This window comes from Microtus pennsylvanicus, chromosome 18 (genome assembly GCF_037038515.1).
Source record: "Microtus pennsylvanicus isolate mMicPen1 chromosome 18, mMicPen1.hap1, whole genome shotgun sequence".
NCBI lineage: Eukaryota > Metazoa > Chordata > Mammalia > Rodentia > Cricetidae > Microtus > Microtus pennsylvanicus.
The window spans coordinates 11,330,737-11,619,094 of NC_134596.1; the positions used below are offsets into that span (position 1 = coordinate 11,330,737).

Here is a 288,358-nt window from a genome sequence, read left to right on the forward strand (position 1 = left end):
ATTGTCATTATTTCTATCTCTGCCACCACAGATACTGCTGCCGGAATTGCTCTCTCCCAGACTGTGCAGATGGCCAAGACTGTCAATCAGCTGGCTGAAAGAGTCAGCAATTTGGACATTCAAAATGATCTTAATGGACATATTCAATTGGGCATATTGACCTTGAACCAACAAGTGGCTCTGGTTCAGGAGCAAATGGACTATCTTTGGACTTTTCAACAGTTAACATGTTCCAGCTTTTATCATTTTATGTGCATTAATTCTGGCCCTGTATTGCATGCTTCTGCTACTGTTATGGAACACAACCATTATATGAGAAGGGTTTGTACCTTTGTTAATTTTACCACCCAGTTAGGGCATGACATTCAGGCCATAAATTCCACCCAGGTTGAGCCTATCCGGGCCAGTGCTTGATGGGCTTGGACAGCTAACGTAGAAAGATGGTTTCAGCGCTGGTTTGGCTCATTGGTGCTGTCAGTCCTGGGGATACTTGGTTTCCACCACCAGTATCAGAATCAGGTGATTGACACCCGACAGGCACACAGAGCTATGACTATGCAGCTGGAATCTGCCCAAGTTTGACTGCAGATGCTGGATAAGCAGTAGCCATGGGTAGGCAATGCGTTGGAGTTAGGATGCCACCTAAGACAGGGAATATTAGAGGGCTATTCCCCACAATGGGCAAGGTACTCCACCCAAACTAACCAAGACAAGCACCATTTATTTTAAGAAAATATAAGAGAGGAGTTGTGATCTTGCTACACCCAGATGGCTTGGCCACCCTCACTCCCCCAACCAACAGCTGAACTTCCTTGTACCTTGTATTTGACAAGGATGTTTGTGCTCTTTCTGGTATGTGGTGTTTTGTAGAAGTGTTCTTCCGTACAGGATGCCCTGACCTTGACCTCAGGTTCTGGCTGCTCAGCGTGGCAAGGGCCAGCTGCCTAAAGATATAAAAGGCTTAAGCTTGGGAAAAATAAAGGTGGTTCTTCCTCCTGCATTGAAGCCTCCGTTTCTGAATCCCGGCACTCCCCCCCCCACACACACACCAGTTTCCGTATCTAAGCCATGCTGTCACGGCAACTATTGATGGATGGATGATGAAATGTGGTACAGATAGTCTACGGAATACTGGCCAGCTGTAAAGAAAACTTTGTAGGTAAATGGTTGGATCCAGAAAAGATCATATTGAGTAAGGTAGCCCAGACCCAGGAAGACAAACATCACATGCCTTCCTGAAGCGTCCACAGGCCCCCTGGGGCCTTGCAGTTCAGGCAGCAGAAAGCCACTGGCAGCCTGAATCCTCACGATCCAGCCTGCCTGAAGCACCCACATGCCCACCTGGTGTGACAAGGTGTCATTATGATGAGCAAATATATAGTGGTGAATGGGAGAGAAAGAGGGGCAGAATGGTTAGCGTGCTGAGGTAAAAGGCAGTTCTGAGGAAGCCAGGGTTGTGAGGAATGGGCTGATGTTGGCAGCCTGCTTGCCACCTGGGACCAGGGTGACATCAGGCCCGGGATGCTGCCTATGGCCATATCTGGGTTTGCGATAGCTGGTGTCTGTGTTGACACCCATGACTCATGTTGCTGCCAATGCCACGGGGATGCTCAGGATGTGGGATGCCACCTGTGTCCATTTTGATCTTCAAGGACCTTGCCGCCACTTCAGTCATGTTAATCTGAGTGGCCTGTGCTGCTTCTGGGGAACATGATGACATCCGGGCCTGGGCTGTTGCCGGGGTAGAGGGGGCGTGTCTGGGTCCATAGCCCTGCAGCAACCAGGGTCTGTACTGATGTCCGTGGCTCCTGCTAGCATCAAAATCAATGCCAATGGGACCATGTTGGTGTCTGAGGGCCTTTCTGCCACAGGGGCCATGCCAATCCTAGTGGTCTGTGCAGCCACCTGGGGCCAGGAGTGGGCTGCTGCCATGGGACATGACTAGGTTCAGGGCCCAACAGCAGCCAGGGTCTGGCCTGATGTCTGGCTTGTATTACCACAGGGGGTCATAGGAACAATGCACTTGGAAATTTGAGGGCCCTGCTGACCCAGCCCTGCCCCTCTTTGGCCCCATGATAGCTGGCTCTGCCCCTCACTGGACACTATAACAGGAGAGCTGGCGACCCCCCCCCACTAACCCATGGGAGAGCTGACACTCAGGAGAGATGACCCCACCCACAGTCGTGAGAGAGCTGGCCCTGAGGGCATGGGGCCTAGAAGAGATGGCTCTGCCCCTTGCCTGAGGGGGCAGTCCCAGAGGTCCAAACCAACCAGCTCATCTACAACTCAGACCCATATCCTGGGCCTTGAGTTGGCCCACCCTAATATCTGCCCCATCTGTGATCTGCTTTAGCGCCTGAAGAGACTCATTCTACAGAATCTCCATGACTGGGACACAACAGAATGTCCAAGAGGAGTTTTGATGAGGGCCCAGTGAGGATAGTGTTGAACCAGACCAATGACTCATAGCGACGAACATTTTGCCAGTGGGATTGACTGAAAAGGGTACCCTGTGTGACACACTGAAATTTCCAATGCCATTAGGATGAATGAAGAGCAAGGTAGGTTTCTTGTTTGTTTGGTGGGGGACAATTCTATATTCTGTCAATTATGTTTTAAATAAAGGCTGATTGGCCAGTAGCCAGGCAGGATGTATAAGTGGGACACCCAGACAGGAAGTAGAGATGGGGCAATGAGAACAGGAATATTCTGGGAAGAAGGAAGCTCTTCCCCCAGTCCTGCCCAGATCACAGAAGAAGCAGGATGTGACCTGCCCAGCTGAAAAAGGTACTGAGCCATGTGGTTAAAATATACTAGAATAATGGGTTAAACTATGTTATAAGAGCGAATACAAAGCCTGAGCTAATGGGCCAGTTTATAACTTATGTAGACCTCTGTGTGATTTTTTTCCTTGGGATTTACTGGCTGTGGGAACTGGGCAGGACAGAAACCCCAACAAGCCCAGCCCTCATGTTATATTTGTTTATTTTGTTTTTAATTAATTTGGAGGAGGTATATTGCAAGGGACAGATATGGGGTGACTGGAAGGTGAGCAGGATTGGGGTACGTGAAGTAAAACTGCCAAAGAATCAATAAAGATTTATGTTTAAAAATAAAATCACATGTTCTCTTTCATCAGAGGCTCCTAGCTCCAAATTTTCAGATGACTTTTTCTTAAATTCACTGAGGTGGGAAGACCCACACTAAATTATGCATGACCGTGCCATGAACTGTGCCCAGACAGAATACAGTGCAAAAGTGTATGGAGCATAAGCAGTAACAGCACCCCTTTTCCTTCCTGTGGGTACAGTATGGCCCATTGCCCTAAGATCCTTTGGGGCTAAATGTGTTTGCGTTATGAACTTGACTGAGTTGGGAATAAAAACACCTTTGGGCATGTTTGTCAGAGTACTTACAGACACATGACTTCATAGGGACCCACCTTGAAGACGAGCGGTAGTGCGGAGTGGGCTCAGGCTCCTGAGACTAACTAAAAAGAAGACAGGAAGCAGAGCACCAGCCTCGTCTGTTCTGCTTCCGACTCTAGTCACCTGTAATCTGCTGCCTCCTACTCCCGGAGCTTTGCATTCACATTCCCGGTCACGACGCACCTTCAAACGGCAAGCGAACGCACACTCTTCCCTAGCTTGTGCCTGCCAGGTATCTCAACACAGCGATAGGAAAAGTAACCAATATGCCAAGCTCAGGGGGTTGGGTGCATGAGGCTTTGTGGGGAAGGCAGAGAGTATTTGGTGAGTATGATAACCTCTGCTCCTCCTGCTTTGTTTACCTGTGAACTTGAAGCAGCTCTAAAACTAATATCTACAGGTCACGTCATGTGTATAAAGGACCTAGGTAGAGCTGTGCAGCTGTGAGAGGCTCAGCAGGAAGAGAAGCCCAAAGACCATCACACATTCGGAGCAATCGGGCTCAGCTTTATCTCTGCTGTGTTTGGCTTATGCACAATAGCTCATGTATTCATCATGGAGCTGATTTAGTGTGCAGAACTGTAATTTTCATAAGGCCTTCATTTAATCTCTTTTTTAAAAAAAGATTAATATAGTAGTGGGTATGAAGAAGCAGATATTGGAAACCCATGACCGCAATGGCTAAAATATCATCAAACTGACCCAAGAAGCTTGAGAAAGAAAGTGTGGAGACATAAAATTGCATTTCTTGAAATAACCTCATGATACCCTTTGCCTTTTGCTTAATAGTAAAAGGAGGAATGAGAAAAAGACCTCTTTGGAAAGTTTAATTCTGCTGTATTAGTCAGGATTCTCCAGAGACACAGTATCAGTAGAACAGCTGATTGACAGGTGTTGGGGAGGGGGTGACTGGAAGTTGGATAAATGACAACAGATGGAGGTATTATGAGGAACTGGCTTATGTATTTATGGTAGCTCAGAAGTCTAACTATCCAATTCCTACATTTCTGAGGGCCTGAAAACCTTGTGATTTGATGTTTGATGGCTGGAGCACTTAACATATAAAATTAAGCACCACGTTTATTTTCTAATGCTGCCTGTAAGAAATATCTATTGTGGGGTTCTGGTGTGTGGTGGTTTAAACAAGAAACACTTACATACTTGGTCTCCAATTGTTGGTGTTGTTCGTGGACGTTATGGAAGCTTTGGGATGTGTGATCTACCAGGAGGATGTGCATCACCAGGTGAAGGCTTTGAGGCACTTCATTCTCATTCCCATTCCTGCTTGCTTCCTCTGCTTCCTGTGTGAATAGGAAAATGTGCTCTCTCAGCTCCCATCACCTGCTGCCGGCGCACGCTGGCCCCACCGTGATGGGCCCCACTCCATTCCTCTAGAACCCAAAGCCAAATGACCTACTTCTTCCCTAAGTTGCTTCTGATCAGAGTGCTTTACCGCAGAAGGAGAAAAGATTGCTAATACATTTCTATTTGCTTTTCTTTTGCAGACATTGATATTGAGTGGAAATTCTTGAACTATAACTAGTGATAACCTAGGAGGTATTCTATATGGGTGACCCACAAAACACTGTGTTCTGTTTATAATGAATAAAAAAGATGATGAAGAAAATTCCTCAGAAAACTTTTATGTACACTGTAGCCAACTAAATATTAGAACCCATGCAATAGAGCTGAGGTGGCCCTCAATAGACAACGTCTCTTGCAGAGGACTAGAGTTCTCAGCACTCCCAATAGGCAACTCACAACGTCTGCAGTTCTAGCTCCAGGGGAGCTAAGACCATCTTCCATGGACACCTGAGGTACACACACACACACACACACGTAGCACAATTAATATAAACCCAGAGACAAAAATTGGGGTTCAGCCTGAAGGTCAGAAAAGCAAAAAAGACAGCTACTGGCTCTTACCTCTACCTCAGTCTGAAATGACGATCCCATTGGGATTAAAGGCATACACTGCCTGGTTTCTGTGGCAACTAATGCGACTACTGGGATAAAGGTGTGTGTGTGTCACGACTACCTGGTCTGTAAGGCTGACCGGTGGGGCTGTGTTACTCTCTGATCTTCAGGCAAGCTTCATTTATCAAAACACAAATGATATGCCACTCTGCTTTTATATAGATAAAAGCACGGCCCCTGCGCATATACCCCATTGTTTTAATCTTCAGAAGATAAAAGGAAGAGGGTAAATTCCTTTCTCATCAAGGATATTATTTAACATTGTTCTAGAAACAAGAAACTGATCCATTGTCTGAAAGACAGCTGCACATCATTTCACGGCGGGGGGGGGGGGGGGGGAGGGGAGGTGCCGTGGAGCTCGGTCTCCGTGAGCGATGCGCAGTTGCCTCTGGAGCTCCAGCGATAATTAAAGAACTGTACAAGCTGGAGACCATTAGGCATTCTATAATGGAAAGCGGGGAGAGACTCGCAAGACCCTGCCCGTCCCTGAGGAGCTGTACCTACTTAATGGTTTCTGAGAACAGGGGGAGGAAGGAAAGGAGGGATGGGCAGAGTGAGGTGGTGAGGGAGGATTATCCTCACTGCTGTGACCCATGTTCCTGTAAACAGCAACTCATCCAGGTTCCTGTAAGTGTTGTCATTAAACTCCTTGTTTGACAAAGCTATATTTAGGTGAAATGATTTCTGTAATCTGTCACTGGTCTCCACAGGAGAAGTTCATACATAAGGAGGAGAGAGCATATAAAATATAAAAATCTACTTTTTTTTTCTATTATCAGTCAGATGGTATTTAGCATTTCCATTAGCTAACTTTAAAGTTATATAGGAAAATGTGGGGGAATAGTTTAAAAATATGTAGAAAGGTAGGAAGCGAACGTAGCATCAGCCAGCGTTAGTTTGGAGATGGCTCCATCTCAAGCTGCCAGGATGACCGCTGTGACCTAGTGAGGCATGCGTGTGCAGAACAGAACAGCACACAGTAAGTGTGCAAACAACGGGGGATTAATACATGACAAGCACAGACTTCTACAAAGGAAATTAGGAAAGCAGGGGAAAGTCAGAAAAACAGGTTTAGACCAATAACTTAACGCTTTTCAGAAAATCTGAAAACTGAAAGTTTACAATTGAAAAACAAACCATAAGCTAACCAAAATAAAATATAAGAGCTCTGTTAAAATATCTTGACTTGGAGACTACCTTCCAGGGGATAGTTAAACCAAGGAGGCAAAACACATTTATTTATTTATTGGCTTTCAAGACAGTTTTTTTTTCCTGTATAATAACCCTGACTGTCCTGAAACTCACTTTGTAGACCAGCCTGACTTTGAACTCACAGAACTCTGCCTGTCTCTGCCTCCTGATAGCCGGAATGAAAGGGATGTGTCACATCCAGTTTCCTTCTTATTTTTTAAAAAGATAGAAATCTCTATAGTTGAAAAATCTGTAATTATAGTAGAAATTTCTGATTGTGCTTCATCTGTTTTTTTTTCCTCTTTGTCTTTATTGTGTTTGTGTTTCCTTATTGCCATAGGAATCAAGACCATTGCAACACAGGAGGGAGAAAAGGTGACTTAACTGTGACATACAGCATGAACAGCTAAGGCCATTAGCCAGTGGGCATAGGAGGAGCCATGATGGAAAATTCTAAGCGGAGTTCAAATTCTGACTAGAGACTAAAAGAGGGAGGATCCTTGTGGAAGCTGAGTTGAGCCAGCACAGGGCAGGGCTGGTTGAGAAGACAGTTCAGAGGTGATAGGCTTAGATAAGGAGAGCATCTTCATCATAATTCAGTGGCAAAACCAGACTGGCACTCTGGAGAGCAGTTCATGGAGCAGAATACAGCAAGTGCCGAGGATGTGGGCTATTGTGATCAGGGAGGAAGAGAAAACTCAGGCAGAGGCAGAAGGGCACCTTTTGAAGCCCTGGGCATCGCTGCAGAGACAAAGGCAGACAGGAGGATTGTGCTGATACATGGGAAGAGTTTCATTTGATCTGACTGTGATAATGACCTGTGGGCTATCGGAAACTTGGAAAACATGAACTCAGTCTTGTCAAACCCAGAGAAAGTCAGAATTAGGAAACAATGTGCAAGAGATTCTTCGCATTCTGCACCTATCCCTCTTTGGCTTGTCTTCGGTCTTCCTCAAATGCACCGATGTCTGTAACAAGGTTTATCATTAGCGTTCTGGAAGGGTGCAATAGTTCAGAAACGATATTTTCACAGCAGCGGCAGCTCCACCGGTGAGCTGACAGCAACCCCTTCCTCAGGTCTCCACAGCCAGTGAATGCTGTTTCCAGGAGACACGAGTGCCTCTGGCATTGCTCACAAAAGCTTCCCTTGCCTCAGCCTTCCTGGATACACACACGCTTTACTATGTACACATAGTCCCCTAGCAATGCTATTTTTGTATTGAGTTAACTAATGTTTTGGGATTCTCTCATTTATTATTTACTCTGGTAGTTGTAATAGAGAGATGGTACTTCAGGGGTAAATGCAATCTGCCAGTCTACAGAGGATCTGCAGAAGCAGGCGCTACATGATGTGTGTCTGAAAAGTGATTGAAACAGGGGCTGGAACGCCCATCGTCCTGCCATCTCCTGGGGCCCCAGGCTCCTAGGAGGATGAGAACCACGGAACTGCCTCCTGTGGAGCAGTGTGGGGACACCTGGTTGTGGGAGAATCCAAGTGGCATTTTTAGAAATGAGTGAATTTCTAGCCTTCGCTTCTACTCTGCCTCCACCCCCTCCCACTACTTTGAGAGCACAGCCTAGAGCCTTTCTCATTGTAAGTGACATTTGCGTTCTGTACACACATCTGTTTTTTAACTAGGTGAAATGAAAAGGCATTTGGAGGTATTGCAAAGGGGAGTCTACATGGACCTTGGTAAACATTTACTCAGGGGTGGTTGAGGAAATAGTGTCCTTGCTGGAGCCAACAGTCCTCTGGGAAGAGGCAAAGCCTGGAGCCCTATGGTGGCATGCATCTGTAAAAGGTAGTCAGTGCATATGGTAACTCCTTATTGCCACATAGGAGAGCAGAGGGTTTCAACGCAGGTAGTGAACCCTTACTATCAAGAGTATTGCCTCCAAAATCTTTTAAAAGTTTAAAAGTTCTTGGTTCACCCAAAACACATTGTGAGGAACAATTAGTCTCCTGAGAACACAGCTTTGATGACCTCCGGGTACGCTAGTGACAGATTAGAGGACCCAGGTTGTATTCCTGAAGCTCGGGGGCTGAAATCAGAACTCACATTTAAACCATGCTTCAGATCCAGCCCATCATGCTGGAGCATGAACCGTCTCAGAATTCTTTAAAGAATAACCGTATTTTCATTGTCCCCTTTTCCGTGAGCAAGCTGATCACTTACCCCCTCCTTCTCTCTCTTTCCTGAAGACGTAACCATTACGTCTCTCTTCCCCCATCTCCCCTTCTCTCCTCTCTTTCTCTATCTTTATTTCTCTCTTCCCTACATAATCCCCTTACCCTTATACCCTTCCCAGTACCCATTAAATAAACTCTATACCCAAGCTCTCTCAACATGGTGTGTCTGTCTGTCTCCCACCCACCACAATCTCCCGCCCACTAGAAGACCTGGCAGGGTCCCACTGCCGTGAGTCTTTCACCTATCCTCAAATTAGAAGGAAAGTAACTTTGAAATGATCAATATCCTCTTTAATCTTTAACCTATGTTCTTGAGCTTCAGAATCAATTTCTTCTGCTCAGACCACTGGAGCATTTATTCTACTTTGTGGAACTTTTCTGTTACTAAAATTAAAAGTCAAGTCAGTAAAGTTGTAGCTCAGCGGTGGATCACACGTTTATCATGTTCAGAATACTATGTTTGCTCAATAGCATGTTAAAAATAGCACAAAAACATTGGCAGGAGCTGGAGCGATAGCTCAGGGCCAGCGCCCACTCTGGGTAACTCACAACCACCTTATACTCTAGTTCCAGATTTGATACCTTTTCCAGGGGTGTGGTCAATGGTCAGGATGTGGGTCTCTTTTCTTCACATACCAGAGGGTAGGAAGGTGTTGGGCAAAGAATTCAGTTTTGGTCAGACATATTGTATGACAGGGTAGCTACAATTAATAATAATAAAATAATAATATTTCAAAACTACAAGGAGGGAAAGTTTCAGAAGTCATGGACTGATGTGAACTACCACAAAGTTGTGGAAGCCTGGAATACTGAGCCACTTGGGAGTACCACAGCCATTGTGGCATCACTTAGGCTCATGACCCACTATAAAAGTGGGGGGGAAATGAAGTTGGCACTGAGATCTTGTTTTATGATATCCACTACTCTTGTCTTTAATGGATGATGGTTCAGTGTGATTAGTCAATCTAACCATGCATTCAAAACCCTTCCTTCTGCCAACCCCGCACTTGAACAAATGGCTCTTGGATTTTTAGGGATCTGAAATCTGTAACTCCACTAAGTAGATGTTGCCCAGTAGCCTAGTACGATCACATTGAATCAAAGTGGGTTATATGGGTGGTTTGAGGGAGAGATGCCCCTCTTGGGCATCTCAATATTTGATCTTAAGTTGCTGATGCTGTTTGGGAAAGGTCTTGAGCCTTTAGGAGATATGGCTTGCTAGAGGAAGCACATCACTGTGGGTGGGTTTGGGGTGTTTATACCGCTGTTCTTCAAGTTTGCTTTCTCTGCTTCTTGTTTATGGTTGAAGATGTGATCTCTCAGCCTTCTACCCTAGTCACTTATGCTGTTCGAACCGTGTCCTGAGACCCTTCTCTCCAGCAGTCATAGAGCTGAAGTTGTCAAAAAACAGAATCAATCCATTGTGGTTACAATGTGATAAGCTGGTTTACAAGGCATGTATAAATCCCAGTATCAAAGGATGTCAACAGTTAAAGAGAGAACATTGATTTGAAAAGCATATGAAACACTGTGGGGGTGGGGTGGTAGATGTTGATGATAGTGGCAATGTTGAACTCTGCCAAGGCCAGTGGTATACCTTTACCATTCTACCTCAACAGTGTGTTAATTCTCTTCTGTTACTATGGACTCTCCCTTTAGAATCATTAGCCAAATGAAACTCTTTCTTGTATGGGTCACGTTTGGTCCTAATGTTTTATCACAGCTGCAAAGGGTAACTGACAAAATGCCAATCACCAAGCCATGCTTGTCTTTTACGGATTGCCATAAACTTAGGTAAGGTGCTAGATACTGGGTAGAAGTGATATACAAGACATCAGTAAAAATTTTAAATAACTAACATCACCCACAAATTGAAGGGAGGGCTATTTTGCTCAGAAGCACAGAGGAGAGCAAAGGAATTAGAGGATTGGAAATCTGGGGAGGTAGAAAGGCTAGGAGACACAGAGGTCAGGTCATATGCAAAGTGAGTGAGGCCTTGTCAAGTTTGAGCTTGGGGTCTTTCAAAATCTTTTGTAGGTTGTAGATATCTTATTTTTCTTGTAATCAACAAAATGGGGAAATTCCGAATTTCTTATCTGTAAAATATGGGCAAAATAAAGCAAGATAAAGCAAGATTTGCTGGTGCATGCCCATAAGCCTAGAATTTTAGAGTCTGAGGCAGGAAGATGGGGAGTCCACATCAAGCATAGGCCCGGTCTCAAAAAATAATAAAACTTCCAAATAAACCAGGTACAGAAAAAACAAAGAAGCAAACAAATAATATATATGGAAGCTATACATTTTGAACTCATAGAAATGAGCCTAAAATTATTTCTATCAATGATTGAGTTATTGATGGGGAATGTTGGCCCAAGGGTCCAAAGTTTTGTTTAGACAGAAAGAGTCATATTTTGAGATATGTTGTATTCATATGGTGTGGTTGATAATAAAACAAATTTCAAAATTGCTAAAGAGCAAATTCTGGAATGTCTCACCACAAAATCTGATTAGCTGTGTTGGCAGAAGTCTTGCACATCATTTGATTAGCTGTGTTGGCAGCAACCTTGCCCATCAGCCTGACAGCTCTGGAATCGACTAAAGCACATACCTCTGGATGAGTCCGTGAAAGACTTTCCAGCGAGGGCAAACTGAAAGATGAGAAATACGCACACTATTGCTTCTACTCCCATTAAGAACCCTGTCTGAAACAGTTCATGGCTGGTGCTGAGAAGGGTTCTACAGAGGAGCAATGGTAAGAATGAGTTTTCCTCCTGGCTGGCTCTCCAGTTTCCAAAGTTGATTAAAAGAAACTCTTTTGGTATGATGAAATACACTCAGAGTTGAAGGTGTAAGCTTTTTAAAGAACTATGTAAGAAAAATGAATCTAGCACCCCTGATTCATCTTCTGTAATGAGTAAGGAGTGTAGTAGTTAACTCTATAAAGGGCTAAAACTTTTTGTGTGTGAAAACAAGAAATGTGACCATAAGGACATTACAGTTTGGATGGAATGACAGCAGAAAGTATGAGCTCAGAAACAAACTTTGCTTGTTTCAGATGTGTATAACTAACCTTTAACCTTCTAAATGTGGCCTGAGAATCTTCTCTCCAGTAGACATGTAGAGCCTAAACTGTCAAAAGCCAGACCCAAATCTGTCGTCATGCCATTGGCTGACTTACAAGGCAAGTAAAAATCCCAGTATCAAAGGATGTCAGTGGGAAAAAAAAAACATTTAGAAAAGAGGATGACTTGGGATGGAGACATATGGGAAGAAACAGATGAGGTGAAGGGTGTTGAACTCTGGCAAACCAGCAGTACACCTTTGCTGCTCTACCTCAAGTGTATATTAATTATTCATGATCTGTTTCACAATTTAGCTCACATGGATCTTGATAACTCATCTGCCACGAGGTATCACAATGCTTCATTACATTGAGCACATTATGCTGACTGGACCAAGTAAGCAGGAGGCAGCAACTGCTCTCAAATTCTTGAAAGAGCATGTGTACCTACAAGGAACGGATATAAATCTGGACACACTGGCATATGCTCATAATCACAGCATTGAGGAGGAAGAGAAAAGTAGTTCCCTAAACCATTCAATTCCATTTTCAATGAGATACTCTGAAAATGAAGAATGATAGTCAGAGATAAGACAACTGGTATCCACTTCTGACTCACGCACACCTGAGCATGAGTGCATGCATGTACATCTACAACCATGTACATGTTATTATACCACATATGCACATATGCACACTGGTCATAAGAAGGAAAGGGATGGATGGAGGAAAAGAGGGAGAAAGAAAGAAAATGCAGTGGTATTTTATTTGTATCTTAATAAATAAAGCTTGACTGAAGATCAGAGCATAAGAGAGCCACACTTGTCAGCCTTACAGACCAGGCAGTGGTGACACACACCTTTAATCCCAGTAGCCACACTTGTTTGCCACAGATACCTGGCAGTAGTGGTGAGTGCCTTTAATCCCAGAGGAACCTAAGACAGAAGAGACAGCTTTCAGACAGTATCATTCGGAGGATTCCTGGAGGCAGAATTACCACTTTGAACTGAGGTAGAGTTAGGAGCCAGTGGCTGTTTTGCTTCTCTGACTTTTCTGGTTGAACCCCAATATCTTTCTCTGGGTTTTTATTAATCATGCAACAAGGAAGGAAGGAGGGAAGGAAGGAAGGAAGGAAGGAAGGAAGGAAGGAAGGAAGGAGGGAGGGAGGGAGGGAAGGAAGGAAGGAAGGAAGGAAGGAAGGAAGGAAGGAAGGAAGGAAGGAAAGAAGGAAGAAAGGAAGCCACCAAGAAGTTAGGGTTGCCCAAGTTAAAGTAGAAAGCCTAATGTGTTCTGGTCATACAGATGATTCAAAGCCAGGCTGTAAGTCTAATCATGGAAGATACCCATGTCACTCTCCCTCAAGACTGTTGGTGTTTGGGGCACAAATTTCACACACATACAGGTTGCTTTGACACTGACTATAATTCTTAGTAACCCAATTTCAAATTTCCTGCTATCTATTTGTAGAGGATACTGGCTTTCATTCAAAGTGCTTTACACTGTGGTTGGCTCCGAGGTACTCTTAAGATGATAAATTTTGACATTCCCAAATAGTTTTACTTTTCTCAGAGAGGAAGTTGGTCCAAATTACTTACTTTTCCATTGTTGAGAGAACAAATTACCTTCATGGTTAGTCTATGCATATCTGGACTCTAAGCCTCAGCTTTGATGCTTGTGTTTAAAAGAAAGAGATCATCTGAGTGATACCCTGTGATGTCAATGGAGTTCCTTGGAAAACCTTGACCAATAACTCATGCCCCCCTCAAAGGTGGAAGATCATTCTTATTACTGATGAAATCATGCATTTTAGAGGCCCATGAAATGAAACTGGAAAAAGAGTACTCTTGGTCACATAATAATCAAACAATAAACATACAAAATAAGGGAAGACTATTAATATTTGCAAAGGAGAAAAGGCCAAGTAACATATAAAGGCAGACCTATCAGAATTACATGTGGCTTCTCAATGGAAACAATGAAAGCCAGAAGGTCGTGGTCAAGCATTATGCAGACATTAAGAGACCATGGATGCCAGCCCAGGCTACTATCTTCAGCAAAACATTCAATCATAATAGATAGGAAAAACAAGATATTCCATGATAGCACCAGATTTTACCAATACCTAGCCACAAATCCAGCCCTACACAATATACTAGAAGGGAAACTCCAACACAAGGAATTCACCTACACCCACAAAAGCAGACAGATTATTTTACAACAGTGAACCCCAAAGGAAAAAAAAACACACAATAACATCACCATTAACAAAATCTAAAATGACAAAAACAAGGAACACTGATAATTATTATCTCTTAATATAAATGGACTCAAGTCACCTATAACCAGACACAGGCTAACAGATTGGATGTAGAAAAGGAATCCATCTTTCTGCTGCATACAAAAAACACACATCAAATTGGATATAGAAAAGGAATCCATCCTGCTGCTGAATACAAGAAACATACCTCAACCTTAAAGACAGACATTGCCTCAGAGTAAAGGGTTGGAAAAAAAATTCTAATCAAATGGAATTAAGACACAAGCTGGTGCAGCTATCCTAATATCTAACAAAATAGACTTCAAACTAAAATCAGTCAAAAAGAAAACAAGAAAGGACATCAAGAGGAAATCGCAACACTGAGCTTCCATTGCCCAAATACAAGGGCACCCTCATATGTAAAAGAAACATTACTAAAGCTTAAATCACACATTAAACATCATTCACTAATAGTGGGAGACTTAGACACACACTCTCACCACTGGGCAGGTACGCCAGACTGAAACTTAAAAGAGAAACAAGAGAACAGATATTATGACTCAAATGGACTTAAAAGATATCTATGGAACATTCCACCCAAACATAAAGAATATATCTTCTTCTAAGGTCCTCACGAAAACTTTTCAGAAATTGACAACATAATCAGTAACAAAGCAAACCTCAATGGAAACAAATAAATTGGAATAACCCCATGTATCTTATTGCATCACAATGGCTTAAAGTTAGAATTCAACACCAACACTAATTTCAGAAAGTGGATAAGCACAGGGAAATTGAACAATGCTCTGAAATGGCCCTATCCTATAGCCATACTGATGAATATTTTACATATCACCATAGAAACTTCGTCTGGCGATGGATGAAGCTAGAGACAGAGACCCACATTGGAACACTGGACTGAGCTCCTAAGGTCCAAATGAGGAGCAGAAGGAGGGAGAACATGAGCAAGGAAGTCAGGACCGCGAGGGGTGCGCCCACCCACTGAGACGGTAGGGCTGACCGGACTCCCTGAACATGGCTGACAAGGAGGGCTGTCTGAGAAACCAAGGACAATGGCACTGAGTTTTGATCCTACTGCATGTAATGACTTTGTGGGAGCCTAGTCTGTTTGGATGTTCACCTTCCTAGTCATGGATGGAGAGGGGAGGACCTTGGACTTCCCACAGGGCAAGGAATCCTGACTGCTTTTTGGACTGGAGAAGGAGAGGAAGGGAGATGGGGGGAGCAGGAGGGAAATGGGAGGAGGGGAGGAGGTCGAAATTTTTAATTAAATAATAAAAATTTTTAAAAAAACAAAGAAATGAAGAAATTAAGAACTTCCTAAAATTCAGTGAAAATGACCACCCAACATACTCAAGCTTATGGATCACAATAAAAGCAATGTTAAGAGGAAAATTCATAGCATTAAATGCCTACATAAAGAAGCTGGGAAAATCCCATAATGCTGAGTTAACAGAACACCTGAAAACCCTAGAACAAAAAGAAGCAAAATCACCCAGGAGGACTAGACATCAGGAAATAATCAATTTGAGAGCTAAAATCATCAAAATACAAACAGAGGAATCAATACAAAGAATCAATGAGACAAAGATAGACAAGCTAACCAAAAGGCAGAGAGAGAGAATATCCAAATTAACAAAATCAGAAATGAAAAGGGGACATAGCAACAGACACAGAGGAAATCTAGATCATGTTCAGGCCATACTTCAAAAACCTGTACTTCACAAAATTGAAAAACTTAAAGAAAATGGACAATTTTCTAGATAAATATCACATACCAAAATTAAATCAAGACCAGATAAGCAAGAGTCATCAAAATTCTCCCAAACAAATAAAAAAAGCCCAGGACCAGATGGTTACAATGCAAAATTCTACAAGATTTTCAAAGAGGTACTAATACCAATACTCCTCAAATTGTTCCACACAAGAGAAACAAAAGGAATATTGCCAAGCTCTTTTTACATGACTATAGTTACCCTGGTACCCAAACCATACAGACATTATTAAGAAAGTGAATTACTGATCAATCTCACTCATAAACATTGATGCAAAAATACTCAATAAAATTCTGGTAAACTGAATCCACAAACACATCAGAAAACTCATCCACCATGACCAAGTAGGCTTTATGCCATAGATGCAGGGATGGTTCAAAATATGAAAATCTGTCAGTGTAATCCCCCCATATAAACAAACTGAAAGAATAAAAACACATGGCTATCTCATTAGATACTGGAAAAACCTTCAACAAAATTCAACATCTCTTCATGATGAAGGTCTTGGAGAGAGCAAGGATAAAAGGAACATACCATAACATAATAAAAGCAATACATAGCAAGTCAACAGCCAACATCAAACTAAGTGGAGAGAAATTCAAAGTGATCCCACTAAAATCAGGAACAAGACAAGGTTGTCCACTCTCTCCATATCTATTCAATATAGAACTTGAAGTTCTTGCTAGAGCAATAATACAATGAAAAGGAGATCAAGGGGATACAAATTGGAAAAGAAGTCAAACTTTCACTATTTTCTGGTAATATAATAGTATACATAAGTGACCCCAAAAACTCTACCATCAGGAAACTCCTACAACTTGTAAAGAGCTTCCATAATTTAGCAGGATACAAGATTAACTTAAAAAAAATCAATAGCCCTTCTTTATACAGATGATAAATGGGCTGAGAAAGAAATTAGAGAAATATTATCCTTTACAATAACCACAAATATCATAAAATATCTTGAAGTAACTCTAACCAAACAAGAGGAAGATCTGTATGACAAGAACTTTACATCTTTAAAGAAAGAAATTGAAGAAGACACCAGAAAATGGAAAGATTTCCCATGCTTTTGGGTAGGTAGAATTAACATAGTAACAATGGCAATCTTACCAAAAGCAATCTATAGATTCATTGCAATGTTTACCAAAATCACAGAAAAATTCTTCAAGACCTCAAAAGAATAATACTCAACTTTATATAGAAAAACAAAAATCCAAGGATAGCCAAAGAAATCCTGTACAAAAAAAAGAACTTCTGGAGGCATCACAATCCTTGACTTCAAACTCTACCACAGATCTACAGTACTAAAAATAGACTGATATTGGCATAAAAACAGACAGGAGGTCCAATAGAATCAAATCAATGACTCAGATATCAATCCACACACCTCTGAACACCTGATTCTTGACAAAGAAGCAAAAAATATAAAATGGAATAAAGAAAGCATATCCAACAAATGGTGCTGGAATAACTGGATATCAACATATACAAAAATAAAAATAGATCCATATCTATCACCATATACAAAACTCAAATTCAAATGGATCAAAGACTTCAACCAAAAATTGACCACACTGAACCTCATAAAAGAGAACGTGCGAAGTACACTTGAACACATTGACACAGAAGAGCTCTTCCTAACTCTAACTCCAGTTTCTGGGATGTCCTTCAGTCTATGTTTTGCTTTAATTGATGAATGAATAAAGAACTGGCCTTGGCCTGTGATAGGGCAGAGTATAGCTAGGCAGGTATGGGGTGGGGGTGGGGGTTAAGTAAACTGAATGCTGTGAGAAAGAACGCAGAATAGAGAGATACCATGTAGCCGCCAGAGGGGAAAGATGCGAGCTGCCAGCTGAACTTGCCAGTAGGCCAGAGCCTCGTGGTAAAATATAAAATAATGGAAATGGGTTAATTCTAGATGTAAGGGCTAGCTAGCAATATGCTCAAGTAATTAGCCAAACAGTATTGCAAATAATATTGTTTTCATGTCATTATTTCAGAACTGAGCAGCTGGGAATGAACTAACAGCCTCCAACAATATCCAGTAACACAGGTTCTGAGAGCAACAATTAATAAATGGGACCTCACGAAACTGAGAAGCTTCTGTAAAGCAAAGGACATGGTCAACAAGACAAAATGGCAGCCTACAGATGGGAAAAAATTTTCACCAATCCCATATCAGAGAGAGGACTGATCTCCAAAATATACAGAGAACTCAAGAAACTTGGCATCAAAAGAACAAATAATCTAATTTTTAAAAATGTGGTATAGACTGAAACAGAGAACTCTCAACATACAAATCTCAAATGACTGAAAGACACTTAACGAAATGCTCAATATCCTTAGCCATCAGTGAAATGCAAATTAAAACAACTCTAAGACTCCATCTTACACCTGTCTGAATGGCCAAGATCAAAAGTACTGATGATGGCTTTTGCTAGAGAGGCTGTGGGGTAAAAGGGAAAATCCTGCATTGCTGCTGGGAGTGCAAACTTTTATAGCTTCTTTGGAAATCAATATGGCATTTTCTCAGAAAATTAGGAAACAACCTACCTCAAGATCCAGCAATACCACTTTTGGCTATATACAAAAAGGATCCTCAATCATAACACAAGGATGTGTGCTCAACTATGTTCAAAGCAGCATTATTTTAATAGCCAAAACCTGGAAACAACCTAGATGCCACTCAACTGAAGAATGGATAAAGAAAACATGGTACATTTACACAATGGAGTACCACTCAGCAGTAAAACAATAATGACATCTTGAAATTTGCAGGCAAATGGATAGATCTAGGAAAAAACCATGTTGAGTGAGATAACCCAGACCCAGAAAGACAAATATAATATGAACTCACTCGTAAGTGACTTTAAATGTAAAGCAAATAAAAATCAGCCTACAGTCCACAACCCCAGAGAACCTAGACAACAAAGGGGACCTTAAGAGAGACATATGTGGATCTACATAAGAAGAAGGAAAAGACAAGCACTCCATAGTAAATTGAGAACATTGGAGTCATGGGAGAGATAGAAGGGGAGAGCGGGAAAAGGGAGGGAGCAGACAAAAATGTATAGCTCAATAAAAACAATTAAAAAACAATGAAGTATATTAAAAATGGAAAAATAATACTTGATATTGGAAAACTATTCAGGGCCCAAGAACTCCTGGAACATACAATGGCCATTTTTCTAACACAAGGTAATCCCTTACTACATTTTATATATTTGTTCTCCTGCCCACAGATATGTGTAAACCTCATTCATCACCAAGGAAATTTATCTTTGCAACAGAGATCATTACTGAAAACTATAAACAATCAAGTTGTAGAATTGTGGAACCCCATCCCAATAGACACATCAACAAAATAATCCCTGAATCACTGAAGAAGTGGGGGCAGAAAGATTGTGAGAGCCAAAGAAACAGATTTTACTGTGGTACTGTGCCCCTTAGTAATCTTAAAAGCCACACCCGTATCATATCATGGACAGGACTGCCTAATCATGGGCTAAACAAGGATAGCAACAATACACACGTTAAAGTGGAAGTGGGGAAGACTAGAAACATCAACCCTACACAGCAGGCTGCAGATAACTATGGAGTACTGGGAGTGGGAGAAACAAATGTCTTCCCAAGGAAGAGCACACCAATTGGTTATCCCATACTAAATGGTCATCTCAGACAACATACATAAAAGTAACATTATAATACTGAGCAGGTTTTACTCATGCATTAAAAGAATATGTATATATTATATGCTTGTATATTACATATGTGTGTATGTGTGTGTGTGTGTAAGAGAGAGAGAGACAGACAGACAGACAAACAGACAGAGTGAGAGAGAGAGAAAGAAAGACAGAGAGACAGATAGACAGACAGACAAAGAGAAACAGCAAATAATGGAAAATGAGGCCTTAAATCGAAGAAGAGCAAAGAGGTGTATATGGGAGTGTTTGGAGAGAGGAAAGAGAAGAGGGAAATGATATACTATAATCCCCCCAAAATAAAATCATAAAATATTGCTTCTCGGCCTTTTGGCTAAGATCAAGTGTAGTATCTGTTCTTATCAGTTTAATAAAATCATAAAATAGGTCATCTTAGTATTTTCTGCTTTGTGAATGCAATGACATTCCTTCCTAATAACATGAATTCAGTACCTTGGAAAATAAAGTTTCTATGGCATCTTCAAATATTCCAGAAGCAGTAATAAATAGACAGTGATTTATAAAAAGTTTTGTAAATATTTTCAGAAATATCCTTTAAAAAGTTCCCCAGTTTCATGGCCTCAAGTTGGGAGAACCTATAGAAGTTGGGTAGGCTTCCAGAACTTGGAATCAGATCATCAGAAATCCTGATGGATCCTTCTTTCTATGATGTAAAACTTGCCTTATTCTAGACCTAACTTCCAGAGTGAAGTCATCACCTTCCTCAGGCAGATAGAACAGAGCTTCCTTACTGGTTTATCAGACATCCCTGGTCTTCCTCTGTTATCTGCATCCTCTGGGACCTTGTACAGGTCAACAGGAAGGGTTGGCCAGTTGTCCCTAGTGTTTCTGTACCACAGATCAGTGACCCCAGACAAGCATGCATGAATCACCTCACTCACCACCCACTCCTTTTCATCCATCTCTTCCTCTCCTTTCCTTCCCCTCTTTTTGTCCGTTTCTTGTTCCCTACTCCTCTTCTTCCTCTGCTCTCCTTCCCTTCTTCTGTCTTCTTGTATTTGTCCTTCTTCACATCCCATTTTATCAGCAGCATGAAGCTCTCCTCAGAATCTGGCACAACTTTGAAAGAGTATAACAATCTAAAAGAAAATTATGAAAGGAAGAGAAAAAAAAAGGAGCCGGATGTCCCAGTTTCTGGTTTGCTGTGCTCAGTTAGTTTGATTAGAAGATGTCAAGCTTGACACAACAAAGTAAGTTTGTCCCAGGGCCTGGCAGTTTCTTCCTGTGTTAGCATATTTGGGCCAGGGTATAACATTTACCACCTTTAATTCCTATTATTAAAATCCCTCTGGAATTTATAAGTTGCTGTATTTGGCAACTATGAGAAACGATTCTGTCACCTGTGATATTGGTTCTTAGAAGTCTTTATCCATTGGCCTGAGATATTTTCTGCAGATCTGGCCCACTTCATGTACGCCTTAGTGAGGGCTACACAGGGATGCAGTAAGATGGGGGTTCCTGGCAATTGAAAGTCTATTTACTTGAAGAAAAAAGGAAGCCTTTATTGAAATTTGTGTAATCGTTAAAATTACGATATTTAGGTATTTTACCATACTTTCTTTAAAAGTTGTGATTCTCCCTAAAACATAAGTGGATGTAGCAATTCCACTTCTTGGGATATATCCTGAAGAATTTAAAGTAGAGGCTTCCTTAAACTGTTTGAAAGGATATTTTACAAAAGACAATAGTGCGAGTCAGTCTCACCGGTGTGTTCTGTCAGTGAAGGAACACACAAACCAAACGTGACACACGTGTACAAGGGAATATTATTCAAGTTCAAAATAGTAAATGATTTTTACAGGCTGCATGAACTTCTGTCAGCATGCTACAAACCAAAAATGTCCGAAACCTCATAGATATGCATGTGTGGATGGATGATATATAAAATACACACATATGTTTATATATCAATTATATTTATGTAAATTAAGATCTAAGTTCTCTGAATGAGGGGAGACATCTTTTTGAGCTCAGCTTATTTTAACATAAGGATTTCTACTCCCGTCAATCCGACTGCAAATATCATGATTCCATCTTCATTTATGACTGAATTAAATTCCAGAGTATATTAATAGCATCTTTTCTTTATCCATTTATATCTTCATGGACATCTAGGCTGGCCCACTTCTTGGCGATTATGATTAGTGCTGATATGAATATGAATGAGCTGCGCTGTGGTAGGACTTAGAGTCTTTTAGGCATATCCTAGCAATGGTCATATGGTAGTTATATTCTTAGTTTTTAAAGAAAACTTTGTACTTCCAAAGTGGCTGCAAACTCCGTAATAGCTGTACCAGTTTATAGTCCCCTCAACCGTATATATAATTATCAAAGGTTCTTCCTTTCATGCAGTCTTGCAAGTTTATGTGATCTGTTTTCTTGATGATAGCCAGGTTAATGTATTAGTTCCAATGTGTTGTTTTCCAACAATTATTGGTCATCAGTGTTTCTTCTCTGGAGAAATTGCATTCAGTTCTTCAGTCCATTTGCTGATTGGATTACTGTGAATAGTTTAGTGTTTCATTTTTATATGCATTTATATATTCTAGATATGACCCCTCTTTTTCATGACATGCTCCCATTGTACAATCTCTTTTTGATGTTTGCTGTGCTGAGGTTTTGTCATTTCCACCGATCCCATTTGCCAGCACACAGGATAACTTCCTGAGTTGTCAGAGTCTTCCCAGAAAGTCCTTGCCTGAGCTTGTATCTTGAAGAACTTTGCCTTCTTTTCCTCTTGGACTTTCAAAGCTGCAGGTCTTACATTAAGGTCTTTGATCCATTTTTATTTGAATCTTGTGCAAGATGCAAAAGAAAGATCTTAGTATCCTTTAGGATTGCTTTAGGATCTGTGATATTCTACTTTATAGAGGTTCCCATAGGCCCAAAGATTGATGTATGTTCTATATCTATTGGATGGAATATTCTGTAGATATCTGTTAAAGCCAGTTGATCTGTGGTATTGTTCGGCTTTGAATTTTCTTTATTGGTTTTTACCCAAAAAAGGAGTGGCATATTGCAGTATCCCATTATTATTATGTTAGTATTCATCTGACCTTTCATAACTTTAGCATTTGTTTTATGACATAGGGATAAGTGTTTGCTAATGTTACAGCTTCTTGTTTGATGTCCCCGTGTATTAATTTATAATAACTTTCATGAGCTTTGCTTTATAATTTTCCTGGGGTGGGGTAGGCATAGGAATTTAACCTACAGCCTTGTGCATGCTATGCAAATGCTAACATCAAAACCTACACCAATGACTCTAACACCAAGCACATAACCATCTTTTGCTTTGTATTTTTGACACCTGGCTGTGATAAGGTCTAGAGATTTCTTGTCTAGAAATCCTAAAGGATTCTTTTATTTAAATGTCAGTGTCTTTCTCTAGGTTTGGAAAATTTTCTATAATTTCATTCAATGAACTTTGCCTTTGGGATTTAGTGTATCTTCCCTGCCTCTGCATTCATAAGACACTGGAAGCAATATCCAAGTTTGTGAAAGTTTTGGCCATATTCATTATTACTTTTTCTTTAGAATTCCCTGTTGTATGTCGATAGTTTGATTTTTAAAACATTGGCTGCTTCACTTCCAGAATTTCTGTTTCATTTTTTTTTTCAGATTCTTAGTTTCAATTTAATTCTTACTCCATGTTTTTGAGGCTCTTTTCCAAACTGCTATTTAATGTATTTTATTCATTTTCTCAGCTCTTCCTGAATTAATCACCTGATGCATTCACCTGTTGGTGTGAGTCCTCTCTCTGGTCTCTCATGCTTTTAAAAGGATTCTGCTGAGATTGCAGGAATGCCACCTGGCCCATGTTTATTCTTTTCTCATGCAGTCTGACTCCTGTTTCTGTCCTCTGACAAGGTACCACAAGCTCGTTGTTGAATTACAGAATCTTCCTGTCTGTGTACAGCAACTCTATCAGTGTTTCTTTAAGGAGATTAGGCCTGGAGATCTCCTTTTTCTGCCATCTTGCTGATGTCATCTTATTATCCCTTTTAATATACTGCAGTGTTTCCATTACCTCTTCAGAAAAAAAAATCTCTAAATGAAAATACATTTATTTACTCTGTCGTATAGGGCTTCTCATGCTAAGACCTCTGCGGGCTCTTTGATTCCTCTCTCCCTATCATGGTGAACAGGAATGCCTGATCTGAGCTTTACTGTCCTAGTCACATCCCCAAAGTGAACATCTCTCCAGCTCCTCAGGCCTTCTCTCTTTTTCCTGATGAAGGGTGTTTATTTAGCACAGTGTCCTTATGCATTAAGAACTGAAGAAGAAATTATACATTAAATGGAGTCTTGTGCCCATGGAGGTTGCTATCTGTGGTTTATTAAACAAGAACAAAGGAAAATGTCAGTGTTTTGTCAACAACGAGTTTCTTCTTTTCTTTTGTCCATTTGATGATGGTTCATCATTTCCTGGGTGAATCTAGATATATATTCTAGAAATATTTTTCTTGGTACTGTGATGGCTAGCGTTACATTTGAAGTTTAGACTTACTCTTCTTGAGAGACCAAAAAGCAAAAATTGCCTCAGACATATAAGTTAGTTTATATCGGCTGTGTGTGCTCTAGCTTCCATCTTCCCCAAGTATTAAGATTTTTAAATTGACTGATATCATAAAATTTGCTAGTCTGGCAAGATATTAGGTCATAATTAATATCCTTTGTAATCAATCTTGCTTCCTCTCCTCACAAAGACAATGAGGACAACTGCAAGACATGTGTGTTCAAATTAGAGCCTGCTTACATGTAGGCAGAATACATGTAATCTTGTGGGGTTTGCTGATAATCCATGGGCTGATACAGCTATCACCTGTGAAAGAAATGGTGTCAGCACAAGACTCCCCCAAAACACTTTCTCAGCACATAGGAGATTTATTTGCCACAGGGCAGGAGATAAGAGTCAGAGACAGGAGACAAAAGACAAAGGAGAAGGGAAAAGGAGCAAAGAGAAGGGATAGGATTTTTGTCCCTGGGAGACAAAGGACTGCCTCTGAATAGAGAAGGTAGGTAAATGGTAGCTTATAAAGGGACAAAGGGAAACCCCACTTAGGGTGAGTTGGTTTGTTTAGATTGGGCACGTTAATTAGGGTAATCAAAAGGGGGCGTTTGCTTGTTGGACTTCATTAGTTTGAGAGAAGGAATTTGGTGGTTAGCCTCAGGAGAAGGAAGTGGCCAAATAAGGGAAAAGAACTTGGTGGTTAGCTTTAGAAATGTTATCTAACAGTTTAGCAAGGTAGAGGGAAGGAGGGAGGGAAAGGCTTTCCAGAGCCTAGGTTGTGTTTGTCATGCTTGGGCCTACCAGATTCCTTCAGGCTGCATCTTGGGAGCACTCTCAGCTGCAGTCTTGGCCCCACAGTGAACAGTGGTAGCTAAACTAAAAATCTTATTACTGAAATTTATTTATGATCATAGTGAAACTCTAAGCCACTCTGTTAGGACTGTCTCTCACACTCTAGAATCTTCCACAGCTTGAGCCCCAACTCCCTTTGTAAGCTTTTTCATATTCCACCCACCAGTCCCTAAACACCAAGTTTTTTGACATTTTCATAAACAAAAGGCCAGTGTCATCTACTGTCATAGCAACAGATGTAGGAACATGATTAATAAAACTTTCTCCATGAATATCAATATTCATATTAAGTACTTTGTCACTGTGATCACCCAGTAAATCTCTTAGAAAGAATTTGCTTTCTAACATATTGTATAGCAGTTTCCTCTGAGACTGAAATAACCTACCCTTCAGCAAAGTCCTTAAACCAGAAAGTAAACAACTCAAAATAGCTGCAGGAAGTCCCTGAAACTGACCAGATTCACTAGACTGGTCCCTCTCAAGAGCAAGCAATAAATACTGTTGAGAGTCATATTCAGACAAGCCAAGTTTCAAAGAAGATTCTGAAACCAGTCCAGATTCCTAGAAGAAGCAGAGTTCAGCCAAGCTGCCTGGAAGAGGTTTAGGCCAACTGGGTGAACTTTCAAACCCATTGAACTGCCAGTAAGCTGTGCAGTGTGCTCCAGGTTCCCCGCTTTTATGAGCTGTCACCTGAGCTGGGTTAAGATTTGTGGATACAGCTGTCTGGGGGTCATTTATGTTCCTGTAACTCCTCAGACATATTCCTGTAAATAACTCCACAAAACTCACTGGTTCACTAGGTTGGACTTTGACTGTATCTATACTGTTGGGAGCTCCCTCTCTGGGTTGAGTAGATGTGTGTATTATTTCTCACTGTGAAAAATATTGTCTCATAATGCATGATGGGATCCTCATTAGCTCCAAAGTGTATGACACAGACCCAGTAGCTGGAGAGTTCTCTGTGTTTGCAACTGCTTAGCTCAAGACATCTGTACTGGCTAGTCTTATGTCAACTTGACACAAGCTAGAGTTACTTGAAAAGTAGGAAACTCAGTTGAGAAAATGTCTCCATAAGATCCACTTGTAGGGCATTTTCTTAATTAATGATTAATAAGGAGGGTCCAGCTTTTGGTGGGTGGTACCATCCTTGGGCTAGTGGTCCTGGGTTTTATAAGAAAGCAATCTGGGTAAGTCATAGGGAAAAAGTAAGAGAGTAGAACACCTCCATGGCCTCTACATAGTTTCCTGCCCTGCTTGAGTTTTTTTCCTGATTTCCTTTGATGATAAACAGAAATATGGATGTGTAAACCAAATAAACCCTTTTCTCTCCATTTTGTTTTTTGGTCCTGGTATTTCATAGCAGCAATAGAAACCCTAAGTTAACATCCATTCACCATTGAATCAAATCATGTAACTCTCCCAAAACAGAGATTTGGTTCTTGTGGATCATTTGCTTGTACAGTGTTAAGTCTGCCCAAATGTGTGCTAAGTCAGCTTCTCATGGCCTCCTGTGTTCGTATTACTCAAAACATGAATTCAAAAGCTTGATTTATGGCTTGAAATTGGTTATGGTGGGAGCTCTCACACCTGGAAACTGACAAATACTGCAAATCTGAGCAGCTCTTAGAGAATACTAATGGTTGGGCATATGTCAACCTCCTCCCCATTACAGAGTGTATGGAGATTACAATCCACTGTCTTTAGTTATGATGTGGCTAAAGTAGCACGGAACATTGCAAAGAGCACATCATTAATGATGATTCCAGAACCACATGCCAAGAACAGGAAGTAAGGTCACTCTCCACATGAACTCTGCCAACTCTGTGATTACTCCTTCAAGCCAACTTTCTTTGGGCTACATATTGTTCCTTCACTTGGATGGCTGAAAATTTTTCTATAATTAAATTATGTATAGACTTTCCTAATGTAAATGATACTTCAATAAAGATGTAGCAAAAGTATATTTCCATAGCAGGGGTATAAAGATTATCAAAATTCTAACTACCTCTTGTCATATAGCTCATCCAGAAGGTTATAGGCATTTAAACTCCTCTATAGTCATCTTAGTTCACTAAAGCATATCAAGTACTTGGAATTAGGACAGACAGAACAATTGCCAACCACTTCCAGCCCCTCTCTGCACAGATTCTGCTTTCCAATTAAGCTGGGAGTATTCTGAGAATCTGGCAGTCTCTGTTGTCCCTGGCTTTCATCTACTCTCATTTCTGGCATTGGCTTTACAAAGAGCTCTCCCCAAACACTCTTCCATAATTTCCCAGCACTCTAATTTTAAGAGCTAACTTCAAACATGTGAATTATTAGATGTTAGGAATGGGTTACATGTATTTGAGTTGGTGGCCAAAGAAGCTTCATGGAAACCCAAACCAACTCAGGCTATTTCTGAGGCTATTGGTTGCTCTCCACAAACTGATGCTGAGGTCCTAAAGCTGATGACAACATTTGCATACCTCATTAAACACAGAGAAGCTAAGCCTTCCCCACTGCTAACTCGTGTTTGTGGTACTGGAAGGCAAGCAGCTGCACACTAGAGGAAACTGTAAGCACCAACTCAGCTAGTTAACTCTCCTTCCAGAGGCCCCTGGATGTGGGCAGCATCCTCCTCCCAGCTATTGGCCATTTGCAACTCCTTTCCAGAAGCCCAGCCTATAGCAATTGAAGCAATCATAGACCTAGAGAGGGGTATCTCTGTGATAAGACAAAACAAGGTCCATCAGCTTCCAGGATGTATGGCCTTGGGTGGGTCTGTAGCCTCCTAGGAATATATAGGCAGCCATGCTGTACTGGGAATTGATAAGAAGATGAGAGTATATACATAAAGAGCTATTTCACTAGGAATTTTATTTTCCATCCACATGAATTCTGGGCATGCCTGGAAAGCTGAGCAGGTACAAGTCCAGGACTCAATGCTGTGCTACAGGTCCTCATAAGCATCCATCAGCCAGATGCAACCCTGAACATACACACCAGGCAACAAAGCTCAGACTTCAGGAAGGGGCTGATGTGGGTATGCACAGATCAAAATGCCAATGGTAAGGATTCCCCTCTGATACCAACTTTCTAGGAAATGGTAAGGCCTGAGCATGAGGTAGCTCTTTCAGTGTTATGCTTTTCTTTTGAAATATCCTTCCTCAGTAAAGAGGTCTATGGACTCCTCTCTGCCAACCTTGAAAACTTGGGGGACTCTCTCTTATTTTCTCTACTTTGCATGACCCTATACACAATGTGTTGGAAATATCTTGGACCACCATATGAGTACATGCCCTGAACAGTCCCAGAACTGTGTTGAAAAAGCCTCGTTTGCTCAAATGCTGTTCTACTACTGTCATAACTTTCTTAGCTGTAATCTTAGCTTCTGTCTGATGTTTGAAAGGAAAAACAAAAAGTCTTATGGAATGGTGTAGGAGGTCCTTCTGTCTTTGTGTTGCTTTCATTGGTTAATAAAGAAACTGCTTTGGGCCTGTTGATAGGGCAGAACTTAGGTAGACGGAAAACTAAATGGCATGCTGGGAGAAGGAAAGAGTCAGAGAATCACCATGGACCCGTCGCCAGAGATAGATATGCTGAGACTTTGCTGGCAGGCCACAACCTCATGGTGATATACAGATTAATAGAAATGGGTTAAACAAATATGTAAGAGTTAGTCAATAAGAAGTTAGAGCTAATGGGCCAAGCAGTGTTTAAATGAATACAGTTTCTGTGTGGTTATTTCTGTACTAAGCTAGCCTGGTGGCCGGGACGAACAAGCAGTTTCTCCTTGCAACAATGGAACATGAATTCTATACACTAAGAGAGGATTTCCATGCAATATGTGTCCCATGTCATAGTTTATTGCTTCTCCAATGCCCTAAGAATACAGGCCCAAAACTTCTAGGACCCATGATGTACTGGGCTTCAGAATGACAAGGGGAGTGCCAGGAAAGAGAGTCACGGCTGTAAAGGTTCAAAATTGTCATGGACAGCCCAAAGTGACAGCCACGTGGATCACCTCAGAAACTGCTTGCAGTGTAGAAAGATGACATTGTTAGGGCCTGAGAGAAGCACCCCCAAGGTAAGACTAAGTCACATATGCAATAACAAGAATGCATTCTTAATTCCAACATTAGGGTGGCACTTGGTGACCTCCAAAGAAGGTCGCAAGCTCCTTTTAAGCAGAGTTAGGGAAAGATCTTTGTTGTTTTTCAGGAAGCTGATCCCATCTCAGAGGTTGTTTTTTTTTTTTTTCAGCTTAGCTTGTCTGAGACTGACCTAAAGAAGTCTTTCCTACTTATATAGCTTTGGAGAGGAAGAGACCTGGAGAATCCCACCAGTTTTAGGAACTTCCTGAAGCTATGTTGAGTTGTTTAACTTCTATCTTAAGAGACCTCCCCTGGAGATGGAATATTCAGATCTCCAGGAAAGTGGTATACTACAGTGCTTTGAATATAGAAATTTGTGTTTCTTTTAGATTTTTACTACGTATTGGAGTACTGGTTATTAAAGTATTCTATCATAATATTATAAATTTATTTGGCATCTGTTGTAATATTTTTCTGTTCATTTCTGATTCTGGTGACTTGGGTCCTCTCTTTCTTTTGACTAGTTGGACCAAGGGTCTGGTGATCTTGTTTATCTTCTCAAAAAACAAAAACAAAAACAAGATTCACTAATTCCGTGTATATTTGTTAATGTTTCCATTTCATCAATTTATAATCTGATTTTTATTATTTCATGTCATTGGTTTTATAGTTGATTTGATTTTTTCAAAATTTTTGAGTTATATTATTAAGTAATTTGTGCTCTTTCTGAGTTTTTAACTTAGACATGTAGAACTATACATTTATCTTATATGATTATCTTAAATTATCACCATAAAACCTTCATCCAACAATAGATGGAAACAGAGGCAGAGACCCACATCAGAGCACTGGAGTTAGTTCCCAAGGTCCAGTTGAAGAATAGAAGGAATGAGAATATGAGCAAAGAGGTCAAAACCATGAAGGGTTCATCCACTGAAACAATTTACCTAAGTTAATGGGAGCTCACCAACTCCAGCTGGACTGGGAAGGAACAAGCACAGGACCAAACTAGTCCCTCTGAATGTTGCTGACAGTTGCATGGCTGGGGAAGACTGAGGGGTCATTATCAGTGGCACTGGGATTTATCTCTACTGCATGTGCTGGCTTTTTGGGATCCTATTCTATTTGAATGTATACCTTGCTCAGTCTAGTTGTAATAGGGAGGGCGTTGGACCTTGCACAACTCAAAGTGCCTTACCTTCTCTTAGGATTAGATGGGGGTGGGGTGGGAGGGTGTGTGGAGGGAATGGGAGGAGGGGAGTGAGTGGGAATTTGGATTGGGTTTTTTTTTTTAATCTAGTAAATAAAAAAAAAACCCAATTTATAGAAATGCTTTTAATCTGTCCCAGACATTTTTGCTGGTTTATGTTGTCATCTTAATTTAGTTCCAGGAAATTTTCTCTCTTTTGATTTTCTCTTTCACTCACTTGCCATTCAGTAATAAGTTATTTAATTTCGATGAGTTTGTGGACTTCCAACTAAGTTTTATTGCATTCTAGTCAGTTATACTACAATGAGTTGTTTAAATTTTTCTGAATGTGTTAGGATTTTTTTTGTGTCCTGGGAGGTGTTCTATTTTAGAGAAGCTCCTATGTGCTTGAGTAGAACATACACACTTTGGTGTTTGTGTAGAATATTCTGTGGAAATGTTAGGTCATTTTTATGTATATTGTCTTTTAATTATTATATTTCTATGCTCACTTTTTGTTCAGGTGACCTGTCTATTGGAAAAAGTGGGGCACTCAATCCTCTACTGTGATTGGGTTGATGCTAATCTGTGTCTATAATTCCGTTAGTACATGTTTTGTGAAATTTGGTGTCTTACAGTTTGGTGCATGTATGTTTAGGACAGTAATGTCTTCTTGGTTAAACGCTCCATTCAGTTATATGATTTGTCCTTCATTATCTATTTGGTTTAGTTTAGTTTAGTTTTAAAGTCTATTTTATCAGAGGTTAGAATAACTGTGCCTGCTTTCTTCCTGGTTACCTTTAATTGAAGTATCTTTTCCATCTTTTTACTCTAAGGTGATGCCTCTTTTTTAACATTAAGTTGTGGTTTTTTTTTATGAAGGCCAATAAGCAGATTTTGTTTCTTGATCCATTTAACCAGTCTGTATCATGTGATTGGAGAATTGAGTCCATTAATATTTAGAGTTATTGAAGAACATGTGTTTATTGAAGCCATTGTGTTGTTGATTTTTGATGTTTTTGTTTGTGTAGAGGTATTTTTTTGTTTAGTAATCACAGATTCATTTATTTTTCTTCTATAATCTCTTGGCTATGCTCATTTTTTTTCTCTTCAGCCCAAAATATTGCTTCCTGTATTTTCTTTAGGTTTGGTCTGTTGGTTATAAAAAGAATATTATACTGCTTATATCATAGGAAGTTTCTCTTTATAGTTTAATGGTGGCAAATAGTTTTACTTTATTTATCAATCTAAGTTGTCCACCGTGGTCTTTTAGGACTTTGAATTCACTGCTTTTGACTCTCCTGGCTTTCAAAGTTTCAACTGTAAAATCAACTGTTATTCTGTTGGGTTTTCATTTGTATGTGAGTGTGTTTTCTTTTGCAGATTTCAATACTATACACTTAAGTTCTGTACACTTAGCATTTTAACTATGGTAAGCCAGGAGGGAATTCTTGTCTGGTCATACCTATTTGGTGCTCTGTTGTGCTTTTGATATCTGTACAATTGTGCCTTTCTATGTACTTATGGGCATGGAATCTGCTTTTAAGTGTGGTCAATATACCCAGTGAGACTGCACTGCAGAAAACTAAGTTTTCCTTTGCTAGATGATATAAGTTGTAGGTAGCTTCTTGGTTACAGATGGGCAGTTGTATCCACTCCTCATCTCAGCACTAGGAACCCTTCTGTCCTGAACCTACACAGGCTCTGTGCATGCTGCCTGTGCATCGCTCCAGTTGTGTCTGGAAGACACTGTGCTGCGTGTCACCCATTCCCTCTGGCTCTTAGGACCTTTCTAGCTCCTCTTCCTCATAGCTCTGTGAGTCCTGGGGGAGGATTTGATGAAGACGTCCGATTTAGGACTGAGTATTCCAAAATCTCTCTCTTTCTGTGCACTGTTTATCTCTGGTTCTCTCAGTTAGTTTTCATCTACTGCAAGAGGAAGCTTTTCTGATGGTGGCCGAGTGAGTCACTGGTTATCAATATAGTGCAATGTTATTAGGAGTTTATTGCTATATTCCTTTAGCTGAATAAAAATATCTGATTTTCCCCTAGGGCCATGGCTATCTAGTCGATGGATTCCATCTCATGGAGTGGACCTCAAGTTCACTAAGAATGATTGGTTGCTCTCAAAACCTTTGTGACACAATTGCACCCATGTATCACGCATGCAGGTATTGTTCTATAGCCCCCTTTAAATGTCTTCCCTGCACAACAGCTAGCTTCACCAGAGTCAGGGATGCAAGGCAGAGGTGTGTTCCACCATATATTTTGTGCACTAATCCTAGGTGTTATACAATCCATCACTTCGGCCATACTTTACAGGTTACACCAATCAGCCCTGATCCAGCATGAAACAAGACTACATATACCAATCAGCTTTAATAGTGGGATGTTAGGATCCTTTCTGGGTTGGAGTCAGAGAGAATGAGATCGCAATGATTCCTAATGATCCTCTGCTATACTCACAGATCAGTGCCTAGCCCAGTTGTCATCGGAGAGGCTTCCTTCAGCAGCTGCTGGGAGCAGATCCAGAGATCCACAGCCAAACACTAGGTGGAGCTTCGGGAACTCCACAGAAGAGGGAGAGGGAGGATTATAGGAGCCAGAGGGCTCAAGGACACCAGGAGAACATGCCCACAGAGTCAACTAAGTAGGGCTCGTAGGCATTCACAGTGACTCAAGCCACAATCAAGAAGCCTGCATGGGTCTATGCTAGGCCCCCTGCATACATGCTGTGGTTCTTTAGCTTGGGGTTTTTGTTGGACTCCTAATAATGGGAGTCCAACAAAATAATAATAATAAGAGTCTTTGACTCTTTTGCCTGTTCATGGAACCCTTTTCCTCCCACTAGCTGCCTTCTCTAGTCTTGATATGAGAGTTTATGTCCAGTATTATTGCATCATGTTATGCCATGTCTGGCTGATTTCACTGAGAGGCCTGCTCTTTCCTGAAGGGAAATGGAGGAACAGTGGACCTGTGGGTGGAAGACTGGGAGAAGGGAACAGAGGGAAGGCTTCAGTTGGGCTGTATTGTATGAGAAGAGAATAAAGAATAAGAAAATAAACTCAAAATGAATATTAGCTTCTACAATATTCATGCTTTTAAATTAAGGAATATATACTTGGAATAGCTTGTGCTATCCCTTAATTCATTAAATCCAGTGACCTAAGCTATTACAGTCCTAGCTAGAAAAGGATAACCTGCACACACTTAATAATACTGACAAATATTTGTGTTTAAATCCTCACCCAGTATTAACTAGATCTAACATATGTTCTCTGTGCTGAAATAAAAATGAATATGAGCAAAGGAACTCGTAAACATAAAAATGTCATATTGGCAAACACAGTTTCTTATTTAATATGGAGGCATGCAAAACTGTAAACATTATAGAACTGTAAACAATCAAACTTTGAGTTGGTAGTAAACTACCTACTCAATTACCTACTCAAAGATGGAGTATTTCTTTTTTTTTTAGGTCGACACAATAATGTGTGCATTTTTATGTGTGTGTATGTGTGTGTGTTTCTTAGTTGGAGTTCTATTGCTGTGAAGAGGCACCATGACCACAGCAACTCTTATAAAGGAAAGCATTTAGTTGAGGCTGGCTTACGGTTTCAAAGGTGTAGTGCATTAATGTCATGGCAGGAAACATGGTGGCATACAGAGAGATTCGTTGCTGGAGAAGGAGCTGAGAGTTCTAAATTTTCATCCAGAGGCAGCAGGAAACTGGGTGCCACAGTGGGCATAGCTTGAACACATGGGACCTCAAAGCTTGCCCTGACAGAGACACATTTTCTCCATCCTTCTTCCAACAAGGCCACACCTACTTCAACAAGGACACACCTCCTCAAATGGACCAAGCATTCAAACATTTGAGTATATGGGGCCACTTCTATTCAAACAATCACAATGTATTATATATTATATATTTGATTATAATTATAATACTCTGCATTCTCTTTCCTTCTTCCAGCCCCCTCCTAAGTTGCCTCCCTCTAATTTATTCCATGGCCTCTCATTCTCAAATTGATAGCCTCTTTTCTATTATTGTTACACACACACACACACACACACACACATACACACACACACACACAAATATATAAATACAGCCTAGTGAATTTGGTTTTGTTGTATATGTGTATATGGCTTCAGGAATGACCATTTTTAATTGGTTAATCAATTAGGGGGCTTATCCCTGGGAAAGGCTAATTCTCACTCTCTCGGCAGTCATTAGATGCCTCTAGCTCTTTGTCTAGCAGTGGGACCACTTGAGACATTCCCCTTCCATGTTAGAGTACCTACTTATATTGCCACTGTTTCCCCCTTGTTTATGCAGCCGTTTCTATAAGAGACTGTTTCACCGAGACGTCCTGTTATTCTGGTGCTCACCATTTTTCTGCCCCTTTTCCACAACGTTCCCTGAGCCATAGATGTATGTAAAAACCGCATTACAGGCCATTTGCTGGGGATAAGCTCCCCACAATCCTTAGCTCTGTGCTGTATTCCATTGTCGTCTTTTGTGGTGGTTGCCCTTCATGTGGAGAGACAGATGGTGTCTGTCTATGGTGACAGATGATATTTGTATCTGTGGGTTAAGGATGAGATTTCGAATGTGGTTCGGAATTTTGCTGGTCAAGCAAAGTGACAGGAGTGGACTCTCTTTTAAGATCCATGACCTCATTAGCCCAAAGATATTAGCTAAGGTTCTAATATCAGGCATGATTTCCATACCATTGAGTAGGACTTTAAGTCAAGTTAGACAGCTGTCAGTTAGCACTAACATATGAATGCCGCTTGCGTTTTTGTGGGTATCTGACCATGATGGCCATTGTTGGGGCTCATTGGCATCCCAGGTGGGTGAGACTATGAACTGCCTTAAATTATTCTGAAATAACACAAACCCACAAACTTGCTCTCAAACTCAGGCCAGCCTCCACACTCTACTGCATACTCTATACATCCCTCCCGCACAGGTACATTAGTACACTGAATGAGACACATACTGACACACACATTCCCATGCACATACCCCAACACACTGAAACACACATATTCTCAAGTGGGCATTCATACTTATACACAAGATCATGGGCTCATGTGTATCTATTCACTTCCACACTCATACGTACACACACATGTATACACGAACATAAACAACACACACAAGTGCACCCATACAAGCACATGCGCGCGTACACACGCACACAGACACATACACACACACACAATGCCCTTACAGTTAAGTATATTCACAGAATCCCTTGTCTACTGTTCAGTAATCTCTGCCTCTTCTCCTGAAGGCTTTCCCTTACCCTGGCCCCTGCTACCCCTGTTCCATTGAACATGTTCACTTCACATCACAGGTCTTCAGCTTCATTCTGCTTTTGTGCATATACATGATTCTGCGCTCCACTTAGATGACATGGCCTTCCTGCATGGTTTATAGTTTCCTTCTCCTAGCTTTTGGAAGAATTTTTCTAACCTAGTTTCTTGACCTGCTCCTGTCTACCCAAGCCTATGACCAAGACTCTGCGGGGTATATCAGCTGCTCTCCCTTACAAAATGAGAAGATTTTATAATAGTCAGAAGGACCGTCTTGAGTGGGAATGAGATTCCACTGCAGATGGCACTCTGTTCCAAACAGTTCCCCAAACCTCTTTAACTTGATTTGAAAATTATCCCCCAAAGCCCAGACAAGACCCAGTAACCATGCGGGACAGAGAGAGAGCCATTTTCCCCTGCTCGCTGAGACTGTGCTCTCTGCACAATCTCCAAGCTCCTCATCCCGCTTGGGATGCTTATTCTTAGCTCATGCTCTTGCCTTCACCAGCTTGCCTGCGAGACCTTGGAAATCTTCTTGCTCAGAAGGGAGTTTATATGTGCACGTGGGGACTTGGGCAGCCGCGGAGATGGACATCAGTAATGAGAAGTGGTTCATCGTGGGGGGAGGTCCACAGCCAATTCCATGAAGCACGGAAGATGAAGTGTTTCTCTGCTCTATCTGGAAGGCCAGTGTGATGAATAGAAAAGACTTAGAGGTGCACTGTTTCTGGGGAGTGGGTGGTTGTGCCCAATGCATACTAGGGACGAAGAGCTCTATTAAACACACCATACATTTTTTAACAAAAAGAAGTATACTAATATAAAACAAAACTATTACTTCAAAGTTAGGCAAGGCAAACCAACAGAAGGAAAGATCCCCAAAGGAAGGCACTAGAATCAGAGACCCCCTTGTCCATTCCTTCTGGAGTCTCAGAAAAACACTGAGCTAAAACCTTGAAACTAGAATACCTAAGCAGAACACCTGGAGCAGTCCTGGGCAGGCCCTGCGCTTGCTGCAGCTTCCGTCTCTGAGTTCACGTTAACTTTGTTCAGTTGGTTTAGAGGGACTTCTTCTTCTAGTCCCCTGTTTCCTCTGGATCTTACACTCTTTCTGCCTCTTTTTCCAAGGGATTCCCTGAGCTCTGAGGAGAGAGAGATGACAGAGACATCACATTTAGAGGTGTGTGTCCCAATGGCTTTCTCTGTGTGTAATATCTCGCTGTGGTCTCTTTCAATTGCTCCCATCTGCCACAGGAGGAAGCTTCTCACATCATGGCTGAATAAGGCACTGATCTAGGAATATAACAGAATATCATTAGGGTCATTTGATCACTACTTTTCTTTTTGTTGTTAATGTCAGTAGTATTTGGTTTTGCCCTAGGTTTCTGGGCTATTCTGTATCTCATTTTTCTTTCTTTTTTTTTTTTTTTGATCACCCAAGCAGTACCAGGTATGAGTTCCATCTCGTGAAGTGGACCAACGTCAAATCTACAAACACATGGGCAAAAATGTCTAGAGAACATTTACAGCTGGAGTAAGAAAAGGATTGCATGTCATCCCACACCCAAACCATCTAAAGTCTTTGGCCTTAAAATGAGCGTTTTTTTTTGTCCTTCCACCAATTTAGATATTTTTTTAAATGTGCATTATTCACGGGCTCCATAAAATATGAAATATTTGAGCAGATTTGGTCAGATCAGAGCCCAGTATTATGTCAATAAGAATATAAAGTGATATGACCACTGTTTGAGACAGGATGAAAGGACCTTAGACAGAAACAGAATTTCTCTGGTCTCCAATAATGCTGATTCTGAGTATCTATACAAAATAATTGAAATGAGGACCCCGAAAAGATAGGTGCACACCCACATTCTTCTCAGCATTGTTCACAATAGATCAAAGGTAGACATAATCCAAATATCTGTCTACAGGGAAAACGGTTAAGAAGATTGGCCTCTGTATATGTAAGGCTCTATTATTCATCTTTAAAGTGGAACAGAATTATGATGCATACTACAATATGGACCGACCTTGAGGACACTATGCTGAGGGACCCAGTCTAAGGGAGAACCTCCCAGACTTCACTGCATGCCTGGTGCTCAAGCCAAGTCTCACCCTTGAGGACATCTGTCTAGGAGCCTGGATAAGCTGCCTAAGCCATGAATCCATTAGCTTGGACCCCAGCTCGACAAGTAAGTATCTCAGTCCTGTTAGCATCTGACTTCTCTCTCTTGGACCTCAGGCCATGGTGATTTCCACACACAAAAATGTAATCTCAGCTCCAGTAGACTCTTTCCAGCACTTTCTTACCTATATGAGGGAGAAATATTCACACGTGGGCCACAAGAATCTGTAGCTGGCTTCAGGTTATCTGAGTCATTGAAAGTGATTGCTCAAGAAGACCAGCCCTCTCCTATGTTGGCTCCTCCTATCAGCTGAAGAAGGATGCTTAAAAGGAATCCCACAGTAGCTCAGAATTGAGAATAATAGAGGGTTATTTATTTAGTCACAATCCTCTGCTCGAACAGAGAACAGCAACCGAATCCCTCAGCTGGAAAAGAGGCCTGATGCATGCAGTACAGGGGCATAAATAGTGTAAGAGGCCACGCCCAAGTGGGCGGGTAACTTAAAGGCTATTGGCTGAAGGAATTCCTATAGCAACCAACAGCAGACACTCCAGGAAGCTGTTAGGGCAGATTGGTTTCTTCCCCTGTCCTGTCAATCCAGCAATAATTGGCACCCAGGAATTAAACCCAGCCCGAAGCTCTTCATTCTTCAAATGCCCCCTTCCATTCTGCTTTGAGACTTGGCAATGAGTCTGGATAAATTTTTTTTAATCATATATCTATGGTCCCTGATGAATGGGCCGTGGGCAAGAAACGAGTGCAGCTTAATATAGAGGAGTTTGGAAGCAGAAATGGATGGCATTGAGCCTTAGCTGGGTCATTGCCCATGCTTTGTGACTGAAGATTAACCTTAAGTCATGGGGCTTTGGCTTTACAGTGGGTAAAGTGAAATTGATAAGTACTTAATACAAGCAGAGATTTGTGAATGTCCCACCTCCTTTCCACCTCGATGTGAAGCTCAGTGTAGGAATTAGATTGAGATTACCTTGGAGGAGTATGGTTTGCAATGCAAATCTCTTGTCCTGGGCTGCAAAAAGTGGAGGGGCAAATCCTCTCCTGACCCATAGGTGATGCTTCCACGTACACATGGGGATAATGAGCATCACTAGGCAGCAAGTGATGCCAATAAACTTAGCTTCCTATGGCTGTACCAGGAGAAGATCCAGGGATGCTCACAGTCTAAGAAAACGGCTTTATTGTGGCTGTGCTGTCTGAATCCTGGTTAAGGATGACTCTTGATAATGAACACTGCTCGGTGGTGAGGGAAGATGTTCAACCAGTCACAGAGCACTTGGTGCCCTGTCCTCAGCTGGCTAGAAACCTGTGCTGAGCACCGCTTAAATGGACTAGGGACTCTATATAATTGATGGGGCAGGGTAGCTACAACTAAGACCTAAAGGTGAGCAAGGCTTGTGAAGAAGGAATAGAGAGGGAGCAAAAACAGGTCTTCAAAGTGGGAAAGTGGCAACCCTAGGAGAAGCAGACAGACAGAAGAAAAGTGGAAGTGAGCAGTGACCGGACATTGTCTACATTGTGGTTTGGGGATGATGCGCATTTGCAGGGACTCAACCAGGAGCCGAGCCTTCGTCGAGCTAGTGCAGGCACAAGGCACAGTGAGGTGTATTCACCAATGAGCACAATTCCCATGAGTCCTTGGTGCCGGGGATGGCAGTGTCTATTCACACTCAGTGCCCTGAGCAGCTTCTTTCTTTTACACCCAAGTGGTACTTGAAGCTGCCTCCAGAGACAAAGTATTGCAAGATCCTCGCCATTCACACTTGGTGTGAACCCCGCATTGAGAATTAAAAGGTTGCTTGCTGGCAACACTGGGTGGAGAAGGAAAAGCTAGTGAGGCCTGAGGATGGGGCAGGAGTGCCTTAGCCCACTGGAGGGAACTCAAAAAGCATAACAAATGACCTGGGGACCAGGCTGGCATTGAGATCATAGAGGAAAAAGAAGCCATTCAGCAATAGTCTCCCAAAGATGGCAGCTGGAGCGATTGTGCTGCCTTGTGTGAGATGAGAAGGTGGGATTGTCTTCTACTCAATCTCAACTTGACTCAGGGTTGCTCAGTCCCCCTCTGGGAAACACAGAGGTGTGTACACACCTATTTGCAGGGACTGGACAGTTTTACCATAAAAAAGCTGGTTTGTTTGCCTACCCTGTCACTCGGGGTAAGATAGTGGGTGATCTTGCTGCAGCTCTGTGTACCTCCCTGGGATCAGCTGGATCACTTTCACAGCTTGTTGTGATCGGTGTCAGGAAGGGATCCCCTCTTCAAGCACAAAGGATTCACAATTCTGCAAATGCAGTCACACACAGGATGATAATTTGGGAGCCACCAAAGTAGCAGTAGAGTAGTTGAGGGGCGTGATGCAGACTCACAGTAAGGGCTGCCTTCCTGCGTGGGTAAGTAAACGTCAAGGAAAAGCCTCATAGAGCACTGGTAGATAAAGAGATTTGAAAGGTTCTGGTTTGCAACGAGCCCACTGTGGACTAGTTGCCTTCTGATTTCTTCCTGCTTCCCTTCCTTTGCCTGGACAGAGGGGACACAAAAATTGGTGCCTTCTCAGATCAAGCTTATTTCTAGAGGAGACATTCTTAAGCATGGCAAAAACACCATATGGACCCTGTGGGTCGATGGGCACAGGGACTCATTTATGGTCACAAAACTGCAGAAGAAAAAGAAACGCGATGGAGAGTCATGGGGTATAACAAAAATTCCTAGGAGCCTTCCAAGATGGGTTGGGTCACAGTTCCAGTTGAGGCTCATTTCGATGTGGTCAACACACAGGCCTGCGCCAGAGCTTTCAGAAGAGGACCCATTTCTGAAGTTTTCATTTTATTTCACAACGAGTACCATTCTCTGTCTAGCTAATTTGAGTATCAAAAATCTAAAAGTGGGGACAATTACTAGCTAGACCTTAGCCACCTGTACTTTGGGAATGGTTATGCCTTCTTTGTCTAAACTACTGGAAATCAACAGATTTAATTACAGTAATTAGAAGTACACAGCATTAACAAATCCCACAAAAAAATACCTTTGACCAGGCAGCTATGCTCTTTCTGATTCGTGGGAGTGACATAAATTTGAGTAAATGTTCAACTTCAGCATGAAATAGGAGATGCTAATTTCAGGGTTAATACTGTATTTTTCCAAGAGACATCCCAACTAACACAAAACACTTTAGAAATATGTTGTCTTAAAGATTCATTTACTTTTATGCATGTGAGGGTTTGCCAGTATTTATGAACACACACACACACACACACACACACACACACACACACACACGCCTGGTACCCTCAGAGGCCAGAAGAGAACATCCGCATCCTGGAGTTACAGACAATTGTGAGCTTCCATATGAGTGATGAGAACCAAACCTAGCCCTCTGGAAAATGCCAACTGCTCTTTTTTTTTTAAATTTTTTTTTTGTTTTTTTTAATTTATTTATTTATTAAGGATTTCTGCCTCCTCTCCGCAACCGCCTCCCATTTCCCTCCCCCTCCCCAACTGCTCTTAACATCCGAGCTGTCTTCCCCATGTTGTTCTGTCTTACTATTGTTGTCGTTATCATCTCATTAATAAGTTAATTAGTCCTCTCCTCTCTTTAACATGTCTTCAGCTAGACCAACATTCCTGAGGGTTAAATTCCTCACCAGGTAATAAAGGTAGCCCAAGTAAAGTATCTTTTAAAATACCTATAGTATATAATGTTTCAGGTAACTTAAAATGGAGGTCTCTACCTAGAGCCAAAAATAAAATTCACTTTTTTTAAAAAATAAACAAAAGAGTAACTTTGCCTTCATGTCTCTCAATAGAGCCCTGGTGTCTCCACCTTTTCATGTAATTTAAATCCTAAGAGGGCTGCCCTTTGTGTGCTAAATAAATAAATAAACAGATGGTAGTTTCCAAGGTAAACTCTAAAAAAATGGACTCTTTCTGTAACTGCCTTCATGTCAGTTAATTCCTTTAACTCTAGAGAATCAGAGAAACCTGGGAAGATCTCAGTGAAGCCCGAGGTCAAACCTGTCTCCAGGATGCTCGGGCTAGAGTCAGGGGCCATACCAAGAGCTGACTGCCATCCTTGTGGGACACGCACTTTCCAGGCACGGGAGCCTACTCTGGGCCCTTTCCAGCTGTGCAATAGAAAGCTTTAAAAAGTTGAGGATCAAGGGGTCCGACAAGCTGCTTTTTGTTTCTTCCTAAGCCTCCCCTCCTGGATTCCAGATGGCCGATTTCCTCCCACATCTTGCCTCTGGTTTCTCTCTATGCATCCGTGGTTGCCCATGGTATTCTAATCCATAGTCAGGTATTTTATGTGTGTGCAAGTCACTGCCCTTTGCATGGTCCTTTCTATAAAGGTGTGACCCTATTGAATGAGGACGCTTCTTGATTCACGGCAGCCTTGTCATAACCAACTCTGTCCCAGTCCGTAGCCTCCGGAGGAATGCAAGGTTGATAAGAGCTGCACAGTCTAACTAGACTAAGCCTTGTGAGAAGTGCCAAAGCCCAGAGAACGACAGGCGAGTGCAGGGATGATAAGGAGAGAGGTTGAAACATCCCAAGTCTCAGGAATGCATCTGATCACCTGTCTAGAGGGAAAAGACTAAGCACGAGAATCCATGTACTTGTTTTCTCCCACGGCCTGATTCCTATAAAACCTGCTGGCTAAACATGAGATGCAAGGCAACAGTTTTTGAGGATGCTAATCTGCTACCTTCTCAGACCACTGGCTCCCTAAATAAAGACCACCTTTAAGATGTAGGCCCTGTCCCTGTTCGTTGATTTTTGGGATAAATAATCATCACAAGCCTTCTACTTACGTCCATAGCGGTCCCCTTGACAAAGCTTCAAGAGCCTGGAAAGTGGCTCCGCCCCAGCAAACACACACACACACACACACACACACACACACACACACACACATGTGCACATGCTTGGTAACACGTTCATTTTCGCAACCTTCCCTTCGTTAGTACCCCACTAACAGCAATGTTCCCTTAGATGGGAGTCCCTCATTCCTGCAAATAACATTTTCCCCAAACTGGCCAATCCTCCTATCTTTGCATTAATTGCTTTCTAATTTGAATCTGCTCGTCCAGGAAACCAATTAACCAATAACGTTATCACAAATGTGAAGGCGTAAGTCACAAACAATCCCACACCAGTTTGGAATTATGATTATTAGGGAGGTTATTTATTTCAAGGGGGAAAAACTTACAGATCACCGTCCCAGACAACAGCCCTCTGCCCAATCAGGAATGGAACCTACTCGCTGGAAGTGGAGCCGGAAGCCAGAGCGCAAGCAGAGGGAAGTGGCTGCTTTTTTAAAGGGAGAGAGACCACTCCCCAGTGGGCAGGTATCTCAGCGGCTATTGGCTGAAGGAGCGGAAGGAGCTCCGGCAACACAAATGGAAACTGCACTTCGGCAAAGTTTGGTGCCTGTGTAGCCCCTCAAACTCTTCCCAGCAGCCGCAACAGAACACACTGTGTTTTAGGACATGATGCTATACAGCATGCAGTCCTTTCGTAGAGCTCTTGGCTGTTTGTTGGGGGTTGTCCTTTAGGTATCTGTCTACGGAAAAAGCACACGTAATAGCGAAGGCTACTGGTACAGCAGGGAGAATCGGTTTTATATTAACAATAATGGCAGATGTCCTGAGTCATTTCCCTCCCTTCCATCTGCAGATAGCATGGTGTGATAACTAATTGGAGATTACCTTGGGACTTCCTTCGCAGAGTCTAAGAAGGAAGAGCAAAGTCAGTGTGATTCTCACTGTGTAGCTATCAGTATTTTGTCTTCTCATGGCTCGAGGCTCCCCATGCAAAGAATTGTCAATAAGAAACCCATTGCAGGGGCTGGAGAGATGGCTCAGAGGTTAAGAGCACTGACTGTTCTTCCAAAGGTCCTGAGTTCAATTACCAGCAACCATTTGGTGGCTCACAACCATCTGTAATGGGGTCTGGTGCCCTCTTCTGGCCTGCAGACATACATGGAAGAAATGCTGTATACATAATAAATAAATATTTTTTTAAAAAGAAAGAAACCCAGTGCACCTCATAGTCACTAATTTTTTGAGAATGATAGCAAATATTATTATTAAAGTGAGAAAGATATATGAAAATTTAATATATTCTTTTCTGTGGGACATCAGAAGAAAATTAGGATTCTGAGGAGGGGGAGGAACACGAAGGGAGGAGTAGGCAGGAAGGAGCAGAAATCTGTGATGAAGGCATCCTTGACCCAGCTGCAAGGGGAAGCTAAGGCTCTACTCCCCCGTGACCATCATGCTGGAAGCACAGCACAGACGAGTGAAGAAGGAGAGGAGGAGTGTGTGGTCGTGCAATATTCTGAAAAGATCTCTTACTTTTGAAGAGACTGGAACTTTTGCTACACCTCACAGCCAAAATGAATAATCCACCTTGAGGTTACTTGAGACTCAGGACAGCTGTTCTACTATGTGTCCAGCCTGTTTGTTTAACCTGCCTGAGGAGAAGAAGGTACAATCAACCCTACTAACTTGAAATACCCAAATAATGAACTTTTACAACCTAAATAAATGCATAGCTACAATCTTGAAATTATTTGCTCTTCCATGTCCCTGACTCAGGTAATGCATGCGTATTAAAAGGCAGCAAATACAGAAATTGAAAGCAGCATCCTAAAACCTAGCACAGAGGCTAAAAGCATCCATTTATGGATATTGGTTGATAAACAATGGGATATGTTATCTGGGCCAGTTGAAGCCAGCCAGTGACTTAATCTCCTGCAAAACTGTTAAAGATTTCTATAAAGTGGTCCATTCCTTTCTTGTTTGATCCTTTCTATACTGTTCAATAAAGACTGAGTGAAGCCCTTTATTATGGACAGAAGACAGACAGACACACATAGGGATAGACACACTGAGACACAGGAACAAACAAATTCATATCGCAGCCTTCGGGTAGGCACAGATTCATGCTCATCCATCAGACAGACAGGGAAGGGAAGACATGGGAAGAATGAAGTAGAGAATTCAAATCTTGATTTGCTCTTAAATGATTCCAAGGGGAACTTCTTTTAGGTATTTTCTTTAGGCTACACCAATGCAGTATTGGTAACTTTAACTTAATCACTAACACATTATAATCCAAAACCAGTGAAGGCAGGGGGAAGAATGAAAACAGTGACAACGGGCAAGTCCTGCTCACCAGGGCAGACACTGGGGATGGATAATAGGAGGACCTCTAACCTTCTTTCCTTGGAACAAACGACATCTTGGTGAGATGATGTCACCAACCCTCTATCTTCAGTTCCATTTAATCCTGCACCCCCATGGCACAGCTGAATCAGCCCAACTGAGCTTTCTTTTCACAAAGTCCCCTCCCACAGAGCCACAGTATCCAGAACTAAGTACGGGCAGGTGAGCAGCTCTTGGTATTATACAGGCTTGGACTAAAGATGACTTTGTAATAATAGAAGAAGACAAGCAAGCAAAGAGCCCTTATAAATAGATTATCAGGCTGCAGTGAATTTATCTCGGCTTTTAAAAAAATGATTGAGCTTTTCTGATTCAGAATAGTTGGAATAGAACACATCCTGAAGCTTTATTCCCCAAACAATACCCCTCTGTGCTCTGCTTTTTTTTTTCTTTTTTCTTTAAAATCCCAGAATAAGGAAAGTGCAAACATTTAGAAATTTCATGTTAAGGACAGAATTCATTACCAAAATATTCTAAACTGGGAAGATAGTCCCTAATCAAAGTAGTGTTGGGATGCGGTCCCTAATCCCAGTAGTGTCTCGCTTGGTAAAGACAGGACATGGTCCCTAATCACAGCAGTGTCTTACTTGGTGAAGGCAGAGGACATGGTCCCTAATCACAGCAGTGTCTTACTTGGTGAAGGTAAAGGACGTGGTTCCTAATCAAAGTAGTGTCGGGATGCGGTCCCTAATCACAATAGTGTCTCACTTGGGGAAGGCAGAGGATGTAGTTTGGTATCCTGAAGTAATGCTCACTCTTCTTGAGCTTAAGTCTGACACTCAACGTGGAGGAGGCATCGGCGGGCAAGCGGGCAGGAAATAGGCTGCATACAGGCACGTAAACAGACAGCGCTGCTAGTTGAGAGGTTCACCTGTGCTTCGCAATATTTTATGGGATGTTCTTTTGGGGCTAGACAAAAAAAAAATAAGTAGGATTTACTCAACACCAGCCCCTATTGAGCTGGGGAAAGACAGGAGGCAGGTGAGGTACTGACTTGGGTCAGGACGTTAAAGGATCCTCTCTGCACACACATATTCTTGCTGTTGATGGTTGTGACTTTGTAACCGGGCATCCCTCCATCACCTGAAGGGACAAGCTCTGTAGGAAGGATTGCATAGATCGTTTTTGTTTTTCTTAACAGATATCTGTCAGGTTCTTACTTTAACGTTACTGGAGGGCATCAGGTGCCCCTGAGGATCTGGAAAGTCATATGGGTGGTGTTTCCAGAATCTGTGTATTACTAGGCAAGTCCCGGGACTCTGGAATCAGTTTCTGGATACTCAGACTTCAAATAAAGTGCTGTGTGTGTTCCACTTCCCAGCTGATTTCTGTCCCAGAAAGAAGCCTAGAGAAAGCTTCTAGACTCCGGTGGTATACTAGTTTTATGCTAAAACAACACATCTGAGATAATACATGGGACATGCATGATGTCTTTAGGGAATGTGTATTGTTTGACATTGAGTATAGACTCTTCAAGGACCTCGATACCAAAGACCCTTGGAATGGTAACATGTTCTCCAAGGCAAAGCCTTTTCGTGCCCCACCCTACCACCCCCCCCCCCGCCTCGAAATAAATGTTGGCATTGTCTATAGAAAGTATTAACTACAGCTTTCTTGTTCCAGCTATTTCAAGCCCGAGACTGTTCCCCTAAAAGCCCTCCTACTGAGATTAGCTAAACCTGTCTTCTCCTTCAGCTGTATACAATAAATCTACCTCCTCAATTCAGAAGTATAAAGTAACTTGCTCTGCAGACCAGCCTGGCATTGAACTCAGAAATCTGCCAGCCTCTGCCTCCCGAGTGCTGGGATTAAAGGCAGGCTCTAAGCTTTTTTTTAAAATTCCGTTTCACAATTTAAAAACTTAGCTGGGTGGGATCTTGCCCTGAGGTCACCACTCCCTTTATTCCAGGTCTTAATACATTTATCTCCTTGAATACAGGATTTAGCTTTATTCCACTTCTTGGTGCCTCTTTTCTCATTTTGTACGTTTTGAATTTTCATTTGCTCAGCTTGCTCCTTCTCTTTATAAATCTTCATCAGAGTTAACACTAATAAGTGTATAATGGAGTCTTTTAATGAACTGTGGTTCCTTTGAGAAGAACACATGTGTACTCTTGGGTATGCATTTTTGCCCTGAGCACCTTTCTTCCTGCTTTTAATAAAATCCTGATTCTGATTCATATCGGATAACCCTGACTTTTCCTCTCAGATTTAAAGACAAGAATCCTGGATTTTCCTAAGGTCCCCAAAAATCAAGAGAACTCAGAAGAGTGGGGCTGGTTGCGTAGAACTGTACTTTTATCCCCTCAAAAGCAACACGATGCCTTTCTGTTGAGGTCTTGTAAGCATGATAGGCACCTGCTATAATCCTTCCGGTTGTTAACTCTTAATGTGCCTGGCCTTGGGCTGGGTTGTGAACTGGGGAATGGGTTGCTCATCTCTGTAAACTTCCGTGGTCCAGCCCTGACAAAATTCACACATTCCAGGGTAGGAGCATGAGGATTAGAGTTATTAAGCAAAAGGAACATAGATATGAGAGAAATAAAAGACAGAAACACAGAACAGCAGCAGGAGGAAAACTCAGTGAATACTTCATGTGGGACTCCCCTCTATTTGCTATAAATATGTTTTATTACCATTGGTTAAGAAAGAAGATGCTTCAGCCTATAGCAAGGCAGAATATAGGTAGGCAGGAAAACTAATCTGAATGCAGGGAGGAAGAAGGCAGAGTTAGAGATGCCATGTACCTGACAAAGGAGAAAGACGCCAGAACCTTATTGGTAAGTCTCAGCCTCATAGCCATACATAGATTAATAGAAATGGGTTAATTTACAATGTAAGAGCTAGCTAGAAATACCCCCGAGTCATCAGCCAAACGGTGTAGCAACTAATATACTTTTGTCTAATTATTTGGGTCTGTGTGACTGGAAAACCAAAAAGCATCTCCATGTACAATTACTGAACCACCCGTGTTTAATTTCCACATGCTTATAAACTTCACCCCAAAATGGAAGGGAGGAGGCAACAGACTTCATTAACATGATATAAGGGATAGACCAAGTAACCCAGAGGCAGCTACTCCCTGGAACCTCCTGCCAATCTCTTTTGAAGGAGCAGGAATAACAAGGTGGAATGGATTCACCTCTATACTCAAAATACTAATAATTAACCACCTGTTCTCAACAACTTTGAAAGAACAAATATAAGCTCAAACTCTCTGACCTTTGGCCATGGGGGAACAGACTCCATCTGTGGACCTCCACAGTAAATGTAAGGTCTATCTCATAAGAAAGTTCAGAGAAGTTAAATTTAATGACGAGAAAGAGGTAAGAACTGGAAGAAAATTATTACTTTTATGAGGAGGAATTAGAGATGAAAATAAGTATGTTGATAGTATGAAAAAGAAAACATCATTAAAGAGAAAGATTAGAATATAAAGAGAGAGAGAAAGAATTGGGGTATCAGAGATAAGATGGAGAAAAGGCCAGGTGAAGAGATTTTTTTTTTTTTGCAAAGGCCATGTCTGCAAGGGCTGTACGAAAGTGAAAAATAAATCCAGTTTTACTTACTGGATTAAATAACTGCCTTTAGCTTGGGTTTCTCCTGAACCCCAGTATATTATATTAAAGTAATGAATTGGGGTGATGAAGAACATTTGATGTTCAGAGGAAGAGAGTGAACCCATACCAAGAACAAAAGAAAAAATGCCACGGAGATAACAAGTAGCCAGGTATGCACTTCAGAGAGCCCTAGGAAGCTTGTTCTTCCCAGCCGCCCTGCTGGCTTACACCTGAAATAATTACACAGAAACTGTATTCATTAAATCACTGCTTGGCCCATTAGCTATAACTTCTTATTGGCTAACTCTTACATCTTAATTTAACCCATTTCTATTAATCTGTATATCGCCATGGGCAGTATAGATTCAGCAAGTCTGACTCTGGCGAGGGCTCCATGGCATCTCTCTGACTCTGCTTTCTTCCTCCCAGAATTCATTTCTTTCTTCTCCACCTACCTAAGTTCTGCCCTATCAGGCCAAAGCAGTTTCTTTATTCATTAACTAATACAAGCAACACACAGAGGGGACTCCCACATCACTCTGCCAAGAATTGAGCCTCAGAGTTGATAGACACTCTCAGATGACTTTACTACATCTAATTAGATTTTGATGTTTGATTTCTTCTTCAATACTTTTATTTTCATGAGTGAAAAAATAAACTACCAGATTCTTGAATCACTGTGGGTTTTCCTCAAAAAGCTAAATAAGTATAGATCTACCACATGACTCAACCATACCACTCTTGGAGTCTTTGTCTATTGATAACTGTTCTTCCTTGGTCATCGCTACTCTATTCCCAACAGCCAGGAAAAGGAAACAGCCTAGATACCCATCGGCTTATGAATGGATAATGAAAATGTTTCCACATTGAAGCATTATGCAGCTATAAAAAACAAACATCCCACGCTTTCTCTTATTTGTGGCTGCTAGCTTTTGGTAAGAGTGTATACTCTCAGGTATAAAACATGCGCTTTTCATAGGTTCCCAGCAAAGGGTATATGATTTGTTCTTTTTCTTCAAAGCTCCCTGTTAACTGCCTTGCTGACCTTTTGGTCATAAACATAGGTTCCATAAGCGATTACCCTCAGTGCATATGTGGTCACCCATGCCAAGTGGTTTGGGTTTTCCTTGAGTAAAAGACATGCTGATATTGTCCTTTTGATCTGTCTGAAAAACTATGTCAGAGCCTTTGAGGAGCTGCTCTTACCCTCTTCAGCCTGACCACTTCAACCTGCGCCTTAAACCTGCTCCCCGCCAAGCCTACTCCATCTCTGTCCAGCTTGGAACACCTTGCTTGCCTTTTGAAAAGACCAACCTAACAGGGACAACCACTCTGCTTTCCAGACACGTGACCAGATTACTCCAGGTACTCTCAACAGCAGCTTGGCTGTCAGCAAGCAGAGTGCACCAGGTCCTGCAATAGGACAGGGGAGTGGGGAGCTGGAGAAACACACTTACTGGGGCTGTGTAGCTTTGGAAGGTCAGGCAGAAGTCAACCATATCACTCCAACTGTGACACAGTGTGTCCTGAAGTTACAGGAGACAGCGATATTCTCGGTGTTGGAATTGGGACATCCTCATAACGCAGTAAATTGATGGGGCTCCTTCATAGTGATGAGACACCAGGAGATGTGGGACATGGTTAAGTGTGATGTCCCATGCAGGGATAAAGGGGACAGGCCACATAAGATTATAGATGTAGGGTGAGGTTTTCTTGAACTTCCATTTTTTTCAGCTTTATGGAAAAGTGTTCACTTAGCATGTTTGCTTTCCTGGTGAGACACAGAGAACATGCTTTTATGACAGTTGGTTTCAGTTGTCGAATTGACAAAATTTAGAATCGCCTAGGAGGAAAGTCTCCATGGAGAGCTGTCTAAATGGGTATGTCTATGGTGGGGACAGGGAAGCGGTTATCTTTATTTCTTTAATCACAGTATAAAGCCCTACCCTCTAGTCCAAAGACGGAGATCTTTACCTGTACAAGAGTCGAGAAATTAGGGTGAGGGCAAGAATTCATGTGTGAATCACCGTTCTCTGCTCTTGACTGCAGGTGTAACGTGACAAGCTACTGGGAGCCTCTGCCGCTTTGACTTCCTCACGACGTGGGTTTTCAGCTGAAGGTGTGAGCCAAGCAAATCATTTCTCCTTTAAGCCACTGTGGTCAGGGTATTTGATCACAGCAACAGGAAGGAAAGCTAAGACAAAATGATCCTCTGACATTTCACAAAGTGCCTTAGGCTGACGTTTTGTCAATTTCCTTTCTGCCCACCAAGATCCCACGCCTTCCTGTGAAAGAACTCATAAGAGCAAAACAGAACAGACCCTGCTTTGTGGATCATTCTTCTGCTCTGCCAGTGGCTCGACTCTGGGTGGAATGTGCCCTGATGCCTGAAATCTGAAAAACACACCCTTCTGCTACCTGCAGACAAAGGCCCTTTTCCCTGTAGTTCACCAAGTAGCACAATGTTTTTTGTAACTGCCTACTGGAGAGCTGTTCCATTTCTGTGTGCACGCTGGGACATCTCATTTCATCAGCAAATCTTTAGCTGTCCTCCATCAGGTTCAAGGCCCGGAAATGACCCTTGAACAAACAGGAAACTGCCTGGCAGCTCATCTTCAGCAAACCTCTCACGTAAGAACAAGTTTTAGAAAAGGATCTTTGTGTTTTCCGGGGTGCTGGTGGTCAAACCCTTTCTCTGTAGGCATTTCGTCACTGTCTTTCCACCCCAAATGGGATCTCAATTAAGATGTAGCCCACTCACATGCTGATGTGGGAGTGTCATATATCGATCTGTTGATTTCATTGGTTAAGCAATAAAGAAACTGCTAGGCCCATTTGATAGGCCCACCCTTAGGTGGGTGGAGTAAATAGAACAGAATGGTGGGAGAAAGAAGCTGAGTCAGAGAGTCGCCATGATTCTCCCACTCCAGGCAGACGCAGGTTAAGATCATTCCTGGTAAGCCAGCTCGTGGGCTACATAGATTATAAGAAATGGGCTAGTCCAGGTGCAAGAGTTAGCCGAGAAAAGGCTAGATATAATGGGCCAAGCGGTGTTTAAAAGAATACAGTTTCCGTGTAATTATTTCGGGGCATAAGCTAGAGCTAGCCATGTGGGCGGCCGGGTGCCAGGGACGCAGCCCTGCCGCTCATATTAATACAACATGTGAAAGGATTTCTGCCTTCACCGAATCATTGACTTTGAGCTGGCCTTGGATATGTACTGAGCCCTACGCTTTATGAACCATTTTCTAAGAAGCGTTCAGTCACTTCCCAGAAACTCGTGTCCCTGGCCCACACCACACAGGAGAGGCTCACAGAAAAGGCCTAACTGTGGAGTTGTGATTCCTATGAAAACAGAGGGCCCTGCAGCACTGACTTGAAGGAAACTACTTCCTCTAACTTGTCAACGTCTCCATATACAGTGACTTTTCCAGAAACCTAGAGGCATTTTTGCGTGTGTGTGTGAGAGAGAAAACAAGAGAGTGCATATGCTCTGAACAGTCATCTTCCACTTGGCTGCTCCGCAGCTAGTTTGCTATTTTCCCTCTGCAACATAACCTGAAACAATATGGATGAGCCTGGCTGGCTGCCTTTCACTTATTAAAACATTAATTTCAAGATGCTTATGAGTTTCCTGGGTGAGCCAGGTACTGCTTTCAGCACTAAGGACGCTGAAGTGAACAGTACACAGATCCCTGCTTATCTGTCACATGATCAAACCAAGAACCAATGAACTTGCAAGTTAATTATCGAGCTTGTTGAAGGATGGCCTCTCTAAAGTTGATCAGTGTCAGACAGATGGAACGATGGGTGAGCGTGTAAGGGATCCCGTGAAGTACAGAAGGAAGAGTCCAAAGACTATAAGGTCGAGCTAGCATCTGCATAGAAGCAGTTTCCTAACGCAAGTGGACTGCCCTCTGTGGAGGGTCAAGGAGAACTGGCATGCCCGTGGCGAGCACTCCTAGGACAGGCAATGAAGGAGTACCGGGAAAAGTAGTAGAATCTAATCACATTTTGAGGCTGAGTCCACAGTATTTCTGCCAGGCTTGGTTTAGATCAGAGTCAGAGGCAGTAGGGGAGGAAAGAGATTGGGATTTGATGGGGAAACTCAGCCATTCACATTCTGTCTTGGAGGTGTGTTCCCCTAAGGCCAAAGAATACAGATAAATCTTGCGGGTGCGCTCCCCACTTCCTCTTTGGCTTCCTGCACTCCTGGCTTTCGTGGGATCTTTGGTCGTGTAAGTTTTCCCTCAATTATTAAAATCTTTTGTATTGAGCTGGTCTGGCTATTTATCAATCGACCACACCCCTACAGGCATTGAGATGTGTGCCTTGTTTGCTTTTCCATTCCATAGGGAGCTTGGATGGCTACCGAGAGCTAAGTCCTTGCCAAGTTCTGTCATCCGCATTCCTTTTGTATGAGGCTCAGATAAATATTCTATTACTTGAAGTTATTCTGTTCATTGAGCCCTTGATAAAAAGGAAGTCTGGCCAGTAACTGCCGGGAATGTAAGACATCTCCTAGCTCAGCTGTCTCCATCCCAGAGAGACTGAAACTTCAGGTCTTGTCCTAGGGTCTAGACTTCTTGTCTTCCAGAGGAAGGAAAGCTGTTACATGAAATGCTGTGGGAACTTCTTTCAATTTTAATAGGATTTTTAGAAGATCCATGAGAAAATAAATCTGTAAGACATTTTTTTGTGTGTGTGCATGAAAAGGAGCTTGAAACAGATTTTAACAGGCGGAGAGACTGAGCGTCATCCTGCTATAGTCCTTGTTCCCACTTGCTCTACTAAAATACCCAAAATATTCCTTCTAGAATTAACACTAAGAACACATCTCTCCTTCCTAAGAAGCTTGCCATGGCTCTGAAGTTTCCAATTCATAAAATTAATTTCTCACCGTGATTTGCAAACGTTCTGTTTGATGTCTCTGGGCAGGTTTACCCACAAAATGAGATGCACAGCCACAGACAGGAATAAACTTAGGGTGTGATTTTTGTTGCCTTGTGTGCCCCTTCACTAGTGAGCAAACATTCTTGCACAGGAGACGTTAGCAGTCACACAGTAGTGAGCAGGATGGCCTGGTCCCCATCTTCGTGGGGGTTTACAAGCTCGCAGGGAGAGTTTCAGCTTTATCGAGTGTGTTTGGTGACACAAAGAGACAGACGGAGATGACAGGGAAGGATTCCTTCTGCGACTGCCAGCTAGGATGAGAAGATTGGGCTGATCACCTTGGTCGGGGATATAGTGGGTTTCAGCAGCCTAGAACACTAACAAGATCCACCTGAGGCTTACCTAGTAGGTAAATAGGGTTTTAAGCCCGTGAAATGTCTTCTACACCTAAAAAAAGAAAAAAAAAGTGTCCCTTGAGGTCAGAACCTTCATTAACACATTTTCTGACCAGCATGGGGAAGAAGTGTTCATCAACTTGGGTAGATACGTCCCCCCTCACTAATCTCTAACAAATATTTACTGTTTCTTTTATTATAGAAGTGGATATTAAGCTACTGTGGTATTAACAATACTGGTGGATTCAGAGCATCCCTGCTTACATCTGAATTTCATAAAAGTAAGTAGCGCTTTGCTCTAAGCATGTCCCATAACATTTGGGATAAACTTACACCAAAATTATTCATGGTCCCTTTGACATTTAAAAGTAACTGGTCATCTGACACTTTGTCTGGGACCCCCAATTTCTGGGTACTCTGTCCCACGGGCAGTCAGTCATGGCCAATCATTTTATACTTGCTGTAATTATCATGAAATATTATGTGTACAAAATTGCAACAGTTAATCAACCAGGAGCTATATTATTTAGCTTTTTAATGAGGCACATTTACTGCCGCGTGGCAATTTTATTTGTCTTTAAGAAACTATTTTCCTGTTACAACATTATTGCTTTCCAGTGTCGTGTGATGTATTTTATTTCACACACTTAGAAACATGAATCTGAGGAACAGCGAGATAAGCTGAGAGTAAAATCCTGAGCTGTGCAAGTCTGGGGACCCGAGTTCAATCCCCGGAGCCTCTGTCAAGGTGGGAGATAGGAACAGACTCCACAGTCATCCTTTGGCCTCCATATGCATGCAGGGACATGCGTGCTTCCCTCCCGACACAGCATCCAAACACAGCATCTGATGATGAGGATAAAGGTAATAATAATAACTTTAAGAAGAGAGGGGTCTGGAACAGAGTGAGCATCACAGAAGGATAAACTCCAGCAGGGTGTTCCTCCTGCAGGCACGGGCCTGGCCGCTTCTCTCAAGTGATCCTGACATTGGTTCTGGCGTGTCCGTTGGATTCAGCCAGAGGCTGTAGGGCCCTGCTCTATTCCAGAGAACCAGAGCCCCAAGTTTCACAGGCCTGACTTGAGCAGCGAGGCAGCAGGCCCTGGAGCCTCATCAACCGAGGACGCGCAGTCTTATAAGACCTCCGGGAAGCTTTGAAGGTGTTTGCTTTCCTGAGGTCCCACAGGCCTCCCCACCGACAGCCAGGAGCTGTCTTAGTAGCTGTGGCAAGTGCCAGGCGAAGCTGTATGAAAATGAGAGGAAGGCTGGAGACTAAGCCGACCGAAGGATATTTAAACAGGACATTTGGAAAAAGAAAAAAGTCAACTTTTCCCTGCTTCTCTGCTGATATGCAGTGACATAGGACGATTATTCTAGAAAAAAACTAAGAAATTATTCCATAAAAACTCTGCCACCTGTGCTGTGCCTATGCCGTAGAGAGGTCTACAGTTCTGGAGAGATCTCTTTGTGTAGTTTCTGGAGTCCTGCAAGAAAATCTCTCTCCCCTGCTACCCTGACCTCCGCACCCTTTACTGTTTTTTTGTTTGGCTCAAGCTAGCAACTTTCTCCCAATGCCATAGGTGTGCCTATTCGGATCAGCTCACCTTCCTTACTTCCTCTGCCCATTCCAGGTCCTTCCAGCTCATTCCTAGTGTGACCACACCCAAATCTGCATAACATAGATGAAACACTCAGCTTGGGACATGTCCTGTGTGTCAGTACCATAGTAAGCTTGGCCAAAACAGCCAGGAGTTGACCAAGCCCCTTGCCTGGAGTGAGGAAAGAAATGAGTTAAACAGTAGATACTCCAGGAATCTTGATTCAGAAGTACTGTGAAAGATGAGAGCAGGATTTGAAAGTTTTCCCCAGGGAAAGGCCCACCAGCTGCCTATCCAGACCTGGCAAAGGGCATACAAGTAACATACAGACTGAGCGGGCTGTATTTGGATATGTAAGAACACACGCACATACCTTCACTACTACAACGCCCACCACCAACTAATGAAGAAAGAGGCCATGAATTTGAAAGAGAGCTAGGTGGGGGTATATGGGAGGGTTTGGAGAGGGGAGAGGGAAGTGAGAAATGATGGAATTATATCATAATCTCAAAAAACAGTAAGAAAAATGGAAAAGAAGTTATGTGAGTCCCTTGAGAAATACCGTATTTATTCTACATTTCTTTTTCACATATACTTCATATGTCTATGTTCAAATAAAATTAATACATGCAACTGGCGCATGGAAACTCATAAGGATCTCCAGCACTGTATGGTGGTGAAGACTCAGAGCCTGGCCTGCATAGGTTCAAATTAAAGACTGACCGAGTGAGCTGAGATCATCCTTGAGACTCAACAGCCGTGAGCGTGAGCCGTTTACAAAAATGGGCGAAGTTTGCCCATTCTCCACCAGCGACTGTGAGGGACGAGGACAGTCCATCAGTGCAACCAGGAAGAGAGATGAGTGCTTCAGGTGAGCAATAATGAGACCATGGAGGATCAGGGCTGAGATGTAGACAGGCGTAAGTTCGTCATACCGAGGTGTGCAGTTAGCACGTCAATACCACATTCTCACCTAAGGGAATAACCACGCTGCCACACACACAAAGCTTATGCCTGTGACGCAAGGGGACCACATCACTATCTTCTCCATTTTATATCATTTTAGTTAAAGGCATAAGTTAACCTCCCCATGTTAGTGGGTGTGTGTGTGTGTGTGTGTGTGTTGGGGTGATATACTATGTTTTTTCTTGTTTCTATAGCTAAAGGTGCCTGACAAGAAGAAAGACCAATGTTTGTTTAGCGCATCATGGTTTTCGAGGTATCATCCATCCTGTCAGGGACTACAGGGTAGACTTCAAAGTGGCAGGAGAGTGTGCTGGGACTCCTTGAATTTCAGCAGATTAGGAACTAGAGTTTGGACCAGAATCAGCGGGGATGCAGCCAGTACTGACGTCATCCACGTTTTCCATCTTGACTCTACCTCCTAAAGGTTCCACAACCTCCTCAAACAGCACCACCATTAGAAGCCCAAGTGTTCAAACCCACGAGCCTTTTGGGGACGTTTCCAATTCGAACCATAGCTGGGGGCACTTGGGAAAAACAGTCTAGAGGTCTGTATACTCCTCATCGCTGGGGCCCTCCGTTCACAGCCTGGGTTTGCTCTGCTCTGCTGAGTGAGCTGAGAGTATACGGACCTTTTTAAATGGCAATTAAACGTTGGATTTGTACATTTGTATGTATATTCAAGAAAACAGGTGGACGTTATCTCAGAAATGGTATCCTTATTTAAGGAGAGCTCTCTGGTGCCTCAGGCTGGGGTCTTCTACTCCAGTGGTTTCTTAGCCAGAACACAGGTAGGGAAGCTAGGAGGGAAGTACTGGAGGAGGGAGGAGGGACTTAGCACCGCTTCTTCCACATACATACCAGCAGGGAAGCTGCAGACAGCCGCCCCACGTGGCCAGCCCTCTGAGAAAATCAAGCCAAAAATAGCTCAGAGCCTCACACTTCATGGCGGGCAGAAGCACGATTTTTCATCCAGTGTCGAGAGTGATGTTCCAGGGGCTCTGAGCACAGCAATGAAGAAATCAAAGCAGCCCAGACGCTTTGCCTTAATCTGTGCACCAGACAACGCCAAATGTTTGGGTGCTCTCTTAACTAGATCGCCTGTCCCTGTCCACAAAGTCTGCAATGTGCTTGTGAGAATCCTAAGACAGCCCTTGGGAACATTTATCAGAGGAAGGTTTTGGGGACGGGGAGTCTTCCCCAGAGGCCCCAAGACATTCTGCTTTGTGAATACAGGTCCCCCAGCAGACAGCGCTTGAGAGCACAGATACTCCTGGGATAGCTAAGCAGCTGTATTTTTAGGTGTAGTCAAAACTCCAGTCCCTTTGTTCACATGTTACATTATAATATTCGATTTCCTTATAAACAACAAAGCAATGTGTGTCAACCTCAGCAAAGGGAAAAAGTCATGGTTTGCTTCCAGGGCATGATTCAATACAAGAAAGAAACCAAGGGGTGAAATTACCTGGTGTGAATGAGAAGGAAACACAGAACACACAACACACCCGCTTAGTAGTTTATTAGAGGGGGCGTGGACGGTCCCAGTAAAAGTCAGTGTGGAGAGACAGAGACAGAGACAGAGAGAGAGAGGAGAGGAGAGGAGAGGAGAGGAGAGGAGAGGAGAGGAGAGAGGGAGGGGGAGAGGAAGGGAGGGAGGGAGGCAACGAGAGTGAGAGGGAGGAAGAGGGATAGGGAAAGGGAGGGAGGAGGGAGGGGGAGGAGAGAAAGAGAGAGAGTGTTAAAGATGGTGCCTCCAGCTTTTAAGGGATGCCTAACGCATGCGCACAAGGGGGTAGCATGGTTATGTCATACACAGATGATGGAGCTCACCCATGCGGGCAAGGGCTCATGTAGCCGCGTCATACATAGATGATGAAGCCATGCTGCACGTGGGTCACGCCGGGGTCCTTTAAGATTCCCTGGGGCTGTTAGGCACTTCTGCCTGAGGGCTTATCTGCTGGTGCGTGGCCCTAGAACTCGGAAGTGTCAGCCATGTTGTGTGGCTGATATAATGAAATGAAATGAAAAGCTGGGATAGGCATCTAGGAGTGAGCCCCTCTTTGCGTTCACAATAGAACCATGGATCTTTACAAGACCTGGCCAGGCCTGATGGATGGCATGGGTGTAGAAAGAGCTGGCTTCATCCCTCACCTGGGGCGGGGCAGTCCCAGCAACTAAGCATGACCAAATCAGCTACCTCTCAGAGCCTTCTTCAGGGCTTTAAATGGGCCCAGCCCAACATCTGCTATGGAGTTTGTGCAACTGGTCCTTCAGAACCATAGCTGCAGGATCTCCATGATTGCGGGCAACAGCAGGATGCCTGAGAGGAGTTTTGGTGGGGGTTCAGTATCCATGGTGTACCAGAAGACAGAGACCTTGAACCAGGCCACGAACTCTTGGCGATGAACATTTGTAAGTAAGGCTAAATGGACAAACGGGTACACTGTGTGACCCACTGCAGCTTCCAGTGCCACCAAGACAAATAGGCGATGGGGAGAAGGGAAGGATGGAGGAGCAAAGTGGGTTGTTTTGTTTTGTTTTGAATTAATATTTTTAAATTTTCTTTTGTGGATGGATGCTACAGAGTCGAGCGGCGTATACATGTTGGGTGCATGATAGGAAATTCAAAACTGTCAATAAAAATGATGTTAATAAAAAAGAGTGGACCAGGGACATTATGAATAAAGTGAAATTGAAGAAGGGTGTGCAGTCCAGCTCAGCTGTCTGACTTGCGTGACTCAGCTATTAGCATAGCATAGTCACCTGAGGTCTCTATACAGCTCACCTGCGTTCTTTCTTTTACTGGGCCCCGCTTGTAAACACAAGCTTAAGGCCTGGAATACAGAACTAGGGTTCCTGTCTTTTAAGTGTGGGTGGTCACAGTGGCTATGATGGCCCCAAATTAGGGAGAATATTGGGGCCTGTGGCACAAGACAGGTTTGATTCATTATCCAGCAACCCAGAGGCAGCATAGTCCAAGCCTTGCTTTCCCTCCAAGGCACCTAGCATATCATGGTAGGAGATGCCTCAAGGCCAGGTACCCTAGTAGCTGTGACAGTGTCTCAAGCCAGGGGATGGATACCATTCTTATCACCAACTTCTTTTCATAAGCCTAAAGGGAATGGTTGTCCCGAAAATAAGCAACCTCTTTTTCCTGCAAAATCTTGAAGTGGAATTTGATAACAATGATAGTCAGGCCTGCCTCCCTCAGGACCTTCCAGTGTCGATAACTTCCAGATTGCTAACTCTCATGAAGTTGAGAGGCATCCCAGCCAGTCTCCTGAAAAAGGGCTGAAAATTCCAGTAGAAACTGTATTTCACACCAGAGAGAAGCATTATCGTCCACATCCCTTCTTCAAAGGTGAAGAAAAGATATCTCAGTGTTTCATTGTTTGTGAGATTTCTGACTACTGCATCTTTGTCAAAGATGGCTGGCCATGTCACTCACTGTAGTCAGGGAGGACAGAGCAAGCCCTTCAGAACACAGTTGGGGCCCCACATCTCTACCCACTGTGGAATCACATTCACCCCTACTTAGAAGGCTGTAGGTATCCTCCAGCTGCTGAGCCCAGGTCCTTGTTCTGAGTCCCGTGTGCATTAACTGAGATCCGAGGGGACGCCAGTGTTGTTCAGAAATGGAGAGAGCGTGGTGTGTCCAATAAAGATACTTCTGCGGGTGATGCTGGCCTTTCTGGCTGCCATATACTGCACCTCATTGGCCATTTCACAAGAGAGGAAGCTGGAAGCAGCAGATACCCAAGGAAGACCTATCTAGCTTGGTCTTGTTTCTAATTTTCCCCAGAGAAGGTCCTGTGACAATGTGTGGCAGAGCTGGGCTCTCCCTGAGCACCCCACACTGCCTGTAGAAAAGCTGTGTGGGCTGGGAAGCCAGCTTGCAGGTCTTCCCCTTCTCATTCATGGCGAAACTCACGCAAAACACGTTTCGCTGGCAGATGGTCTGAGAATTTATCTCCCTATAAAATTAGCACAGCAACAAATGTGTCTGCCCTGCCTCGGAAGCTCAAAATAACCCATTAGAACCCAGGTGGCCATAAATCTCTGTCCCACGTTATGGCTCACGGGAGTGGGAAACACATCAGGCTTGAACTTCGCAGAGAAGAGTCCTGTTATTTTTAGCCCCCACCGCTTTCTCTCAGAGAAAAACCACATTCTTCTAGCCTGCAGACTCTGGGCGAGATGCCCCGAGCAGTTTAACTAGCCTCCCTAGACACGCGCCCAGGCCAGACCTTGGACCCACGTGCAGGCTTTATGTCGTCTCTAACCATTGCCTCCTCGTGGCACAGCTCACTTGTTTGCTGTCTTCCTCTTACCCCTCCCCTTTTCCCGCAGAAGGGACCATATTCCTCGTGGTTAATTCAGGGTGGTTTTCGTGATTGCCATAATTCATTTTCATCTTTGACATTAAATAACAGTATCATCCCACAGCCCTGAACAGATATATTCTTGGGATCTATTTATCCATAAAGAAACAAACAGACCAATAAGTAAATACACAGATTCTACCAACTTCCTTGTGTGCTGGCTTTTCTAAGCACACAGTACTAAATTGTGCCTTTTAGAGCCGTTTTCATAAAAGAAGGTTTCTTACGGTGTATACCCTGTCATTTTTGAAGTTTTAAAGATTTACCCAAAGCCCTCTTGTAATAAGTAAAAATAATGCAGGTCCCCGAGTGGCGGCAGTGGGCAGCGGGCCATGAGACCATGCCACAGGTCCCTAAGCAGTGTCAGGCAGTGGGAAGTGCAAGGCTTTAATCCTGGTACTAGAGAGGAATATAAGACAGGATATGCTCTCAGCATGGTCACATCTTGAGATTCCTGGAGGCAGGATCACAATTTCAGACTGGTAAGAGTCAGTGGCTGGCTGCCTTGTTTTTCTGATCTTCAGGTTGAACCCCAATATCTGTCTCATGCTACTTTTGAGTAATTGATAATAATTGATATAAGCCTCCGGGTGTTTCTTTGGGACTGAATGGCTGTAGGAGTGGACAGGACAGAAACTTCTGCCTACATTCTTGGGTGTATACATTTGTCTTTTTAAAAGTCACTTGGAAATTATTTTTATTAAAACACCTCATCCACTTAATTTCAATGTAATTGTTGACTTAATCGGTTTAAGAAACTTTCTATTCTTTCCCTTCCCTTCCTTCCCCTCCTCTCATTTTGTTTTCTTTTCAAGATATAGTCTCACCATGTATCCCAGGATGCCCTCAAAATCATGGTCCTGTCTCAGTTTCCTGAGATCTTGTATTACAGGCAAACCCCACTACGCCTGTTACTTCTTTTCTGTCCGCCTGTCCTTGACTGCTCCCTTTTCAGCCAGTCATTCATTATAAGGAAAACTAAGTCAAATGATTTTTAGATTTTAGTTTACTTTTTAAAGCTATACCTCTTTGCACAATAATTCATTTTAATTTTCAGTTGAATCTACATCCACAATTTTGTCTTTAAGTCTCATTCCAAATATTCTATCATTATTGGGTGACTGCGAAATCCTGATTTTTATTTGGGGAATGTAATCATGGTGCTAAGGATGTTTCAATATGAAACCAGAGTATGTAGAATACATATATTTATGGCAAGGGTTTTATTAGTCTGGTTGACAGTGACAGAGACAAAAACTTACAAAGACTGTCTGTGATTCAGTCTAAAACATTAGAAACCTCAGCATGAAGGGACCAGTGAGGTGACCTCAGTCTAAGTCAGAAGCCTGGAAACCCCTTAAAGATCGGCTGGCAAGCCGAGAACCTGATGTCTATAGAGGTAACGACAGAAAGCTGAACCTGCTTGGGAAAGTGCAAGCATAAGCTTAGATTGGAGAATCCATTGCTTGAGTCCCTGGTGGGGGTGTTGGAATGCCATCGTGGGGAGCACATGCTGGGGCTCCCTTCGTGAAACAAGAAGCAAAAGACAGTAGAGGCTGTCTTCCTACACTCTCCTTCTAGGGAATGTCCCAATGATCTAAGATCCTCCCACTAGGTCCCCTTCCCTCAAAGGAGCCCCACCTCTGGAGCTGCTTTGGGAGGCAGTCAGAATTCAAACCATAGCTTGCCTTCACCTCTAACACAGGGACGGACAAGACTGCATGCTGGGAAATGGAACACACCTAAGGCAGGAGGAGAAAGGCATTGGTGTGGACAGCCCAGCTAACTTGAATTAGCAATGATCCCTAGGCCATTATTAAACACATATCATAGGGAATTACTCTACTCTGAAGAATTCAGGCTCTATTCTAAGAAGAGCTAATAGCCTGGAAAGGTTGACAAGAACGGCCCAGTACAAGGAAGGAAAGGACACAGCTCAGCATGAAAATCAGACTGCAGTGCTGGGCATGAGGGATAGAGAGCACGCTGAGCAGAGGCAGGTCAGAGCATGGAGCCGAGACAATTTAGAGGCTGAGGGTCTCAGGCAGGCGTGATCTGTGATGATGGAGTGCTGCAGGCTTTGAAAACAGAGAGACCACGGGGGCTCATCACTCAAGTGCTGTCTGCTTTCAAAAACCATGAAAAGAAGGTTGTGTGCTTTTTACTGAATATATTCAGAATATTGGGAACCCGTTCCAACACAAAATCATACTGAGAGATCTCAGGATGAACAGATGTGGCACAATCAGACCTTATTTTACTTTATATATTTTATGATAGGAATGTTTTGCCTCCACATATGTACATGAACTATGTGCATGTCTGGTGCCCGTGAAGATCAGAAGAGAGCCCCAGATCCCCTGGCTATGGAGTTACTGAGAGTTGTGAGCTGCGCTGACATGGAGAGCTGGAAATTAAGCCCAGGCACTCTGCAAGAGCAGACAGTGCTCTTAGCCGCTGAAGAATCTCTCCAGCCCCACAATAAGGTTCATATCACAGTTTCAAGCATGTGTTTTTCTTTAATTACATCTCGACCAATGGTTCTCAACCGGTGGGTCATGACCCCTGTTTGCCACAACCCCTTTGTGTTGAACAACCTTCTCACAGACAATCAAAAAAGATGGGTATTTATTTATATTATGATTCATAACAGTAGCAAAATTACAATTATGAAGTAGTAATGAAAGTAATTTTATGGCTGGGCATCACCATAACCTGAGGAACTATATAAAGAATTGCATCATTTGGAAGGTTGAGAACCACTGATCTAGACTTAAAGTTGGGATCCGCCTGCCTCAGTCTGCTGAGTACCAAGATTACAAACGTTCATCATTACACTGGCTCAACTATATTTCATAGAACTATTCTTATATTGCGTAGTGATAATTAACAATAAGGAGCCATACTTTGCCTTTTTTTTCCTGAGAAATGATTTCTTGATTCAGCATTGGGTTAGGTAAAGAACCTCAGGAAGTTGATGGAGACAGGTTCAAGTGTAGGCCATTTACTGGAATACCCTTGGAACAACCGGAGAGAGCATGGAAAAGAAGCAAGATTGGGTGGAGAAACATGATTACGCCATGACAAAAAGCTCAGTCATTCCTACCAGGATTTCTGTGCTGTTCAGAATGGAGGAAGAGAGTGAGGCTTTGGTATGCCTAGGTAGACTCCCAATGGGGCAAGAAGTGTGCTAGGAGATCAACCTGAGCGGCAAGGGTTGGGCTCGGTTGGCACATGATCTATAATGGCAGCTCAATTTTTGTTATGATTTGTGGTGTTGGGCTGCAATCCAGGTATCATGAATGTCAGGCAAACCCTCTCCTGTCATATCCTTTACACCCAGACCCTCAACTTTTCACTGTTCTTTGTTTTTCTATCTAGGATGTTCTGTGCTAGAATAATAAAATAGCGCAACATTTTACATTGTTGACTTTGAAGTTTTCAAATGGAAAAGGGGTTAATAAGAAGAGTGGACAGTTTTGAATTTCCATTTTGGATCCTGAAGTGAACATAGATCCCCTTTGTGGCAATCATATCTATTTTGTGGGAACATTATGCTGCTTCCAATGATGAGGCTGTAAAATCCTATGCTTATATGGAGATGGAAACCTACTATATTCCATGAATTTGATGAACAGGCCCATAGACGTGTCAAATAAAGAGTATTCATTCATGAGTTGTCTCAATGTATTTTTCTTTTATCCCTCTCTTTTTTCAAAGATGGGGTGTTTCTATGTAGCTCAGGTTGGCCTCAACTTAAAATTCTCCCGCTTCAGTGTCTTGAATAGCTGGGATCATACACATGCAATGCCATACCCATATTTTTAAAAATTAAATGTATTGAATTTAGTCTCTGACAATATCCATATATCAAGTATATTCTGATTACTGCAATCCCATGCTCTCTTAGTCTGCCCCCACCCCTTCTCTTCCACAGTCATGGTTTTTGTTTTGTCTTGTTGTTTTCTCCCCCATTTAACTTCACTAGATTGCTCTGTGTGACCCTGCGTTTGTAAAAACATACATACATACACACGTACACCAGGATTGAAGGGTCACCCCACCCCACCAGCTCTAAGGGTCTCGTAACTTAGATTCTAAGGACCATATGCCACAGAGCCTCACACCGAGGTTTTAAGGGTCACACACCCACTGCAGCAGGACTCCAATGCACTGTCATCTGCTTCTTTGATTTAGAAACTAAGTCGTGGGGAGCCAGTGGCAGCTTTGTCCTAGGCATTACTCATGCAGCCCTCGGTCTCCACGGCTGGCAGCTGACCTTTCACAGCACCCTCTCGGCGGACTCCATGTTTGGGCCTATGATGTCACTGATAGTTCCTGAAATTATTTCACTGACCATCCAAAGGTTTCCAAGTTTGTCCCCCTAATTATCAGCGATATCTTAAATGAACATAACTGGATATTTTCTTCGGGTTGAGTCCCCAAAGTTGGGCGGAGAGATGGCTCATCTTGTAAAGCACTCGTGGTGCCGGCACAAGGATTAGAGTTCAGATCCTCAGAGCTCACTTCTGAGCCAAGCAGGAGTGTAGGCTCTGGCTGTCCACGCAGCAGGTGGAGATGGGGGATCCCCGAAACAAGCTAGATAGCTAGACGATCACAAATGCGGAGTTCAAGGCTCAGCAAGAGATTCTGCCTCAATCTATACAGTGGAAAATAATAGCAACATATCATGTCAACCTTGATGTTAACACACACTTCCACAACTGTCTGTGCAACTTCATACACAAGTTATTCATGTGTGAACATGCACATACATATATGCACTTTATACACACATGTACATATGTAAAAAAAAATTAGTCCCACAAAGTGCATTTATTAGGCCAAAGAGAAGGGGTGGGTTCAAGCTCCTTCCCAGATAGGGTGTTCTCTCTTACTAGGATATGAGCGTTCAATCCATCCAGTCTTTTGGCAAATACTGACTTGATAGCTGTTCTTCATAGGGGTCATTTGCACAGTATATCTTTCTCGAATAGATTAGGCCTTCTAGTTTTAATTCTCACTAAAACACCAATTCTGAAATATTTTTAGGCAATTGGCTTTTGTCTTTGGAGGTTTTACTGTCATTTTCAGTTCATGGCCATCCTTGTTAGATTTCATCAGCAAATAAGCTGCCCCGGAATTGATTCATGATAGCATTCCAGGACCAGGGCAGGGCCGTGTCCTCATCCTGGCTTCTCCTGCTTCCTGACGGTGGAGAGACAGAGGTTCTGCAGGAATGGCATGCTAGAGTCTTTGGACAGCCTACATGGTGATACTGAACAAGACTGACACATCCACCACGACCAGGTGAGCCAGCGGTGTTGAGACAGAAGCAATGAAAGGTCCAGTCCACAGGGCCAAGGGAAAGAAGGCGGGGCCAAGAGCCAAAACACAGGCAAGAACGAGGAATTTATCCAAGCGCTAAGGGAGCCTTTTCAGATATTTGATAATATTTAATTTCAAGTTTCTCTACCTATACTGTAGCTTTCAATTAAAAAAATTCAAGTATACCTATTGAAACTGTATATGAAGACATGCATAATTGATTTCTATATCACATATGAACATATGTGATTTTCTACATCACATGTGATTACAAGTGATATACATATGACTATGTGTTATATATGAGATTTTATAAACAGCTCTGATTCTTCATCCTTTAAGTGTAAGTTAAATTCTGATTGTAAAGTGGCATTTCGTGTTTCTTCTGTTCATGTATCTTTCTTGAACAATTGTACATTACTTGAAGTATCAGAATGCCACAAAGCATCTTCCCATCTGACTGTCCACTATCCCTTACTGATCTTAGCTGGGTTTGTGTTTGATTCTAGGATTGGCTAACACTTCACTGTATACATCAGATAGAAAAAGTCCACGATTTCTTTGACAGAATTTTCTCTAGTGTTTTTGTCCACTCTTGAACTACTTTGCTAATCTCAGAACCCCCCAAATAAAGAAACTGCAAACCGTCTACGTTCACAGAGACTGCTCTATCTTCAGTATCTTAGTTTTTCTTAGTCTCAGTGTGATGGCAAGTGAGACCTTTCTATCCTTCACTGGGTACATCTTCCTCACGAGACTGTGACTTGTTTGCCTTCTAGTGAAATCATTCACTTCTTCCTCTCATTAATCCGAGAGCCTTTTAATTGCGAGAGTTCTTGTGGAATTTCTTAGGTAAACAATCATATCATACATGGGTGATGTTTATCAAGTTTCTGCCAGTCCAGTAATCCTTCATTTAGAAATTCATACATTGCATCAGCCAGAAAATCTGGACGCTATTAAAACAAGCAATGAGTTATCACAAGTACTTGTTCTTGACTACGATTTTAATTGGAATATCTTTAATTTTTATTAATAAGCTGATTCTCCTACTCACCCAATATTTGCTGAATGCCTTCAAGATGTTAGATTCTGTGCAGTACCAGGCATAAGAGGCAAAATGACTTAGTACCTGCCCTCTGAGAGTTCGAATTCATTGCTTTTGATTCTGAAACAAGTAGCCATACTGTGCAGTGGTCATTAGTTCATCTAGTTACTCTGATGTCCAAAGCAATGCAAGTCCTCATGAACAGGCATCCTCCTGTAGTGAGCTGATATACTTCCTCCTTAGATTACTGAGAGCCTCTCATTGGCTCACTTGAATTTCCAACAATCTCACTCAGTCACGTATGAATAAAGGTAATTTTAGTCTCTCACCTTCCGCTTGTCACTGTTTTCAAATATTGAAAACTTTCACGTTTTATCAGGATTTGGCAATGTCTTTCGAGTGCCACCTTTTGGAAAAGATCATGACCTTTATTTACCCCATGCTATGGCTCTTTGAGATAAAGGCAGTTGGCTGGAATAGACTGCAGTAAATGCCATGGGTCATCTTCATCCCATAAGCAGGCAGCTGGCACACCCTTTGCAGTGGTTCCCTAACATGACTTTGCTAGGCAGGTCTCCGAAGCTCATACCCAGATCCTTCTACTTGCCAGGAAACCCTATCCTCAGAGGAAGATTTCCCCTGAAAAGAAGCAAGGCCGTGAGTGCAGAGCGTCTGGACCCTGGGTCATTTTGAAGTCGCAGATACTCACATATATACGCTTATGTTCTCGTGGTCTTTTGCCAGCAACACATCTTACCAACCTAATGCTCTTCAGATGTGTGGCTCGCAAGAGCAGAAAAGAAAGCAGCACCAGGTATGGGGAGGGGCGGGGGGGGGATACAACAGGAACACAGGACAGTTGTTGCATTTGATCCTGCTCTGCCAGTGTTAAAGTTACCTCCCACTACTCACTTCAGCCACCCCCATCTCATAACACCCAGCAATCCTTCCCCGCTCCATCAAGGAGCCCTAGTGTGGGGGGCAGGAGAAGCCCCATGTGAACAAAGTCCCGAGCGAATGTGCATCGTTGACACGAATACAGAAATGTCAAGGACCCTGGCCTCAGCCCCTGCTGTTTTGCATATTGAAAGTGTAGGACGCAAATGTCCACCGCAGCTTCCTGCTCCCTGGATGTTTACAGCATGCAGACCGCTCCCTACAGAGATGGTTCCTAAGATTACCTAAACCTGGCTCCTTCATCCAGCTGTACACCACGCACCGACTCCTTGTTTCTCTGTATGCAGTGACACCGCCTCTCTGTTCAGCTCTATATAATGAACAAACTGCACTTCTGAGTGGTGACATTTCTCCGTCAGAGAGCCTAGCCCACTTGACCTCAGCGTCTATCTCTCGTCTCTCTATGTGTCTGCCTGTTTCTCTCTGTCTCTCTCTGTGTGTGCGCATGCGTGTGACTTTTTCATCCTCTCACCATCCCAATCAGGGCAAGTCCAGCTGTGCTTAGGGTCACAGCATTGTAAAAAGGGTACCTCTCACACAGTTTATAGGGAACTGGTTTGGGAACTGCTGGGCAACCTTTTATATGGGAGGTTATTGATACTAGGTCTGCTTAGAATGTGAACGCGAGTCTCTCCTTTGGATGTGTGACATTAGTCTTAGCTGACAGAAAGTGGCCTTACTAGACTGAACCCCAAACTAAGGGAAGACACAAGGGGACAAACCCTATGCCTTGGTTTGTTTTATGTTTCAAGAACAGAATGCCTGAGTCTGGCTCATCTATAAAGAACAGAACTGTGTCCCTTGCAGTTTTGGGTGCTGAAGTCTGGTGTTAAGGGACCTGTGTCTGGCGAGAGCCCTCTTGATGCATCATCACAATGGGGGCTGCTTAGAGGGCAAGAAAACAATGTAGTCTTGAAAGCCCCTTTGGATCACAGTGTTAATTAATCCTTTGGATTACAGTGTTAATGTATCCAAACTAGAGCCGTGGTACCCTAAACATATCCCACCAAAGCACCCGCTGCCGTGGGTCATGCCAGAGGAGCAGTGACTTGTGGTTGACGTTCCAGGTGTCGGCCCAGCTGAAGGGAATCCTCTGATGGGCAATCTCCTTAGGCAAGGCTGGGACTGCAGACCCCAGAATGTCTTTTGCTTCTGCTGTGCCTTTACATGTTTGCTGCGGCTCTCTTCCTCTGGCATCTAGCATGGTGTGGGTGGATATGGGGAGCTCTCCACTGCCTGTAATATAGTGTGTTAATCTCTTGGAAACATCCCGTTCTACTGGGCATTTTTACCTGTGGATTCTCAAGATGCTGACCCCTCCCGAAGATGTACTGGCTAACTTGGTAATAATCATGAGAGCTTCTACAGAGTTTTGATGAGTTTCATAGCCAAGGTCTGTGAGTCTCACCTAAGGGACAGCATGGATTGTCGCTCAAGTTAATGACTAACCCTGGCTTCCACGCAGAGGAATAAGACACATTCTGATACTTGACAGGAACTGTATTCCGTGGCCAGTTCTCCCCCAAATCTTTATCCTGTGCTCCTCTGCATTGCAGTGAGAGGTGACAGATACTCACTGGAGGAGCCCGAGACACATGCCACTTACATCCTATGCCAAGTGTGAGACAAGATGTCCGCTACATGGAGGAGGACTTGAAACAGCAGGGCTTGCCATTAAGAGTTTTAATCATTTCTCTTTGATGAGGAGACATGATAGCTCATCAGACAAAAGCCTGCAGGGAATTACCAAGAATATCTAAGGTTTTGGTTAGTGGAGTATGGTTGTTGCCCATGGCCTGGTGCAAGGAGCCAAGGGTAACAGGTCACTGTGCAGCCCTGGCTGCAATACCACTTTCTTCAGTGTCTTGCAAAAAAGGACTTACATAAAGAAGTGACCACATGGTGTTCGGAGCACACTCACATAGGCCGCACACAGCATCGTCACGCAAAAGTGGCAACCAGACACACTCTTTGCAAAGTGGAGGTTGTTTTATTGCTTGTGGTGATTTTTTAGCAAGAAATACAAATGACACTGGAGCCGTCGTACCTCTCTATGACATGAACTTGATGAAATGCCTGCACAGCACCTAGTGTTGGCAGGAATGTCACACGAATGTTTCTTGAGCTTTCCCGTTCCTTTCGCTGTTGGTAACACTGGAAATCAATAGAGGAATCTGCCTCAAAGGTCACACATCCTCCCTCCCCTCTGTCTTCCTTCCTCCTTCCTGGTCCTGGGGTCCACACCCGCCACAGCCACCCCAGGGATTGCTGTCCCAGTTGCACATGTATTTCTGCTCACAGAGAGCGAGGGCCATGTGTGCCGAAAACACAAAGCACATGGCTTTTTCTTACAAAATGAGATGAAGAAATAAATCTAGACACATTTCAAGGGCCACTCTTCTTTAACCTTTATGTACGGATAGACAGGTAGAGACATATGTTCTTATTTTTCTTCAGTATAACTCTACTTAGAACTTCAAAAAAATAAACTTTCTCTTTTGGTACCTCTGGTTTCCTATATTTGTCTTGGAAACATTTTAAAAATACATCTTCCTATAACTCTTCTGTGCAAATAAACATAAATAACATTAACATCTGTTGCATAATAAAAAAAGGCCATTTCAAGGATTGCTTTGTCACCACAATCAGTTGTGACCATTTGGAGGGGGTGCTACAAGGAGCCCGTGACTTTTCCCCGTAAGCCATGCAGGTCCTGAGCTGGCTGTGGGGGACTCGACAGGAATTCACCATCCTGCTTGCTCATCTGTAAACTACTTGTGAACAATTGCAAGACGCTTCCCAGCCCACTGGACAGCGACAGGGAGGAAATCCAGTTGAGCGAGCCAAAGCTGGGCAGGGTCAAGAGTGGTGACAAGGGGGCCATCTGGCTGGCACTGGTGGCCTTCTTCCTGGAGCCCCCAGGACACTCTTCTGAAACAGCCTCCCCAGGCACGGATGTCCTGGAAGCCTGCGTGCCAAGTCCTAACAAGGTGCTCTCTCTTAATGGCATGTTCGCATCCACTGAGCTGGGCTCCCCGCTGGCCTCTGGAGAGCAGCCCAGCTGCTGTGCAAACTGGGAAGCTTGAGAGGCACAATCCTTGGGCAGGGACTCGAAAGGTCCCAGGGTCTTCCTTTCCGAAATCTCCGTTTCTGAGTCTCCAGGCGGCTGTCCCTGAGTAGAAGTCTCTTTGGGAGCACTGAATTTGTTGGAAGAGCTATTGGATGACTGGCGTGCCAGCTGGAGATGGGTGGGGAAAAGGCTCCCCTGGAGCGCTTTGAAAAACAATCTAGAAAGAACACGTGAGGAAGAATCTATCAGATTTAAAACTGGTCCGTGGCTGAGCTTCAAGAGGCTCACCCAGGCCCAAAGACAGCCAGGGCCAACCAAGGGTGTGCTCTGTACCCGCTGTCAACTGGGGACACCAACGGATACTCACCTGGGCAGCAGTGCAGCCACGGGCGTGATGAGAGAAGTCAAGTAAAACAGAGGGTCACCCAGTAATGTCTGCATGGTCCAGTAAGGGTTAGACGGAGGGTAGCAGATGGCACAGGAGGTGTTGTAAATCAGAGCCACGGAAAAAAACAGGAAGATACTGAAGCCACAGGCTAACCAGTTGAGCCAGGTCTGAAAGGAACCAGACGGAAAAGGCTTTTACTTCACTTTAAGAGTGGCGACCATGACAGAAGCGTGAGCGGATCGGGAATGGTTAGGGGTGTGCCCACCTTCCGGGTCTTTGTGAAGACCCTTGTTATCAGGGACTGGTTGGTCTTAGAAGAGCAGCCTGGGACAGGACTGTGAGGGCAAGAGGACAGAGCAAGGCAGGGGCAAGGTGGTAAAGGCAACAAGAAGATGGGTAGATGAAGATCTGCTCAGGAGGGTGGGTTGTCCCCGGGAAAGTGGCGTTGGGTAGGTGTTATTTGCCTTCATATCACACAGCTAGGGTAGCTTTGCAGCTTCCTGTATGTAGAAACAACCTGCTGGAAAGTGTGTTGCCCACAATCCGGGTCCCTTTGGGAGCGTGACCTCGCCCATGGTTCTCACCCAGGTTTTGGTTTCAATACCCAGGTGCAGAAGGAAGGTGAACAGTGCTATTGTTGTGACAGGGGTCCCCCAGGTAAACACATCCACATCCGAGTCATAGTACGTCTGAAAGACAAGCAGAATGGCAAGTGCTGGGTGTCTGTCGATGCCCAGAGGCAGCTGAGGGCAAAACCTGTGCCGGGTTCCTGCTTACCAGGTATGGAATGAAGAAACACACCAGGCTCTGGAAGGCGGCATCCACCATGTTTAACCAGAATGCTTGTGGCCGGTACTCCTGGGACACAGAAACAAGGAGCATTACAGAGAAAGGCTTGTCCCCTCCAGGGCATTCTTGTTGTGGGATAATCTTTTTGCACACTATGAAGAGGTGTCTTTGCCAAGGCACTTTCTGATTGCTTTACTAAAGAGCTGAATGGCCAATAGCTAAGCAAGAGAAGATAGATGGGATTTCTGGAGAGATAGATAGAGAGAGAGAGAGAGAGAGAGAGAGAGAGAGAGAGAGAGAGAGAGAGAGAAGAAGGAGGAGGAGGAGGAGGAGGAGGAGGAGGAGGAGGAGGAGGAGAAGGAGGAGGAATCTAGGTGCTTGGATTTTATCAGCTGTCTCAGAGGAAGTTGAACGTGCCATACTGAGAAGGCGTAACTAAACCTTGGGACAGAACGTAGATTAAAAAATATGGGTTAATTAAATTATAAGAGCTAGCTGGAAACAGGCCTAAGCTAAAAGCCAAGCTCTCATAATTAAATAATAAGTCTCTGGGTCATTCTCTGGGGGCTAGCAATTGAAAGACAGTCTGACGGGAAAGCTGGCTACACCTTCTTGAGCAGGCGATACCTTAAGCACTGGAGGAAAATGTCCTATTTTCGTATCCAAGAAGAGCACATCTCCAACATGGTGGAAGAGAAACCAAAACCGTCAGGCTTATAGAGCTGTAGGCATCTGAGCCATGGGGAGCCTTTGAGCCCAGAACATGAGTCCTATAGCTACATGTCAGCAGAGGTCATGAATTTGAGAGGGAGGCCATGGGAAGTATGGAAAGAGTTGAGAGAGGAAAAGGAAGGGTAGAAATGATGTCAACACAGTCAGGAGTCAGTACACATGAAATTCTCAGAGCGGGGTGGGTGGGGGCACTGATTATTACGCTTTACAAAAGAAGAGCTGAAATCTTGGGCCTGCCCCCTGAGCTGCCCCCCAGTCTGAGCTCCCCGATCTGGGCCTTCTAGTCTTCCACCCTTAAAAGGTTTTATGGTAAGCACTTTAGAAAGACTCTTACCAATGAGCCTTAAGTTAGATGATGGATGTTTCCTAGTAGATTTTTAGACTTATATATATCATAGTGCATGTATACATATATGTGTATATATTACATATTGACACATATACATATATATGTATATGAGTGTTTTGCCTGCATATGTACAGGATGTGTATGCACTGCCCAGAGTAGCAAGTGCTCATAGCCACCAAGCCATCTCTCCATCTCATCATGATGTTAAACAAAGAAATTATTACTCTGGTTTTGATATGGTTTTAGTGTGTCCACAAGAGTTGATTCACTAATTCTTAATCCTCACTGTAAAATACTGAGAGAGCAGAAACTTGTTGGGTCTTTGGGAGACAGTTAAGATAAACCATAGAAGCCTCCGTGACTGACTTATGTGAAAGACACTAGAAGAGACGCATTCTCATGACTGCTAGGCCCTGCCATGTTTTCAGACTCTTATCAACATCAAAATCACCACCAGATACAGCCCTTGAACCTTGGACCTCCAGAAAACTCCTTTTCTTTAAACAGCCTGGCTATAGTTGTTTGAATGGGAATGGTCCTCATAGGTTCATATATGTGAATGCTTGGTTACCGGTTGGTGAAACTGTTTGGGAAGGATTGGGAGGTGTGGCCGTGAAGGAGGTATACCTGCCTGCCTGCCTGCCTGCCACCATGGTGGCTGTGCACTTACTCACCTCTGAAACTTTAAGCCCCCAATAAACTCTCTTATAAGCTGCCTTGGTCATGGTGTTTTGTTGCAAATAACGAGAGAGAAGTAACTAAAACACTAACTTAGGTATCTTGGCATATCAATGCCGAGCACACTATGACAATCTACACCCATGGCAAAAATGGCCTGATACAGATACATATCTAGGTACAGGCTCTAGAACCTGGATGACAACAATCTGTATTTAAAGAAGCAACCAGAACCCCATCATCCCCTCAGCAGCACCCTAGTAAGTCCTCATGTAGCTGGCAGAGACTGTGTTTGCCTTGCAGGATACACATAGGATTCAGGAAGGGCATTTCCACTTACCACTTAATGGAAATGCTGGTGACATTCTCATTGGTTACCTCCCTCTACATGACAAGCTTACAGCATCTTGTCTCATGGCTGGCTAAGGACAGTAAGCCAACTAAGATGAGAATTCTGTTAAGAACATAGGTATCGACCAGAAAACCCACTGACTCCTAATGAACTGTCTCCTAAGCTGTACAGCCTGCGCCTTTGGAAACTCAGTGTCAGTAGAGTAGCAATAGGAGGGTAACTTGAAGCAAATACATTCTGAGTTAGAGCTAGTGCAGAAGAGGCAGGATGCCGCATTCTTTCTGCACACGTAAAAACTAAGCTGGCCAAAGAGGAGCATGCACGGTTTACTGTTAGGGCTGGGCGGGACAGCTGGCCATCGGTTTGCAAACATGTGTACTGCTCATGTAAACGTACATTTACATCCTTCTGCTCACTCGGTGGTTTCCCTTTGAGTCTGTTGTATTAATCCATGCTAAAAGTAAGTGACACTTTGTTTTACTTTGCCTTTGCTGGTTTTAGAACAATTATTATCACCTGTAACCAAGTCAGATGTGAGGTGAACTTTTGTTGGGAACCTGGAAATAGCTGAGGGAGAAAAGATTTTCATTCAACATACTTCCTGAACACAGCAGTTTTCATCTAGAATGTTCCCCAAAGGCGCATGTATTGATCAGGGTTCTCAGAGTGGCCGTGAGGGAGGTGATGAGACCGTCAGGAAGAGGAGCTTAGTATGAGGTCCTTAAGTCACTGGGGCCGTGTGGCTGAGGTGATACTGAGGTCCTACTTGCTTCTTCTTTGCTTCCTGGTTTCTGACAGAAGCAGTTTGCTCCAGGATGTGTTTCTTACCATTGCCATGACAACCAGGCACTTCCACCAGAAGCCCAAATGGAATTTCCTAATCCTAGACCGCAACTAGCAGAAGAATCATCTCCTCTTCTACGTTAATCGTCTTGGGTATTTTATGATAGTAATAAAAAGCTAACACAATGTATTACAAAGTCTGACATACAGCATCCAGTCTACAGTTTCAACAGTTTTCTAGAGTGTCTATTAGTAGGAATTTGGGGGAAATTTCACTTTCTGGAAGGTGTAAAGGGGCTGGAGGCCAAGAGACAGAGGCAGAGACACCCGCGAGCTTACCTCCATGTTCTGGCCACTCTTGTAAAGCTGTGGCTTCCTCAGCAACATGTCAGCAGGAACATCTCTATCCAGAACCCCAGTCACAAGCTGGGGAAGCGACGAGAAGAGCAGATTAAAGAATATCAGATACCACTGGTCAATCATGGCAGAGGCGGAGAAGCCGCAGAAGAACTGGAACCAAAATAAGAGGCCCACAAACATCTGCAACAGAGGGAGGGGGGCGGAAGGACAGGTGATTGTTTTGTGAGCAGAAGGTCAGATGATTGTTTTGCAGGGAAGAAGGACAGTTGATTGTTTTGCTAGGCGGAAGGACAGGTGATTGTTTTGTTAGGTGGAAGGACAGGTAATTGTTTTGCGGTCCAGCAAAGACTCATCTGAAGGACTCAAGATCTCTGCAGAGACATTTGTTTCTTCATTAGTTGGCCAAGCTATGATTTCTTCTAAAAGACAAGCCCTAACCTCCAGCCTTGTTGGTGGTCTGCTCACAATCCTCTTCTGCCACAGTCTCCTGCTCTCAAGAGACCAGTGGCAAGAATCTGAACTTCCTGGAGCGGAAGAGCCGGAGATGGTCAATGTGAAAGAACTAAGGTGACTGGGGCTTAGGATGGCTTACATTTTAAGAGGACCCATGGCTTCTTCCCTGGGGCCTCGCATTGTTCTATCTTCCCAAACACCGGCCCTAGAATACATCTGTACGCCCATGCCCCCCTTTCTTTTTCTTGGGGGAGAGGAGTTGGGAGATGAGGTTTAACTATGTAGCCCATGGTAACCTTGAAATGATGGTCCTCCCATCTCCACCTTTCCTTTGAAAAGGAACAGTGGACAATCATCAACAACTTCCAAAGAGGAAGACACACATGAGTACAAGAAAAAGGAGCAGCAGAAAGCTTCAACCACCTGCTCCGCAGGGCTGGGAGTTAGCTAGGACGTCTTTGCCCTTCCACCAGCTGAGAGTACCAGCAGCTGGAGCGTGTTTCCCTAGGGAGTATGGCAGTCCAAGGCCTGATGCAAACCTGAGGTTTAGACTGTGAATGTCTCCCAGAGGACCCCGAGTTAAATAAAGCTTAGTTCCCAGCTTATGGAGCTCCTGGGAGGCAGTGGAAGCTGGAAGAGGTGGCGGCCAGTTAGAGGACAGGAGGTCAGTGAGGGAATTTCCTTAAACAGAACATTGGTAACCCAAGTCTCTTTGCCTCTCTGAGAACCATGAGGCAAGCAGCTTTGTTCTTACGATCGTGAGCTGCCTCACCGTAGACCCCAAAGGAAACAGGGCCAAGTGTCTATGGGCGAAACACCCAACACCATGCACCAAAAAAACCCAACCAAAAACCAAACCCCAAACAAAAACTTTCCCCTTATAACTGATGTATTTCAGTTATTTCCCCCAAGGGACACAAAACTGACAAGCACACAGTGTATTTTCACACGTATGGTAATTTGGCATAGATCATAGCATCCTCCCTACCTCAGTGTCCCCATCTACGGCCACACCAGTGGGAGCTACCCAGGGAGGGAGAGTGTGGGAAATGAAAGACTTCATGAGACCCCTGGAAGATGGTGGCTATTGTCAGAGGCATACTCTCCCTAGCTAAATGTCCTCATTTCCTTCTTCGAGGCCCAAGCTTGAGGTGTTCTTAACATTTACAGAAAACTGAGGCTGGAGATGTGAAAGTGGTCATAGAACGGGGAAGACTATTCAACTTGTTCAAACGCAGATGAATCTTGGCCTAAGGTCCTGGGGGCCAGTCTCCAAAGGCCATGCCATACAGTGGGGTGAAGGTCCCACTGAACACAGTAAGGATGGGGTCTGGGTTCCGGAGCTCTCTATGGCTCTTGAATGAGTTGCTTTATGCCTCTAGCTTTTGACTTTACCTCTCTGAGCTTTGTTTTCTTGCCTTGAAAATGGCTTTTAAAGATCAGGGGGAAAATGCTAGTTCGTGTGGGTGGAAGCTATGACTAAATCCCCCAGGCATTGTTTTAATCTATGACTTAAGTTTCCTAATAGGCAATGTTCTCCCTCCACATCAGCCACTGACAGACTAGGGCTTTTCATTGATTTTCTCCCCTGCCTTCCTCCCACGCCTCACTCTTGCTCACCCACCACCGTGGGCTCAGCCTTCTGAGTCATCGGAGAGCAAATGGAGTCACAGAGAGCAGGAAGAAAATGCTTAGATAATTGAGAGGCCCCCCTCATAGTGCCGAAGAGCTTTATTCCCAAACCTCTGTTACTATAGAAACTGTTCTTCTCTGCTCTTTATTGGAAAGGCCAATTTATTCTTCAAATTAATGACTCTCCTGTGAGGAGTGATTACCCTTGAACTGCTCACGTGGACGAATGCTTTTAACAAAGCCCTGCATCTTCTATGAGGAAAACTAGGCGGGCGGCTCTTTTCCCTCCCTGTTTTCTCTAACAAGGACAGGCTTAGCTTGCAGGCAGTGGGGAGGCTAGCCTCACCTCAGGCTGCCACTTCAGACTCTTAAGCCTCTCCAGTGTTCAGAAGCTTGGAACATGTTGCTCTTACTACCCTTCAATTTGACAGACTTGAATTGGGAATTACAGAGATCGGTGAGCTTAATTCATAGTTCTGTTTTTGGGGAATTAAAAAAATCATACCCCAAAGAAGTCAAGCAGACAGGATCCTCAACTTATGATGCCTCAATGGGGATTTTTTTTTTTTAAGCTTAGGAGGATGGTGTGAAAGCAATATGTGTTCCGCTAAACTTTGAATTTCAATTTGGATTTTTGCCTGGGCTTTATTCTCTTAGGGAATGCTGGACTGCGGCTTTGGGCTGAAGCTCCCAGCTAGCTGGTCACAAGGCAGCCATGCTCCAATGGGCTGTGCACGAAGCTAAGACAGTGATTAACCTAAGTGTACTACATGTATTTTTCACTTGTGATACTTTCAACCTGTGATAGGCCGTTACAAGACCATGTAACTCTACTCTGAGTTGAGGAGCAACTACGCTGAAGATACTACTATAAAGGACCGAAGGAAATGAGGCTGCATTCCAGTCCAGCCTACTCCTGGGGAGGGAAGCTGGGACCCTCTAGGTTCTGGATATCTGAGGCCTCACCATGTTGGCAACTCAATACTGGGTCATAAAGAAAGGAGAATGACCTCCCAAGGGCAGAAACGGAACAATGGTTTTGGATGTAGTCCCAGGTGGAGCTCAATGGGAATTGATTTCCAAATCTGCTCAATTAGCCACGTCCTGATTGGTTGAGAACATCTGTATTCGTTTGCCAGGAGACATTATAGAAATCAGGCAAGCAAGGCGGTGGGAGAGGTTAGGAATGGGAAGGTATGTGTTAGCCTCCAGATGGAACCATTAAGAACAAAAGAGCTGGACTGACATCAACTTAGAGTTAGCATGACGGTTTCATAAGGACTGAAGAAAGTTGAATTTATTTTATTCTTTTCCAGTAGAGCACAGGATATTCCTGACACCGGAGTTGCAGTAAGATTTATGGAACAAGCTCAGAAGGTCATTTTATTTATCCCAGGAGGGTAGTTTGTCTCCTTGTCAGTTCCCTCAGCCTCAAGCTGCCAGAGGCAGAGCCCAAACCAGTGGCCCCTCAGGAGAGTGTCTAGAAATCTTAGAAATGAGTCAGTGTTCTGTGATAACCCTGTGGGCCGTTCTGCAGACCCATGGAGTATTAAAAGTACTAAGACTAAACATGAGGCCCACGTGGGAGAGATCAGGAAGGGCCGGCTCTGCATTCAAAGCCCCTGAAGAGATACAGATGTTCAGAGCGCATCTGGCCTAGGCATCTTCACTTAAATGGAGCTACTAATTAAACTCAGCAAGAAGAGTGTGTATCTTCCCTAAGCCCAGGAAAGTATGGAAGCCCCTTCCTTCTTTGTAAAACCAGGTTCAAGGCCTCGCTTGGGGATTTGTACAAGGGCTGCTCTGAGCATGTCTCTGATAGACATCATTCAATATCTGAACTATATAGCAAGATCAAGTGATTTTCTTATCGCAAGGCCACTGAACATTCTTCTCCTTTAGCGTTCCTTGCCTACAGCAGAGAAATCAGTGTCCGACTGTGGACACACTAGTGGAACGCTCCTAAGAAACACAAGGATACAGGTTGAGAACTAAAGAACAGAATCAGATGTCAGATAGCAACACAGTTTTAGCAAATATCAACTTGATCCCTTGCCACCTGCAGGCCTTGTCATTGTGCTACTTTACAAAGTCATATATGAACTTTCTTGTGCTGCCTGTTGTTATCAGACCTTTCATCCACAGAGATGCAGCTGTTGTCATTTCCCATGAGTTATTTTTCAGATATTATAGGGTACAAGGCCAGGTTATGATCACAGGACATTCATGCAAACCCAAAAAGATGGGGTAGACATGAGACTCTGTGGTCTGTTGACCTTATGCAGGATTCCACCCTACAAGCCTTTTGGGGGTGAGCATGGGGGTAGGGTTATCACAGAAGCCTTCTATATCTTTCTTTCTCGACTGTGAGTCCGTAGTCATTGGTACCCAGCAAAAGGAGCTACTGTAAGCCTTTTAACTGAAGCATTCCAAAGACCCGTGCCAAATACCTACTGTGTTCTTGTAGAAGAAATATAGCACCATGTTGGCCAGTCTGGAGTAGCACCAGTGTCCATGGACGAGTAAGAGTCTCTCCAGGTATCGGAACCTCGGCACCGCAAAGTCGCTGGCCATCACAGCCTTGAAAAGGAAAATAATTCTCATCACTGCTGATGAAGAACAAAGGCAAGGCAAAGCCAGCCTGGGGAGAAAAAAGCCCAGCTTCAAACACGGCACTAAGTGTGGGCCTGTGTTTCGTTAACTCCTTCAACTGAAAGGGAACCCACTCGAGAAACACGGTTGCTCAGGGATGCCACTTTCTAGAACCATTCAAGGCCTCAAACATTAGATATATGAGCCGGGCGGTGGTGGCGCACGCCTTTAATCCCAGCACTCGGGAGGCAGAGGCAGGCGGATCTCTGTGAGTTTGAGACCAGCCTGGTCTATAAGAGCTAGTTCCAGGACAGGCTCCAAAACCACAGAGAAACCCTGACTCGAAATACCAAAAAAAAAAAAAAATTAGATATATGATTAGTGAGTTTAAAAATACTTCAATTTTCCTCTTCCAATATTTTTTCCTATCAAGCCACAAAACATAGAGATGCACAGAACTTCTCCCACCTCTCTCCCATCCCCAGTGGCACTTATTTCTATACCGTACTCAGCTCAGCAGAGACGAACTAAAGATGACCCACTGATGTTTATCAGAGGGACATCCAGACATTCTGGGAGTTGCATCTCAGACTGCACTTCCAAATTAAACCGTTGTGACGCCGTGGTTTTTAAGGAACGACAAGAAAAACCATCTTTACATGTCTGGTCCCTCATGCACTTTGTTCCCACATACTGTCCTCTGCTGGCATCCAGATGTTGAACCTAGACGTGTTAAACGGCATCTGCGTGTGGGCGGTCCTACTCTCGGCCCCTCCCTTTCCCTCCTGCGGTCTTCGACATGTTTCACTCATGAAATTGACAAGGAGTCCGTATTTGACTTTTCTCTGTCTTTTTACAATGCCCCATAACACCACACAAGTGGAGAAGTTCAGGAAACTTGACTGAATGAAAGGAAAAATCCTTGCGAGACTTCTCAGAGTGGACAGTTTTCTCTATTTCCCTTAAGGAAATGCTAACTAGCACAGTGCTTGTCAATCCCACATCAAAGAACCCTGACCGAGAAACCACTGGTCTTCTGTGTTACAGACCTTGATGGTAAGAACCTGGGAGGGGGGGCTTAGCTGCTATCACTGTTCTCAGCCTTGAAGCAGGGACTCAGTGTCCCATCCATAAGACTTGAGACCAGACTCATGTGAGCAGTGATGGAAACAGCTGGGACCATAGGACAGGTGGCGCTGAGCAAGCAAATTTCTAGGTAAGATATGTCTGGCTATTTTTGTACGGACTTCAGCTACATGCAATGGAAGATGTATTATGCAAAGTGGTCAGACCTGTTCTGATGCCCCTGAGCTTGTATGTTATTCCAGTGAGTGAGAGAATACTCTCCTGATCTCTTCTTCTGCAGCACAGATGTGAGAAATCTAGGCTGAGTCCCCATGGATATGTCAGAGTAGGTAGGAGACCAGCCCAGCCACTGTTGGGCAGCCACCTCAGGCCAGGAGCTGGAAGGGATGGCAGAACTTCGGTGCTTCAGAAACTCAGCCTCCATGGACTTCTCTGCTCCGTCATATAGTGGGACAGTCCCTGGAGCCAAGCTCGGGCAGAGGAAAGTACAGAGGAAACAGCTTCTGCGACCCCGTCTCTAACAGGACAGCTGGGGAAGCAAAAAGCTTCTGCAGAGACTATCTCTACATAGGAACAGGCCCTGTGCCTGCACTGGATTTGAGTGGGTAGGAAAGACAGTAGCCTGGAGAGACAGGTGAGCTTCCTCAGGAATTGTCAGCATTTGGGGGTGTTTCCAAAGACAGCCCGAAAGTTTACATGGTGGCCTACTAATCTTGTTGTTTTTCAGCTCTTGGGATATAACCCAGAGCCCTGTGTGTGCTAGGTAAGCATCCCACCCCTGAGTGGTGTCCTGTGTTCCTTTTCAGTGACTGCCGCCTTTGAGTAGGCTCCTAAGCTAACCCCGATGAGGACAGTGACTACGTCTAATGGCGTCTGCTTCTAAGTCTGCCCAGGCAATAGCGGAGTCTCATTGATTTTCTAAGGAATGAATCATGGGGTAAATGACTGAAGAGTCTAAAAGCTCATGAAGCATTTGGTTCAGAAATGGATGTTCCATTAGGCATGTATCCGTGGGAACAGAATCTGCAGACTCAAACAACGGTGGATGTCGGATATTCAGTAAAAAATACTGAAAACGTAGAAATTGTTCTCTCTAAACAACGCGTTACTACTATTTACATAGAGTTTCTGTTGCATGGGGAAGAAGACATCATCTGGTGGTTATATAAAGCATACCGATGGATGTGTGTAGGATTAATGCAAATACACCAGTTGACATGGGAGGCTGGTGGATTCTGGTGTTGGAGCAGTTTCCCCTGGATACTGAGGGGCAACTATACTGTGCTTCCAGCAGGGACCCTGCCATCCGACTGCTGTTTGATATCAAGCCAGAAAATGAATCTTCTTTGCACAGCCTAGCATACAGTGAGTGTTCCATAAATAGTGGATTTTTAAAATCATAATGTTAATCACCATTTATGCACTGGTTGGATCACTCAGAGACTAATAAATTCTTCCCTAAAGGCTTTACCAAAGTTTTCTTTAAAAAAAATATGACTCAAGCTTGCTCAAGTGTTGTAAGTTATAGTGCTATATCCAGAAGCAGTATATTTAAATTAACTAGTGTTTTCAATTGCTGGAAAATTCAGAGCTGACACAAAGACAGACGAAAAGCCCAGACAGAACTTCCACGGGAGTCAGGGTGGCTACACTCCATCTTCAGAGTGATTTTAGGTCCCAGCAATGTCACCAGGCAGCATCTACAGAGCATAGCTACCGTGGAGCAACAGCAAAGAGAAAGACCTCCTGGCATGAGACAGGGGAGGCAATGGCTCACCTTGCCTCTTGAAGTCAGAGTTTCCCCCAAATATACTTCTGTTGACACACACTAAGGCGTTTGTGGCACGTGGCTTTGTTAACAGAATGACATTCTGCCTCAGCTTTTACTACTACTTGCTTAGCAGAAGGTGAGCACTGGCCTATACTGGAGGCAAACCCTTCAGCTTCGTTAGAGCCCAGAGACAGGCTGGGACCATGTGTGCTATGGCAGGAGAAGAAGCCCATACAAGACAGTCCAGCTGGTCTTTTACCTGCATGCCCTCCTGGCCTGAGATCCCCACGCCCACATCTGCCACCTGGATCATGCTGACATCGTTCGCTCCATCACCTAGAAACAACACAGGCGGCAAGAATCATTGATTTTGAAGATGCAGAGACTCACACGGACACATTGAGCCTCTTGGGTCCCGGCTGGGCTGAGTTCTGTGAGGCAGATCAGGAAAAGGGCAGAAGAGGAAACTGAGGTGACCCATTGGAATCAGGCACAGTACAACGTGGAACTGCCAGCCAAATCAGGCTGTCCCAGAAACCAACTGCCACCGAGCCACCATCTTATTCAGTGCGGTCTTTACTATCAGGATTCGCACAGAAAAGGCCTTTAATGTGATGGTACATTCATCTTCATTGCTATTGTGGTGACTCGACCCCTCCAGCTGGGCCTCAGGACCTCTCCAATTCACAGCCGCCTTTATTTCTTAGCAATTTTCTTACTGAATCAAATATGTTCTGTTCTGTTCAGCATTTATGCACACTGATTACCTCAGTAAATAAACCAATATGTGATTTTGGGGTCTTTGAGGCATAAATAGAACATGTCTATTGTACCATCGGGCTGTGGACTGATTAGTGTGAAAACAGACAGCCAGAGACCTTGACATCTTTGGGTTGTCAAAACACAAACACAGCCATTATAACTGGAGACAATCATAGCCCTGTTTGGAATTAGGTTCAGAACAGCCCAAGGCATAGCAGACACGCCACGCTGTAAAAATAACAGATGCAGATTAGCGTCTCCCTCCCTGCAGGAGATGCCATCTTCCCTCAGCCTGGGCCAAGGGCATCAGGGTGAACACTCAGCTCATGTCTCCTAAGCTTGTGTCCTCACCCAACTGCACATTGTCCCTCATGGATGCTATAGGTCTCCATATGTCTTAGGGTGTGCAGACTATCCTACCCAGGTCTCACATTGTCGCTATAGCTTGTCTCTTTTATTTCTTCTTTGCCCCAGTACCGGAAATCAAACCTATGGTTTGTAAATGCTACACACAAATATTCTGCCACTGACCATCTCCCCAGCCCTGTTTTTACTTTTTATTTTGAGACAGGGCAGGATCTCACTGAGTTTGTTGTGATGACCTTAAACTTACTCTGTATCCCTAAGGCTGACTTTAAACTTGCAATCTTCTTGTCTCAACCTTCTCATTCACTGGATTCCCAGGTATGCCCCAGGTCTGTAATTTCACTGTCCTTTATTGGCCCAAACTCAATGGAAGATCAGTTAGTATTTGTTGAATTCAACCTTTGTGAAACAATGGCAATCTTTCCAGTGCCTCATGATGCCCCCATTCAAAATGTATGATGCACAATGGGCCTCTGGAAGTCTAAACTCTGGGTTCCTAAGACTGGGGCATATGGTCCAAAAAGATGACATGACATTCTAAGGGAGATTAGCATCTCCCTCCCTGGAAGAGATGCCATCTTCCCTCAGTGTGGGCCAAGGGTATCAGGGTGAACACTCTGCTCATGTCTCCTAAGCTTGTGTCCTTGTCCAACTGTGCACATCCCTCATGGATGCTATGGTCTCCATACATCTTAGGGTTTTCAGACTATGGCTACCCAGGTCTCACACTTTATGCTGGCTTCTTCCTAGCAGATGAAGTACCCATGGGCATAGCGGGTAAAACCCCAGACTTTCTGCAAATGGTACCGTAATTATAAGTGACAGACTAATTAGTAAAGATACTATATCACTGAGCCAACTACTTCCCGGGAGCAGGTTATATTTTTAATTGGTGTTGTGGGAGTTACTGGCTTCCTGGTCCTCACCAGGGGGTGGCTGAGCCTGCACTGGAGACTATAGCCAATTCAGAAGTGGGAAGAGAGGGTTCCCTAAGGATGTGTTAAGGGACTACCACCCTGTCATTGGGGAGGAATCTAGACTGTTCCACAGCCACGAGTGCCTGCAAAGAAAAAATGAAGTTAGATACTGTCTTTAAAGGATTCAAAGCTGTGCTGTCTTGAACTGGATTTAGTCAATGAAACACATGTCTCAAAACAGTCAGCAAGGTCAGCTGAGTCACTGAGGCTTCCGGTTGGTGCAGTCTGAGTCCCCTGATCATCATAAAGCCTTGACCCGAGGAAGCATGTGACAACTCAAAGCCCTCAAGCCCTTGAAAAGAACCTCTGCTAAGTTAACACGTGTTAATAGAAGACCATCATTGTGGATGGACTGTGTGAGGCAAGTGGGCGTCTAAAGTTTTGTCTCCCAGGCCTCGGCCTACCCACCAGCCTTTCTTCTTAAATTAGAAGTTGCTGGTCTTATAATAGTACCTACATCTGCTGCCATATCTTGTGGCTTATTGATAGATGTTTTATGTCTGGAATTCTGTACCACAGTGGGTGTATTATTGCAAGTGGAAACTGAGGCTTCGCTAGTTTCATCGTGTTAGATGGAAGAGGATCAGAAATTCAGGTCACATGGAGAGACTTTAGTTGAAGAAGAAAGCTGAAGGAGCAGGCGTAGATACTTGCCTATGGCCAGGGTCATGGCCTTGAGCTTGCTTCTCACCAGCTTTATCACCATGCTCTTCTGCAAAGGCGTTGACCGGCAGCAGAGGACAGAGCGACACTGCTTGGCCAGGAAGAGAAATTTGTCCTCTAGACTTTTTTCAAGGGCGTAGGCCAGACTTCTGCCATCAATCACAAGGCTTGGGCTGGGGCTGGAGCTGGTGGATGTGCAGGCTGGGTTGAAAGAGAACCCCACGCTCATGTTCATTTCGGTATGCTCAGGGGTGCTTTGGGAGATTCTGGACTGCACATAATGGAGGTATTGGTCTAGAAGGGCTGCGCAGGCTTCCTGAAATTGACAAGCAATGTATTTCAGTAATGTCACCGACCCTGGTCATCTGCCTCAACACTCCAAGCTGATGTCCTTCTAGGGCACTTGGCTGTCATGAATGGATCTCTAGACATCCAGAAAAGAAAGTTCAGGTAGAAAGGATACCTTCCTCCCCAGGAGAGAAAGAGTTTAGCTTCCACTAGATTATACTTTATCACCCATGCAACCATGCTGAAGTTGAAACGGAGGATACTCATCCTCACAGGTGTGGCTGGATTACTGCTTCATTCTAGTTCTAACTGCAACGTTGGGCAGATTTCAAGATCACATCAGTCTAGAAGCAATTTCATCAGCCTTCTTCAAAATACCAAGGACGTGAAGGACAAAGATGGTCTGCGAGACTCTCACAGCCAGGACCGTTCAAGAGAGCTTTGACCAACAGATGCCATGTGAAATCCTAGAACGGGGTGGCAGGTGCCAGGTAAGACCATCTAATACAGAAGGAGCTTCATTAGAGCATGTGTTGACATTGGTGGGTATAACAAATGCTCTATGCGCCCCTAAGATGGTATGATACGGGACTGCTCCAAAGACTTTTCCAAACATTTCTGCAAATAGAAACCATTCTGTATACGGAATTTCTTTTCCAAAATCAGCACTACTCAGATTTCAGTGAGCTTGAAACACAAACACACCATGCTCAAACTGCTTAAGACAAATGGCCAAAAAAAAAAAAATCCTAACAGCAGCCACCCAGAAACAATCAGTGGGAGTTAGTCAGCAGGGACTCAAAGACTGGACTGCACTGGCTTCATGAGAAACCACGTGTCTGGATGAAAGTGGACTATGCTGAGGGAGCTGAGAGAAAATAATTGCCATCTCAGTCTTCCCAGTGAAGACATGGTTCCAGGACGAAACATAGTTAAGACGTTTCCTGAGGAAAAAGACAGGATTTGTTGCCAGTGGACCTCCCCTAACACAACCGCTTCTGATACAAGGGATGTAGTGAGTCAAGGGAATTCAGGAGGAAGTCCTGTCTCCTGACCCTGAAGACACAAAACTGAACCATCCTGTTTATCAACTGAAGGGTACTTCAGAGAAGAAAGCAGCTGATCCAACCCAATGTGGTATCAATATTGTTTTGGTTATTGAAAAGCTACTAAATTGGATGAGTTGAAATATTATTTAACCAGAAAATATTATTTAAACAAAGTGGAATCAAACCAGGTGACAAGACAACATCCTAATATTTGGAAATAAAACAAAACACTTTGATATAATCCACAGACCTGAAAGCAAACATAGGAAATGCTTATAAAAATATCTTGAGCTGTATGTAGCTAAAATTTCAAAATTGTGAGGTGCAGATATTTTGCATATATTAGAAAAGAAAAACTGTTTGGGAACAGAAATAAAAGCAATTTGGAGGAAGAGAAGAAAGAAGAGAAGAAGGAGAAGGAGGAGGAGGACGAAAAGAAGACAACCCAGACCATCATCAATAAAAGTGAAAATAACCCAACAGAGAAAATTAATCAAGGCAGCCCAAACCTTGGTTTTGAAGAATTGGTATAATTGATAGACTAGCTCAAAAGTAATCTAAGAACAGACACAAAACACCAATGTCATTAATAAGAGAGGGAGTGTCACTGAAGTCCCACCAACATCAAGACAGCAAGAAGAACACGTGGCTCTCAGGGTCAGAGTCCCAAGGTCTGGGAAGCCGGTGACCTGGGTGTGGAACATAGAAGGAATCCATGATGACCCAAAGAGGCCTTCATGGCCTTGAGCTCCTAAGGAAGGCAGAGGAGGGGATCTAAACAAAGGGAGTCTTGGGCATCACCAAAAACCTTGTGGATAGCTTGAAGGGAGTTCAAGTGGAGCCCATGGGAGTAACCAGATCTTAGATCAGGGAGGTGTCAGGAGTAGACACCCCTTGCAGTCTTGAGGATTTAACCAAATAAATATGAGTGGACAAAAGAAGTGCCCAGAGGCAGCTGATGAAACCAGAGGAGTTCGTGCTAAGGAGATCACTGCCTTGGCTCCACATCCTAGACATGTAGGACCTCATGAAAATAAAAATCCGTGATATGAAAAAGGAAGATGAACTCCGCACTAATAAAACCCAGATGTACATTCCTTTGGTATTAAGAAATCCCGGACCCAGCCTCTCCACCCAGAAGACATCATTTTCCAGGGTCTAGCCTGGTAAGTGTAGTCTTCACCCTTCATCAAGGGAACTTCTCTTCGCCACAGCCAGAGACCATTACGTATAAACACGCAGAGCTGTGAAGCCCAGTCTTGATGGATACAACTCTGGAACCTAAGAGTTAGGGAACACAGGGAAAAGGGGACAAACCAATCATAAGAGCCAGAGGAACAGGGAGTTTGCTGTGAGATTATTTCTCCTAGAAATATCAGAAGCTTGCATCAGAATCACAAAGTTTTATCAACAGGACTGCGTAAACATGAGCTCAAAAGGACCGCAAAAGACAACTTAACACGGATGGGGGAAAGCCCGGGAGACCTCATCCTAAAAATCGACTACCAACAATTGATTAATGCTGAGAATGGGAGAAACATGGATGGAACGACTATTAGTGAAAAAAGAGGCCATAAATTTGAAAGAGAGCAAGAAGGGCGGCAAACAAGAGGGTCTGGAGCAAGGAAAAAGAAGAAAGAAAAGATATACTATTATAATCTCAAAATACACAATATTAAAAAAAAATCCCAGAAAAGTCCACATCTCTCAAGACAATGATAAAAATGTCCCAAGTCTCAGAAATAGGGCAACATGCTCAGAGGGATGCAGGGCAAGCATCCTCCTCACTGTGGCCACTAGAGGTGGAAGGCTTGTGGCCTTCCTACAGACCTCTATCTTGGGAGCCTAGAGGACATGCGGCCACCTTGGGACAAGGCACAGCCTCTCGGGAAGCTACATACCTGAGAATCAGCATTCAGTGTGATGACTTCCTCATCATGGTCCAGCAGCTTGCAGGCATAGGCAATGTTAATGGCTGTCTCTTGTTTGTCACCCGTGAGAACCCATATCTGCAGGCCAGCCTGTCGTAATTTAGCGATGGTTTCAGGAACGCCATCCTGAAGGCGGTCTTCTATCCCAGTGGCACCTGGTTAAATGTATGACATTTTACAATGTATGACCTCTTCACAGTTCCTGGGGGTATAAATGCCATGTACCAAACATACCAAAGACAGATGTGGCACTACCACATACCTAAGACTTTTGGGGGCTCACTCGCCATGTGACACGAAATGGCAAAAAGTCCCTCTGGAAGCAAGCTAAAATAAGCCATCATTTCAGGACTGTGTTGGATACTTATCCTAGCTGCTGCCATGACTCAATCAATCTAAGTAGGAGGAGCAAGTGCGGGTCACCAAACATTATTATGTATGCTCACAAAAGCATACCGTACTTTGAAGTCTTTCTGACTAACAAGCAGCTAACTTTCATATAACCTGAAAACAGAGACTATGGAGGGAGGAAATTACCATATGCCCAAGGGATTAAAAGAAAGGTCTTAGTAGTTACTGACAGTTACCTATCTCCTATCCCCCAGAAAATTTTCACCCACGAGATTCAAAATTTGTGCTTAATCATGTCAACCATTTGTTAGCCAAACCAGTGGTGGAGAAAGTCTCCTTTTTTTCCCCAGACAACAGCATCACAAATGCCTTATCCACCAACATAAAAAATTTAAGAGGCAAGTTTCTCTTACCGACTTTATTAAAAATGTGAAAGGTTGAACATCTCTGGCCAGAAAAAGGTGAAATCCGAAATGCCCCAGAATCCCAAACTTTTATGTCTACCGTGCTCTCTTGTGATGGATCACAGTCAAGCACAAGGGTCTCAAGGGTCCGAAAATGCTTCCAGGCTATGCATAAGGTGTAAGGTCTAAAAATGCAAGGTCTTAGTCCCTAGATTTGTCACAGCGCATGCACAAGAAAGCAAACACTCAAAACCAAAACACTTACTACCCTAGGAATTTGGGGTGAAGGACAATCAACATGTTTTCTATGCTAAAATGTGTCCACGTCTGCCTTCCTTTCTCTTCTGAGTACACTCTGATAAGATGGTTTCTGCCTTCCTACCTTGAGAAGGGAGCTGTATCCTGTGACTTGCTGGGCTCCAGCCCTGGCAGAGGCTCCTTGCCATCCCTACTTGGAGTTCCCTGTGCTGGGCCACAGCTAGTGGGCTGCATGTCTGTGCTGCAACTGCCAACAATGCTTTTGGATGAACAGATGGAAGCCCCAACTCCCAATGGGGCAGTGTTAGGAGGTGAGGCCTTAGAGAGGTGACTATGTATAAATGAAGCCATGAAAAGCAGGGCCTGAGTACCATGATGCATGGTGGTACGGGAGAATTGTCTGTAATCTGTCAATCATATTTTAAATAAACGCTGATTGGCCAGGCAGGAAGTATGGGCGGGAAAACCAAACAGGAAGCAGAAATGATGCAAGGAGAACAGGAGAATTCTGGGAAGGAGGAAGCTGATTCCTCCCACTCCTGCCCAGACCACTGAAGCAGCAGGTACTGAGCCACATGGCTAATATAGATCAGAATAATGGGTTAATATAAGCTACAAGAGCTAATAAGTAGCCTGACCTAATGGGCCAATCAGCTTTATAACTTATGGAGACCTATGTGTGATTTTCTTTGGGGCTAAACAGTTGTGGGGTACCGGGCGGGACAAAAACCTCAACACCAGGCAGGCCCCCGCTCATGTTACCTTCATTGTTACAGCATGGAATCACTGGTCCCATTCTGAACTCTACCACGTACCCACATTACAATAGGTAGATGTCAGGTGGCTTTTGATGGGAGGGGAAGAGAATGAGTGGCTGCAGATGACGTTTAGAGGAACCAGCAAGAATTCTGGGGAAAAGGAGCAGGACGCTGCAGCTGAATTTTGTTTCTGGCCCAGAAAAAAGCAGTTTAAGAGCTCAGTATGAAGTTAGCTCTTACTGCTGAAATGTTATTTGAGGTTCCCTTATGTATAACACAATCACATAAATAAAAAGGTTTAGAAAGAGGAACTCGGCTTAGAACGCGAAGGGTATAAGCTGCTTGCTCAGTGAGGAGTCGCGAACCTTCCTCAACTCCTTGCCCTTTGGTGAACTTGTTCCTGGTGACTCTTTTACAAGCTGAGGCTCCATCACTTAAACCTTCCGGGTGCTAGGAGGTGGAAAGTGGTTGATGACTGTTGGATTTGACCTGTTGCCATAAATTCATGCAAAAGGTGAGTTGACCTTCCCTTCAGGGTGAGACTAAGGTCAACAAGGGCTGCTCTTAGTTAGGGTATGTCAGCAGAGACATGGCACCAAGACTGGAAAGTGGCAGAGATGCCCCTCTTCTAGAGGCAATTTGTAGAAAAAGGACCAGTCAGGCCATCTCAGGTGTGAACTTTATCCCATGAGATTTGTCTGCATGTGTGGGTGAGTGCAGGAGCCCATGCCAAGTCACAGTTGGTGCTTCATGCCATCTCTTCCTTCCCCCCGTGCAGCCACCTCCCGCCCCCAGCAGATAAGAAAACGTGGATGCAAAGATTAAGTGACTTGTCCAAGCTTCCACGCCTAGCAAGTGGCAGAACCTGGACTTGAGAACCAAGCCAGGACTCCAAACTGAGAGAGACGGCAGGGAAGGGGCAGTGGAGCAACTCACAGCTGTGCTTTCGTGACTTGGGAAGGGAGGAGATACCATCAGCTGTGCTCTAGGGTGGGTCCCACACCAACCGTGAGAGTGTTCTAGGAAGCAACCACTCCATCTGGAAAGTTAGCACTGTCCAGGAGAAATCCCATTACCTCAGCCATTGGGGGAGAGCGCCTGGGATCAAACACGTTGGTTCAGAAGAGTCAGCTCAGCACCCCCCTCCTATCTTTCTAGCCATCAATACAGAACATTCCAGAGAAGCCTTTCTGGGGTTTTATGTTTATTGTTTTTTTTTTTTTGACTCTGCCTCACCCCTTCTCCCCCACCGCCCCGTGTAGACCTGACTGATCTCAAACTCATATCCTATGGCCTGTCCCCTCCCGCATCCTGGAATTACAGGCATGCACCATCTTGTCCAGCTGCTGTTTCCTTTCTGAAGTCAGGGGTCTTGTAATGATAGCGGTTCCAATTCAGTAATCAAATTAATGGCTTAAAATAGGCAAAAACAGTTTGGGGGGGGGGCTTTGTTTAATTTTCTAGAGATAGCATTCACAAAGTCTCTGGGTTCTAAGTCCTGTGGCTTTCTGTGTACGACAGGTCAATCAGACACTATGGACAAAGAATGTGGTTGTATTCTGTCTAGAGCACATCATGCTATTAAATATTAAGAACAACTATTATAAGAGCTTATGTATATAGAAGTATAGATTTTCTGATTCCTCCACCCAGAATAAAAGGACAAGGGAATACATCCTTTCTTAAATAAGAAAAGGTGAATTCTCCAGAGCCTTATGCAAGCCCAGTGGAATCTGACTAACATTTCACAAAATGAGGTGGACATTACACGGCTAGCTCCTCGGTGAGCACACACCACAGACACAGACATGGGACACTCAGCTGAATGCATTCACCATGTTAATAAGAAATGTTTAAATATTGAAAAATTGAATATTAAAATAGGTACCCAAGTAATAAGCACCTTAATGCCTTCCCAGTAATTAGATTTTACTAGATGTAAATAGGGACAAAGAAGGAAAGACGAGCCATTTTCATTTCGTCCCAAAATGAATCGGAAATATTTATAAGATGCAAAACTCAGTATTTTCATGAATGTTCATGCAGATTGCCAGGGGGGTGAAATCTTTCCGGCTGTCTATTGTCAAAAGGCTTGATCCTGGTAGGTATCACTGCTGGAAAGGGAGGTTTAAAGGCAGCAAGAACACAGTGAAACGTGAGTGCCTCGCACATATGAGCTCCATGGAAAGAGCCTGCAGAAAGTGTTCCTTCCAACCTGGGGACAAGCTAGCTGTAAGCCAGGTGGCTCGACAGACAAGCTCGGCACGGTCCAGAGCAAGAGAAGCAGCTGTGTCACTATTCAGTCCAGGACTGCCACACACAGCACTGCTCCATACCATAGGAAGCAGGAAATAATTACCCAGCAGGCACAAGTTCGTCTCCAGGCGAACCGCAGACTGGAAGAGGAGCTCCTCACGGCCTTCCACAGACGCCTCAGCCTCTATGTGGCTCTTCAACCAGCAAGCATACTCTTCTTTGCTCAAAACCTGTGGAGACACACTGTTGAGTGCTGTACCGGATGCCATGCATGGGAGGGACCGTTGCCCGTGTGTGCCCTCCTGAAGCGCCCCCCCCCCCACTCACCCTCTTGGCGATGCACAACGTGCGCAGGCCTTCCACGGCGTAGAGGTTGAGGTAATTCTGCGTTTTACTCCGGATCTTTTTCTGGTGCCTTCCTCTGGCGTCATCTAGGTCAGAGTGTAAGTACAAGAACCAGTAAGAATGGCCCGGCTGAGTTCCCCAAGGAGGGTCTACTTGTCATAATGATTGTAAGTGGTGTGCAGATGTCCTAGAACTCAAAGTCAGCCAGCTGTTACTTTAATAAAGTAACTCATCAAGACACAAGTTTGGGGTTGTTTCTAAAATCCCTTGTTTCAGAAGCACAGCCGAAGGAAACTTCATCAAAAGTGACTTGGCATGTTTTAGTTCAGTCTGCTGAATAGACTGAACTAATGCTAACTAATGTCCTCTTCGAGTTCACCTCACAACAAGCTGGACCTGGCCAGCAATTCATGAGGTTGACAAAGCATGCAGGAGGCTGACATTGAGGTGAAAAATCTCATTCTCAGGTATGAAGCAGAACATAAACAGACAAACAGTACCCTTAAGGCTCTGAAATGTCTTGCAAACCAGTCACTTAGAGGGGGCATCTTACGATCAGTAATGAACGCAAAGAGTTGTCCTGGATTATTTTAGCACTTAAATTTACCGAAAGACAAGTTCAAAGACATCTTAACTTTGACTACCTTATACTGGTACGTCATCACTCTTGAAAGCTTCCTGGGCCTCAGGTCACTGTTTTATCTTTGAAGTTAATCTACAAACCACCAGGCTCTTCCATTGTCTCTGCAGAGGAGGGTGTGGCTGGATCAGCAGGAGAGCCAAGTGGTGCAGTGACTCTGACCCACCAGTTGTTGAAAAACAAACAAACAAACAGACAAACATACATCGCTCCCCAAACCGACTCCTTGAACTTAAGTAGATTAGGTCATTCAAGATTTGGAATAGATGGAGATAGGGATGGCCATAGGCATCCATTTCTGGGGGGACACTGAGGTGTAGAAGGACTATCTACGCAGGACCTGGTAGAGAAGAGTACCTACCCTAGCCAGCAAAAACTGCTCACGGGACTGCCCCCACCTCAGACATGTGGACACAAGACTGTGCCACTTTGGAGAAACCTTTTCTACACTGTCCTGCAGCTTCCTGTGAGAGATACCTACAGAGCATCAAGGCAGGACAGACAGAGAAGACATAGTGTGGGGGCTCGGAGGACCTGTTTCTAGGAATGCTGGGATTGATTGGTCGGTGGTATGGTGAAGATATAAGATGTTGGAAAAACTCAAACTCCGCAATGCCCATCACCCAGGGTCTGGGGAGTCTAAGGAGACCGCACTATGGAATGGGTGTGAATCACCCATTATTCTGACCGTATCTGAAACCAGGGCCAGCAGAATGCTTACTCAAGCTAAAGTATGTTCTCAATGCATGTGAAGTCATGCAAAAGCCTCTTCTTATTGATACTCTATAGCAATCCCTGTCCTTTGCTGCCTGCCTCCTAATGGGAGGACTTCTGTGTCTGGTGTTCAGCTCCATAGATAACGGAAAACTTGTGTGCTCAGACACAGAGGCAAGGCTGCCATTTGCTGACTGCACCAGGGCCCTGGAGAGGCAGAAAGAGTGCCAGAATGACAGCTCCTGTCACAGTCTGCAAAGATGGTGTGCATGTTCACCAACTTCCAGACAGCAGGACCGAGAGAGCTGCAACCGGCCAGACACCGGGAAATGTTGCTGAGGCTCACAACACTAAGGGGCTCCCAAGGGGAGTGCAGATTCTCTTCTTGATCTCAGTGTGTGCTTTCACAAAGCACAGAGCATTATTTCTTTGATACTTTGGAAATTACATTTTCCTAATAAGAACATTGATGTTATTTAGACAGGGAATGGGAAAGGTGATTCTCTACTCACTGATAGGGCAAGGGGAGCCAGGAAAACATTTACACTAGGGATACGCTATCAAAAAGACCAGTCGGCCCTGGACTGCACTCCCTTCCAATTTGCTTCCTAGCCATGAGAGCAGAGGTTTGTTTCACTAGGTTAGCCTACAATGACACCCTCATCACAATGCTAAGAGGGATAAGGTCAACCAACTATACTGTAACCTCTAAAGTCTGAGCTGAAATAACTCTTCTCTTTACAGAATGGTCTTCTCAAGTGTTTTGCTATAGTCATGGAAAGTTGGCTAACGTGTGTTGTTGCAAGAATTAGTGATCTGGTTTTTTATGGTTTGTCTATACAGTTGAGATGCTCTTAAACATATTAAAATATGCACATGCAGGCACAGAGCATACATGTGGCATGGCTGTGGCCTCATACATGGAGTATATTTCCTTTGACAGGACTTACTGCCCTCCATCTAGGATAGGACAGGCTGCTTCGGCTGACCTTTGCCCCACCCCACGTGCCAGTGAGTTAGTTTATTCTCTGATAAGTTCACGCCTATAAAGTGTGCCCTGCCTCTCTAATCCCCTTCCCACTCCCACCATATGCCTTTCTCCGTACAGTGCCTTTCCTTTTGACATGATGTATGGTAAAAGGGCCAAGTAGAGCAGGAAACCAACCAATCACTGAGCACCCTGACTCTGAAAACCCAGAGCCAGTGAAAGACACACACCTTGGATCTGAGACCTGAGCCAGGGAAAGAAATACCCTTAGCCTAAACCCAGGACCAAAGAAACATGTCCTGACTCTGAAACCAGTGCCCAAGAAACACACTTTGTCCCTAGAATCAGAGCCAGTGAAAGAAGTATGCCCTGGTCCTAAGATTAGAGTCAAAAGGCTAAAAAGGACCAGTGAAAGAAACACAGTTTGGCCATGAAATCAGAGCCATCTGTGCCCCTGATCAGCTACACTAACCAATCCCTGAGAAGGGAAAACCAACCAATCACTCTTCTCCCTGGGAAAACTCTGCCTCTAAGAAGCCCTATATAAACCTCTCTGCCTGTTCAGTTAGAGGCTGCGGTTTACCCCTCCCTGGAAGAGGCAGCCACTCTCCTGAACTCCTCCTTCCCAAATAAATCTCTTTCTCAAAAAAGTGAGGATCTTCATGCACCAGCCCAGAAGAGAAGAACCTGGCTGGGATGTTCCTTAGACGACTGAGCTGTACAACTTTACAGAGATGATCTCTTAGGGGCGCTGAGCAGAACTGAGGAGAACAGAAGAACCTTGCTGGGGTGTTCCCTAAGGAGGATTGAGCATGACTGAGAAGAAAAAGTAACAACTTTTTGCCAGAGCGGGAGGAGATTGCTACATTTCTACAAGGGCTTCCCCTTAGCAGAGTATTAGCAAAAGAAGTAAAATCTTGAACTCTATCAATAGAGCCTCACAGCAGGTGGCACTCCAGCTGATTCCAGGATATGGAAGTCAGGAAGACTCCAGGAGTAAAAGAGCCAAGCCTGGGCTGGACCCCTTGGCCCTCAAGCAGCATGCAGCTTCCACCTTCCTCCTGACTCATTCCTTAGTTCTCCCTGCAGTGCTGACAGAGGGGAAAATCCAGTCTGCTTTACAACATGGCCTTTGCTTTCCTGCTGGACGAAGGGAGCATTTCTATCTGGATAGCGTGACACTGTCTTTTGATGGTTCATTGCATTGTGGTATTTAAACCACATTTTAACCCAGAAGGAATGAAGAGAGACTGACAAGAGGCTGCTTGACCCATTGAGAGAGAAAGAAAGGAGCTGTTAGGTTCACTTCTGGTGACCACAGCCTTCTCTCACACAGCCTTGTAAACTGGCTAAAGACCCTGGGTAGACCTCAAAGCTGCCCCAGTTCGACAGCAGGAAGGAAACTTCCAGAACTTCTCATCTAACAGGTCTCAGGCTTCATTGTTCATATTTAAAGTGTGATGCTTCCCAAGTGATCTCCAACCCTCCTATGCTAGAGGGCAAAAGAGGGCTGGGTCAAGGAGCAAAAGCCCGGGGAAATTCATAGCAGTATAAAACCTTGGCACTTGGAGCCCTGGGATCTCCAGATCTCTGGATCTCCAGAAGCGATTCATGAAAATTCCTTTACTCGACTGGATAGGATTTCTCAAAATGCCCTCTCTGGCACTGGGGTGCCACGGGAGAGGAAGAGGCGGATTACCTGAGGAGCACGGCAGCAAAAGATCCATAATCACCGAATCGGCCCCCTTGGTGTAGACAATGATCTCGTCCGTCAGCGGGTGTCGGATCACCACTGACATCCTCTTGCGGATGGAGTCGAAGCCAAGTGTGTGCAGCAGCTCAAAGGTGAGCCTGCCCAGGTGGGGCAGCTCCACGGACACCTGGTCGTGACGTCGGTCCACCAGCGTGCAGCTGTAGGCTCGGGCTGCATACACCAGGGCAGCCTCATCTGGGCTCTCAGCTTCATAGCGTAACTCCTCTTCCTCCAGACTTATCTGCTCCCCAGAGAACTTCTCTGAATTGCAGTCTGGGGTCCAGCCTTCTGCCTGAGCTGCCTGGCTGCTATAGCCATTGCTGGCAATGACCGGTGCCACTTGCCCTCGCTTCTCCTCCAGCCTGAGGATCATGCTGTCCTGAGACAGGCTGGGAAGGAAACCAGATCCAGACTTGTGGCTGGACTTACTGGTGGTTAGGTTCCCGATACTGCTACAACCGGAAGCCAGGCGACTGGGTGTGAACCTACGAAGGAAATCTTCAATCGTCTTCACTGGGGACTTCAGCTCCGACCTCACTCTCACCTGCGAGAGAAGGAGTCCAAAATCAGGTGAGAAAAATCTCAGCGACCCCACACTCTTCATAAGCGCCTCAGAGGAGCAAGTTGCTCACTGATACCTGGGACAAAATTGGGCCGATTTCCTCCACCCACACCCCAATTAAAAAGCCACTTGACTAGCATGGTGCATCAAACCTATAATCCCAGTATTAAGGAGACCGAGCCAGGAGAATCACAAATTCAGTCTTGGCTACTTAAGAGACTATTCTTTGGACTCATATCCATAAAAATATACAAGTCAGATGTCTAAACCCAAAAGAATGTGTGTATATATATGTGTGTGTTTGTGTGTGTGTGTGTATGATTATATACAAGTCACATGTCTAAACCCAAAAGAATCTTTCTCAGCAGATTAATAGACTGATTCATGATCCAAATCACTAAGAAGTTTTAACAAGCATCACTAAGACAAGAGAAAGGAGCCATACACAGAACATTGTTAAAGGTTCCCAAGACTAACGGCAGAGCAAGGGAACCACACTTTTAAGAGCAAATGTTGAAACAACAGAAAGCTGAACTATGCCTGAGCTCCAGGCAGACCAAATCCAGCACGGAGGTGGGGGCATGAAGCCCCACCTCTAGGTCAGAAGCCCTTGGCAACCGATATCTTTCCAGAGAGGCCAGGAAAAGTCGCTTTGAAAGGTACGGCCCCTGCTAAGTTGACTAGCCTCCAGCGATGGCCATACCTCCATGACTGTATGGGTAGCACAAATTGTACTGGGTCAGTTTTTTAAATGGGGTAGGGGAAAGACACACAAAAACTGAGAGCGTAGGGAAGTGGAATGGGTCTGGAAGAGGTTGGAGGAAGGAGTTATTGTAGTAAAAATACACTGTAAGAATTCTCAAAGAAAGACTATAATAAAAAATACACACAGAAAACAAGATGGGGCTGGGGGGGGAGCAAATGTTGAAACAAAGCAAAACGGAACTGTAAGGATTCTTAAAACTTTATCACTGATCCGTGGGGACCAAAGCTGTGAATTACCACAGGAATTTCCAGCTAGACTAGGCACTAGGAAAAGTGAGACACAGGCCTAAATTATGACAAGAACATTTTTCCTTTGGTCCTAGAGTGATGGAGGAGGGTCTATGTGTTACTTTCATTGGTTAATAAAGAAACTGCCTTGGCCCTGTTAGGACAGAAAATTAGGTAGGAGGAGTAGACAGAACAGAATGCTGGGAGAAAGAAGCAGATTTAAGCAGTCGCCATAGCTCTCCTCTCCAAGATGGATGCAGGTTAAGATCTTTCTTGGTAAGCCACCACCTCGTGGTGCTGCACTCATTAATAGAAATGGGTTAATCAAGATGTGAGAATTAGCCAGTAAGAGGCTCAAGCTAATGGGCCAGACAGTGTTTAAAAGAATACAGTTTATGTGTTGTTATTTCCGGGTATAAAGCTAGCCGTGTGGGAGCTGGGCAGAATGCAGCCCACCACTCCTACTACACTAGAGTATTTCCATTTTTATTTGATTCTTTTGATTCTGGGGACCGAGTCCAGGACCTCACATGTGTTAAGCCTACTTTCTCCATGTTCATTAGAATATCAGACATACTGTATGTCTGAATGAGGAACAGGCCCATACTCCATGTCCATTAGAATGACTACATATACTATAAATCTGAATGGGAAATAGGTATCACCATGCAGCACACAGTGGCTCCAAATATTCCTGACAGTGGCATTTCCCGCCCCCACCCCAGATGCAGGAACAGAAATGCATCTAGAAACATGTTCAGTTGCAATCCAAAGGTGGATGATTAAATATTCTGTACCCTCCACGGACCTGACAGCGTATGTGACTTTCAAAACACGGCACAGTTACCTTGGAGTCTCTTGCTTATTTAACATCTGCTATATGGGTTCTGTCTCTTAGGCAGAGGGTAACCTAGGAAACACTCAACCCTCCAGGGATGTACACGGCAGAACACTTTAATGCTTCTGAGATAAAAGTTCCCAAAGCCAGGTAAGGGATGCTTAGGAAGCTTGTACCACAGTAGGAAGCAGCTTCTGCTCGTGGTCTGAACTGCATAGAACTACCCACTTGGGATCTTCCAGGACTTTTGAGACCTCACCGGACTGAAGTAGTAAGAATGAAGAGCATAGCTTCCTGATATACTGCTTCAATAAGAGCATTGGTCCACCTTGCTCACCCTACAAGGGTTCCTTTAGTGGAGGCTGGTGGAGGGAAGGTCTGAAGCACACACTCAACCTCGATCAGCATTTCCATCCATTTCTTGCCTGAGATGAACACACAGGCTCACGGGCATTGATTAAGCTGCCTGACTCATGCCCACAATTCTTAGAGGAACACTTACGACTCACAGAAGACCTTTTCATATAACCCTCCTCTCTCCAAAAGGCCCTTAATGCTGGATCAAAGCAAACTCAACTTGGGTACCGCTGTTTCCACAACCTTAAGTAACCTCTGACTGAATCGCTCTCATTCACTTCACCGTGTGGGACGATGATGAATGTATTAATTACTATCACCTTATATCTTCTGTATATCAAAACTCGACTCTGAGACCTTCCCATATATCCTCACCCAAGCACAGTGATGAAAATAACCTATCTAAAGCTTCAAGTCAGGATTGAAAGTTCACAAATCTTATCCCAGAATCTGTACCCCAGACATCTTTATCATCCCTCTTAGATGATTCTAGAAGCCTGAGGCTCTCTAGGTAAGTCACTTTGGGTAACAATCCTTCTGACGCAGCCCAAGGCCAAGAGGTTCTGAAGTGCCAGGGCAGGTGGGGCTCCTCTAAGTCACAGGTCCACCCCTGAGGCTAGGTCCTCACTGGCCTCTGGGTACACCCCTTCCATCCTAAGTCCACAAGGTATCTGACAAGCTGTCCTCCCACCTACTGCGGCCTAATGGCCGCTTTGGCCCTCTAGCACCCCCTTCAGCCTGAGGCACCACCCGTGCATGAGCAGCTTCCTGCAGGACAGAGAAACATGCTGACTAAGAGTCCCCGTGCAGGCCTCAGAGAATGTCAAGGACACTGTGGGGTCTCAGGGATATGGCAAAGCTTGCCTTTTGCCGTGGCTGATCCGGAGACGTGACCACCACTGTGTTGCAGATGGTCAGTGCAATGAAGAAGTCAAAGACATCAGAGAGCTCAGGTGAGAGGTGGGCCAGAGGATGCTCCTGGTGCCTGGCAGTGGCCAGGTACCTGTCACACTCGCTCACTTTCTCCAGCAGCTTGGGGTCAGGCGTGATGTCTTTCTCCTGGGAAGAAAAGAGTGTATGGTGAGTTGGACCTGGTAACTTGCCAAGTGCTCGGGTACTTAACTGTTTAAGCAGACTTGAATTTGTATAAGGTATGGATAGAATTTCATCACACTATAGACATACCACTTTATAGCTGTTATATGTAACTTCAATTGTGTAACATACATAGTGAAATAAATTGATATATGTGAATATACTTCTTAGGAGATAAAAATAAGATATACTACCAGTCTAGAAGAATTCAAAACTCGAGCAGTCTGTATTTCATTGCCCTGTAAAATAATATCTACATTTTGAAAATCATGCCTCTACAATTCCTTGAGATACCATCTCCTTACATTCAAATAATTAAAATGTTTTACATAATCAATATGGTATATAGGAAAAGAAACAATAAATTGACAGTTTTCTCTCAAAGCCCACCATATGAAGTTTTCCACAGCTTCAGATTATATGAGAACATATTATAAAAACCATGGTCAAAGTAGATGAATGTACTATAATTATCTGGGTACCCATTGCTACTGGCTATTTACCTTCCACCATTCTGCTGGTATAAATAGCATACTGGAAAACTTGTTATAGTAATTGTTGACCGAGTAACTAAATTGCTAGGTCAGAAAACTTGAATATTCATGTACTCGTTACAGACTGCAGAATGCTGGATGCTCCAATGCGGTCCTCCTCTTGCCTCCCAGAATCGTCTTTCCACATCACAGATCTGAACCTAACGATCCACAATTCTAGATACCTGGACTCACCTGGTAGCGTCTGTACCCATCAAGAAAGTCTCAAAAGAATGAGACAATTCAAAATGAGCACAAAGGATTTCCTCTCTGTTCCTCAAACATTGTAGAAGTCACCAAAGGATCTCTTCAGGACCTGTTACATCTAGAAATTTCTCGGCCTAATGGCAGTGGTCCACAAACATATTAGTCACCGACAAGAGGGAAATTTGCTTTGCGCTCATCTAATTAAAACTTTATGGTGCAGGTAATTGGCTCTGCCTTTTCACACATGTCATCTTGTTCCGGTGTTTTGTTCCTTTCATTTGACTAGCCTCCCTCTTTGTCACCTCTTTAGGTGGCTTGCCTGGCAAAAACCCAGCAGCAGACACCATGGCACAGAGGCACAAGAGGTGTTTCAGGAAAGACACAATGGTAGAGAGAGGGATTGGCCAGACTGCTTCTGTTCGTGGAGCACAGCCAAGCGTGGGCTTATTTGTGTGATTAAAAAGAGAGAATTTTGATTATCAGAGAAAATGAGAGTGGGAAGAGAGCAGAATGATGGGCTTCCCCCCTCCCCTAGCAGGAGAGCCCCACGCCGCCTGCACTCACCATGGGGCTACTGAAGGCAGTGTGCTTCAACAGCATGCTGACTCTCTTGGCCTCAGCCCGACTGCCTGTGCGCCGGTGGCATTTCATACTCTGGTTCTTCAGAGTGGCACGGATGCTTTGGTGGCTTCCGGTGCTGCCACGGTGGGAGGATGGGCCCAGCTTGGGTACCATTTCCTCCTCTTCTGAGTCCACCTCTTGGTACCTGGCCAATCGCTGGGCTATGGGGACAGGGGCACAATGGAAGACATCATGGGGACAGGCATAGTCAATTCAGCATGTTGTAGGGTCTACGATGATCTGTCCACGGAACACCCCATCCACACGCTCTGATGGCAAGGCTGTACCTAGTGTTTCACTGACAAGGGGCTTGGGAAAGTTACTACAACATCCCGACTAATTGGCGTCCTCCATGAACTTACTGAGTGGACAAACCCGAAGGCAGCAGAACATTTCCGCTTTATTATTATGTTTAATGACAGACTCTTTCACAGGTAAGAAGACCAAGTCTCATGTCAGAGAATTTAAGGAATTTCTTAAGGTTACACAACACAGGAGAAAGGAGACGAAGGTGGCACCCAGGTCCGAGGGATTCCAAAGCCAGGATCCTGTCAAGTGCAGCACAGTAGCTACATTGCCTTACTAAACCAGACTTGGACTCCCAACTGACCTTCCCTCCCTCTCCAGCTTAGATATGGTTTGGTCTACTAAAAGGCACGGCAGTGTTCAGGCCTAACTACACAATGGGGTTCTTGAGATATTCCCTGCCCTGGGGTGGCCTGCCTCACTGGGACCCTCAAAACAATAAGGCAATCTTCATGTGAAATGGAGGGTAGGCACCACTGTAGGTGCCTGGCGTTTGGCCATGTGGGTGAAAAGAGCGTCTTCAGGTACCAGTCAATGGCGTCGCACTGTTGAGACTACGCAGGCTGCCTGTGTGTAACCAGGACTGGACCCAGCCAGGGGGGCTCTGCCCAAGAGGATCTTGACTATGATCCTGAGCTTGAGTCTTTGGGAGCCACTGCCCAGGAGGACCCCCACATCCACACGGGTGCTTGGAAGATGGTATGAAGAAGAGCTCGCACCACTGTTTCTTGCCAGTGGCTCTGAACAAATCTCCCCAGGTTTGCCAGGCTGGGATGACTCTCTGAGTCATGGGTGAGCAATAAGGAACCTATTCAGGATTACTCATCCAAACCAAGCATTAAACCAGATTTCCAAGTGCCAGCAGAGCACTTGGTAGAAGCATTAGGGCAGCCTATTATGAGGGCACTTCTGAAAGATACCCACGGAAGTGGGTACCCGTGGGATTAGTCAGCCGTATGAGCAATTCAGTTCTATTAATCATCAGCCTTCCTTCAGCGACGAGAGAAACAGGGAAAGGGAAGAAATGCCTGCCCACCGTCATCAGGCCCTTCTCCATTAGCAGGGTGCCAAACAGCCCACCTGTTTACTGATGATGTAAGTCCCAGCATGCTGGCTGGAAGCCAGAAAGGAGCAGTGCCTGGCCATGTGCTTTTGTCACGTTCTGGCATTGGGTACTGACTTGGCTCCAACTTGGAGAGGGACAACCTGTAACTCTCAGGCCTCCCCCTTCTCTCTGAAGCTGTGGAACCCAGCAGCAGCCACTGCTGCCGTACTGTGGGCTGAGGCTGGTTCTGACTTGCCAGCTAGCTGTCAGGTATCCGGGCATGAAGCGAGAGAAGAATATGCTCATAGTCTCTGTGGATGGCTCCAGTATGTGAGCCGTGGATCAGATTTGAATTCATAGTTAGGGTCAACCCATGGGCTGGACCGACTGAAGATGATACATTTCTACACATTGTATCATGAAGATACATGAAGACTGTTTCATTCCTCAAATGCTTCAGTGTATCCTTTGGAGGTGACAGAACCCGTTAGCCTTATCTCGGCAGTTGACTTCTATTACATCTATGATTCTGCCCCATGGATCTGTCTCAGATCCCAACTTTATTCTCTTAATTGTGCTATTAATGCTATCTTTGATTGACACATCGTAACTATACATATCTACAGGGTACAAATGTTTTGGTTTTGATACCCATATAAAATGTGCTACTCATGCACATGAAGCTAATTAAGAAATATACCACCCCACCAAGAGAAAGCATCAGCACCGATTCAAGGCACTGCCGTGGCGGGGGATCTCAAACCTGCTCCCATCCACCTGAAACTGAGCCCCAGCTCCACAGGTTGCTGCAAACACAATGCCTGGGAACATACTCTAGTCACAAAGCTGAGCAGTTGGGAAGGGGACAGGAGGCCGGAGGGTTAGAGCATAAGGTACAGACAGGGGAATGGGGTCAGGAAAGTAGTCAGAGTAGAGACGGAAGTAGTCAGATAAAGACAGAAAATAGCACCAGTTGTTTATTTGGGGTGCAAATAAAAAAATGTTAAGCAGCAGGTAGATACCTAGGCCTTCTGCTATAACAACACTATACAGAGGAAGACAGTGGCCATCAAGATAATTCTTAGGTGCTAGAGAGACAGCTCAGTAGCGACATCTTTGGCTATTCACTGACTCCTCCATTTTACCCCCCGCCCCATTCTCCTTGGCAGTGTGTGTTTCTTTGTAGTTTCTATCAAAAAGAAGGGAATTCTGTTTGCAAAGCAAGGGGGCTTGAAAATGGCTATTATCTAGAAATATGGCTGTTCTGAAGGCACCTTCATCGCATCTCCTCCTGGCAAGGGGCTTAGGAAGCTTTTCCTGCGCCTTCCTTTAGCAAGGAAGGAGGCAGCAAAGGATAAGGAAAGGAGAGGCAGGAGGCGGGGCTGCCCGAGTAACCAGAAGCAGAGAGACTCACTTCTCTCGGTCTCCAATGGACATTGTGTTCCAAGGCCAAGAATGCTGTGTAAAGCACACAGTGCCCATCTGAGAATCTTTTAGGCGATAGCAGGAAGATAGATGAGTGACGACAGAAAAACCTCTCTGTCCCTCCCCGGGACAACGTGAAGCCACTGCAGAAACTAGCACTTCAAGGATGCTCTGCCCGACTGCTGCGCTCGCAAGACAGAAAATGAGCCAGAACAGATGCGTATCATTCCAGACACGGCATCCAGCAGGGCAATGTCAGCTCACTCTATAAATAGTACCGGGCTCCCAAGTGATCGCCAAGGATTTATCCTTCCTTGAAAACGTGCGAGTACTGTAGCCCGTAAACAGTTTCTCCTGCGTCCTGACCATGCAGCATTGGAGAGAGCACTATTCTTATCCGGGCCACACTGGAGGCCTCTGTTTCGGCCAACTTACCGTTGGCATCGTGAGCATATTCTATGCCAGACACGGTGCATCTTCGGAAGACCATCTTGTTCTCAGTTAAAGTGCCAGTTTTGTCTGAGAAGATGTATTGTATCTGCCCTAAGTCTTCCGTGATGTTCAGAGCTCGGCACTGCATCTGCGAGTCTGTCTCCTCGTCATATAGTTCTATATCTTGGTTAATGAAGTATACTTGGCACACCTTGACGATTTCAATTGACACGTACAAGGAGATCGGGATCAGTACCTACAAGACAGAGACACACAGGATGGACGACTGTGAGAACCGGGGAGCCGTAGAGCGAAAGCAGTGGAGTTAAATGACAAATGGCCAAGGAAGCAGGAACTGTACTGTACCTTTAAGAGCTTAAATAGGTAGCCTTAAAGCCACTATTGGGAAAGGATTAGAGTGCTGGCAAAGAGTTTAAACTAGAATAGCCTAGGCTGGTGCAATTGCAGAGCGGAAATCCACTCCTGTGTCTGGAAGGATAACGATGGCCTGGAGACTAGCTTGTGCTTGAGAGGGGCTAGGAAAGGAAAGAGAGAAGAGAAGAGAATAGGCAGGGTCAGAGTCCTCAGGAGCAAAGTCACCTCCAAGTATAGCAGCTCTCCCTCAGGCTTCCCCTGGGCCCCAGCGGCAGGCGCTGTCTATCATAATCACCCAAGGATGTGACCACGGTCCAGGGGGCAGCCGTGGAATAAAAACAGTTGTTTCAGAGGCAGGACAATTTCTGTGATCTTAGCAATAGAGAGCAAAGGGAAGATGGCTGGAGAAAAAAAAATGCCCGGTTATGGTTTCAAGCCCAGCCTTCTGGAACTGAGTGTTTATTGGTAACCTCATAGCATCGAACTGATATTTACGAGCCCAGAATATCATATTCTGACTAACTATAGCAGGGTTTTCCTCCTGCTAAATTAATTATGCTACTAAGACAGAAACTATTATCCTAACACAAGGCTAGCACAAAATTTGCATTTACGAAAAAGGACTACTTTGTCACATGAGACTGTTTTCCTACTGTAGAAAGCACTGGCAGTAAGAGGCAGGGATATCTTAGATGAGTTTAATGATTAGACACTTGCCTAGCATGTATGAGGCCTTTCTTCAACCATAGACGACGACAACTACTACTACTACTACTACTACTACTAACAACAACAACAACAACAATAATAATCTTAATAATAAAAACCCAGGAAACATTGGCAAAAACTCAACTCTCATGCAACATTTTAAGAAAAGCAAAGGCGGCATCAACCTGAAAGTCTTCAAAGAAACAACCTACAAAGAGAGAATAAAAGGCAACAAGTATTCGTGATTCTTCAAGATGAGAAGTGCATAGGAAATTCTTTGCAAGGCTTTTGAGTTCCATTGAGGAAGATAAAGTAATTACCACACAGCACTGAATACTGTTACCTGCAGAACAATTATCATTGTCAAAAAGGAGTAAAGGGCGGCTGTGGCTGGGGACAGAGAGCTGCCGTCAGACTCGGGAACATCAAACAATGCTTTCTTCTCTTGGTAGCGCCGTACCCACAATCCATGCCCTGTGCAAGGTCAAAGAGAGGCATCATTCATCGGACAGGAAAGAGAGAATGCTACTTGGGGAAAATTAAGACAAATTTAAGATTGTCACTCAACATGGCATATTTGTTGACCAGCTTTCTTTGCCATAGAAGAAAGCACCACACATGGTATTCTCGGGCCCATGGGCAGATGGCGCCTGGCTTAAATTGAGAGTTTCTTAAATTGTGATACTTCGTACCTGCAATCATGTCACTTGGAAAGCTGCAACAGGAGGATCAAACACTGTAGGCCATCCTGTACAACATAGCAAGAACCCACCAACCACACCCCAAGGTTTCCTGTTGATGATACAGAGTGTCACCACTGGTCACGCTATAGAAACTGTCTATGTGCTAGGAGAAAGATTTCACCATCAGAGTGCCACAAAAACAGAGTCCTGAGCCGCTCGGTGAAAAAGCAGCAGGAACTCAACACTGCCCACGAGGTCTCTTCTTGGAAATTGAACTTTGTCATGTTACAGATTCTGAGAAGTCAAGGGTTATATATGTTTCCTCCTGAGTCCCACACCTATCTGGTTACAAAAACTCTTTGGTGTTCTCCATGGCTCTGTCTTTAATCACCAGAGCCCATGCTTCAAAACCATGTTGTGCCTGTCTGGTCTATGCTGACAGTTGGCCAGGAACAAGGTGGATATCAAGGGCTGGAGCCTAAAAAACACATTCCTGCAAAGCTTATATAAATGCTCCCCTACCCTTAGGAAACAATGGCCGTTTTCTGTTTCTATACAGCCACATTGTCATGTGTGCCTCTCCTGTTGTCATCTTGGTTCATCACTCTTGCTGACTCTTCGCTGGATACATTACTATCACTAGGATGGATTCACCTTCCCATCCAAGCAGTAATCAACTCAGAAAAGAGCCTTACTCTTCAGAGCCCATCTGCCTCTGTGTGGCCACACTGATGCTGATGCAGACACTCCTGGGATCCACATCAGTGAAAATGGTGCATTTGACCTTTCCGTGCTGGGTCTAGTGGAGTCAGGATAATCCCCACCCCCAAACTGGCCTGCAGACTGTCCAGCAGTCTCCTTCACGGGGGCCTCATCTACAGAGACTTACCAACCGCAGAGAATAGAGACATACAGACGAGGAGGAGGACACACCAGAGGACATCGCAGTTCATTTGTCTCTCAAGCTTGCTGCGCTTGTAGCGGGGCCCGCTATTGTTCAGCAGAGCTTTGGTTTCATGTCCTGGAGAGGAGGAAGGAGGGATATGGAGTGACTGTCTCCTGAACACAGGGGCCAATGACTGGATCCCGCAAAGCCATTATGCTGGATTACCGCTCTCTAGGAACCTCGCTCAAAATAGGAGGCACAACAAAAGGACCATTATCACAACTGTGACGTGAATGGAAAAAAATATACAAAAATGCAAAAAAAAAGGGGGGGGGAGTATAAAAGTACAAACACCAAAAACTCTATTGGGTTGAGGTACTATTAGAATAACCCTTGCTTTTACACTTTTCTGTTTGCATAAATTTCACAGTTTTCTACAATGGGTATTCACAACCCTTGGGATCAGAGAGCATAAGAAAGAAATGTTGAGCAGCATACTGCACAGTGTGGCCGTGTGTGGTCTAAGGCTTAGCCCGTGCCTACCTGCATAGATGACAATGCCAACCACCGCCTCTGTGTTCCTGATGGTGCAGCCTCGAAGCAGCAAGTTTTCCTTATGCAGCCCAGCCTTCTCCCCGTTGCTGTGGATGCTGTGGAGGAACATGGACCATGGCATGTCACATGGCTGCACAAGCATTTCCAGACAGACCCGAGGAAGCTTGACTGCTGGACAGGGGAGTGTTGCGGGCTGTGTTCCTGCCACCCAACTCCCAGGCGCCTGGCTAGCTTATACCCCGAAATAACAACACACAAACTGTATTCATTTAAACACTGCTTGACCCATTTCTATTAATGCGTGTAGCACCACAAGGTGGTGACTTACTAGGGAGATTCTAGCCTACGTCCATCTTGGGTTGGAGCTTTATGGCATCTGCCCCAGAGAAAAGAGGAATGGCGTCTGAGCTCACTTCCTCTTCCTCCCAGCATTCTGTTCTGTTTACTCCACCCACCTATGTTCTAACCTATCAGGCCAAGCAGTTTCTTTATTAATTAACCAATGACCTTCCTCCATCAGAGGAGGGTACAAAAGTCTCCCAGCATGGGTGTTTGTCCTTGTGGGTCTCCATAACAGCTGATAGGAAGCTAGCTTTTATCTGTTTTGCACAGAATTAACTGGGGATTGATGACAGAGGGGACCAACTTGGTAGTCAAGGGGCAGACAGTCTTGTTGGATGATGGCTCACCCGTCTACTCTTCCAGAAATGCTAACACCGTCCAGTGCCTTGTGTTATCACAGAATTCACAGGCCTTGAGAAAGGATGCTATTAATTTTGGCACCGTTGTATTTGTCTGTGCACGTGGTATATGCATGGATGCCAACATGTGTACATAGTTACCCACTTGGAGACCAGAGGAGGACATCAAGCATCCAGTCTTATTTTCTTGAGACAGCGTCTGTCCCTGAACCTAGTTAGCACTTACCATTTCTCCAGCCAGCCTGTGCGGCCAGCAGATGCAACTATCCTGTATCTGTTCTCAACCTCCTCCTCCGGCGCTAGCATCACAGGTATGTGTGGCCACACCCGATTTTACATGGGTCCTGGGGATTGGAACTCAGGTTCTCACTTTCCAAGTTCTCTAATCCACTGAGCCACCTCTTCCACCCAGATTTTGGTAACATTTTACTTCTGTTTTTATAAAGCTATTAAGATATTAACATATTCAATCTGAGGTGTGTTTAAACCCACGCGTGGTACAAACTGTTTCAGTGCTGGATAGATCCAGAAGGACTTGTCCAAGTTTAAGTTGTTTACTTTAAAAACTTGTCCTCCTGGCCCAACGACTAGTGTTGGCTAACGGAGTTTGCACTAGTACTAGGCTGGGAAAGACCCAGAAGCCCAATATACCGCCACCTGCCACTGTTCTATACCCACCACAGGCACCCTTCTCTCCACCCTCATCCCAAATGTCTCTGCTTGGCAGCTCAGACCTCTGAGTCTTTCCTTCCTGCCAGCTCTTACAAGGACACAGACACGTGAGCTGCAGAAATCAATACCTTATCCAGTGAAGAAGATAAACTAGACAGAACCAAGCTAAAATGCTTGCTGCATTTAAAGTTGTTGCAATTAATATAAATCACCCCAGTGCGAGCTTTTCTTCAACGCATGTAGAAAGGGACACTCAAGGGACTATCCAGTTAGCCCTGTGCCGATGGCTCATACCAGCAAACCCAAGATAAGGAGCCCCAGAATGAAGCTAAGTATCAGTCTCTGTACGGGCTCCAGTCAGCCCTGTGCCGATTGATGGCTCACACCAGCAGACCCAAGACAGAGGCCCCAGACTGAAGCTAAGCCTCAGTCTCTGTATGGGCATCAAAGCCCTGCCTTACTACTGCCTTGGGGAGGAAACTCCCATGCTGGATCCCTCCTGTGAATGTTTTTCTAGGCACAGCTGAACATAGAAAAGACTTCTCTGCATAGCCATGAAGAACAATCGCCCCAGTCATAATTTCTAGAAACAAGATGAACTCAGAAGAGAGAACAGTATTTCAGACTCAAGGTGGGAGACACTAGGGGTGAGGAACTGTCTATAGTGAACAGGTAGATTTCTTTTTCTTGTTATCCCCTGTAAAATACAACGCATAATTATTTACCTGTACTATTATTATAAGTCACATTATTTAGAGTTTACAGGAGAATACGTATAGTTTATATGCAAACAGTATGGTATGCCATTTTATATACAGGATTTGAATATCTGAGTTTTGGTATTCACAGAGAAGAGTTCTATGAATAACTTCCAAGATACTGAGGATCTAAGGACTGTGTGTGTGTGTGTGTGTGTGTGCATGCGTGTGTCTATGTGTATGTGTGTTGTACAGTGTATTAAATCCAGGTCTTCAAATGCTAGGAAAGTACAACTTAAAATGTGAGCCGTACGCCTGACTCCTACATTGTGCTTTCAAATCAAACCAATTGGAAAGAGAGCTTATCACCAGAGGTTGAGCCAGCCTAGATAGGGTCCATGGCTACAGGAACAGGCAGCAGATGTGGGAGCCCAGACACACTCCCATGAGAACAGGACCCATATTAGAGGGAGAAGAGCATCGCCCAGTCGGCCCAGCCCTCAGTAGCTGGTGGGCTGCCCTGAACTCCAGAGGCTGGGTACTCTTATCAACAGTAGAGCAGACACAGACGTGGGACTCAGTTCCAGAGATGCTCAAGAGGAGAGCACACCAAGTTGCCGTCCACACCCACTTCTTGATTACAAGCCCAACTATGTTGTCCCGCGAATCCATGTGTGGAAGTCTCAATCTCCAGGACCTCAAGATATGACAGGGTCTTTAAGAAAGTAATTAGGTTAAATGAGGTCATAAGGACAGTCTCCAACCCAATCACTCACACACACACGCACGCACACACACACACACGAATGGTGATGGGAAGACACAGGGACAAGCTGGCCAACCACAAGCCAAACAGTGAAAGATTGAAAGATTATCAACCCACTGGCACTTTGGCCCCAGCCTTCCAGGCTGCAGACTGAGCAGATAAACCTGTCTTCAAGTCTGCCCTTCTGTAGTACTCTGTCCTTGGCAATCAAGCCCAGCCTTCCCCATTTAATCTAGGCTCCTCGGATGGACTGGTCTAGTGCAAGTCCCCAGGCCTTGTGACTCGTCTAAATGTGCTCTTCTCAATGAAAACTTTATGAAGAACTGACTGATACGATCTAGTGATCCTGAGAAGCCGCAGTGCTCAGCAGATAAATGTCTGATTCAGCCTTTTTCTCTCCAACTCGAACTCCAACTCGTTTGCTGTCGGGAGCGCTCATCTGCGTTGTATGAGAAAGGTGAGCACTGGCGACCACATCCATGCGGACAAGGCCCAGGCATTGGGGTGGAAAGCCATTCAGTTGCACAGACACGGGGGGGAGGGGGGGATGAGGCTTTAATGCTCAGGCAATGTCTACCAAGCCCTGCAGTGCAAGGGGCATGAGCTTGCATAGTCTTCAAGTCAACTCCCTCCCCGGGGTAGCTAATCTGTAGCACTCGGACACCAGGGCCCTCAATCTGTTCTGGCCTGCTACTACTTTATACCAACCTGTCTACAAATGTGTGATCTGGACTCCTGTCTTGCTTTTTTAACAGCTCAGTGATCAGACCTCCATGTTATAATTTATTACAGAATAGTTTAAATTTTTTAACCCAAAGCATTTTTTTCACCATGTCTAAAGCACTGCTCAGATTCAGGTTTAACAAATTTCTCTGCAGGAGCCTGCAGCCCAGTCTTGCTGGCTTCGTCGTCCACTTCTCGGGACAGGCACACACCTGTGGATGCATGAGCACTGTGCTCCTCTGGGAATAAACTTTGCAGGCTGTGTGCTTCCTTTGAAGGCTTTCCCTTCTGGAAAGACACACCACGGAAATGCCCTTTCCCCTTGTGCTGGTTTTGGCATAGAGGAGTTTTCTTTTATAGTGTGGGCTCAGTTGTACAGCCTTCATGGACATCCTCTCTTCTAGGCCCCAAGCCAGGATCCTCTGGTCTTATTACATTTTGTACCCTGTTGTCCCCCTCAGAACTTAGTAAATCCTGACTGCTGCCCCAACCTTGGCTCTGTGTTGGGTCTACTGGGTGGGAGTTGGGAAAACTTCCAGGAGTAGGTGGAAGCAACAGAGGACAGGGAGTCAACTTCCTGTACCTCCTTGGTCAGCGAGCACTGATCAACTCTGTCCCTTGACCATACAGAAGTCCACCTAGGGGTCCTTCCTGCTCTCAGGTCCATGGGCCTTGTTGTGGTGGCAACACAACAGCTTTTGATCCGGTATCTATGCTATGTCCTCCAGGTTACTAGGCTCCTCCATCCCTATGCAGATAACTGTCCTCTTACTTCCGTAAGTCTGAGACCTGCATCTACACCTACAAGCACGCTGGCTGGCACAGGCAGGATGGGTAAAATGAGAGATAATGGGTAATGTCTGGGATGCTGAACCAGGGGCAGACTTCTCTTTGATATAGAACATTGGTCGGGTTTTTGCTCATCTAATTTGAATACATGTGAAAATTACCAAACTGCTTTGTACCAGTGTTCCATTTTCTGAAGGGATAATGATGTCTATTATGGTTCATGAAAGCACCGCAAACATTGAGGAGCCTAGTTGATATGATTACAGGCTCACTTTAAAGTTTGTTTATTGCCACTGAAGCTCTTGGACACGTTTCACCCAAATCTGAACACTAGCGGGGAGAGGATACGGAACCGAAACACTTCAACTGTTAACAATGTTTCTGCTGTTCTAGCTCATGGGAGTGTGGTGGTTTGAAAGAGAATATAGGCTCCTATAGGCTCAATCCCCAGTTGGTGGACTGTTTACGAAGGCTTAGGAGGTATGACCTGGTTGGAGGAAGTGTGTGGTCCCACTCTCTTTCTGCCTTCCCGCCTGAGGATGCGGATGTGAGCTATTGGCCACGGCTGCAGCGCCTGCTGGCCGCCACGCTCCCCGCTGTGATGGAAACAGACAGCCTCCCAAGAGCCCCAGTTAAATGATTTATGTTGCTTTGATCATGGTTTCTCCTACAGAACAGAACAGTAACTAAAATATGAGGTGACGACAGTCCCTGCACAAGCCGTCCATGAGAATAAGGCGGCTACCCCATAAAGCGGGCTGCATTTCCCACAGGCATCCAGCAGCCACGCGCGAGCAGTGAGGTTGTAACCAGCTCTACGACACGGCTCTGTGGACGCTTACGTGGGGGCAAGAATGGCGACTGAGAGAGCAGAGTAGCTAAGTTCCACTTACAGGGGAGAGATAGGCTTGAGGTAAAGAAACGGCCCAAGTGGTATGCGCCTGCGTGCACGTGCACGCGCCCATACGCGCGCGCACATGCACCAACAAAAACTCTGATTATAATTTTAAAAAGCAACAGCACAGGCAGATATGTCAATTATAAATGCATTCAACATCAGGGCACCTAAATAAAGACACAGACACAGGACAGTCTGAACAGGAAAGCAGGCAACTAGCTTTACAATTTGAGATGAATTTTCTATCAAGACAACCAACCAGACAAGCAGTGTGTTTACTTTTATGGACAAATGCAAATACTCAACTGGATTACAGTTTCAAAGTTCATCCCATATGGGGCCGAGGAGGTTTGGTTCAGTGGTGAAGCCGGCTTTCTGCTTTTCTAGAGACCCTGACTTGGTTCCCCAGCATACAAGTCAAAGCTGCTCAGAACTGCCTGTAATTCCAGCTTTAAAGGATCTGGGCTCTATGGGCACTCTCCCAAGATACACACATATACACAAATAAAATAAAAAATAAGTACATACATGTGATAAAGTTATCTAGCTGAACAGAGGCGACCCGAGCCAGCTTTCTCTCTGCTTATATCAAAAGGCAAAGCTTATCTCTACACTGGTGAGAGAATTTTGAAGACAGCTGACAGTGGTAGAGAAAGCTGGTGTCTCCAGCTTCTGAGGATCTCATTAGGGGTGAGTGGTAGGGACTGATTTAAAGAACACAGCCGGATACTATCAGCAAGTCAGGGACTTGCATGGAATTCTCAGAGAGAAGGCCCATTTCAGGAGTCCATTTATGAGGGGAGACTGCTCTGCAATGGACAATGTCATCACGTGGATGCTCGGGGAGCTAAGTCTGTGAGTTCTACTCTCACAGCGGCATGCATGCCATGGTAGCCTGAGCCCAGTGTCCTTAGATCCTCATCACCTTCTTCACCTTCTTCGTTCTTCAAGAGACCGTTGCTAACAGCCCTGCCGTGCAGTTCCGCAATCCCCTGCCGCTCTCACCCACTCTTTTCCCCTACACTAGCAGTGTTGCTATTATTAGGAAAATTTCCAAACAAACCTAAGAGCAGACCAAATGGTAGAGTACGCTCCTGGGCTCCACATACCCATGACCCAGCTTCGCCAAGTATCACAACACACGGCCACTCGTAGGCCATATTGCCACCTTTGGTCTTTCTGCTTAGGAGCAAAGAAGGTGACTGAGATATTGTACACACCAATCTCTTTTATCCCAATTGGAAGAAACAAACACAAAGGCAGTCACTCTGATTGTTTTATAGTCAGTGTGCTGGCTAGGACCAGCACGCAGTAGGTACTCAATAAAGCGTTCCATGGCAGAATGAACAAGGAGGAATGCATTCCTATCCCGGCTCTTCTTGCCTGACCTCCACCCTCTGACTTCCCTTGCTTTGAGGCCATGTAACATGGACATAAGCCTCTTGTCCCTTGTCATGTTCCTTAGCCTCTCAGAGGGAAAGACAGGCACTCCTTAATAATACTGCTGAAAAGATCTTAGAAACTAGTTCCAAGGCCAGCCAAAAGTTGTGTTATGTGGCAAAGAATATTGAAAGGCATGTCGTGAGTCCGTGTTTCTGTGTGCGCATATGGTTTACTACAAGAAAACTGATAATACTCTAAAAGATGCGTGATACTCACATGCAGCCACGAAACCTACTCAGGTTGTTGTTTGGCTTCTCACACTCGATCACACCCGTGAACATCAAAGGGTTGAATTCTGAGACCTGAAATAATAGCACACACACACATTAGAGCAGTGGTTCTAGACCTGAAATAATAGCACACACATTAGAACAGTTGTTCTAGGCCTGAAATAATAGCACACACACACATTACAGCAACGGTTCTAGACCTGGAATAATAGCGCACACACACATTACAGCAACGGTTCTAGACCTGGAATAATAGCGCACACACACATTACAGCAACGGTTCTAGACCTGGAATAATAGCACACACATTAGAACAGTTGTTCTAGACCTGTAATAATAGTGCACACATTACAGCAACGGTTCTAGACCTGGAATAATAGCGCACACATTAGAACAGTTGTTCTAAGCCTGAAATAATAGTGCACACATTACAGCAACGGTTCTAGACCTGTAATAATAGCGCACACATTAGAGCAGTGGTTCTAGGCCTGAAATAATAGCGCACACATTAGAGCAACAGTTCTGACCTGAAATAATAGCGCACACATTAGAGCAACGGTTCTGACCTGAAATAATAGCGCACACATTAGAGCAACGGTTCTGACCTGAAACAATAGTGTGCACACATTAGAGCTGTGGTTCTAAACCTGAAACAATAGTGTGCACACAATAGAGCGATGGTTCTAAACTGAAACAATAGTGTGCACACAATAGAGCGATGGTTCTAAACTGAAATAATAGTGTGCACACAATAGAGTGATGGTTCTAGACCTGAAATCATAGTGCACACATTAGAGCAGTGGTTCTAAACCTTTCTAATACTGGGGCCCTTTAAGACAGTTCCTCATGTTGTGCTGTTGCCCCAACCATAAAATTATTTTTGTTGCTACTTCATAATTGCAATCTTGCTATTGTTATGAATCTTAATGTAAATATCTGTGTTGTCCAATGGTATTAAGTGATCCCTGTGAAAGGGCTACAGGTTACCCAAGGGATAATGATCCACAGGTTGAGAACTGCTGCATTAGAGAAACCTAGGCTCTAGTCATTCTGATAAAGACTCCTGTTATCTGTCTCACACTCATGGAGGGGACCCGTCATAGATTCTGGCTGAGTCTCTGCAGAATGCCATATACTATACAGAATTCCCAGGACTTAATGAATGCTGTCTCATTTTTATAAAGAACAATAACTAATTGTTTTACCTATGAACAGCAACTAGCAGACTTGTACTGGTTAGTGAGATGAAGTGATTAGTTCTACTGCAAAATTAGAGATTGATGTAATAGCAAAGGAGGCACCAGCTAAGGAAAAGGGATGAAGTGGGGTTTCTTGATGCATATCAGCTCCTTCCTATGGCTCCATAGCAATTTTTAAAAGCAATTCCTCTTTGAAAATAGGAATTTAGGCTAAAATCTCATTTCCTTGAAGTTCTTTAAAGATTCTTCACTGACCTTTGCTGGAAAGAATTTAAATAGCCAAGTGTGAGCCAATAGTTCAGTAACTTCATTGTGATTCTGCTCAAAAGGAAATGACAGTTCACTGGAAAAGAGCTGTCTAGATGGATGTTTAGATGGATGCTAATGGCGACTAGCTCCTCTAAAGAGGTCAGAAGGAAAGGAAGGGACAAGACAATAAAGGAGAAAAATGGAGTAAGCAAGCCTTAAAGAGCCCAGTAAAACTGAGGAATTTCTTCTTTCTTTTTCTTTTTTTTTAAACCAGCCTTCTGGTCATGTTCATTGGATTATCTCTGTCAAGTGTCACAAAACAATAAACCGCCAAGCTCTCTTTGCTCTCATCTATCAATCACTGGAAAAACAGGCTGAAACACCATGGAAACATATAGATACGACTGGCATCCATCCCGGCCGTTCATATTTGTTCGAGACCCAATCTCACCCAACCCTCGCCTGCTCTCTCCCCCGGGCTGCAGCTGGGAGAGCACCTGTTGTCCCTGCTGTCATTATTATTCATTCTATTTGCTTGAGACTTATCCAGCTGTGCCCGAGCTGGTGGGCTCACCCCTGGTAACAGTCTGAAGTCACATCCTTCACACACTGACCTCTGCAATCCTCCCAATACCACTGTGACGTTCTTGGTTCTGTGTACACAAATACAGCCATAGAGGTGACCACTCAGAAGTCACGTCTTACAGTTCCCCAGTGTGTTCTGTGGGCATGTAGGACAACGCACTGGCAATGCTAGCCATGGGGCGATAGCTAATTTTGAAATACTCAATAATTTCTTTTATTCATTTTACAGCGCTGGGGCTCAAAATTCTGACCTTGCTTGCGCTACAAGGCATTGTGCCACTTAGCTCTGCCCTTCAGTCCACGGAATGCCATTTACAGAGGCTTTTCTAAAGTCTCGGAGTCATCATTAGTCTCTGTCCCTGATGGAAATAGCCTTGCATTCCATTTGCGGAGCAGGGCTCTGCTTTAGCGTCCAGTGTTTATTTAAAGCAGTGTGCATGATGTCGAAGTCAGTGGACTGCTTTTTCCATAGCAAACAGTGGCAGACGCAGCGTATGAGACGGCCATGGAGGGAGTGGCCTTGGCAAAACACCAGGAGGATTTTTGGCATTCAAGGCAGGTGTGACTTAAAATATTCCATCCCTGTTTATCATTCCTTCTCGTTAAGAAAAATGTAATGTGTACAGCTTGGAAACAGTGGGGTGTTCCATCCCTGGGGCCTCATCACTGCATCTGTAATGTTCTGCTCCAGCTGTGTGCCTTGGGAAACATGCATGCCCAGGGCATGGACATCTGACTTCATTCGGAACTGGGGAAGATTTTTAAAACTGGAGGAATCTTCAGAGTGCGTTCCAGGTTGAACTGTATTCTCATACACAGAATGCAGCTGTTGGGGCCAGAACCTCCAGGAATACAGGATGTGCTTGTGTTTAGAGACAAAACCTTTAGAGAACTAAGCTAAAGAGAGGCCATGAGCACAGGGCTAGCCCAGCAAGGCTGGTGTCCTTATAATCAGAAGCAGATACAACATAGGTGCATGGGGTGAGGGTAGGAAGGGTAACCACGAGTCTACAGGGAGGAGATGACCATCCGAGAGCTCATGGGAGACAGCAAATTGCTGACACCTTCAATGCTGACTTCCATTTTCCAGAACCATGAGGAAATAAGTATCTGTGGTTTCAATCCTCAGTCCATGGCAGCCCCACCAACCACACCAAAGCCACTTCCAGCTTCTCATTTAAAATCTCTTTCAGCGGGCTGGAGAGATGGCTCAGAGGTTAAGAACATTGCCTGCTCTTCCAAAGGTCCTGAGTTCCATTCCCAGCAACCGCACGGTGGCTCACAACCATCTATAATGAGGTCTGGTGCCCTCTTCTGGCCTGCAGGCATACACACAGACAGAATATGGTATACATAATAAATAAATATTTTTTAAAAACCTCTTCAGGCTTAGATTGAGCTCAGTGAAAGAGCATCTGCCCAGTAGCCCCTGTGAGAATCTGGCAGACCAGCCCAGCCTCTGGAAGACCCTAGCGCATCTGCCCAGCCTCTGGGAGACCCTAGCACACCTGCCCAGCCTCTGGGAGACCCTAGCACACCTGCCCAGCCTCTGGGAGGCCCTAGTGTGACTGCCCAGCCTCTGAGAGACCCTAGGTGCCTATCCAGCCTGCATATGTAAGTATGTAGTTATTTCTGCCTGAATCTACCCTTTTTACTTTTTGTTTTTAATTTAGTTTCGTTTGCTTTCAATTTTCTTCGAGGAACTGAGCCCAACGCCTTGATTACGCTAAGAACCTGCTCTGTTCTTAGCCACACTCACAGCCAGGAAAAATTAATTTTGGGAAGTTCCATCATTTTCCAGTAAGGTCACATAATCACCCCCCCCCCCAGTAACACACATTTGATAACACAAATGTCACGTGTTGTGCTATGTGCTGCACTCTTGCATAACTCTGCTGGTGGAGATTTTTAAGTATATTTCATTTTTAATTACGTGTCTCTATGTGGGTGTTATACTTAGGAGTACAAGTACCCTCCCATGCCAGAAGAGGGCTTCAGAGCTTTTAGAGCTAGAGTTCCAGCCTAATGTAGGTTTTAAGAGCTGGTCTTGGGTCTTCAACAAGAGCAGTGCATTCTCTAAACGGTTAAGCTTCCCCTCCAGTCTTCTCAGTTTTGTACACTGCTTAGAATTTGCGGTCCTGAAGTGTGATGACAAAGTTCACAGGGTCCTTGCAGTGACTGAAGCTGCCTTGGCTTATGAGACACCCAGCTTCGGCAGTGATGGCCATTCACTGAACATTGATGCTGCTATAACATGAGACCATGCTACACCTAATTCAGCAGAAGCTGTGCAGTAGATTCCATGAGACTTCCCTAAAAGAAGGATGCTGCTTGTGATGGGGCCTCACTACCAGAGAAGCAGTGCCATCTATAAGAGTGATGCTCACGTGTGCAGGCCAGCCTTGCATTGAAGCTGCAGTCTTCCCCAGTTTGGCCGCAAGTTGCCAATATTCTGGGATGAAATGCAGCTGATACCAGAAGAGCTCCCCTACTGCATAGATACTACGTATCTCACTGGCTGTCTAATGCTCCGAGTGCCTGTTGCTTTTCAGCTAGCTCTGAGGTTTCAGTGTGGAAGAGAACACAGATGACCTTATTGGTTGGAAAGGAAGAGGTGGTACAGCTGGGAGCCCAGCAGCCCTCCGCTTAAACTTGCAATTCTGCTAGAAACTCCATCAGCCAAGTCACCAAAGTCGATGATGCTCAGGGACACGGAAAGCCCCAAAGCAGGGTGTTCCCTTATACTCCCCCACCTCCCTCCAGGTAGACCAGATGTCTATGCTGATGCCCTGGCCCCTGCTGATCACACAAGGGGGCAAACCATCAAGGGCATTACTGCAGAGATTAGTTGAATGAATTCCACTACTCACAGATGCAAATCTGGTGCCAGGCCTGAAGTGGAAATGGCTGGAATGGGTTGGGGGTGGGGGTTATCTCAGGTATTTATCTCAGGCTTCATTCACACACAGTCAGCCAACCACAGACAAGACAGAACTGAAAATATACAGAAAAAAACTACACCTGGACAGTCCTTTCCTGCACTGTCCCCTAACCAATACAGCATAACCATTTATAGAATGCTCATACTTTACTAAACCTTATAAGTTACCTAGAGATGATTTAAAGTATTCAGTAATGTATACTGGGCATATACTACGCATCATATCATTTACATATACTACATAAATGTGTGCTATTTCTCACAAGGGACATGAGAACCTGCAGGTTTTTTTTAACCTCCGGATATGGCTGGGGAATCGTGGAACCAATTCCTACAGACACCAAAGTAAGAAGGCATTTTATCCTTGCCTTAATCAAATTCCTCCCAATTAGTCCATGAAAGCAAAGCAGATTTCCGGCATCTCACAGCAGTAGCAGTGACATCTGAAAGGACATTTCCAGTTCATGGAAGTGTAATGGGCCAGTCTATGGTGTCTGCTGATGAGGGAGGCGGGGCCAGGCTATGGTGTCAGCTGAAGAGGGAGGCGGAGCCAGTCTGTGCTGTCAGCTGCTGAGGGAGGTGGGGCCAGGCTATGGTGTCAGTGGATGAGGGAGGCGGGGCCAGGCTATGGTGTCTGCTGATGAGGGAGGCGGGGCCAGTCTATGGTGTCTGCTGATGAGGGAGGCGGGGCCAGGCTATGGTGTCAGTGGATGAGGGAGGCGGGGCCAGTCTATGGTATCATCTGCTGAGGGAGGTGGGGCCAGGCTATGGTGTCAGCTGCTCAGGGAGGCGGGGCCAGGCTATGGTGTCAGTTGATGAGAGAGGCGGGGCCAGTCTATGGTATCATCTGCTGAAGGAGGCGGGGCCCGTCTATGGTGTCAGCTGCTGAAGGAGGCGGGGCCACATAGGTGCGCAATGTGGGCTTCTGTGGCTGCGATGCCTGTTAGGGCTCCTGTCTAATTTCATAGAATATAGAGAGTGAAACCTCCTGCCATTGTCTTTTCATGACATTGGCCCTGAGGGGCCTGCGGAAACAACGTGCTGTGAGCAGCACCACATTTGGCTAGCAGAAGGGAAAACCCTTCTATCTGCTGCATCTGGGCCCCATCCTAAAAAACGCCCTCTGTGTCATTTATCACCATTCTCCGAGGCCGAAAGCAACTTCAGGTTCTTCCTCTACCACCAATTGTTTTTTTTTTTAATATTATGTAATTTTATTCAAGTGCTCTGATCAGGAGGTCCTAAATTGCCAACATCTCTAAGTACACACTAGCATTTTCATGGCTCACCTAGATATTGTAAAAATTATGGTTGTGCTTTAAGACTTTTAATGTATATGGCTAATCCATCTATGTTCCATTTGAGTGTGAGGTAGCTGAGGATTTTAGGAGAGGGATTACGATACTGAGGAACTGACAACTTCGAGTCTAAGTGTAGGAATGGAAGATTGAACAGCAGTTGCTGAGCCACCTCTCCCACCCTGAATCAAAACTTTACATACTAGAAACAGAAGAAACATTGCTAACTCTTTTTATGAGGCTATAATTACCTTGATACCCAAACCACATAAAGACATTACTAAGAAAGAGTATGACAGGCCAATTTTACTCATGAACAATATGCAAAAATACTCAATAAAATACTGGCAAACTAAGCCCAAGAACACATCAGAAAAATCATCCACCATGATCAAGTCGGCTTCATCCCAGAGATGCAGGGATGGTTCAATACATGAAAATGTGTCAATGTAATCCATCATACAAACAAACTTGAAAAAAAATCCTCACATGATCATCTCATTAGATGCTGAAGAAGTCTTCGACAAAATACAACTTCCCTTCATGATAAAGGTCTTGGAGACAGCAGGAACACAAGGTAGATACTTAAATATAACAAAGGCAATAAACAGCAAGGGAGGTGCCAACATCAAACTAAATAGAGAGACGTGCAAAGTTGACTCCACTGAAATCAGGAACAAGACAAGGTTGTCCACTCTCTCCATATCTATTCAATATAGTACTTGAGCTTCTAACTAGAGCAATAAGACAACAAAAGAAGATCAAGAGTGTAGAAACCAGAAAAGAAGTCAAACTCTCACTATTTGCTGATGATATGATAGTTTACATATGTGACCCCAAAAATTCTATCAGATTCAAAGCATTGCCCATCAAAAATTCAGCAAAATTCTTCACAGACCTCGAAAGAATGGTATTCAACCTCATATGGAAAAGCAAAAAAATCCAGAATAGCCAAAACAATCTGTACAATAAAAGAACTCCTCGAGGCATCACAATCCCTGACTTCAAACTACTACAGAGCTATAGTACTTTAAATAGCCTGGTATTGGCATGAAAACAGACAGGAGGACCAATGGAACCAAACTGAAGACCTGGATATCAATCCACACACCTACGAACACCTGATTTTTGACAAAGAAGCAAAAAATATCAAATGGCAAAAAGAAAGCATATTTAACAAATGATGCTGGCATAACGGGATATCAACATGTAAAAGAATCAAAATAGATCCATCTCTATCACCATGCACACAACTCAAGTCCAAATGGATCAAACACCTCAACATAAACACTGAGGCTCACAGAAGAGAAAGTGGGAAGTATACTTGAACACATTGGCACAGGAGACCACTTCCTAAATATAACCCCAGCAGCACAGACACTGAGAGAAACAATTAATAAATGGGACCTTCTGAAACTGAGAAGCTTCTACCACCAATCTTAATGCTACCTCTGGACATCAGTCCCCAAAATGTTCACTGCTGGTACAAGGCCTCTGCCTGGCTTCCTGCATTAGTAGGGCCAGGTTAGGCTGATCACAGTATTTTTCTGCTATCTTATAGAAACCAAATTACATTCCAACACAGTGGTGACGCTCTGACCACCTGCCAGGCCCTCACTCATGCCTCAGGGACAGGGATAGCCCTGTGGTCCTTGTCTCCTTGTGGCATTTTCCTAGTCCTTCCTCTGCTAAGTTGTTAGCTTCCCTGATGCTTAGGCTGTTGTCTTTTCAGAAGCCTACGATAGCATCCTATAGACCGTAGGCCTCCTGCTTCACTGGAAAATGCTGAGAAGACCGAGTCTCCTTCACTAGACCACAGGTCCCGTGAGAAAAGAAACTCTGTATCCTGTGGGCCAGCAGAGAGTGTGGTGTGCAGACATGGTCAAGAGATAATGCTTGCTTATTCTAGAAAGAGCTCATGTGCCATACACTTCCGCATTATTCCAAAGCTCTGTCCTGGACTCATGGGGGTCAGGGATAGAACCCCCAAACAGGCTTTGTCTGGCTCTGGGGAAGGTATGACTGCCTAAGAGGCTATAAGCTCTTCCCCAGCGTTCCAAATACCAGTCTTTCCTTTTACAAGACCGAGCATGTTTCATCTCACAAAAATGTAAGCTGATTTCTCCACAGCCTCTAATCTTGTTCTGGATCTCTTGACAGTGTGTGAAAAGGACTGAACTAATTTAGGCGAGCATTTTAACCCAAATTGATGGAGTAATTACCCCACTCTAGTTCTGCACTTGGAATCCAATCTGTGTTCCACACAAGCCTGGCAGTGCTGTGAGAATTCACAGGAGGCTGGAGCTCCAATACAGATGAGGAAGGAACCTTCCCTGCCAGCCTTGTTTTGACAAGTCTAAAGTCTTCAACTTGTTAAGGAAGTTGTCTGTCCGGTCTACTGTGGTACTGCTGGCATGCAGTGGAGAGTCAACCCCATTTGTTAAGTAAATACATGTTCAAATGGTATGTATCTTGCTGAGGGTACATTACTTCAAACATATGAGAAAGAAAGTCAGTGATCATTTTCCAATCAGCTTCGTAGATTCAGTGTTTCCACTAACAGCTTATGCTCCGATGTAACTATTAAACAGGCCCCATTTAAATTCAAGGTACAACAACAGTTTTTTGGGATTGTGCTATTTAACGTCCTTGAACACACTCACTAGTAGGGCAGTCTCACAAAGCTGGCAGGTAACCCGATATGTGACAGTTCTGTGTGTGTCTCACCACTTCCTGACATCACTGTTTCCAGGGCAACAGAGCAGAGACTATGAGAACAGCTCAGGACACCCACGGACTTTCTTCAGGAACAACTTCACAGGTGTCTGTACCATAGATGGCTTCCACGAAGCCCCAACACTCCTGACAGGTCTTGGGGAAGGCATTTGGGGCTATGGCACTTCTCTCTTCCGACTGCAAATCTTCTTGTCATACAGCCAAGCATTAGAGACTAAAGGGACATTTCTCTGAGAGTAGAAAGCCAGCTCTCCCCTCCCTAATTCTGTTCCGAGTATGTAAGAGCCTTTTCCTCTTAGCTCCCCCCAGCTTTTCATCCTTTGTTTGCTGGCCCCCTGTCTGCTTCATTTAGATGGTGGCAGAACTCAAAAGGCTCCGAGTGCTGTGCTCGAGCCTGGATTCTCAAAAATCAAAGCCTTTCTTTTCCTCTTGACCACAAATAATTCATGCTGCTTTAGCGGACCGGTCGTCGGCCGAACCCCGCATCGCCTCTTATCAAACGTGTTTAAGTACATGGAAGACTGATTGTGCATTTAGATAGCAAGTAATGAACGCTGCTTCACACGGCACTGAAACGAGGGCTGTTCTCTAAGGGAGCTGACTTGAAAGAGCCTGGACTTATTCCAGCATGGTGCTCCACAGAACGTGTGCTGCAGCGGCGCCGCTGAGTTAATCGCGCAGCCAGGGCACAAGTCCAGGCTCCACTCCGGTGTCTGCCTCACCGCCATCGACTGCTTTGTGCCCTTTCCATCACTAACAGTGGGAGGGAGGACATGAGCAAAGTCGGGCTGAGCGCTGTGTCTCGGAGACCCCTGAGCACACAGCCTGGTGAGAGGAAAGGCAGTCCTGCTGGGAGGGGCCTGATAAACACCACGGTTTTGGTTTAGTTTTCTTTCTTATAAGACCATGAAGAACTGTACCCCAAAGGAGAGTGAATTGAAAGTATGATTTTCAGCACAGTGACAGTGACAGGTAACTAAGGGGTAGAAAGCAACGGAAGCCTCGGGTTTACTTTTAAGAAAGCAATAGGAAGACATTATTTTCACATAGTTTGCGGGGGGAATTAGCATGAGGGATACAAAGAGAAGGTCAGCTAAGGCATTCTTATTCTAACCTGGAGAATGATTGCGTGACTAAATAGCAGCTGGAATGTGACATTCTAAGCCACAACCAGACAGCTCCTCCATCAGATTCAAAAAACAAATTAGCACCGCAGGCCTGGGCAAGGCAGACCAGAGCCCCAGCTCCACACAAGAGCATGCTGGGACAGAATGATAAAGTCACACATCCCTAAGACCAACTTTAACAAAAGGTGATGAGGCATCAAGCCAGGACCCACAAAACGCAGAGACTCAAGAGATCTGAGGTCCGGGCTTTCCAGGGCCCCTTTTCCTTAGTGGTCTCCAACTTCTGAAAGTAGAGAATAAAAACCCGGGTAAGGCTAGTGGAACGCTTGCTATAGCCTGGGGGGCACGTTTACTTTTGCTGTCGTTTTAACAAACAGCCACAGACTGAGCCCCAGAAAACAACACAAATCCAGCACGCTGCTGTTCTCCAAGCTGAAGAGAAGGTATGGGCTCTAAGGGAACGGAGTCTCCAGTAGATAATCCGTTCCACATTTGCCCAGCTTCAAGAAGCCAGCATCCCTGACTTCTGGCCTCCACCCAGCTTCAAAATCAACACTGAGAAGACTGAACCTTTTTTTATGTGGTGTCATTTTGACAGCGTGTGACTACACTGTGCTCACAGGGAAAATCTAGGACTATCTCTGTGTCTTGGAAGAAGTGGACTAACCATTTAATCTCATTTTCAAGCTCAGTTTTCCCTGCCATTAACTCAGAATACTAAAGGGTTCAGAGGATTGGGACGTGGACATCTTTGAGAACCCCTATTCTGCCTAAATCTATAAAGAGAAGACCCCGATGAACAGCCATGGTTTTGATGAGGTCATAAAGAACTACAGCCCAGAGAAGGGGGACCTGAATGGAAGATTCTCAGCACAAAGACTCCCAGGTCCCTTAGAGTATTGAATTAATTTAGTGCAAATTGCTACACAAATAAGAGTCAACTGAAAGACCAGAAAAAACTCAAAACTGAAATCGGATTAGTATAATTCTACATAGAGCACCCAGAGAGAGCCGAGTCCCTTCTCTCTGTAGATACATAAACACGCACACACATATGTACATATGTACGTGTATTATCAAAGTCCTCAAATTATTATAGAAATCAAGCTTCCAAGAAGAGCTCAGAGGCACAATCAAAGAGTACAGAAAAGTAGAGACGTCAACACACACACACACACACACACACACACACACACACACACGTACACACAGTCAGTGAAAGCTGGGATAGAAACAGGAACACGACACTTTCAAATAACCTTTGCTATGTTCATGCAGCCAATGATAAAAATGAAACTTTGGAGGTGCCAGCAGCGAAAGGGGGGCCACGCCGTTTGAGAGTCACCAAATTCCAATTTAAAACTTAGGAAGCATTCATTAGATTTGAGAAATAAAAAAGTCATGAACAATAAGGCTCATCAGAGAAATTCATGTAGACCAAAGCATGGGAGGGGGCCGACAGGCTGGGAAGCTAGGGCAGTGTGTAAGGAAGCTGGGGAGTGGAGAAAAATCGCACATGTGCAAGTGAGTGCCTTAAGCGGAGGATGAGGTACGATGATCATAAGGCACGGAAGATTCAACCTTAAATCAAGATAAATGGACAGAAACCATTCCCAGGCACGTGATGCCAGAACGCTGAGGGCTGGTCAGGTTTGCGGCTCGTGACTGTGCTACCAGGACACAGCGTTTACGATGGAAGAAGCCGTCAAAAGCAGGAACAGCATTTTGAGTCTCTGTCTTGAACTAGTCATAAAACAACAAAATCCTGAAAACTAAAGAAAATAAACCAAACAACCAGAAAAGGAGACAAGGCTGGGGAGATGACTCGGAGGGCAAAGGCACTTGCAGCAAAAGCCTGGAAACCTGAGTTCCAACTCTGGAGCCGACATAAAGGTGGAAAAAGAAAAAACGGCTCCAATAAGTCATCCTCTGATCTCTACACGTGTTGTGACATACGACACTCATGCTATGCATACTACACAAATGCTATGACATACTACACACGTGCTATGACACATGCCTCCTCATCTCTTTCACACATAATGATAGTAACAGTAACACACAAAAATACAACAGATTTCAGAAAGATTGCTACTGAGGGGTGAGACTAAAAAAGTACAAAATAAAGGCGTTCAAAGAGAAGGAAAATCCATCTTCGATGGGAGAGCTAAGACAATGAAAATGAACCCAACAACAAATGGTAACTGCCGGCCACTAGGGTGTCATCTTGAGTGGACTGGTCATGTTGCCTTGAGGGCTTCCATGCAGATAAGATCACAGTGAGTAAATACCTGTGCTCAGAGAGAAGGGCAAGATAGAAGGAAGTAGAGAAATCTTACACTGTCTGGGAGAGTACAAAAAATAAATCCACACGAAGACGGCCAAGGACAAGCACGGTAATCTGCAGCGTCAGCACAAAAATGGCAACAGCAGAACACCTGAAGGAACAATGATAAAGCGTTCGGGCCAAAGAAGGGAAGCTAGATCAGGCAGGACAAACGAAAGGCGCACACTCCACTCCACGTGCAAAACAAACGAAGAAACAAACAAACCGGAAACCTATCAGTAATAAGTAATTGCAGAGGTGGCTCAGCGGTTGAGAGCACTTGCTGCTCTTTTAGGGGACCCAGGCTCAGCTCCCAGCACCTCCTTGGCGGATGGCACGCATCAATAGTGCCAGAGGATCTGATGCCCTCTTCCGGCCTGGTGAGGGAACCCCGCAAATATAAATCATGTTTCAATCTTAAACAATATCATTAATAAGCTTTAAAATAGTCAAATTAAGATATTTTCATGGACATGTAAAGATTGTCAGACTGAAATTTGTTTTAAAAATCCAATAATATGTTTTTTTAAGTAAAAAAAACATCAAAAACATACAGATACCAGAAAACAAGGTGAAAGGCATAGATAGGTAGGTAGGTAGATAGATAGATAGATAGATAGATAGATAGATAGATAGATAGATAGATAGATAGATGGATAGATGACAGATAGATAGATAGATAGATAGATAGATAGATAGATAAATGGATAGATGATAGATAGATAGATAGATAGATAGATAGATAGATAAATGGATAGAAGATAGATAGATAGATAGATAGATAGATAGATAGATAGATAGATAGCTGACACAGGGTAACGGAGAGAAAGTCGGTGTATCTGCACCAATATCAGACACTATTTAGAATCGAAAGGCATTTCCATGTTTAACACACAGTATGTATCTGAAATGGCAACAGCTCAGTTTGTTAGGACGATAAAGTTCTAGATTTACATGAAGTAAAGAAATCGTACACCCTCAGTGTTACACACAAAGGAAAGCAAAGAGCAGTATAAACCAGTCCACTAAAACCAGCTCTGACTCAGATGGTTTCACCGGCGAAGTCACCAAGGAGTGTGGAGGAACCACACTCCTTCCAACAAGAACAAAGACTTCGTAAAGATGACACCTGCTTGCACCCTCTCCATAGAAAGTGACATGCGGTCTTAGGGTTTGTGGTGCTGTGAGGAGACACCGTAACCACGACAACTACACTAAAGGAAAACATGTACTTGTGGTGGCTTGCTTACAGTTGAGAGGTTCGGGCTATCCCTCATCATGGTACAGGCAGACACGGTGCTGGAGGGGTAACTGGGAATTCTACAGCTTGTGCAGGCAACAGGAAGTGGTCCGTCTTACTGGACATGGCTTCTGCATATATGAGACCTCAAAGCTCACCTCCACAGTGCCACACTTCCTCCAACAAGAGCATACCTATTTCAGCAAGGCCACACCTCCTGATAGTGCCACTCCCTTTGGGGGCCATTTTCTTTCAAACCACCATACACGCATTTCTAACTATTGAAAATAAATGCTTAATGTGGACACACTGAACCCAGCTCAAATATAAAGATATAAATATTGATATATTATTTTATCTATTTCCATATATATTATATGCATACTACTATAATATACATTATATATTAATCTAGGAAAGAGACCCATTCCAGGAGTTCAGTGTCAGTTTAGCAAGAGCTGAATCAGTATCGTTTCATTGACATGGGAGAGAAATCCTGAGCATCTCAGCTGAAGCAGAAAATGTAGAAATTGAAGGATACAGTTCAACTCCAACTCATGCTATCTGTTATCGGAATAAGAACAAACGGCTTGTTATCTTGTAAAAATATTCACCAGCAGGCCAATCCAATCTCAATGTCACGGTACAAAGCTCGGTTTTCCTTTGAAAGTTGCGCTTCAGATTTTCAGCTTTAACACGGGACAACATACCCTCTCCCTCACAGCTGCCATGATCTTCATTTTCAGAACAATCTTCCGTGTTGACACACTCAACAATTTATTTAAAAATAAGCCTCCGATGACTTAGTTCAATCACGAGATAATGTGAGATTCTGAGCATATTTGAGCTCGGCCAAGGTCAGCCATGATGTCCTGAGGGTTAGGTTATTATGCAGCCTAGACTTAAGATATGTTTATCTTACAGCAAGCCTATTAGAACATAACCCCATCAAAAGTTGGGAAGCATCCACATTTTTGTCTGACATTTGTCATCTCAGTATCTAGGGTCAGCCTGCCTCCTGCCACTAACCCTGTTAGCAGACACCCGTGCCGTAAGTTTCAAGATTCCCCGCTCCTTACGGAAGATGCTCTTCCTGAAGAATCTGCCTTTAAATGCACTTGGCTAGACTGCTCAGAGTTGTCTATGCACCAGAAATAAGCAATCTGGAAAGAAAACAGAGAAAAGGTATCCGATTTAAAATAGCATTGAAAGAGTGATATCACTGAGAATAAGTTGACTCAAGGGAGTGAAGTGGTTGAATACTGAAGTCCATGAAGACCAGTGGAAGAAAGGACAGAAGTCACATGTAAATGAAAACAGCCTGCTTTTCTGGGCAGCATGCCTTAAGACTGTGATGATGCCTTTACTGCCTGTGATGATCTATAGGGAAGCCTCTAGACAAGCCGGAAAGACATCATCTAGACTGAATAATGGAGGTGAGAAGACACACCGGAGCTGTTGGCAGCACCGCTCCAAAGGCTGGATGCCTGGACTGACAAAAAGAAGCCAGCACCAAGTAGTGGCTTATGCCTTTAATCTCAGCACTCAGGAGGCAGAGGCAGGAAGATCTCCGTGAGTTTGAGGCTAGCCTGGTCTGCAAAGTGAGTTCCAGAACAGCCAGAGTTACAGAAAAAGACCCAATCGCAAGGGAGAAAAAAAAAAAGAGCAAGGATGCTGAGCATCCACCATTGTCTGTGTTCCGACTATTGGTGCCATGTAACCAGTTGCTGGGAGCCCCTGCTGCCAGGACTTCCCTGCCATGACGGACTGGCCTTTCAAACTGTAAGCCAAAATACACCCCCAATCCCTTAAGTTGCTTCTGTTTGTGCATTTTTTTCCCCACAAGAGAAAAAGTAACCGAGGCACTATTCAAATACCTCTCCAGATACAGCGCAACCTGTCATGACGTCATAGGAGTTTTGTTTTCTGTTTTCCCAGAAGTGAAAAGGCCAATCCTCACATTGATGTAGAATTGCAGGGAAGACAGACAGAAGAGAAAAGCTGACTTCAAAATTTACTCAAAAGAACCACAGTAATAAAAGCACTGTGGCGTTGCCCCAAGGCCAGACTATAACCCAGCAAACCAAACCGAGCAAGACCTCCTTGCACACATCACAGTCAGATGATTTGAAACTGGCATCGAGTCTGTGAATGGGGAAAAAAAGAGCTCAACAAAATTCTGACAGGTCAACTGAGTTTCTACACGTGAAAGAATATTTGCCCAGCAATCAGGAGGCAGAGGCATAGATGACTATAAATTCAAGGTCATGCAGATATGCACTGAGTTCCAGGCCAGTGCTTCACAGTGAAACTCTGTCTCAAATAAAAGAAATCAAGGAATTGGGTAGATGACCTTGTCTGAAAAGATCAAACAGAGAGTGATTTAGGAAGATGCTCAGGGTCTACCTCTCATGAACACACACGTAGACTACACACAAAAGCAAACAATGTACTATACTTGGAGCTCCACACACACACAAACAATAATTCAATGTGGATCTGCGATCTAAATAAATATGCGTTAAAACCACAGAACTATTAGTAGCATATTTGTTACTATTCCTGAAGAATGTTACAATAGTCTCTAAATATAACACAAAATGAACAATCAATAAATGGGCAAAAGGGCTTAGTGAACACAAAGAACATTGGTCCATGAAGGGATGCTGTCATCAGAATGAAGAGAATTGTTCAGGACAATATCTGGGCGTATAGACAGAAGACTGTAGTCACATGTCTGGTAAGAATCGACAAAAAACAATCAGAACATGTCAGTGGGAACAAAACCAACTGGGTGTCTCATACCTTTAATCTTTCAAGAGGCAGGAGGATAGCTGTAAGTTAAAAAAAAAGCAAACCAAGAGTAAAGAATTAGAATGAGCAAGTAGGCAAAACTCAACTGACTGCACCCAGCATTGGGAGAACAGAAATCACCAGTTAAATCTCTCATCTGTGAGAACAGCTCCCACAAGAGTAAAGCCAGTGTCTGCAGAAAGAGGGGAAACTGGAGCTTCTGGGGCATCACAGATGAGAGTAAACAGGCAATTGTCAAAGGCTCAACATAGAATCACACATGACGTAGCTGTTATACTCCCAGTAACCCAAAAAGTATTGAAAGCAGTAACTCAAAAAGACTGGTTGAAGTCCTTCTGTGGGGTGAGTACTCACAAGATGATGCTAGGGAGAGCCCAGAGGAAGTGGGACAGGTAAGAGAAGGTTCTGGTGGAAGACCCAGCCCACATGGAGCATATACAAAGCAGAACAGGACTGCGTGGGGGCTTACTAGGATTCAGGGAAAGCTCCAGGGAGAGAGATATTTGGGCCTTCCTTCACTGAGAGAGGACCTGAAAAGGTGTCCAAGCTGGCAAAATCCAATCCCTACCCTGAGTGTAAGAGCTCAGGGCCACAACACTGCTGTGGCACCAAGAGCTCCACCCAGACCCAGGAAGCTATGTCAAGATAAACTGTCCACTAGACAGAGATGGGGCTCTGACCATGGCTGTGGGGGATTCCCTTGATGAACTGAGGTCCGAAGATCTGTTCACTGTGAATGGCGCCATTCCCTAGGCTGGAGTTCCAGGGTGATTAGGGAACAGGGAATACGAATGAAGCACTGGCATGCATACATGTATTGGTTTCTGCGGACTAGGGACCTAGTCTGAGCACCCTGACGTGATGCACAGACTCAGAACTGTGAGTTGAATAAATTTCTCCCTGAAGTGTCCTTGGCCAGAGTGTTTTATCACAGCCATAGGGAAAGAAATGAGGATCGTCCCACATTCCAAAGAATTAATTCTAGTGCCTTCCCGCAGAAGGACAGGATGTGTTCATTATATTGTCACGATGAGGCCTGGGTTCAACTAAAACCTTCACCTTCTGGATCTGAGTCTCTCCTTCCCCGAGGAAGCTGGACCTAGGACGCTGCTATGAGGAAAAGAGCATTGGCTGTGTCTCCCTCACAAGTGGACCGTAGAGTTGCATGTGCTGTCTGCATTTGTAAAGAAGAGCCATTCACAAGCCCGCACCTGCCAGGCTGCTAAGGGTGAAATTAGAGGCAGGTGGAGAGCACACGGTAGTCAGGGAGGGAGGTTGAAGGGTTGTGGCGAGTGGGCGCAGTCCCAAGCTCACTCTCCTTCTTCCTCCCTCACACCATCCACCGCAAAGGTCTGCCTTTGCTCAGAAAGTCTACCACAGAGTAGGGGAGGCCAGAGGGGACTCAGGAGGCCTTGTCCATCCATAACAAAAGTCCTGGATCTGGGGGATGAGAAGTGAGTTGGCCACAGTCTCAGAGCCACGGTGCAGCCAGGCTTCGGCCCCACCCACTAGGCTTGCTGCCTGGCTCCCCTCCTCCTCGTCCGTGCACCATCCCACCCTTCTCCATGCCTGCTCCATTTGGGGTCCATTGTGGGAGCACAGCTGGGAACACGGTGGCCCTCGAAAGACATCTGGCAGAATGGTCCTCCTACCAGAGCCCTCAGCTGGAGTTTCAGAACCACTCCCCCTCTTTGAACTTCTTCCAGTGTCTCCAAGAAAACATGGCTGGACAGCAATCGCGTGTGTGTGAGGGTTAAGCGCATGAGTACGCTTGAGTGGATGCCCAAATCAAACGCCGGTGTCACGTGTGCCGGTCGTCTCGAAGGAAACGAGATGGAATGTTGGCTCCCGGCTAGCGATGAGGACACAGCAACACAGCCAAAACTGATTCTGCACCCTCAGCCAAAAGATGATTTACTCCAGCAAACAGGTTCCTTCGACTTCATAGAATACAGTCGGACAGCAATGAACTCTTTCTACATGAGTCAACTAATAAGCAAGACAAATACATCACCCCTAAAGACACTTGTATAGAAAGACAGCTTCCAAAGCTTATTTATACAAAGCTTTTCAAAAAAGCACACTTTTGTAAAAGACGGTTTAGGTGTGTGTTATTCTTTCTTTTCTTTTTCAACAAAAGTGTCTTCGTGAATTATGGGAAGAGCAGGAAGTCAAGGAGGACCGGCGGGTTGATGTTTCTCTAGTGTCTAGTAAACACAGCAATAAACATGGACCTTTATGTGGAGGTGGAATCCACTTCTGTCAACACGACCCTCACTGCAAAGATCCTGTCCTGCCCTACGCACAGGAGTTAAGACACTCTCCGATTCCTAAACAACAAGGGAGCAGTGTGATTCACCCATCTCCTGCTCCAAAGGCCTAGTGAGCTAGGACCCACAGCCCTGGCCAGGTCTCACCCGATACCGAGACTTTGGGGATTCTACATTTGCTCCTGGAACTGACTCTCTGTGTCCCAGCACCTGCCCCACACAGACAGTGACAGGGTAGATTCTTTTTACTTCTATCTCTTAAGTGCATGTTAACTGTCCTTTCAGCTGTCAGTGGGCAGCTACCTTGTCAAAGAGCCTCTATGAAGACATGAGACAGGTGCTGTGCTAAGGGTGGGCGACAAAACAGGACACCCCTATTTTGAAGGTATTAAAACAGAGGCCTGAGGAAATCAAATAACTTCTCTAGATAGCATCACAGCCGGTGCAGGGAGACCCTGCACTTTACTCCAATGGCCGTACCAGGTGCACCTGTCTTCAAGTGCCTCTCAGCCAGGCTCCTCCTTAAGCTCTGTCAAAACCTTCCTTCAGAAAGACAGACAGCCGGGGGCCACAGAAGATGTAGCTTTACATGCACACCCTAAAGGCTAGGGCTGCAGTGACTCCAGTCCACCGGCCCACCTCCTCCATCCTAAGAACACGCAGTTTTCTTCTGACAGCTCTCAAAAGGGGAGTGGAGCGTCCAGTGCTAAGCACTGAAGGCACAGACATTCGCTGCGTCCAGAAGGAAACCCTGTGGTGTAAGGGTAACCGAGAGCACCAGGTCTTTTGTTTCCTCTGTTCGGGTCTCAGCAACATCAGCAGGCTCTGGTCGGAATCAGTTCTGCCTACCAGCTCAGGTTTCTTACCGCCAGCCAAACAGGGTCTGGCCTCTGGTTTCTATTTTTCCCGGTTCCAATGACAGGACTGGACACTCCAAAGCATTCCATAATCTGAGAAGAGCGGAGACGCCTCTTGGAGCTGCATGTGGATACTCTGGCCTGCTTCCAGATGCTTCTCCTAGCTACCACATCCTCTGCTCTGTCCACTTCTCAGGCTAGAGAAAGGTGGGAAGTGAAATACACAGCAGGGGTCATCGTCCACACCACTGCCACACCTCTATTGGTGACACAGCACAATACAGTCCTTGCTCACTGTGGGGCCCAGGTGCTCTCTTGGCTGAGAGGCAGCTACTTACCATCCTGGTCTGCCCAACGGATACCTCATCTACCTCTCCTGAATATGTAGTGCGCTGTAAACAGGCCACATGGGGCACCGCAACTATCTAACCCTCTTCAACCTCAGGGGGTTCCTCTATGGCTCCTGCCCTATGGGGTAACCCTGTTTAACTGATAACTATGTATCCCAACGGAAGGCCTGTTCCCCACATCCATGAGGGAATCAGACTCCTGGAACCCAGGCCTCACTATTCTGCAACCCCGGAGCTCCGGTCTGTGCACTCAGCGGCGAAAGGCTCACACTGCTTCTGCCAGACCACTGCGAGCACAGCCAGGATGGGGGACCAGAGCCGCCAGTTAGCGAGGCACCGAGTCGCACTGCATTGATCATAGAAAGTATTCTAGAAATAATCTACTGAGGGTCTTGCCGATATTCTAAATTATTGGAAACCTTTTCCCATCAGTGGCCCCCAAAATGAGCCCCATGTGTGCATGTGTTTGTGGATGAAGATATGGATATGCGGAGACACTTTGCTCTTTCTGGATTCCTGGCATGCACAGCTCCCTTAGACACGCTGTTCTGCTCCGCAGCGTATGGCAGTCCGATTTGTGCACAGTAATCTAATCACCGTCCACCTGTCCCGGGCTGGAGAGCCGTTCCTCTATCTCATCGGGGAGCTCTGTCCACCGAAGCTCTTGAGCCAAGAGTTCCAAGGTCAAAGATATTATTCGAACGTGACATTCTGGCCTCTGGCCGCAGCTGCTGGAAAGCATGGGCTGACTGCAGAGACAGAGACTGGATGCCATGATGTACCCACTCTTGAGACGGCGATGGAGGAGACAGGCCAGGCTCTGTGTGTCCAAAGTGCAGGACAGACCGCAGACAGCATGTAAATATGTATAAGGAAATAACACAGATAGAAAGCAGAAGGCACGCGCGGTGAGAGTCCTTGAAGCCTCAGAGCTCACTCTGTGACCATGCCTGGGTTCACTACGTGACTCTAAGTGCCACTTGACCACCGTAAATCCAGGCCCTATCTTGTAAGACAAGGAAGCAAACACAAACAGTCTCAAGCATGGACCCTTTAGAACTCAGGGCACAACCCACCTCTAACTAGTGCATTAGAAAGCGAAGGTCCATTACAAAGAGCTGGAGGGGCTCCTACTTGGAGTCAAGGAGCTTCCTGGGGTAGACAGGCTCTGATCTCACTAGCCGTAGCTGGTGTGTACCTACGGCAAGGAGTGGCCACTCTTACAGGCAAGGGGACCCTGAGCACCAGAAGCTCAGGTGGGACTCCAGATGTAAGAGCTAGCTTGGTTGTGAAGGGACCAGGTCATTAAAGGATGCTGTCTGTCAAGGATAGCCGAGTGTCAGCACTAAACCCTTCCCAGCTGCCCATGCCACAATTAACAGTAGACACTGGGGGAATGGTACAAGCAGAGGAAAATCGTTCCCTTTGTTGAAAACAACTCTCAAGCTTCCTAATACCCTTATTTCACAAATGTGGACTTATAAACATAGGCTTTTTACGGGGCCGTGGGGCAGGGTCCTACGGCACAGATGTACCCACTCCTCAAGCCCAGCAGCACCTTGCCTACCTCCAACTCCAGGTCAGGATTCTACTGATGCTCAGCAGATTTTTTCCTTTGCTATTTTTTCATTAACTGTGGGAACGAAACAAGCCAAGGCCTGGCTCTTTCCGTAATGTAAAACAAACACCAACTAGGAAAACACAAGACACCTCCTCCAATGGAAATTAGTCCTCCTTCAAGAAAATTCGACGATCAAAAGTAGATTTTTAGCCAGAGTTTGAACGGCTTTCTTTCACTATTTCTACAGAAAATATTTGATGAAAAAGAATCGCTGTTCTGGCTACTAATAGCTTTATTTATACATTTGACACACATGATGTGCATGTATAAGGAATGTATAATGTATGTATAGGTGTATGTATAAGTTTATGTCTAATATATACATTATAATATATGTATATATACATATATATTAACGCAGTAAAATTCCAGTTCATTCTGATGTCCTATCATTCATAGATTTGGAGCTAGCACCACACACTGCCAATCAACTTTCTGGGAGACTGCAGCCATCTCTTTCAATGCCAAGGTTCTCCTCTACTGTTACTGAAATTTTCAGCCAGAAATTCATCAAGAAATATTGTCCTCCTTGGAGAGCACAGCACGTTGGAAAGAGCTCTGAGAGTTTGTGGAATTGACCACCGCAACAGTGCATGGTGTCTACATGCGCAGAGTCAAGTTCCCTCTGCAGGCGCACTGTGACCATGGAGTTCCGCCCCTTTCAAAGGCCCAGAAAGAAGCGACAACCATGATATGGAACAATGCTTTGTTTGAAGAACTGCATGAGTTTATGGGAAGTATTAGAGTGGGCCCAGACCCTCTATGACTGCCATCCTTCTAAAGAGAGGAGATGAGGTCACAGACGAAAAGCCCCACGAAGACACAGGGAGGAAGTGGCTACCCACAAGCAGAAAAGAGAACCTCAGAAGGAGCCAGTCCTACCAACGGTGGATCTTGACCCCTGACTTCTGGTCTCCAAAGCTATGAAAAAAACAGCTAAGGTTTAAGTTCTAGAATGTGTCATTGTTGGCTTTGGTAGCCTGAGTAGATGTGGGTAGATTTCGGCCACTCCACCCATGACTCCAGCTGCGATAAGATAGTACAGCTTGCAGCTGACACCTGTCAGCAGGTGTCTCTACTCCCAGACTCCTCCAGACCGAAGCCGAAAATGAGCAGAGATGGGCCCTGCGGTCTGGAAGCTGGGGTGTGAGCCCAGAGTATCATCAACACCGTCACACTGGGCATCTTTTTCTCCAGGCTAGACCCAAGCTGCCCTTCTCCTCTGTTCCTCGGAGTGAGTGTCTTCTGTTAAGAATGGGATAACTTTTCGTATGCCTAGTCTATGTTGGAAGGGTAAGCACCACGCAGGTTCCACAGGGACACAGTTTTGAAATGCCTGATACATCCGGAAAGCACGGTCTTCTTTTCACCAGAGTAAAACCCCAGCAAATCTGTGTCCTTACAGGACAAGAAGAAAATCCTCTCTTAGAGCTGTTGAGAACTGTTGGAGGTGGCACCATCTCTGACCTCAGATTCTACTCCAGAGCTGTACTGATAAAAACCAGCATGGTATTGGCATAAAAAGACACACTGATGAATGGAATTGAATTGAAGGCCCAGGCATAGTTCCACACACCTATAGACACCCCCTTTTTGATGAAGAAGTCAGAAATACTGAAAAAAAACAACAGCAACAGCATTTTCAACAAATAGTTCTGGTCAAACTAGATGAAACTGGATGCTTGCACATAGAATAATCCAAATAGATGCAATCTTATCACTAAACTCAACTCCGAATGGAACAAAGACCTCAACATAAGGCCAGGCACACTGAACCAGACAGAAGAGAAAGTGGAGAACAGCCTTGAACTCATTGGCCCATGAAAAGACTTCCTGAACAGAACGCCAATATCATGGGCACTAAGATCAACAATTCATGGGTCCATGAAATGGAAAAGCTTCTGCACAGCAAAAGACACAATAATTCAGACAAAGGAGCAGGCTACAGAATGGGAAAAACAACCAAATTTAAGAATGATATACAGAGAGGCTGGAGAGATGGCTCAGCCGTTAAGAGCACTGACTGTTCTTCCAGAGGTCCTGCGTTCAATTCCCAGCAACCACATGGTGGCTCACTGCCATCTGTAATGAGATCTGGCGCCCTCTTCTGGTGTGCAGGTGTACATGGAAGGAATGTTGTATACATAATAAATAAATAAATAAATCTAAAAAAAAAAGAATGGTGTACAGATCTAAACAGAGAGTTCTCCAAAGAAGAAATGCAAATTACCCGCGAAGCACTTAAAGAAATGTTCAACATCTTTAGTCATTAGGAAAATCCTATCGAAACTAGTGTGAGATTCATCTTACACTAGTCAGAATGACCAAGATCAATAAAACAAATGGCAAGTCATGCTGGCAAGAATTTGGAGTAAGGGAAATCCTTATCCACTGCTGGTGTATACCCAAAGGAGCCTCCATCTTATTACAAAGGCCCTTGTTCAACCATGTTTATTGAGGCTCTATTAACAATAGCCCAAAATCCAAAGCAAATAAGGTGTCCATCAATAGAAGAATGAATAAAGGCAATGTGGTGGTGTAGGAGGTCCTTCTGTCTTTGTGTTGCTTTCACTGGTTAATGAATAAAGTAACTGCCTTGGCCTAGTTGATAGGGCAGAACTGAGGTAGACGGGGAAGACAGAATTGAATGCTGGGAGAAAGAAAGGGAGAGGAGAGGAGAGAGCTGCCATGGAGCAGCCAGAGTCAGACATGCTGAACCTTTCCCAGTAAGCCACTGTCACATGGTGACATACAGATTAATAGAAATGGCTTAAATTAATATAAGAGTTGGCTGATAAGAATTTAGAGATAATGGGCCAAGCAGTGTTTTAATTAATACAATTTCTATGCGATTATTTCAGGGCTAAGCTAGCCAAGCGGCTGGGACAAACAAGCAGGCCCTCTCTTACAAATGTGGTATAGTACACAAGGGATTATCACTCAGCTGTTAAAAATGAAATAAAGAAGTTCATGGATAAATGGATGTATCTAGAAAGAAATCATCCCAAGTGAGGAAACACAGACCCAGAAAGACAAATATGGCAAGTGTTCTCTTACATGTGGTTGTTAGCTGTTGAGCCATTAATAAGTAAACTTCAATCCATATGAGCACAGAGACTAGGTATAGAGTAAGGAACTAGAGGGGAGGCATGTATTATTGTTCTTTAGATTCCTTCTTGTTTTCTACCAACAAACAGGAAGGGCATGGGTCTTGGGGGAGGGAAGGAACTGGGAGGAATGGAGGAAGGGTGACCATGAGCAGAATACATTGTATGAAAAAATCAGCTTTCTATCTTCTTTTTCATAATATCATCTCTTATTTATTGGTTGCTTGTTTTCCATCCCAGCCACAGCTTCCCTCCCTCCTCTCCTTTTAGTCCTCCTCCAGTCCCCCTTCCCCCCCAATCATCTCCTCTTGCGCTTCTGCTTAGGAAAAGGCAGGTTTCCCATGAGTATCAGCAAAGCATGACTTATCAGGCAGCAGCAAGACTAGGCTCCTCTGCATGCATCATGGCTGGACAAGGCAACCAAGCATAAGGAGTAGAGTTCCAAAGTCAGCCCCTCTCCCCACCAGGAGTCCCATGAGTGGACCAAACCACACAACTGCAACAGAAATGCAGAGAGCCTAGTTCAGCCCCATGCAGGCTCCCCAGGCTGTCGGCGAGCCCCCTGGAGCCCAGGCTAGTCGACTCTGTGTATTTCTTGTGGTGTTCTTGACCCCTTTGGCTCCCATAATCCCCTCTCCTCGTCTTAGGCAGAACGTCCCGAAATCTATTTTCTTACATTGAAAACCTATTTTCAATATAAGGAAAAAGTGTCAGTGAACCCTTGGGAAAGGGTGTGGCATACAGTGGGTGAAAGGGGTACAGCAGGAACTGCTAGAGAGTGAAGGGATCCTGGCACTCTCCAGGAAGATGCCAAGTGGAGACTGTCAGTATTCCCTAAATGTTACCAGCTTGGTCTCCTGCCTTGGGCCACTGGGAAGACTCTGGGCCAATGGGAAGAAGCTAGATCATTGGGAAACAGTAGGACTACCAATCCCTTCCTATCCCTCTTTCCTTAATGGCCACAGGTGAAGGATTTTGCTCAGTGTGCGTTCCCATCACATCTGCTGAACCACCAGGTCATGGGCTAACACTATCCCAGACTATCATGAAGAGAAGCAGGTTTGTTTCATTAGTAGGTTGTCTCTATCACTTGTTTCGGTGAAAGGAAAGGAGCTGTGATTAGCCTCAGATTCACTATGTAGCTGAGGATGACTTTGAACTCCAGATTCTCTCTCCCCACCCCCAAAGTGGGGGACCTCCTGGAACAGACAGTCTGATTTTAACCTCCGAATCTGACCCTGCATAACCCCTTTCCAGCTTTCCACATGAAATGACAATAGTCCGCAGTCCACAGGGTCTCCCTGAGCCAAGGCAAAGACAGACTTCAGCGTCTGTCCTGGAGAATTTCCTGCCTGGTGGCCAAGGCTTCTCAGGCTTGATAAAGGCCGGATGAGCAAACCAACCAACTATTTGAGGTTTTGTCCAAAACAAACCTAGATCTGTAAGCCTTTGAAGTTGACCTAAGTTAGCCCTTCTTCCCACACAAATACAAGACTTACTTTCAGCCCATGGCAGGTGCCACTGATGAAAGCCTAGGTGGATCAGAATTATGTGTTCTTTAAACTGGAAGACAAAGCTTAAATTAGACGTTTTTGCTTAGCTGAATCTTTGGGCTGGGAGGCTCATTGGGTTACTGACTGTTGATCCTGGGGCTTCATACATGCTAATTACCCATTAGCAAAGGAGGGGGAGAAGACAGAGGAGGGAGGAAGGGAGGGACAAGACAGAGACAGAGACCCAGACAGAATATCTTTCAATGACTCTGGGCAAGTTTCTGACCGAAGGGCCTTTGCCTTGGTGTCCTTCAGTCACTGATCTTTGGAATCCAGGGGAGGGCATTTCTCATCACAGTCAGTGACGCCCACATTCCTCTGCATAGGGCATTCTGACATGTACACTGAGCTACTGTAGGTTGCTTTCCTGGAGCTGCCAGGCTAGAGAAGTCTGGTTTTGTGCCCAGTCTCAGCATAATTAAGATTCTCAAGGAGGTCTTACATCACCCATTAGCATAAATGAAGAGAAAGGCTCTGAATTTATCAAATTCTCACTACTAAATCCAGTTCTGATCTCAGAAATCACGGGTGGTCCCATCCACACTACAGTAGGTGGGAGTGTTTTCTGAAGTCCGTTTCATAGCTTGTAAGGTCTCGCTTACACCCCCATCACCAGGGAAGACCAATATGTCCCTGCATCTCACTGCCACCATCTCCCCTACCTATGGAAGGGCGAGACTCCAGGATGCACTGTCACCAAAATGAAGAATGAAACAAAGCTTTCCTTTTGGGGGCCGCATGAAAACTAAACAGGATCATGTGGTCAAACTCTGAGGGAGGCTTTCGAACTCAGAAAACAGAACGGCTTAACCAAAAAGCAGCGAGCTTCCCTCTGCTATGCTCTGCAGACACAGGGAAGTTTCAGCCTTTTGGGGACTCTGCTCACAAAACCACTGGACGACAAATGACACCAGGGCAGACCCTTCAACAAGGAACAGAGAGTTCTTTCATCCACTCTGTAGTGGATGGACAATCCGGGCACAGTCACCTAAGGCATGTACTCGCGGCCGTGTCAAAGACAAGACTGGAGGCCCGGTTCCTCAAAACATTGTCTGAGAAGTCCACCATTTCTAGACCACAATGTTATCAGAGCAGAACACGATGGAAGTTAAATTCTGTGAATTTAAAAGTAATACAGGGCAGGTGTGCTGGTAGGAGCCAGCACTGCGAGAAGCCGAAGCAGGAAAGTGTCAGGATCGATCCACCTGAGCTACACGGCAAGATCTTGTCTCTGAAAAGGTAACTGAAGCAAAATACGAAATAATTCAAAACGGTCTGTCAATGAAGCAAGGTATTAATTGTGGTACGCGCTCATATTTGAACAACCTTATGTACACATATTCTTGTGCGCGCACGCACACACACACACACACACAACATATGCACTCACACCCATTTGTGAGTAGAAGCTAAGTATCAACAGGGACAGGTCCACTCAAGAAAAACCATCAGAGCACATTCCTTCAGTAAATCAAGTGACAGAGAAACCACACATGGAGGGATCTTCTCCCTCAGAGCCCCAGCCTCTGGCCTGCCCTGGGGAAAGCTGGCCGGCCTTTCTCCTCCACCATCAACTGAAACTCCAGTGCCCACCTAGAATCTCATGACCTTCTGCTGTCTTGTTTATACCTACCACTTACCGCTTCAATCTTCCTCCTGGGTCACTTCTGCACCAGGAGAAGAAACGGATGAATGCGGCTTTGAGGCCTAACAGATGCTCAATCAATATCTTTTGAATCAACCAAAATTTGCAAATCCGTTGTCTATCCATTGAGATGTTTAGACAATGCCTGATTCTTCTGCACAGCTAGCCGTGCAAATGTTATGGGGGAGGTAAACCTTCTTCCCTGGACCGTGATGGAACAGGCACAGCTTCAGGCCAGACTGCAGGTCTGTGTGAATGTCTATGTGTGAACACAGACAAAACAGGGAAGCTTTAGACCCCTCCCTGACAGCTCAGACAGAACCCTTTGCTCCAGCTCCCCCTGGACTAGCAGTTTGGAAGACGGGAGGCAGAACAACCACCTTTGCCTTATCCATTTCACACTGGTAAAGCACAATGAGATAATAATTATTTCATAGGATCCATTGTTTAAAATATATAATTTTTCTAAATACCGCTTACTGTACTTCAATTGCAATGGCATACCAAGATTGGTACCTAAGAGAACAGAACAAATGTGGCCCACAACTCCGAATGCAATGTTTAGCACTGGATTCCTTCCTTCCAACTTCAAGTTGTAAACCAAATCTTTTTTTTTTTTTAAGTCAAAAACCACAAGTTTCATTTGAGAAAGGCATGATGGTGGAACCGTCCCCCATGATGGATCCTCACACTTACATCAGGTCTGGGTGGAGTATGTCCACCACCTCCTGCCTGTCTATAGCTCCTCAACCATGTACAGTTTTATCCAATACTCCTTAGTATACAAACCCATTTCCACCACTCAAGGAGTGTATAGGTCTATGAGACTGTATCAGAGAATAAGTATCCCAACCTTCTTCCTTGCCTTCAGATTAGGTTCAAGCCCCTCTTTCTGGAAGCATCCCTTGACAGCTGAGATAGGCACTTTCCAACCTCAGGCCCCAACAGGAGCATCAACCTGGCCATGGGTTTGTCCTGCTTCCTTAAATGACTAGGCCTGACGGAGCATGAGCCACTCTCTCTTCTACTATCTCCAAACACATGAACACTTTATCCAAGATGTATGGGAATGTGTAGGAGTGGCGCTATCTTCTATCTTGTCAGTAGAGGGCGCTGATGGAAGGTGGAGGAGTGTGATGTGTGTGTGTGTGTGTGTGTGTGTGTGTGTGTGTGTGTGTGTTCACCATTCAGCTCACTCCAAGTTTCTCCAGAACTTAACCACACTTTTCCTATGATTCAGAGTTTCAGAGTAACAAAAAGCAAAACCATTGCAGGCTTTGTCTCAGGCTAGGCTGCTTCCCCCTAGAACCTCACCTGGCCTCTCCTCCTCAAAGGCTAGAGCTTTTGGGGGCAACATCTAGAAGGCATCTATGTATCTTGATTGGGGCCCACTGCAGCTGATAAGGCTGTCTACCTGAGCAATACAGAGACCACAGCATCTCCAGTGGCCAATGATCAGGGCAACCCTGGTACCCGGCAAATTCCCAAGCTTAGCAATTCTCAATGACCCTCTGTGGTCGACTTATAGCCAGTTCCAAAATTACAGATCCTCAGTAGTCCCCCTCCCCTAACTATGGCAATCCCCCTGCAGAAGGCGGTGTCTACCCCTCAGACTGTACTGCCTAATCTCACATTAGTTCACATCTGTGATGGAGGTGTAGCTCCAAGGTAGAACCTCTGCCCTGGGAGCAGGGCACCCTGTGCTCCATTATGAGCACATAAAAATACTTGATGGATGTTCTCTGACGTACTCATGTATAATTTATCTCCTGACTAGACTCCAATGACATAGTCATCCCTGTCCTGCGTTATTCTTAAAGAAATACAAGAATAAAAACCCCTTCTAATAAGTCTTCCTGCAATCTATTCCTTCCAATTGACCATCTACCAAGCTGGCAAAACATTGCTCTAAATCTTACATGAATCAGGATGCAGACCACAGTCCACTCTTGTCTTTCTAATAATTAATAGGGGGGGGGGAAACCCACTTAAATAAGAATTTACATTGTAATGCCACTATGGCAGGTTTGGTTTGTCAATTCTTAGGCATTTAAAAGCCAGAGATTTGTGGCTTTTTACTTTCGATGTGGAAAATAAATAAGGAATTTCAGACTTATAGTATCTAAGAAGTAATTCTAAAAGTGAAAAAATACATCAATATGAGAATCCAAATATGAATAAAACTTGACAAATTTTGTTGTCAAAGAACCTGCTACTATATAGCCAAAGTTATTAGTTGTTAATCTGACCTAATTTCACTAAATTATGATTCAATTCTGTTTGCTTCCTCAGGTCTCCCAAGAGCAGTGGTTCTCAACCTTCCTAATGCTGCGACCCCTTAATACAGTTCTGCATATTGTGGTGACCCCACCCAAACATAAAACTATTTTTGTTGCTACTTCATCACTGTAATTTTACTACTGTGATGAACTCTAAGTAGTTTTGGAGATCGAGATTTGTGGTCCTGAGCCACACGTTGAGAGCCACTGCCCTAGAGGGTGATAGAGAACAAACACTTGCAATTGTTAGTTTCCCAGCTGTGACACGACATCTGACAGAAAGCCGTCCGAGGGCTTACGTCGTACTTCTTCATGGCACTCGTGACGGCACACACGTGAGGCAGCTGGTCATGCAATACCCACAGTCAGGAAGTGCAACATGACGGATGCCTGAAGCTCATTGGCTTTCCCCTTTCCACTCAGTTCAGAACCCCAGGCCACGGGATGGGTTGTCCACAGTTCAGGTGGGTCCCCCACGTTGATGAACCACATAATCCCTCACAGACATCCCTAGAGATTTGTTGCCATAGTGATTCTAAATCCCGTCATGGTAACAAGATGAGCCATCACACCGTCTTTGAATCTTAGGCATCGTTAAGAATCTTAAACACCTGACTTATTTATACACAGCTGGTGTAGGAGGGTGTTCTTTTTATGTGTTGCTTTCATTGGTTAAATAAAGAGACTGTCTTGGCCTTTTGATAGGACTGCAGCTTAGATAGGTGGAGTAGACAGAACAGAATTCTGGGAGGAAGGCAGTGAGGCAGCCGCCATGGTTCTCCTCTCCAAGACAGATGCTGGTTAGACTCATGTCAGTAAGCCACAATCAAGTGGCGATACACATTAATGGAGATGGGTTAAACAAACATGTAAGAGTTAGCAAATAAGAGGTTAGAACTAATGGGCCAGGCAGCAATTTAATTAATAAAATTTCCATGTGGTTATTTCAGGTATAAACTAGCTGGGCGGCCAGAACAAGGGGCCTTTGCTTCCCTACCGCACAAAGCATGATGGAGCTATGAAGTATCACAGTTGCTTTTGAGATATAAGGAAGGTTAGGTGAGTTCAGATGTTAAGGAGTAAACCATATGAAACGAATGAATTCTTGGGAGTCAGCTAAGGAGTCAGTCTTGTGGTGATCCCTCCCACCGTGCCACACATGGGCACTCCACCCCAGTTCTGCGTATTATCATATTTCCCTCAACCTCAGATACTCACACAGCTCACTGAAGTCTGCCTCAGCCTCTACACACTACAGAACTTCAGTGCTGGTCTTTGGGTCTCATCCCACCCCTTCCTGCCTCTTGATGAGACCATGAGAACTGGAAGGGGACTTGGGTCCCTTGCAGTTATCAGGGCTGCAATATTAATTCTTTCCCCCCTCACACACACACACCTACTTGTTCTGGGGACACAGTGGGCCAGGTGGGGAAACCTGGATATAAGGCTGACTTACTGCCAAGACTTACTTAAGACCCTGCTTTGCATGTAGATCCACACAACTAGAGACAGAATTCAGGAAAGTAATCATCAGGCAAGGCCAGAAATTGCATGGAGCCCCTAACAAACAATCTGTGGCTTTCCTGGCCCGGGATGAGAATATGAGAATACTCCATTTAAACCAACAAATGTGCATATATGTAAATATATATATACACATTAATACATGTATATTTGTTTATATGCTATGTTTATACATATATATTAAGTTTTCCTGTCTTGTTTTGTTTTTAACAGTGTCTTTTTACATAGCATACCTGGGCTTTAAGCTTTTTATTTGCTGCTTCAGTTTCTCACACAGCTCGGAGAATAAGCACGCATCACTACATAAAAGTGATTTTTAAGTTTTAAGTCTACGGTCCCACAAAAGATATTTGGTAGAAAATTGGAGGGAGGCTGCTTTTTGTTGTTGTTGTTGTCGTTTGATTTTTGGTTTTCTGGTTTGTTTGCTTTTCTTCCAGTCAAAGATAAATGAGGAAATTCCGATAGAAACAAGGAAGAACAGGACAGTGAGGCGAAGGCTTGTAATGAAGTGGGGTCCATGGAGGCAGCAGCCTCAAGACTTCGTGCCACACATCCCAGCATTAAGCTCCCTTTATGGCCTTCTGCAGTTGTAAAGAGGCATCTCTGCCAGTGATGGTGAGTGAAGGGAATTGCATGATGGGGTAAGAGCAGGAGGCAGGGCTCCTGGCTCCCCAGAGACCCCAACCAAGGAATCATGTCACCTGCCATGCCTGCAATACTTTCATGCAGATCCACGCACTACCAATTACTAAAGCCAGCCCCATGGGCCTTGATTCTACGTCCCCAAGGAATTCTGTCAGGAAGTAGGTATGAGCAGAGGTGACAGGAGAAATCCAAAAGGACAGCATCCCTCAAATGCAAGGGACTCACTTCCTTAGTCACTTTGCATAGCATTCTTAGTGAATGCAATGGCCAGAACTGAAAGGAGTGACTCAGACAAGCAATACAGGGGAGAGTAGGTGGGGTCAGGAGGAGGTTCCCCCACTTCCTCTCAGACATTTCCTGATGTCTTGGGACTTCCTGATGTCTCAGTATTTCACCTGCTGTTAGCACTGAACATCTCAACGCAGACTTAGAAAGGGAACCGTTTTTTAAGAACACTCGTGGGAAAGCCCCTTGGGGACTATGCATTTCCTGGCCCATTTGTGGGTAAAACCTCCCTTCTTACTCTTCATTCAACCCCACTTTTAGTTGTTGCTTCACACAACTGAGGGAGAACTCAAACTTTGGAAGCCCTGAGGCTGAACTGGGAAAGTCACTGGAGGAGATAATGTTCCCAACCTACACAGGAACAGGCTGTGACCCTTCTGTGCTGCTATTTGGTGACCTAGCATAACGGCTCAGTAAATGCTGACTGTTACAGAATGTTCATTCCGTTCTTCAAAGACTAAATACCATTCAGAGAAACTCATTAAGTGTCTAGTAGATATCACAGTCAGAAAGAGTCCCATGCCCAGGGGGAGCAGGCTGACCATGGGCTTAGACATGAAGAGGCTGCCAGTCCCTCAGTTTCTGTCTACTAGGAAAACTGGCCCAGGACAGTAACGGAGGCTTGCAGGGGAGACAGATCCCGGTGGGACTCCGGGAATGCGGATCACTTACCAGCTCCGAGAAGCCACGGACCACTTGCCGCCGCTTCAGGTTGGTCTCTCCGTCCAGGTTAGCAGTCTCAATGTGGCAGAGCCCATCAGGGTCACTGGATGACAGCAACAGAATGTCCGCAGGTATGATCTCATTGCAGCGAAGATGGACGAAGTCGCCCACTCGGATTTCTTTCCAGTATCGATTCACGTACTTCTTCTCTTCCCTGGTGAGAACAGAAAGCAAGAATTCAAACAAATCGTCTATGCCCATTAGGTATGACGTCAGCCAGGATATAGAATCAACCCCTCCTCCCACTGATGGACAGGCAGGCAAATACAGTACAAGCGGGGTGGAATATTGCCCAGCACTTAAGGACAAATGCTAGAACACAGGAGAAGCCTGAAGATCTAGTTGTAAGAGAAGATTCACACACAGACTCTGCGATGCCTCCACCCCTGAGGGACCTAACAGACATGTACAGAGGAAAAGATAGTTACCAAAGGCTGGAGGAGAAAAAGCAAAACAAAAAAATTTCTTCATGAATACAGTTTCTACGTGGTGGTGGTAAAGTTTTGGAAAGAGTGATGGTGTTGGAACTGTATGGTAACACTAACGGTACCAAACTGTATACTTAAAATAGTTACAATGGCAAGTTTGGGTGTGAGCCACATTTTTTATTTCAAAAATGTAGCTTAAATGTAACCGTAACCTCTATATTTATTTACCTGAAATAAAAAGAACACAATTTAAAAACTGTAAACCTGGTGAAACCAGAATGGCACTGCAGCTGCCCAGCAAGACACGGGGTGTTGAGACGAGCTGGCACTAGAGCTCATGCAGAGACAGGAAATGATCGCTAAGCAATCATGTCACTGTGCCACATGCCACTGCTGGGTGTGCAAAATGGCTGTGAAGCCAGATCCATCCTCCCTCACCTAATCAAGAGGAAGCCCATGAGACAAGCTATACTCCCCAACCTCAGCAGACTTCAGAACCTGCTGGTTAGGTCATTCACATGACCACTGGGGGAAAAAAAAAATCAGTCCACTGATCCAACACAAAGGCTGCTGTTAACACTATCTTGAAGGTGGTTTGGGCCATTCGGTGGTAAGTGTGAGTGAGAGCTGGCTGTGAATTCTTTCAGCTGCCTTAGCTTCCACATGGGACTGGAGGAAAGCTGCCACCTGCCACCAATGCCACCTTCAGCGTCTTCCCTGCTTCCTTTCCCTTTCTCTGTCCTCTCATCTGTCTGTCTGTCTGCCTGGGTCTCTGTCTCTTGATAAACAGGCTGTGTTTCCCAGGCTGGCCCCCAACCTCTGGAGTCCAAGGACTTCCTTCAGAAATTCAAGCAGCAAAACTGCAGGGCCACACCACCACCCCCGGCTCCGCTTCCATTGGAAGCCTCGATTTTCGTGTGTTTTACCAATTCAAGCTCCACCAGACCAAATGCGTACAAAGCACAGCATGGGCCATTATAAAATAAGATTTAAATGCAGCTTCTATCCTTGAATATAAACGCTAAGAGAGAGACACGACCGCTAGAGCGTACTCTGTGGGCTGTGGCAATCCAGCCCACATAGTTGACCACACACCCCACACAGCAAAATGTGCTTCCCTCTAGGGCCCCTGTCATGATCATGTAGACCTATTATGTTTAGCCCAGGAAACTCTTTGGCATGCTGCTAACTCCAAGATCCCCCTCCAACTCCCAGAGGTGGGTAGCTCTGAGAGAAGGCACCGAAGTGATGCTCTATCACCTACTTTGCTTGCTAATTTACCAGTCTGATTGCTTCCAAACTTGGAGAAATATGACCTTGTTAGCAAACAGATTAACTATGTTAAGTGCATTTACAATTCTTTCTCCGAAGGCCAGACCCTGAGTTTATATGATTAGAAGCATTTTTAGTTTTTCTTCTTCATCAACACCATTTCTGAGTTTCTACAGAAAGTACAAAGAAATTTAAAGAGCCAGTTCTTTTGAAAGACATTTTCCACCAAAGAAAAGAAAAAGGCAGTGGATGTCCTTGGGTCCATGGGGAAGGCTTGGATCCAATGGGACCCCCAGATGGGGTGGTCTGGAGATCCATTCCAGGACAGCGATGACAGAAGACAGAGAAGCTCGGTGACACACTCTTTGGTGAGTTTGTACACAGTATCGAACCTCAGAAAGCTTAGTTTCGCCTCCCCATTAGAGGTCGCTTTTACTCAGAGCAGTAACAGAGAAGGCCACGTGCAACCTGAAGGAGATTCCCCAACAGAGCTAGACAACAAGAGCACCATGAAGGAGCCACAGGACAGGCTGTCAGCAAGAGCAGCAGCCCCTCTTCGGGATGCCTCGAAGATTAAAGACTCAGGAAAAGGCCCTGCAGGCACAGGAATTCTTGTCTTGGACAGACTCTGAAAAACTCAACGTTGGAAATAATCAGTAAACAGACAGTGTGTACTATGGATGACATAGGCCAGGGATCCCTCGTGTAATGCAAGTTGTATTCTTTTCATGATAAATGTCTGCACACTTAAGCATAACTCCTACTTAAGGGAAGAATAATATATGTAGATGCTACATGTTTATCAGTCTTTCTTTTTTGGGGGGGGGGGGGCGCAGTTTACACACAGGGTTTCTCTGTAACTTTGGAGCCTGTCCTGGAACTTAATCTGTAAACCAGGCTGGCCTCGAACTCATGAGATCCGCCTGTTTCTACCTCCCGAGTGTTGGGATTAAAGCCATGTGCCACCAGCGTCTGGCTCATTCTTTCTTAATATTATAAGCTGAATTGTGTTCCACCAAATTTTTATGTTGAAGCCCTAACCCGTACTACCTCAAGACTACATTTGGAGATAAGGTATTTCTATCTAGAGGGAACTGAGTAATGGGGGTGTGGTGAGGTGCTATTTGTGTCTGAGTTGCGTTGTTATAACAAGGGAAGAGAGAGCAAAGATGTCCACACAAAACAATATGGTTATAGCTAGTTCCTTGGACAGCTGAGGAGAGGGAGCCTGAAATGGCCTTATCCTATAGCCATACTGATGAATATCTTGCATATCACCATAGAACCTTTATCTGGCAATGGATGGAGATAGAGACAGAGACCCACATTGGAGTACTGGACTGAGCTCCCAAGGTCCAAATGAGGAGCCGAAGGAGGGAGAACATGAGCAGGAAAGTAAGGACCGTGAGGGGTGCGCCCACCCACTGAGACGGTGGAGCTGATCTAATGGGAGCTCACCAAAGCCAGCTGGACTGGGACTGATGGAGCATGTGATCAAACCAGACTCTCTGAATGTGGCTGACAATGAGGGCTGACTGAGAAGCCAAGGACAATGGCAATGGGTTTTGATCCTATAGCATGTACTGGCTTTGTGGGAGCCTAGTCTGTTTGGATGCTCACCTTTCTAGACCTGGATGGAGGGGGGGAGGACCTTGGACTTCCCACAGGGCAGGGAATCCTGACTGTTCTTTGGACTGGAGGGGGAGGGGGAGGAGACTGGGGGGAAGGGGAGGAAAATGGGAGGAGGTGGAAAGTTTTAATAACATTTTTAATAAAAAAAATATGGTTGATGGCCATTGACAGATCAAAGACATATGCCTCCTGAATTTGTGGCAGCCCACATAGGTTAATACAGCACATAAGTATTTCAACAAGGTCAGATCAATGCCAGACCTCGGCAACAGTGAGCTAAATGCACACCATCATATAATGTCATAGAGCTACTACAGCGCCATGGTGTAATACATAACTTCAGGTCTGCGGTGATGCTCCCACAAGCAAAGCTGCTCTGCTGCAAGCTGCGTTTAGCACACAAGAGACAACCATGCATGGGATGGTAAGTAATGACGTCACTGGCCTGTATATTTATTTTCTCCACCACATCTTCTATGTTTCTATGTCCTTTCCCTCATGCTGGAGAACCAAGCCCACAGCTGCTTTACTGCTGGCCTAGCCGCCCCCCCCCCCAACCTCTCTGTGATCATCTGAACGCACACATCTGGTTATAAATAACGTCTACTCTAAAGCTGGCTCCTCTGGCAGCAGCTTCACACACCCCTGGTTCCGACGTCTCTTGACTGCATCAAGATACCACGGGGAGTGACCAGTCTTAAGTCTATGCAATGATGTGCGGAAGACTACGAGGGTCCCACAATAACAAGATGGCCTGATGATGCCTGTGTGGGAAAGCATACCCCATGGTTAGTCATTCCGTGACTCCCTTCCTCGTGAATCTTGAATCTTATGTCTCTGGTTAGGAAAAGCTCACAGGCCAAATTGCCAGAAAAGGGTGAGCAGAAGAAGCAGGTTGGGTGGGGCAGCACACTGTGCCATTTATCCGGATGTTTGCGCTCTACAGCTCCCTACCAGGGCTCCGGGAAAGCGCTATAGAGAAGGCAGAAATAAATCCATTGATGCACTTAGGACAGAAGCACTCTTCTTGAGGCTTTGGCCAGGTGACCTATTTAGGTCTGCCTCCACATTCCTCACATTTTTTTGTGCTCAGGGCTCAACCGTTTTTCCTCCGCAGCAAACATCCCAGGGGTCATGGTACTCCATCTCCACAGATGTCTTTAATCTAGTCTACCCAGAGAACGCTATTCTTTCCAGGAACCCTGGCCACCTGAGAGGCCTGGGTTACACTTTCTAACCCTGTGCTCAGTGGTAAAGAATGTGTCGAGCAGGCATGAGGCCCTGGGTTTGATCCTAACACACAAAGGATAACAGAAGAAAATTAAATAACTCAAGAGGGTTTGCCGCAACCATAGTCCTCAATATAGCAGACAAGCTCATAGCAATTTTTAGAAGTGACAATGTTTGGCGTGGTTTTTTTTTTTAAGAAAAAAAGAATAGCACCTTGAATTCTTTTTAAGGACAGTTACTACCCCTTTGTGGCAGCAGATTCCAAAACGACACTGATAACACAGGACCATGCAATGGCCTCTGTGGATAGGTTGGAGTCAGTCATATTCATAGGAGCCAAGTTACCAGTTTTTATGCTATAAGCTGACCCATAGGACAACTTCCAATGGGAGTTGGGCCTAGACATATCAGTATTGTGAATCCATGTCTAATACCAAAGATGAGAATGTATATGAGGACAAAGAAGGGGTCACATGGTCAGAGCCTGAGGGTGCAGCTCTCACCACCAGTCAGCATGATAACTGGATACCTTTGACTGTCTTAATCATTTTCTTTGTTGCAGTGAGTGAATACCATAGACTGGACAATAAATAAACCACAAAGGTTTATCCAGCTCATAGTTGTAGAAAGTAGGAGATTCTAGTCCATGGGGAAGTGTTGGAATTTACAGACATACAAGGCAGCACAGGGTATCAGAAGAAAGGCATCCAAGGACTAGAGCCAAACTTGCTTTTGTGACAGAGATGGTCTTGAGATAGCCCAGTAGCTCCTTAATCTGTGGGAGAATTCAGTGTCCCAACCTCTTAGTCGCTTACAATGAGGACTAAATTTCCTTGTAAGTTTTGTGGGATCATTGGAATTCTATCCCAGACCTACTCAATGGGAAGAGGTGGACAAGAATATCTTCTCCTAAATGCAGAAGCCCTGGAACTTTCTATGTAAGGAGAGCTCATACTTTCTGCCTGGCAAAACTCAGAGAAGAGGCTCCAGCTAATCCCTTCAGGCTGTAGAAAGTGTGAGATCATGTTTATGTAGTGTTCAGGAGCTTATATGTGTGACATTTATAACACAGTCATAAAAAAAACACATGTCATCCCTAATTCCTACACTGAAGGCCACGGCCCTCTAGCTCTCCCTCCCCTCCCTTTCCCTTCTCTTCCTTCTATGCTTTTTTTCTCTTTCTTCTCCCTTATTCTCTCTCCCTGGCAGCCCCATAGTCTATATAAACCAAGCAGTAAATAAGAAATGTCCCTTGCACTTAGTTTTACTATATCTATGCCTGAGAAAGATCTACCTCACGAAACGTGAGTGTGGTCCACCAGAGGGTAAAATGGCACCCAAGCTAAAGGCCTTGACAGTGTACACCTTTGGAGTGTGAACTGGCATATGGTCACTCACCATAAATCCTGGTCACTTCAGAGGATGATAACCAGCTCCTTCCTTAGCTGAGTTCTCAGGTCAAGATTAATGAAGGGCCTAACATAAGACCACCAACTCATGAAGAGTTTCAGAGAGCACTTAAGGAAAGATAACGGATGTGATTCTTGAGACTCACCCACTGCCAGTGGCTGGAGAGGCCATAGACACTAGAGGATAAACTACTGATACTTTTCTAGACCAATTATCATTTCTGACTATTCTAAATACTTGCCCTTATACCCACGGATAAATCACTCCTAATCAAAGAAGCTTTTTCTCGCAACAAATGAGGACCATCACAGAGACGCACAACTCATCAAATAACAGAGCAAGTAACTGTGGGGTGGTCGGCCCCGAATGATAGATCTGCAAGGCGATCCTCATACATAAGGCTCGGGGGATACTGGAGAAGGGAAGGTGGAAGACTGTAAGGCAAAGGACCAAGACACCTGCTGCAAAGCAACGCCTTCTAGACGCAACAAGGAAGTTGCACCATTGCAGCTAAACTATATGGACTCCTAAACAAGCCTTCGAGTTACCTAGGAGACACATCGTTGGACGTCTATGGGGCATTTCTAGAGATGTTTAACTGAGGTGGGAAGACCCTCCTGTAGTGTGGCTGGCAGAGGTGAGTCTTGAGCACAGAGTTAGGGAGTCTTAAGAGGACAGACAACCCCAGACTACAGCGATGAAAGGCCAAAGGCAGGTTCACACTGAGGCCAGGGTTGTGGGCAGCTGGGAGGCGTTACACCATCAAATGAAGTCCAAAGGGTGAAAAATAAGCCCACATTTGGAAGGTGAGCCTAGGGTTCTATGGCATCCACCCATGCTCCGTGGGCACTGAAAGCAAGAGACTCTAGTGCTGTGCACTCTGCCCGGAAACAGTGCCGAGGGAACGCAGACGGGAAACAAGTCCTGGAATGTGTGCGTGGAATTGCCACATCCTCTTGCTTTTGGAAACTCTAATTCCCAGCGGCTCGCCCATGGACACAGAGGGTCATCTCTGCAAACATTCCTCGCATGCATTCCTCTCCCCGGAGACTTACTCAGCACTCGAACGCATCAGACTGTTTAGTCTCCCGAAAGACACAGCGATTCTTCAGAAACAGCCCTCTGTGCGAGGACGCTGGCTACTCCAGTGATCGGTGTTTTGATTTCTGCTCTGTAGCAAACACCAGCTAGTCTAGATGGTGTATATTGTAGTTTCTCCTAGAACTGAGATTCCATCATCTTAGGATGAGCAAGGATTACAACCGAAAAGTGAACACAGCTCCCTGCCTACCTTGTGGGAGCCGCCACCCAGTGTACGCTCCAGCCTGCATCTCAGGAAACCCGCTCTTGGTCCTACCCGTACATTTCCACTTTCTCACAGAGAAGTGGATCCTAAAGAGACTGAGGAGTCCAATGAAAAAGTCCATTGTTTGCTTGGAATCCACGAGGGCAAAGGAGGTTTGACCTTGAACATCTGATCTGGTGGCCTGAAGAAAGGACATCTCAAAGAGACTTTGGAAGATGCTGCCCTCGTGCAGCCAGAGACTGGCGTGGTCTGAGAATACACGTTTGTCATGCCTGCTGAAGAAATCAAGGCAGCTGGAGCAAACACTGCCGTGTTTGAGAGGCACACAACAGCAGCCTCTAGGCCATTTGTCAAGATGCCTACACATTTGTACAACATCAGAGGGGCCTCATCCAAGGTCAAAAGACACTTTGGGCTATCGAGGCCTGAGCAGACTGGCCATGAGTCCCGGGACCACACATGTCCAGAAACATCTGAGCTGTGGCTACAGAAAGACGGTTCTCTGCTGTGACCTCTGACTCCAGGTACTTCCTCCTGGCCGTGTTCTTATTGAGTTGGAAAGCTCCCCTTTCTCCTGGGTTTCAGCTGACTGGTAGCTCGGAGCAAGGCTCCCTCTTAAGACAAATCACATCTCATTGCAGGATGAAGCCACAGATAGGTTTGTGTTCTGTGTGGCAGGTATTCCCACACAGTCCTTCTGCAGGCTTATGTATTTATAAACCTATGAAGCGTCTGACTTTGGAGTGATCAACTACTGCTAATGATGCCTCCCATCTGGCCCATGCTTTCACTTAAGGTCACAATGTCCAGGTGCGTACACATTCTCATCTGAGCTGCTGACCCATTCCGAGCAGGCTCTGGGCTCCCAATGCCTCAGCTTCCCGATCTGTAAGCGTCTGAGCTAGTTCAGTCATCCGGAAAGCATGCCCCTTCACACCAGACTCTCCACAGCTCTTCATTTCTATCCTGCACACTTTTGCCTCTCCTGGCACCATGAAATTAAGTAGGGCCACAGTCATGTGTAGAAGGAGTGGAAGGCTGCGTTCCCAGCGCCCAGCCGCCCGCATGGCTAGGTTTACACCGGAAATAATTACACCAAATTTTATTCACTTAAATACTGCTTGGCCCATTAGTTTCAGGCTCTTATTGGCTAACTCTCACATCTTGATTAACCCATTTCTATTAATGAATGTAGCACCACGAGGTGGTGGCTTACTGGAAGGATCTTAACCTGCGTCCATCTTGGAAAGGAGAGCTATGGCGTGTGCCTCACTTTCCTTCTTCCCAGCATTCTGTTCTGTCTACTCCACCCACCTATGTTCTGAGCTATCAGGCCAAGCAGTTTCTTTATTAACCAATGAAAGTATGACCTTCCTCCATCAGTCATGCCAGGCTTCACCTTCCAGGCTGCTTTGTGTGTGACTTCTCCCTAATATTGCCTTTAAAGAAAGCATTTCATTTTAACTAGTAAAGTCAGGAGCACCACAAATGAACCACTAGTTCCAGTTTACATTTGACTTCTGGTATGGAATTAAAACAAAAGCTAGATAGCATATTGTTTATGAGAAAGACTACAGTTGCTCACAGATTTCAGTGGTATAAAGCACACGGGTACAGTGTCAACATAATCATAGAAGTATGGCTACGTGGCTAGTGTCTTTTCTTCATCCTATCTCATCACATTCCTTGTAAAAGCAGGGTCTTTTATAGGCATCACAGGGGCTTCTGATCTCTGTATCTTCTATTTTCTGCTAAGACATCCAGGGTGAAGTTGCACATTTAATAACCATTAAAGCAGATGCATTTGTTAAACCAACAAAAGTGCAGTTGGCCAAGCACACCTGAACGTGTCCTGTTTTGTAAGCAGGCAGATGCATTTCATATCCTGCAAAGTGCATCATGCCCATGCAAATGCAAAGATTAAAGAAGGGAGGGGGAAGACCCACAGAAGATGCACTTAAGAAAAGGAAAAGCCACAGAAATGAGTCCACCATGCAAACCAGCCCCCGAGGCCTCCCAAACACCCTGAAACACATTCGTCCTTTGGCTCACTGAGAGGGTGATGCATAGGCCTTCTTAAGCAAACAGAACAACTCTTTGAGACAAATAAATAAATAAATAAAAATTCAAAAAAGATAAAATCCAAATGCCTTCAGAATTGTGAGGGAGTAAATACTCACAATAAGCCATTGTTGGATCATAGGAATTTACCGGCATGAGAAAGACTACCATCAGACATGTCAGAAACGGAATTCACATCACAGGGAGCAATCTTCCAGAGTCTGACGACCCAGTGCAGGATGGGAGAACAGCTGCTAAGTTCAGTTCATCCTGGATGCTGAGCTCTCATAGATCCACAGAAGGTACAACCATCCGGCCAGCATCCGGGTCCACCTGCAGACCTGATGAAGCCCATATCCACGATTTCTAAGTGGATGCTGGTTTGGTCCCCTTGAGATTGGGCTCCCAAATTACAACTTTCATCTGCTGCCCAATAAAACGGCCTCTGCTCTCTTTCAACCTTGTCTGTGATCTCTTGCTTTACAGAGTCTCGTGAAGTAAGTAGTGAAAGGGGCTCCCAGCATTTAGAGTAAGAAATCCTCTCATGGGATTTACCTTCAGATGATGGGCAAATAAGTGTATTATATGGGCATGTGTGCTTTTTTTTTAAAAAAGAGAGGAAAACAGAGAAACAAAGAAGCAGAGATAAAGAGATAGAGCCAGAAAGAAGCAGAAAACAACATTACGAAAATTACTTAAATGCTATAAGCTCTCATTCCTTGGCGAACAGGGAAATCGGAAGCCCAGAATAAGAGGAAACAGCTTTAAAGGGTTCCACAGCTTCACAGCACTGCTGACGTTCTGAGCCAGGTACTTAGTTCTGCCTTCCCCGCCACCCCATGTCCACTGATTCCCAATACTGGATACATTAAGCTCAGGCCTCACGCATCTTAAACTGGTACTCCACTGCTGAGAGGCAGCCTCTCTTTCTGCTTTTCACTTTGTGTCGGAGCTTCACTAAGTTACCCAGGCTGGCTTTGAACTTGTGATGTTTCTGCCTTGACCTCCCCAGTACCTGGGAGGCCGATAGCAGTTGACTGCATAACACAGAACACCGAGCAGCACCCATGCATTTAAAAGACAACAGCACTCTCCCCTCTCACTACAGAAGCCAACTGTGGAAATTGCCAAATGTCCCCTGGGCATCAGAATCAGCCTGAGTTGAGAGGTCTTGCATTGAAGCACCCAACACCAGCACTCTGGAAAATGAATCATCACATAGACATTTACAGGAGCAACATATCTTTAAAATCACGTAGGTAAGAACCCGGCACTGAAATGGGATGAGTAAGAGCCATAGCAAAAACCTGAGCCAAGCGTGTTGTGTAACACCCAGGATGGATCTTCCTTCTACCACACACCAAACATCTGTTCCTCTAGCCCCATGTGCGTTTAACTTATTCCGAATCCAACACGAAATCAGACACAGTCAAAGACGGAGCTTGCCATGGCTCCTCTGAACAGAGCCTTCCAAAGGTACTAAAAATACCACCGTTTAAACTATCAGCGTGAAATGCACTTTCTGATCTCACGCAGAATCTTTAAAAGCTGACCTCACAGAGAGAGAGAAGAGGAAAAATGGACACCACCAGTTGAGAAAGGTGGAGGAGCTCAGGGAGGCGGAGTAGAGAGCGGCAGACACAAGCTGGTGGGGAGGCTGGAGGAGGGAGAGTTGGGTAGATATGGGCTATGCTACAATTAGACAAGAGAAATGGATTCTATCTTCTACTTCATAGCTGCTTGACTCTGGATGATGGCGACACACACTTCAAAAATGCTAGGAGAACGGACTGGACTCCCCACCACAAAGAAGTGATACGTGGATAGGGAGATCCATATACTCCCTCTGAACATGATATATTCATTATCGAAACGTCAGATGCTACCCTGTGAATAGGTAAAACTTGTACATGCTAATTAAAAATAAGTAAGTAAAAATAGGGAAGAAAACCACATTCCTAAATTATTTTCTAATACATGTGCTATAGAAGCAATACACCGAGATGAGTAGGAAAACTGACCATAGAAGCACATGTCTACAGTCAATGGAGAAACGGATGCAGGAGGCTACTGGGTCTGAGCCCAGCTTAGGCCACAGGGCAAGACCATAACTCAAAGAACAAAACAAAACAAAATAATGAGAAGGGCTGGATACTCCAGAGTGAAGCGAGAAAGCTCTATGCAAGCTCCCAGAGGTCGAGCAGACATGAGGGCCCTTAGCTTCTTGGGAAGCAGGCTAGGAGGCCAAATTTCCCAGTCCAAGAAGAGGGCAGACTGAACTGCTTAAAGAACACAGTTATCCACTCCTAGGTGACACTCAACACCCAGGATAAATAGGATAAATTACTGTTTCCAAGGAAACAGTCCAGCCCAGGAGAGTGAAGTGATACCTATATCAAGACTGCCTGCAAACTCCGTGAGCTTTCAAACACAATCTGGTTGTTCCTCGGGAAGTGAGAAATTCTCAAAATACGCTGGTTCCTTAGGGTCCACAGGGACTGAGCCAGGACCTTGCTTGGATGCCCAATCTACACATCCCGTGAGTTCATCCACATACATCCTCTTTATTTTTCTTTGTTCCCTTTCTGGCCAGCTACCCTGTGGGAACACTTCATACATGAACTAGAAACCTTTCTCTGTGTTTTCCCTTGTGAATAATTTTGTATCAAGTGATGATCTCTTCCCCGCCTCCCTCCCTGCACACCCTACACACTTCTCTTGCCCTCGTGGCGTGATGCATGGTCTTCTATCTGCGAACCATTAAACAAGCGGCTCTGGGCCACGCTCTGGAAGCATCTGCTGCCAGTGGACTGTTTGTGGTGTTTCCTAGTTTCCTTGTTTCCTTTATTGCAAGGGGAGACCAGAGCATTTTCCTTAAACACAGAAAATGTCCAAACCATCTGATGTGTATTTTCATGCCACAACATGAACAAGGAGAGCATTACTCTTCCTCCTGTTTTGACCAAATACCCGATGAGAAACAACTAAAGGAAGAGATTTTTTTTTTAATTTTGATTCATGGTTTGTAAAGGGGTGTGGTCATGATGGCGGGGGAAAGAAGTCAGCTGGAACGTGAGGTGACAGAACACACTGTGTCCACAGTCTGGGTGCAGAAGGATGTCAGACAGAAAGAGGAGCTGAGCTATGAGCCTCCAGGGCCTGCTCCACAATGGATCACTTTCTCCAGTGATGCTTCACCCAGTAAAGCTTCCAAAGATGGTGCTATCAGATGAGGTGTTCAAACACGTGAAGCTATGAACGATATTTCACACTCAAACCACAACAGTGCCCTACACATTTTTCCTGGCCAACCAGTCCTTTTAATGCTAGTGATGAAGCCATCCTTACCCCTAGTGAATGGAAATGCCCCTTCCCTCTGTATAGAATTGTGTGGCCATCTCTATGATGCTTAGTAGCTTCTCTCTGTTTTTTTATTTTATTTTATTGTTTTCATGTCAACATTACACTTGTTTGACCCAACAAGATATCTGATCAGATCCACCACTACCTTGGGAATTGGGAAGTACTTTCCTGCAAACTGAATGAGGCCCCCCCTCCCTCTGGGGGGGGATGTTTCTGAATAAAGTTTGGAGTGGGGTTATAATTTCCTCAGCTTGTACAACTTCCAGGGCTTAACCCCTAATACTGAAATCAGAGGTTTCTCTCCCACCCGCTAGTTCCCAAATAACCACTCAGTGGCTAAATATTACTTATAAATGTTTGGTCAATGTCTCAGGCTTTTACTAATTAGCTTTTACAACTTTAATTAACCCATCTCTGTTGATCTATGTATTGCCAAGTGGCCATGGTGTTACCTCATTTTCTCTTTCTCTTGCTTTCTTGGCAGCTGGCTGGCATCTCCCAGACTCTACCCATCTCTGCTTGGATTTTCCGCTTGGTTCAATCTTAACTTGCCATAGGCCAAAGCAGTTTTATTTATCAACCAATGAGAGCAACACAAATTCACAGCATCCAGAAAGAAATCCCACAGCATAATGCTGTAAGAAAATAAATACAGTTTCTTCCTAGGAGTCTGCTGAGTGCTTACACCATCTCCAGAGTTAGTGAGAAAGCAAAGAGACCCAGACAAAGAGAAAAGCTGGGATTGGATGGGCTATGTTCTCTACTGGAGAAACCACGACACCGTGGAAGCTTGGCATGTTTGTTATAGAGAGTTGGAACAAGGGAGACAGGGTTATTGCACACAGCAAAACAGGGAGGTAGCGTTATTTTGCACACAGAAACATAAGGAAGCAGGATTATTACACACAGGTAGATCAAGGAGGCAGGGTTATCACATACAGAGGAACAAGGAGGCAGGGTTATCTCACACAGCTGGATCAAGGAGGCAGGGTTAGCTCGTCTCGGTAGAAGCGGTCTCAATAGGCCATAAGCATTGCAGAAGAAAAAGATGCAGGACCTCTTCTGCATGTGCCACAGCATCCACACTTGGACCAGATGGGAAGGCTTGGCCATTGTCCTCTGAGCCTGCAACACTTTCTCCATGCGTCTGAGGCTCTCAAGTCCAAGACGGACATGACTGTGCCCATGTCAACACCACACATTAATTCAGGACTCAGCTGACTGGAGGCCTCTTCCTCCCCTTCCGTAGGTCCAGCACTACAAGTACTGTGTTTATTCCTCAGTGTTGCTTTTGTTCCTTTCTGTCAGAAGCACTTTCGCCATTTCCCTTCTAAGAGTCTCTGCATTTCTGTCATATTCTAGGAGGCTTGGCTCAGCTAGCATAAGTACGATTATCTGACACCACACTCTCCTGAGGCTGCCAGGAGCCGTGTGTCAACAGTTACTATTCTTGCTTATCGTGCCTGGGCTCTGTGGGCTCTCTAACATGATGCCAGGTTCTTTCCCAGAGCAAGATGAAGTGGCTTCCCAAGCAGAGACAACTAGAGCTTCCTCTGGGTTTTCGCGGCAGAGAAGCAGGGGAGTCAGCACAGAGACAGAGTAGGTCAGACACCCTTCACGGGACCTGTCCTAGTGACGGTCCGCTAACCACTGCAGGCTCTACTTCCCAAAAGTGAAACCAGGGCTCCCCGGTGTGTGTTTGCAATCAAATCTGATGGGTGCTGCCCACCAGTCTGCATGAAGGCAATGTCTGCCTGAGAAGCCAGGGCACAGGGCACCCCAAGTGTGCAGTGACAGGGGAGAATGGTTAGTCCGCACCACAATCTCCCCGGAGATCCTGCTTCCTCCAAGTTACAACTTTACGTCTCAGGACTTCCTGACAACAAGGGCCCTCGCTCTCCTCTGCCTTTATGAGAAGACTGACAGAGGGAAATGGATTTCTCACACACAGAGGGGAGCAGCCGGGATCAGCGACGGGGGGGGGGGGGCTTTCTGAGGCTTGCTGCTGTCCCTCACTGAACACACCCCTTCCACCCCACCCCAAGCAATACCACCCTAGGTGCTCCCTTCTCACCATGGCTCAGAATTAGACATCATAAATGCAATCTCTTTTAACAAGAAGGCTTTCTAAAAATGCCACCAGAGCGGTATCTCCTGGTAACGTATTTCCTGCGAGGGCCTTAAATCATGGTAGGCTACACCATTATGATCACTCTGGGGTCGTAAATAAACGGAGCACATCACGGTGGAGACAGGCCCTGGAGGAGAAAGGCTGTTGCCTGTGGATCAAAACATGCTACTAGGATGCAATTCCTGCTGATACCACTTGTGGGGCGACAGGACAGCTTGTGATTTAAGCTTGAGGTCACCTCCCAGCTTCCGTTAGAGTAAAGGAAGAGAAGTGACAGCCACCCAGAGAAGTGGAGCCCACGCCGATTCCACGCGGAGAATAAACGATGGTACGGGACCGCACAAGATGCTTCGCTTCCCTCTCCGCTGGTGGCCGTCTTCTAACACTGGAGGTCATGAGCAGGGAACCCCAAGCTGGGTACTGCAGATTCACGGTTCCTACTTCATCCTCACTGTATCCTTGTGAGAAGTGTTGCCCTTCCAAAGAGAAAGACACTGAGAGTCCAAGGAGGCGAATCCCGCACCCAGCGAGGAGTCATAGAGAGGCCCCAGATAGATTAACTCCCATCTTCGAATTTTAGGTTATCTGACTCGAGAGAATGCTGAGAAATGTATGGGGCTAATCTGGGCTTCTTGCCTTTAGCTTTGCAAAGCTTCGTTTCCCCTTCCTTGGGGAAAGTAAGTGGAATAGAAGTGGTTTATATTTCGGTGTCTTAGGTCACCGCTCAGGAACGTAAAGACAAGGCAGGTGTGACGGTTCCCACCTGTCATCATAGCGCTGAGGAGACGAGGCTGAAGGATGGTGAGCTCTAAGCCAATCAGGGCTACATAGCACAATGCCGTCTCCAAAGCAGAAAGACAAGCTATGTCTTCTCCTGAGTTCTTCTGAGAGAATGACTCAGGGAGGGGCCTCCTACCACATCAGAACAGATGGGACCTACATAACAGAGCCATGCATGGTGGCTGGGACCTACGTAGCAGAGCTGTGGATGGTGCCTGGGACCCCCAGGACAATGCTGGTCAACTGACTGCCACAGAGGGCTACGTCCTTGCCAGTCACCTTCAGCTCAGTTTATTATTTTATTAATTTTAACACTTTGACCGACTTATAATACGGCTTCATTCTACGAGGCACAATATAATAAATACTGCCATTTGTGTATACATTTGATGATGATCAAATTGGGAGAAGAAAGCTTATCCATAGCCTCAAAAGCAATCATTTCTTTATGGTGAATGTGTTCAAAACTCCCTCTGTCGGCTACCTGGAAATCTGTAATGCGCTCTTACTAGCTCCAGTCGCCTGTGGTAGAATGCCGCACACACTCACACCTTCCTAGGCTAGAGACCTGTGCCCAGCCTTTCCTTGCTTGCTCACCGTCTGTTTGGAAACATAATCATGGTGATCCCTGGCCTTCACTGCAGACCTGCCGGGCAGACAGCTTCCCCTCTCCATCCTCCCCAGTGACATAGCGCTGAAGGCTTGTACACAGGAGCAGGAATTGCCTTGATGTTTTGGGGTTTCTAGTTGTCCCAATCACCACGAATGGCCACTGGGCTAGATGTCTAAATCCAGTTTTAGCCCTGTGTTACTATCCAATCTTACTGGCCCGGAGCTGTGTTCCCAAAATGTGCGGGAATAGGTACGGCCGCTAGAATTTTCAGCTGGAAGCATTTCTTCTCCCGTCATCCTAATCATTCATCCCAGAGCTCCAGTGTTAATACACACTGGGGAGAACTGGGCCTGTAACGGCGGCTCTGCAGAGCTCATCCACGTGGGCTCAGCATCTGTCCCCCAGTGGTGAGTCATAGAGCTAGCCGGGACCCTGTCTGTGTGTGCGCCCCACTATGTCTGGAATCTGAAAGGCTCCCCCAGAGGGACCATGATGCTTTTATATACACATCAATGTCCTGCAGATGAGTCACTAGGAAGGAGCTACCCCATCGGCACTGGGAAACACAGCCTGTACTAAGGGGTCCTTCTGGAAGTGACCCTTGTAAGTCAGAGGGCATTGGCGGCTACAGCCACTTGCGTCCTGGACAGGTATGTGTCCTGGACAGGTATTCTCTAACCCAAATCTACCTGCTTCCTCTGGACGGGCTGGCTAAAGGTACAATCTGTGGCTGGAGAGAGCAGGGGCAGCAGACATCTGAGTTCCGTCTGGATAGGTTTCCCTCTGGCTGCGGCTTGAGGAACAATCCTTAAATCGTTCATGTTTTAGATTTTTAAATGATTAATAACTGTCCATATACATGGATTGTCACAATGTGACATTTTGATATACACAGTGCAATGATAAAATCAAATTATTTACCGTCTCCCCCACCATACGTCTTTGTGTCTCTGTGGGGGTGAGGGGGCATGTAAGATCTACTCATCAAGCTTAAAATAGACATTAGCTGTCGTCACTCACTGCTCTGTGCAGCCGATAACCAAACTTAATCACGCAGTCTGTTTGAAATCTTACATACTTGGACCAACAGCTCGCCTCCAATTTTTAATCACATCTCTTTATTTATTTATTGTGTATGGAGGTCAGACAACAACTCTCGCTATTCAATTCTCTCTACCTTGGGGGCTCTCCCTGTAGTGAATTAAAGTCTTCAGTCTCAGGGGTAAGCACCTTTAAGCTCTGTGCCTTCTAGACAGCCCTCAGGTCAGTTATACTCCCTTCTTCCTCCAGTTCCCGGCCACCCCATTCTGCCTCTTCCTGTTCCCCACCCATACTAGGTACCTTAATCAGAACATCAAAATGGATTTGAGTGTGTCGACCTGATGCTACAGGAGAAATGTTCTTACCGGGTTTCACGTGGCATGTGGCAATCAAAATGAAAACATGCCGAGAACATTGTATAAAATTACCTTTGTGCTGTGCACATGGGGCACGCAAGAGAAACAAGTAACAATGATATCTGTGCTTAGACTTCTGTCCTAGCTCAAGGCAATTCATTATGTTTATGTAAACATCCAAGTGGGGGGGGGGAGTCTGAAAACTTTTGGTCCTAAGAATTTCAGAGACCGATTTTCCAGCCAGTCTAGATAAGCAGTGTTTGTCTATAGCCGGACTGTCTCACCGACGTTCTCTAGGTTCTTCTGCATTATAAAACATTGTAGGGTGTTTGTTTTGTTGCTTTCATAAAAAGTATTTAGAGCCGGGCGATGGTGGCACACGCCTTTAATCCCAGCACTCAGGGAGGCAGAGGCAGGCGGATCTCTGTGAGTTCGAGACCAGCCTGGTCTACAGAGCTAGTTCCAGGACAGGCTCCAAAGCCACAGAGAAACCCTGTCTGGAAAAACCAAAAAAAAAAATTATTTAGAAAATACTCCTTGTACCACTAGGTCAAGCCTGGAGAAGGAGCCCTAAGCAGCCCTGTTGGAGCTCCAGGCTCTGAACCTCCCGCCCCCCCTCACACCTGCCCACACACCTTTCAAAGATTCTGTTTATCCTCATCTCAAGTCCCTCTTTGACTTCTCCCCCGCTTTGCAAGTTTGTGCCGCTGTTTTCATTTTAAATTGCAATTTTTAAAGATTCTCTTCCAGACTTAAGATGTCTTCAGTCTGGTTCAGTACCTGACTTGTCTCTACAGCACTGGATGAGTGGGAGTCGCGGACCTTAGGCTCTACCAAGGCATGGTGCCTGGGGCCAGATGACCCCAGAAGACTTCCTTCCCACAAGTACTTGGCCCTCGGAATAGGTAGCTACTGTCTGCTGGTGGGAAACAGGGACCTAAAGCTACCCCTTCTGTACCCACGCCCCCTATTTCACCCTGGGCAGCCATGTCTATGGCACACTCTCCAGTGACTTCTATCGAGCTGAAAGTGTGCTGTACAGAAAGATCACCCTCTGCCACGACAGGCTCCTGTGCAGAATAAGGATGACACTTATTCTGTGGTGTGCCTGGCCTTTGCGAAAACACGGCCCCTTACAAAGACGACAGGACCACAAATTTAGGAAGCTAGACTCTTACCAAGGCAAGGCAAGGCCCCCGGCTGGCCGGCTCCTCTTCTTGTCACTGAGAACACATAACCTGATGGCAAACCTGTCTGTGCCACCCACAGTGGGCCACTCTTGGCCACAACAGTCCTGCCTAGTAGAAGAACGGAACCCCAAAGCTGATAAAAAAAAATACCAGTCTCCACGGGGCCAACTGTACTCTGGAAGTACCTGGAACAATGTGTCCTTCCTGCTTCAGGGCTTGTGTCCCAGTAAGGGCCACACCCAGATCAAGCCTGTGTCCTCCTGTGAAAAGGGGGGGCAGCAGGCACTGCCCGCACTCTTTGACCTCTGACCAGCAGTCTGGAGGGTCTCCCAAGACCCTCTAAGAGAGCTGGCTAGGTCATCTGTTATAGAAAAAAAGGCCCATAGGAGTGACATGTCACGGGAGGACACTTGAGTATCAAATGTATGGGAGGGTGGGGGTATCAGATGGCTTTCCACAGCCGATCTGGACAGTCTGCAGACCGAACAGCCAGGGCACACCAAAACAAAGGGGAGCTTCAAATCACCCACAGATAAAGGAGCCTTTCTTCTGCTTGCAAAGTGCTAGATTGCAATCTGGCTCAACAGTGAGCGTCCAGGTTCCTATGGCCAGAGAACACACTCAGCAGTCTGGGGGCACAGTGCAGCCCCCAGGACATCCTGACAGCTGGCCAAATCCCCTGTCTCAGATATGACTTGCTCCCTTGGATCTACAAACCTGGAAGGTACATTTGGACCAGCAGAGTGCCTGGCATTCACCCGACTTCTCCAGAAAAAAAAAAAGGCATCTATCCTTTACAGACGGATAGCTGAGCAAGTCTTAGGTAACCAGCAACTTGAGACAAACCACAACAGTTTAGAGAACTTTTGTGTAGAGCAAGAGCAAAACAAAACTCTCAACTAAGTGACATCAACACACTCTATAAGGAAATAAAAGTCAGGGTTCAGCAGCAGGAGTGTGAGCAGGTTTGATCCAGACCACCTGGAAGGGCGGATTCATAAACAAGCTCCAAGTCGTGAGCCCTAATTCCTCAGTTTCTGACCCCCTCCTAACACACAAGTCAATCGCAGAATGATCAGCAACAATTCTTCATGCTTGGGATGGATGCTCAGCCCGCTGCTCAGAATTCAGCCTGTTTTACATGTTTACCTGACAAAGTATTCTATACAATTATACAAGTTAATGGGATATTTCCATAAAGATTTGCACTGAGAAATCTTCACATCGGGACACTTACTGAAATACATCACCTCTAATACTTTGTAGAGATTTTTTTTTATCAAAAAAAGAATCTTGTCAGTAAGACATTGAGCTTCCTGGGGGGTTCAGGTAGGGCAAATAAGGTCATCACAGGGAAAGAAAAAAAAAGTAACCATCACTCAAAGGTGCAACAATTGCATCACTGAGTGAAAATTTTTAATAGAAAAAAATTAATGTATGCAAAAGCAACCGTGACAAAGAAAAGACTGGATTTTTACAGAACAGATCATCATTGCAGCTTCTATAGAGGCTTTGGCGCCTGTAAACTTCCCAAGCTTTTAGCTCTTTCTCTGCTTATTCAGACCTCCGAGAACTTCATGCCCAGACGACTCTTCCTTCCTTCAGCTCTCTCTCTCTCTCCCCACTTCTCCAATGTGTTATATTAATTATGGAATATACAATGCTATGTTATATGTGTGCCATGTGGAATGAATGAGAGGATAGAGAGAATTAACATATCCGTCACCTGAATAGTAACGAAGGGTCTTTCTCCCTAACAGTTTTGTCCACCATCTCTTTCTTGGCCCTCAGCTTCTGCTAGCCTTCACACAGCTCTCGTGTAGTAATAGGGGCGGCAGCGGGGCTGCGTCCCCAACACCCCAAGCCGCCTGCCCGGCTAGCTTTTGCCCCGAAATAATTACACAGACACTGTATTCATTTAAACACTGCTTTGTGTTTAACTTTGTGCGAGAGTTAGCCTAGAAGAGGCTAGATAGAGATGGGTCAAGCAGTGTTTAAAAGAATACAGTGTCTGTGTAATTATTTCGGGGCAAAAGCTAGCCGGGCAGGCAGCTTGGGGTGTTGGGGACGCAGCCCCGCTGCCGCCCCTATTACTACACTCTCGGCTGCTCTGAGTGCCACTGTTTTGGATTTCACATGCACGTGAGACAGTATGAGCAGGTGGATGTCTCTCCATGCCTTACTTGTTTCACACAGCGCATCCTCCTCTGGGTCCAGCCTTGCTTGATGCGGCAAAGAACGGGACCTTTTTAAAGCAGTATTACATCATGCGTGACCAGCACATTTTCTTCACCCACTCATGTGCAGATGACTGGTGCCATGCCTTGGTTCTTGGTGCCCTAAGGGACAGGGTGGTGCATGTGTCTCTCTTGCATACTCTGATTTCCATGTTTTGAACATACACCCCAAAGTGGGATGACTGGGTCAAAGGATAATTCAATTTTGTCTTATTTTATTCTTATTTATTTTTGAAGCTGAGATGAGACATAATATTTGTACATCCTTGAACAGTTCTCGCACTTAGGACATGCTATTCTCCTCCCCTGCATTATTCCAATTTTGTAACATGTTAGACCAGAGAGGGCACCATTGTAAGCCATTGAGGAATAGCTATGCTGTGCTCTAGAACTAATCTACATCACCACCAACAATGTGTGCGCGTCTACACACATACATACACTCACACACATGAGCGCGCACACACATACACACATATACACTCACCCATTGGATGGCAGCGGGACTTAAGGTCATGGGAAGGGGTGCTAACAAATCAGAGTGTTCCTGAAACACTTGAATAAGCAAAGGGAGAGTGAGCTACTGCTGCTCCCCCCCGCCCAACCGGGGAGATCTACTCATAGTGACTTTGTATTTGGGGAGTCTGCTAAGGGTAGAAGGAAACTTGGCCCAATTTAAACAACTAACCTTAAAGGAGAGAACAGTTAGGTGCTCCCAGGAGACAAGGCTGTACGCAGGGTCTTCATAAAAATATGTGTCAATCCCCACTATGCCCAGTACATTACGGTATTTAATGTATGCTTCTAAGGAGCAGGGCATTCAGTCAGCCGCAACCCATGCACCAAGTACCCCAGCCGACTGCAAAGCAGAAACCAGAGTCACAGTCCATGGAAGTATTTCTCCAGGCTAAATCCTGGCATCAGATGACGTGAGATGCACAGCCCACTAGGTCTTGGATTAAGCACACTCCAATGCGGGTCAGATAATGAGGACAGTTCAGGGTCTGTACCACAGAGAACATGGCTGGGTGTGTACATTGTGTGGCATGCAAAATTCTGTGAGCCTCCAAGATACACAAACCCACTCTGCACAGGCCAACTCCTGTTCAGTTCCCAGGCATCAATGCCAACATCTGTGTTTTCATTTATCAGGCCTTAATTTACCGTGGTGGTATTTGTCCCATCTGGTGGGGAGCAACTGCTTTGGGGGAACACCTTTCTGTTCTCTGCAATTCTCTGAGGTCCGTGCATCTGATCTGTTCTGTCTGCACAATTCTACACAATGAGACACGAGAAAAGTTATAGCTCAGAAGTAAAAGCCCCAATACCTACTTCTGCTAAACCCAACTTTGTTTAGCTAATGGACGGCACAAAATCAATCCTGGTTATTAAGTAGCTGGTTGCTCACACAGGGCAGAAGGCTGGACACTTCCTGTACTCCGAAGCCAAAGGTCTCATCAGCCCTCTTACAAACAAAGAGGACATGAGCTCCACATGACTAGGTCATACGGTCCACAAGACTCAACCGAAAACACAAAACCGCTGTTGTTCACATGGAAGGCTTGGTAAAACTACTTTCCTGTATTAAGTTAGCAAAATGTTGCTCGGGCCAGAATTGCTTGGGACCTCTCTATCTGGATACTTTCCTTCTTGGACAGCAATACAGAAACTGAAAAGTATACTCTGAAAACGGCAAGCCTCATCTTCCGGTGCTCCTGAGGCTGCCCCATGCTACAGGGAGAGCACCGCTGGGCTGCACACCCTTGAGCTATTGCTTGAATCCCCTATTTACCACTGGCCTTCCTTGCAGTCAAACCAGATGCTCACCAACTTAGCAGCCAAACTATTCAAAGGACCTGCCTGCAGTTCTATAGGCCACAATCCCAACAGATGTGTGAATTCAAGAGGCACACAGGGTTCCAGATGCTCAGGCAGAGTTTCTGTGTATCTCCCCTCTTCTGAAGAACACCCCTGTTCCCTAATGTGCACCCCATGGTCTCTCTTTGAGCTAGTATCTCCCTGTTCCTGTCTTCTGTGCTGTGAGGACCACTGTGCAGTGGTCCTACACTGGCCTCACCGAGACATCCAAACAATCGTGCTATGGATAGCTAACACATTAACACCTTCCTTCTCTCTGCTACCCAAACCAAGACACTCACAACAGCTGAGGGCTTGGATGTGCACATCTTGGGGGGGGGGGGGGCACTATTGTTCCTAAAATGAATCATTAGCAGAATTTAGGTAAACCTATACCGTACACACAAGCAGACATGCCTGGTGCCTACTGGAAGACACTGTGTTAGTGTATTTCCCCGGAACAAAGTGTTTACCTGAGGTTACTCCATATTGCCTTGGCTATTGTTATGTGTCTCCTAGGAATGATTTCATATACACAGAAGCAACTTCAGCATCTGTGAGTTTCGGTGTGAGGGGTTGGGATCAGAGTCCTTGAGGGAAACCCTGCAGAAACTGAGGAACAGCTGTCTTAAAAGAAAAATGGTGACTCCATGTTTTACAAATGAGGGCCAGACAATTTTCCAACTCAGATGCATTTAAACCTGGAGATCACTGAACTCTTCCTCATGTCTCCCATCCAAACACTTAGAAAGAGAGAGAGAAGAGAGGATGCATTCAGAAAGTGGCCGACATCTATAATCCCAGCATTCGGGAACTGAGGAAGGCGGGTCTTGAGCTTAAGACCAGTGCGATCTACGTGGCAAGTTCCAGGCTCACCTGGACTGCAAAGCTGAACCTAGTCCAGGTAAAAAAAATTAGAAAGTAAAAGACCTAAGGAGAGCAAATTTATAGTCCTCACAATCTCTCTAGCTGGAGGTCTGGGAACTAGAAGCAATGTTAGCTGGCCCGGCTCCTATTTGCTGAAGCCGTTCCTCCAATTTACAAAGCCTAATTGTTACAAAGCGAGCACAGGACACTGGTCCACGAGGAACATTATGAAATGTTTAAAGGAAAAGACTGTGTAGAGCTAAGTATACCATCTCACCTTCACCTAAGCACAGCAGTGGACTGAGGATTAAGAGTGACTTTACTCCGTCCCTGGCGCGACAACCACGGCTCTTTATTATGCAAATGAGAGCAGCACGAAGCCTCCCTGCATAGCAAAAGCACTGCCCAGGTCTGAGGCTCATTCCCAGCAGGGCATTTGTTTCTGTTACGGTCAGGTGGCTTCCCTATCCCTGCTATCCCACGGGACGGACGTTCTGGAGTGGCAGGTGGATTAAAAAGGTGAACCCAGGGATCAGAGGTTAAGAGCATCGTCTGCTCTTCCAAAGGTCCTGAGTTCAATTCCCGGCAACCACGTGGTGGCTCACAACCATCTGTAATTAGGTCTGGTGCCATCTTCTGGCCTGCAGGAATACACGCAGACAGAATATTGTATACATAAAAAAAAAAGGTAAACCCAAAGAAAGACATATAGTCATCCTCCTGGAGATTAACTTTCATCAGGCAATGAAAGCAGACAGAGACAGAGACCCAAATTGGAACACCAGACTGAAATCCCAAGGTCCAAATCAGGAGCAGAAGGAGAGGGAGCACGAGCAAGGAACTCAGGACCACGAGGGGTGCACCCACACACTGAGAAAATGGGGATCTTCTATCGGGAACTCACCAAGGCCAGCTGGCCTGGGTCTGAAAAATCATGGGATAAAACCGGACTCGCTGAACATAGCGGACAATGAGGACTGCTGAGAAGTCAAGATCAATGACACTGGGTTTTGATCCTACTGCACGTACTGGCTTTGTGGGAGCCTAGGCTGTTTGGATACTCACCTTACCAGACTTGGAAGGAGGTGGGAGGTCCTTGGACTTCCCACAAGGCAGGTGAGGGAGGGAGACTTGATTGGGGGAGGGGGAGGGATATGGGAGGCGGTGGAGAGGAGGAGGCAGAAATCTTTCATAAATAAATAAGTAGAGAAAGGATTGCTTCAACATATCCACAGCTGAACTTAGTTCCCAGGTATGAAGAGTCCCCGTGAGCGAGCGCCAGCTCTTGAGCTGGTGTGTTACTACATCACCGCTTTCACCCCCTGGGCGATCAGTCTGAACCTTTACTCCAGTATAAGACAAACATTGTGTAACTTTGGCAGAAATTCGAAGAAGCTTCTGGAATGCGGAGGGTTAAGCTTGACCTCAGTATTCACTCACAACAGAATTTCTCAGGCTTTGAAAAGGGCCCCAAAATAAGAAGACATGAAGCTCTTGAGTGGGCAGTAAAACCCTAATAGAGACCATAAGGACCAAGCTGCTGATAGGCAACCATGGGAGGAGGGCACTTGAGAGCTGCAGTGTCCTGCTGCTCTGCAGATGCTTCCACGTGGCAAGTTGGGTTGGTGGAGAAGGGGAGAGATTGGAAAAAGTTAGCCGAGCCTAGGGTGATGAAGGGCCCAAAAGTCACCAGCTGGAGAGGAGCTGGAGAGACGGGCACGGAAGACAGACAGCACATGTGTGGGCGGGCATGCAAACCGTGCTTTTCATTCTTATTTCCCTCGGGAATGCATTTCCTTTTCAAACCGGAGAAGAAACTTCCAACAAGTGTCGAAGATTAACTGGAGAAAGCCACGTACTTCGCCAGAAAGTTCCTGTGAGCTTTTAAGAATGAGGACGTGAGGAATTTATACAAGGATCAAGGTTTTTTCATTTTTGTCTGTGCATTTCAAGTAAAGTCCATTTAAAGTATTACAAAAATTATATTTGTGTTTTAAATGTTTCCTTTCCTTCCTTTTCGTTTTCTTCCAGGAAAAGCTCCGAAGTCCTTTGCATTCCGTATGTATATAGCTTGTGCCTATGAGCAGGCTTCCCAGCAAGGAAGGGGGGCCAGGAGGGGCGTATAGGCCACATCTGTCTGCAGTCATCTCATCTGAAGAGACACCACCTAACTGAAGAGGGCTTCCTGCCCAAAAGTCCCCAGGTAGAGGACAGATGAGATACAGAAGACAAACAGGTGGCCCTCGTACCTGTGGCCTTTCTTCTCAGGTTCGCCTCTGCAGGACAGCCACCCCGTGATAACATCAAGGCTCTCCCTCACCCAAGGGGAAGTGGGCTCCCCCACCTCCACCATGGGAAGCTGTGACTCACCCACGCTAGAGAATACAGCTGCATCCAGGCCATGGCCAGCAAACTATCTGAAAAATTAATCCCGAGGCTTTTTATCTTTATGTATATAAACTGTAGGAACCAGCCATGATAAGCTAAATAGAAACAGACCACCCAAAGGAAGTTCTTTACTTCCAACCATTATTATCTGCCAGTGTAGGATTCAACCATCGATAAATTTCATAAAGGCCTGAGTCTCAGTAGTTTACCCTGAAGCAATACCTTGTTGCAGGAAGGACCATAAACTAAGATTACCTGAGCACCACCCAAGAACAAACCATCCAAAGGAAATGCCTAAGGTGCCAACTGCTGTAGATAGGATCACCTGCCAGCGCGCACACACTCACCTGGACACCCTTAAACAAATGCAGCCAACCAGGAGTCCTGAACCTTAAAATCCCTCACATCCATCTTTGCTACTTCTAAAACTCAACTCTAACTGAGCTCGGGGCTCTCCATTTATTCAAATACGTTGGACATGTTTAGAGACTGAGTTTGCAAACTTGCATAAAATAAAAGCTCTTTTCTTTTACATACAGGACTTGGTCTCCTTGTTGGCTTCTGGGGGACTTCATGGATCTGAGCATAACAATAACAGAAAGAGTACCATTTATTCTGAAGACTTGTCTGAAAAGTCCATATGACGTGCAAGGACTGTAACAAAATGGTGGCGTCTGCTAGGCCCTGAATTCACTTCCCACAATATACAAATGTAGTAGTCAGTCATCTGATGAGAGAAGATGGCGGAGAGTTGCTCTATCGCTCTGTATGGTCCAACCCCAGCAGCGACAGGGAGGAGATGGGACAGAGAAGGAAAAGAATCCGCAAAGATCTTCCACACCTCCAACCTTCTTGTATGACCTGCTGCCAGAAGACCCAAGGACCTGGATCCACAGCACAGCTGGGATAAGAAGCAGTGTGGCTGCTGAGGGTTGGTTTGAGAGCAGGAGTCCCCCAGTTCCGGGGAGCTGCCTCACTCCAGAGGAGCCCGAGGAACCTGCAATGCTCAGCATTGTACGCTGAACTCAGTCTGAGGTCAGAGGCATCGTCTGATGGTTATACCTGTCTTTTACATCGCTTCTTTAAATCGGAAATGTCCTAAGAAATAATTCTTGTGTACTTGTTTTTCAAATCATAGTGAAGCCTATAAGGGTCCTGAGTACACTGGCTAGTCTGCAAATGCTAACAATATACATTGTTATTGAAAAATTAATTGGCTAAAGGGAACAGTGGCCAAACCAAACCCAGATCGTATGTCCAGCAGGGTTTTCATCATAGCTGCCTACAGAACCCACAGAATCGATCGACTGTGTTCGTACCACACAGTACACGGATTAAGCAGTTCAGAGCACATGAGCAAGGCCAGGCATGACCTGATTCTGAATCTCTGGAAGTCCAGCAGTGACCATCAGGGAGGTAAGAATGTCAGAAAACAGTTAATTCCAATTAAGCTAAGAGGAAGACATCCTGCATCCTCCCTGCTACCCAAGCCTCACTATACAAGTGGCATGGTCATGATCTTACTGAGTCCTAAAATCAGCCAGCTGTGCTGTAAATAAGTTGCATGTATTTACTTATTCATTCATGGCAGGGCTGGGGAGGGAACCTTGTGAAGCCTGGCAGGTACCCCTTCACTTGGGCCACATTCACAAGCCCAGTAAGCTATACCTTTAAAAATGTTTTTGTTCCATACGAGGGTGCACCCACACACTGAGACAATGGGGATGTTCTATCAGGAACTCACCAAGGCCAGCTGGCCTGGGTCTGAAAAAGCATGGGATAAATCCAGACTAGCTGAACATAGAGGACAATGAGGAATACTGAGAACTCAAGAACAATCGCAGTGGGTTTTTGATCCTACTGCACGTACTGGCTTTGGGGGAGCCTAGGCAGTTTGGATGCTCACCTTAGGAGACCTGGATAGAGGTGGGCGGTCCTTGGGCTTCCCACAGGTCAGGGAACCCTGATTGCTCTTGGAACAGATGAGGGAGGGGGACTTGATCGGGGGAGGGGGAGGGAAATGGGAGGCGGTTGCGGGGAGGAGGCAGAAATCCTTAATAAATAATTAAATTTAAAAAAAGAGAATCTCCAAAAATACAAAAAAAAGAAATATAATAAACTTAAGAGCTCCGAACCTCAAAAAAAATGTTTTTGTTACATTTTATTTATTGATATGGGGAGAAGGGCATGGATGTCTCCTTCCACCATGTCCCAGGGACCAAATCCTGTTCATCAGTTACGGTGGCAAGTACCTTTATCCACTGAACCCTGAGCTGTACCTTTTCCATGCAGATCTGGAAGCATCCCATCAGGCAAAGCTCACAACCTGCCAGCCTGCCTGGAGGATGCCATAGCAAGACTTTGTGTCATGGGATTTATTAAAGCTCAGAAATACGTGTAAGTTACCTTTCCAGCAATAGGAATATGCTGAACATAAGCCATAGGGAAGTAGGTGTGGGAGGCTACTCTCTCCAAGTCCAGAACACTCTCGTAGAGAGAGAGAGACATCCTGAAAATTACCACTGCCTGTGAAACATAAGGGGACCTCTGAGAGAAGAGCAAACCTTGCTCACAGACTGGAATATGCCACCAAAAATAAAGAATTCCTCAAAGCAAAAGGCACAGCTGGAAGAAGAAAGGAGAAGACAGAACTAAGAGAGAAATCATCAGGTGAAGAAGAAGCAAAGACATCAATGAGTATCATGAGGCATGCTGGGAGACCTCCAGTACCCGCCAGTATAGAGACTCCACACTTCAGTGACTGTGCTGGTATAACACACTGACTCTCTTGGGCCCAGCAGAAAATCAGCATCTCTTGGAGATGGTGCACATGCTACTATTTTTACTTATTTCTTTATTTAGAGACAGTCTCACTATGTAGCCCTGGCTGGCCAGGAACTTCTGCTATTTTTAAAGCGTTTGTGGCAGGACCGTAGGTCGAAATGTGATGTGAAAACTTGAAATAAAAAGCTCTCCTCGTGAGATCATGGGGAGATGCCATCAGGACACGTGGTGCTTGACCGGACATCCCAACATGCACAGAACAATCTAACCCATTGGACCTCCCAGGGCTTCCATACCCCACCTGTCCTGCCTGACTGGACCTGGCCTACTCTCTGTGATGTAAAGACTGAGGCACCTCAGAACGCACCAGTGCCAGAGGAAATGTAGGCATGCTACTGGACGCTGTAGCCAGGCTGAATGCCTCTGCCCTGGTGGATACACAGCCTCACACGGGGTGCTAGAGTCTCCCTCAGAACTTAATCTCATAGCCTCACTCGGCATTTGTTCCCTCTGAAATGGATCAAAACATGCTTAGGATGGTGGTGTGCTGACTGTGGGGGTGGGGTGGCAGGGATCACCCACAGTCTTACCCATCCGTGAACTCTGGGAATTCTAAAGATCACCAGCATGACAACCTGTGTCTATGATATAATTGTGGAACAAATGTTATTGGAGTAATAAACCACTTCCTTAGTGAATAAAGCCTACGCTACAGGAGGGGAACACATACCTGGTACTGCAAATCTGGCCAATAACACGTCATTTTGGAGCTCACAGGTCCAGGGATGAACCTACTACTAGTATTTAGCTCAATGGCCTAGTATTAAACTGTCCCCTAAATTCCTCTCTCTCTATTCATAGATTAGTACAGCTCACAGACTTCATCAGAGAAACTTATTGATGCAGTCCGTCGTGGTTAGCCCAGAAACATTACTGGCCAAAGTAAAACGTGTAAGGGTCAGCGAAGGACACAGTCACAAATGATGATGCATCTGTATTACACCCTCATATCAATGCCTTAAAGACCAAAGAGGGGGTATCACACCTTCATCCCAATGCCTTAAAAGAGGGGGCAGAAACATTGCAAGGGCAAGGGGCTGTGGAGGACCAGAATTTAAAAAATTGTCTTCTGGATATGACAAGACCATTGCACTCAATTTATAGTAGCTGTGGTTTACCCGTGCAAGACCTTTATAAGATCAAGCCAGGCAATACTCTATCATGAAATGAAATGGGGTCCCATTCCAGCCCCTAAGTGAGGAGTTGTGGACATTTGATGGCATCTAGGAGAAGGAAAGTCAGTTTGTTTGTTTGTTTGTTTGTTTATCAATCCCAGTGGCTGGTCCCATATCCATAAGTATATGTACAGACAGCATGCATTGAAATCAATGGTCTGGTAATTTTCTCTTTTAAAAGAAAGGATGTGAAATTGAGGGGTACATAGAGGGTGTGTTAGGAAGGAGAAACAGGAAGGAGTTGGGGATCAATCTGATCAAAACACACCCTATGAGATAATCAAATAATCAGTGAAAATTTTAATATATGTGTACATTAATATTATAACAACTCAATTATAAGGCTCAGTGGATATTTCCTAAGCGCAAAGCTGGAAGCTAAGGCCTGGGCTTGATTCTCTACACAGCCGAAAGCTAGGAGGTAAAACCAAAACTATTTTCCTTGCTAGTGACTTTTTTTTTTACCTGCTTTCTTAGGTTCTGAGTCCTCTCCGGTGAAGACCGTGGCATCAATCACACTCAAAACAACAAAGCAGGAAACAGGAACCAGCACTCAGCTTCTCGCCTGCCACAGAGAACTTCTGTCGTTTGATATCACGCTCTGTACCCGGAACACAACTGTTTGCTTCTGCTTTGTACTGTGCACAAGCTACTCTGTTCTACTGCCGCACAATCACTCTAAGGAAATATTACTATAAAAATAAATATATTTCTCTTTTCATTCACCGCGAGGGAAACTAGCCAGGGCACTCTGAGCACACCCACAAATCTCTCCCTGGAACACTTTACGTTTGTTCCTGAGCCTGTATGAATGCTTGGCTGATGATATCAAAGTCCTAATTTATCTACAATCAACCTGATTCAAGTACAGAGGAAAAAGCACTCATTTTGTTCCACTTTAAATTAAAGCAAGATTTGTCCATTCATTTATTTATTTTACTTTGGGGCTTGTCTTTATTTTTCTCTCAACACAGAGGAACACACTACTTAGTATCATTTTTTTCTTGGCAGCCAAGCACATTATTAGTCTCTGAACTGGATTTATTTTTTTTTTCTAGAAAAAACAAAGCAGAATTCTTTGGGTTTTTTTATGACAGAATATCCTCCAACTCATTACTAGCTGAGGATGACCTTGAACTTCTGATCCTCCTACTTCGACTTCAGAGTGATGAAATTGCAGGTCTGTGTCACCAATGCTGGTTTGATTCAAGCTAGGGATTAAAGCTAGGGGTTCATGCATGCTGCCAGAACTCTAAAAAGTAAACAACATCCCCAACTCAGCATATTTTTTTTTATTATTTTTCAGCAGTGACCACTGGTCTACTTCTGACTAAAATGCCATTAAAACGTGGGCTTTCCCTACCCCCACTGAACAAGTGACATGTAGGGAAACTATAGAAGCATAGACTAGGATCCTATGGAAAGAGCAAGGACAGAACTAGGTTGGACCCGTTTCATTGCCTACCGTCTGCAAGCTGTGGCAGGAGAAAAAGAGCCCGGCAGTACCCCGGTCCTCAATGTGGAAACCACAGAGCTTCTGGTCCAGAGAGAGCAAGGAAGTCAGAGTTTCCAGGATGGAGTCGCAGAAAATACAGTCTGGGAGTCTTCAGAGGGTCCTGCCTGGGGCTTTGGCCAAATCTTTAAAAAATAACATGAGGGAGGAAAGAGGAACAGCACAGCCAGAGAGAGAAGGCTGAGTTAAGTATCTCAAAAACATCCCTAGTTCTCACCAGCCAGGGGGAAAATCTTCTCGGTTCCCAGGTTAGCAGGTGATCCAGTGGCTATTATCTCAGTAGTGGGGACAGGTAAACCCTGGAGATAGGGATACTTGGACCCCATCTCGGATAGGTGGAACGGAGGTTTATAGAACCCCGCTGAGTAAATGAACTGATCCTAACACCCTTGGGACTCCACAGCCACATCATCCTGAATGCACCCGATCTTATCTGAAACCACTCAGCAACCTGTATAGGAACATACATGGCCATAATTTGTGAGGTATAACCCACCATGAGAGACTCTAATCAAAACAACAACAACAAATGGCAGTTGTACAAGAAGCAGGAAAATGGACGCGCTATGAAGAGTAAGAATCACATGCGGGAACGGCACAGAGGGTAAAAATGACCAACAAAAAGGCTGGCCTGTCCACATGTTCAAAAGTCCGTGGGGCCGGGCGGTGGTGGCGCATGCCCTTAATCCCAGCACTCGGGAGGCAAGGCAGGCGGATCTCTGTGAGTTCGAGACCAGCCTGGTCTACAAGAGCTAGTGCCAGGACAGGTTCCAAAGCCACAGAGAAACTGTGTCTCAAAAAAAAAAAAAAAAAAGTCCGTGGGAAGATTCAAGCAGGGACCATGGAGGGAAAACCAAAGGTGTAGATCTGAGAACTGGAAGGATGGATGAGATGAGCAGAGTGTAAAAACTGGAAGAACGAGAGAGTTTCCTGAACTGGAAGATGCCCCGTGAGATCGCACAGGAAACAGACTGAAACAGATCCTGTCAGTAGCAGTGGGGCTGGTGCAGCTGGAAATAGAAACCAGGGTGGGGCTAAATCATTTTTCAAATGTTTCAAATAAGATGAAAAGCCTACAGCCATAAATTCAGAATGTTCAATGTTCCCAAGTAGTGGGGCGGGGACTAGACCCAGGCTCACAACACTGTCGAAAACTGAATTGTAAACAAACAAGAAAAGAATGATGTACAAGGAAAGAGAGAGATAAAGGGCAGGACCAACCCTCATGAGAAACAGTGAAGTAAAAAAACAGACTGAAAAACAAAGTTAGTGAAAGAAAATGATCAATTCCATAACTCTCCACCCAAGAAAAATGTATTTTTTAAAAAAAGAGAGAGACAAAGACATTTCTAGACTTATCAAAATGAACATGACTTACTAAGGGCAAACCTGCAAGAAGGAAAAGCAGGATTAAAAGGTCTCAAGAGAATCTGCAGGTGCCAGGGAACAGAGGGTACCAGACTGGAGATGGTGTTATCTACCTGGTTTCCCCGACAATGGCCAATGATCAGCACCGTGGGACATGGATCCAAACCCACTAGTCCTTCATCAACACTATCTGGGGTAAGTGGGACTCTGTGAAGTATCTATTTCCTTGCGCTCCCTGGGGATTTCCAAGTTGTAAAGCTGGCTTGACAGGAGCCAGTTACTTCAAACAGGCTATTGCACATGGCCTTTGGCCCTGTTCTTTCTAGGTTGGGAATCTTTGCATTACAGCAAGGTGAAAAAAATTCCCTCTGAATTTTCCAGCTGAGAAGATAAAAATGGAGCCTGCCGTATCACACAGGATGATGAAGTTTGTCAGAGTCTGGGACCAGTGCTGAAAACAGAAGACAATATGCACAAATATTTGTATTTCTTTTGCATGCACACAATGTGCCTTTGAAACTGGAAATGTCCATCTGGTTTGTAAACAATGAGTTTGTAAGGAAGTTCTCTCCAGGGACCAAAATGTCCTTTTAAAGAAAAGGATGCTCCAATTGAGTTCCAGATGGTTTACTTCTGCTTAACTGGACATAAAGCCCCTCCACTCTCTTTAACCTTCAGCAGTCCCTTACCTAAGCCACAGGGAACAAGGAGGTTCAATGCCACAAAACCCAATTTTCCAGCACAGACTTCAAGGCCAGAGGTAGACGCCCACCACAGAGTCCAGTCAGTTTTAGGGTACTGACTAAAGGAGATTAGCAGTGCCCTAAATGATGACTATGACTTTCAGCCTCAGATCAGGTGACTGAGTGCAAGAGTTTTGACCTCAGGCAGGGCATATCCAAGTTCCAGGCTCATTTCTCTTTGCATGTGTACACAGCCTTCTCATTCCACATAGAGTGAAGGTAGTGCTAGCTAGTCCAATGTTCCTAGCCTAGCACTCCCAGGACCCCATGGAAGGTCTATCTATATTCTATGGGCTCTGGAGCTCAATGACAAACTACCAAGAAGTGAAAAAAAAATCACCTAAAAATGGTTATTAAAAAGATGTCGGTGGCAATCTCCAAATCCACATGTCTAACTTGTTGGAAAACTCAGTCATTACTGCAACTATACAGACCCATCTCCCGGGGTGAACTGGTGTTTTTAAACACACAGTGCCTCCAACAAGAAGCCAGGGCTCCTGTGTCGCCAGCTGGACTCTTAAGGTCACACCCCCTCCTGAGTCCTTATTTCCCGCAGAACCTCTCACCAGTTCAAAACTTTCCATGACAAAAGTGACCAGGGAGTAAGAGGGAACATTTTGGATGGAGGGTGTGTCACAGTTGTGAAGTGTTTGTCTGCCATGCCCCAGGGACTTGGATTTAAATATATCAGCTTCATCAAAGACAAAGATCATGCCCAAAGCATTGGATTATTCCTACTGGTTATTATAGGAATGCATGCTATAAGCAAGCGAGGATGTATTTTGATAAAAGGAAAAAATAAAAAAGGAACATTGCTGAGTTTATTTTAAGTGAGCAAAGTGTTTGCGTGTATGAAAAATGTCTTTTACCAAGAAAATCAAAATTGTCGGACGTGTTAAATAGCAAACATCTTTCATTTCCTAGGCACTGAAGGGGAACTAGGAACTGGCTGGTGGGCTTAGGCTGATATATTTCTGCATTAAATGTAATAATACCTTTTTGTTTTGACTTGTATTAGTTCCAATTGGTGTTGACATATGGAAACTTTACCTTTTCAGTTCCAGGTGGAGAATCTAAGACTTCATTTAGAATTATGTATTGTGGGAAAGTTTGCAGAAAAGGGGGAAAATGATGCTTTAAAAAAAAATAAGTTTGAGGCAGAGGACCTGGACTGCCTTTAAAATTTAATTTATAGGAAAACCAGAAACATGAACTCAAGCAACATCTACTTGTCTCGTTACTAGCAATGTTATTTAAATTTTAAATTTAAAATATTTGTAATTGGTGAGAATTTGCAAAGAAATGAAAATTATGAGTGAAATAAACCTCATGCCGCTCTCTGACTCTGCTTTTAAAACCAAAGTGGAAAACCCTGGAAACCTAGATAAAGCCAAAAACTTTGATTTTCCCCTCTGATGTTTCCTAGAGAATAAAATGGATTGCACAGAAAGCAAAAATTCAAATTTCATGACGCACGGCATAGCACAGAGAATTCAAATCCTGTGTATTTTTTTAAACAGTAAAAAATTAACAGTTTTCCAAAATGTTGTAAGTCTACCAGTAGAACATTTTGAAAAAGTTAAGAGTAACCATGGTCACAGATGCTTTTCTAGTTTTGTGGTATATCAAAAGGTCACAAATTCGAGACAGTACAAAGGGTCTCATAAGAAATTAGCAGATAAGACAACCGCAAGAGTCTTGATTTTTTAAACTATATTAATTCTTTTGATTCTTTCTGCAGTGTTGATAATCGAACCTAAAACTTAAGTATCTGGAAGGTCCCCTACCACTGAAAGAGAACTCAGAACCTTCAGTGACTTCTGGCCCGTGTCCTATATTCAAAGTCCACAGATCTAGATCTAAGATTGTCACGCTTGAAGACTTCTCATGGGAGCCAGTGAACCCCAAAAGCCCGGTAAGAGAGTGGAGGTTGAATCTCTCCTGCTGTTCATGTTTCAGACTACTTAACATATGTGGCCCTGGCTTAGACTTTGATAATAGAACTTGATTTAAAAAAAGAAAATCTGGCTAAAATTTACAATTACTTCAATCTATCCAATCCACTGCCTGAATTTTTCCTCTACTCTTTTCTTTAACCATGCAAATCTGTACACAACTGACCCCTAAGTCAACATCACACAATGTACAAGTTTAATGAAGCATTACGTGGTAACCTAAGTATATGTACACCAATCCGTAATAACTGTAAAAGCCAGGCATAGTATATACCTATAGACCCAGCACTAGGGAAGTCTGAGCACACACTGTCAAGATTTCAAGGACATCATTGACTACAGTAAGCCAGAGGCCAGCCCGGTGTTATGGGAGGGCCTGTCTCACAAATTAATTCATAATCAATTCTAATAAACTGGAAAATCGAATTCCGCTATTAGGCACATTGCACCAAGAATACGCTAGCACTCTGAATGGAAAGAGGAGGAAAAGAAACACCACTTAGCAACGTTTGGAAATAAAATTTCACTAGCCTGCTTCATGCTACACGAGTATCTAAGGCCTGATTGCAGCAACTGGCAGGGGAGAACAGACAAAGCCGCCCCATGCACACAGGCTCCTACACTTCTTCTCCCTGAACTGCCTGCCTTGCTCGCTTCCCAGCTGCAGGACACCAGCCTCCACCAGACTGAAGAGGTCAGCGAAGTTTAGCAACCTCTACAGCTTTTTTTTTAAGCTTTCCTACGGTCAGACTGCTTGTCTCTGAATTACGACTCTTGTTAAGACTGAATGTGCCCGCAAATCTCCAAGCTTCCTAGACTATGGCGATGCCCGTGAACGGACCTTCTCCTCGGGCAGTACATCCCTGCAGACCTCTCACGCAAAGCTGTATTCGCTTTGCTCTCCCACTAGAAATTAATTTTATTGCTCTAGTTAACGGAACTTCTATTAAAACTACCTGAGAGATGCATGCTCCTAAGCCCAGAGATGCGCACGAACGATGGTATATACTGGTCTGTTATTGGAATCCAAGCCCAAATATTTGAAAGGAAGAAGGGCTCAGTGGGGCTCATGGTTTCAGGAAGACTTCAGTCTGTCATGGTAAGAAAGTTTACACGGCAGGAGCATGGAAGTTCCTCGTGTCCCTGAGTAAGGAGGTGGCAGAGGCAGCGCTACCCCTAGGCAGGATGTCCTGAGCGGTCAAGAAAGCTGGGCAGAAGCTAACGAGAGCCAGAGTTCTTAAAAGTGGGAGCCAGACAAGCCCTTTCCTCGGCTACGTTGTCTTTGGTTAGAGTGTTTGGATCACAGCAACAGAAGGCAAACTAGAACAGGATCCCCTAAGGTTTCAAAGACGAGTTCAAGGTTTTGTTTTTCTACGCCCAAAAAAATGGAGACGAATATAAGCCTTGAGCATAAGCAAGTTTTCATATTTAGGTGTCAAAAATATACTTAGTGGTGGTTATGATGAAGTGGGAAACTTGGATGTACTGTGTCCACACACCACTTGCACATTAAAAAAACAACAATTAAAAAAAAAAAAAACCTGTTTTAAAGCCCAGAACTGGAGGCATGGCTTAGTGGAGGAGTGCTTACCCAGCATGCACGAGGCTCTGGGTTTGATTATTACCACCTTCCAAAATGGTAATTCATCAATATTTTTAAGAAGACAAAGAAACAGTTGTTTTTAAAAGAAAATTTTAAAAGATATGGCTAATAACCTTAAAGGAACAGTGCTCAGGCCCCCAGCCAGATAGAAGCCAATACCTTGTTAGTTTTGGAGGCAAAGCCTTGATTTAGGGACTAGTGAAAGGCCCTGAGCTGGAGAGGCCTTCTAGACATTTCAACACTCAGACATCTCATTTTGAAGGGGGGAAGCTTTGCTTGGACCAAACAAGAAATCACTAAGATTTGAGGGCCAGGGAGATGGCTCGGCACTAGACGTGCAAGCCTGACAACCTAGGCTTGATCCCCAGAACCCACATAAAAATCTGGGTGCACTGACATGTACCTGTGATCCCAGTACTACTGTAGAAAGAGTCAGAGAAAGATGATCAAAGTTAGAAGCTTGTGGGATGCAAGGCAGCAGCAAAAACAAGACCCTGCCTCAGCAAGGCAGAAGAGGACTAGCTTCCTCAAAGTTCTTTGGACATGTGCCACATGCTTCCACATGTGTTGTAGTGCACACACGTGTGCAAACACACACTCACTCATTTGTACAGGCACATACACATGCACTTATAAACATACCCCCCATTGGTACACATACACACACATACACATGCATGAACACACACACACATGCGTGCACATACACACATAAATTTATCTTCAAAATATGGCCACTATGACTACACTTAGCAAGTAGTGAAGTTATTGTGAAAGTCTTGCAAACAGAAACTTCATAGTCTCTTAAAATAAATATAACATTTCTAGCTGGCCTTTAATCTTAGCACCAGAGAGGCAGAGGCAGGCAGATCTCTTAGTTCCAGGCCAGCCTTGTCTATAGAACAAGTTCCAGGTCAGTCAGGGTTATACAAAGTAACCCTGTCTCAAGAAAAAAAAAAATCACATTTCTGAAGAGTATTTTATGACTCAGGAAATATACTCAGAGTGATCTGAGAGGGATATAAAGTACATACACAGCAAAACTGGGGTGGAGTCAGTGGCGGGAATTATTTCATGGAATAACCATACAATATAATTCATACTGTATGGTGCTAAGTCTTCAGCCAGGAACTGCTGCCCAAACAAGTGACCATCAATAACAACCTGGATTGATTGCAGTGATACATTGCAATTTTCACCCGGATTATAACTGTGGGAGACCGTGGGAGTTTTTTACATGCCCTGTGTTCTGTCCTGTCCTGGCTGACCTAAGACCGGAGTGCCAGGAAGATCACAGGACCTGATGATACTCCTTTGTCTACTACACAGTAAGGCTAGGAGAGGGATACAATATTGCAGTTTCTGGAGGAAGCCAGGCTTTAAGGCTCGGCAGCCCTGCAAACAATCCCAGGTCTGCCTCCCACCAAGTGCAAACCTCAGCCCTCTCTCCGGCTTTCACTGCCACCTTTTCTCTTTGGCTCTTGCTGCCTTGCACGGGCACCCTTTAAGCTTTATATGGTGTATTTTCAGTTCGCAGCTGAAGACACTGTGTTTGTTCTCTTACCTTTGAAAGTGTCTCCCTCTAGCCTAGGCTGCCCCACAGCTCCCAGCCCCGGGGATTACAGGCTAAATACATGTCTGCCTGTGGTACATCAATGCTAACCAAGCTGAATTACTACTTCAGGTTAAAATAAAAGCAAATTAAGTTCCTAGGAGATTCTTTCCCCACACTTAGCTTTCCATCTATGGTCACAAAGTCTACATCCATGAAGTTATGAACTATTGAGCCTCCATGAGAATTCCTGATACGTCTGCAGTGTGCAAACTTAAAGATCTTAACCAGCTATTTACGGATATATTTTTTTAACATATAAACTCTGAAACCTCAAAACTTGGGTCTGAGTTTAGAAATCCTGTATTGATTTTGAGTTAATAGTAGTCAGTAATGTATATTTTATAAAAGTCGATCTTCAAAGACCTAAATGCAAATTAGAGTAAAATAACTCCATAGCTCGATGCAGGCTCCTGTTTTCCAGGTAGGGCCCTGAAGCACAGGAAACAGCAGTAAGAAACTGACAAATGAGATTCCATCAAACTGAAATTTTTCTACACAGCCCAGGGGTGGAGAGACTGAAAAGACACCCACAGGACGGGCAGGGTCCTGCCGACTTCCACTTGACAAAGGCTTGATATCCCCTGAGAATTCTTAAGGCACTCAAAGAATTTAACAAAACAAAGAATCTAACCAAACACATAGGCAAGTGACCTGAACTTTCCTAAAGTACAAAGAGTCAACCAAGATGAGAAAATGTTCAATAGCATTAGCCCCCTGGTAAATATAAACCAAACCAGAAAGTACTGCCATCCGATTCCAGTCAGAACGGCTATTATCAAAACCAATAAGTACTCACATAAAAATAAATAAATAAATGCTGGGGAGGAGGTGAGAAGGATTTCCTATATACTGTTGTTTAGAATGCAAATTACCGGAGCCACAATGAAACACAGCATGAAAGCCCCCACCTACCCCTCCCCCCCCATAAAATAAAATGACTCAAAATAGATTTACCATATGATCCCGCAATCCCACTTCTGGGCATATGTCCAAAAGAAATGAAATCTGCATATCAAAGAGACACCTGTCTTCCCATGTTCACTGCCGTTCTATTCACAAGAGCCAAGAGAGAGAATTACCCAAGCTGCCCGTGGGCAGATGAAGGGATGAGGAAAGTGTAGCGTACGGACGCACAGTGGCATTCCACTCAGCCATAAGGAATGGAAGCCGGTTACCTATCTACCGCACAGCGGACAGGACGGGGACATTGGGCTCAATGAAATAAGCCAGAGACAAAGCAACAAGCATTACCTGCTCTCACTCCTGCGGAGAGACTAAAAGAAAGATGAAGGGTGGATTGCTAGAAATTGGACAGGGGTAAGCAGGATGTGTGCGTGCACGAACCTCATTAATATCAAGATTAATACAAGGGGAATTTAAAAGGAAGATGGTATAGTTTCCTTTGTGTCTTCTTTACATACATAAAGTATTATTGGAAATAACAGTAAGGAGTCATTTTTTTAAGCTCTGGCAGTTTATGAAGGATAATCACATACGTGACTTCATTTAATTCACATTTTTTTAAAGAAATTCAGATTCATTTTTTATGTATGCGTGTATGTGCCTGTGGGTACATAAGTGTATGTGCAGGGGTTTCTGAGAGACCAGAAGAGGGCATGTCAGTCCCCTGGAGCTGGAGTTACAGGCACTAAGGAACCACTCCACAAGGGTAGTTGGTGCCAGGAACCAAAGGCTTGTCCTTTGAGAAATAAGTGCTTTTTTTTTTAAAGAGTTATTTGTTATGTACACAGTGTTCTGCTTGCATGTATGTCTGCACGCTAAGAGAGAGCAGCAAATCTCATTAAAGATGGTTGTGAGCCACCATGTGGCTCCCGAGAACTGAACTTCAGGACCTCTGGCTCAGTGCTCTGAACCTCTGAGCCACCTCTCCAGCCCATAGCAAGTGCTTTTCATGACTGAGTTATCTCCCCAAGCCCCGACTCCTATCTTTTCACAAGAGTTGTACTATATCAATCTAACAAAAGAGAAAATGATCAGAAGGTAAAGTTGCCTGCTTAAGGTCACACAAATGAAGACAGAAAGCTTGAGCCCTCCCATGACCCCCAAAAACTGGCACCTTTCTGTGGGAAGGAGGTCCCTAACTAGGCATTATTCAAAATCTACCATATTGTAGCTCAAACGTTAAAATTTATGTTGCTAAACCAACTTGTTTCCACACACACGCTTTCAAAAAAAAAATATGTAATATATGCAGAGCACAGAAAACATTACTCAAATTAATTCAGCTTCTGTTGATCTTAATTTCCATAAGGCAAACAAAACATTTCCATATCAAAAATGGTCTGACGAATTCCTTCTTGAATGCAACCATATGCAAATTTAGGTTAACACATTTCTCATTCATTAGCATACAGGAACAAACAGTGGGAAAGCTGCTGCACGGCTGTAATCCCCATTTTCAGAGGCCGAGGCAGGGATGAGACAGGATGAGCACAAATTCAAGGGCTCTAGAGAGGCTCTGAAGCCAGCCTGGGCCCCACAACGAGACCCTAAGAGTCCCACAGAAATCGTGTTTTCAAAGTGATTTAAAACACTAGCTTACTTCGTTCTGTGTGAGGGATTAACCCTTTTTTTTCTGTAAAGAGCTTGAGTCTTTTCTACTGCACCTGTTTGTCTCTCTCTCTCTCTCTCTCTCTCTCTCTCTCTCTCTCTCTCTCTCTGAAAGGAAGAGGCGAAGATGCATTCCAGTGAAAGTTCACCTATGAAAACAAGGGCTGCGGTTTGTTGGCACGTACCTATAAACCCAAACCTTGCAAAGCAAATCGATTTGTGTCTGGACACAGACTCCAAAGCCAGTCCTTCCTGCTTTCAAAGGGAAAGGCTCACTAGAAGAGTAAGTACCTGAAAAACTGCTCAGCTGTCCTCCTTTCTTTCCCCTTAACAGCTTTTTCTTGTTTGACTTTAGGAGGTCAATTACCTTCTGACCACAGTGCTAACTCAAGGGCCTGTGTATCAAGAGGGGGAAAACATAGAACTTACAGCTTATTCGGAGAGTTAATAGGCTGGACAGCAGAGCATCAACAAACCCCAAGGAAAGGGAAGAGTTCTAGCTGCAGAATCTGTATCCAAAATCTGTATATTATTTTATATAAATGTTCACTCTTTGTTCCTTTATTTGTTTATTGGGGGGACATACTGTGTATCTTCGAACTTACTATGTAAACTAGGTTAGCCTTAAACTCACATACATCCACCTGCCTCTGCTTTTGAGAATGCTGGCATTAAACATATTCATCATACTGACTAACCCTAAGTAGTATTTTCAATAAAGAAAAATCATGAAACCAGGTATTGTAGCCTATTGTTGTAATTCCTAGAATTCTAGAGCTTGAGAAACCTGGTTTTGCTATTAGGTTGGGCTATATAATAGGACCCTGTCTCTTCCCCCAATCTGCCACTCCATAAAAGGAAGAAAAAGAAAACATTAATAAGAAATGAAAATAAACAAGAAAGTGTAATTCACAGGAAAAGCAGTCTGGGGGCAAGCTCAGAGCTGAATTTACTAGGCAAAACAATGACATCTAAAGAACTAAATGTCTAAGGAGCTAAGAAGAAGCATGGTGGTCACATCTCCTGAAACAGACTGTTTCGGTGAGGAGAGAGGAATACAGAAAGGAACCAAGTGGAGATTCTGGAGTTGAAAGGCACTGGAATGAGAAACTGAGGGCTTCTCGGCAGATTCCTCATGGGAAGAGCCAGGACACAGTCACAGCCATAAGCTGAGGCTGCAGAGAGAGAGCCATGCATCCACAGACCCATCCACAGACCCCTGGAAACACATATGGTAGCCTCGAGCGTGCAGAAGCATGAACAGTTGGAGTCCTAGGAGGAACATAGATTTAAGTGACTGAAAATGTGAAATTCTCACAACTCAGTGGACAACTTAAGAGGAAATAAAACATCTAAACTGATGTACATCACAGCCCGATGGGCCACGGCCTCAGTGCCTTGCTCTTTTAGAAACAGAATCTTACAAAAGTATGAAAAATCTGCCTCCCTCTCCAAGGGGCACCAATAAGCTTAACAGCCAATTTGTGGCCAGAACTAATGGAAGGCAAAGGGGAATCGAGTGACATTTTCAAAGCACTGAAAGTGAAACTATTAGACAGTAAGTCTATATCCAGATACAACTATTGAAGTATAAAGGAAGAAAAATTGAGAAATCACCACTGGTAGTCTTTGCTTCAAGCAGAAGGGGTTCTTTGAATAACAGGGAAGCTTACAGGACAGTAACTTGGACATAAAACGTTGCTGGCCACCAGGAACCGTTTGCTACATAAACAGAGGACTAGAAATGTACCTCTTAGCAATTTCATGAAGCAATATGGAGAAGTCGCCTTAGAGGTGTCAAGATGTTACGCGCGTATGATACCCCAAGCAAATCGAGGGGCTGGCACACAGAGCTTCCAAGAGCAAAGCCTTTCGTATAGCTGCAATCTAGGCAGCATTCATCTGAAAACGGATTGCTGCAAGCTAAGATGTTAGTTATAATCCTCAAAGTCATCACTAAGAAAATCACTCAGAAAGCAGAGAAAGAACAAGGGGTTGAAATTGTATTCTAGGAAGCGTGCTTAGCAAAATAAGGCAGGGAAACAAACAGACGTGCTGAAATGGCACATTGGAAGCCAAAATCTTCAGTGACCATGCACTTGCAATTCCACATCTTTACCTCACACATTTGGTGTGAATGGGTCAAACGCTGCTAACAAGCAGAGACCGGGTTGTTTGTAAACACCATACATCTGTACGGCTCAGTGTAGAAGACAGTCAAGACATTCAGAGTCAAACAAACTGAAGGCAAATGGTTGAAGAAACAGACGACAGGCCCCAAGTTGTCATTCACAGGCTGAGAATGAAAACTGGTAGTGGAGACAAAGGACACTCTGTAATGGCAAAGGAGCCACTCTATTGGGAGGTCACGGTCATTTCAAACAAAATGCACCATGGAGACTCGAAAACATGAAACGGATGACAATTCAACAATAGCGGAAGTCTTCATGCTCCCACTTTTATTTAAAAAAAAATGATCAATTGGCAGGAACTCAACAAGGAAACAGGATGAGCAATACGGTAAACCAAGCAGCCTGATGCAGCCTGATGCAGCCTGATGCAGCTGTAGACCCCTCCTCCTGACAGCCATGAATTCGCATCCTCCACAATGCGCATGCAACACTGCATGCGTGCTGGACCAGCCGAGCATTAAAGCCACCGCGGTCAGTTTGACAGGCAAAGGCCACAACTGTGCCTTCTTTATCGAAATGGATTTGTAAAAGACAGCCACAGCAATAGAAACTTCGAGGAAAGCACAAATATATGGGCATTATTAAATAACCCAGGACCCGAAGAGGAACCCCCAAAAGAAATTTGGATTCTGTAAGATGAATGCAAACCGTGACACTGCAGAACTAGCAGAGTTCAGTCAAAAGGCGGTCTTCTGGAGAAATTAATATCCTGCATTTAATATCACTTGTATTATCATATGCAATTGTAAGAATTCCCTTGTAATTAAAAACTGCTTAAATGTAATTCAATAATGAGAAGACATCCCCACAAATGAAGACACCATGGCATTTGTTTTCGCTGCTTTGAAAATCACCTATTTGGCTACTTCAATATTCGAATACGTTAAAAATTACTTTCCAGAGATAGATTAGTAATGGAATCGCTTAGCCAAAAGAAAGGTCTTATGGGATGTGATAGCATGTCTATGACCCCGGTACTTGAAGGGCTGAAGCAGGAGGATTATGAATTCAAGGCCAACTCCAGCTACGTGTCCAGGCTCTATCTCAAAAAATAAGTAACCACAAAAGCGGATCTTTCTGTGGCTGGTTATAGCGAGCAACCTCAACTGCAAAGCTATGATCAACACAGACGATTCTGATGATCCCTGCGAAGGGGATAAAGCAGTGGGCACAAACAACTCCAATCTGCCTGAAGAAAACAGACACGGGAAAGGAGCGTGGGAGCCTAGTGTGTTCTCGGTCTTCCCAGGTCTGCAAGAGAAAACAATGAACTGTGCCTTGCCACAGGAGAAAACCTATGACATTTGTTCAAGTCTGCTTATGGGAAGGAAAGATAGTGGTTCACAGGTCGTCAGGACAATAGAACAAGGCCACTAAGGAGGATGACACCTCTTCCAGTGTCCACAGACAAATCAGTGGGAACAGGAAACCAAACAAAAAAATCAAGTTTGAGGCCAGAAAGGTGGCCCAGAGGGTAAAGGCACCTGCAACTAAGCCTCATCACCTGAGTTTGGATGCCTAGGACCCAAATGGTTAAACGAGAGAAGTAATTCCTTACTAAGTTATCCTTTGCTCTTGACCCAGGAGATACAGCATGCACACACACATGCATGCACACACACACACACACACATGCATGCATGCACACACACATGCATGCGCGCACACACACACATGTACACATGCACATACCTTGTATACATAATTTTTAAATTATCAGATGTATTAGTTTTTCAATATACACATACATACATACACACACACATGTACACATGCACATACCTTGTATACATAATTTTTAAATTATTAGATGTATTAGTTTTTCGATATACACATACATACACACACACACACACACACCATCTTTTATGTGGCAGGTGTTTCTCTACTATAGCAACCAGGCATGCAGCCACACACAAAACAAAGTTCTTGCTCTTGTGAGTTTACATTCTTACACTGAGAGAGGGCTGGGAACCAGCCAAGTGCACAAATCTGTAAAAGGGCAGGGTAGTGGTATGTGCTATAAAGATAAATAAAACAGAGTAAAGCAGAGATTATGTAAGAAAGGAAGGTCCCTCTGAGGACAAGATACTGGGATGCATGGAAAAGCAGAGTCAAGCAAGAGCTGGTGGAAGGTTCCAGCAAGAATAGCCACAAAGGGCTCTAAAATGGAGCTGGCCTTGGAGTAGCATGCACAGTAAAGAGGACACAGTGTGAGGGAATGGACATCAAGGAGCCAGGCAGCAAGCAGTCAGGTGCAGGGTCTTGTGGACCAAACAGAAACTTGGGTCACATTCCAGGGAGGTGAGGAGGCCCTGGCAACTTCCCCGGAGTACTGGGACACGGTTTCTGTTTCCAGCCCTCACTCTGGCTGAAGGGTAGCGTGTGTTGGCCTCTAGAGTAGAGGTATGAGCAGTGAGAACGGGTTGGAGGTCAACAAGAGGCTTTGTCATGGTTAGGAACGAGACAGCAGTAGTGGGGTCCAGGAAAGTGGAAGGTGAAAGGCCGCTTGGGCAAGTCTAAGGGCATCCATAAACACAGCTGGGTCAGCAGAGGGATGAAGCTTGAGGCAGACAGACACAGGGGACATCAGCAAGGGTGTGTGGAGCAGCCTGAACCCTTTCCCCCCTCTTCTCCTGCACCTCAGAGTACACATGATTGTCCTACCAAGTGCTCACGGGAAGTTCTTGCTGTCTCTTTAGAGATCCCAAACCCGCCAGAATCACGTGGCTAGCTAGAGAGTGGCCTAGTGCTACAGCGTTGTCCAGGGTCAGAACCTGGCTTGGATCACAACGACCCACAATTCTAAAGAGAATGATGCTGAGTTGGAAATCTTCAGAGATTTCAGAACTGGTCTTTGGGATTCCTCTAAGAACCACCCTGCAGGACGTCTCCAATCTATATAAAAACCCAAGTCTCACCTCAGAAGGAATAAAAGATAGCTTGTTCTACCGCAAAATATGAGTGACTATACCCAGGGAGCACAGACTTGGGACACTCCACCTTCCATCTTCCAGCACGGAAGCATTTAAATGAAGTTTTGTAGAAACGAGTTTTATAGAACACAGACATTCATTAACCAAGATACATTCTAAATACTTTTGTGGGTATATGAGGTGGGTGGGTTATAGAAAAGCAGAGAAAAACCCTCAAGTGGTATCTGACAGCATCCCTTGCCCTTTGGCAAGACACTAGGGATTACGTATTATTAAAAAAAAATTGTATTTCTTAGTCACAGAAGTTAGTTCCAGCATGCATGTAAGGAAAGAATGGCTTTTCGGGGGCAGCTAAGAACAGCTCACGATGAGCTGTCATTTGCTGCTGGACCTGCAATATCCCAACCTCTCCACGTCACTACAGTTATAATCAATCAGCCTTTGCAGACAGCTTTCTTCAAGGAATTCTTGTTCACATTCGCATGTTCCTCTCACCGTGACCTCAATCGCTAAGGAGTGGCCTAGAGGATGCTTCTATCCTTCCTCTCACATCATCTCAAAGAAACAGCCTACAGACTCCCTCCCTTTTATCTCTAACTTGATTCTGGAGCCTTTCGTCCAAGCTCTAATCTTACGACCGTTTTCCTACATCTGCGCTGGGCCACAAAGGAACGGCGCCTTAGCATGGTTTGCTATCATTTCGTTCCTGCCATCGCACCCTTTAAAAGACACGAGTAGTTTTAAGTATGTATGTTACCTAATGAGACCTCCAGCATGTAACTGCCATGGGAATCGATACCGCAAATACAAGAATGTTCACTTTTTTAGAGCTGTCAGTGAAACCAGAGAAGCAATTAGCCGAGATCACGGTGCTCCGGGGAAGCTCTCAGAGCCTTCCAGGATGCAGCCTAGAGATAAGCCAGACTGTACTTCAGTATTCAAAACCACAATTATATTTGGGATGTGGAAGGAATCTGCAATGAAATGCAAGCAAAACACCTACCACCCACTCCCTCCTACCACCCACCGCCCTCCCCAGCACACAGTCAACAGAGAGGCTGTACGCTGGGTCTGGTCCAGCAGCCCCTCCACTGTGTCTGGCTATCTGGGTCATCGGCTCACGCCCTCTCTAATTCCAAAGCTGCGTGTGGTTTGGGGAATTCAGGGCTTTGGGGGGGCTCCTCCCTTACAAGGTTCTCCACACTACAGTTGTACATTTTTGGACAATTACTATAACTGGAAGGGGTTCTTTGTGTTTACACTTGCCCCGACAAATGCTGGCTTCATCCGTGAACAGTTAATCTACTCAATAAATATATTCAGGGAGAACGGTTTCTAATGGGGTGGGGCCACATCAGGACAATCCAAAACAACATACTGTGTGCAGACAGGAAAAGTTTCTATTAAGTTTAAGAGACTCACGCATGCTGTGTAAGACCCTCAAAATACTTGAATCAAGGATGATCTTTATAGATTCTACTGAATGAATACACCACTTCTGAGTTTCTGGAACTCGCAGGATGTGCCAGTGGTTGGGTCCAGAATAGCCTGCACTCACAAAGTCCTGGATATGTATAGAAAATAGCAATACCATGTGTATTTCCTAATAACCATCCAAACACCTGTCATTAATAATTCATTATTTGCTACCAAAGGGGAACACTGAAAGACAAAGGGAGGAAGGGAGGGATGGAGGGAGGGCAGGAAGGAAGGACAAGAAAGAAAAGACCAACTGTAGAGATTTTCAGGTGTCACTAAGAGTCTACGGTGACTGTGTTATGCAGTTTATGGTGCCTCTGGAACTGATGTTCATCAGATGCGAGCCCTAATCCAACAAGAAGGTAACACAGATACAGGGGTTCCCACAGGAAGAAAACAGCCATGTGTGAGAGAAATCGAAACTATAGTGTCACATCCACAAGCCAAGGGACACCAATAAACACGCAAGTTTTCTTCCGCAAGCCTTCTGGGAACCTGGTCCTTCCAATAATGGCTGGCAGACTTGCAGGCTCCAGAACTGAGAGGCGGCTTCTGTTGCTGCGCTAAGGCAACCCTAAGACTCCCCCTTCTTCATAGATGGGAATCTGAGTGGGGCTCTTCCCAACCCAGACCGCAGGCCTCACTCCAGCAGAAGCCCTGGGCCACACATTGCTGGGGCACAGCCTTACAAAGATTGAAGCTGCACAACCTTCGCAGGTGACATGATCCATGTGTCTAAGGAGGAAGAGTAAATGGGTAAAAGATGGGACTTCACTGAGATGCTGCAGGGAGGTCGCTTAGCAACCAGCCAGGGAAGCAGAATACTAGAAACTGACTGGACAGAATCAGTCACTTGACTACACACCACATCTACCAAACATTTGTTTTCCTTGAAGCTAAGAAATTTTATATATATGTGTATATATATATGTATGTATATATATGTATATATGTATGTATATATGCATATATATAGTGTGTGTGTGTTGTTGACTACTTAATTCAGGTTATTTCGGGGTAGAGCAAACACTTAAAGTCTAGTGTTAGCAATTTCAATGCAAAAAAGAAAGTTATCAATTATGTGCTGATTAGCTATCCCACAATGCATCCCTACTTCAAAACCTCGAGCTACACATCATCTTCATTCACTAAAAAAATCAGCTCAAGAAAACATTTGAAATTGTACACTATCTGCCAGACATGATGGCATGTGTCTGTAATCCCAGCACTCTAGAGGCTGAAACTGGACAGCAAATTCAAGAGACTCTGTCATGGGAGCAAAAGAGATAGCTCCTGCAATATGAAAGTTTTACTTTCCATTTCTTTTTCTGAGATTAGGTCTTAGCTGACTTTGACTTGCTGTGTAACCAAGGGGCATCTTGAACTTTTGATTTTCCTGATTCTACTTCCCAACAACTGGATCGCAAGCCTGTGCTGCTATGCCTGTGCTGGGGATTGAACCCAGGCCAGAGGCATGTTAGGCTAACACTCTACCAACTGAACTGCCACTAGTCCAGGAAAGTATTTTTCAAGTTATACCTAAACTGGGATTTATATTTACTGAAATAAACTTACACCTAAGTAATTCAATTAAAAGAGGAGAGTGAATAAGTATTCCTCCAATGTATACAAGTGGGCAGGGGCCAGTAAATACATGGGGTGCTCAATATCATCAGCATTGAAGAAGTGTAAAAATAAGTCTCAATAAAGGATTAGTTCTTATCTCATAGGATAGCGGCAGTCAAGAGGTCAGGTAAGCTTTAGCAAGGACACACAGAACGAAACCTCATCGGCTGCTGTCTTATTACCCATCAACTGTAACCCAAAAATATGAATAGCAATAATTCCCAAATTTCAAGCTACATGCTACTGTGAGCAAAAAGACGGTCTTTGACAACTGCGCCCCTCCACGTGTCCGTTCTACCGAGGTGACCCACATGTTAGTCACTTAGCAGTTGGTTCAGTCAACTGCTTGTGACATCAGAATGCTCGTGTCCTCTTGAAAACCCTTCCTGATAATAGTCCTAAAGCATGAGGCGATGCAGGCAATTCGTACATGCAAAGAGAAGCCGTAGCACATTCCATTCCATAAAACGGCGAAAGCTTATTATCGCTTCGTGTATATAGGAGAATCGCAGGTCACACAGAGTTGTGGACTACCTGTATTCCACGCACCAGTTATGAGCCTTGGAACACGTGCCTGCAAATAGGCGAAAGCGACTGTATTCCAATTTAACACCCCTTTCCATTTCCTGGACTATTCCTGGTCTATCTTTCCCGAGCCTTGGAACACGTGCCTGCAAATAGGCGAAAGCGACTGTATTCCAATTTAACACCCCTTTCCATTTCCTGGACTATTCCTGGTCTATCTTTCCCGAGCCTTGGAACACGTGCCTGCAAATAGGCGAAAGCAACTGTATTCCAATTTAACACCCCTTTCCATTTCCTGGACTATTCCTGGTCTACCTTTCCCCGGTAGATTTCCTTGTCTCTTTGTCAATTCTCTTCCCTTTTGAACTTCCTTCTGATTGGTCGGCTTGACCACTTCATACTTAAAGGGTTTGAGTTAGCAAATCAAAAGCTCCTGATCACAGAAGTAACAGGACCAGCACGGAAATCAGCATATCCTAGGCACCCACGTGGGCACCCATTAGTCAGGCCAAGACATACGGAAGTACTGCAACCATGATCTGCCTACCTCTTCAGGCACCGAAATTTCTCCAAGGCCCAGCACAGACCCCGCCTTCTCCACGCCATCTTCCTCAACAGAGTAGCCAAAATTACTTGCCTCCTATTCTCACAAACAGTCTTATCTATGCCTGTCTACTGAGCAGATACGAGCATCATGCCAACCCAATGGCAGGATTGTCCTAGAACTTTCCAAGCACTGGTTCACGGGTGCTAGTCACTCAGAAACCCTGGGACAGAGATAATGCTGCATCCGTAGAATCACAGGAGACCAGGGTCAACCTATCTGACCATCCGTGTATGCGTTTGTCACCCTCTCGGACTCTCAAACTCAATGACAGAGGCCAGGGACTTGCCTTTAAGCCCACTTAGCAAAGGATACGGAACTTTCTTCATTATTATTATAATACATCAGGTACCATGGTAGATGCCTGCAATCCCAGGTCCTGAGCAGACACAAGCAGGGAGACTGCCAAGTTCAAGGCCAACCTGGGCAACTCAGAAAAACTAAGTCAAAACACAGTGGGAAAAAAGAGTGGGGGTTGCAAGTGTGTCTCAGTGATAGAGCACTCGCATAACATTGTAAGGCCCAGGGTTCAATCACCAACCCCTCAAAGTGTATATCTAAAGTATACAACCTAATATTCTGATCTGCGTCTGCGCAGTAAGACAATTTTACTAGCAACAGGAAGGTTAACATACCCATCATTCCTTTGTGTCATGGTTCTGCTTTGCGCCACAAATCTTTTTTAACAAATTTCCAGTATACACACAATAGTACTGCCATACTGACTATAATCCCACGTGTTGCCTATGAAATGCTTAGGCTTGAATGCCCTGCTCTCCCTCCCATTTCAACACAGCACCATCCACGTTAGCCAAAATATGAAACAAACCTAAATGTCCAACAATTGACCAATGAAGAAAGTGTGGTTTCTTTGCCTTTACAAAGATGGAAGATGTTACGTCAAAACATCACGTGTTATCCTAGAGACCATGTGTCTATTCCCAACAAAGAAAGAAATCCTGATATTTGCTACAAAATAGAGGAGCCCGTGAATCAAGCCAGACACAGAAAGACAAATACCAAATAATATCACTCTTACCGAGAATGTTTAAAGCCAACCAAACTCAGATATACAGAAACAACTGAAAGGAGGCCCGGGGAAGTGGGGAAAGCGTACTGAGAACCTGCGATAGGTAACCACAGGAAGGGAAAGGCAAGGAGAGGCTCTCAAAGGCATGGAGACAGGCATTGCTATGATCTGTACATGTAAGAGGGCAGACCTCCTGTGCCACTTAGAGCTGCCAGGAGTCCACCTCACTTGGCAGGAGCAGACACACAGGTGACATGGGCACTCACCAGATCTGATTTGTCTACCAGAAGGTGTGATTCGGGTAGAATATCCCTTACCCAAAATGCTTGGAACCAGAAGGGGTTCACATTGATTGCTTCTGGTTTGGGGATATTTATGTGCGCAGTCACTATACTGTTGTGCTATATTTTGAGAATGCCACCTGTCCTGGTTTACTTTCTCTTGCTGTGTGTGTGTGATACATACTCTGATCAAAAGCAACATGCGGAGGGAAGGGTTCATGTAGTTTAAATTCCATGTCAGTTTGCCACTGAGGAATGTCAGAGCAGGAAGTAAGGCAGAAACCATGGAAGAAGTTGCCTCCTGATTTGCCTACTAGCGCGTGCTCGGCTTTCTTTCTATTTTCAAACTATTTATTTATTTTACTTTATGTGTATGGGTATTTTACCCGCATGGATGTCTCTGTGGCACATGCATGAAGCGCCTGCAGAATCCAGAAGAACGCAGCAGATGCACTAGAACTAGAGTAACAAGTAGTCATGAGCTGCCATGTGGGAGCTGGGAATTGAACCAGGGTCCTATGGAAGAGCATTCAGTGCTCTCAACCTCTGAGCCATCTCTCCGGCCCCTCCGCTAGCTTTCTTACACATCCACGGATGGTGCTACCAATAGTGAGCCAGGCCCACCCACATCAGCCTGCCATGGGCATGGCAAGAGACCATTCAGGTTGAGATATCTCTTCCATTGAGGTGGCTCTGTTTGGGTGACTCTGGTTGCCAAGTTGATAATCCAAAGTAACCAGCAAAGGACACAAGTCTGAAATCCAAATGCATACATAATTCCCCTAGAACACAGCCTGAAGATCATTTTATTCAGTAATTTAGAGCACCTTCACTTTAACCATGGGCTGTCAAATGAGGTCAGTTGGATTTTCTCCTCCTGGCATTTTCAACAACTTTATCCACAGCTCATGCTTGTGGTCAACAGCACTCGTGTGGTTGAGAGAGAAAGCGCTTGACCTCAGGGTTGAGTCTAGCCTCCTGCGTCGCCAGTATCTTAAGGGCAAAGGGGTTATATGCTTTGGGGGGTTTGGACTAAGGCTATTCAACTACAGATGGACTTTTTACAATTCTCAGCAAACATACCCCAAAATCAAAGTACACATTCCTCTCAAATAGAATCTGAGAGGCTTGGTGATACGCTGCTCATGCCCTAGGTTCCCTGCCTACAAACACGGGAACAAGATGCTTGAACATTAGCCATCTGCCTAGCCATCCCTTTCCTTCAGGTCAATGGAGGACAGGTGCTGGACTATCACTGCCCAGTGATAGTGACACTGTCATACCCTAACAGTCAAGGTTGCACGACCTCCTAACCACACAATAGTTTGCAATCCCACAAGGCCTTTCTCCACCGGGCCATACTATGTCTAGTTACCACCTCAGGGCTTGGCCTAGTTCTCCAGCTACCCTTTTCATCTCCAGTCCAGGATAGATTTTTTTTTTAAATTAATCGAACGATTAAGTGTTATTACTCAACTTCAGAAAGTTTTGAATTCCTCTCATCCAAGGACTATTCAGTTCCAACCCTGTTTGGCTTCCAAGATCTGGCAAGTTCACAGTGTTATGGCTGTAAATTTGATGTCCTACATCATGAAAGTCATGATGCCATAAAGGCCTTTGGGGGTTTGAGGGGAGAGGCACCTCTCTAAGAATTGTGGATCTTGATAATGTGTGGCATGACCATAAACTGTTTCCCTGAACAAACGAGAAAAAGACGGGATACTAGAGAGGGCTATTGCCCCAACTAAAGCAGGCTTTCTCGCCGTCAGTGATCAGAGAGTTGCTTCTGAAACATCCCACAGGGAGAACTTCCTCACCCTGCTGCCCTGTGTGCAGGGCCCATCCACCTCTACCCATGAGCTCTGCATTTTAGGAACGTGCCGTAACACGACAGTATTTCTCTATGAGTTCTGGGTCTCCCAGTAAGTGTGTGATGTGTTTCCCTGGTGCCTGCAGTGGTTCATATTGCCTTCCTTTACTAGCAGTTATAACTCTGGCATCAAAAGCAGAGGGCTGCGGTATTCCTGACTTAACACAGGAAGAACTGTCCTGAGCGTGCACATTAGCACATTTCCTGAGTGCTAATGATTTGACTTGCTCATAAAGGTAACGTACCAGAGTCTGTGGGATGGCTCACAGGGCCGTGGAGCTGCCTGGAAGCTGAGTTTAATCCCTAGAACCCCTAAGAATCAACAAGTTGTCCTTTGACCTCTGTAGAGTATGCAGAAGCATGCACGCTCCTGCACACACACTAAAAATGGAGTTAAAAACTTTAAAAACAGTAAAACACAGGCAAATAGGGACAACTTCAAACTCAACATTAGCAAAACAAAGAATGCAATCTGAAACCAGTCAAGACCTGAGAGAGTTGCCCGGAGAAAACAAGGCTGAGACAAGGAAGGTCAAGGGTGTCACTCTCCCAGCTGGTGCCATTGCTGTGGGACAGAACACCAAGTGCCCCGGCTCTCCCTGGGGCCTCCACTGGGCCTTTTTGTAAGCTGTGCTGTGGTAGCTTTCGTCTACACAAGCAAGTGACCTCCTGTGCCCAGGTTGGATACAGCTGGAGTTAGAAGAGAAGCCCAGACGGTTGTTCTTGGGTCCTACATCTCCCCTGACCCTCCTTGACCTTTTATTGTAGACTCCTGAATTTCTTCCAAAGTTAAGTTGTTGTACTTAAAAGGAGGGGCGGGTCAAAGTGAATTAATACCATCTTGTTCTAGCACCAAAAGTCTCTATTTTCATTGTTTTTCTGTGGTGAACCGACAGCAATAATAGGTCCAGCCCTTGGCCATCTACCGCAGTCTGGGGTGGATCACTTGCATTCCAAGTATCGTCACGCCAGCCTACACTGGGGTGTGTGGAGGCTTCCAAGGTCTGAAGCAACACAGAAGTTAGCATCCCGAGACTGGAGGAAACCGGAGGAAACTCTTCAGTTCAAGATGAGCAACTTACGCTGGGTGGTAGACCAGCCTGGAGAAACAGCTCAGCACTTCCTGTGAGAGCACATGAGCTCAGATCCCCAGCCCCAAACCGTAGCAACTTGGCTCAGCCCAAAGCTAAGTAGACAGACAATGCGGTATATCCATAATGCGAAACATTATGGAAACATACTTGGTCTTAAAGAAGCAAATGCTAACACATATACAATATAGGCATTATTCTAAACGAAATAAGCCAGTAACAATAACACACACAGATGCTGTATGATTTCACCTCCACAAGGTATTTCAGTATTCACAAAGACATAAAGTAGAAGGAAGCTAAGGGGTCCAGGGGAGGTGGGAATGAGCTGCCAGCGTTTCACGGGTACAGGATTTCAGGTGGAAAATGCTGTGGAGACGGAGAGTCGTGATGGTCACCCAGCAATGTGAACATCCGTCCCCCCGAGAATAGCAAAACAGCAAATACTGTTTAAGTATTTTCTGTAGTGAAATGATTTTTCCTGAAAAACACAGACCATGCTCAAAGAACTCAGACTCTTGGTGACAATGGGAAGTCCCGCACAGGCGTAGTACGTGTTGTAGGCTGCGAGGGTGTGGTGCTTCATCTTGGCTATCAATCTGATTGGCTCTGGAATCAGCTACTGGACAGGCTTCTAGACAGGAGGGTCTGAGAGGGTAGGTATCTCCTGGAGGGATTTAATGAGGAGGAAGCTCTTCCCCCAGAGCAGGCGCATTGCCTTCAGATCTCATCTTAGCTGAGCTGACAACTGTAAGGAAGGCTCTTCCGCCTCTGACCCTGAAACATGCCCCATAGTACACTGAAGTCCACGTGCGCACACACACACAACACACACACACACACACAGGGAAGTAAAACTTTCAAAGAAAAAAAACATGATCTAAGAGGAAGAAACTCCAGAGAGGTCTTTAGGTTGTTGTTTTTATTGCTTCCGTGTATCTGCAAGCATGTATGGTGGGCGTGCATGCATGTTTGGTGGGTGTGCATGCATGTTTGAGTGTGTAGAGAACCAGGGTTGAGACTTCAAAGGGTCAATTGGTCCTTATACATTGAATTATACTTAATTCAGGGCTCACGGTTTGAGCAACTGGCCAGCTTGATCCAGAGACTCTCTGTCTCCCCCTCTGACATCCTGCGATTACAGAGTTCTGAGGATTTGAACTCCAGCCCTCATGCTTGCTGGTCAAGTGCTTTATTTGTTGAGCCATCTCTCCAGCCCAGAATCATCTTTCATACATATACTCTCTTATGTTTCCAGTGTGTTGAATCCACACAGCAGCTACCACTGAGAACAGAGGCGGGGCTCTCAACACAATCCGGCGGCCAAGCACTTGCTTGACTAACATAAGAAAGCCTCTGGATTTGAGTTCCAGTACTGCGAAATCAATCAATCAATCAATCAATCAATCAATCACCCATATGATTAGACCGTTTTTAACTCAAGAGTGCCTCTGAAGAGCAGGAAGCTCCCAACCCCATGCCATGGTGGTCAGAGAGGGGAGGTAATGTCGTCACTTCCCTGTAAACTCACTTCCCTGTAAACAGACACGCGAGGCAGAACAAAAGGGTTTAGGGATGGCCTGCCTGCCAACAGGCTCCAGGCATATGACCCGTATCTAATTTTGCAGTGCCTGACCTGGGGTAGTGAAGAGAGCCTGATGAAGGCGACCAGGGATGAACTCAGACCCTACGTTTGCATCCCTCAAGCGTGTTTTCAAAAAAGCGATTTGCTCTTGAGTAACTACCGAGCCCTGGGAGGGGCAGTCTTGTCAAGGCCAGCAATGGTACAAAGGAGCAGGTTTAAGATGTCACTGCAGGCAGGAGTTAGGAATAGAGCTGGGAAGTACAGACACGAGCTTCCACTCCGAGCTCCCTTCTCCAAGTCCCTCGGCGCATTAGGAAGCGTTTGCTACTGGACGCTACCAGCCACTTCCCTGAGAAATCACCAGGAAAAGAAGCTGAAGGGGGGGGGGGGGGGGAGTAAGGCTGGCAATGGGAATGGTAGGTGTGAAAACAGACTGGGTTCTCTCCTCCCCTGTAAGGAAACGCCCACTCGACAGGGCCCAGCACACACCAGCCACAGCCTGTCCAAGAGCAACTTCTTGGCCCTGAGCACATAACTCCAACTGCACACTGTAGAGGAGATATATGCTGAACACAAACCACAAACTACATACAGACTATACTGGAAGAACCTGCTGGCCTTCCACCGCATGAGAGCACACACACTCACTCACACACACACACACACACTACAAACCAAAGTCATCAGATCCCAACCACAAATCAGATTGTCTATGCAAAAGCAATGATTGACAAGGGAAGGGAAAGCAAGGAAATGAAAAAGAAGGGAAGGAGAGGGGGAAGGAGAGAGGGAAGGAGGGAGGGACGAATGGGTGGAGGAAAGAAAGGAACGGAGGGAGGAAGGGAAGGAGATAGATTATAGCGCTAGGCAAAGTGTTTGCCTAACAAACATTTGAGAACCTGAGTTCAATCCCCAGTAAATCCCCCCATTAAACAAATTCTACTACGAGAAAGTTGTTCAATGAAAGTCACAAGGAGAAATACAAACCAAGAAAAATCTCACACGTGCCTATCACGGAAAAAAAGGAGTAAATAAAATAATGAGAATAACCATTATAATACAAAATGTTATAACTTATGTTTCTACAAAACAGATCTGAGAGACAAGATATATACAATAAAATCACAGTTTAATAAAAGCACTATTGTTTACTAAATAAATGCCACATATATAATCTTAAAGACGGTTCTAAGTATGGCCTTTCCACTGTGCTCAGCATTTAATTTGCTGTATAGAAGCTTTTGAATTTAATACAACCCTGTTTGTCCATTTTTACTATTGTTGCCTCGCTTTGGGAGCCATTACCAAAAGATCCTTGCCCAAGCCCACATCCTGAAGGGTTTCCTCTGTCTATGACCTACATAAGTCATTTTAAGAAAAGTTTCTTCTTTCTGAGTAAAATACCAAGTTTGTTTAGGGTACATCCCAGGGCAGCCCCTGGGAGCAGCACTTTCTTCCTGTTCTGTCTCCGTCAGATTGTTTTCAGTTCCCTGAGTCAGGAGGTGCTGTGTGTTGTAGGTGATTGAGGTATAGATCTGGGATTGTGGTCAGTAGGGCGACATTGACTTTTTTCTTAACAGGAAAAGATTCTAGCAGTGTCTGGTGCAATCTCTGACCAAGCCTTGGAGAGAAAAGTCCAGCGAAGGGTGTAGCCACACCTTCTGACTTGGCAAGGGTCAGCAGAATCTCCAAACTGCTCTTCCACGTACGTAGGAGTTTGGAGAGCTGAACTGCAGAACAAGCGCTGGTATCTGGGCTGAAGCAGACCAGAAGGCTTACGTCTTCCACCCTCCTGAGTCACTGTGACTCACTGGGCCAGCAGGCCAGCAGGCCAACAGGCCAGCTTGCCTGATGTTGGCAGTCCTGGGAGAGGCATGTGCGGTAGAGTCGGGATACAACGGACAAGCTCACCCCTCGGCTTCAGGGACACACAATGCTAGCCACCAAGGTCCCTCAGGTCAAAATGTGACACAGACTCTTACCAGGAACCAAAGTATGACTCCTGAAAGGCCCTGTTCCTAATAACAATCATTAGAAGCACAAATACAAAATGTCCAAGAGTAAAGTCAGAACAGGCATGTAGCTCGGCTGTGAGAGCGCGTGCTTGGTATATACCAGGTCCTGGGTTTAGCTCCCTGTACAACAAGGAGAAAAACAAGCCAACAAAGAGTCACAGCTGGGCTTAGTCACACACATCTGTAAACCCAGCTCTCAGAAGCCAGCCAGGGCAGCGTCGTCGTGAGACCCTGTTCCAAACAGACAATAGTCAGGAGGCTTCCAGGACAGCCAAAGTCTACACAGTGAGACCTTGTCTCAACAAAAGGCAAAACAATATTACGTTTAAAACCTTACAGGTGACTCCATTTCTATGTGACACTTTGGGTTCCTGCCATTTTATTAACCCCTCTGGTGCTGAATTCCTTTCTAGGTGGCAATCCCCCCTACCCCAGAATACTGCTTAGGGAAGAAAAAGAGGCCTGGGGAGTTTCCCTGTGGGGTTCTGGGCACTCAGCTCACCCTTTCAAACCTGATGTTACCCCAAGGACTTTCTAGGAAAGCCCTGCAGTGCACACGCATGCTTCCAGCCTGACGCTGAAGTTCAAATAAGGCCAGCCTCTGAGCTGTTGGCATCCCCTCACTATGGGAAAGCCTGCTGGTCCGCAGAGAACACATGTCTTCCATGAGGCTTCCCATGGCATCTTTGTGAGGAAGCTCCCTCGCTGCACAGCTGGCCCTGATTTATACTCCTCGAAGAAGCCAGAGGCTTTTAGGGTTTTGATTTTTATAATTCTTCTTATGCAAAAAAAAAGAAAAAAGAAAGATTATTTTTCAGAGCCAGAAGGTGACTCAGTTGATACAGGCAGCAGCCACTGAGTCTGACGACCTGAAGTCATTGCCAGATTCCACATGGAAAAGAGGAGAAAACCAACAGGCAAGCTTGTCCTCTCTCTCTCTCTCTCTCTCTCTCTCACTCACTCACACACACACACACACAAATAAATAAATGTTTAAAAAGACCATCTCAAAGGCACCACTAAGTGGGTCAGAGTATTAAAATCATATGTTTTTAAAACAAAAGCATTTAGGCTAAGGAAGACAGATTACTGGGAGCTCCAGGACAGCCTGGACTTCATAGTGAGTTCTGGGTTCTCTGGGACTACAAACGTGAGATGGTCTCAAAATAGAAACAAAACTATGTTTACTAAGTTATCTTATATACAACACTGTTAACTTGCTAATCCAAACAATGCCTTAATTCTACTTTTTTGAAAGATTTTCTGCCGGATGGTGGTGGTCACACCTTTTATCCCAGCACTTGGGAGGCAGAGGCAGGTAGATCTCTGTGAGTGCAAGGCCAGCCTGATCTACAAGAGCTAGTTCCAGGACAGCTAGGACTGTTACACAGAGAAACCCTGTCTCAAAAAGAAAAAAAAACCCAGAAAGAGCATGTCTCAAAAAACCAGAGACAGACAGACAGACAAAGAGCGAGAGACAGAGAAAGAGAGAGGAAAAAAAGAAAAATTTTGTGTGCAGTCCCCACGAACATCTTAGGATTGTGTGCAGTTTTCAAAGTCATCCTGGGAGTGTGTACAGTCCCCAAGGCCATCCTGGGGTTGTGTGCAGTCCCCAAGGTCATCTTGGGAGTGTGTACAGTCCCCAAGGCCATCCTGGGAGTGTGTGCAGTCCCCAAGGCCATCCTGGGATTGTGTGCAGTCTTCAAAGTCATCCTGGGGTTGTGTGTGGTCTTCAAAGTCATCCTGGAGTTGTGTGTGGTCTTCAAAGTCATTCTAGGGTTGTGTGCAGTCCCCCAGGTCATCCTGGCACCACGCGCTATCCACGCTCTGTATTATACTCATGATAAAACTAGAGAAGCTAATGAGAGCTTGGTCTTCGCTCTCATTAGATATCTTGATCATCTAAATGAACAGCTAGAAGAACATCTAGATCATGTTGCAGAGCTGAAGACTGGACACGCTGTGACATAAAGGTCTTCGTAGTAAGGAAATTCCTGTATGGCTAGGAAGAGATACACGGACCTCTTCAAACATCCACCTGCCTGTCAGGTGATCTTCTCTCCCCTTCTCATGTTCTAGCCCTTATTCCTCGCAGTGCACGGAAGGGCTTCTATCTGCACTGAGATTATCAGGCTGTAATGCTCCCAGGTTCATACGAGGAGAGTGACTGTATTAAGCAGCAGTTACCCAGCACCTACCTGTGGCAAGGCCTCTGCTTCATAGAGATTCTAATTATCACCGGCCAACTTAATGTAAGCAAAATACCTAAAATACCTCCTCATTACCATGAGAAACCAATTCGGCCTGCAAAGTATTCCGACACCTGCTATCTTCAGGGGAAGAATGGCCAGAGGGTGTGCACAGGGCAACATATACGAACTGTACTTCAGCAAGATGCAGAACAAGTTCACACTGAAGGCTAAGGGCGTTCTAAAAATGTGGAAACAAAAATAGCATCTGCATTTTTTCCTGTAATTTATTTCACTCTGCTATATATAGCAGGGAGGTCTTAGACAAACAGACAAATAAGCCTTCTCAGCTCCCCTGTTCCCAGAACTCAGCAGCAAGAAGCTGGCCAATAAACTGTGAAGGGCAAGAACCTGCAGCTCCCACCATCTAAACCTCCCCTTAGCCGGAGAATCCAGATGTGTGGGTAATAAGCCTTGTCTCCAGAATACTCTTCTAAAAATGCTTTCCAACATCTGCCTGAATGGTCTCGGGGAGGGCACCGTCACAAGAAGAACAAGAATATCCACACTCAGCAGTCACGGCCAATGAGCATCAAGTTCCAGGAACTATGGAAGTCACTGCGATAGTTAAATACTGGCCACACGCCAGAGAGGGTTGCCCCTCTAGGACACCTGACTCAGAAGGAAAGACAGACTCTCTTCTGTGATGGTCACCATAATGAATGACGGGATCAAGTTAGGCCACGGGAGCTTCAGCCACAGAAGAACTGCATTAGAAATAACAGGGACATCTATTTATCGAGTCATGAAGTAGGAAATATGTAAGAATGAGCCTGAAACAAGGATCATAGGAAAGGATTGGAGGTGATACCAAAAGAACTCTGATGTTTTCTATCAACTCACGAATATCCGTTACAAGAATATCTACAGGGTGGGGAAGGCGTGTAGCGAGGTAGCTGGGCACTTGCCTACCATATACAAAGCCCTGGGTTTAACTCACGGATCCACCTGCAGGTAGGCCGCTTTTAGAGAGGGTTGATTGAAGATAGCTGGCGTGGCCACGGGAAATAACAGAGGGGGATTGAGTAGGAAGGAGGCCTGGAGGGCAGGGTAGAGGAAGATGAGGCCAGAGAAGTAACACTGAACTCTTTTGGGAAACCTATTACTATAAGAAGCTTCCTAATATATATTTACAGAGGAGGGAGGGAGAGAGAAAAAAAGAGAGAGAGAGAAACATACGTTTAAAAGGGGTTTAAATGAAGTTGGAGGGTGGGGGACTCTCTGAGACACCGTGGACTAGCAAATAAAAAGACGAATGCCAGGAATGAGCTGTTTTTCTTTTGGAGTCGTTGGTCAGTGGGATCCAACAGACTGCTCCCCTAAACTACAGGCTAGTGCTGCTGATCTTGATCACCCTGGAGAACTTGATGGTAAGACTCTACTAGCAAAATCCCACACCTTCAAGCCATAGCATGTGGAGAAAGCAGGCTGGTACTGAACTGGAAACGTCACACCTCCTGGCTAGCTCTCACGGTGTTAGGAGTGGTCAAGCTCACTTACCTATCTGTAAGTGAAATGATGACCAGCCGGGCATCCCACGCTCGCTGCCGCAGCTGCAGCATAAATATTAAGAGACTGACCAACAACTTTATGGCTGGATTTAAGGTCCATTCCACAAGGTATAACATATGCCTGCCACTACTAATGGGGCCAGGAATCTGAGGCCAGGCATATCACAGAGCTTAAGAAAGAACCCACTGCTATCACTCTGGTAAAGACAGACATGGGACTAAGCAGACTGCTATTGGCTCGCTACACCAATCTATTAGTGTGTCTCTCAACAGTCTTTGGAGAAGCTGCTTTTCACAGTAGATGGCGATTCACACAGAAGCGCCAAATGGTCAAGACACAGAAAGAAAGAGATTGCAGAGTGGTCAGCAGTAAATGAGACGCATGTATCCCTTGCTCCTTCTGTCAAGGCTTAGTCGTCATCTCGCTGAGCGGGAGGGGATGACTATGAGGAAAAACTGTTTCCCAGCCATCACAGGGCAATTGTGCATACTAAGTGACAATGGCCGTGGCAACACACATCCACAATTAAGACAGACAAGATCCCAGCATGGATGGAGGCCAGGAGTCACACCCTTAGACAAGGAGCTGCCGGCAAGGGAGGAGAGGCAGAATCAGTTTCCTTCAGGGAAATGTCTCCTGGGTGATGTGGGATCCCCCTCTGTATGATGTGAATACCACTGGTTAACAAAGAAACTGCTTTGGGCCTGTTGCAGAGCTATAGGGGAACAGAGCTAGGCGGAGACAACTAAATAAAATGCTGGGAGAAAGAAGAGGATCCAGCGAGGGTAACGGTAGGGAACAGGGGAGGGGTAGGAAGAGAGGACATGGGGATGGATTTGATTTAAACACATTAAATGCTTGGATGAAAATCTCATTCAATAAAATAAACCCAAAACCCATCCTGGGAGAAAGTACATCGCAAGAGGTGGACTTTGAGAGTCGATAGTCCACCCCACTTCTAGTTGGCTATCTTCGCGTCATTCTTACAGTGCAAGATGGCATCTCCCAGTCCTCAGTTCCGGCCACCATGCCTTCGCCTTGCTGCCATGCCTCTACCCCACCACGACAGCCCCTTATTGCTCAAGTCAAGAAAAAAAATTCTCTTAAGCTGCTTTTATTAAGGTGTTTTCTCACAGCAGACAGTAAGAGACTAATACATACTAAGAATCTATAAAGAATTCAAAAAAATTAAGTACTCATAACCTGTCATCTCCCCGATCCTCTAGTCATTAAAGTACTAACGAACAGAATAGTCATTTTGCGGAGAAGGAAATACAAATAATCAAGAATTATTTCAAAAGCACTCCATGTCTTTAGTAACCAGGGAGACACAAATTGAAGTCCATCTCACCGTGGTCAGAATGGCTGTCATTAGCAAGTGACATCAAATGCTGCTGCTACGCTGGGGGATGTTAGCTGCGCAGCCACTCTGGACACCAGCATGCTGGTCCCACCCAGGGCTGAAAATAGAGCTCCTGCATGATGCAACCACCCGCTCTTAGGTATATATCCAAAGGATCCTAAGTCAGCAAACAGAGACCTGCGCGTCCATGTGTATTGCTGCTCTATTAAAAAAATAAAAAAAAATGGGAGCCCAGATGCTCACTAATATATGAATGGATAAAGAAAATGTCGTTTGTAATATTTATCTGTAAAGGAGAATGGAACTGGAACCCTGGAAAGGAGGGATCTGCAGGGGATGGTGATGGGGAACAAGCAGTTATGGAATATACACAGTGTGAGAGCAGGGGCTATTGGGGAATGGAGAGAGACCAGCAAAAGGACAGGAGAGAGCACATGAGGCCGGGAACAAATAAGAACAAAGTATATAATTGTATCTGTCTAGAAAACATATGAAACCACTACTTTACAATCTATGATTTTTTTGCAGAAACAAAACTTAAAACTAGTAAGAGAAGATACATCATTATCAAACTAATGAAAAAAGAAATATAAAGAACTCTGCACAGTAAGTTGGACGCAACGAACACACCTCTAGACGACTTCGCGTGAACTACCTCAAGAAACTCAAAAAAAAATACAAAATATGACTGATCTGAGAAAAACTGAATTAGCAGCTTTAAAATTCCCCATGTGCTGAGGGAAAAGCCCAAGGACTGAGGGAGGTGACATCTCCCTAGGATGTCAGGGTTGGAAAGGCCACCAGGCAGAAAAGCAGGGCTGGAGCGGAGGTACCAGTACACCCATAGTCTCTTTTGGTTGCTGCTAAGATATACATAGAGACTCTAGTGTGTGTCTGGACAATGAGAGGTGGAAGCCGCTGTGCCCAGACCTGCAAGCAAAACCATCAAATGTTGTAGTTCTGGATGGATCAAGATGGCTTTTTCATTCCTGACGTGTCATGCTGAAGAAAACTGAGACATAAGAGCCTTGTCCCTGTGGATAAAGACAGTGCACGGGAGTCTTCTTTCTACATTGCCAAAGTGTGAATTCTCAAAGAGACTCACACCGTGAAATGCACACTAGGCAAAAGCAGAGTCAGCTGGAAGATTCAGATGCACCCTCAGCTCAAAAATTCCAGGCAGCCCACCAAGCCTCAGAACTTGAGGCCATGGACCAGGGCAAGAGTGTGGTGTTAAGTGACGGGGATCTTTCTTCATGGACTTCATGAAATGAACTTTTCTTAACGCAGATGGGCAGAGCATTGGGCTGTCTAACTGTGTTACACAGGTTGGGCTCTTGGAGAATAGTGGATTAATGTATTAATGTACATGGTCATTTGTAGGCAAATAATTTTGCAATTTGACTTGAAAATCACACTGATTCAATGACAAGCCTGCATGATCTTCTCAACAGATACAGAAAAATCCCACATCCACCACTCCCACTCCAAAGCTATGTTTGTGTGTGTGTGTAAATGTGTATGTATAAGTATGTGTGTGTGTGTGTGTGTGTGTGTGTGTGTGAGAGAGAGAGAGAGAGAGAGAGAGAGAGAGAGAGAGAGAGAGAGAGAGAGGTTTTACACATACTATTTACCATGTTGCAGAAGTTCCTTCATGTTCCACCTATGAATGTCAAAAAAGGATTTTGCAGCCTGGAAGTGGAGCTCAATAGTGAAGCACACACTTAGTGTGCAAAAGGCCTTAAGCTTAATCCTCTGAGTGGGTGTGTGTTTGTGCATGTTTATGTTTATTTTTATACATGTATAGAATGTATAAAAACAGAGCTAGAGGTCTAACTCTGATATAGCACCTGCCTAACACATGCAAGGTCAAATCTGGTACCCAGCAAAATACTCTCACACACACACACATGTCAGGAGCCAATTTTCCTCCTAAAATCATTACAGGAACCATCACCCTGGGGAGTCTGCAGAGAACCCCACACCCCTAATTGTGTTAAGAATGGTTCTATTGACAGAGCCTACCCCACACCCAAATTGGCTGTTAATGAGAGCTATCTGTTAGCGGAACCCACCCCGCATTCCAAACTATCTAAAGATCTAGGTGTGTCGACTCGTGACTTCTTGGCCTACAGTGACTTGACTGAAGATAACCTCCTGCCTACGTGACCAACGAGGACCATGTGACCAACGTGAACCACGCGGCAAGAGCCCAGAACCCTGTGCCCATCCCCCAACTCCTTACCCTATAAAAAGTTGTATCTCGTCCCTAATAAACGGAGGCTCTGACAAACTTTGCATGGCCTTCTTCCTGTCTCCTAGCCCATATCTTCCAGGTAGTGCCTCTCCGTGACCCTGGAATAACTGAACTGCCAGGCGGGCTACTAACCCTAGACTAAGTAGCCCGCCAAGGCAATCGACACACACACACCATACTTAATGGTGAAGCACAATATTTCCTGGAGGATCACAAATAAGACACCAGTTTCTGCCATTTCTTATACAACATTGTCCCGGACTTCTGGCCAAGCTCACGAAACAAGAAATGTAAGAGACGTTTGGAATGAAGAAGTACAGCGATCTGTAGATGTGATGTAAAAAAGCACAGGGAACGCAACAAATCAAGCGCTGCCAATAGCACAAGTTAGCAGCGTGGCACAGCATAGGATGAGTGACCCAAACACCTGAATGCATGTAGCGAGCTGCGTGGTGTCACACCTGATGGAGATGTATAATCAACTCCTATGGCTAAAGTCGGACCTATGCTATGATCACGCAATGATTATCAGCTGCCTGCATATGCGTGAACCTATGGGCAGTGCCCACCTGGCAATCTGGGATTGGCAGCCCATGCCTACTTAAGGGCTGGGAGAGGTTTGCCAGGGAGAGAGAAAGAGAGAGAGGAAAAAGAGAGAGGAAGAGAGAGAGGTTTGCCCGAGAAGAGAGAAGAAAGAGAAAGAGAAGGAGAAAGAGGTCAAGGAAGGAGAGAGGGGAAGAGAGAGAGAAAAGTGATAGAAGTCCTGAAATAAACTGCAGTGAGAAGAGCTCAGGTGGTCGCGTCATCCTTGCAGGACGAGGGTGGCCGTGACATGACAAATGCATCCATAGGATGTTTGAGATGCAAAAAAAATATATAGCTTATTAATGTTTTTGAAGCTGAAAAGAAAGCTTTCTGGAGGAGCACCCAACACCAGGAAGAAAAAATACAAACACATAGCTTTGTACAGATGTTAGCTTCCACTTCGGCCTTTGCAGTGAAGCCAGAGAAATGGGGAGATGTTAGCATTAGCTCAAAGTGGACAAGTTGACCAAGGGGCCTGAGGAAGAAGCTCAGTGGTAGAGTAAGCCCTGGGTTCAATACTCAGCACCACACAGGGAGGTAGGGGAAGGGGGAGGAGTAATAGGAGGGTATACAAGAACTCTGCACTTTTTTTATAACTTTCCTGTGAATCTAAAATTATTTCAATGTAAAGTTAATAAACTTTAGCAAACAAATTTTTGCTCATTGGGAGAGAACAGAGACACAACACCAAGCCTCCTCTCTCTCTCTCTCTCTCTCTCTCTCTCTTCTCTCTCTCTCTCTCTCTCTCTCTTCTCTCTCTCTCTCTCTCTTTCTATTTGAGCTGCACAGTTAAAGTCAGCACTCCCAGGAAGCAAGAATGACATCACCACCATTGCCACCCTCCAGCAACTCAGGAGGTGCAGGATGGACCTGAGCCTTGCCCTGTCACACAGCAGAAAGGAAATGACACTCATCTCTAAAGGAAGTGCGGACAGCACCTATGATTGTGGTTATGCTCAGGCCTGAGCGAGTGTAAGCCTGGGCCTGATGCAGCTCTACGGAACTGTCCAGAACAACCCTGCCACTTCATAATAACTGTTTCGGTAGCAACTTGCTAAGAAAACAGCAGGAGTCAGCAGCGGTGTGCAAGCCACAGATAGCCCAACTGCTGAAAAGAAACTCTGAGGCCAAAGACAAGAGGAATCTACATACTGGAAGAGACTTCAAAATTGTCCAGCTAATTGCAATCAGTAGATTTTATGTGGATCAGATTCAAACATGCAAAGGGAAAAATGAAACCATTTGTATGACCTGTGGACATTCTAACACAGACTGGGCAATTTAATAACGGAAAGAACTTAGTAACAATTTTACTGACACAATAGTATTTGTAGTTTCATTTATTGCAACTTAAAAAAAAAGCATCACTCGGGAGGCAGAGGCAGGCGGATCTCTGTGAGTTCGAGACCAGCCTGGTCTACAGAGCTAGTTCCAGGATAGGCTCCAAAGCCACAGAGAAACCCTGTCTCAAAAAACCAAAAAAAAAAAAAGCATTTACAGATGAAATGTCTTGATAACTGAGAACTGCTTCAAAAACTAAGAGGATGGCGCTACATAGCTGAGGTAGGGGGACTACATTTGTGAGACCACACAGCACCACACGGGGAGACCCTGTCTCCGAGAACCGAATGGGTAGGTGGGAACACAGACAAAGCAACTCAGGCCACAGGACAGTAACTTCAGAGGTTTTGGATCTGCGGTCCTTGGTTCCCTGCTAACACTATTTCCCTGGTTACACTAGAGTTGTAAACAGTTTTGCCACCCCTTAGGAGTTAATTACCATAAAAAGAAAGGCTAGAGAATCAGGGCTTTACTGAAGCCCATTAAGACAAAGCTACTTCCTCCCAGTCAAAAACCCTCAAACTACACCCTATTGTCTCCCTTTTAAAAGGTAAATTATGGCAGGTATCCTCGAGAACAGGGGATGGGAGGTGGGGACTGTGGCCCAGGGGTTCAAAGCTCTGGAGAGGAAGAGGCAGGCTCACCAGGAAAGGAAAAGGGAGGCACAAAGGGGGAAGAGGAGCAGGAGGGCCCCGCTGTGGGGCATCATAGAAGAAAACAAAAACATTTGGAAGTTTTGGTAAAGAAAGCGTCCCTGTCTCAGTTCTCCTGAAACAACAAATTATGAAGCTTGGGGAAGCACAGGTCAGAGGTAGTCCTGGCTCCCTGGAGCAACAGAGAATAAAGGAAATGGAAGAGGGTAATTCCAGGGTGGGTAGGTGGGTGGATGGACGGAAGGATGGACAGAAGGACGGACAGACAGATAGACAGACAGAGAGCTAGATAGAATTCCAAACTGTTTTCCCAATTAATGATAGGAAGACATCCCATCAGATCCACACTGGAGCCCAGAAGAGTCAGGGCGAAGGACTGTCAATACGCCATGCAGTAGATCGAAGACAAAGCCAAACGCAAGCGTATCTTAGTTGTCGAACAAACCCTTAGAATGTGTGAGACTTGGTTTAATCCCCCGTAGCAGGAAAAACAAGATAACTCAGGTAGGGTGAAGGGATGTGATAAATTAGGTAGGAGATGAGGGAGAGGTGGGGCCCAAGCACCAGGGCTCCACATGCGGGGCAGCCCATCTACTATACACTCGACTTCAGGCGTGGCTGCCCAAGGTTAGCCTATCAATACCTGGTGCCTAGCTTATCATGGCTGGCTCCTACTGTGCCCACCGATGAAAGGATGAGAACGCTGTCTCCAGCGTGTTAGACTGATTTAAACAGGCAGCGGTAGAGAGATGGACGTAAGAAAGAAAGAAAGAGAGGTTTGGTCCCACCTTAGATAGGACCATGTTCATTCACAATGAGGGGAAAGACGAGAGTTGTCCCCTTATATGGGACCAGATATGACTTCTGTAATCTACAAGGGAATCTGGGAAGTGTAGAGTCCTTCAGCAAGAAACTACCTCTGGGAAGCTAGATGAACTTGGGGAGAGATACTAATTTTTATTCTCAATTTTTTTATTCTTCTGTTATCACCGATCATATATTATTCTGTACATGTGGTCAAAGTCAAGCCTGAAATAAGTAAGTCAAAACAAGTTTAATGTCAATTTGCAGTTCCTTAGGGTAAAACAATATTCAAAATTCAAAATCTGACACCTTTTAAAAATTGGTTATAAAGAAATCAATGCTTGAGTAAGTGGGTTAAATTTACAATACGCTTGCATGGCAGGACACCCCCAAGTTCAAGCAGTTCCCTTGGGTGCAACACAAGTTATCTTGGATGGAGCCCCATCCCACCAGAGTACATTGCTTGATAGCCTCATTACAGGACAAAGATGCAAGGGAAATAAGACCTCTCAGAAGTCTACTGCTTTTGCCTCCGGCTGCATAGGCCTGACCAGCTCCAGCCGCGTAGGCCAGACCAGGAACAACCTCCCCCTTATCTAAAGATGAATTATTTCTCACATATCACATGACAGGAGAACGGATTCCCTTGTCCAGTAAAGGACTTCAGAATTCCCCATCCTAAATGGCTCAAACTACAGAGAGGCAAACAGCAATTTCTCTGCCTCCAATGCCTCCCAAGTCCAGCACATGAGGCTGCTGTGTGAACAGGGGAGCCTTGTACCTAAGCTACCACTCGACTGGTATGGGACCTGAGTGACAGTTCCACTTGTAATGCCCTTGACCCTGGCATTTGGTTCTTCCTCTTAGCAGAAGCTAATCTCAATGACTACACCGTAGCCATCCTTGCTCCTCCAGTAGAGGAGGATACCAGTCCCTTGGATATCACAATCACAACTTGGGAAACGTATCCAGAATATTCAAGCAATGTCTTTGAGAATTGCTTTTATCTACAGAGTAATAAATGATTCAAGGAGTGCACAGGCTTTGGCCGTGATCCTTTTAGATGTTTTCTTAAAAAAAAAAATTTCAAAAGCCAATACTTGTTAAAGCCCACATAATTTTGTTACTTGTGCTTTACAAATTATGTCTATTTTTTAAATGAATGAAAGTAAGAAATAAGCTTACTGCTGTCAGTACGTGGGACCTAGGAATTTGTCCATGGGCAAAAGGAACAAAGAGTTGGCTTTAGCCTTCCTTAATTCAGTCTAGACTATAAATTATTTATTACTGATTTGATATGACGGACTACTTTCATCTTTCATCTGTTGGCTGAGAGTATGGGATGGGAATGTAGAGATTTTTTAAAGGTTCTGTTAGTAGGGTTAATTTTAGAAAAAGTAAAATAAATCTGACTCTTGACATGGCAGTTGCTGACTTGGGTAGTAAATTGGGATGTTCTAGAGTGTTCTAGCAAAGAGACGAGAAAGGCAGTAACTATCTATCTATCAGTTTGTTTTTCCACTGGAAATTGAAAATCATTTCTTTTGGGGGAATACAACTTAGAATTAAATTGTCTTCTCCAATGAAGGACTTCAGAATCCCCCATCCTAAATGGCTCAAACTACAGAGAGGCAAACAGCATTTCTCTGCCCTCAATGCCTCCCAAGCCCAGCACATGAGGCTGCTGTGTGAACAGGGGAGCCTTGTACCTAAGCTACCACCCGACTGGTATGGGACCTGAGAGACATAAAATGTATTTGCCATATAATCTTGGGTTACAGGTATAACAATTTGACGTTAGCAACATACGTATTGTCATGTTTTCAGATATTAGACATAGTCATTTAAGGTAACAGTCCCAATTTTTTTTTAAAAATTAGCTTATCAAAACGTTTTAAGTAATAGCTGGCATTGTTAATATTTGTAAATATTTAAAGCAGATACATGATGTTCATCAAATGTGAAAGCAAGGAATATCACTTAGATACTTTTCCTGCTCAGATTCATTCCTTGGATGTATCTGACTTCTTTGACAAAGCTTCCAGGTGCTCGTTCCTTATGCAGAAGTCTGATGTAAACAAGCAGGTAGGCCCAGCCAGTTGTAGAACTGAATTTAACTCATGACAATTTTGATGTATATGTTTTCCTCATGTATCTTTGTCTCTGAATATTCCCCCACAATGATGAGGACAGTTCTTGTCTCCTGACTTAAGCTCTATCTCTATGACAGCTGTTAAGTCTTTTCCTGAGGGGCGGGGACCCTCTTCTGCTGCCCCCCTCGTTGCCCATTGGTTAGCCTTGAAGTAGTTCCCAAGAGATCGAAGCCCTCAAACCCCTAAAAGCAATTTGGATGATCTCTAAAGGGGCCTGATGAGGCATGGTCCATCCAACTCATCCCTCTTCTTGTCACTATGGACACTGTTACTAAAGAGACTAAACTGAAGCCTCCTTTGCATCCCTGGCATCACCATCCCTGGCATTCGCCTCCCTGGCATCACCAACTCAGACCAGCTTAACATCTTTCAGGACCAGCTCGACTCCTGGACTGTTGCCTTCAACACTCCAAATTCAAAAAGGACTAGATCTGACTGCTGCCAAGGATCCTCAAACAATACTCCTTCCAGGCCAACAAATTCTAACTGGCTTGAAACAGGGCCTAGAGATACAGAGACTAGAAAAAAATTCCCCTGGATCCCTATCACTCTGACTCGCTTTCCTCCTTCATATCCTCATGCCTTGTTTTCACCCTGCCTTTTAAATATTTTACTTACTGAGCTTGAGCCTACACTCAGACAAAATTTTCCAATGATCTCACCCTACAACAGCTCCATTTATTCCAGATACATCTGCAAAAAAGACCATTTAGATGCTCTGGAGAAACTCTGCCTAAAAGAGACCTTCATCCTTATTACCCTGGGCCAGATACTGTTCTTTAAATTAGTCCTCTATTTATTCATGTTCTTTTTTAAGAAAGAGATTGACTATGACCACTAATAGCTTATATTGTCACTTATATCAGTTACTATATATATATATATATATACCACATATATAATCACTTATATCAGTTACTATATATATACCACATATATAATCACTTATATCAGTTACTATATATATATACCACATATATAATTACTTATATCAGTTACTATATATATACCACATATATAATCACTTATATCAGTTACTATATATATATACCACATATATAATCACTTCTATCAGCTACTATATATATACCACATATATAATCACTTATATCAGTTACTATATATATATATACCACATATATAATCACTTCTATCAGTTACTATATATATACCACATATATAATCACTTATATCAGTTACTATATATATATACCACATATATAATCACTTATATATCACTTACTATATTCTGCTCTGCCGTAGGCCAAAGCAGCTTCTTTATGAACCAATGGTAATAAAACATAATCACAGCATAAAGAGGGGAATCCCACGTCAGTACACTTCCTACTGTAGATTGACATCACAACACACTCTTAGCAGTGGTGCTAGCCAGCTTAGGACAATCAATCCCTGGCCTAGAGACAGATATTTCTCCAGCCTACTGGTGTGGCTCAGGAGAACTTCCTAAATAGAGTCTGCAAACCACTGGAGGATAGGATGCATTCAGAACAAGAACAGAAGCTGATGACCGCTGCTTCGGATGCTTTGCCTAGGAAGATGCATGCAAGATGCCTAGGAAGAGAGATGCACGGTTTCCGGAACTGAACTGGATGACAAGTACCACCGAGGATCCTCAGAGCAAGGAAGGCACTCAAAAGCCTGTCACTGGGGAGCAGACACACACAAAAACATATACAGAGCCTCATGTCATCAATCCACCTTTGAGGACAGGGTCCCTGCTATGGGCTCTCATGCTTTGAACTCGACATACTGGCTCTCCACTATAGTCCCAGCTACTTGGTGACTGAGGCAGAGGGGGATACTTGAGCCCAGGAGTCATGGCCAGCCTAGGCACCAGGCAGAGACCACCCACCTCAAACAAACAAAGCTACTCTGATTGAATAAATACCTCCTTCACACTGTAACTGAAGTGACGGCACCTGGAATAGGCGCTAGACAGGCCAGACCTCCACGTTTCATGGTGGCCTGTAGTTTGCTGCGCTCATAAGAGTACTAGTCAGACTGGCCTGACAGGTTCTTCCTGGCTCCCCCAGTGCAGTGACCCATGGGTCAAAGCTTCTGTCCATCCTCACCCCAGATGTGTTATAATTCATTCCCCATCCCTCACCTGCAGCACCAATTCTTCCTGCACCCTTCTGGTCACAAGATAGCCCCAGGCTCTTATCTATCTTCTCTATGGGGTATCTCCTGGTAGTTCACTCTGAAAACCAGGGTCCAGGAGCTCAGCTTCGGGCTTCTCTCAGGGATGGAGCCCAGCTTCTTTCTACCTCCTTTTACCCTCAAGAGCCTGATAACACCAATCTCAGGCTTCTGGGACAGGAAGAATTTAACCTGCCCTCCCATAACAAGGAAGAGAAGTGGGGCATTAGGTTAAGAGCCCTTCTCACAGCTGGGAATTGATTAAAAAATATGATGCCAACTTCTGCATTGGGACGATGATGAGGTCAGAGAGGGAGGTGAGATACCTGAGGTGAGACCCTTGTACAACCATCATCTTCCCAAGCCCACTAACTCCCCTGGGGCCTTTCATGGTGGCAGGGCTATTCTCTCCAAGGGAAACCATTCAAGAATTTAGCTTAGAGGTAGGGAGGATGGGGAACATCATAGACCTCTCTGGAGACTGTACTGGACACTCAGCAACAAACTGGGAACCTAAATTTAGGTGGGTATAGTTTTGCGTTGCCAGATTCCTGCCTCGGATTTCAACCATTGGACGGGGCTGCGATCAAGGGCCAAATCACAAACAGGCAGCACTTTGTCAACTGAAATTAAATTATTTCCTAAAACTTGCGCATTTCTTCAAAGGAAGCTACTGGACTGTTCAGCTGGTTGGAAATGGGAACTCCGAGTACACAGACTCAGAGACCAGCTAGAGTGTGCAAGGACAGATACATGACCGACAGGAGCTGGAGACATTGCAGGCTTTTGTATAAAAGATTTCTCACTCCCCTGCTAAGGCTTCTGGTGAGCAGGACTCAGGAAATTCCACAGCCCTTGCCATCCACATCACCATGTCTGGTGGCTGTCCAATGAGCATCTTTTCAGGGCAAGCAAGGGGGTGTTACTCAAACATGGGCCATCACATAAGAATCACCTTTTTTGCCTGGTGGCGCACAACTTTAATCCCAGTACCTGGGAGACAGAGGCAGGCAGGAATCTGTGAGGCCAGCCCGGTCTACAGAGTGAGTTCCAGGACAAGCTCCAAAGCTAAAGAGAAACCCTGTCTTAAAAAATTAATTAATTAATTAATTAATTAAAATCACTTTTTTGCTATATCACTTTTTTGCTATTTCGTACTTATTTCTGGGTCTTTTCCAAGACCTGTGGAGTGTAACACGTTTGAATCTGATACATTAACAAGTATCCCCAGTGGTTCTTACAGGAAGTTTGAAAACCATAAGCATAGGACGATGGGAAACCTGTTGGAGCCCCAGCACCACTCCCTCCGCAGTAGCCGCAAGGGACTGAGCTTCTTTGAACTTCAACACTGCGTGGGGAAGTGAAAAGATTCAAGTTGGCCTAGGCAACACAGCAAGAATCTTATCAAAAACAAAAATCAAAACTCAAGTATAAAGAAAGAGATTTCCTGGCTTGTAAGCTATCCCAGGACTCAACAGCATCACCCACGTGTGTGGGGCACAGTTCGCAAGGGAAATGCAGGGGCTTCTTAAGGTGCCTTCAGGTCTGGTGGAAGCTGGACATGAAGAACGTCAACCAGTGTCCAGCAAAGGCCATGTCCAGCAAGGTGAGCCAGAGAGAAATGCTGAACTGAGCTTTAAAGGCTACGCCATAACTTTCCTCAGTTACTGGGTAGAGAGCTCCAAGATGACCTGCCTCTATGTGGATGTCCAAGTGGGGATAAAGGGGGACGGTGCACCAGGAAACCCTGGCTGACATTCTAGCCTTAGGGTGTGAGAACAGAAAGGTAGGAGACTTCCACTGGAAGGTAACTCCCTGTCACCAACCTGAAAGTCTGCCCCTCAAGGCCTCTTTCCATCTGGAAATAAAATTCTTATTAAGAAAACCAGCCAGAGCCTGGTGGTGGTGGTAGCACATGCCTTTAAGCCCAGCACTCAGGAGGCAGAGGCAGGGGACTCTCCGAGTTAGAGGCCAGCCTGGTCTACAGAATGAGTTCCAGGACAGCCAGGACTACATTAAAGAAAGAAAACTGGCCAGTGTGGTCACTCAAGACTATAAGCCCAACACTGAGGTAAGAAGACCATTACCAGCTCAGGAATTGTCTAGGCTACATAGAGAGCTATCTCAAAAACACTGGGGAAAAGAGGAGAAGACAGACAAGAAAGGAAAAGGAGAGAGGAGGTAGGGGAGTGGGAGGGGCAAGGAGAGATAGCCAAGTGACTAACAAGTGGTACTCAGTCTGTGGCCGAATCATAGTTCACATAAGTGGACAGACTGTTGTTTGTGCCCCGGACCTTCAATCTGATCTATGCCAGGTGTATCAGAACTTTTCATCCCAAGACAGCTCTTATTTCAGCCGGAGTTGTATATCTCTGTGTGTTTAAACGCCAGGGTGGCTGACTAAAAACTGAGGACTGGACTTCAGGTGATCACATCTTGGCATAAGGTAGAAGCAGTTGGGGGTGAGGCTGCCCAGGTGCTGCCAGATGCCAACCACGGGTTTGTTCTGGCTTAGAGGCTAAGGGGTAAGTGTCAGTTTGGGACGGGGGACCCCGTGTGGCCCTCTGCGTCTAGGGCGCCAATGCACCTTTAAGGTTAAATGACTTCACAGGGTCCGGGCTGCTCCTCGGGACACCCTGGCCTCGTGCACATCACACCCCGCACCAACTTCCCAGAGGCGCTCGACCCCACGTGGAGAAAAGAGGCTCACCTGCTGTAAACAAGGCAGTCCAGGTTGTTGATTTTGTGGTCCGAACGGTGACGGCTATAGTCCTCCCACAGGTCCTTGATGGCTGTGACGGCCAGTATGAACAGAACAGGAGCCAGTGCCAGGCCCGGCTGGAAGGCGTTCACCGCTGGTACAAAGTTGAGCAGAGCGATGAAGACGAAGTACACGTTGGCCAGGCGGTGGAACTGCTCGAAGAGGTTCTTGGGCAAGAAGGACAGCAGCGTATACTTGGTGGTCTTGAGGCGGTTGTCGACTAGGTGCTGGGTGCAGCCACGGATCAGCAAACGCTCCCCCTTGGGGACTCCGGCCGCTGAGTCCTCGGTGCCCAGCGGCGGCAGCAGGTTGGAGCGCACCGTGCGCGTCCTGCCCTCCCAGCGCCTTCTTCGAGGACGCCTCCGCCGCCGTCCCGGGGGTGCGTGCTCCTCGGCAGACGCCGCGAGGTCCGGCTCCATGGCCGCGTGTCACCGCGCCCGGCTAGTCTGCCGCTCGCGCCAACCTCCTAGGTGGTCATCGCCCGCCGCCCGGGCGCGGCGATGCGGGCTCCCCTCCTGCGGGACACACAGAGACCGCGCTCAGCGTGTCGCGCCCCGCCCAGCCCGCGCGGACCGTCCGGGCTTCGAGGTCTGCAGTCCCCGCTGGGCGGGAGGGCGCGGGCGGGCGGGCGGGCCGGCACTCTGCCCCACGCAGTCCCCTCCCGCCACCCTGGCGGCCTGGGGCGGTTTCCGCCGAGGTGGCTCCTGCGCCCCGCCCTTGCTCAGCGCCCAGATTCAGATTGGGCGGATAGCGGGAAACAAAAAGAACCCGCGCTGGAAACTTTAGAGCGCTTTACTTTCGTTTCCCTGAAGAAGCATCACTTCAGCCCCCGAAGTTTTGCCAACGCACTCTGCGTCTGAGAAGACGGGGAGACTTCGGGATTGAGAGGCACGATGCCCCATCCCCGCCTAGCTCGCGCGCTCTGCCTGGAGTAGGCAAACTTGATTCTGGACCAGGAAATGGTGTCTGGAGAGCTGGGCTAGGCACCTCCTGGAGTCTGGGACTTGGAGTTAAACTCCAGAGTCCCAGGCACACCAATTTTCCAGTTTTCAAAAGCTATTTTGAGGAGACCCTTGGCGCCTAAGAACTCTCCATGAAGTCACTATCCCTGCCCGTTTACAAAATTCCCTACCCTGCTGTCCCGCCCATTAACTCTTTTCAGATATAATTTTTTTGGTGAACCAGACGTTTTCTTTTTCTAGAAACACCGTCAGTTTTTCATTACTCCCCAGATAAGGGTCGTTTTCTTAGTTCTTCGTAGAAGGGAAGATTATAGTGTACACTCTAAGAGAGACATTTGGGTCATTACTTCCCCGCTTGGTGGACAAGGTCTGAGGTACCCTAGGGTAGCTCTGAGGTGTGTATTCTGATCTAGAAAGAGACTGGGCAGTGAGGGAGGCTGATAGACGGCTGAGAGAACGGGAGCAGAGGCCTCCTTTCCTCTTGATGAGAGACACGAGTTTGTCTATGGAAATATTGGGAGATAGGAGCTGACTTTAGAAGGATCTGGGGAGTACCCTGTGGTGAAGTAAGGGGTCGTAGCTCACACTCTATACAGAGTTGGGAAATGGGGATAATTGTCATCTGGGGTGGAGCATGGCTGGGGAGCTAAATGAAAAGCAACTTCGGGGCACTCTGTGTGGCTCTTAACCTCTTCCTGTGACTGGCTAGCCCCTCCTTTCTCTCCCTGCATTGGCTCATCCTGTCCTGTACCTCAGCATTTGCTGGCCTTGTGTGCATCCTCTGAGTGCCGTATCTGCGGACCGGTCCCTGCCCTAGTTTTCCTCAAATCAGTTGTCTCCTATCCCTCTTTTTGGATGATCCCCACTTTGTGCGTCCTGATTTCCATCCTCCCCAGCTGTAGGAGAGGGTCCCGTCCTTGCTGTATCCCACAGTATTCACGAGAATCCAGCATAAGGAAAATAAAGCAACAGGTCCCACCTAAAAAAAAAAAATCCCTGCCATCTATCAAGTAGCCCCACCCACCCCCTGTAAGAGAATCAAATTTGAAGGTTCAGGAAAACATTGGGCTAAAGTGTCTGCATTTCCCAAAAAGAGCTTTGAGAGTGGGCCAGTGGCACCCGAAGCTGAGGATTAGCAGCAGATGAGCAGACACCTTTAGCTGGTTTCCAGTCCTTAATACCTATGACTTGGTTTTCAACTCGGTCATCCAACCCGGTGGTATTGCAAGGCCTGGCCAGTTCCCTCTATTTCTTGGCTGTTTCTTGTACTTACAGGTATTCCAGGACTGCCCCAAAGCCCCGACCACCTCCCAATATTCTTGCTACCCCCAGTTCACACTGCCAAAGTAGTTGGTTACTTGAGCCCTTCATTCCCATTCCCTGTCCTTACCCTGGAGCTCCTAGGAATCCCCCTGCGGCTTAAAAAGTCAAATGCCACCTCCTCAGGCAAAGGTCCTTTTGAGGCTCTAAGAGAACTGACAATGGCTAGTTTAACTCTGTCCCTTCAGGTCCCTGCCCACCCCAGGGTGAGAGGTCTCTATTCTTTTTGGAACAGACAGCGTCTCTCCTGTCTACATTCCATGCGAATGTTCCAAGATTCTGTGAGTCACACTGCCCCACCAGTCTGGAATCATCTCTCACATGTTCTTCACAAATCCAAATTCAGTATTTCCAGTTGGGCTTACCTCATCTCATCTCTCAGAAGTTCTGCACACGTGCGCGCGCACACACACACACACACACACACACACACACACACCACACAATCCTAGGTTTTGTAAGACTTTTGTCTTTAGATGTTGCCCACTAGACTAATTCGTAGAGTCTAGCCTGTCTAGACATGGGCAAGGCTGTGATATATCCTGGCCAGCACTGTGTTGGGCTTGATATGGACTGGATATGGCTGAACTTTTAATGACACGAGGTTGCTGGGTCCTGGGGAGATCACTGGAACCATCTCGTTCAGCAAGCCTCTTTTTCAACACTGGCATTGTGCCCTGGCATTGTTGTAGGCAGCAGGAATGAAATGAAAAACTGTCAAAGTCAACAAACATTCTTGTGCCACTGACATCCTAGAAAAGAAAACAACCCACAAGCCACAAGAAATCCTGAGAACCTCCCAACAGTCGTAGGTGGAACCCTGTAGGGGTGCAGGAGAGGTGAGAGAGAGGGGGTCAAGAGCAGGGCAGACTCATTGCTCTGCTCAAAGGCCCGAAAGCAGGACAGCTCTGGAATTAAGTTCTAAACAGGTAGGGCTCAGCCTGTCAATCATTCAGAAACCCACTGTCCTTACCCGCCCCCAGCTTGTTCTGGAGTGAGTGAGATCTCCAGGAACATATATCCAGTGTATCCCAGCATAGAGACCCTGCAAAGAACACACAGGCATGCTGGGGCACAGAGCAAGGGACTCGTGAATGTACAGCTACTCCCTCTGTAAGTGGAAGCCATGAGGCTTGCTGATGGCCCTGAATATAGGCCTGAGACTGAGCCATGTAGACATCAAGATTAGGAGGTCACAAGGGTTTGGTTCAGCATAGAGACCTGTACATCTGGAGCTAAGCGAGAGAGTAGAAACATGAGATTAAGTAGACATACTAATCCCAGCGAGAATTTTGACTTTTACAGTGAAAGCAAAGGGAACTCTCGTGCAGGTGTTGAGCTCCGCAGAATCATGGAATTAGACTCAGGGTTTTAAATTTTCCCTGTTGGCTGTGTGATTGAGGGCCAGAGTAGTAGCAAGGGAGGCAGCATGTGCAAGAAGCCACTGCAGTACGCAGAGCGGACAGTGGCTTCGGCAGGTGGTGATGTAGAGGGAAAGGGGGCTTCTTAGAGCCGGAGGATTTACTACTAGGCTCTGGAGGAGAGAACTGCAAAAGGAGCTGACTTCTGCCAATGAGGCTGTTGTTGGGGCTGTTGTGGCGTTCGAATCCACTGGGAAAAACCAAAGGCTTAGACTCAATTCAAATTTAGATGAGATGAATTTATTTTTACTGCTAGCAAAAGGACAGCATCCTTTAGAGCCAAACCCACGGTCCAGAAAGGAGGCTAAAGGAAGGGTTTGTACAAGTTGATATCCAAGGTCTGCATTACAATTCTTGATGGAATCCATAGCGGGACAAGACGGCTTTAATCCCTCAGCTGTTTCTCTCATTCCAATTCCATCACAATAAGGAAGTTTACAAAAGCAAAAAACCCTCCTGGCTAAATACCCCCCCCCCCACCAAGATCACCATTATTCTATTCTTAATCTCACCTGTAGGGCACTAGGATCTCCTAGGCATTTGAGGGTAAAGGTCAATGGCCCTTCTGGGAGGTAAGTATTAGGTTCCTTAGCCATCACGTGGGGAGTTGTGTATAAATTGTTACACAGGTTTGAGCCCCCTGGGGGAAGTGACTTTAATGACTGAGATAGAGCAGACAATCACACAGTGCCAGCAGGTTAGGGCTGGTTCTCATATTCCCACAAAGCAAGGCCATGGGAACAGAAGTGAACAGGAAGGGCAAGGGCAAGGAGGAGGGTTTGCCAGTCCCTGGACAAGAAAGAGTGGGAGAGGGCAGAGTTGTCAGCATGCAGGGCATGCTTTGTAAAGGACAGGGGTCATCCCTGTATTTCCTGCAGTTGCACAGAAGCCATAGATTCCCCAAGACAGAAGCATGGGATGAGAGGACCTAACATTTTCTTTTAATGGATATAGGATGGGTTCTAAGAGCAGTGGGTTCGTGAAAGGCAATAAATTATGATTTGGTTTGGAAGTTATACCAGCTATCCCTATTAACAGATTTTTCATTCAAGGACTCAACCAATCACAGCTAGAAAATATTTGGAGGAAAGTACATTTGTATTAAGCATGTACAGGTATATTTTTTGCTATTTTTCTCTAAACAATATAGTTTATTCATACAGCATTTCAACTATATTGGGCATTAGAAAAACCTAAGGATGATTTAGTATATGGAATGGGCATAGATTATAAGTAACGATAAGACAATTTTCAATACGAGGGACTTGAACATTCATGGCTTTGGTATCTGCATAGAGGTGGAAAACTGGGGACGAATCCTAAAACAGTATGGAAAGATGATTATGTACTATAGAGTTAAGTTAGCAAAGACCTTTTTATAATCACAGGGTTTGTTGTTGTTTTGTTTTGTTCTTTTCAGTAGCCCCTTGAGAAAGTTCAAAATCTGAGAAAGTAGGCCTGCGCTGTTCTGGGGCAGTTGGAGAAATAATGAGGCCACTGAGCGGCAGTGTCCTGACCAGGAATGGCCAGTGTCCAAGCTAGAGATTGGCAGGTAGTTTCTCTCCAAACTAGCTTCATACTCGAGTTATCCAATGAGCTTCTACTGTTGCTATATTATATCCAGGAGGCTCACTGCTAGAGCAAGTAGCCCCATGGGCATGCGGGCTCTAGCACCATTTCTTAAAGACGTCTTGGGTGGTGGTCATGAGCTGCCAGCTTTAGTCCTTTCTGCTCTGTGCCTGCAAGGAGCATGAGCCTGCACCACAGTCTAACCACTGTACTGACAAGAAGAGGAGCAAATGAGGAACAGTAGAAATGTTTGGAAGAGTCTGGAATCGCCAAGTTCCTTACCTCTTATAAGTAGCCGGGATCGGGACAGATGGTTTTTCTGTCTCTGCAAGCAAGTCATGCTATGAGTTAGCAATGCTTGTTGTATTGTTGGTGATGGAGTCCTGATGCTGTGACCTTTAATACAGTTCTTCATGCTGTGAAGAACTTCATGCAACCATATAATTATTTTCATTGCTACTTCATAACTGTAATTTTGTTAGTTATGAATAATAAAGTGAATATCTGTGTTTTCCAAGGGTCTTAGGTAACCCCTGTGAATGGGTGACTAGATGTCCCGAAAGGGTCCGAGATCCACAAGTTGTGAACTGCTGCTTTAGTGACTTCATCTCTGATAGATTAGGGAGTGAAGGCAGAAACTCCCCAAACAGTTCAAGAAGCCCATCCTTCAACTGCTGTTCCTCCAGAACAGTTCCTGTGAAGAACAGTGCTTGCAGCACATCCACAGTCTCTGCGCTTCAGAGGCAGCGGCAGGAGGATTTCAAGTTGGAGGGCAAGAGAAGGCATGGTGGTACCTGCCTGTAATCCTGCACTAACCGGACACAGAAGAAGCAGGAGTTCAAGGCCAGCCTGGGCTAAGGAGCAAGTTGTAACAAGTTCAAGACTTAAGCTGTGTGAGACCCTTTCTTTAAACATCCGAAGTAAGCAAGAAAGAAAAAAAAGAAAAGAAAAGGAAGGAAGACGAAGGAGAAAAGAAAAGAAAAAAAGAAAAGAAAAAGAATAGGGTTGAAAACAGGGCCTCAAACAAAAAAAAAAAAAAAGATTTGCGTGAAAAATCTTCCAAAATCCCCAGAGAAACAAAAGCAGTCAAACAGGTCAGGCTCTGAGAAGGGACTGAAGGGAACCAGCCCGTGATACTGGAGCCTGAACTGATGATGCTTCAGCCACAGACCAGGGAGCCAGGGAAGCAAAGCTCTGCAGACAAAGAACAATAAGGATAAATGAGCAACCTTTATCTAGAAATAGGAAAGTAATGTTCTAGAGCATTGGCAGAAACTAAGAACCTCATTGATACTGAACGCTTGAGGAGATATGGGTAAGAAGGCCTCTTAAACATTGTTGCTGCTGCTGGTGGTGCTGGAACTACCTGGCTAGTATTTGACACAGCTCGGAAACTAAATCCTCAAAACTCAATATTCTCATTCCTAAGATGATAGAAGAAGGAACTTTACATGTGAATAAAACATTTATGAGTAGTACATTTTATTCATAAAATGATCTGGTTAATATATTCTCAAAATGAAAAAAGCTTACACAACTCAACTAACTAGGTCTATGAGCAACAACATGAAAGAATCTTAAAACCCAATATCAGATGAAAACATAATTCTCAAAAGTCTACACACAGGGCATAACAGTTTTAGAGATCACAGTTATTACCAGCAATACTAAGAAAAATATTGTCTTTTATATGTGATCATTTCTTGTAAACTAAAGTGAGCTTACTATAGGATAGAACCACCGCACTCTTGGGCACTTATCCTAGATAAATTAAAACTAACGTACAGAAAGAGCTCTATTCACGGTAGCCAGGAACTAGAAACAGATCATATCCCTCCAACAGGCTAATGGACAGCAAATCCTGGTGCACACACACCGTAGAATTAACTAGCCAGCTGTAAAAGCAAGCTGTTGATGCACACAGCCTGGATGGGTCTCAAGCGAAGGCTGCTGAGCAAAGAAAGGCCATCTCTACAGGCTGCATGTTGTGTGAGCTCGTTAATACAGCGTTCTTAAAGCAACAAACAGTAAGGGAGAGAGTAAGGTGCTGATTGCCCCTGTCTATGGAGATGGGAAGGATGAGACTGTCTGTGGTTATACATGGATGCTTACCTCAGAGCATCCTTGTGATAGAGCTGTTCTATATTTAATTGTAAGAATGGGGTGCTGTTACAGGAATCTATATGTGACAAATTCATGAAATATAAGCATATGGGTGGATGGCACCAACTGAATGAAGCTGATAGATTTTATTAAGTTATTACTTAAACATATTTATATTTTACAAATTTTGTTTAAAGCTACATTTAACTAATATTTATATTAAAGTTATATAACTAGATGAATATATTTGTGATAATATATCTGACTTTTCAGTAATCATTAAACTTACTAATGTTAATAATATTAATCTTATGATTGTTATATATGTATACATCAATGCTAGACTTCATAACTAATGATTCCTAATATATATTGTTCACATGATAAGTGGTATATTCAGAAGATAAGTAAATATTGATCTACACATAATCTCTCTTTAGTAAATACTGGTCTACACATAATCTCTCTTTAGTAAATACTGGTCTACACATAATCTCTCTTTAGTAAATACTGGTCTACACATAATCTCTCCAATCTTGACTTGAAGACTTTGAGTCAAATACTCAGGAGTGGTATAGCTTCATTGTAGGGTAGATCTACCTATAGATCTACCTTGAAAAGACTCCATACTGGTTTCCATGGTGACTGGACTAGTTTACATTCCCACAAGGGAGTAAAGGTTTCCTTTTGTGCACATCCTTGCCAGTGTTAGTTACATTTTTCACTTAGTGACTGTTATTCTGACTTGGGTGAGAAGGAATTATGATATAGTTTGGATTTCTATTTCTCTAATGGCTAGTTGGTTTGAAAATTGTTCATGCGTTTATAGGTCCCTTATATTTCTTCTCTTGAGAAATTTCTGCTCATTTCATTAATGCACTTATTAGGTTGTTTGATTTCTTGTTTAGATTTTAAAATTGTAGAAGGCAGAGAAAGCATGGAAGGAATTGAGGAACGCAGGCCTATTTTCTTCAAAGGAAGGAAATGACTGACTTCTGGTCACCTGGAAGGCAGGAATGGATGTTGTCTAACAGCCTGGTGACCTTTTTGCTCTTCTATGGAGCCAGCCTTTCTGAATCCCTCAACACCCTGAGCATTGTTTAGGTCCTAATCTTGTTCTTACTCTCTCTCACGGACCAGAATCCTTGCTTATGAAAGAGGTCCAATGTATTTTGTATCCTCCGTCAATTCAATCTATCCTTATGCTTATTACAAATCCTTCCTCCTTGGGCCTTTATCTGAGCATTGTTTATCCATCAGTTAATGCCTATTGTAAAGGTCACAGGTGCTTTGCCGCTTTGCTAAGGGCTTTCTATGTAGCTCTGCCTAAAGCTGTGTTGTGTTGATTGTCACGCGGAAGCCTTTACCTGAAGTTTTACTTTGCCTGAATGTGTAAGAAGCATAAACTCTGAGGTCAGACTCTGGAAGTTCTGACACAGAGCCTGCAAAATTGGTGCTGACTTGAGTCCCTGTAGTGGCATTTCGCTTGTATTTTGATAAATAAAACTTGCCTGAGGATCAGAAAAGTAAGACAACCACACTTGCTAGCCATCTAGACCAGGCAGCAATAACAGGCACCTTTAATCCCAGCAGCCACACTAGTTTGCCGTAGGATCCAGGTGATGCATACCTTTAATCCCAGTGGTGTACACCTTCAGTCCCATCCCTGGAGAAGATTTTAAGACAGGAGGAAAGAGCGTTCAGTTTCAGTCTCATCCCAATCGCTACTTTCGGACTGCGGCTGAGGTAAGAGCCAGTGGCTGGCTGTTTTGCTTTTTTAGGTTTAGGTTGAACCCCGATTTCCCTCTCTGACTTTTTATTCATGGTGCTTCAGCTTCATTCCTCACATCCCTGGATTGCTTCCCTGCCAGTACGACACTTGCAGGGTTCCCTGACGACAAATGACTTCTATACTCTCCATGTGAGATGTACAGTTAGTAAGATTGTCTTTCCCATTCTGAACACGGTCTCTTCACTTGATACTGTTTCTTTTGCTACACAGAGGCCTTTTAACTTCATGAGACAGAAGTTCATCTATTATTGACCTTATTTCTCAAACACGAGGAGGCCTGTATAGAAGCCCTTGCCTACGCTTATCTCTTAAAGTGTTTTCTCTCTCAGTGTGGGTTTCTGGTCTTACATTACAGTTTTTGATCCATTCAGAGTTGATTTTTTAAAATTTTTGCATAATAATAGGTTTCACTATGACATTTAATTATGAAATTCAAGTACCAGACTTGAATCCCTCCTGTGTAGCAAACATCCAATCAGAGAATAGCTAGTTACTTCCATAACAGATTTGTACCGGTGGGTCCATCTTGCTCGCCATGGTATGGCTGATTTTTTTTTTAACAAACCAGAAGATAAGGATCTAGTTTCATCCTTCTAATATCCAGTTTTCTTGGTACCATTTACTGAGGAGCAGGTGGCTGTAACTTTATAAATTTATATGCAGGTCGTCTTCTGCTCTGCCCTATTGATATATTCATCTGCTTTTGTGCCATCTTAGAATTGCTCTGCAGAACAGCTTGAAATATGATATGATGACCCCTCGCACATTATTCTTTCTACTCAGGATTTCATTGGTGTGCAAGCCAGTTTTGTTTTGTGTGTGTGTGTGTGTGTGTGTGTGTGTGTGAACTTGACACAAGGTAGATTCGTTTTGGAAGACAGAATCTCAGCTGAGAAAATGCTCCTACTAGATTGGCCTGTGGGAAAGCCTGTGGGGCAGTTTCTTGATAAATGATATATGTGGGTGGGGCGATCCCAAGGTGGGTCATGCCACCCCGGGTCAGGTGATCCTGACTGTATAATAAAGCAGGCTGGGAAAGCCATGAGGAGTAAGCTGGTGAACAACACTCGTCCGTGGCGTTTGCTTCCGTTCTTGCCTTCCCATCTTGCCTAGAGTGCCCATCCTGACATTCATCGGGGATAGAGTTATAAGTTGAAAGAACCCCTTTCCTCCCCATGCTGGTTTTGGTAATGGTGCGTCATCACAGCAAAAGTAAGCCAAGTTCATCTTCAAGGCACCTGCTTCCAAAAAGGTCTCACCCAGGCACTGAGAGTGAGGAATTCCACTTACAAGCTTCAGGGACACAAACTTAGCTAAGAGGAAGCAACCGGTTCATTAAACGCTTTGTTGGGTAAATGCTGGCTGTGATCAGACTGTACAAGGAAGAAGGAACAAGTGCTGAGGGCAGCTCAGGGGTAAAACATATACTCACCCTGTGCAAGAGCCTGAGCCCATCCTTAGCAGCTCCTCCCTTCAACCCAATTTTTTTTAATTTTTATTTATTTATTTATTTACTTACTTACTTATTTATTTATCTATCTATTTATTTATTTATTTATTTTGGTTTTTCGAGACAGGGTTTCTCTGTGGTTTTAGAGCCTGTCCTGGAACTAGCTCTTTTAGACCAGGCTGGTCTCGAAACTCACAGAGATCCGCCTGCCTCTGCCTCCCGAGTGCTGGGATTAAAGGCGTGTGCCACCACCGCCCGGCTCCTTCAACCCAATTTTATCTTGCAGACTAGCGAGTTCCTGTTTGGATAAACAGTGAGTTGCTTGATATGCAAAACAGGTCGAATATATGCTATTTAGAATGGATTGGAGGAGGAAAGTCTTTCCAGTGAGGACAGAGAAAGCCTTCTCTTCAGACTAGCAGATCTCATTATCACAGAGAACTATGAACAAGGGCAAAGGTATTCAGGAATTATCTTCAGACACTGGGCAAAGGAGGGATGAACGGAGCAAGAACAGATTGCCTCAGTTTGCTACCTAAGGGCTGTTTCTAAGTATAGCTGCAGGAGCTTGCTTGCTTCTAAGGGAAACTTGGCTGGAAGTTCTGGGTTATTTAAGCAGCTAGATTCTGGAACCTCGGGAAAGGCACTCCAGGCCTAGCATCTACCTAAGTCTTCCGCTACAAGTCAGCAGGTACATGTATGTGGACATTGTGCAAGACCCATAAAGCACAAACTCCTGGGACTTTGGACTGTTCTGAGTGCTACAGATGTGGTACCTCCTACCCACCCCCATTTCAGCTTTTAATGCCAAGATGAGCATCCTGAATCATCTAAAGGGATCCCAGGAAGGTGACAGACAAAGAGCAGAGCTGCTTAGTCAGAGGATGAGCTACTCTAGACCCACAATTCTGTAGTCCACTCCGTCTGAAGCAGGTCAATCTCAGTCACAGTTCGTTAACTATATGTAGATTAAAACACAGGTCTCAAGGAAGGAGAGACAATGTTTCTGTGTACAAATGTCAAGGAAAGTGTGAGAGGCCACCATAAAACCTGGACAGGGTATTGGGATTTTAAGCAACTACTATAAGCATACTAAAATGTAAAGGAAATTGGGGTGTTAATCAATTTAAAAGAAGGTGTATCTGCAAGAAAAGAAAAATGGATGAAAAAATCCAAATGAAGTATTTAAAGCTGAAAATAACCATGCAGCAACTGAAGATGTTACTTGGATGGGTTGACCGGTGGATTAAAAATGTTGACAGGCTATCAAGAGATGGATATAGATTATCTGGACTGGGTACATAAGTGAGCGGGAAAGCACTTTCCTAGCATGTGTGGAAGTCCTCGGTTCTGGTCCCATCAGAAAAAAAAAAAAACAAAAAACAAGCAAGCCCACACAATGTATGCATCACATATGCACGTGCGTATGTATATAAATTATTCCATCTGAGTAGCGGAGAGAAGAGCATTGCACGTACTCATGCGTGTGTGGCGGGGAGAGTGAGCTGGGGAGCGCAAGCACGGGCATGAGAGCAGAAGGATGAACACATGGCAGAAAGATAAGCTTCCCTAAACTCCCGAGAAGCTCTGAAAACTCTGGGCAGGAAGGATAAAGGAAAACACAAATAGACTCATTGAAGTCTAACTGCTGAAAGTCAAAAGTGAGGAAGACAACAAAACCTAGAAAGCAGACAGGAAAACAAATCCACTGTGTAGAGGCAAAGGCTAGAGAAAAAGCGGGGGAAGATTCTAGAAGACAAAAGAATGATATATTTCACGCGATGATAGAAATACCCACCAAATAATGTCCATTGCTGGGTGGTGGTTGCCCCTTTAACCCCAGCACTTGGGAGGCAGAGCCAGGCAGATCACTGAGTTTGGGGCTAGCCTGGTCTGAGAAATCCTATCTGAACAGTTCAAGAATAAGAATATAAAATGTAGGTTCCAGAAATAAGAATGTAATAGTAAAGAAATAGAAAGCTGTAAGCCGAGGAGGAGAAGGAGAGCAGACTGTCAGCAGCTTAAGGATTAACTATTAACAGTGGGTTACTCCACTTTACAACGGGGACGCTCTGTTTACAAGGCTGAAGCATCTCTCTGCAAACTGAAGGTCAGCTCTACAAACCGAGGACCAGCTTTTAGATACCACCCTCCCTCCCCCGGGCCACTCATGACCAGAAATTGATGTGAGCTGAGCTAACTTTTAAATGAAGGGATGGACGTGACTTTTGACTTTTTGGTTTTATATTTTTCCCATACCCTTCCCTGCCACGCAAAACTGGCAGTGTCAGGGGAGGTGCAGAGCCTTGGTAAACACCATCAGGGAGTGCCAGGGGAAAACAATGGGCTAAATACCAACACTAGTTTAACTGAAAAACTCTGTTAATGGAAATTACAAAGAAGGGCAATTTGTGTCTAAGTTTCACCTCAAGATTATAAAAATTCTTTTCTTATTGCCGAATGCTTGTTGCTTCATATAAAAAGGGAGGGTTCAAAAGCTGGCCTTTGCCATAGCCTTAAAGATCCATCTCTGGCTGTGGTCTCAGCTAGCTGATAAGCTTTTTGTGCCCCATGGAGATTTATTTATTTTTTTTCCCTGGAATAAAGTTTACTTCTGGTTTATTAGACTTTGGTGGTCTGTTCCCATCTTTTCGTGATCCTCCCACCCCTGTGCACCCAACACTATCTTGAAAAGTCATATTTAAAAAAAAATCAATCAATATATCTACAGCCAGTAAAAAAAAAAATACCTCTCAAAAATGAAGACAGGCTAGCAGAGGCACACATTTTTAATCCCATCTCTTGGGAGTTGGAAGCAGAAAGATCAAGAGTTCAAGGTCATCCTCAGCTGTGTAGCTCAATGCCAGCCTGAATTCCCTGTCTTATTATCATCATCATCGTCGTTGTTGTCATCGTCGTTATGGTAAGAACAAGAATAATATCATACATAAATAAAAACCAATGTTAATGAGGAAGCAAAGATGTTATAAGATACATGAAAGACAGCCAGACTTGGGGGCACACGTCTAAAATCTCAGGACTTGGGAAGCGGAGGCAACAGGCTCCATGTGTTTAAGAGCAGCCTGAGACATTTGCGGAAAGCGCACGTCACAGAGGTCTAAAGATGAAGAGGACAGCCACCACCAGCTACCTGAGCTCGTACAGAAGCTGACATGCTCCAGAGCAAGGGGAATGAGTGGACATGGAACCCCAGATCGAAGGACCGCGAAGCACGCCAAACACCATGGGTAAAAACCGTTGGAGATTCCAACGTTTTATTTTGTGCTGTTCCTGAAATGAAATGGTAGGCTTAAGCAAGTGTATGCCAATTGACAACATAGCTCAGAATATAAGGGAAAGCACAAAGAACAGAGGTTAAGTGGAATTACAGTTGTTACCGCAACCACCAGTTTGTAATTATATATATTTACATATATGAGCGGCCCGGTATGTGGCATAGTAGACAGATGGAGCAGTTGCACACAAAGCAGCTTACCAAACGGGCCCATTTGCTTTGCTTTTGGAGAATCTTATTCTAGCCTGGAATTTCCAGTGAGAAACACTACATCCCAAGTGCACGAAGAGGTGCAAACGGCTTCATCTACAAAAGACACTGATTGTGCTTCTTAACTGGGACAGGGTGCCCCTACAGTGCTCAGGCGGGCTTTGAACTCAAGTCACACTCCCATCTCAACCTCTCAAGGAAAGATTTTCAATTCAAAATGAAAATCAAGGTTCTCTAGGTGCAGATGTGCAGGTACAAAACCGGCTAGAAGAAGAAAGGATGCCGAGCGCTGGTGGGTGTCGAGAGGGGATGGTGTGGAGAGCATGAAACGGAAAGAGTAGTTTGCAGCGTTTCGGTTGAATTCTTCTGCAGATCGTTCCCACGTCTAGCCTTAGACGTTAGTCACGGAGAAGAGCAAACACATATATACAAAAGGGCTTGTTGCAAAGCATTGTGCTTCATGTCTATAATCTGAGCACTGCGGACATTGAGAGAGGATGATAGACAGGAGTTAGAGGCTAGCCTCTGCTGCACAGCTAATTCCGGGCAACCCTGGGCTACAGAGGAAGACTCTATCGCACAAAGTAAAGCAAACAAGCAAAGACTTGTTTATTACAGCTGGTTTTTGTTGCTTGATTTTTTTTTTATTTGTTTTGGAGACAGGGTTTCTCTGTGTGGCCCTACTATCCTGAAACTCGCTCTGTAGATCAGGCTGGCCTAGAACTCACAGAGATCCACCTGCCTCTGCCTCCCAAGTGCTGGTACTAGGGTGTGCGCCACCACTCCCTGGCTTTATTGCAGCTTTTAACATCGTGCCTGGAAGCCAGAAACCAGAGCATTTTCTCAGCCACTGAGTGGGAAAACAAATGTATCAAGGGAAGTCCGTGTTTTTCTCTGGTCTCACACTTCAGCCAACACCGTGTGTGTGTGTGTGTGTGTGTGTGTGTGTGTGTGTGTGTGTGTGTATGCATATCTCTATGTATAGACTATTTAGTGGTTTTAAAATATGTGCTCATAAACATGGGCACATCTCAGAAAGTTATGTGGAGTGCAACCCAGGGGGAAACATTCAGGACGTTTGATTCTGCGTTGCTTCAATTCAAGGTCAGGAAAAGAGCAGCGGCTGCCTGTGGAGTGGACACAGGACTGATTTGTGAGCTCAGGAAACACTCTCATTGAACAGAGTCCGTGCTATCGTTTTTCTCTCTGTGGCACGATAACCTATAGAAGGAGGAGTGAGCGGATGGAGGGTGTGCCTGGGCATGGTCATGCTCTGTTGCTTGCTGTGCAAGCATTTAGACAGGGTAAATCCTGAAGGGTCCATTCTTTACGGGATTACTATCCTGAAAATTCCTAAATGCCCCGCCCTTCAGGAAAAAGTTGGACGATGTCATTCTGAGAGACGATGGCAAGGAACAGAGGAGACCTACTATGAGGACCAAGGCACTGACTCTGGGCATGGTGTCAACATTCATATATTCTAATTCTCACAGGCAAGTTTTGTCTCCTAAGATGGAATCGCAGGTGCTCTCTTGGCCCAGCCTCTTGTCCTTTTCTTTCCTTTCTACCAAGGATGCTTTTGTGATGGGGGGAGTGAGGGGGGAGCTCAAAGCCAGCAGGGACGGAGGGGGAATAAGAAAGTCTAGTTTGAAGACTGTCTCCTCATCAGTCTGCTTAATATTTCCTTAGCAGATTTCCTATCTCTCACATCCACGGAAATCTCTTCATGGGGCCTTCTCAGGGAGGAGCTGGTCTAATTGACTTAATGAAATACACTTGTTACACGGGTCTCTCTGAGATGAGATGCTATTGTTTCTTTTAATTACAGACTACATGGAAATGGCTGGCTCGTTCCAGGTTCATTCAATGAACACCCTGAGAAACCAAATGCCACTGAGAACACTCACTTGTTCCCGTTTGCTCCACCTTCTGCCCTTTTCTGCCACCCGCTGTACCCCATAGAAGTTGGCTCAGCAGATCAGCTCTACCTGCCTCTCTAGCCACCTGGTCCAGCTCTGAAAGGCATTGCATTTGACACAGCCATACCAGAAGGAGGAAGGGCAGCAGGCCTCTCTATGAACCCAACGCTGTGAGACACTGGCAGAGACACATGGCTTTACTTCGTTGCTGTTGCAATGGTTCACACACTGGCTGATCCTCTTGTCTGCAGGTCTGGAAACAGTACTACTCTGGGGCCTGTGAGTCTTCTCAGCAACTGACCCCAGAGTCAGCACACTGAACTAAATTAACTTTTTTGTAGGCTTTAAAAAATAATATTTCCTTTTGTGAGTGGTGTTTTATTTCTCTTCAGTCCTGGGTCTACAAAAGACTAGCCTGCATCCTCAACTTAAACTGGTCACCAGTTTTAAAATTTTGGCTGTGCCCAGTGTTCTCCCTGACACCACCTGTCCTCTGTCACATAGCCTGTGGTAATTCACCCCTGCTCTCTGGTTGTTCAGACACCGCCAGTGGGTCAGTGGGTGTCTCTCCAAATTGCCTTCTAGACCTTTTGAAAAAGTTCATTCTTTTTGTTACAGGTTCTGGGTAGCCTAGTCTAGCCTTTCATGTGCCGAGGTGTATGCCACACCTGTACACGATCGGCTTCTGCACAACTCTTAGAGACACAGCTGTAAGACCTCTTAAATGCTTGCCTGCGGCAGTGAGCCCTGAGAAGCAGGGTGGCTCCTGACCACTCAGGGAAAACTTCCTCTTTCCTGAGTGTCAGCCAGCTCACCTTCTTGCAAATTCTGAATATGTTACATTTAAAAGAGGCCCTTTTACACGAAGAAGACTTAAACCCTCTTGGATAATAAGTTGAATTAAATACATAAAGATTAGTTCAAATCCCCACTGTGATCTGTTAAGCTAAAAACAACAACAACAAAAGGAAAAGGCAGAGGAAAAGAAAAACTAGAGGAAATGAAACAGAGACAAGTTCAGAGGGGCCGAAGACCGGCTGCTCACCTCCTCTTTCAGCCTAATCAGGATGCAGGCTCCTAAAACACCGCTTTCATGCCAGCCCACACGGCCACAGTCTTCCTCCTGCCGTGTGTATTTGTGTTTTGACAAGGTCTCATAACCCCCAGGCTGACCCGGAACTCACTATGTGGTTTAGGCTTGCCTTGAACTCCTGACCATCCTCCTGTTTCAGCCTCCTGAGTGTTAAGATGGTCCAGGTGGGCCACCACGCCTGGGTTTTCCTGAGACCTTAAAACAGTTCTCCTGTTTCTGCTTTCCGTGCCCCCCTGCCCCTTATATGTTCTCCAGTGTCCTGTTTCCTCCACAGGAACAAGGGTGACTACTTATTACTCATGACATTTGATTTCAATTTACTGCAGCGGCAGAATTCAGACCTGCTAGGAACTGTGTTCTCAGCCCAGAGGGTGAACCTTCGGAATATGCGATTTAAACGGAGTTCCTCCACTGTTCAAAGTCCTCCTGAACTCTTCGCAACCTTTTCTGGGGTCTGTAAACTAAACCCGCTTCCCAAGCAGGCATCTCCCTGACCTTACGTGATGTCTCTTTCTTGTGCAAGGAGCCCACTGCCTCCCGGCACCTACGCCCCTTATTGTTGGGGCTCTCCTCGCGCACCTGGACAAAACAGTCTTCCTTTGCGCCTTCCCTTTGGGCACTCTGCAGGAGCTGTTCATCTTCAAAGACATGGTTGTCCAAAGCGATGATTGGATTTAGGGTCTTGTGGCTCCTGCAGCCGTTTGGATCTAAAATCTTTTTGAACAGGCCAGGTGCCGTGCGAGTGTCTGGCATGACCACGGGAGGCTGGAGTGACGCTGGAAAAGTGAACAGATGTGTGTGTGTGTGGTTGGGTGAGAACATGTATATGTACAGACTTAGAAAACAAAAATACAGAGGATTTAGGAAGACAGGTTGCAGCCTTGAAAACTGGATTACGCAGATGCAACAGAAAACTGAATCAAAAGGGGAGATCCAGTTGGCATCCTGGTCTATCCTATGTCTCAGATGGCAGCGGCAGAAACAGGTTTGCTTGAGTCCAGACTTACTGGGCCAGTCTGGGCAACACATAGATACTCCAAACCTCTGTCTCCTCACCCCCTTTATACACACACACACACACACACACACACACACTATCTACATATACATACACACACATATATATACACACATATATGTGTATATATTTTTTTTCTGATTGTCTTTGATGAATTTGGTTAATTTTTGGTTAATCCAAGCTGACCACAAGTTTTCTATGTACCTAAGGCTGGCCTTGAGGTCTTGATCCTCCTGCTGCTACTTCCCAAGTGTGGGAATAACACATATACACCGTTACACCAGGCTTGAGACATTTCAGTCTCTGGAACAGAAGAAAATGAGGGGGCTGGAACTTCTGTAGGAGGAAGTGGAGCAGACATTGTGTGATAAGGAGGACTTAAGGGAGTTGCTCTCCCCTTCCCTCCTTGGCTGGCCTCTCAGCGCCTCTCTGTGTCTAGCATTGCCGTTTCCCCTCCTCCTCTTTCCTATATTCCTGTCATTTGGCGTGTTTGTCCAGCCTTGGGTGGAGCGGGAGGAATGGCTTTTCATAATGAATTTCCCAGCGGTCTTGCTCATCTGCCTTTCTCTGCCATGAAATGTCGACAGTTAGTTTTAAGGCCAGAGGGTAAAAAAGCTAGTACATCTCATCCATCAAACCCTGGGTTCCAATTGCAGTTAGCAGGAGAAAAGGAAAGGCCTTTTGAGGTGCAAAGCCCCCAGCTCTGTTTCAGTTCTCCTAAGCTGGTAAGTCAGTGCTTGCTGGGGGTGGAAATGAGAGAAGGGTCGGAAAGGCTGTATGTGATAGGTGACTGGCTCCATTGACATGAACAAACAGTTTCAGTACATCACTGGCTACGAGGACAAAAATTCTGAGGGTTAGAAGAGACATAGAGAAAGAACATGGAGGGACACGGAGGACAAGAAGGAATAAATACAGAGGTCATGGGGGGAGATGCAGAGGGCATGGAGGGGGCACAGAAGGGCACAGAGGGATGCAGAGGGACAGATGTAAGATCTATAATAAGGAGAAATCCCAAGCCCTTAAGGAGAAAGGTCAGTATTACTAGCCCAGTTCCCCATGCTCCCTCCTCTGGGCCCGGCCTTTTCCTTCCTACACAGTCTTGCCCAATATCAAGATTGTGTATCAGGTCTGGTCTGTAGAAGTTTCTGTGGTATAGAGAAAAGGCCACTGGGATATTCCGGGAAGCCTCCTGAAGCAACGATGTTTATCACGAGGTATCTGCTAATTTCTTAGTGGTAATATTGTACCTTGTAAGCTTAGCTTGTCGTTTTTATTACTGTAGATATTTTCCCGGATGGCTGTGCTTTCTCCACCTCTCAGGGGGAGGCTGGAGATGGAAGCCAGGCCGTTCTGAGGGACAGGTTGGCTGCTGTTCTCCTGCATCACTTCTGCCATTATGAGTAAACATTCTAACATACGTCTTTCTACATGCTCCGTGAGAGATTTTTAGATGCTTTTTGCTTTTCATTTTGAGGCAGAGTCTCAGTTTGTTGCCCAGGCAGGCCTCTAACTTCTGGACAGAAGTGACCCTCAAGAGGAATGAAGATGGCAGGGTCATGCTACCTCCGCAAGTTAGGGACAGTTTAAAAATGCCATTAACCAGGTTTTCATCCTGATTTTCTAGTCTATACTTGTAGCTTCCTAATGTAGATGAGTCCAGTTTCTCAGTTAATGACCATTTGGTATTACTTCTCCCTGATAATTTTAAACTTTAGTCCACTGCACTTTGTTTTTGTTTGCCTTATAAAGAACCTTTCTTTCCTTCCTCCCTCTTCCTCCCTTTCTTCCTCCCTTTTGTCCTCTCTTTCTTCCTCCCTTCTTCTTCCTTCTTCCCTTTCCTCCTTTATTCCTCAGTGTATAACTTTTACTTTTTTATGGTGTTGAGGCTTGAATCCAGGGATATGTGCATGCTAGGGAGGTTAGTACTCAACACTGAGCAATAATGACAGAATTTTATATTTTATTCTGTGCAGTATCATTAAAATGTGTAGACTGCCTATGAAATCCCAATCACCTTGCCTCAGCCTCCTGAGCAGCGAGATCAGTCATAATCTACAAGAGCTAGTTCCAGGACAGGAACCAAAAGCTATGGAGAGGGGGCTGGAGAGATGGCTCAGTGGTTAAGAGCATTGCCTGCTCTTCCAAAGGTCCTGAGTTCAATTCCCAGCAACCACATCCTGGCTCACAACCATCTGTAATGAGGTCTGGTGCCCTCTTCTGGCCTGCAGGCAATACATGCAGGCAGAATATTGTATACATAATAAATAAATAAATAAATAAATAAATATTTTTAAAAAAAGCTATGGAGAAACCCTGTCTCGAGAATCCAAATAAATAAATAAATAAATGTACTACTGTGTATCTGTATCAGTGCTTAGAGTGTGCCCATATAGTGCATGAGGCGTGTCTGTATCAGGGCATGGAGTAAGCTGCTCTCCGCATATTCAAACAACGTATTTACTATCCACCCATCTGAATTTAGTTAAGGGATGCAACCAGAAGCAATGCCAGTCAATACCTTATATTATTTCAGAGACCTCTGTAGCATCCCTGACAGCAATTCATGGGATCTGGCACTGAGATTTTCATCACCGTCCATTGTCAACCCACGCAAGGTACCCTCATTTTAATTACGTTTCCAAGAGCGAGACAATTTTTGTAATAAGTGTCTACCTGGTGGATCTGCATTGGCTTGTTCGTCCCCCTTTAGTGTTAGTCAAACCTTTGCCTATCATGTCTTTATCCCCACCTTCCACCCAATCTCTGTTTAGACTTTTACACCAAGAAATCTACTCTTCACACACACACACACACACACACACACACACACACACACACACACTTGCATCAATGTTCATGAGTGAGATTGCTCAGTAATTCTCTTTCTTAGCAATGTCTTTCTGTAGTTTGGGTATCAGCGTAATTGTACCCTCATAAAAAAAGTTTGGCATTGTTTCTTCTGTTTCTATTGTGTGGAATAATTTGAGGAGTATTGGTATTAGTTCTTCTTTGAAAGTCATGTAGAATTCTGAGCTGAAACCATCTGGTCCTAGGCTTTTTTTTATATGGGAGATTTTTGATGACTGTTTTTATTTCTTCAGCAGTTATAGGTCTATTTAATTTGCTTATCTGGTCTTGATTTAATGTTGGTAAGTGATATTTATCCAGAAAGTTGTCCATTTCCTTTAAGTTTTCCAATTTTGTGGAGTACAGGTTTTTGAAATATGACCTGATGATTCTCTGTATTTCCTCCTTGTCTGTTGTTATGTCTCCCTTTTCATTTCTGATTTTGTTAATTTGGATATTCTCTCTCTCTCTCTGCCTTTTGGTTAGTTTGGATAAAGGCTTGTCTATTTTGTTGATTTTCTCAAAGAACCAACTCTTTGTCTCATTGATTCTTTGCATTGTTTTCTTTGTTTTTATTTTGTTGATATCAGCTCTCAATTTGATTATTTCTTGCCATATAGTTCTCTTACGTGAGTTTGCTTCTTTTTGTTCTAAAATTTTCAAATGTTCTGTTAATTCACTAGTGTGGGATTTTTCCAGCTTCTTTATGTAGGCATTTAATACTATGAACTTTCCTCTTAACACTACTTTCATCGTGTCCCATAGATTTGGGTATGTTGTGTAGTCATTTTCATTGAATTTTAGGAAGTCTTTAATTTCGCCCTTTATTTCTTCCTTGACCCATTGATGATTCATGTGAGCATTGTTTAATTTCTATGTGTTTGTGAGTTTTCTGGGATTAGTATTAGTTTATTTCTAGTTTTAAATCATGGTGGTCTAATAAGGTACATTGGGTTATTCCAATTTTTTTTTGTATTTGTTGGGTTTGTTTTGTTATCGAGTATGTGGTCAGTTTTTGAGATGGTTCCATGAGGTGCTGAGAAGAAGGCATATTTTTTTCTGTTTAGATGGAATATTCTATAGATGTCTGTTAAGTCCATTTGAGTCATAACATTTGTTAGTTCTCTTATTTATCTGTTCATTTTTTGTCTGACTGACCTGCCCAGTGGTGAGAGTGGAGTGTTTAAGTCTCCCCCTATTAGTGTGTGGGGTTTAACGTATGGTCTAAGCTTTAGAAGTGTTTCTTTTGCATATGAGAGTGCCCTTGTATTTGGGGCATAGATGTTCAGTATTGAGATTCCTTCTTGATGGATTTTTCCAGTGACTAATATGTAATGACCTTCTTTGTCTCTTTTGACTGATTTTAGCTTGAAGTATATTTTGTTAGATATTAGGACAGCTACACCCGCTTGTTTCTTAAGTCCATTTGATTGGTGTATTTTTTCCCAACCCTTTACTCTGAGAGGATGTCTGTCTTTGAGGTTGAGATGTGTTTCTTGTATGCAGAAGGATGGATTCTGTTTTTGTATCCAGTCTGTTAGCCTATGCCTTTTTATGGGTGAGTAGAGTCCATTTACATTAAGAGATATTAATGACCAGTGGTTGCTATCTCCTGTTAATTTAGTTTTCATTGTTAGCAATGTTAATTTGTGCATTTTTCCCTTCTTTGGGATTGTTCTCATAAGAACATCAATTGTGTTTTTGTTGGTGTAGCCAACTTTTTTGGGTTGGAGTTTTCTTTCTAGTGTTTTGTGTAGGGCTGAGTTTGTGGCTAGGTATTGGTGAAATCTAGTTAGCCACAGAATATCTTGTTTTGTCCTTCTATGGTGATTGAAAGTTTTGCTGGGTATAGTAGTCTAGGCTGGCATCTGTGGTCTCAATGTCTGCATAATGCTTGACCATGACCTTCTGGCTTTCATTGTCTCCAATGAGAAGTCAGGTGTAATTCTGATAGGTTTACCTTTATATGTTGCTTGGCCTTTTTCCTTTGCAGCTCTTAATATTCTTTCTTTATTCTGTATGTTTAATGTTTTGATTATTGTGTTGTGAGAGGACTTTTTTTTTTGATCCAGACTATTTGGTGTTCTGTAAGCTTCTTCTATCTTCATAGGCATATCTTTCTTTAGGTTGGGAAAGTTTTCTTCTATGATTTTGTTAAATATATTTTCTGTGCTTTTGAGTTGAACTACTTCTCCTTCTTCTATACCCATTATTCTTATATTTGGCCTTTTCATGGTGTCTCATATTTCCTGGATATTTTGGGTTAAGCTTTTGTTAGAGTTAATGTTTTCTTTAACTGATAAGTCTATTTTTTGTTTTGTATCTTCAGCACTTGAGATTCTCTCTTCCATCCCTTGTATTCTGCTGTTCATGCTTGCATTTATGGTTCCTGATCTTTTTCTCATAATTTCTGTTTCTATAATTCCCTTAGCTTCTGTTTTCTTAGGTTATTTTCTTCTGTTTCACGTATATTTGGTTGTTCGGGTCTTGTAGAGTCTTCAGGTTTTACTGTTGTTGTGTTGCTCTTTGTGGTATAGCATGTGTTCTTACCTTTTCTACTCATCTTTTCCTCTAATAGGTGTGGTTGGGGCTGTCTGAGATTCTGTTGAATAATCTTCTAGGTACCAGTGAATCCTAAGCTCAGATGGTTGTTCCTCATCGTACAGTCAGTGCCACAGTTCTAGTTACCCTGTTGGTTAGTCTGTGTTCCTGGAGATAGCTCAGTGCTCCTGTGCTTTGCTCGACTCCTTTGGCGCTTGCTTTCTCAAGCCTACTTTGGCCTAGATTACTGGTTTTGACCTGTTTCTGTAACTCCTGGTCTGGATCCTCTCCTGCAGAAGTCCCTGGCTTGGAGTTGGTGCTGCAAAGGTTTCTGGCTCCTGTCTACTACCTCAAAGTTCCCAGGCTTGGGTATACCCAAAACTGCAGAGGACCTGGCTCAGGCTTACTCCCTCAGAGGTCCCAGGCTTATACCTAGACCTGCAGAGATTCCAAGTTCCTGCCTATTCCCTTTGATGTCCCACACCAATGCCCAGATTCATAGAGGTCCTGGCTCAGGCCTATTCTTTCTGAGGTCCAAGACTCACACCTGGCCCTGCAGAGATCTCTGGTTCCTGCCTACTCCCTCGGAGGGCCAAGATTCATGCCCAGACTGGCAGAGGTCCTGGCTCAGGCCTAGTTCCTGGGAGGTCCTAGACTCATGCCCAGACCCATCAGGGGTCCTGCCTTAGGTCTATCCAATTAAAGGTCCCAGATTCACATCCGGACCCTTCAGTGGTCTCTGGCAGTAGTTACTCCCCTCTAACTGTTCCAGACTATGGATCAGGTCGGTGGCTCAATCCTGGTCTGCCAGTGTCCTGGGACTGGATTGGCTCCTGAGACTGGATTGGTTCCTGGCTTCTGCTTCCATGGAGTTTGCTTCTTCAGGCCCACTCTGTCCTAGGTATCTTGTTCAGTTTCACTACTGTTCTGGCAGATTCTGTATCCTACTGCAGAGATCCTTATGCCCCAGATCCAGCGCTTCCTGGGCACATGCCCGCTGGGTTCTGTATCCTGCTGCAGAGATGCTTATACAGTCTCATTTACTGCTGCTACTGCTGTTCTGTTCACAAACACTAAGAAATGGAATCAACCTGGATGGCCATTAGCTAATAAAGAGGTAAGAAAATGTGTTACAGCACACCTTAGAAGTTTTTTTGGCTGGAAAGTGATGTGGATGTCCCCTCTGTGTGCTGTGATTACCATTAGTGAATAAGTAAACTGCCTTGGCCTGTTGATAGGGCAGAACTTAGGTATGTGGGGAGGACTGGACTGAATGCTGGGGGAAAGAAGGGCAGAGTTAGAGAGATACCACGTATCTGCCACTGGAGATAGACGTGCTGAAACGTTGCTGGTAGGCCACAACCTCATGGTAATAGACAGATTAATGGGGATGGGTTAAATTAAGATGTAAGAGTTAGCCAATAAGAAGTTAGAGCTGCGCAACAGGAGTGGGACTGAACCAGCTACCTAGGACAGAGTGGGCCTGAGAAAGCAAGCTCCACAGGAGCAGAAGCCAGGAGCTAATCCAGTCTTAGGAGCCAATCCAGTCCTGGGACACTGGCCGACCAGGATTGAGCCAGTGGCCTGGGGAGAGCTGGAGCTGGGTCATAAAGATCTCCGCAGTAGGATACAGAATCCACTGGGCATGTGCCCAGAGAACACTGGAGCTGGGTCATAAAGATCTCTGCAGTAGGATACAGAATCCACTGGGCATGTGCCCAGAGAACACTGGAGTTGAGTCATAAAGATCTCTGTAGTAGGATACAGAATCCACTGGGCATGTGCCCAGAGAACACTGGAGCTGGGTCATAAAGATCTCTGCAGTAGGATACAGAATCCACTGGGCATGTGCCCAGAGAACACTGGAGTTGGGTCATAAGGATCTCTGCAGCAGGATACAGAATCCGCCTGGCATGTGCCCAGGGAGTGCTGGAGCTGGGTCAAATGATAATTCTGTTTCTAGGTGTGCTTGTTCAATTGTTTTACAAAATCTCCAGACTGATTTCTAAGTGGCTTCACTTGTTTATACTTCCACCAGCGGGGTATATTGTTTGCTAGTTCTCCATTTTCCACATCCATGTACCAGTTTGTTGTCATTTGTGTCCCTGGTCATGGTCACTCTGGCTAGGGTGAGATGGAATCTTAAAGGAGTTTCAGTCTGTGCTTCCTTTGAAGCCTGAGGATGTTGGACAGCTCTCTCTTTTTTTCTTTTGTGTTTGTATTTCTTCTTTTGAGAATTATATGTTCCAGTCTTGTGTTGGTTAAGTTTTTATTGTTGTTTGATTTTTGTCAACCTGACATAAGCCAGCGTCATGTGGGAAGAAGGAATCTCAAAGGAGGGATTGCTTCTATCGGACTGTCTGTGAGTATGACTATGTGGGCATATTTGCTTGATTAATGATAGAAATCAGAATACCCGACCCACTGTGGGCAATGCTCCCTCTGGACAGGTGGTCATGAGTTGTATAAAAGAACAAGCCATGAGGAACACACCAATAAACAAAGATCCTCTGTTTCTCTGTGGTCTCTATTTTAGTTCCTGCTTCCAAGGACCTGCCTTGAATCCCTTCCCTTGATGACAGATTCTAACCTCTAAGTTGAAGTAAATCCTTTCTTCCTCCCCAAGTTGCTTATGGCCACCATGTTTATCATGTCAAAGCTATACCCACAGTACCTTTGAAGAGTGGGTGTTTGTTTTCTTAACATTTCATGGTTCTAGTTCTCTGTATTCTCTGAACACCAATCCTCTGTGGCGTGGATAACTGGCAATGATTTTCTCCCATCTTCCCTTTTCTGTGGTAGGAGCTGCGGGCTGTGTTCCTGCCGCCCCAGCTCCTGGTCTCCTGGCTAGCTTATGCTCCAAAATAACAACACACAAACTGTATTCTTTTAAACACGGCTTGGCCCATTATATCTAGCCTCTTCTCAGCTAACTCTTGCACCTGAACTAGCCCATTTCTAATAATGTGTGTAGCACCCCAACGTGCTCTTCTGGGAGAGATTCTAGCCTACGTCCATCCTGGGTCGGAGCTTCATCGTGTCTGCCCCAAAGAGCAGAGCTAAGGCGTATGCGCTCACTTCCTCTTCCTCCCAGCATTCTGTTCTGTTTACTCTACCCACCTATGTTTTAACCTATCAGGGCCAAGCAGTTTCTTTATTATTTAACCAATGACCTTCCTCCATCAGACTGATGTTTTCCTCTGTTGTGGAAAAGCATTTTAGTTTCATGAAACCCTGCTTATCATGAAATAAATAAGATTGTTGGCCTTATTTCCTGTACTCCCAAAGCCTTCTTTAGAAGGTACTTAGACAGCGAAGAATACTCCTTCTTTTTCTCTAGAAGATTCATGGTATGGGGTAATATCTTGAATACTTGATTCATCTACAGCTGAGTTTTTGTTGGTTAAGAGACAAAGATCTTTTATTTTTCTCTGTGTTGAAACCCAGGTTTCCTTTCCAAAATAATTTTTAATGTATATTTTCAACATCTTTGCCAAATATCAGGTGGCCGTAGGAGTATGGACTTATGTCTAGGACCCCTCAATTAGATTCCTTTGATCTATGTATCTTGTGTCTATGTGTGTGTGTGTGTGTGTGTGTGTGTGTGTGTATGTGTGTGTGTGTGTGTATGTGTGTGTGTGTGTGTGTGTATGTGTGTGTGTGTGTATGTGTGTGTGTGTGTATGTGTGTGTGTGTGTGTATGTGTGTATGTGTGTGTGTGTGTGTATGTGTGTGTGTGTGTGTGTGTGTGTGTGCCACTATCGTGCTACTTTTATTACTATCTCTGCCGTACATTTTGAAATCAGGTACAGTGACACCTCACACAGTATTCTTTTTGTTAGGGATTTATTGGGCTATCTTTGAACTTTTGTGTCTCCATACACATTTGAGATTGTCTGTTTCTATGCCAGTGAATAATAACCCTGAAATTTTGTCAGGGTCTGCCTTGAGATTTTAGATTAATTCTCCCGATCCCTGCATATGGGTGGCCTTTCCATCCTCTAGAGTCTTCCTCTATTTCTTTCTCCAATGCCATAAAGTTTCTGCTGGAGAAATCGTTCATTTCTTTGGGTAAGTTTATCCCCAGATTTCTTTTTGAGATTTATTTGTTTTATGAGTGCTCTATCTAGAAGTCCACCTTTATGCTAGAAAAGGGCATCAGATCCCACTACAGATGGTTCTGAGTCACCAAGTGGTTACTGGGGATTGAACTCAAGGCCTCTGGAAGAGCAGCCTCTGAGTCATCTCTCCATCTCCTATTCCCAAATACTTTATTCCCTTGTTTGCTATTCTGGATTGAAATGTTTCCCTCATTTTTCAGGCTGGTTGTAATAGATGTTTTACACTATTTTTTACTATGAGTTTTCTGTGTTAATTTTGTTCTTTGTCATTTTGCTGAAAGTATGAACTCAAAGAATTTTCTGTTGGAATTCTTAATGTCTTTTATAGATAGGCTATATAATGTACACAGAGGGACTTTTCAACTACTTTTCCTGTTAGTATGCCTTTTATTTTCTTCTTTTGTCTTTTGCCTCAAGCTAGGACTTCAAATACTTTTTTTGACTATGAGTAGAGACAGTGGACATCTTCATATTATTCCTTGTTTCTTTGGGGATGTTTTGAGTTTTTCTTCTGCCATGACAATGGATGTAGGTTTGTCTTATATAGCCTTCATTATGTTGAGGACCCTGGTTTCTCTATGAAGGGATGAGAAACTTTTGTCAAAGGCTTTCTCTGTGTGTATTTAGATAATGATGTAATTTCTGTCTTTGAGTCCATTTATGTGATGAATTATATATGTTGGATCATTCCCACGTTTTTGAATGAAACTAACTTGGTTATGATGAACGACCTCTTTGATATGATCTTGAGCTAGCTTTGCATTTTACTGAAACTTTTTGCATCTGTGTTCATCTAGCAGATAAGTTTGTAAGTCACTTTATTTGTGATACTTTTTTCTGGTTTTGCTCTCAGAGTAATACAGAATTTATAAAAGTAGTTTAGAACTCCCCCCCCCCCCCCCCGCCCAGGTTATCTGATTTTTTGAGACAAGATTTTGCCACTGAGCTTTGGAACCTATCCTGAAATGCACTTTGTAGACCAGGCTGTCCTTGAACTCACAGAGATCCTCCTGCCTCTGCCTCTGGAGTGCTGGGATTAAAGGTGTGCGCCACCAGCACCCAGCTAGAAGCCTTCCTCTCTTTCTTATCTATTTTGTGGAATGATTTGAATATTGGTGTTAGTGCTTCTCTGAAGTGCTAGTAAAATCTGCAGTGAATCCACCTGGTCCTGGGCTTTTATTGTGGGAGACTTCTTAATGACTGTTTTAATCTTGTTGCTAATTATGAATATGTTTAAATTATTTACTTAATCTTCATCCAATCACCTCATGTTATATTCACGTAGCAAAATTCTTTTATTTCTTCTAGATTTTCCAAGTTCGTGGAAAATCGTGCACTATAGAGTATGGTGCACGAGCTAGACCTGAAGCTTGATCCCTGGAGGCAGACACCCTCTGGGAAATTCGGATAAACGGAAAAGGCAGAAAAATGGTCAACAAGGAAGCCTGCTGCCCCAGTCCTATACAACCGAGAGTGGGGTAGGAAGAAAGCAGGTTTTATGATGTTGTGAGAGGCTGATTTTATATCTTTAGTGTGGATAAATGTAGACAGTGCCAATTTTACTTCTGAGTAAAAGGGAAATTCCTGCTGCATTGGAAGTTCTGCCCTATTTTGCTTCTCTTGAGTTTGAAAAGGAAACAGTGTAAAGTGAGGCCCGGAGACACGGTGTGTGCTAGAATACTTGGCTACCTATGAAAGGCTCTGGATTTGATCCCTTGGACCAGAGTTAGGGAGGCACAAGGAAGCACAATGTGGAGGTGCTGGTCCAGAACGAAATGTTTATTATTGGTTATGGTGGACTAGGCTATGAGCCAAGGAAATCTTAGGAACTGGAGATTGTGAGGTGATAAAATAAAAGGCAATTTTTATGTAACTCAACCTCCCTTTCAATTTCTCTAGTATTATTATTTATCAGTACAATCTTTTTTAAAGGTTTTAGAGCAGGATTTTATTTGCAGCAGAATTGAAAGCAGGGTGCAGTGTCCCTGTTCAACCTCTGTGTGCCTCACTGGCCCCATCAGGGTTAACCTGTGTAACCTCTGTGTGCGTCACACGCCCCATCAGGGTAAATTGTCAGCGCGCCAATGAACCTCTGTTGTCACATTCTCCTGCCATTTCCTGTCTGTGTGCTTAGGTTTCGCTCTTTTTTCTTTTCTAAGATTTTATTTATTATGTATACAATACGGTGTGTTGCCTCCACGTATGACTGCAGGCCAGAAGAGGGCACCAGTTCTCATTGTAGATGGCTGTGAGCCGCCATGTGGTTGATGAAAATTGAACTCAGGACGCCTGGAAGAGCAGTCAGCATCCTTAACCTCTGAGCCATCTCTCCAGCCCTAGATTTCACTCTTGATGTGCAGCCCATGGATCTGAACAAGGGTATGATGGGCTGGACCTGTCCTTAGAGGATCAAACAGAGCCTTTCTCTGCCTCGACCCTCTGACCCTCCAGTCCACCCTCCTTTCCATCAACCATGGCAGCCACTGAGGTTTTCCCTCCCTCCCTTTCCAACTTCCTTCTTTCTTTCTCTCCTCTCTGCTTTTTTCTATTTATTATTTCTGGTCTTGGGAGTAGAGTCCAGGACCTCATATGATGGTGGACAGATGCTCTGTGACTAAGCCACGTCCCGTCCCCTGGTTTGTTTTTTTTTTCTGGTCTCCATAGCTTTAGCTTTTCTAGAATGCCATGTTGTTGAAATTATGTGCAATACACTGACTTGTTCTGTTCCTTGACATACATTTGGGTCTCTCCCAGATTTTTTCATGATCTCACATCTCGCTGCTTTTAGATGTGAATGACATTCTGTTTTATGAATGCACCACAGTCAATGTACGCACTCCCATGAATAACGCCGTGAATACACACTTTCATTCATTTCTTTATATGCTTACTCTCCAGTGCTGGGGAATGGAGCAATGTTTGAGCCAAATAAAGAAACCTAACAGCTTTTGGAAAGCCTTAACTTCCCCCCCAGGCAGTGCTAGCTAGGAGTCCAGGGCAGCAGGGGAAATACAAACAAACAAATAAACGACCTTGCGGTTTTGCAATCCCGAGAAGAGAGATAACTTAAATTAGAGCACAGGCGTTTCTCTGCAGTAGCTACCGGCAGCCAGGGACCACACCAGCTCTGGCGGATGCAGCCAACCCAAGTCTGAAGGGCAGCCAGAACCAGACATTTGAAAAACGGGAAAGCATTGCGATGGCAACAAAATATTGCTCTGTAAAGTGGCCAGGCAGAAGTCTTACCACAATGACTTTCAGACTTAGAAACAGTTTCTAAACAGAGGGCTGTCCCAAGCTGGTGAGGGGATCGGGCAACTGTCAGATTTTCCTGTCAAAGAGGAAGAACCTAACTTTCCCTAGGGTTGATCTCTCTGGGGAGGAAGTACATGTAGTACTTAACATTTTATTACCTGACTTTTTAAATAAATATTCAGAATAGCAACTACTTCCAGATCCCCCTGGGCTCGGCTCTCACCGGTTCAGGGTGCATACGGTGTGTTTCACCCGTTTCCTGCCGGTTTATTTGTGGGTTATATTTAGTCTTTCGCTGCACTGAATAAACACTCCACCTACATATTTTCATATTTTTGCAAGTATATCTTTATGCTAGATTCTTGGAAGGGCGATTTTAGGATCATGAGTAAACAGTGTGGTTTTGCTTGGTATTGTCACATGGTTGTTTGTGCCAGTCCTGGGAGTGTCTGTTTGGCTTAGTGTGGCTTCTCATCAATAGTTTTTACTTTTGTCATTGGGCAGATGTGTAATGCTATCTCCGTATTGTATTGATTTATGGTTTCTTCTATATATGTGGGATGGATCAATTTTTTCCTAGAATTAAAAGCTATGTTTGTATTTTTCCCTGTGGAGCTGTATATATATATATACATACATATATTCATAAATCATTTTTCTTTTGTTAGTAATTTCTTTTAGTGCTTCTAATTTCAAATTTTGAGTCATACTTAGATAGGGTGAATTCCATTCAAATTTAAGGATTTTTTTCTTATGTTGGAAGATTAGGAAATTTAATTATTTTCTCTTAGAAGTGAGCTACTTTCATTCAACCTTTGTGTTTAAAATGCCATAATAGTCATAGCACACAGTTCTCGGTTATCAGCCAGCTTTTTATCTCTGTAGATCCAATCAATCACAGGTTGAAAATGTGAGCCATTTCCTCAATGCTGAGTATGTGTGGACTTTCCCCGACATTTCCTAACTGACGAGGTGTGAGAACCACTCTCACGAGATTCATACCGTGGCTGATATCATAAATCATCTAGAGATAATTTCACACGTACGAATGGGTGGACTTGGCTCTGTGCAAGTGAGCTGTTTTCATAGCAGGGGTCCATTATTAATTTAGCCATCTGCAGCATGTTCCGAGCAACCCCAACAGCTCTGGGGAAAACATTTTCCCTATATAGCTGGGGTATACATTCAGTTTTCTTCTAAATTTCTGCCTATGCCAACATCTACTCAAGAAGCTTTTCTTTTACTCCCTGATTTAAGGAATCATCTCTATCACACACATATGTACTTCATTATATTTCAGAGTGTGGCCTTATGCGTGTCTGGTCTGTAGTCCTTTTTGTTGTTAACATCCCATTTTCCATTATTGTTGTATTGAAGTAGAATTTTTGCTACAGTATAGACAAATCTAAAACTTTAATTTTTTCCCTTAACCTCTCAAGAATTGGGATTTTGGAGGTGCCTATCACACCTATCTCAAATGCCATATTGCTGTGATTAAGAAAATAAACAGTTTGTTTTCTTAATATATTTTGAAAGATTTGTTTTTGTGTGTGCATGTCTGCCTCTGTGTGTGTGTGTGTTTGCACATGATATGTGCACATGTGCATTCTCCTGGGTCTCACAGGAAGGTTTCATGTGTCCTTCTCTAGCCCTCTCCGGCTATTCATTTGAGGCAGGGGCTCTCTTTGAATTTAAACATGCCGCTCATGGTGGCTCAGCAAGGTTGAAAACCAGCTAGAAGAGCTGTGGTGATCCTGTGTCTGCCTGTCTCGGAGCTGACCCTAGAGTGAGCTGCAGACCCCCTTGTCATTTGGTGTTAGGATCCTAACTCTGGTGCCTGTGGTTGAACAGCAAGCACTCTGAACCGCTAAGCCATCTCTTGAGCCCTTCATAAAAATGTTGATGTCTAGGAATGAGTATTTCAGCATACTTTTCAGTCCTTTAATTTTTTTGAGATTTATTTATGTTTTATGGGTATGTTGCCTGCATGTATGTCTGTATACCATGTACATAGGCAAGAAAGAGGGCATAGAATACCCTAGAACAGGAACAACAGAGGTTGTGAACCATCATGTGGTTGCTTGGAACCACACTGTGGTCCTAGAAGCGCTCTGGGCTCGTAACTGCCGAGACATCGCTCTGGTCCACTGGTTATCTTCTCCAGAGTCTTTCTCACTGTGTTTTTATATGAACAGTATGACCAGTTTGGGTACTCAGATCTCATTTTCTATGTATGGAATCAGGTCTCCAGATTCCATAGGTAAAGAGAACAGATGTTGGTCTAACTTGATGTTTCACTGCCTCGTTTGCTAGTGGTAAGAGCCCAGCAGAAAGCCAAGCACAATCATGGCACAGGGGAGAAACCGTGAGCTACCAGAAGACAGGCCTGTAATAGATCTTCAAATCCTAAAATCTGGCATAGCAACCCTCCAGCACTGTTCTTTTGGCTCGATATGGTTTGGATATCCAGAGTATTTTGTGGTCCCATAAAATGTAGGATAATTTTTTCTCTTTCTACAGAGAATGAGCTGGTGATTTTGATCAAGACTATATGACACCTGCAATCAGCTCTCTGCAGAATGGACATCTCTCAGCATTAGTCAGAAGAATCCTTTTAGTGGCTTAATTTATTGCTTTCTTCAGAAGTTTAAGCTTTATATTGTAATGGTCCTTCACTTCCTTCTTTAGGTTTATTACTGGAATTCAAAATTTTCTTTGAGCCGGGCGGTGGTGGCGCACGCCTTTAATCCTAGCACTCAGGAGGCAAAAGCAGGCGGATCTCTGTGAGTTTGAGGTCAGCCTGGTCTACATAGCAAGTTCCAGGCCAGGCTCCCAAGCTACACAGAGAAACTCAGCCTCAAAAGAACCAAAAATAAATAATGAGATTTTCTTCTAGTCTATGGTGAATGGGGATGTTTTATGGTCTCCTTCTCTGAAAGTTTGTTAGTGGCGTATAGAAAAAAAAAAATACTGATTTATGTAAGTTGATTCTGCATGCTGATACATTGTTGAATTTTTTTTATCACTTATAAAACCTTTCTGGTAGAATTTTAGAGCTCTTTAATGAACAACATCTACAAATAGGAATAACTTGACTTCTTTCCTACTTGTATCTCTTTGCCTTCCTTCTCTTGCTGGTTAGCACTTCAAGGACAGTGTTGAGAAGAAGTGGGGATAGTGGACATCCCTGTCTAGTCCCTGAGTTTAGTGGGATTGCTTCAAGCTTTTCTCCATTTAGGATGACGTTGGCTGTGGTTTTCTTGCATATAGCTTTTATTGTGTTGCGGTATGTTCCTTCTAGCCTTACATTCTCTGGACTTTTATCATGAAGTCATGTTGGATTTTGTCACAGGCATTTCCTGCATCTGTTGAGACGACCGTGTGATTTTTGTCTTTAAGTCCACCTATGTTGTTTATCACATGTATTGACTTACATATGATGCACCATCCCTGCATTTTAGTGATAAAGCAAACTTGGTCATAGTGTATAATCTTTTTGATGTATGTCTGTATTCTGTTTGCAATTTTTAAAAGCATTTTGAGTCTATATTCATGAGGGTTATTGATCTGTTCTTTTCCTTTGGTTGTTGCTGTCTTTATCTGGGTTCAGTATTAAAATGAGATTGACTCAGACCAGGAGTTTGGGCGTGTTTCTTCTGTCTCTATTGCCTTGAGTTGTATAACAAGGACTGGCTGTAGATCTTTGAATACATGATGAAATTCTGCTGTGACGACACCTGCTCCTGAACTTATTACCTTTGTCTCTTTCGCTGGAAGGCTTTTTTAGTACTGTTTCGATATCATCATTTGTTTTGGTTCTGTTTAGGTTGTTGATTTCTTTTTAGCATAATTTTGATGTTTTCACTGAACCTACAAACTCATCCAGTTCTTCTGGTTTTTCTAGCTTAATGGAGTCCAGTTTTTAGAAATATTCCCAAATATTATTCTGAATTTACTTGAAGCCTGTTGTGACGTTTCCCTGTTGATTTCTGATTACGTTCATTGGGGTTCTCTCTTTCTTTTGCTTCGTTGAGGACATGTCTCAGAGAGACTGTGGAAAGAATTCTGAAGACACAAACACCACTGAAGATGCAAAACAACACTAAATATCAACAACACTATGACCCAAACTAAAACACATTTCAATAATAAGTCAAATAATTATTTGAGAGTGGCCTCAAATTTCTAATAAAAATGACACAGACTGACTGAATGGATCAAAAAACAAAATCCATCTACTGTCAACAAGAAACTATGCTATTTTTGGTTTGATCTGTCAATTTTGTTTATTTTTTTTGAAGAATCTTCACTTAGATTTCTTGATTCTTTGTCTTGTTTTCTTTGTTTCCACTTCATTGATGTTGGTCTGATTTTTATTATTTCTTGTCGTTAACTGGGTTTGGATTTGGATTGTTCTTGTTTTCCAACTTTTTGAGTAGCATTATTAAGCCATTTATTTGTGCGTTTTCTGATTTTTTTTTAATGCAGGCACCTAGAGCTATAATTTTCCCTCAAAGACTGCTTGCAATGTGTCCCACAGCTTTTGCTGTCTTGTGTTTTCATTTTCATTTAATTCCAGAAAGATTTCTAAGTCTTTTTTTATTTTTTCTTTGACACATTCATCATTTTGAAATGAGTTGTTTGATATCCATGAGTTTGCATGTTTATAAGTTTGTTTTTTTTGGTGTCAGTTTTCACTTTCATTGCATCATAGTCAGGTAAGATACAAAGAGTGATTGCAATCTTTTTGCAAAGATTTGCTTTGTGTCCCAAGGTGTGGTTCATTTCAGAAGAGCTTCCGTGTGCCCCTGAGTAGAATGTGTATCCTGAAGTGCTTGTGTAGAGCGCTCTGTACATATCTATTGAGTCCATTTGATTCATGATGTCTGGTATTGATATAAATTCTGCTTATATTTGTCCAGATGACTTGTCTATTATAATAAATAAGTAGGGTATTAAAATCACCTACAATTATTAATGGGTTGATGTTATTCTGTATTCGGTACATGCATGTTTAAGATAGTAGTGTCATTTTGGTTAACTGTTTCCTTGGTTAGAATGAAGTATCCCTCTGTATCTTTTCTGATTAGTGTTCGTTTAAAGTCTATTTTATCAAATGTCAAGATAATGATGCCTGTTTGCTTTCCTTGCATCCTGGTCCCTTGTGATTGGAGTATTTTCATTCATCCTTTTACTATAAGGTGCTGCCTACCTTTAAAACTAAGACGACTTTCTTGTAGACAATAGACAGATGGATTTTGTTTCTAATGATTCATTCAGTTAGTCTGTGTCTTTTTTATTAAAGAATTGAGACCATTATAAAATTATTATTTGAAATGCAGGTGTTAGTTTGGGTCATTGTGTTGTTTGTTTTTGGTGTTGTTGTGTTCTCAGCGGTATTTATGTCTTCATAGTTCTTTCCCAAGTCTCTTTGCTATGCTCATTCCTCTCTTCAGCTTAGAATAATGCTTCCTACGTTTTCCTTAAGTTTGATGTGTTGTATATAATTTTTAAAGCGTTTATATCATGGAAAGCTTTTGTTTTGCCTTCGTTTGTGGCAGATAGTTTACTGGGTATATTACTTTAGGTGGGCTGTCACAGTCTTCTGGACTTAGACTGAATTGCTCCAGACTTTTCTGGCTTTTCAAGTCTCCCCTGAGAATTCAGCTGTTATTTATGAGTTTTTCTTTATATGTGGCATATGTTTTTTTTATTGCAGCTTTCAATACACTTTCTTTGTTATGTATACTTGGTGCTTTAGCTATTATATGCCTTGGGGATTTTCTTTTCTAGCCTTGTTTATTTGGTGTTCTGTGTTTCTTGTGTCCCTGAAGGTATGTCTTTCCTAGTTAAGGGGATCTTGGTGAAGATCTAGTCTATGCCAGACTGACTTGAGTTCTTCTCTGCCATCTATTCCTGCAGTTTGAAAGATTTGTTTCTTCATTGTTTCCCACATTTCCTATTTTTTTCATACTCCTTTCTTATTTGATCTAGATCCTCTATTTTATCATTGAGAACCGATGCTCCAGTTTTTGCTTTAATCATTCTACTTATATGACTTTCCTTTGAGTTTTCTTGTTAGAATATTGGGTCTTTCGGTCCCATCTTCTTTTCATCTCGAGTTCACTTTAACATTCTGTCTATCTACTCATTCAATTCCATTCTCAAGTCTTGGGTCATCTGTATCATTTCCATCAGCCTTGTCTTTGTGTTTCCTTGGGCACCTCTCACATTTATTCTCCCTCAGTTCTTCTTCCTAGAATCTACTTAGCTGTTTCCTTATGTCTTCTTTAAATTCCTTGAATTCTTCGATGACGTTTCTAATTTTCTTTTAATTCTCTGTCCTGGACTCCATCTAATTCTCATTGGTGAGTATCTCCATAGTACTGGAGAGAAGATACTGGTTTGATATTTCATATTCCTGTTATTTCTAGGATGAGACGTGTGCTTGTGGGCTGCCTCTATTCCTGCTAAGTATGTAGATGCAGCAGGTCAGGGAAGAAGAGACTATGGCCGCAGGCCAGGTGTAGAGCTTGGAAATGGCTTGGGTGGGATGAAGTCAGGTGGATAGCGGGAGCTGGGCTGGTGTTCAGGATGTTCTTCCTGTTCTGAGTCGGAAGTGTAGGTCTGAGAGGAAAGGTGAGAGTCCTGCTGTCTGCGGAATAGGTCGGAGGGATCCTGACCCAAGCTTAGAGCTCCCGGGTGTGAAGACCAGCCTAGGCTAGGGCACTGGCTCTGGGACCCAGCTTAAACCAGGCACCTTGTAGAAAGGCATGGAGGAGGACGTAAGGAGGTCACCCCAGCTGAATTTCTTTACAAAGATATTGAGTCGGGGTGGCCCAGAAGAGACCTCTGAGTAATTGCAGGTAGGGCAGGTCCCGGTGGAGTCCCAGAACTTGGCAGTAGCGCAGTCAGCATCAGTCCAATTAGGACAGGGTGCAGGATGGTGGGTGCAGGCCAGAACCTGGAGGAAGGTGTGGAAATTCTGGGTATCTAGTGCGGGGATGAGGCCTGTGGGCAGGTGTGGGTAGAGTATGTCCTGTCAGAATCCTAGGGGTTGGCTGTGGTTCCGGAGGAGGTGTCGGAACTAGGTCTACCAGGGCTATGGAACCCTGTGGAGACCAGAGGTAGCCATATGAAGCCAGGACTATGACTATGACACCCAGACTAGATCTGACAGGTCGTGGAAAAATTAATATCAAGTGGTACGAAGTAGTCACCACGCTAGTCCCTGGAGGAGGACTTGGGACATTTGTAAGTGGAGAACCTTGATGGAGGGGGATTTTTTTTTTATAAAGATGCTAAGTCAACGAATCGGACTTGATGCTTTACCACAGTAAGCCAACACGGAGATTCTTCCAGCATTTGTGAGATGCTTGATTTCTCGGCCCAACACTCAAGGGTCAGAGGCAGGAGGATTGTCTCGAGTTTGAGACAATCTTGATTGTCTTGAGTTTGAGGTCAGCCAGGGTTATATAGAAAGACCCTGTATCAAAAAGTACTTTCCAAAACTAGCTGCAAGAAAGAAAAGAAATTTTGTTGTAAAAGGTTCTTTTACCGTAACAGCATCTTTTGTACTTGAAATCTCTCACAGTTGCCTGCCTACAGGATCCAGTTTTCACCTCTGCACAGCTAAAGAAAAAAAAATTGTCCTTATTTCTTCATCCTCCTACAAGAAAATACAATGCTCCAAGCTATGAGATTTTAGTGGACTCAACCTTCAGATTTTTCTACTTATCGATCATAAAAGTACCTGTTTTGACGTATGATGGTTCAGCTGGTGGAGATTTCGGTTCCATGGCAAGGCATTCCATAGAAACCGTGCCTCAAGCCTTGAGTTTGGATGGCTTCACGGGCAGATGATGTGAGAGCTGACCCTTTCTCGAGATGCTGGGTGTCTACAGTCACCAGGCAACCCTAGGAACAGCTACCACTCTGTAGCGCTTTCGTATCTGAGCCAAAATGTTCGGCAGGCTGAGTGTATTGCATGCCCAGTGTGTGTGTGTGTGTTTGTGTGTGTGTACACACGCACGCGTGTGCACATGCCTGAGCGTGTGCACGTGTGCCTGAGTGTGTGTTGCTGGGGATCAACTCAGCTCCTCACAAGTGGTAGACAAGAGTTCTTCAACATCCTGACCCCTTACATACATGTTTGACTTCAAGTATTTTCAATTTATAATAGTTTTATCAGGCCAAAGTCCCAGCGTTAGTTGAGAAACACCTGTGTATATATATATATTTTTTTACTGAATTTCACAGTCGATCATTGCTTTAGCAGTAACTGCCCCCCAGACGAGCACTGTCCCACGACTGCTGCCTGGGGTTTCTGCTGGCTGATGCACTGCTGGGGGAACAGAGTGACCTGTTCCTTCGCCTGTGCCTTCAGACTCTCAGGCTTGCCCTGGCTTCTGCAGCCTGACTAAGGAGCTGCTGAGGGAAACAGGAAGTTGAACCTGCAAAATTAGAGAGCAAAGAGGAGAGGCTCGTTAATCCAAGTACTACAAAGCGACGAGGGTGATCACAAAGGGGAGTTCTTGGTTACAGGTTTTCTAAAACCTCCATCCCGTCAGTGATCAGGGATTGCAATCTCTGCTGCCCCCGTCTCTGAGTCTCTGAGGATGCCTGCCCGTTCTCTCAGATTTTACTGCAGCCAGTCCTGTCGTATACAAAGCTTTGTTCCCTAACAATCGATACATCTTCTTATTCCGCTTATTGTCTCGTTGTGTTGGCTAGGACTTCCGGCCTGAGATGTAAAGGACTGATTAGAGGAAAGGGCCTCTTACTGCGCATGGCAAGAAAGGCACACGGTCAGCAGACATTCTCCAATGGCTGTAGTAATTCCCCCTGTCTTAGGGCATTGGGAACTTTCATCAGAAAAGGCTGCAGGATTTTGCCCCTTCTGGCACTATCGTTATCATCGGGTATTTTTTTTCTTAATTTGTTGATATGATGGATTCTAATGACTTTCAATTATTAAAAAACAACAAACGAATCCTTCTTGGTTGTAGTTTTGAGATATCTCTAGGTCAAAGGAGTGTTATTCCATCTGATAAACACGAAAGGCAAGCTCTTGTGAGCAATGCCAAGGGCACGTGGGTGAGTAGCTAGCAGCTTTGGGCTGAGGCCAGCAGGTGGGAAGGTGCCTGGCGCAGAAGCAGGAGGAAGTCCGTTTCAAATCAATAGCCTATGAAGACAGAGGAAGAGAACACTGCGGGGGAGAAATTCTTTTAGAAAAAACGCCAATGCCACACGACCTTTTCAGAAGCGCTGTTTTGCTGACCTCACCGCTAGGTGAGAGCCGCAATCTGACCTGTCCACAGGAGGAGCAGAGTATTCTGTGAGCTACCCAAGTCCAACCACAACCTTAGCCTGTAAACGGAAAACAGGAGCCCAGCCCGGGCGGCACTCACTGCGCACCACAAATGTCACTGAACTCTGAACAGGCCTGGCTCTGCACTCTGTACGGACACCCAGAGAGGCCTCATTCACTCTGTACGAACACACGGGTAGGAGCAGGTCCTAGGCACTAAAAAGAGAAATGGAAAACTAATTTTTTTTCCTGGAATTACATTAAAATGTGGAACGAGATAACGGCAAACAGGGATTGGGAACACATTGTCTCGTGTAATTATTATTTTTATCGTTACGCCTTTCATGCTTATGCCGAGAGGAAATGCGTGCCGGGGTTCTCAGAATCAGGTTGTTCTTGGTGAGCCGCAATCCTTCCCTGCCCTCTTCTTTCTTTGATGGGATCTGGTTATCCAGACTGGACATCCACTTTGTTATGATGAGGTTTTCATCTTCCAGATCTATGGCAGGATCAAAGAACAAAGGGCTCATCTTGAACGCCCCACCCCCTGATTCTTTTGAAGCACGGCTCACCAACCATTTCAAGCAAGGTCGTTCTTTTCCTTTGAAACTTATCAAGATGACCTCTGACCCACCCCCTCGACTATTTCAAATCAGCTTTCTTCTGGAGCCTTCCACGGGCGTGTTGGGTCTGAAAGAGTCACGTGCTGTTTCTTCTGAATCACCTGCTTTGCCCCTCACCGAGAATGCCTGTCTATGCAAAGAGGGTAACAACGTATTGCTCATTTTGGCTAACGCTTCCGCTCTGGGCTGTCATCTCTGTTCTCATGGGTGTAGTTGTTGCATAAATCCGAGGTTCCTTTGAAAGCCTCTGGAGTGGTTCTCTACCTCTGCCTGTGGGGAAGGCACATTCTCCAGGTGTAGTTGTAGAAACTGTGACTTTTATAATTTTTTTTTTCTCATAGAAAACGGAAAGTACCTACTACCAATCCCTACCAACAAATATTTAACAAGAATTATGCCATACTGGACTGCTGCGAGGTTTCTCTAGCATGTCAGTGGGGAGGGGGCACTGAAAAAGGAACACACAGAGACGTTAGTGGGTTAGGGAACTTCAACCACACCGCCATTGAGTACACGCAAGCAGTCAGTCCTTGAGACATTACCACCACTGTGAGAACCAGTCTCCAGCAGCTGGGTGGAGCCATGAACTAAGGCTTTTATCTGAGGGGGTAAGGGAAAAGACACACACACACACACACACACACACACACACACATGCTCCCGATGATTGCCTTCCGACTTCTTTTTTTCTTCTGTTTTTTATTTTCCTCTACATCTTTCCTGGTGGTTTCCTTCTCTCATTCTTGATATTTTTCTTCTAACTAATTTTGTTTTTTTTTCCCTTACAGCTTAAATACTCCAGCAAAATCTTTCAAGCAGTATAAAAATTACATTGCTGTTGCATTCTGTTTTTCAAGTGAATGATTACAATTAATACAAGTAAAAAGACAGCATTTTTTCATATCCTTTACATGATCAAACATTTTATATTTTACTGGTGAAAAGCAAGCTGTCCCAAGAGCTCACGTACGTTCATATCCAAACAACTTGTTCGAGATTAACAGAGTGTAGGCAAGGTATTTTTCTCAGTCAGTTTTTTCTCTGGCAGCCTGCGTTTTATGGTTACAAAGAAAAGAGCAATTATCTCATTATTTATCTCAAAAGGTATTCTTACAAGAAATCTTAGGAGAATCACAAGTCTAAACTTTCACATATAAAAAAGAACCAGTCAGCTCTATTTTAAATCCTCAGGGGGCACAGCCGCTCGTCAACAGTTTTTTGTATCCGAAAGCTGAGAGCAGCAATGGGTACAAGGAACTAATCTTCATCACATCCTAGTGAGAAAAGCCATGTCAGCTGACAACAGTCGGGCTGCTTTGGTTTTGATCCCTGACCTTAACAAGTCCTTCACTCAGCTGTGCTTCATTCTAAAACTTCAGATTGTCTTTTTTTGTTTTGTTTTGTTTTTTTGAGACAGGATTTCTCTGTGGCTTTGGAGCCTGTCCTGGAACTAGCTCTGTAGACCAGGCTGGTCTTGAACTCACAGAGATCTGCCTGCCTCTGCCTCCCGAGTGCTGGGATTAAAGGCGTGCGCCACCACGGCCCGGCCAAAACTTTAGATTGTCTTCTTGGGTTTTCTCACCATAAAACTATTTGACAAAAGCATCGTAGAGGAATTTAAGCTATGGGCTACTGGGACTCAATTGCTTTTCTTTCTTTCTTTCTTTCTTTCTTTCTTTCTTTCTTTCTTTCTTTCTTTCTCTCTCTCTCTCTTTCTCTCTCTCTCTCTTTCTAAAGATTTATTTATTATGTATACAACATTCTGCCTCCATGTATGCCCACACGCCAGAGGAGGGCACCAGATCTCATTACAGATGGTTGTGAGCCACCACGTGGTTGCTGGGAATTGAACTCAGGACCTCTGGAAGAGTAGCCAATGCTCTTAACCACTGAGCCATTTCTCCAGCCCCTCAATTGTTTTTCTTAATCATTAACCTAAGTCACAGTCTATTTAGCTCCTCAGCAGAAACTCCTGTGCTCTAGCTGTGTGACATTTCCTTGTTTTATTTTTTGTCCTTAGCAGCCTCTGCTTTACCAGAGACTTTGGCAACATTTTATCCTAGCTTTACCTATGTTAATTTTTCCACCAAACTAATCTATCATAATTTCTTACTATAGTTATTAAAAACCCTCAATCATCAAAATCCTATTTAAACTAACACTATGTATAAAATCATCGCTTCAGTTAAACAGTACAGCTTAGGAGGAAATCATCTTCATAAGAACCCACAGGAAAAAATGCCCAATAGAATGCAGTATTTCCAAGGGATGACCACACCACATTAAGGGCGGTAGGGATCTCTTCACACCATGCCAGATACCGCAGAAAAACAGCCGCAGCAAACACACAAAGACACAGCAATAGCAGGAAACATCCTGGGGTCCAGGCTCTCAGGGCCTACCCACCCAAGATTATACTGTCAAGGTTTCGTCCTGGTGGGTGGGTCCTCTGAAGTCAGTTGTCATCTGATGCCCCTCTGCCATGGCCACCAACAAGGCACACAACTTAATCATCACCTTTCTCTAATTCTTTTTGGGGTGGGGGGGGACACACAATTCTAACATTTGATATTTGGCTTTAGAACTCACAACCTGTCCATGGGAGTAAGTGGTAGATACTCTGCCTGCAGCAAGCATTGTAGTTCAGGAGTCAAAACACCCACAAAGTCCTCAGGCGGATTCGAGTGGCAAAGAGCCAGCCCCATTATGAATAAAGAATGTTCTCCTTAGTCCACTGTCTCACAAAACGGCAGCCTACAAAATGGGAAAAGTTCTTCACCCACCCCACATCAGACAGAGGACTGATCTCCGAAATATACAAAGAAATTGATCATCCAAAGAACAAATAATCCAATAAAAAATGGGGTCCAGACCTAAATAGAGAACTCTCAACAGAGGAATTTAAAATGACTGACAGACACTTAAGAAAATGTTCAACATCCTTAGTCATCAGAGAAATGCAAATCAAAACAACTCTGAGATTCCATCTTACACCTGTCAAAATGGCCAAGATCAAAAACACTGATGACAACTTATGCTGGAGAAGATGTGGGGTAAAGGGAACACTCCTGCATTGCTGGTGGGAATGTAAGCTGGTACAGCACCTTTGGATGTCAGTGTGGCAATTTCCCAGAAAATTAGGAAACAATCTACCTCAAGACACAGCAATACCACATTTGGGTATATACCCAAGGGATGCTCAATCATACCACAAAGGACATGGGCTCAACTATCTTCATAGCAGCATTGTTTGTCATAGCCAGAAGCTGGAAACAACCTAAATGTCCCTCAACTGAAGAATGGATAAGGAAAATGTGGTACATTTACACAATGGAGTACTACAAGCAGAAAAAATAACGACATCTTGAAATTTGTAGGCAAATTGATGGATCTAGAAAACATCATATTGAGTGAGGTAACCCAGACCCAGAAAGACAAATATAAAATGTACTCACTCATAAGTGGCTTTTAGACATAAAGCAAAGAAAAAAACAGCTTACAATTCACAATCCCAAAGAACCTAGACAGCAGAGAGGACCCTAAGAGAAACATACATGTATCTAATCTCCATGAGAAGTAGAAAAAGACAAGATCTCCTGAGTAAATTGGGAGCATGGAGACCATGGGAGAGGGTAGAAGAGGAGGGGAGTGAGAGAGAGAGGAGAGTGGAGAAAAACATATAGATCAATAAAAACTATAAATAAATAAATAAGAAGAGGGGGAGGAAGAAAGGAGAGTGTAGAAAAAATATAGCTCAATAAAAAACAATCGAAAAATAAATAATGTTAACAAAAAAGATATGGAGAGGGTACCACATATACTGTGCGGCTCGAGTGGCTCCCTTTTAACCATCTCAGAAAAACCATGCAAGCACAGAGAACCTAGTACATTGGCAGTCACGTGAGAGGCAATTTAATAGCTGGTACCTGTTTCCTTCTTCCACCATGCCATACTGTTTTCCACATTTTACCCACAATGATCGCTTCAGACCAGAGTGAGAGAAACCATCTCATTCTCTTTCTACTGCTTGACAACGTGGAGAAGAATTTCTTGGTGCCACACAGCCAAGAGGTGAAGAAAAAAGGATCAGTCCGTCCTAAGCGTTTGGCTCCAGAGCATGCGGCCCAACCATTGAATACTTGGGGTCATGTGATCCATATCCACGCGCCGTGGTTAAAGTCCCAGGCTCCATTCTAAGCATCCTGAATCCCAGCATCTAGATGTGCATTTTAGCATATGTCATGGTCCTTCTGAGAAACAGCAGACTGTGGCCCACGTTTCTAGGGTGGCACCGCATCCCACTATCAAAGTCTCAGCACCCAAACTTCAATCTCAGTGGGTATATATGAGGTATGCAATGTAGTGGTAATGGCGGCTGCGGCAATAAGACTTGTGTTTCTCTGCTTTCAAATGACAGAAAATATGTCAGTCTTCAAGACTGGGGCGTGGGCATGGCACCAAGAGTGGACCAGGGATGTGAGGAAATCTTGAGGGACACAATGCAGGTGGTTAGGTGTGGTATCTGACTTTCAAAAGGTGGTAAGGATTCTCCCTTGGAAACCACAGGAAACAAGCTGAAGATATGCAGAGAGCAGTCACAGTGGGAGATCTGGTGACAATTCGGATGAGCACACTGAACTGGTTGAGTGCTTGTCTGTCCTTTGCCTACAAAAAGATTTCCATCAGGTTCATCAGGTTCTTGCCGGAGCTCTCAGTGAGGGCAAAGTTCACTATCCCAGGAACAAGGCACCAATAGCACACCTCCCTCTTTGGTGTGCTTTATTATTGGAACGTGTGGCGCCTTGCCAGTGAGCAACAGCTTATTCAACTCTTGCTTGCCCTTGACCCCTGTACTTCTCCCTGCAGAGCAAAGCCCAGCGAGTGGAGAAAACTACAGACGTCTGGGAAAGGTCAAGACGCACACACAGGCCCAGGAAGAAGAATTAAGAACAGTCCTAGCAAACTTCATTGGGTATGGCTATTGAGTATGTTTATTATGCACACAAGCTCTAAAAATGACCTAGGGATGGATACGACAGATATTCAATGGAATATCTGCTGAAGTGAAAGCAGGATAAGAAGTTGAAAGTAGCTGAATATCAAGCTACAAATCTGGAAGGTAAAACTGGTGGTGTTTTGATCTCATTTCTGTTGCTGTGGTGAAGTACTCTAGCAAAAAGCAACTTGGGAGGAGAAAGGCCTTAGTCAGCTCACAATCCCGGGTAACAGTTCATCCACTGGAGCAGGGGAGTTGTGGAGGCAGGAAGGCAGGGCGGCTGGTTATTTCACAGCCGCTGTCCCCAGAGAAGAGGAAGGAGTTCATATTTGTTACACTCCTCCCACGCTCGCACCAGTCAGGCCCTGCTTGGGAGACAGTGCCACCCACTTTCCGGCTAGGCCTTCTCACCTCTAGGAGCCCAATTAAGAGAAACCTCTCACAGGCCTGCTAACAGCTAATCTGATGCAGGCAATCATTCAAGGAGCCTGACTCCCAGGCCGCTCCAGGTTGTTTCAGGTTGACAGTTCAGACTCGGCAGCACAGGAGAACCCAGCTTGACTCTTTCCCAATGTCCTTCAACATTTTAATCTTCCCTTTTCTGCTGCCAAATCTCCAGAAACAATTTCTACCAGGGACCCTCAGGGATGACATCTCTGACAGCCACCTATTACAGCGAGATATCAACAACAGGAAGTACACAGACTGATGAAAATTGAACAAATCACTTCTGAATGAAAAAAAATAGGTCAAGACAGAAACTGAGAAGGAAATTCAAAGCTTTTCAGAGATGAGTGAAAATGAAAACCCAGCACACCCAAACTTGTGGGTACAATGAAAACACAGCACACCCAAACTTGTGGGTACAATGAGAACACAGCACACCCAAACCTGTGGATACAATGAAAACACAGCTTACCCAAACCCGTGGGTACAATGAAAACACAGCTCACCCAGACTTGTGGGATACAATGAAAACACAGCACATCCAAAGCTACAGAGAAACCAAGGCTACAGAGAAACCCTGTCTCAAAGAAATCTGTACTCCACTAAACTATAAAGGCTAAAAGAAATAAATGCATTGATATATACAACCTACCAAAGTTAAATCAAGATCAAATAAACAATTTACATAGACCTATACCCCCTAGTGAAAGAAGTTGTAATTATAACTCTCTCTCCCAGGGACAGATGGATTCAGTGCAGAATTCGACCAGACCTTCGAAGAATAATTAATATCAATATTTCTCAAATTATCCCACAGAATACAAACTGAAGCAACATTTGCTAGTTTCTTTTACAAGACCTCAATTACCCTGATATCAGAGGCACACAAAGACCCATCAAAAAATTATAGACTAATAACCCTTTTGAACAGACATGCAAACATTTGAAAAAAATTACTTGCAAACAAAATCTAAGAACACAGAAAATATCATACACTATGACCAAGGATGCTTCATCTCAGAGATGCTGAGATGGTTCTACATAAAAGTAAACTGAATGACACAAACCACTAGACCTTTTTATTAGATGAAGCAAAAGACTTTGACAAAAATACAGCACCACATAAAGATAAAAGTCCTGGAGAGATTAGGGATGCATTCAGCACAATAAAATCAATTTACTGCAAACCTATATCTAATGTCAGCTTATAGGGAGAATCAGGAATCTGACAATGTTGTTCACAAAAAGCCTTTGCTAGAACAATAAGGCAACTGAAGGAAATCAAAAAGATATTAATAGGCAAGGAAGAAGTCAAAGTATCATTATTTGCGGATTATGTGACTTTATTCATAAAAGGCTCTAAAAACCTATAGAGGCCGCTTGTTTCTTCCCCGCTGCTCAGCCTCCCAAAATAATCACTTCGAAACCGTATTAATTAAATCACTTCTTGGCCAATCACTATAGCATATCCCTAGCAAGATCTTACATCCAGAATTAACCCATTTCCATTATTTTATATTTTACCACAAGGCTCGTGGCCTACTGGCAAGATTCTGGATGACAGCTTGCATCTTTCCCCTCTGGTGGCTGCAAGGCATCTGTCTCTGGCAGTGGCTTCATGACTTCTTGCTGACTCTGCCTTTTTTCTCCCAGCGTTCAGTTTAGTTCCCCACCCCCCAGCTCTGTTCTGCCCTATCACAGGCCAAGGAGTTTCTTTATTCATTAATCGATAAAGGCAACACATATACAGAAGGACTTCCCACGCCAAAAACCTACCAGGAAACTTCCATATATGATAAACACTTTGAGCAAAGTAGCTGAATACAAAGTTAACTGGAAAAAAATCAATAGCCTAGCTACATAAAACTGGCAAATGGGCTGAGAAAGAAATCAGGGGACCAATACCTCTCATGATAGTCTCACCCCACCAAAAAGAATGCTTGGGATAACTCTGCCCATACAACTGAAAGACTTTAATAATAAAATAAGATAGTGAAGAAAGAAATTGAAGAAGATGCCAGAAATTATACTTCCATGCTCATGGATCAGGAGTAATATAGTGAAAATGACCATCCTACCAGAAGGAATCTGCGGATTCAATGCAATTGGTCTCTTGTTTGTTTATTTTGATTTTTGCTTTGGTGCTTTGTGAGTGTGTTTATTGTATTATATTGTTTCATTTGTTTGTTTGTTTGTTTGTTTTTAAAGGGAGAAAACAGTAAAGTTATGTGGGTTTGGAAATGGGGAATCCAGGAGGAATTGGAAAAGGCGAAAATATGATGTAAATATATTGTATGAAAATATTTTATTAAAAAAGCAAACAACGACATGATACCCTCACTCTATAAAATAGAAACTACAGAATAACAGAATCTGTAGGCTATTCAGCCAATGATTTTCACAACTGCTTGTAAAGAAGTTTGCTTTTCTATTGTAGGCCCTTAGGAGTGGTATGCATATATCACTTTACTAATAAAAGCGGAATAAAGTTGCATGTCATGCTGATGTTAGCAGGGATGCACCAAATAAGACTATTCAGCCACTCACAGAATTACACTTACAGGTTCTTATTAATAGTGAAAGTTAGGAGTCAAGATTGTGTGGTGCTAAGTTTTGGCCTTGTGCATGCTAAGGAAGTGGCTTACCACTGGGCCTCATACTAACCCCTAACCCTTGCTCAGTTTTCTCTTCTATTCTCTGTGATCCAGGATGACAGCAGTAACTCATTGTCTCCTTTGTTTCACAAGCTCTTCCTTCCTTTTACCCCAGTTGCTGGGAGCCTGGCATTTAGCCACTGCACAGCTGAAGGTGTGGGAGGAGCCATGTGACATGGTTGGTGGCAAGGTATTGAGCAAACAGCTCATCTGTCTGGACAAACTCAAGACCTCACTAGCAAGCCATGTATGCCCAGACTTCATAAACCTTCCAGTGGGCCAGAGGTTAGTCTGACAATGGGATTGCACTGAGTAGGGGAAGAGTCTGACTTGCTTCTCTTTGTCCCCAGTTAGTCATGTTGGCGGCACAGCCCTGTTATCCCATAGTGCTGAACACTTTGTTGGTTGTCCTCGCTTAGAAGTGAGAGCCAAGCTCATTCTTCCGTAGGTCTGATATGGAACATGACCTTCTTGTATCAGATTTGGCTCAGGTGAAATAAAATCATGGGAATCGTGGTGGAAAGAATTCTAAGTTACTGTTCAAAGTCCCCATTTTTTTTCTTTTCTTTTTTTACTTTTATTGATCTGTGTGGATTTTCACATCAGGCATTCCATTGCCACTTAGCTCACTGTCTCCCTGTCTCCGTCCTCTGCCCTTACAATCTCCCCACCAAAGCAAAACCAAGTTTAAAAGAAAAACCAAACCAAAAACCAAACAAAAAAAAAGAAAGGAGGAGGAGGAGGAGGAGGAGGAGGAAGAGAAGGAGGAAAAGAAGAAGAAGAAGAAGAAGAGGAAGAGGAAGAGGAAGAGGAAGAAGAAGAAGAAGAAGAAGAAGAAGAAGAAGAAGAAGAAGAAGAAGAAGAAGAAGAAGAAGAAGAAGAAGAAGAAGAAGAAGAAGAAGAAGACATGGAAACTGTAGTGTGGCTCATTGAGACACACAGTTTACCCTTTAGAGGTCATCTTTACTTGCAAGTATTCATTACCATGAAGCCTTGGTCTGGCCCGAGGTCAAAGCCTTTGGTTTCTGCCATGACACCTACAATAGGCCCTCACTAGGGCATCTCTTGGATATCCTGTTGTTGTCCTATGTCATGAATAACCTGCTGTTTTGAATCTGTGGGTTCACAGGCTCCAACAGTTCCAACATCCCCATTCTTAGCATTCATGTTGTAAAGAGTTCCTTTCTTTTGAGTGTGGGCCACACATGTGAGGGCTTGGGATGCCACCTGCCTAGGTTGTATGTGGTAGCACACCAGAGCTTTGCAAACGCAGTAGAGATTCCTAACTTGTTCACATCTAATCCATCAGAAGGGAGACTATCCCATGTGACCAGACAGAATCAGGCATGTCTTTAAAAGATACCATGTATTACCGGACATCTTGCTGACTTGGGAAGAGGGCAGCCATAATCGTATTGAAGGGCCATATGGTCTATAGGATGGTGTTGATTTCTCTGTTCAAAAGTCCCCCTGAGCATATTGGGTCCAATCTCTAGATATTCCTAGCTGGTCTCACAGAGCTTGGGTGCTGTGGAGAGTGAACTGTGGCTATCTTGTGTGAGAAGCAACATCACGGTTGAGAGCAGGGTCAATAGGCACTCACAGGCACTGTGATAAAGTATGTAATCTAGTGAAAACCCTAGTCATGAAGAAATGGGTAAAAGGAACGGCATGACCATGTAAGAATATGTCTACATGTTCAGAGAAAACAGGTAAAAATCAGGTATTTGTGGAGAAGGTGGACAGATATCTAAAGTCACATGGGGAGAAGACTGATCTGTGGCTGAGACTTGGCCACACCTGGCATGTGGGCCCCTCTGCTCTCTGCCATAGGTCAGGGTCTGTCACAGGAGACCACACCAAACAGAGAAAATTGGCTGTTTGCTTGTCTCAGACAGCAGACCAGACTGCAGCCACTGGGAATCTTACCGAAGGAGATGAGCGGGCCCCTCCGGAATCCAGAACCCCACAGATAAAGGAATGCCAAGTGTCCAGGACAGAATTTAGTCCATGATAACTATCACAGTGGGAGAGGAGACTGGCATGACCCGATACAGGAAGAAGTAATTATTGTTATCAGGGAGAATGGGGAAAAAGGAAGAGAGGCGAGCAGAGGCTCAGCAAAGCCAGGGAAGTGACCAGTGGCCGATGGACAACTGCCTTTGATAACTGGCGCTTTCGGAAGCTAGGCTTCTGCCTTCCCCCAAAGGTGGGGAGACAGGGCCCCATCCTCAGGTTCCAGCTGGACACGCAACTCATTGGGTAACCTGAACGTGCCTCAAGCAGCCATCTTCAGGAGGATCAGGAAAGTTGATTGTTTGTGGTGGTGGTGGTGGTGGACATGCTTAGAATTCCAGTGCTAGGGTGGAGAACGGCAGCTTTCGTGCTACCCTGGACTGCAGAGCAAAAACAGATAGAAATGACAATGAGCTAGTAGAAGCTGGGGCCACATTAACATGTTGAAGGCTGGTCCTTCCTTCCTTCTTTCCTCCCTCTCTCCCTCCCTCCCTCCCTCCCTCCCTCCTTCCCTCCCTCCCTCCCTCTCTCCCTTCTTTCCTTCCTTCCTCCCTCCCTTCCTTCCCCCCTGCCTTCATTTCTTTCTCTTTTTTTTGCCCTTTGGAATTGGAGATTGAATCAAAAGTCTCAGGCATGTTCAGCAAGCAGCGGAACTACACACCAGCCCCTGCTCCATTCTTGGACAGGATGACTCTCTTCAGGGACAAGGTTCAGAGAGACCTGCATGAAGACTGGTCTAGACGGCTGGACCAGGGTAGCTGATTGAGTTCTATGTCACGTAGGCATTGTCGGCACAGAGGCCAAGGTGCCAGCTTCGACGGAGAAAGGTGGCACAAAGGAAGTGACGTACCAAGCGAGGTCTTGCTCCCAGCCTGGCTGTCTTTGCATCCGCAGAGAATAGCACCCTCCTCTGACTTGCTCTCAGTGCTGGCACCGGTCCATGGGCAGGAGCCCTGTGAAGTATGACACACTCTTTGTTCTGCTCAGCCGTCCTTGGGACCTCTGGGCTGCAGGCTGCAGCTATAATTAAAGAACTGGACCCTGGCCTGCCAGAATGTGGACAAAGTGGCTTCCCCTAATGGGATTATCTTTGCTCAAAAGAGCCATTGTTGACAGTAGGACAGCTTCTTACCAAGACAGGCATGATGCATGCACTAGTCTGTGCAGTTCTGGCACCCTGAAGCAGATTCTGCGTCCTTGCTCTAGGGCCCCACAAGGTTGACACACTCTCCAGTTCCCTGTACCACATTTTTCAGTATTGGGCTTTGATAAATGCAGAATAAAAATAAATAAATAAATCCAGAAACCTCTCAGGGTTCCTTGATGCTGAGGCCTCAGAAGGAGGACGGTTATGGGGTGTCTAGGATTTCGGCTGGGAAGCCATCTGTAGTAGCTGGCCCCAGGCAGTTTTAAGGGAACTGTGTTCTAGCTCCTCCTTGCCTTATACCAAGGCAGGCTCTGGTGAGATTCAGTCATTCCCCTCCCAGCCCCACCCTCCCCCACCCTCAGAGCACTTTCCTTAACCAAAGCAAGGGTGCATCTGTTCGGAGCAAAAGGCTTCCATGCCTCAGGAGGCAAAAGAAAGCTCATAGTATGAGTAAAATGTTGAGAAAGCTGGTAACAGAGAGCCTGGCTGTGGGTGCAGGCATGTGTTGTAAGGCTTAGTTCCCTATATACTGGGGTCAGTATGGAAGGCAAGATCACATCATTCAAAATAGCTCTTCATCCTTGCAGTGTGGCTTCAGGACAGGCCAGCACATGGTCAGAAGAATAATACTTGCAACGAATCCCACACATCCTGTTTATTTATGTAAACTTTTTATCCGTCCTAACACGTAAAAGCAAACAGACAAGAACTCGAGTGTTGTTTCATGCTGATGAGACAGAATGTTCTTCTCTAGATACATAATGTAGAAAAAGCCTCAGTGGTATCCAGTTTATGTGAAGGCATATTTCTAAAATCTACATTTCCGTAGTATTTTAAATTGTTTGTCAAAAGCTACACTGCATTATATCGCTTTAATAAATGGAGTGTTACTAGTATTGGGCGAAATAATGTAAGATTTAGAGGCATGTATAAGAGGATTGACAATTTAGGTTTCAAACTGAAAGAAAAAAAACCCACATGATCATCTCCTTAGATACTGAAGAAGCCTTTGGCAAAATCCAGCACCCCTTCATGCTAAAAATCTTGGAGAGATCAGGAATACAAGAAACATAGCTAACCGTAGTAAAGGCAATTTACAACAAGCCTATAGCCAACATCAAATTAAATGGAGAGAAACTCAAAGCGATTCCACTAAAATCAGGAACAAGAGAAGGCTGTCCACTCTCTCTAAATCTATGCCTATTCAATATAGTACTTGAAGTACTAGCAAGAGCATTACCACAACAAAAGGAAATCATAGGGATACAAATTGGAAAAGAAGAAGTCAAAGTATCATTATTCTTAGATAATAAGATATAATAAGATATAAGCCATACCAAACCCTCTACCAGGGAATGTCTACACCTTTAGTCAAGCAGCTAGACACAAGATTAACTAAAAAAAGTCAATAGCCCTCATACATACAAATGATAAATGGGCTGAGAAAGAAATCAGGCAACCAACACTCTTTACAATAGTCTCAAATAATATAAAATATCTTGGTGTAACCCAAACCAAGCACATGAAAGACCTGTATGACAAGAACTTCAAGACTTTGAAGAAAGAAATTGAAGATATCAGAAGAGGGAAAAATTTCCCATGCACACAGATTGATTGGATTAACATAATAAAAATGTTCATTTTTCCAAAATCTGTCTATATACTCAATGTGATTGCCATTAAATTTCCAACAGAATTTTTTACAGACCTTGAAATAACAATGCTAAACTTTATGTAGAAAAACAAAACTCCAGGATAGCTAAAACAATCCCTATACAATAAAGAACTTCTGGAGGTACCACCATCCCTGATTTCAAGCTCTACTACAGAGCTACAGTAATAAGAACTGCATGGTATTGACATAAAAACAGGCAGCTGGATCAATGGAATGGAATCGAAGACCCAGTTACAAATCCACACACCTATGGACACTTGGTTTTTGACAAAGAAGTCAAAATTATATAATGGAAAAAAGAAAGCATCTCCAACAAATGGTGTTGATCCAACTGGATGTCAGCATGTAGAAGAACGCAAATAGATCTGTATCTATCACCACGCACAAAACTCAAATCCAAATGGATCAAAGACCTCAACATAAAGACAGCCACACTGAACCTCACAGAAGAGAAAGTGGGAAATAGTCTTGACCACATGGGCACAGGAGATGAGTTCCAGAACAGGACATCAGTAACACAGGCACTAAGATTAACTATTAATAAATAGGACCTCGTGAATTGAGAAGTTTCTGTAAGGCAAAAAACACTGTCAAATGGACAAAACCGTAGTCTACAGAATGGAAAAAGATCTTCACCAACTTCACATCTGACGAAGGGTTGATCTCTAAATTATATAAAGAACTTAACAAACTGGATATCACAAAACCAAATAATCCCATTTAAAAATGGGGTACAGACCTAGGCAGAGAAATCTCAACAGAAGAATCTCAAATGGCCGAGAAATTCTTAAGGAACTGTTCAACGTCCTTAGTCATCAGGGATATATAAATCAAAAGGACTCTGAGATTTCATCTTATACCTTTCAGGATGGCTATGGAGGAAAGGGAACGCTCCTCCATTGCTGACGAGAGCGCAAGCTTGTACAGCCACCTTAGAAGTCAGAGTGGCAGTTTCTCAGAAAACTGGGAATCAATCTACCACAACACCCAGCTATACCACTCTTGGGCATATACTCAAAGGATGCTCAGTCATACCACAAAGAAAGACAATGCTAAGTTATGTTCAGAGCAGCTTTATTCGTAATAGACAGAGCCCAGAAACAACCTAGGTGTCCCTCAAATGAAGAATGAATTTAAAAAATGTGGTCCATTTTACACAATGGGATAGTACTGATCTGCTAAAAACAAGGACACCAGAAGGCAAATGCATGGAACTAGGAAAAATCATCCTGAGTGAGGTAAGCCAGACCAAGAAAGCCAAACATGATTAGGTGTATGCTAGCTTCAAAATAAATGCTAACTATGCTACACTCCACAAATCTAGGAAGACTAGGTAACAAGGAGGGTTCACGGGGCAATCTCTCTGGGAAGGGGAAATAGAAGCAACTATTTGAGTGAACTCAGGCCAGGTGGGGGTGGAAACATGAACAATCAGGTTGGGGTGGGGGGATGGAGTGGGAGAATACTGTAAGGGACTAATAGAAAAGAGTCACATTTTGGGGTCAGTTGAAAACCTGGCACAAGGTAATCTTCCAGGAATCTACAAGGAACCCAACAGCCGAGGCTCCTAGCCTAGCAGTGGCAGAGACACACATCTCCTTTGGTCATTTTTGTGCCTAGCTCAAATGTCACCCAGCCACTGATGGAAACAGATGCAGACCCACAGCTGAACATTAGGCAAAGTTCAGGACTCCTGTAGAAGAGGAAAAAGAAGGATTGCAGGAGCCAGAGGGGTCAAGGACATCACAAGAAAACTCACAGAATGAACTAACCTGGGCCCAAAGGGACTCACAGAGACTAAATCAACAACCAGGCCCTCCGTGGGACTGACCCAGGCACTCCGCTCTGTGTATGTATATTTACAGCTAGGGAGCTTGGTCCTTTTATGTTACTCCTAACAGTGGGAACAGGGACTGTCTCCAACTCTTTTATTGTCTTCTGGTACCCTGCTTCTCACACTGGGTCACCTTGCTCAGCCTACATGGGGAGATGCTTAGTCTCACTGCAACTTGATACGCCATGCTTTGTTGATACTCATGGGAGACCTACCTTTTTCTAAACAGAAACAGAGGAAGTGTGGGGAGTGGGTGGGAACAGAGGTGGGGAGGGACTGAGAGGAGAGAAGGGAGGGAAAACCATGGCTGGGAAGTAAAATACATAAATAACTAAATAAATTTATTTTTAAAATTTAGGTTTCTATATTTTTTTGTTCATTTGCTTTCCTTCCTTCCTTCCTTCCTTCCTTCCTTCCTTCCTTCCTTCCTTCCTTCCTTCCTTCTTTCCTTTCTTCCTTTCTTTCTTTTTGATTCAGGTCTACCTGAGTTGTAACTTACTGCCTCAACCTCTGAAATTCTGGGACACATGCCACCACACACTATCAGATTTTCTACAACAGAACTGAATTAAAGCCAAATACGATGATGCAGGCTGGTAATTTTAACACTTGTGGGGGGGGGGTTGAAGCAGGAGGTTCAAGAGTTTAAAGTGAGATCCTATTTGAAGAAAAGGAAAGAAAAAACACCCTCCAAAATTAAACCCCCAAAACTTAATAGTACATACAAAAACATATTCAGGAAAGTCTATTGCAGTTACTTCAGTGTAGAGAGACGTGTTAAATGTGGACTTTAAATATTTACCAGAGGTGCTGCAGTTTGCGTGGCAAATGTCCCCCTTTAAGGTTTGGTCTCTTGGTCGTATATTGCGATGTCATTATTAAAGGGAGAAGCTTAATGAGTGGTTCTTAGGTCCTTGTGAGTCTGTCTTTGGAGGGATTATGAGACCCTCTGCTTCCTGCCCAGTGCTTCTGTGCTGCAGCTCAACACTGGAAACAATGGGGTCTACCTGTATCGGAGTGGAGCTCCCAAACCGTGATGTAAGTAAGCCTTTCCTCTTCAGAAGTGAATTGCCCCAGGTGTGCTGTCACAGAATCAAGAATCTGATTAATACAGAGCGTGGGAGTGAAAGGTCTGCATCGTGGGTGAGAGCGCTGTGTTCGCGGGTGGTAACAGCATGTGCTGGTATTTCTAGGAAACAGAGGAGTGGAAGATTTCAGGGCACTGATACTTCAAATTACTTATGCACTGCATGCTACATCACTGCATAAGGAAGGATGAACTGAACACCGAGAAAGGACAAGTAATTACACAGAGAAAGCTAATGAAATGTAGTTATGCAGAAACATTCCCGTTTCGACAGAACATCTGCACACAAATGACAGACCGGTGGTCAGGAGTGGGGGAGGCAGCCCCTGAACTGTTTCACACACACTTTCCAGGGTTCTCTGGGGACCACTCATCTGCTCACAAGTTGCAAGGATGTCTTTCATCTGTCTGCTGTGTCTCGTTTCTGTGTTTGATAAGGCCATGTTTTTGTTGCGTTATTAGCATTGACATTAAACATATACAATACACACACAGACATTTTAATCATTTTCATCTCATTTTTATTTTTTGACACTAGAGATGGAACTGAGAACGTCATGCCACCTTCCTGTTTTTATTTTTTTTTTGTTTTTCGAGGCAGGGTTTCTCTATAGCTTTGGAGCTCGTCCTGGAACCAGCTCTTATAGACCAAGCTGGCCTCGAACTCTCAGAGACCCAGGCTTGCCTCTGCCTCCTGAATGCTGGGATTAAAGGCAATATGTCACTTTTAATCAAACAATGAAGCCAAAACAAACCCCTTAGTCGTTAGTCCTCTTCGCCATTTTGCGAGCCCTTTTATTCTCTAACAGGAATAATCCAGCCGTTGAAAGTGCGCCAGCACTCTTGAGAACAGACATACGAAACAAAAGAGAAAAGGTACACAAAAATTTACACAGTTAAATTGCAAGACTTTTTCCCTCATGTGTTTAACTCTGTTTTCCTTTCCCACACACTTTTTCCTAATATAATAGGTATCTGCTTATGTACTTTATTGAGAACCAGTCATTATAGATTTCTGCCACAAAATGCATAACAATCGTTTCGCTTTGGAACAATTGTAAGAATAGTATTGACAGTTCAGCATTTACTGTGTCAATGGGATGGTTTCAAAGTGATTCATACGCTTGTGCTGGAAGACCACTGATGCTAGGCCCAGGCAGAGCTCAACAGCTTAAGGTGAACGGGTTGATTCTAGCTGGCATAGCCGTATTCGGGCCTTTGGGTGTTTGTAACCCAAATCATGAAGAATCCATCCTGACAAACTGTCTGCTTTCTGGCTTGATTCAATTTTCTTAGAAGACAAAATGGGACCGCCATGGAGTTTGTCACTTAAGTCATTTGCTTTTTTTTAATCTCTAAAGAGGAATGCAAGAAAGAAATTTCGTCGTGAATAATATTGAAAAACAAAATTTAAGGAAGAAGGCAAAGTCACGATTCTCATACGGTTGCAAAGTAAGAGTATACTAACTCTGTCGTTTAGCTCATCAGTGGAAGAACCAATAAACTACTGCCACCAGACACAGGAGAATCTGAGGACAGATGCCCGGGTGCAGCAGAAAAATCCATAGAAACAAGGAATTGGAGCCTGGCCAGCCTTTTCAGCCACCAGGAGGAAGGCAGCAGAACCCCTCCAGCAAACTAGGGTGCCCAAGGCCACTGACAGGGTGTTTTCTCTGTCAGTCATCTACAGCTTCCCAACTTGTGACCTAGATCACCAGCAAAGAAACAGAAAGAAGTGTCTTCCAGGGTTCTCTCGGGTCTCCACCGAGCAGAAAACTCTTGCACCGAGGCAGGCTTTCCCCCAGTTACTATTCCTGTTTCTTTTTCTACCTCAGGCTACAAAAGAATTGACAAAAACTGAATCATTGATATCAAAAGTAGCTTTGCTATGAACTGGGTGTGGTCATGAACACATAAAATCCCAGCACTGGGGAGGTTGAGGCAGAACTATAAGTTTCAGGGTACCTGAGCTACATAATGAGACACTGTTTCTAAATAAAAGGAAAAAATGCTTTTATTATTGTGTTATTATAAACTACCTTTCCTACTGGGTTGGGATTAATCCTCACCCGCATTTAATTTTTGAGATAGGGTCCTCACTATGAGGCCCAGGTAGGTCTTTCTGGGTTTAAGTACTCCTCCCTGGGTTTAAGTACTCTTCTCTCTGGGTTTAAGTACTCCTCCAGACTCAGCTCTTGAAGCAGCTGCAAATTTACGCTACTGTGAGACTTTTTCATTGATAAAACACATTATTACAGCTTGCAGTCTGCTGGCAAAGGCTTTGATGTTACAGAGTTAGACAACGCAATCTCTCGAAAATGTCTGCCACATTGACCTAAGAGCCAAACTGTCTCCAGCATCTCAGTTTTTTTTTTCTGTTGGAGAAAGAGTAGACACAATTTTTATTGACACACATTTTGAAAAGTTTTGAAATCACAAAGCCATAGAACCTTTTGCTTGTTTGTTTTATACAAGGTCTTTTGATGTAGGCCAGCCTTCCTTCAAACTCAAGGTAATTCTCTTGCCTCAACCCCCTGAATCCTGAGATTACAGGCGTGTAGCATCATACCTGGCTGAGAATCTTTAAAAAAATAACAGCATCAACAAAGACTTTCTACAACAGTTAAAAATTAAAATAATGCTAATGAGACATAGTTCTATCAGCCATTTTGGCAGGATAACGTTCAATACCACGTCATTTATCCTGATAAACTGCTTCTGTTTGCATCTGTGCTCACGTCTGTGGATAGGAATGAAGTCTAGGAAAAGATATGCTGTATCTTTTTTATATATTTATTTATTATCTATACAATATCCTGTCTGTGTGTATGTCTGCAGGCCAGAAGAGGGCACCAGACATCGTTACAGATGGTTGTGAGCCACCATGTGGTTGCCGGAAATTGAACTCAGGACCTTTGGAAGAGCAGGCAATGCTCTTAACCACTGAGCCATCTCTCCAGCCCCTGCTGTATCTTTTTTATGTGGCAGACAAGCACACCTCAAACTCCAGGGTTTGGCTTAAGGAATAATTCAATACATGTTTTCATTAAATTTATTTATTGGTGTGTGTGTATGTATCTGGACACAGGCACATAGTGCTCATGGAGAGGTCAGCGGGAAACTTGTAGAATTAGGTTTTCTGCATCTACCATATGGGTCTCGGGGCTGAAACCCAGGGAGTCTGTCTTGGACGAAGCTGCCTTTACCCTCTGAGTCATCTCGTCCACCCAAGAACTTTATTTTTAGAAAAGGAATACAATTTTAAAGGGTAATATGTCTTATGCTCGAGGTAATATTTTTATTTTATTCTTGTTTTTACTCTTATTGTGGTTCTCTTCTGGGTCCCATGCTGCTAGTCAAGAACTCTGCCATGTACTACAATCCCAGCTCAATTTTTGCTCTGTAATAACAATAAATAAATAAAGTGCATCAAACCATACACAAGTGATGAACGTGGGGTTGGAATAAAGACTTCGTGGCTATTATTCCGTGGCCTGGTTTTTTGGTAAGTGATATGTCAGAGCTGAAAGGAAACACCTCAGATGTTCACATCAGAGTAGGTGTACCATGAAGAATCTGCCCCATCATCTCTCACAAAACTGCAGACTGGAGAAATCTTTCTGCCTAATAACACCTCCACTGATGAATTCAGAGGAAGAAAGGAAAGAAACTGCTTGCAATCTGAGACTTTGGCTCACTGGTCCCATTACCATGACCCCAGCACATGCTGCCATCCTGGCTCTAGGAGAGAGGGCCAACAATATCAGCACAGTAAGGCAGCTTCTCCATGTTCAGTCAGCCCTTGAAGGACTGCATTTGGAAAGACATTGCTATGATTGTCTCTCTGGAGCCTTTGGCAGGAACACAAGGAATATAGAGCTTTCACAGATGCAAAGACATCTTAGACTCAGGTGTAGCTTAGTGATACAGTGTGTGCCTAGGATAAGCAAGAAACTGCCACAGAGCAGCCACCTTACAGCTGCCCCCACAGAGCTCGTTAGAAGGTGCCCGAGAAGAGCGAATGAGAAGCTCCGATGTCTTGGGTGTGAACTACCAAACCAGTGGTCAGGTCTCCTCCTCCTGGTTAGAAACTCAGAGATGAGATCTGCGTACTGTTTTAAGAAGCTTCTGGTGGTTCTGGGCCACACTGACCTTTGAGAAGCCTTCTCATTTCTGGGAAGATCACCCCATCTTGTTTCCTCTGGTTTGCCGTTACAACAGTGACCTACTTATGACGAGCTTGCCTCCTCTTTCAGCACTGAGCCCCAAAGTTCTGTCCTTCTGCTCTCTGGGGTCTGGCAGTCGAGGTTCCCACCTACTTAGTCATCAAATAGGACGCCATGAGGAACCAGGACATCAACCATCTTCTAAGTGGGTTTCTCACCTGGTGGGCAATTTAAGAGTAGGGTGGGAGAATGCAACATGTCATCCAACAATTCATAAAAAGCACCGATATAATGCTGAATTATACACATATATATGTATATAATGACAAAACACAGACAAGGTGAAATATAATCTCTTCGGTGTTCTTATATTTGCTTATTTTGTGTGTCGTCTGCACATACCAAAGCACAGCAGCGGCAACAAGGAGTTGGACTTGTTTTCTCCTATTAGGCGAGTCCTGGGAATCGAACTTGGGTTGTCAGGAGGGTCACTTTAGCTACTGAACCATCACGGCCCAAACTAGATCTAATAAATACAAACAACGCTTACTTCCTCAATAAAAAATTGTGAATGAGGAAGAGAGGGGGAAAGACACAACAGGATTGGCAGAGACTGTGGGAAAGATGACGTGATGATTTTGTATTCTTTCCTGTGGGGTGGCCCAGCATGAAAGGACCACATTTTGGGAGAGCACTTTGGCAAAAAGCTTCAGCAGTCATACAGACGCTAACCCTTTAAGGTCAGATTCTATGTCTAAGCTTTTTTTGCGTAGAGAAAAGTGATTTTTTTTTTCTTGATGGAGAGTGCTGTCGGGACCTTTTACTCAGAGTCTCCCGAAGCACTCATGAAAAGAGAGCTGTTACATCTATCAAGGTCAATACCTGGGCTGGAGATTATATTCCTGTTTGCTTCACTCCATGAGATGCCAACAGCAAGAAGGAAGGAACAAAGCAGCACCAACCCCTGGATTCTCCTTTGGCCTTTGTTCTTGGTTTACCTTTGACATGCCAACTGAATACTACAGACATCAGTAAAATACAATTTTGAGGAGCCTCACGGTGGCGCTGCTTACTAGCTGGGCACAGGATTAATTGCAGCATCTCCGTTAATGCTTGGATTTTTTTTTATTACTTTCCATCCTTAATATTTTCTAAAAGTGGGAGAAAAATGAACCATAATGTCGTGTTGTGAGAGTGGCCGTTCTTACCTACCAATGTTGCTTGGGGGACCTGAGGCGGCCACAGTTCTGCATTCAGGGTGCGTTTTCCCCATGTCCTTGTTTAGGAAACAGTCTGGAGTTTGTGTGTTGATGAGAGACTTGTACTGTTCT

The 288,358-nt window shown here is 44.5% G+C and overlaps 1 protein-coding gene and 1 pseudogene across 1 annotated transcript; one reads left to right on the forward strand and one right to left on the reverse strand.

Moving 5' to 3' along the window:
• The first annotated feature begins 19,919 nt into the window (after positions 1–19,919).
• On the forward strand, positions 19,920–20,036 carry LOC142837942 (U2 spliceosomal RNA; annotated as a pseudogene).
• Positions 20,037–70,052: 50,016 nt separating this feature from the next.
• Positions 70,053–226,704, reverse strand: Atp10a (ATPase phospholipid transporting 10A (putative)). Its single transcript, XM_075952674.1, has 21 exons — positions 226,103–226,704; positions 149,482–149,686; positions 116,145–116,230; positions 109,227–109,333; positions 108,687–108,818; positions 107,458–107,588; positions 106,035–106,287; positions 102,767–102,984; positions 101,232–101,426; positions 97,564–98,161; positions 93,505–93,608; positions 93,281–93,407; positions 89,121–89,305; positions 85,874–86,198; positions 83,374–83,450; positions 80,120–80,245; positions 75,560–75,760; positions 72,315–72,395; positions 72,122–72,226; positions 71,517–71,704; positions 70,053–71,366 (listed from the first exon to the last, which is right to left on the reverse strand). The coding sequence occupies exons 1-21, from the start codon at positions 226,570–226,572 to the stop codon at positions 70,751–70,753; spliced, it is 4,530 nt and encodes a 1,509-aa protein (XP_075808789.1). The 5' UTR covers positions 226,573–226,704; the 3' UTR covers positions 70,053–70,750.
• Positions 226,705–288,358: the final 61,654 nt, after the last annotated feature.

Coding starts and splice junctions, on each gene's coding strand:
- Atp10a (XM_075952674.1), bottom strand. CDS start 226,572: ATGGAGCCGGACCTCGCGGCGTCTGCCGAGGAGCACGCACCCCCGGGA. Junction 108,819..109,226: donor TGGCATTGTCATCTATGCAG/GTAGGCACGGGC, acceptor CCTCCTCTCCAG/GACATGAAACCAAAGCTCTG. Junction 107,589..108,686: donor GTCTCTATTCTCTGCGGTTG/GTAAGTCTCTGT, acceptor GACCTTGCACAG/GGCATGGATTGTGGGTACGG.